The sequence below is a fragment of the Homarus americanus genome, unplaced genomic scaffold, assembly GCF_018991925.1.
Source record: "Homarus americanus isolate GMGI-L3 unplaced genomic scaffold, GMGI_Hamer_2.0 scaffold57980, whole genome shotgun sequence".
Lineage (NCBI taxonomy): Eukaryota > Metazoa > Arthropoda > Malacostraca > Decapoda > Nephropidae > Homarus > Homarus americanus.
This window is the reverse complement of record NW_024716703.1, coordinates 21,340,379-21,628,736: the sequence shown is the minus strand read 5'-3', so window position 1 is coordinate 21,628,736 and position 288,358 is coordinate 21,340,379. Positions and strand designations below refer to the sequence as shown.

At 41.4% G+C, this 288,358-nt stretch overlaps 2 protein-coding genes across 18 annotated transcripts; both read right to left on the bottom strand.

Annotated features, from left to right (window-relative positions):
- Positions 1-3,757: 3,757 nt before the first annotated feature.
- LOC121858332 (glucoside xylosyltransferase 1-like) lies at positions 3,758-42,364 on the bottom strand. The gene is made up of 8 exons (XM_042354718.1): positions 42,062-42,364; positions 34,390-34,513; positions 24,373-24,426; positions 22,741-22,852; positions 19,958-20,297; positions 15,175-15,348; positions 13,347-13,505; positions 3,758-4,191 (listed from the first exon to the last, which is right to left on the bottom strand). The coding sequence occupies exons 1-8, from the start codon at positions 42,086-42,088 to the stop codon at positions 4,012-4,014; spliced, it is 1,170 nt and encodes a 389-aa protein (XP_042210652.1). The 5' UTR covers positions 42,089-42,364; the 3' UTR covers positions 3,758-4,011.
- Positions 42,365-53,682: 11,318 nt separating this feature from the next.
- Positions 53,683-178,192, bottom strand: LOC121858331 (CUGBP Elav-like family member 2). Of its 17 annotated transcripts, none has more exons than XM_042354699.1 (15): positions 178,146-178,192; positions 130,739-130,905; positions 114,957-115,039; positions 113,544-113,592; positions 112,777-112,997; positions 110,681-110,821; positions 110,146-110,265; positions 108,663-108,737; positions 101,153-101,324; positions 96,635-96,760; positions 91,484-91,621; positions 76,338-76,367; positions 65,606-65,830; positions 62,027-62,157; positions 53,683-58,145 (listed from the first exon to the last, which is right to left on the bottom strand). In XM_042354699.1, the coding sequence occupies exons 2-14, from the start codon at positions 130,899-130,901 to the stop codon at positions 62,030-62,032; spliced, it is 1,671 nt and encodes a 556-aa protein (XP_042210633.1). In that variant the 5' UTR covers positions 130,902-130,905; positions 178,146-178,192; the 3' UTR covers positions 53,683-58,145; positions 62,027-62,029. The 17 variants fall into 17 exon arrangements, with proteins under 17 accessions (XP_042210633.1, XP_042210638.1, XP_042210636.1 ...); XM_042354704.1 differs by having other exon boundaries at positions 91,535-91,621; XM_042354702.1 differs by having other exon boundaries at positions 96,635-96,745.
- Between the last annotated feature and the right edge of the window lie 110,166 nt (positions 178,193-288,358).

The following is a 288,358-nucleotide window of genomic DNA, read 5'->3' as shown; positions in this document are numbered from 1 at the left end:
AAAATTTAATGCTTACTAACTATTTAAAATACATCGAATAATACACACAACGCCAGAAATGACCTCGAAAACCCATAAGTGGCGAGTAATTAGCATTACAAAATGATGCAAAAATATTCCCAAAATCATTGAACATTTTCTAAAAGCTTGTTTTGAACAAGATTATAATCAAGATAACTTCAATTTTTGGTTAACAGATCGTAAGCCGCTTATACATTCAAATTATACTGAAATTTTAGACAAAATCATTTTACGGCGAAATGACGAGTGGCAAGTCTATAGCCTTAAAGGATTTTTGGCCAAAATACGTTTCTCTCTGAACTAAAATTACATGTGCTAACTATTTAAGTGTCCCGAATAATACAAGCACCAAAAATGACCTCGAAAACCCCGCAAGTGGCAGTATTCAAGCTACCTAAAGTAATTAAAATATTCTAAAATCCTTGAACATTTCCTAAAAACCATTGAACCTGATTTATAATCCGGAATATCAGAATTTTGGTTAACAGATCGTAAGCAGCACATTCAGGAGTACACCTGTAACGAAATTTTGATAAAATCCATTTTTGGGCCAGAAATGAAGATAATTGTAAATCTATTAAAGGATTTTGACCAAAAAATACGTTTTCTCAAAATTTATTAACACAACTTTATTTAGTACGTAGAATAATACTAGCACCAGAAATGACCTCAACCCATAAGTGGCCGAAGTAATTAGCAATTGCAAAAGTAATTAAATATTACCAAAAATCATTGAACATTTTCTAAAAGCTATTTGAACGAAGTTATGTCAAGATGTCAAATTTTGGTTAACAGATCGTAAGCAGCACATTCAGGTGCCTGTATGAAATTTTGAACAAAATCATTTTTGGCCAAAATGGCGAAAATTGTGAAGTCTATAATGCCAAAGGTTTTTGGCCAAAAATACGTTTTCTCTTCTAAATTTAATAGCCTTTCTTTTATAGTACGTGTAATGCACAAGCACAAAAATGGCCTCGAAAACCCATAGTGGCGATGTAATTAGCATTTGCAAAAGTATTTAAAATATTCTAAAAATCATTTGGACATTTTTCTAAAGCCATTTGAATAGTTATAATCAAGATATCAAATTTTTGGTTAATAGATCATTTTTTAACTTTTTCAGGGTACCTATACTGAAATTTGAACAAATCCATTTTGGGCCGAAATAGAAAAAATTGTAAGTCTATAGCCTTAAGGATTTTTTTGGCCAAAATATATTTTTCTCTGCTGATACTGAAATTTAATGTTACTAACTATTTAAGTTATCAGAATAATGACTACACCAAAATATTATAAAAACCGCAATTGGCGGTAGTTGGCATTGCAAAAGTAATTAAAATATTCTAAAATCATTTTTGAACATTTTTCTAAAAGCCATTTGGACAAGTTATAGTAAAGATGTCAATTTTATTTAACAGATCGTTAGCACTTTTTTTTCAGGATTGTGTCTTTAAATTTTGAACAGTCATTTTTGGTAGAATGACAGGTATGAAGTCTATAGCTTTAAGATTTGGCCAAAAATACGTTTTCTCTCTGAACTAAAATTTAGTATTGCCTAACTATTTAAGTACATCAGAATAATACAAGCACCAAGCAACAAAACCCATAAGTGGCGAGTAATTGTGACTGCAAAAGTAATTAAATATTCTAAAATCATTTGAACATTTTCTAACCATTTAGACAGATTATCGAATGTCAAATTTTTGGTTATAGATCCTTTAACAACACTTTTCAGGATTACCTGAAATGTTGAACAAAATCCATTTTTGTTGAAATGACGAAATTGTAAGTCTATAACCAAAGTTTTTGACTAAAATACGTTTCTCTCTAGACTAAAATTTAATGTGCCTAACTATTTTGTACATCCAGAATAATACTAACCCCAAGAAATGACCTCAAAACCATGAGTGGCGGTAATTAGCATTGCAAAGTAATTAAAATATTCTAAAAATCATTTGAACATTTCTAAATCCATTTGAACAAGTTATAATCAAGATATCAAATTTTGGTTAACAGATCGTAAGCAGACGTATTCAGGGAAGGAATTTTGGCCAAAAATACGTTTTCTCTCTGAACTAAAATTTAATGTGCCTAACTATTTAAGTACATCCAGAATAATACACAAGCACCAAGAAATGACCTCGAAAACCCATAAGTGACGAGTAATTAGCATTGCAAAAGTAATTAAAATATTCTAAAATCATTTGAACATTTTCTAAAAGCCATTTGAACAAGTTATAATCAAGATATCAAATTTTGGTTAACAGATCCTTAAGCAGCACATTCAGGAGTACCTATACTGAAATTTTGAACAAAATTTAATGTGCCTAACTATTTAATTACATCCAGAATAATACACAATCACCAAGAAATGACCTCGAAAACCCATAAGTGGCGAGTAATTAGCATTGCAAAAGTAATTAAAATATTCTAAAAATCATTTGAACATTTTCTAAAAGCCATTTGAACAAGTTATAATCAAGATATCAAATTTTGGTTAACAGATCCTTAAGCAGCACATTCAGAAGTACCTATACTGAAATTTTGAACAAAATTTAATGTGCCTAACTATTTAATTACATCCAGAATAATACACAATCACCAAGAAATGACCTCGAAAACCCATAAGTGGCGAGTAATTAGCATTGCAAAAGTAATTAAAATATTCTAAAAATCATTTGAACATTTTCTAAATGCCATTTGAACAAGTTATAATCAAGATATCAAATTTTGGTTAAAAGATCCTTAAGCAGCACATTCAGGAGTACCTATACTGAAATTTTGAACAAAATCCATTTTTGGCCGAAAATGAAAAAAATTGTAAGTCTATTGCCTGAAAGGATTTTTGGCCAAAAATACTTTTTCTCTCTGAACTAAAATTTAATGTGCCTAACTACTTACGTACATCCAGAATAATACACAAGCACCAAGAAATGACCTCGAAAACCCATAAGTGACGAGTAATTAGCATTGCAAAAGTAATTAAAATATTCTAAAAATCATTTGAACATTTTCTAAATGCCATTTGAACAAGTTATAATCAAGATATCAAATTTTGGTTAAAAGATCCTTAAGCAGCACATTCAGGAGTACCTATACTGAAGTTTTGAACAAAATCCAGTTTTTGGCCGAAAATGACAAAAATTGTAAGTCTTATGCCTTAAAGCATTTTTTTTCGCAGAAAGTAGATATTTCCCATTTTCTATTATACAAATTTCCCGTTTTCTATAAGAAGTAGATAACCAACTTTCCCAGAAAGTTGAAATATTTCACATTTTCTGTGATACAAATTTCCCGTTTTCTATGATAATCTGCTTTTGAAAATATGTTAATATCTCCCAAAAAATCGATAATCTACTTCCACGAAAAGTCGAAAATCTACTTTCCCGAAAAGTAGATAATCTACTTTTCGGGAATGTAGGTAACCAACTTTCCCGGAAAGTAGATATTTCTCATTTTCTATGATACAAATTTCCCGTTTTCTATGCTAAGTAGATAACCAACTTTCCCAGAAAGGAGAAATATTTCACATTTTATGTGATACAAATTTCCCGTTTTCCATGATAATCTACTTTGGAAAATATGCTAATATCTCCCAAAAAGTCGATCATCTACTTCCGCCAGTTGCTGGCCAGTCAGGAGTTGTACCCTGATAATAAAGCCAATTAGAACTGCCTATTGGCTTGACCCTGACTGTTCAGCTACTTTTACTTAAAGGACAGAATTAGAAAAAGTAGAAATAAATATTTTTATTGCAGTATTTCAAAGTAACTGCCATTTGATATGCAACATACAACAAATTGTCAATAAATAGGCGATATTTTCACCAATGGAAGAACTTTGGTCTCTGCACATATCAGATCTTATTGTTTAATCATTCTTAAAAACTCATACCTGTACCTTTAGTAACAGATAAAAACAATTAGGGGAAGGCCCCCATAATTATTCATTGTCTTGTCCAGGGCTATTTGAAGCTCAGTAACCCTACAGCTATTTCCTTAACACATACTTCTGAAGCTCTTTAATAAAAAAGCTGTCTATATTACTGATACGAGCACACTTTGACGGCAGATGCTTTGTGCTGACAGACTCGAGATCTTGTTGCAAGGTGGTCAGGAGAGTGCTTACTGAGGATCCCATCACATGTCGTTCCCATGCCTCAAACACAGCCTTGAGAAAGAACAAATTATTATTTTTTGTTTTTACTGTGATTAGTTGAAACATGAAGTATTTATTGTTAATTATTTTACACCATGTTTTATCATTCAGAGAAACACTAAGGTATATAATTTATATTTGAAAGCTATTAATGCCTTTCATCTTCTCTGCAGTTGCACAATGTGGAACCTTGAGATTGTGTGGCAAACCAGAAGTACTAAATCGATAATTCAGCTATAAAGACGCCCATGGCAACAGTTACTCGATGGTAACTCTCCATGTTGCACAGTCTCTCTCTTGTCAGGGGCTGTGTAAGGCTGCTAGGGGATTGTGTGAAGATACTAAAGGGAATGTGCAAAAATACTAAGGGATTGTGTGGAGATGCTAAGGGACAGTGTGAGGATTCTGAGGACTGTAAGAGTATGCTAGGGGACTGTGTGACTGTTAAGGGGTATGCAAAGCTTTTATGGGACTATGAGGCTGCCAGTGAACAGTGTGAGGTTGCAGGGACTGTATCATTTCCACAGAATGCCCGAGACTGGTAGGGGCTATACGAGGCTTTTAGGGGACTGTGTGACGCTGTTTGTTGCTATGTTAATGTAAAATCAGACGATTCGTATTATACTCAATGGCTGTAACTTCTTGAGTCCCCCAGTAGAGACGTTCATTTTCTCACCACTTCAGTATGTCTGAGTCCTCCGTTTTCTCTCAAGTAGTACCGAGATTCTAATATTCCCTAGTACATATCATGTTATGAAATTTGAAATTGCAACTGAATGCGTATATGTTACATTAAATTAGATATGTCTGATTACAGGTGAAATATTCAAGATCCCCGTGTGAGCGATGTTGAAAGCTTCAACTGTATTTACGTTTAGTAAAATTGCCAAATTTGTTAGTGTAGAGTCTGCCAGTAGAAGTGACGAATCCCTGACATCGTACGTAAGGATGCCCTGAGTTTCCAAATTGCAACTGAAATTAGATCATTTTGATTCCCAGTCATCAGAGAATATGATGTTTGTATTGAAACTATTGTCAGTTTTTTATTCTAGAAAGTAATTAATATCCTGAAAGAATATGTCAGTCTTCTTGTCTCGAGGATCTAACGATAAACTTTAACAATATTGTAGATGCAAGAAATTGATCAGACCCATGACACTGATTTTCATAGCCAAATGTACAGCAACTGATTTAAATGAAGTGCATGTCAATGGGTGAATTTCCCGTTCGGCATGCCTGAAGTTGCCAGTTACCTCGTATATAACGGAGTGTGCTAGGGAGAGGGACACTTTTCTGATGCTCTCACATCGTATCTCGGGTATGTAACGAGTGCCTCACGGGGCTCCACTGCAGAGTTTTCGTTCGGGGTTTACTCCTGTAGCCTTACACCTACCAAGGTTAATCCACATGACAGCAGGGTCGGCGCCAGAACGTGTCCACATGCCAGTGGGGCGCGTCCCTCTTGGGGCCCACTGCTACTCAGAGATCCCCAGTTGGTCTAGCCTGGGCCAAGGAAGCACCCAGTTACCGTGTGTTACCACGAGGAAGCCCAGTAGGAGTCTTGGTGGTGAAGAGGCTGTGTACTGGCAGGGGAAGACTTATGCAAGCTGCTTCCCTGTTCGCCACGAGGGCTAGCCAGCGGTGGCAGCTGAAAGCGAGAGGGAGCAAGCAGTGTTTGCACCTTGACACTGACATAGTGCTGCCACACTAGATGCATTTCACCACCCTGTGTGTGACACACATTATTACTACTTGGAATTGACTATGACGATCATACAGCTATGATACCATGATACGAGTTATTAAGGATGTCACCTACGTTGGAGAGTTGAGGCGACTAAAGAGGCCAATACAGGACAGGCAGGGTCGATCACAAAAGTTGCACATGAGGGGAAGTTACATCTGGTGTGGGAGGGGCGGCGGCAGCGTCTTTCCGGCGTTGGTGCTTGTCTGCCTCTCTATGCAGTTGGGCTACCTCGAAAGTATTGGCACCTTCTTGTGTGGTGATCCTCCAAGCGTTAATATGTGGAGAGATCGTCTCCCAGGTGAGGGGGTTGATTTGGCACTTTTTCAGGTTTGTCTTAAGATTATCCTTGTAACTTTTCAGTTGCCCGCCAGCGTTAAATTTACTATTCGTTAGGTGACTGCAAATTAGCTGCTTTGGCAGTCTACTGTCGTCCATGCGGGTAACATGGCCAGTCGAGCGTAGCCTCGATGCTCCTACAGTTGGTGTCAGCAAGAATACTGGCATTTGTTCTCTTGTCTTCTCAGCGAACTCAGAGGATGGAACATAGACTACGTTGGTGAAAGTTTGCAAGTGCCTAAGGTGCCTCCTGTGTGTGACCTATATCTCACTGCCATATAGCAGGGTGAGGAGGACTACTGCTCGATATACATGTAACTTTGTAGATAATTTCAACTCCCTACAGCTGAAGACACGGTTTTGGAGTCTGCCAAAGGCTCGAGATGCCCATTTGATCCGATGCAGAATCTCTTCATCCATGTCCACGGTGGTGGACAGGTGGGAGCCGAGATACCGAAAGTGGGTAACATTAGAGAGGGTAGTATCGTTAAGCTGGATATCCATCCAGCTTAACGGTGTGTGACTGAACCAGGGGCAGGCTGAAAGTGAATCTGAGTCTTACGTACATGCCCCTCAAGGCCGAAGTGTGCATACGCATCTGCCTAGGTGTTCAGGATCTCCTGAAGGTCACGTTCAGTGTGAGCGACAAGGGTGAGGCCGTCTGCATACTGAAGCTCAGCAATGGAAGCTGCCGACACCTTTGTTCCTGCCTGGAATCGTCTTATGTTGAAAAGACCCTTCATCCGGTACGCAATGTCCACCCCGCCGGCTAAATTGGAGCTGGCACGAGTAAGGAAGGCAGCCAAGAAAATGGAAGAGAGAGTTGGTGCCAGTACACACCCTTGTTAAATCCCTGTTTGGATGGGGAAGAACTCAGACTGGGTACCATTGTGCAGGACACTGCTGTTCATGCCATCATGGAGTTGCCTCACAATGGCGATGAATTTTGGTTGGCAGCCAAAACGGCTGATGGTTCGCCAGAGTGCTTCCCTGATGACCGAGTCGAAGGCATTGGTTAGGTCGATGAAAACCATGTACAGGTCACGAACTTGTTCTCTGCACTTTTCCTGTATCTGACGGGCAGCAAAGATCATGTCAGTGGTGCTACGTGATGGTCTAATGCCACATTGAGATTCTGGGATGCCAAATCCATCAAACATTGCCCGTTAAAGTACTTGTAAAAAGAGAGAGAGTGAAGCAACATTGCAGTGAAGAGAGAGGGAAGGAAGATTACTGACTAAAGGAGGAGAGTTAATAAGATTAAATGCCTTTGATTCCACCCTATCAAACAATTGGACAGAAGAAGAGCCACCCCAAATATGAGATCAGTACTCCAAGTTAGGACGAATGAATCCCTTATATACTTGAAGCAACTGTTCAGGAGTAAAGTAGCTAAGGCATCTGTACAGCATTCCCAGCTTTTGGGAGGCAGTTTTAGCAATGTTGAGGATGTGTGGCTTCCATGACATATTAGACGAAATGGCAAGGCCTCGCATATCTATTTTAGAATTTGGCAGAATGATTGCGTCCTGAAATGTGATCGGTGGGAGATCATCTGATTTGGAAAGTGTAATTGGTAAATACCGAGTTTTATTACTACGTATTGAATTTAACCAAGTTTCTACCTCCCCATTCGGAGATGCTGCACAGATCCGCATTGATAGATGTAATGATATCAGCTCTAGAAACAGATCTCGTTTGAGAATTAGGGGGAAGGGAAAAAGGTGAAGAGTAGAATCATCAGCAAAATAATGAATAGAATTAGTCAGTGTGAAGTAAATCATCGATAAAAAGAAGGAAGAGAGTAAGTGAAAGAACAGAACCCTGAGGGACACCACTATTGGTAGAGAAAGAGCGAGAGATCGGTTCTCAAGGAACCCGGGTCATATTCATCAAACCAGCCCTGGTGTATTCTTTCTCTGCAGGTTTTTGTCATGACAGAGTCGAGAATATCCCATTTGGCACTTGGATTTGGGCTGTTTGTTGTCAGGTTGTTCATCAGCCCATGTTCGAGCTGCTCTCTGAAAGCATGTGTTACCACTAGATCCTCCAGACGCTTAGTGTTAAAACCTCTTCTGGAGGCTTGCTGCCTTTGCCATTTTGGGCATCGTGAAGTGAGAGCTCTGCTCTGATGAGCCACTGATCAGTGTCGCAGTGGTTCGAGCCACACTTGCTGAGGAGTAAGCCGTCTGTCCTCAAACGCAGGTAGGGTAATCGCATCCTCTCTTGTGAACACCGAGGAAAAGAAGCTGTTCAATGCCTCAGCTTTATCCTGGTCAGAATCTGTGTAACTACCATCTTCAAGCCTCAGGTCTGATACTCCTATTCGCGTTTTTAATTTCGACTTTGCATAGCGGTAAAACGCCTTTGGGTTTGACTTGACCTCGCTTGCAATCAGCCTCTGGAACTCCTTTTCAGGCCTTCTACACTCTATCTTTGCTTGGTTTCTGGCTCTTGCATACATCCTCCTGTCCTGCTCATCGTTTGACCTAACCCACGTCTTGAATTTCTGGGTTTTCTTCTTAACCTTGTCGACCGCTGCATGGTTCATGTGTAGGGATTCCCTCGTATTCCTAGAGGCACTGGGTTTAGTCTTTGGTATATATTTATCGATCAAATGGGTCACTTTATTAGTTATGATATTCAGCGTAGTGTCTGCGTTCTTGTGCCTTAATGAGTCAGGCCAGTTGATACCCCTCATCTCTTCCCTCATCCCGTTGTAATTTCCCTTGTAATATTTGCACCTTGGCCTGGCCTTATCCTGAACTAGGAATCAGGTAAATCTGAATGACAACACTATATGGTGATTGGTACCAACTGACTAATTTATATGTAGGTGTGTATGTTGATCTATTAGTTATAACTTTAATATTGTGACTCCAGTGAATCCTGAAGATCCAGACCAAAAAGGGGCATCACCTGTCAGGAAAAGCCGATTGTCGAATCTTCCGGCGAATGTACTAAATGTATAAAAACGATAAATAATGATATAAAAAACACCAAAAATACAGTACATATTATCCTGACTACTGGGGTTAGTTATACAGACTTTTTCCAGTGAAAAGGCCATAATTTTGAGCAACATATTACAATACACATTTGTACTAGGTAACTAGACTAAAGGACTCAAAATATATATATTTTTTTGCAAAATATGTAATGTCTATACTCAAATTATTCACTATATTGCAAGGATTCCATCAATGCGAATTATATTCTGCTAAGTTTAGTCTGTGGAATTGTATACAATAAAAATTTTAAGCCTAAAGCTACCTTCATCCCTGGGAAGGGGGGAGATGTGTTGACAGCCAGGCAAGGGGGGAGATGTTGACAGCCAGGCAAGGGGTGGAGGGTGAGGTTGTAGTGGATCCTCCCCTACAAACGCTGTTTGTCGCTGAGTGGCCGACCCTGCGAATTCCCCAGTGTTTGCCTCGTGGTCTGGGTCAACCAGCGCCGCCATACATCACGGAGGTCAACTACTAAGCCACGCCTACCTCCGCTATTTAAGACCTGACCTCATGGTGACCTCTCCCTTCTTCTAGCTACAGCCGTAGCAAGCAACACCACCTCCTCCGCCGCTGCCTGGCGGCCCTCGCTCCCGCCGGCAAGCATGGCGACCCACAAGCTTGTCCTCCTCTGAGCACCCTCACCAACCAGCTCTCTCTACATCACGCTTGTAACCATGCTGCCTTCCCAGCACCAAGCTGCATTGTACATCCAATACAACATGTATACAGAGAGCACATTGTGAGTTTCCTTTCTCCTTCCCATCCTGAGTGTGAACCACAAATGGTGACCCCGGAGATTCGCACTCACACAGGATGGAGGAGAAACCGATCACTCTCCCAGTCTTCAAGCAACATGGAAGACTGGCTTATCCACACAGAAGCAGCTGTCATCGGCTCTACAGCTACTGTCTGTACACTACAGGTTAGACACCCTTAGAGCAGCTCTGCTACTCAAAGCAGACAGCCGCTCCTCTTCCTGCCCCAAGCACCACGTCCTACCGACCACAATACACCCGTCCTGCCTCAGACGCAGCCCCCAGCCCAGCAGTACCCCTTGCCGCTCCTCCTGATGCAGCCCCTGCTCCTGACGCGACCCATGCGTCTGAGTGCGGATACCCCTCTTTTCTCCCTCAGGTACTCCCTGCTACTGTCCTGTACCCTGCTGCTGTCGTGGACCCAGCTGCTGTCACGAGCCCTCATCCGATTCTGCTGACGCAGCCCCTGCTCCTGACCCAGGCCCACACACCCCAGCAGGCGCATCTGAGGACTCTGTACCTGCCGTGAGGGAAGCACAACATTCATCGCCTCCACACACCCTTTTTCTCCCTCTCTACTCCAACAGATATTGTGTATCTAGACAGTTGTCTCCTAAAGCGGCCGGCTTATCCACGCCCTCGCCGTTATGGCTCACATGTGGAATGCACCGCCCGTTCTGCCTCACATGTGCCATGCAACCCTGCAGACAACAAGTATACTACACCGCCTGGAGGGAAGGAGGGAGTATTGTAGTGGATCCCTCCCCTACAAACGCTGTGTGTCGCTGAGAAGCCGACCCCGCAAATTCCCCAGTGTTTGCCTCGTGGTCTGGGTCAACCAGCGCCGCCATACATCACGGAGGTCAACTACTAAGCCACGCCTACCTCCGCTATTTAAGACCTGACCTCATGGTGACCTCTCCCTTCTTCTAGCTACAGCCGCAGCAAGCAACACCACCTCCTCCGCCGCTGCCTGGCGGCCCTCGCTCCCGCTGGCGAGCATGGCGACCCACAAACTTGTCCTCCTCTGAGCACCCTCACCAACCAGCTCTCTCTACATCACGCTTGTAACCATGCTGCCTTCCCAGCACCAAGCTGCATTGTACATCCAATACAACATGTATACAGAGAGCACATTGAGAGTTTCCTTTCTACATCCCATCCTGAGTGTGAACCAAACAACCCGTTCCCCACAAGGTAAGGTATTGACCTGCCAGCGACGAAGGATACCAAGTGGTATTTATTTATCTGTCATGTAGATGGAGTTTAAGTATTTCGCTTATAAAATGTCACTGAATTGACTTGGGAGAATATAACTTACATTGCTGGAATTCTTGTAAGATATTGATTAATTTGAATACAAACATAAGAACATAAGAAAGTGGGATACTGCAGGAGGCCGACTGGCCCATACAGGGCAGATCCCTTTCACACCCATCCCAGCACTTCCATGTGCCTATCCAACTTCGTCTTGAAGCTCCCTAGCGTACCCGATCCTACTATAGCACTCGGTAGCCTATTCCACATATCCACAACTCTATTACCAAACCAGTGCTTGCCTATATCCTTTCTTAATCGGAATTTATCTAATTTAAAGCCATTTGTTCTAGTTATTTCGTTATTACTGAGCTTCAGAACATCTTCCATTTTACCCTTGTTAATCCCACTTACCCACTTGTACACCTCTATCATATCTCCCCTAACTCTACGCCTCTCTAATGAATGTAAGCCTAAGCTTTTCAGTCTTTCTTCATATGGAAGGTTTCTAATATTATGGATCATTTTTGTCATTCTTCTTTGTACTCTCTCCAAAAAATCTATGTCCATTCTATAATAAGGACACCAGAATGCTATAGTTTGCACTAGACATGAATGTTTTAGTAACTATTTAGTACATTGGAGTACTGTACAGGTTTGCCCTTAGGACAATTATTTCTTTTACCTTTTTCACAGTATGTATTTAGGGTAGAGAGTGCATGTAAATGAGTAAAAATAAATGGAAGAAAGTTACGTATATCCACCCAAAAACACAAGTTGAAAAATTTGTACTGAAATGTACTACAGTACACTATAGGACTACAACTTTTTTATCTCTTGTGCAAAATATATGATGACTATATTCAAATTATTCACTGTCTTGCAAGGATTCCAGCAATGTAAGTTATATTCTGGTAATTTTAGTCTGACATTTTATAAGAGAAAAACTTTAAGCCTAAAACTACCTTCACCTTGTTTTGGGAATGCTTCTTAGGGAGGCTACTTAGCCCAGAATCCCCCATTTTTTTTGTCAGAATCTTCTGAAATCCGGATTTACTGGGTCCTCATCTTTAAAGGTTTCATGTATTGTCTAATCTTGAGTCTTGACTCTTTAGTCTTACAGGTTTTTTATCAGTTTTGCTTGCTATCAGTATTCAGTACTGTAAACTTAAATATTAAATAATCTTAAACTTTCAATCAAGTTTTACATTATTTGATATAATAGGTTACATTATTATTATTAGATAATCATGACATAATGCAGTGTGTGTTTTTGGTGGCTGGGGTTTGCAATGATATCAGAATCCTCCATGCTGTATTGTCCCCAAAAAACTTTGCATGAATGTGAGGAATAATATGGTTCAAAAGCGAATGCTCTATCACCCTACATGATAATGGCATCAAAGTGTCTACTGCATGTAACCTTGGCTTGATTCCTACAATGGATGACATGACTTATGAGCTACACAATGTAAAAGTCTCATGCATATGTATAGATACAGGCTTTATATCAAAGACGGAATTATGAAAAGCATTTTAGAAAAAGCCCCTGAAGGAAAGGTGGGGGAGAAGAGAGGGGATTCGATAGTGGAGGGGGGATAAGAGGGTAGGCTAGGTAAGGTGGGTAGCTAAGGGGCTAATGAACACAAGAAGACCCAAGGGAAAGTCCACTGTCTTGGACACTGCCACTTGACATGACCTGACCTTGGTGTGGTCTCCCCCCACACCCACACTGTACCTGTACTCCTCATGGCTCCACCCACACCATACCTTCCACCTACACAACTCTTTTACTATGGTCATTGGTTAATAATTAATTAATTAATTTAAAAATATATTATTAGTTTGCATGTAACGAGTAACGATTTTTGTTTTCAATTGTATTGGAGTAAAAATATTAGAAAATTTAAGTACTAAAAATTTTGAGTATTTTTTAAAAAGTAAATACGCAAAAATGTTACTCGAATATAGTACGTACTCAGGTTAAGTTATTTAGTTACTTTACAGCTCTGCAAATTCAATAAAACTATTTAACTGTTAAATTATACTATGATAACTTCTTACTTGTATCTTCATTTCTTCTCCACTAACAAATGCCAAGGCATTGCCATGCAGGAGCGAAATTCCATTTGTAGCAGCATCAGGACACTTGTTGGTGCCCTTTGAACACTGGAATATCCGGTAGTTCCATTCACATCCCAGTTCATACATAAGTTCAGGGTACTGTGTGACAAGACACAAAATTAGAAGTTAATGAAAAAAGTGTTATTTTTTTAGGTTAATCAATGCACAACAGGGAACAGAACTAGTGAGCTGACTGGATGTTTGTTGTCTTAATTCCCATGTGTGTGAGTGTGTTTTGACCTTGCCAAGCACATAGTAGGATTTGAAAATGTTGATGAAGACTTAGGAGTCAGGTGGTGAGGTGACATGCCAAGACACAGCACACACATTAACAGCACTACTAAACCATTGTCTCATAACATTTTACATTATAATTTATATTTTAAAATTAATTGATATATGATAGCTTGACAATGAATAAACCAGGGCATATGGAAACTCATTGCACATTAGTGATGTCACAAAGCTTTGAAACTGCAACCACATAAATTATCAGAACCTGTACTCAAATGTACCTAGTTAATTACTAAAATTATTAAGTGTGGAGCAAAATAAGGTATGTTTATACTCAAATTAATCGCTATCTTACAAGAATTTCAGTAATGCACATTATATTCTCCTAAGTTAAGTCAGTGGCATTTTATAAACAAAACAATAAAACTCTTCTGCTTTGATAATCCTTGAGTATACGTGCTTTAATCTCCCCACCTCCTCCCAGCTGAAGGGAGAAGGGTCTATTGGGGGTAAAAGTGACTGCACCCCCCCCCAAAACGGCCAATTTCCGTGTGTGTGTGTGTGTGTTTTGAGCTTGCCAAGCACATTGTAGGATTTGGAGAATTTGATGAGTTTGTTCTGGAGTCAGGTGGTGATGTGACATGCCAAGAAACATACACAGCACACACATTAACAGCACTACTCAACCATTGTCTTGTAATATTTTACATTATAATTTCTATTTTAAAATTAATTAATACACGATAGCTCGATAGGGCTACTTTTGCACTTAGACAACTGATCAATGAATAAACCAGGGCATATGGAGACTCATTATACATTAGTGATGTCACAAAGCTTTGAACCTTTACTCAAATGTACTAAGTTAATTTCTAAAATTATTATGTACGGTGCAAAATAAGGGACGTTTATACTCAAATGAATCGCTCTATCTTACAAGAACTTTAGCAATGCAAGTTATATTTTCGTAAGTCAGGTCAGTGGCATTTTATCAGCAAAAAATTAAAAGCTCCTCTGCCTGGAGTATGCTGTCAACAACCCACCTCCCCAGCCAGAGGGAGAAGGGTATATTGAGGGTAAAAGTGACCGCGACACGCTCCCTCCCAAACGGCTGTGTGTGTGTGTGTGTGTGTGTGTGTGTGATAATAATTTGATATATGTATAATTACTTGTCCAAATAACATCTTAAAAAAAAGTAATTACTTTTCTAACCCCATCAACCCCTTGACCTTTATGCGGCCCCTTATGATGCATCTTGTGATCCCGTTTGGGGTAGCAACTCCGTGTTTGGGAACTGCTGGTATATATCATATCAAAAGCACAGTAAATCTTCAATGACAGACATTTTATGGTTCAAACCACAACCTACTTTCACCCACTAAATTTTGCTCAGGGAGGATGTATGATAAAATACATTTTAGTCTGCAATTAATAACTCTCTTCTTAACTGCTTCATATCCCTTATCTTGCCCTGAAATTATAATTGCTATTACAGCACTGTACTTGAATATATACCATGCCATAATTTTCTTACCTTGCTGAAGAGAACGTTTATAATGTCTTGATCAGCTAGTTTCATCTTCTTTTTAATTCGATCAAAAACTTTAATCAGTGCAGGCATCCAGCCACCTTCAGGAAAGGACTTCATCCTAGTTATGTTCAAGAGCATGACTCCAGCATTGAGCCCCGTTTTGCCATAATAGGGGAGCTGAGGAAGGGGAGAAGATGATTTCAGATGGTTATGTCATATCAGCAAAACATTTTTGTGTAAAAAAAATCCTCACTCTTACAAAAACAAATAACCTTACATAATTTTTGTGTAACTTCTTTTTATCTCACAAAGCATCACTGTCATATTTTAATACAATTATGTAAACAATTAGTGCATATATATATATATATATATATATATATATATATATATATATATCTTGATAAAATCACACGGGAAAAGGGAAACAACGGAGCACCTTAGCTTTCGTCTTTATTCAAGACATCTTCAGAGGGAACTGGATTACATGGACAGAGAGAGGCTTAAATATACAGGGTGACCTTAAAAACATGAGGTTAGGTCATAATGATGTCATCCACTAATCCCCACACCAACACACACATAAGAACATAAGAACGGAGGAAACTGCAGCGGGCCTATTGGCCCATACTGGGCAGCCCCGTTTACACCTAACCCCTATTGCTCATATGAGCATCCAACTTATGTTTGAAGCAATTCAGCGTATTCGAGTTAATGATGATATTTGGTAACTTGTTCCATTCATCCACTACTCTGTTTCCAAACCAGTGTTTACCTATTTCACGCCTAAATCTAAATTTGTCTAATTTAAAACCATTGTTACGAGTTCGCTCCTGGTTGGATAGTTTGAGTACCTTTGTAATGTCCCCTTTGTTTAGCCCTGCCTTCCACTTATACACCTCTATCAGGTCGCCCCTCGCTCTACGTCTCTCAAGGGAGTGCAAATTAAGATGCTTTAACCTGTCTCTATACTCAAGGTTCCTAATGCCCGGGATTAGTCTTGTCATTCTCCTCTGAATTCTTTCCAAGGATTCTATATCCATTCTGTAATACGGTGACCAGAACTGAACTGCGTAATCCAGGTGTGGTCTCACAAGAGCAAGATACAGTTTTAGGATTACCTCGCTTGTCTTGTAACTAACACTCCTTTGTATGAATCCAAGTACTTTATTAGCCTTGTTACGAGCAAAAACACAATGTTTACTTGGCTTAAGGTTCCTACTTATCATTACTCCTAAATCTCTCTCGCAGTCGGATTTCTCTATGGCATCGTTGTTCATCTGGTATCTGGTTTCCCTGTTTACATCTCCTATACTGAGTACTTTATATTTGTCGACGTTGAATTTCATCTGCCATTTTTCAGACCATTCGAAAAATTTGTTTAGGTCAGGTCAAAAATAAAGGACCCACTAAATAACTATCATACATCTAGATCAAAGGTTTTCAAAGCATTTTTAACCTTGGGCCACTGACAAATAAATTTATGTAACATATCAGATTTATCTTATCCACGTTTTCATTGTGGATCTACATGATATATATATATATATATATATATATATATATATATATATATATATATATATATATATATATATATATATATATATATATATATATATATACAGTATAAAGGGGGGGGGGGACTTACACAGATGGTCAATAAATTACCCCATTACAATTTCTCTTGGTGACCTTTCACAAACAATTGAATTTTCATGTTAAAAGTTCTCACTCATGTGGAGATTTCACATATGAAAATTTATCGATAACTCTACTGCTTCTATTTTTACTAGATTAAACATATTTAAATAGTTCATTCTAGTACATTCTGAACACAAGAAATTGGGTTTCTAGTTATCGGCATTTTTTTTTCTAAATTCCAATAATGTTATTTTGAGAAAGGGACACACATGTCTTCCAGTTATATATTTTAAAATAAATGTGTACAGTAGTAAAAAAATAAATAAAAAAATATCCACTGGTCTGAGCATAAGCTTTTAGAGTAAATCCTGCTAACCGCCTGGGAAGATATTGGAAGCATGTGTGTCCAATGGTAGACCCTGCTGCCATAGGGGTACTTGTAAGCCCGGACCTACGGCCTAGAAAACAGTGCGTTAATGTTCGAAATAAGGCAAACAGAGTATTGGGTTTTATATCTAGAAGTGTAAGTAACAAGAGTGCAGAGGTCTTATTGCAACTATATCTTGTGCTAGTCAGGCCGCACCTCGATTATGCGGTTCAGTTCTGGTGCCCCTATTATAGAATGGATAAATTCACTAGAGTCGGTGCAGCGAAGAATGACAAAAATGATTCCGGGACTTAGAAACCTTCCATATCAGGATAGGTTAAAGAAACTTAACTTACATTCCCTAGAAAGACGAAGAGTGCGGGGAGATATGATAGAAGTATTTAAGTGGGTGAAAGGAATCAATAAAGGGGATATATATAAAGTTCTTATAATATCCGAGCAGGATAGGACTCGGAGCAACGGATTCAAGTTGGATAAGTTTAGGTTTAGGAGGGAGATAGGAAGAAACTGGTTCACAAATAGGGTGGTGGACGAGTGGGACAAGCTTAGCAACTTTGTAGTAAGTGCGGGAACTCTGGAAAGTTTCAAAAGGAGGCTAGATAGATTCATGGATGATAGAGAGTGGTAGTAACTCTCGACAGGAGCTGCCATGCACAGGCCAACCGGCCTATTGCAGACTCCTTATTTTCTTATGTTCTTATGTTCTTATCACAAAAATTGTGACCAAGTCCCAGGGATGCATGTGACCACCCAGGCAAATCTAGGATAACTGTTTTTGCCTCTCGTGAAGCTTCGAGATATCAATTCAAAATTGAAGTTACACGTCTTTGGTACGCATCCTTCAGAGAATTTGATGACTACATTGAAATGACATTTTTGTATTAAAGAAACTCATAAATCATTGGACAGTGCCTCTCAAAGCCTCCAGCCACTGAAGTCTAACGGCCATGTGTAATTCATTCCATGTGTCCTAAACGCTGACTTCACAAGAAATGGACATGCCAATTTGAATACTTGTGACTAATTTAAATGATGCATTGCTTTTTTACTTTTTTACTTTTATCCTCTTCACCACTAATCGGCTCGTTAGCCGCTTGGGCGATCGGTCACGTCTCTGTTAGGCACTGTTGGCAAGTACTGGGCAAACACTGGCTCCTGAATGTACCTGAACCTGCTCCAGTGTTGGTCAAGTCTGGTCTTAAAAGAGCTCTCACTCGGTGCCGACACAACACTTTCTGGTAGATTGTTCTAAGAGTTCACAACTCTCACTCCTAAAAAGTTTGCCCTCACAGTTTTCTGGACCTGTGGTTTCTTCAATCTTGAGCTGTGACCGTGTGGGGCGAGCGTCCGCCAGCTCCAAGTAAGGACACTCAACTGAGTAGTGCCCCTTGAGATGCTTATACACCTCAATTAGGTCGCCCCTTGCCCGTCTGTAGTATAAGCTAGGCAAGTTCAGGCGCTCCAATCTCTCAGGGTAGTTGAGGTGCCGAAGTGCAGGCACCAGTCTGGTGGCCCTCCTTTGAATATTTTCAACCAACTGACAGTCCATAGCATATCTCGGGGACCAGACAGGGGTGACAATACTCCAGATGGGGAAGCACTTCTCTTGAAGATCGTTACGAGAGACGGACCGTCTAAATATCTGGCCAGAATTGACCAACACCGGAGCAGGTTCAGATACATTCAGGAGCCAGTGAATGCCCAGTACTGTACTTGCCAACAGTACTGTTTCAGGTATGTGACAATCAGCAGTACCTATCAATTGGCAAAAAACATATAATTTAGAATAAATGATAATTATTAAAAGGTATTATAAGTTAATACGTCATATAAACATGAAAACTGGTTCGAGATAACAATTAGCATTTAGCAAGACAGTATTGTATTGCCTCTTCTCCACATAGTATACATAGCTATATTAAGGAAGTTAATATTCAATAACTTTCCCTTCAAATAGTGGCATATGCAGAGGACATTTGTTACTGGGAAGTGTCAAGAGATGACAAGGAGAGTGCAATACAAAGATGGTGCAGATGTTTTTTAAATTAAAGTTTCGTATACGCGAAAAACACTGCAACTACACCTCTGTATGGAATTGGGGAATATCAAATTTCACCTGTTGGTTGTCTTCCCCAACTGTTTTGTAAAAATCTCAAGTCAAAACGCTTGACAACTGCTAAAACTATTCTATAAGGTAGGGTGAAATAAATAATGAGTGGCATGGATCTTCTTAATTTCCTTACCACTTCATGTTCACTACTGCTGCTGTTCTATTTTTTTTTTCGCCACTTATCAGTTTACTAGCCGTTCAGGCGGTTGGTCTATCCAGTATTAGTACAGGAGGAAACCGAGGACCAGGAAACTTGTGATGTTTGGGAGGGTTACATTGTAGAACATCCTTCTCATGTGTGCCTGGGCCAAGGATCGAACCCTTGACATATGTTACCGCTGCACCACCAAAATCTTTCAGTAGCAACATCGCCTACAAACTGAAGCTGACTCCGCTAACATTTGCAGCCTATACACCTACTTACCTAACTTGCTTCTCTCTCCATTACTCTTGCTTACACCTCTCACTAACTATTCCATGACAATACTGGATAACATTGAGTACATTGATTTTACTGTACAGCATAAAATATATACATAAAATTCATCCTACCAGTACACAAGTTTTTTACTTTCATTTGAGTCTCTACAATATTTACTGTATTTTCAGATTACTATATTTCACACTGGTTTAAAAATACTGACCTTATTTCTATTGGTATCATAGTGGAACAGGCAAGGTGCCAATGCAGCTAACTGGACATCATTAAACTTCTGAAATTCTTCCCATAGTTGCTCAGGTGGCCTCAGAAAAAGCATGTCTGTATCTACGTAAATCCCAGCATCAAGGTCAGAAAACATTTCAGGAATGAAGAGCCTCTCTGTTGAACACACACGAAACATAGAGCGCATGTCTTTTCTCTCAGCTGGGTACCACACTTTATGGTAGTCCATCAAAATACGTTTCTGATAATCAGCAGGCCAGGAAGAGGTTAAGTTTGTGATCTGATGGAAAAGGTCTTCTGAATCCGTCACAACTTTAAACCTGGAAATGACAATAGTGGAAAGTTAACAAACATGGAATATCTTCCATGTCCATATACATTTTTGTACAATCACTGCCATGGGACAGAGTGCAAGAAGGGTGACCCTACCAAACCTTACAGGTTTTCTACAGTGTACTGTACTCCAGTTTCCTCCTCTACCAACACCAGATAATACAGGTCGTAATAAAATAAAGAAGAGATCAACCACCCAAACAACAAATGGCTAAGTGGTTAGATGACAAGAAGTAAAATCATAAATATACTGTACTCCTCAAAATGTACAAGAAATATAGAAATTAAATGTGTGACACTTTCTTTGTCCACTTAAATATTTATACAGTATTCTTAGGCGAGGATCAGAATTTAATCATAACCGATACAAATACAGGCATCAAAATACTTTTTTTTTTTACTTTTGTCCTCTTTGCCACTGATCGGCTCGTTAGCCGCTTGGGCAAACGGTTATGACTCTGTTAAGCATTTTTGGCAAGTACTGGGCATGCACTGGCTCCTGAATGTATCTAAACCTGCTGAAGTGTTGGTCAAGTCTGTTCTAGAAACAGCTCATACTCTGTGCCATCACAATATTCTCTGGCAGGTTGTTCCAAGAGTTCACGATTCTCACTCGGAAAGGGTTAGCCCTCAGGTTTCTTGACTTGTCCCGTGAGTTTCCAGTAATTTCCCGATGATCAGTATCAGTGTACAGACAAACAACAGGCAAGTAAATTTCCACCAGGTCACAGAAACACACTTGTGAACTGTAGTCCTCTTTAATAATCATTAAACCTTCACAAATCTGCTCACAGAGTATGTCTTCACAACTGGGCTTCTCACTTCGAATTATGTATACAGTCAGTACACTACCAGTCTTTTCACTTTATATTGCTCACGACAATTCCACAATATTTACCCAACAATAATCTTTAGTTGTCACTAGGCTTGTATTTCACACTGGGCAGAAACGATAGACTGTGTTATGATGATGAAGTAAAGTGGCAAATGACTTTTCCCTGAGAGGAGAGGAAAGAGAGAAGGAAAGAATAGAAACGGGAAGTAAAGTAATAGGGAGTAATAGCAGGAGGGCTTTCTCTGGGCTATCCATTTAGCCGAGTCGAGGTGATTGGTTAGGCCAGGGGTTAGGCAGCCCGCTGCCGCTTATATACCTCATCAGACGATCCTAGAACACCTTACTACCCTAGCACCACCCAGACATGTCTGGGAAGTTCTAGAACGTTCTACTCTGATCGAGGCTCACAATAAGAAATAAATCATAACAAAAATTATGAAATACATTCTAGAAAATTCTTACTTAGGTAATAAGAACATAAGAAAATAAGGAGTCTGCAATAGGCCGGTTGGCCTGTGCATGGCAGCTCCTGTCGAGAGTTACTACCACTCTATCATCCATGAATCTATCTAGCCTCCTTTTGAAACTTTCCAGAGTTCCCGCACTTACTACAAAGTTGCTAAGCTTGTTCCACTCGTCCACCACCCTATTTGTGAACCAGTTTCTTCCTATCTCCCTCCTAAACCTAAACTTATCCAACTTGAATCCGTTGCTCCGAGTCCTATCCTGCTCGGATATTATAAGAACTTTATCTATATCCCCTTTATTGATTCCTTTCACCCACTTAAATACTTCTATCATATCTCCCCGCACTCTTCGTCTTTCTAGGGAATGCAAGTTAAGTTTCTTTAACCTATCCTGATATGGAATGTTTCTAAGTCCCGGAATCATTTTTGTCATTCTTCGCTGCACCGACTCTAGTGAATTTATATCCATTCTATAATAAGGGCACCAGAACTGAACCGCATAATCGAGGTGCGGCCTGACTAGCGCAAGATATAGTTGCAATAAGACCTCTGCACTCTTGTTACTTACACTTCTAGATATAAAACCCAATACTCTGTTTGCCTTATTTCGAATACATCAAAATATACACAAAAATCTCCTAAACGTGCCAAAATTACTGCTGCTTGGAATAGAAAATAATCAAAACACCTAATTTACAAACATTATAATACCAAATCATGCCTCGGCATAATATTTATAGTAAAATTGTAAATACAAAAATGTAAATACTGTAAATAAATAAATAAAAAGTGATATACAGTTAGTGGCGACATTCTAATATATTTTCACTAACACCATGTTACATTTACTGAAGTAATCCAGATGATACTAAATGTTATACAGTATAATAGTTCCTTAAGGTATATACAGTATCATGTGCCACTGAGGGCTCAGGCTCTCAATTGGCTCAGCCATGTCAATATTGTTCTTATCGCCCAATCTTTATCTCTATTTTACTGTGTAAATAAACTGTTTCAATATCAATACAATAACATCATTTATTTTCTTTACTGTTCTCTCTCCTTCCAAAGTTCTCCCCACTTCTACTAAATATTAAATTCATACAAAAACTCGTACATTATATTTACCTAAGTACTGAAGATGAAAGAGCTGCTGCAGACTTGAGCAGGACGGCTGTCTGGCGTAGTTGACGGTCTATATCTGAAGCGATCTTTCCACCTTGTCTGTTATCTGCTTCTCCTGAATGGACAAGTGGAATTTATACTGTAAAATTATACAATGCAAATGTGTTGCAATATATTTCACTAAAAATTATAAAGATTTCTTGTTTCTGCATCATGATCAAATATTCAATGAAACACACAAGAATAATTATTGTTCACCAGCTACTGAACATAAAAAAAATACAAGCACACATGGGAATCGATTGGTAGGAGACAAGGGGAACATGCCCCCATACTGAGGATACAAGGTTCATCCCAACTTAACTCTAGATTGCTAGTAAGACTGGAAGGTCAGCGTCCGGAAGGATCACTAAGGCTAGCAGTCTCGCTAAAGTTCGCCTGGAAAGGCTGAAACCGCTACTGGGGACATGAATAAAATAGTTATGAAGAGAAAAACCTAACTCTGGCCTGCATGCTGAAAGTAATCAGAAATCCCAGGTACTGGGGTCCCCTCCCCCACCTAGTTAATCTCCACAACCAGGACCTTCTTCATCATCAGAATAAAGTGAGTATCCTAATTGGGATATGTAAATTAACATTTTACCTTCCGGTAAATATTCCAAATATTGGAAAATATTCCAAAAAGTTTATAATTATAATCTGGACCTAAGCTAGCGGACCCTTATACACAATATCGCATTCTGGATTGAACAAAAAAACGTTTTTTTCTAAAAACCAGTTTTTCTGATATAGTCCAGATATGCAACGTCGACATCCCACCCATCTCCACCCCTCGAGAGTTGATATTTGTTTACTGCTCGCTCTAGGGCAAGAGATGACGGTAGCAATGCATGTGATGGAGGGTGCGGGAGGTGGTTTTGAGAATTGCAATTAAATGCCAGGTAGCGATGTGTCCTAATATTACGTATTTAAGTAATTATTAGATGTTTTAATTGCCTGTATGTTGGCCTGGCAAGTTAATGCTAGGCATTTACCTACCTAGGTATAAAGTTAGACCGCATTGTGGACTATCACAAAAACTGGTTTTTAGAAGAAAAAACGGCTTTTCAGTGTTTGGAAAGTTCTCCTTAGTAGGGGGAAACAATATGCAAATGTTTAAATACACTTCAAAGAGTTTTTCATAAATATTCCCTGCTAAGTCCACACCGACATATGGGGTCAATGGTTTGGACATGCAATGTCCCCCTACCTTTCAAAAGCAATCGACGCCCTTGCTAACACACAAGGTCGTGATCAAACTCACAGAATGCCCTCACACCCATATACCAATACTGAATTGTACTTCCATTCATGCACATATTTACACTAATTCGGCTTTACATTCTTATAAACCACTATACTCACAATCACACACCGACTGTATGGGAGCCAAACACTGCTGTAAAAAGTCTTTGGCAATGATTTTAACAAATGCTTTAATTCAGCAAACACCATTAATATCACCGTACAGCAAACATATAAAACAAAAATAATGTATATTATTTTCACATATTCATACAGTATAGTATTTTACTGTGGGGGGGGGGGACAGTTATACTTGCTGATGATAAGGTATGATGATAGTGACCAACTTACCTTTACATACTGAAATGAAGAACACAATCTCTCTTGCATCTTGGCCATGACCATCTGTAATAGTAGTAACAGTTTGCTTAAGGTATTAAGAGCAAAAATCATTTGTACCTCATGTAACATTTTTAATTTATTTCCAGCTTAAATCTGTTTTAAAAGATGAGCCGAGACACCAGAACACATTTCAGTTATGTTACACAGGTAAACTTATTGAGACTTGTTTTTCTACGATGTATAAGCCAAGTTCCCAGTATTTAGAAGGCGGTAGACTTCTACAACATACAGTAGGTACCCAAAGGCCACCATTGATAACTTTGTAGTAGTAAATAGGGTATTGTATCTAGTAAAAGAACAGCTTGATAAAGCATTGCTGTATTGTTTAGTAATACCTCAACATTTACGTAAAGCAGCATTAGAGTTAGAGCATGACAATGCCAAGTCAGGTCATTTAGGACGATGGAACACCATAACCCGAGTAGAAAGTCTGTTTTATTGGCCTAACTACCGTAAAGATTGTGTTGATTATGTATCATCATGTGAGGTGTGTCAAAGATTCAAAGGGACTAAAGGACTCGCTCAACGTTGGCAAGAGTTATTGATAGTGACAAAACCACTAGAACGAGTTTCGGTAGACTGGACAGACATGCATGCTGGGATCAACGATTACCACTATGTGTTAACCGTTATCAATCATTATTCATGGTTCGTTAATTTCTATCCTCTGCGCACCAAGACAACTCGAGAAGTTACCCGTGAATTTTGAGAAATTCATTAATGTTTTCGGTCGTCCTAAAGTAGTGATTGCTGATAATGGAGGGGAATTTACTGCCACACAGTTCAGGGAACTCTGTCGAGTAACTAACATCAAGATGTATTTTATCTTGCCTTACCACCCCAGAGGTAACAGTATCACTGAGAGAATGCACCGAACCTTTAAGAACATTCTATCGATCATGTGCGAAATAATAATCCTCGATGTTGGCCGAGATTCTTGGGTGCTACCCAGTATGCTTTAAATACCGCTGTGCATACCACCACCGGGGGTACAACCTCATTTTCCGTTCCTTTCCAGACACACACAGAGACAAGTGGGCATTGAGTTACCAATAATAAAAAATGAGAGTACCGAAGGGTTGAGAGAAGCTCACAGGTTAATTACAGAGACTTCTGAATAAATGTCGAGAGAATTCCGGAACATAGCAAATCGGGATAGCCAATCCAGCAGTACAACGAGGGGAAACTGTTTGGGTAGAAAATTAAATGCTAAATGGAAGGCCCCGTATATAGTAACTGATATCATATGCAATGGTGCAGCGTATGATTTAACCAACCTTTCAGATGAGACCGAGGTAATCAACGAGCTGCCGAAAAGGTGAAAAGATGTATAAATAGGGATATGTTTGTCCATGTAAATCACCTACAAGTTCCCCCCTAATGATTCTTCCTCAGAATCAGAGCCTGATGAGAGAGATAATATAAGGGATGATGAGAATACAGTAGCTGCTCCCGCTCCCAGATTTCCCGCGAGGAGGAGAAAACCAGTTGTTAGAATGGATCTTTAAAAAGTAATGCGCTTTAAACTGAACTTTATTGGTTGTTGTTGATGTGCAATGGTGAAGTGCATGATCTTCTTGTGTATTTGGCTTTTGGTAATTTGAAGGTGTGATTTTAAGAAAAAAGTGAGAGAATGTGTTGTCTTGCATCAATAAGTTGTGGAAAGTGAGTATGCTGTTTGTCCATGTGAGTTGTTGTGTGTGTTGCAATGAGAGTGTTTGACACAAGTGAGTATGTAGGCGATTGTGAATTTTATGATACTTTTGTTTTTGGAGAATTGTGATTTTTTTTCCGAGAGTATTTTGTAGAGGGGTTGTCAAGTTGCAGTAAAGACATAAGAGATTGGACGATGGATTGGCATAAGTATGCAACCATCTGATGGGTATCTGTTACTGTAGTGAGTAAAGATACCAATTGTGTGTGCTCAAGTTTTGGTGTTGTGTTCATGGCTTTTCAGTAGGACCAGGAATGGAAACATGGCGCCGATATCGCTAAATGGTTAATGCCATAATAACAGACACTCCTTGGTTTGGTTTGGTTCCCATAAGGACCGTTTCGTTTTACATTGGATTCCTGGGAATATTCCCATTCACTCGGGCTCCTCGATGTTGCTGCGTCTCGCGAGTGTGACATGACTCTTCGTAATAAAGTCAAACAAATCATTCCTCTGGCTCCATGGGGTCCGGTCATCTATATCCTAGCTTGAGAAATCTATGTTAAATCTCAGGGTGTCCTGTAAGCATTTGACAAATCGCTTAAGAGAAACTTTCCTGGTGTCTGTGAACATTGCAATTTGTGTACTATAATTGAGTGTATTTGGTTGTGCATTTTATCTATACATATTAGGGTGTATTCTATGATATGTAACATGATTTATTGTATGGTATGTTGTATCTGTAATATCTCAGAGCGTGTGTAGTTTGTGAGGAATTATTGTGTTTAGGTATGAACTCCATTTTATTTTATGCCAAATAGTTCATTTGTCTGTAACCCCATTTGATTTTCGTCTTTTCACAATTATGTCATGATGTAGGTATCCCCATACTTGATATGAAGAGTGTGTCAGATTCTATTTGTATGATAACAGATTGCCATTTCTTTGCGACTGAATTTTAGACCGCCTGTAACAAATTATATTCTACTTTTTTTCTGTGAATTAATTATGTATGGGAACTTTTTTTTTTATTAATTGTGAAACCAAAACCAAAAAGTAGCACTTATTTAAAGAATCAGTGTAACTACTGTACATGTTTTGTGAACGCTACCGCTCAGGTTGCAACAGAGTCACAGAAGGTGACAGAGTAATGCAGGAACTGAACAGGTCCTCCGGCGGCTACGGACTTTGCGCAGGAACAACACAATAAGAGTTTGGAGTCCCTGAGAGTCAGTTGGAGGAAGCTGAAACTAGGAAAACACACGATAAGTTGAAATTTCAGAATATTTGTGATGAGACTGAAATTATCAGCACCTACTCAGGACGTGAGGAAGCTAGGACAAAGGCAGAACAAGCTCCGCCCCGGCCCCCCTCAGGATCACACTAGTGATTGAGGGTAAGAAATGGGAAGTTATTCGGCATGCAAAAAAAAAAAAAAATAGCAAAGAGCAATGCATTTCGGGGTATAATCATAAACCCTGATTGAACGGTAATGTAGAGGGAACAGCACAAAAAAACTCCTGAAGTCTTTGAAGCAGAAAAGAGAGTCGATGAGGAACAGGGATGGACATACATGGGCTATATACAAGGGGAGGATAGTGGAGGCAAGTGCACTCTTCATTCTTCAGTAACCAAGCCAGAATGGATGAGATGGCCATGTGCCCTCATGTAATACTATAGCACTACAGGAGTTGAAGCCAAAAAAGTTCTGATATAACAGAATGCTGATTGAATAAAGCACACAAATGTGAATTGACAAGAATCCCCTCAGTGCAGATGGGGGAGCGTATTGTCAAAAAATTCAATAATCGTTTTATTTTGTGTACAGTAGTTGGGGCACAGTTAATATGATGTTTGTGTTGAGATGAAAGGTACTTTTGACATTGAAATGGATTTAATACAGGAAAAATGAGACAAATATGAAATACAAGATTTGACGTGGGGATTTCATTCTTCCATGCATCAATATAAATTACACAAGAATGGCAGATGTTGGTGTTCCCTCGTGTTCGAGGATGGCCGACCCTCGGGCCACCGAGGCGTAAATTTGTTTAAGGTGTAGAAGCTGTCGCCAACACAACAACTACACCCTGAGTTAACGAACTGCATGACCCAGTGTCTGAGAAGACCGGACAACTCGCCAACTGCACTGGCAAGCCATTACCCCAGAACACGATCCACAAATCAATTAACATCCAGGTTCCCAATTACTGCTGGGTAGACAGAGACAAATGGCGTAAAGAAACTTACCCAAAGTTTCACCCTGCCCGGGGATTGAGCCCAGACCTACTCGCGAGGCCAGCATGCTGACTATTACACCACAGGTCGTCAAAGGAAAGCATCACAGAGTTACAAACTACAAGTTTCATTGGAAGGAGTGATCATGTGTGTGTATAAGTTTTGATGATGACAAAGGTACAGGAAAAATGAAAGAAAATAGTATAGCTACAGTACTGTGTAAGTACGATTTTTTTTTTAGTTTAACAAATTTATTGACAAAGCTTGTAGTACAGTTTGCCTATTCTGAGTAATTCAGTCAGGTCTTGACACTGAGGGTGATACCACTTCTCACTGCCACGCAGTACGAAAAGGCAAATTTTGTTGCACTGAGGCAAAGGTTTAAGTATTAACTACGATAAGCTATTGCAATGCTGATATTGAGGAGAAATGTAGTGGAGGTGTACAGTAACGTACTGTAAATTTAAAATAAATTTTAATGAGATTCAGTATTTGATGCATGTGTACCTAGGAGAGAATTTTAAAATGAGGGACATGTTATAGAAGAATACTGCAACCTGCCAATGATTCAAATAGAAAGCTTTGGTTAAAAATAGAGAAAACAAAGATTATGGGGAAGATTAAAAGGAATGAATCCTAGAGAATTATGGTGGCTAAGAATACCAAGAGGTAAAAAGAGAATGCAGATGGACAAGAAATCAAATCAGAAGAGACGAAGTGAAATTAAAAGAAAGTTAAAAGAAAGAAACATTGCTCAGAATGTGTGAAGGCAAACTCAATAACTTTATACAGTATTTCAACGAAGAGCGGACTAAATACAAAAAAAATGATAAGCAAAAGGTTGATGTTATAATTTAAGGTTTACTAGAGAACCTCCTGGTGAAGTGCCAAATATTAGCAAAAGATGTGCCACTACTGTATTAACATAAGAAATTTACAAAATTACAAATAACAAATCCTGTACAGTATAGTTAAAAAGAAACGTGTAACCAAGGCCAGATGAGCTATGGTGCCTCCCGGGGTAGTTAAAGAAGGAAAGCATCAGTGAAATTTTTTTAAATTCCATTCAATTTTTCCTGAAAATACAATCAAATAATCTGCCTTGTGGTACCCTACTTGTCACAGGTACACAAGACAATTTGTTCCATTAATCACCACACACTGCTTACGGTAGTGGAGAGTCTTTGATCTACGCTAGGATGCCGTCCCAAATATCATACCCTTTTAGTTAAATTTCAGTCTGTCATGTGCTATGCTGTCAAAAGCCTTGGCAAAGTCTAAATATGATCATAGTGGTGCAGATGGCTAACACCCAAAGAAGTTGTTTGATGTGTTAATTTTCCACAGATGTTCTAAGGATAATAGTAGGTAATAAAAATGATACAGCAATGATATTTTAATTACAGGTTTTTTTTAATTCTGTATCGATGATCATAAATCACCTGTAGTGGGCAGGGCATGAAGGATGAGGGGGTATTGAAGGGTAAAGCAGTGAAAATTTGATCATACTACACTAAAATGATATCTCTATGTGCTTTGTGAGCAAAAAATTAATCATTACTAAAAATATCCTGCCAAAAAACTGCCATGTCTGCACGTACATAACAGTTGTCATGTGCCGTTTCAGTGCAACAACCAAGCCGCTCAGTCCGAGCAGACTCTCACGCCCACAAAAAAAAAAAAAAATTACACCATTCTGCTTGAAGACAGTCGATTTCATTGGTCCCAGATATCAAAATAAGTTTTTTTGTTTAATATGCTGGGAGGGTGGGGGGGGGGGGAGAGGAGAGGGCAAAGCCCCTGCCTAGGAAGTTAGGTAGGTTTCTTTGGTTAGGTGAGGTTCTGTGCAGTCATATTTTAATTACGTTCTTCCATCCAAAGAACTTGTGGAAAAAATTAACAAAATCAAACCACTACTCCTGGTGTTTAGCCATCTGCTCCATCTTTACCCTATATTATCGATTTTGCCACCACGATCCAGTGCCTGTGTTCACACATCAAGCACCTTGAGTCATTACATCAAGCAGGAGTGTCCCAGCATAAAATCATCTTGGCATTCCTTTATAAGTTGTTTCATAGCAGATGTTCTGTGACCTCATTAAAGCATTTGATAGGGTACCTCCCAAAATGCTGCTTAAGAAGCTAAAAAGCTACAGCACGAGTAACAAATATGTTGAATGGATAACCTCATTTCTCAGTAACAAAACAAAAAGCTATAGTGAATGGGATGACATCAGAATGGAGCACTAATCTGAATTTTAACTGGGTGGGTGGCTCAGTAGTGCTAAGCATCCCATATACAGAATATGCAGTTAAGCCGCTGGAAACACACCGGTAGCAATATTGGATTTCCCAGAAATTTTGTTTACTATCCCTTGTAAATGCTAAAGTTCTCTCACCTTTCTTTAGAATCTATGGTCTACAGAGTACAGCCACCAGTGCACGCTATTCGACTGATTGTAGACCTGCAAAATGCTTGGATATGCTCCCTTTGGGTACACATATCAAGAACAATGTGAAATAAGAGTGAGAAGTACAGTACAGTAGTGCTGTAAATACTGCCACCTATTAGAAATTGTGAAAATATCAACCTATAACCGAAGTAGATTTTTTTTTTACCCCACCCTGGCACAGGTCAGTGACCCACATCGCGGCCTGAGGGTAATAATAATAATAATAATAATAATAATAATAATAATAATAATAATAATAATAATAATAATAATAATAATAATAATAATAATAATAATAATCCATAGTAAATAAAATTTATAATAAAAAAATAAAATACAATAATAAAATATTAAAAATAAAAATAATGATAATAAAGAACCATAAAGAAATAAAAAAAATAATAAAATAATAAGTGAGAAACGATATACCTGTACAGTATATATGTTGTGTTGTGGGGATTGTAAGAGAAACGATTGAGACTGCAATTGTGTGTACTGTATTTGGGGCGGAAAGTCAGTTCAGCAATCAGGGATTTGGTCACAATTTTCATGATGTCATATGGTAGCAGGGTCTACCATTAGACAACACATTATGCTTCCAATATCTTCCCAGGCGGTAGTACCTCCCTGTTTGGTAGCTGCCTGCTACCTGTGCAAGAGTAATTTTTTAGGCATGTAAAGATACCTAGGTGTTGTTAGAGCATTATGTCAACACATTTACAGTCATATTTTTTTTAAACAAGAAGACCGACTGTGCTTGAACAAAATAAGCTAAGACATCCATTCCCAATTTTCTCTCCGATGGCTACTTTTGTTTTCCGTTTTCCAAAATGAAAAAGCTCGACCGTGCTATAATAAGATGCCATTCTCACAAGTTTATAAACATGATTATCCTCCATTGCTGTCTCAAATTAACGAATGTGTAGCTTTGAAAAGATGTCCATGTCTGCAAAGTTGTGAAGGGCAACCATAGAGCTTGTGTCAAAAGGTTCCTAGTCCACGAGGTAGCTTTCCATTTAATGCCCTGAGCACTTGCTGGAAGCACTTGTTTCTAATAGGCCTCCAATGTCTTTCATTGTCACAATCTAATGACTCCTTCCATCTTGGGCTGCAAATGAATTTATGCACTGATGCAATAAAGTATTTTTGCCTTAATTCAAACTACATAGCCAGCTGTGTACAGTGAAAGGTAAAGATAACCGAATTACATACCACTTTAGGAGTGTAGTAATCTATTACTAATACAGTACATACAGTACTTAATAAAACTGAAGACTTTATTACATTAAAGCTTATTACGGTATTATTAGGCTGCATTTCGTGACCTAACCATTGGTTACTACCTAACCTAAAGAGATAAGCTTAGGTAACAAAAACTGACCTGACCATATCTACTCAAAAAATTATTCTGATACTGTACCTAATTACCCCATTAAGAGAAAGTTTAAAAAGGTTTATAGACATGCCCACAATATTCTGAACCCAAAGTACAGAACTTATACCAAATCAACACACACCAGTGGAAAGTTACTACAGTACAGTATTTATAATTTTGATAATGAATTAATAATACAGTACAGTACTTGATAAAACTGTTTTAATACTGCATGAATACCATAAGAGATACCCACTTAAATCCAACAAGATGCCTGTAGGTAGTACAGGTAATAATAATAATTAATACCTGTAACAGATATTTAGTTTAATTGACTAAGGATAGCCGCATTAACAAATGAATGCATCGCACTGACAGATTCATCTACAAATGACAGGTAAGCGAGAAATGAAGAAATAAGACAGGCAAAATGCATTCTGGGCCTGGCTTGAACTGAAATTTGATAAGAAATTGACTAATACTAGCAGGATATGAAAAATCTGATAACAAGCTGCTGCTGTTCTCCAAAGCTAAAACCATGTTGGTTGTTTCACCCTCAAATTCATATACAGTATAGTATCAGCAAACAACTATAGACCAGTAAGCCTGACCAGCATAATATGTAAAGTACTTGAGAGTATTATCAGAGATGCCGCGATGGAACATCTACTGCAAAACAACCTTGTAAAGGATTGCCAACGCGGTTTTATGCCGGGCCGCTCCTGCTTAACACAATTGCTCAAGGTATTGGATATTTGGACCCATATTCTGGAATGAGGTGGTAATATCGACAATATATACCCAGATTTTGCCAAGGCTTTCGACAGTGTACCCCCACGGAAGGTTGAAAATCAAACTTGAAGGGTACGGAATTCGGGGAAATGTCCTAGCGTGGATAGAACACTTTCTACATGACCGCAAGCAGTGTGTGGTGATTAATGGCACAAAATCATCATTTGTACCTGTCACAAGCGGGGTACCACAGGGCAGTGTATTGGGCCCGCTGTTGGTTGTTTGTTTGTTTCATAAATGACATGCCTGACGTTGTATACTCATCCATACAAATGTTTGCCGATGACGCCAAGTTATTCCGGGAATCAAGAACCAAGAGGACTGTGAAGAGCTGCAGAAGGATCTCTGTGAGCTCCAAGAATGGGCGAAGAAATGGCTGCTGAGATTCAATATCACGAAGTGTCAGAGGATGCACATGGGGCGCACCAATGGTAAGGAGGCATATCATATGTCCCAACGGGATGAAGAAACTGCACTATTTGAGACTGAATGTGAGAAGGACCTAGGTGTGTTTGTTGACAAAGAGTTGAAGTTCTCGGGCCATTGCGAGAAGGTAAATCAGGCAAATAAATTATTGGGTCTTTTAAGAAGGTCGTTCAGATATCTAGACGGCCCATCCCTCGTAACGATCTTCAAGAGTGAAGTGCTTCCCCATCTGGAGTACTGTCACCCCGTCTGGTTCCCGAGATATGTTAAGGACTGTCAGTTGGTTGAAAATGTTCAAAGGAGGGCCACCAGACTGGTGCCTATACTTCGGCACCTCAATTACCCTGAGAGATTGGAGCGCCTGAACTTGCCTAGCTTATACTACAGACGGGCAAGGGGCAACCTAATTGAGGTGTACAAGCATCTCAAGGGGCACTACTCAGTCGAGTGTCCTTACTTGGAGCTGGCGGATGCTCGTCCCACAAGGGGTCACAGCTCAAGACTGAAGAAGCCACAAGTCCAGAAAACTGTGATGGTAAACTTTTTCGGAGTGAGAATTGTGAACTCTTGGAACAATCCACCAGAAAGTGTTGCGACAGCACAGAGTGCGAGTTCTTTCAAGACCAGACTTGACCAACACTGGAGCGGGTTCAGGTACATTCAGGAGCCGGTGCATGCCCAGTACCTGCCAACAGTGCATAACAGAGAGCCAGTACATGCCTAGTACTTGCCAACAGTGCGTGACAGAGACGCGACCGATCGCCCAAGCGGCTAACGAGCTGATCAGTGTTGAAGAGGACAAAAGTAAAGTAAAAGAATGAAACCTTACTAAATGCACATAAAGTACATTGTTTTCATTACTTGCTCACCTTCGTGTTTCTTATGATCTATGATTCTACGATATTAATTCACAGGTTATCACATCAGTCAATTTAATACAGACATTAATTTGAAGCTACATATTGCGTATACAAAAACAACAGCCTTCAGTTCACTTTGCTGAAGACTGTTGAACATTCAATTCATACCTCTAATTGGTGATGCCACGGATGTGTTCCAAACCTCATAAAAGTTGTACTGAACAAACATTAGGATAACAGCTACATAGAACAGCATCACAAAGGGCACCATCGTCCGTCCTCTCTTCCGGACCTGGAAAAGAAAAAAATCAATGTTCATAAAAGTTTTTTATCTGTCATCAGATGAAGCATGGCAGATACTTTTATTAGCCCGGGTGCCAAGTAAGAGAGTTATTCAGGGAAATTAAGAACCAAACAGAGTGAAGAGCTTCAGAACATCTGTCAGTTTCAAGAGTGGTCGAAGATATGGTTGCTAAGATTCAATGTCTTTAAGTGTAAGAGGATGCACCTAGGTCGTACTGTACAGTAGACCCTTGCCATTCGCGGTACTCTCAAAACTTGAGTGTTTCTGTGTGAAATGGCACCTAAAAGACTGCCTAGTGTCAGTGCTAGTAATGCTAGTGGATTGAAATGTAAAAGGCAGAAGTCAGTGATGACCTTGACAAAGAAAGTTGAATTATTAGACAAGTTAAAATGGGACGAGTGCTGCCGCAGCTGGTCGGTTGTTTGGTATAGGTATACAGTAGTGCACTAAGGTAGTATACATTGCTATTCGCGGTTTTGCCTATTCACGCCATACCTTGGAACCTAACCCCCCCAAATAAGAAGAGTTTACTCTACTGACCGCAGTCGTACATGTTAGTTAACGTAAAATCAGACGATTCATATTACACCCAATAGCCCATAAAACAGTAGCTATAACTTCATTATCGAGTCATCCATCCGAGGCGTCCATTTTCTCACCGCTTTAGTACACCTGAGACCTCCGTTTTCTCTCAAGTAGTACTGAATCTTAATATCTCATATGTTATAAGATTTAAAAGCATGAATGAATGCATACGTGTTACATTAAGTTAGATATGTCTACTTACAGACAAAACATTAAGACCCATTGTGAGTGATGTTGAAAGCTTCAAACTCTTCCTCTAGTAAATCCTTCTGGTCCTTAACCAAAAACATCTACAATAACTTCTGCACTCCATCTTCCGACCTGATAACCCTATAGCCAACTATCCCCCCCCGACAACGCCAATCTCTTGGGCACCTTATTCTCCTCTAACTCCACCTTAGATGATTCCAACTCCATCCCTCCTACTGAATCTATTCACTTTCCTATAATCTCCACTGGTAGAGTTATCCAGGTTGGATGTGAGTAAGGCGCATGGACCGGACGGAATACCCCCTCGTTTTCTAAGGGAGTGTGCTAAAGTTCTGGCCCCTGTGCTTGCTCACCTCTTTCGCCTTTGCCTCAAAACCCAAACTTCTCCTTCTTCTTGGAAGCATGCCTTGGTTCAGCCCATCCCGAAAAAGGGTGACCATTCTAATCCCTCTAACTATCACCCCATTGCCCTAACTTCATCCCTCTAAGATTTTCAAAACTATCTTGAACTCCCATTTTCTCCGTCACCTAGAACGCCATTCTCTCTTGTTGGATCACCAGTATGGCTTTTGCCAGGCAAGATCTACTGGTGATCTGCTCTCCTACTACACCCATCTTTGGTCATCCTCTCTTAGGGATTATGGGGAAACTTTCGTCGTGGCCCTTGACATCTCCAAAGGTATGGCACAAGTCTTTGCTTTCTAAACTTCCCTCTTATGGTTTCGCTCCCCCACTTTGTTCTCTAATCTCTAGCTTCCTTGAGAACTGATCCATGGCAATTGTTGTCGAGGATCGATCTCTGGCTCTTTCTCTACCAATAGTGGTGTCCCACAGGGTTCTGTTCTTCCATCTACACTCTTCCTTCTTTTTATCAATGATTTACTTCAATACAACTAATTGCACCCATTCTTACGCTGATGATTCTACTCTTCACTATTCTTCACATTTTTCCCTTCCCCCTAACTCTCAAACTAGATCTGTTTCTAGAGCCGATATCATTACATCTATCAATGAGGATCTGTGCAGCATCTCCAAATGAGGACGTAGAAACTTGGTTATATTCAATAGCAATAAAACTCGGTATTTACCAATTACACTTTCCGAATTAGATGATCTCCCACCAATCACATTTCAGGACGGTATCATTCTGCCAAATTCCAAAATAGATATGCTAGGCCTTACCATTTCCTCTAATATGTCATGGAAGCCACACATCAGCATCGCTAAAGCTGCCTCCCGAAAGCTGGGAATGCTGTACAGATGCCATAGCTACTTCACTCCTGAGGGATTCATTTGTCCTAACTTGGAGTACTGCTCTCATATCTAGGGTGGTTCTTCTTCTGTCCAACTGTTAAGATTGGGTGGAATCAAAGGCATTTCGTCTTTTTAACTCCCCTCCTTTAGTTGACAACCTTTCTTCCCTTTCTCTTTGCCGCAACGTTGCTTCACTCTCTCTCTCTCTCTTTACAGGTACTTTAACAGGCAATGTTCGGTGGATTTGGCATTTTTATTACAACAGTGTATTTTCCTGTATGCCTACATATTAAAACAATGAAAGTGTTAAACTTCACTTTAGTTCATTGTCCCTTTATTTCCTAGTAGTTTTTATGTGAAATGTTTCAAAGGTAGCTTATTTACATCTTCCTCTGCAAACTAAAAGCTTCATAGTAAAAATCTGAAATAAGGCCCTTGGTATGTGTGCCACATATGAAATGAAAATACTGTATACCTTTCAGGGCACTCTAACTCAAAGTATCTTGGTATGGTTAGGACCAAGTTTAGCAAGCTATTCTGCCAAGAATCCAAGAAGTATCCATGACTCATTTCTGTGTGCCAACAGTAATCTACATAGGAGCTTTGGAAATAGATAAGTAATTTACAGCTAAAATTTTCATAGTTAAATAATACCTAACCCAGTCTAAGTTCATCAAACCTAATAAAGGGTGGGGGGGGGGTTAGGTGGTAAAAATTAAGTGGTAGAGCATTTTTTCTTAGAAAAAGAATTATTCATATGTTTCTTTATCCGATACATTCAGTAGTGATGTTTTTTCGCTCCCTAATTAATGAAATGTATCTTACCCTAACATAACATAACATAACCCTATCCTAACCTAACCCAAGAAAGTCACATCGTACACGACAAACACTTAAGTTCTCTAGAAAATTTAAATGACTTTTTTAAAAAATGCGTTTGCAGAGAAAAACTTTTTTACATTCATTTCTTCAATATATCTATAAATCTGTTGATATATAAACGTAGCTTAGGATACCACTATTATGCATTTTAACCTTTGATTATCTCTGTGAATGTATTATAAAAAAGGAAACCCCGATTTCCCAGGCTCTTCCCCATTATAGTTTGGGGGGCAAGACTAGCAATTTCCGCCAAAAATGAAGGTCAGATTCGTTTAAAACACACCAAAATACACTGAAAAACATATTGGTCAACCCCAAGGAACTCGTGTCCGAAGGTAAAAATTTACCAACGGCCTAATTTTCGCTTTACAATAGCTTACGAGGTCTCAAAAGTCACCTCAAGTTACAAAGGAAAGTCAGCCATTTTAAATGGAGTTGTGGACTTCGTAAGTCTTTAGTGAATCACCACCGCAGGAGTTTATGAAGTTTTAAGCACTTACGATGTTCGTAACCAGTTAGTGAATCTGGGCCCAGTATTCCAACTGAGGACGAATTAATCCCTTATATACTTGAAGCATCTGCTCAGGAGTGAAGTAGGTATGGCATCTGTGTTAAGTTATGAAGGAAACTCAGCCATTTTAAATGGAGTTGTGGACTTCGTAAGTCTTTAGTGAATCGCCACCGCAGGAGTTTATGAACTTTTAAGCACTACGATGTTTGTAACCCGTTAGTGAATCTGGGCGCAGTGTTGTTTGGGTAACACCCTTCTCACACGTGTCTGGGCTAAGGGCCAATTGCAAGAATATACGCGGTGAACACCATGCTGTAGTACCCCCATGGTCGGCTAAAAAAAAAAAAAAAATCTTCGATTTTTTATTGGAACGTGGGAGATTTCCATGGTACTCGCACCCCCGCCCGATGACCACTACGATGAAACTATATTTTGAAACCAAAAGAAAAGAAATAGAATTGGATGCACATAAATTGTTACGCACTGTTGGCAAGTACTGGGCATGCACCGGCTCCTGAATGTACCTAAACCCGCTCCAGTGTTGGTCAAGTCTTGTCTTGAAAGAGCTCACACTCGGTGCCGTCACTACACTTTCTGGTAGATTGTTCCAAGAGTTTACAACCCTCACTCCGAAAAAGTTCGCCCTCACAGTTTTCTGGACTTGCGGCTTCTTCAATCTTGAGCTGCGACCCCTTGTGGGGACGAGCGTCCGCCAGCTCCAAGTAAGGACACTCGACTGAGTAGTGCTCTTTGAGATGCTTATACACCTCAATTAGGTCACCCTTTGCCCGTCTGTAGTATAAGCTAGGCAAGTTCAGGCGCTCCAATCTTTCAGGGTAATTGAGGTGCCGAATTGCAGGCACCAGCCTCTACTTGCCTCATCGCCGCTTATATCCTCCAAATTCTCCTAACCATCATAAGAGGGGAGCTTTTAAGATAACTAATCCAAATAATTTATGTGTAGGAATGTATGGAAATCAAATTAAGCTTAAAAAAGTCGTAAGTGGTCTATTTGAAGAGTGGCGAGAACTGCTCCATCTGGGATGGTGAATGACGTCCCTTACCAGAAATAATATCGACCTAATTTTCATATTGAATGCAATTAATAAACGTCCAACACTACCAAAATAAATAATGCATTAGTATGAATACTTAGTAGCCAAAATTTCATATTTTAATAAGTCCAAATATGCCAGGTAAACAGTGCCAGGAAGTTTCCAAGCATGTTTCATTTGTGTATCAGTTTAACCACAATTTGTTACTTAATAAGATAAATTCAGTGACATAAATTTATGTCTTTTTTTTTTAATTCCGTTAGTGACTCAATGTATTGCAAGAAAGAACTACCACTTGTTGTGCATCATTTGGAGTGGTGGTAATAATTCACTTTGCCATTAACAGCGCTAGAATCAAGTGTAGATATATTGGCTTTGTATGTCCATGATTCCAACAAAATTGAAAAAGGTTTTCCAAAATAAATTAAATTGATGGGATTATCTTTTCAGTCATCCAGGGAATTTTTGGATTTTAAGTTGACCGATGTTTTCCAGTTAGGTAGGTTAGGTTAACATTTTGATGTAGAACATTAAAATTTTAAAGGGCCTTTATTTTTTTCGATGAATGTCTAAAAAAAAAAAAGGATCAAAGTTTTGGAATTGCCATAAAAATCTACATGAGAAAAAAATCAATTTTTTGTTAGTGTGTGTTGCATATCAAACCAACCAATGAATGTGACCGACCTTGTCCCGTATCGGTCTCTAAGAGACATCCCCAATAACTTGTATCATAGCTGGGTAATCGTCATACTCGATTCCGAGTTTTTTCTTTCTTTTTTTTTCTTTTACGGGATTAGCCCACCCGGACACAGGTCACTGACCCACATCGGGGCCCGGGGGGCGAAAATGTAATAGTAATAGTAATAGTAATAATAATAATAATAAAGAAATATAAAAATGATAAAAGATAAAAAATGAGAAACGATATACGGTATGTCAGTTGTGTTGTCAATATTAAGAGAAACAATTGAGACCCCCCAATTGTATGTAACCTGGGACTTGGTCACAATTTTCGTGATGCCATATGGAAGCAGTCTATCACTAGACAACACATTATGCTTTCAATATCTTCACAGGCGGTAGTACCTCCCTGTTTGATAGCTGCCTACTACCTACCGATGCAAAGTTGTAGTATTTGGTGTCTGTCTGTCTCTATCTCTTGGTTCTTTGTCTTCATTCTTCCCTCTTGCCTTTGATTGACTACTTATTTTTCTTCCCATTTGTGTGTGTGTGTGTGTGTGCTTTTTATGATTTCCTTAAAACTGTTATATTCTCTTTTTCCCTGTTTCCTTACATTATTTCCTTTCTCGAGTGTGTCTTCTTTATCCTCTCTTTTCCCTTGTGTCTTTAATATTAATTTCTTCCTCTCTCTGTCCTACTTGATATTTCCTCTTTTTCCTCCCTGTGCCTTCTCTCTTTATTGCTTCCTGTTTGTGTCAACTTTATTGCCCCCTTCCTGTGAATCCTCCCAATTGTTTACATATTCTCTGCGTGTTCTCCTTTATTATTTAATTTGTGTTTCCTCCACACTATTCTGCACCAGTTAACCACAAGCAACACGGGGCAGGATTATTATACAGGATCACTCTAGGAATCTTGTTGAAGGGAGGTGAAGGATACAGTGAAGGATACAGCGAATGAAGGTGAAGTATACAGTGAAGGGTGGTGAAGAATACAGTGAAGGGTGGTGAAGAATACAGTGAAGGGAGGTGAAGGATACAGTAGAGGGAGATGGAGGACACAGTGAAGTAAAGGATACACTGAAAGGAGGTGGAGGATACAGTGAAGGGAGGTGAAGGCTGTTGTTATAATTGTCCTCTGTATATATCTATATTTCTGGTCAAATAAACCAAATCAATATCAATATATAAAATACCTAATATAATCCTGTATTTAATGGTATATGGAGGATAGTTCCGTGAATCAAAATTTTCCTTACATCCAAACGTTTTTATTTGAGTTACCCGGGGACACAAGCCCTGCCGCATTAGACTGCCAGGGGTGGTTACAAAAGCACGCCATACAAATTTCGTACATTTACGATTCGCAGGCGCTGGTCACTGATACCTACCTACGCCCAGTAAACTCGTATCCAGTCAGGGTCATCCACCCCGACGGCGTGGTGCCCCATGAAGAAAAGGTCTTATTTTAACGCGCACTAACATAATTTCTGTAAATTGTTTGACTGAAAAATAGCCCGTAACGTCTCACACAGATGAAGATAAAACGGCTAACAATCACACAGCCAAATAAGTGCGGAATAACGTTAAATTAAAACGTCTACAGTTACAAGGCCACAAGCACGTAGTTAGAGGCAGTAATTGCCCCCTCCCCCTATAAGCCGGGGCCACAGCCAGATTGCCCCCCATAAGGCCGGACCACAGCCATTGAAGGCCGATAATTATCAATGCAACACCGCCAGCCACGATAGTTCCAAAACTACCTAGCAACGTTTAGACAGGGCAGGGGGTTTGGAAGGAGAGTTTGCATGGTTCTGGTGCCAGGCAAAATATCTACCGACACGAAATATTATATCTCAACTGCGCGGTGGCTACGGTCCGCAGTGGGGTAGAGTTGGAACCAAACTATATGTTGTGTGGTGCTCATTGTGTGGTGCTAATATTGTGATGCTAATATTGCGGGGTCAAGGGGGTCCGCTAGGGGGGAAGAGAGGCAGTTCCCCATCAGGCTTGTGTCAAAATATATAAGCAACAAAAGAAAGGGATGTATAATATAACAAAAACGAAGGGAGGGAAAAATAAGCCACTAAAATATGAGCCCACCGAGCCCGACTGTGCGGCCTTGCCTTTCCACTTGCCCCCTCCCCCTGGAAAAGTTCCAGCAGACCCCTTGGTGCTTCACCAATTACTGTATATCCACTACCCTACTGGTGGATGCGGCCACTGCGAAGGTGTGACTTTATTTAGTATCGGTAGATATTTTACATGACGTCGGATAATAGGGGGGGGGGGGGAGTAGTAAACTAGCAAAAACTACCTGTGACTATATTACTGTACTTAAATGTAAAAATTTACTTACACAACGGAAGTACGAGAGGATGGTCATCTTGGCTGATACACGATACAGTATTTTTGTCCTTTTTGTTTTAAAGTGTCTTTGATCTGAATTTTCTATTTTCCAAATAATTTCCTTACCAGCGTTTTGTCTGAATTCCTTGAAAAGTACTCTCGATAATTAATATGAATTTTCACTTCACTGCGCAGAATGTGGAGAAATCTAACTCTGTAGAGTTCGTCCGCTTAACCACACCCAACACCACTTGTTCCACTACTGACCCGCTTCTTGAGGGCTGGAGGGTTGAGCCGACACTCAGTACACCCTCGTCCTGGCCAGGGCAACGATTGCCATAATGTAAACTATTTTTCTCTAAAGAGGAAATGGTAACTGCTCACTATCCGTGATGTTTCATGCGTATGTGAAAGTAATGTTCATATGTTTCTTTTAAGATAAATATTTTCATAAGGTTTCAGAAGACACTTTGTGTGAGGGGTCAAGGAACTTCGTCGAAGCTAACGGTCGGACACAAGCTGCCAGTTCGGTCATTGCCTTGTGTTTACCATGCAACGCCGTTTGAAAACTAAAGCATCAGTATACGGTATACATTATGTAATTTGAATTAGTAAATAGCTTTGTATACCATTAAAATATGTTTCAGTTAAAGCTGTAGAAAACTTTTGTTTTATTTCAGCACTCACCTCTTCTTGCAAAGTCATTATTATAAACGTTTAAGCGAGTTAATATAAAACGGCATAATATCCAAGAAACTGCTAAATAATGAAAGTTTTATAAGAAGCCTCAGTATTTTACGTGTGCGTATCTTTACACATAAATATGTAATAGTTTCATAAGATACAGGCATCAACTTGGTCCCATATGTTAAGACATTGACTTCCATACAGAGGTAAACTAACGGGACATGAGCACATTTTGAAGGCGGCAACACCTGTTATACTTGCCAGAAACGAGATACTGAGGTATTGTCTAATAAATCTGCATAATACTATGACGAAAAGACTGTAAATATAATTAAGAGTAACTAAAACATTTCCTTAAAAAGAGAATCAAGGCAAAAGTTATCAGTAAAGATGAAGTGGCATCTATTCTGATGGTGTGCATTGAACTCGCCTCCCGTTGCGGGATATTATTAAAGAGTTACCAGTTAGCTTTATCACCACGTTACACAAAAGGTCGTTTTGTGTGAAAACCAAGGCACACCGAGTGATAGTCTACTAATTTCTTTGAGCAAGTGTCTCCTAGCATGAGGACAGGATCGGATCTTATGAAAATGGTCATAAAGATGAAAATGTAATGTATAACAGCCCCGAAAACAAACTAAAAAATGTGATTCTTTGACATGTGTTTCTGTGGGAGGAGTATTGAATGATTTAAGAATAACATATTTGAGGTTCCTGTTTATAAAACAGGTGTTCCCTGTTTTGTGAAGAAATTTGGCTTTTTGTTTGGGGAATTTCTTAATAATTATATATTTTATGTTGAACACGATCTTTCCTTTTCCTGATTTCACATATTGCTGGAGCAATAGATAATCAAGCAAATGTTTTTCACCATCGGCATGAATATTAGAAGTCTCGTTCTTGGTTTAATTTTACTTTGGCTAAATCCCTGAGAGTTCGTTTACAACAATACAGTAACTTCATCTACCGGTATATCTCAAGTTGGTGCCTATGGAATTAATTCTTTCTTCGTGAATTGGAACTCTGGGAACAAATTTAACCTTTCCTCTAGTTTTCTCTTACCTTACTTGTTATGATCTCAGGTATAGAGGGTATCTACCTACCTTGACCAAGGTATCTACTTACCTTGCGTGGTACAGTCTCACCCAACAGTACGTTAATTCTCCCAGCCAGCTACTGCTGCACTGCCTGCTTCAGATGTATGAACTTGAGTCTGTTACTTCGAACCTTTAGATTCATTCGTATCAGTTTCATGTTCTGGTTGGTACTGAGACAGTTTCAAACATCTGAAGCAGGTTGCCCACCCTGGCTGGTTTCAATAACAAGAGCTGACTAGTGAAAAGAATTAAGCTAGAAATGGAGGACTAATTCTAGAATACAGGGTAGCACTCTTTTGTAGCAAAATAGTTATCAGGCGGTCTGGGTAAAGGGAGGTCCAGACAAGCTAATGTTTTACAAGAAAAAAAAAATCTTTCATTTTTATGCGTGGGCAGTTCTGGAGTTGTGCCAGACTTGTGGAAACAGGCAAATGTAGTACCCATATTCAAAAAGGGAGACAGAGCATCAGCGTCAAATTACCGGCCGATCAGTTTGACGTCAGTAGTGGGGAAATTTCTTGAATCAATTATAGCAGATAGCATCCGATCGCATCTAGAGAAAAGCAAATTAATCTACGACTCTCAACATGGGTGTTTACAAAGGGAAAATCTTGTCTAACAAATCTGCTAACGTTTTTTAGGAAAGTCTTCGAGGTAGTTGATAATGACGAAAATTACGATGTTATTTACTTAGACTTTAACAAAGCATTTGACAGAGTACCGCATCAGAGGCTTCTGAGAAAAATTGAGGCTCATGGTATCGAGGGGAAAGTTTTAAATTGGATAAAATCATGGCTCACCGATAGAACGCAGAGGGTCAGCGTAGATGGTGTTAAATCTGAGTGGGGCCGTGTAACCAGTGGAGTTCCCCAGGGGTCAGTACTAGGCCCACTCTTGTTCATAATCTACATAAACGATCTAGATACTGGGATCAGCAGTGACATAAGCATGTTTGCGGATGACACCAAAATAGGGCGGCAAATTAATTCAGGGCAGGATGCAAATGCATTACAGGAGGATCTAAATAAACTGCAGGGGTGGTCTGAAAAATGGCAAATGAAATTCAACACCAGCAAGTGCAGCGTACTTAATATTGGAAGAACAAATACTTATAATGTATACAGCCTTAACAACATCAACCTAGAGAAGTCGACTTGTGAAAAAGACCTAGGGGTACTTGTAAGCCCGGACCTACGGCCTAGAAAACAGTGAGTTAATGTTCGAAATAAGGCAAACAGAGTATTGGGTTTTATATCTAGAAGTGTAAGTAACAAGAGTGCAGAGGTCTTATTGCAACTATATCTTGTGCTAGTCAGGCCGCACCTCGATTATGCGGTTCAGTTCTGGTGCCCCTATTATAGAATGGATATAAATTCACTAGAGTCGGTGCAGCGAAGAATGACAAAAATGATTCCGGGACTTAGAAACATTCCATATCAGGATAGGTTAAAGAAACTTAACTTGCATTCCCTAGAAAGACGAAGAGTGCGGGGAGATATGATAGAAGTATTTAAGTGGGTGAAAGGAATCAGTAAAGGGGATATAGATTAAGTTCTTATAATATCCGAGCAGGATAGAACTCGGAGCAACGGATTCAAGTTGGATAAGTTTAGGTTTAGGAGGGAGATAGGAAGAAACTGGTTCACAAATAGGGTGGTGGACGAGTGGAACAAGCTTAGCAACTTTGTAGTAAGTGCGGGAACTCTGGAAAGTTTCAAAAGGAGGCTAGATAGATTCATGGATGATAGAGAGTGGTAGTAACTCTCGACAGGAGCTGCCATGCACAGGCCAACCGGCCTATTGCAGACTCCTTATTTTCTTATGTTACCTGCCACCTGTTACCTGCTACCTGACACATGACTTGAAAATTTCTCACAACAGCATCTGACCCTAACCTCAGAGAAGTGGAGTGACCCAGGGTGAGTTTAGACCCTTATGTGACCAACTAGAGTCGTTTTTAAGACTTTAAACTACTCAGCACACAGGGGCGGATGCAGGAATATTAAAAGCGGGTCCAAGAAGTTTCCGGTGGGGAAACATGGTGAGCAAATCGAGCCCATCCAGCTGGCTTTTTTTGAGGGGGACACTGTAAGCCCCCCGATTTCTTTTTAAATCTGACCAATATCATGGGCATTTTGAGGCGATATTGAAACCATGTGCAAATGATATTAAGAGATATTCTGAGGTCAATAGTAATTACATTTTACTCTACAAAAGTGCCCGAGTACAATAATATTCTTGGCATAATATTCTTGGTGGGGGGGGGGCTGTCTGTACTGATCAGTTGTGCAAAATCAATAAATTCTTCAGTGCATATGTACCATATGTCCATACATACATACCATACATACTTTACTTTTTACTTTCATCCTCTTTGGAAATGATCGGCTCATTAGCCGCTTGGGCGGTCAGTCATGTCTCTTTTATGCACTGTTGGCAAGTACTGGCTCCTGAATGTATCTGAACCTGCTCCAGTGCTGGTCAAGTCTGGTATTGAAACAGCTCACACTCCATGCCGTCACAACAGGTTGTTCCAAGAGTTCACAACTCTCACTCTGAAAGAGATCGCCCTCAGTTTTCTGGACTTCCAGCTTCTTCATCCTTGAGCTGTGATCCCATGTGGGGTAGGCGTCTGCCAGCTCTAGGTATGGACACTCAACTAAGAAGTGCCCTTCGAGATGTTTATACATCTTAATTAGGTTCCCCCTTGCCCGTCTGTAGTATAAGCAAGGCAGTTGCTCACGCTCTAATCTCTCTGGGTAGGCGAGGTACCAAAGTGCAGGCACCAGTCTGGTGGCCCTCCTTTGGGCATTTTCAGTCAACTGATAGCCCCTAGCATAACTGACAGACCACACTACTCCAGGCGGGAAAGCACCTTACTCTTGAAGATCGTTACGAGGGACGGATCGTCTAGAGATCTGAATGACCTTCTTATACTTGTAAGACCTAGTAATTTAATTGCTTGATTTACCTTTTTCTCACAATGACCCCAGAACTTCAGTTCATTGTCAACATACACACCCAGGTTTTTTTTGCATTCGGTCTTTATTAATGTAATTTCTTCACTGCACTGGAGTTAGGACAAGAGTGTAATAAGTTATTTTAATAATAACTTGATTTATAATTACTGCACAGGATATTCATTTTGTTGAAGATATTCACAGAAGTGATTGTACAGGGTATACATTTTCAATAAAGTACTGTACAGTCATTTCTGCTACAACGCGTGTTTAGTCAACGCGAATTGGCATAACTCGATTGATGAATAGAAGAACGATATTTGTAAAACGCGAACGCGTGTTGGCTGTAACGCGATTCCACTCGAATGTTTTAAGTGTACTGTCGCTTGGCACGGGGTTATACAGTGTTTACAGTTCACGTTCTACATCACATGTTCAATTGATTCATGTGTTTTGTTTGTGAAGTGTTATTTCATAGGGACTCTATAAATTTCATCCTTTTTTTGCAAATTTAGCTGTTCCCATAAATACTGTATGAAAAAAATAAATAAAAATAATGTTTCACAGTGCGGACTAATAGCGTTTTACACCCGCGCTCTCTGTTTCCATCACACGATCAGTTGAAATACGTGGGTAGTTTTGAAGCATCCTCAGTGATTTTTGCTTACTATTTCTCCAATTTTGTGGTATTAACTGTGAATATGGAAAAGAAGAATATCTCCAAGAAGCATTCTGGTGATCGCATTCCCGGTAGTGATCGTAAAAGAAAGGCTATAACACTTGAAGAGAAGCTTGATGTTATCAAGCGTTTTGAACGTAAGGAAAGAACATATAATATTGTGCGTGCAATGGGAATAGCTAAATTTGCAAAAAAAAGATCCTTTGTGTTAGGCTAACTACAGTATAGTCTGCATTTACGCGGTCAATTGAACCCGTGGAGGTCCGCGTAAAACGAGAAACACATAAACGAAATACAAAACATATGGGATTAATTGAAATAGAGAGTGGGCCGACCCCCAAACTCCACTTTTTCCGACACAATACGTACGTTGTAGTAAAAATAACATCTTAATTTTATGATGGTATGCGCACACAATTAATATTCAAGAGAAATATCAATAATATTGGGTTTTTAACACTTACGTAAGTAGAAAAGATGAGTCGGCACACGTGGATGGCAGCTGGTTCCGAGGCAGAGGGCAGATTAGTTGCCCTCCGGTGAATCACTTTCACTACTCGCAGAGGTTTGCAGGGCCTCCCAGACAAACCCCTCAAAGTCCATATCCTCACTGTCACTATCACTGACTTGGGCTGGCTGTGGTTGTGGTGGGTTGCGGGCGAAGAAGTCCTTAATACTACTAGCATTGATGTTGTCGAGATAGATCTGGATATACGGCTCCATAACTTTCGTCAGATGGTTATTAGACACTTCATACCGATGCTTGTCTGGGTCGTTGTCAAGGATGAGCTTAATTTTCTCCTCCAACTCGATTTTCTTCACACAATCATGGCTTGGTCCAGGTAATTCAAGGTTTTTCTCGGGTGGTGGGGGTCCAGCGGAAGCCATTGTGAGGGGAATAGCGGGCACAAGAGAGAACTGTATACGCGGACTGAGAACAATGAGACTGGCCTGGCTAGGTCAGCGACTTCTGGTGGCAGGGCACGTCATGTTACATTAGACCAATCACAGCTAGCGGCGGAGGGAATGCGTGGGTAGTAAGGATGCGTGGCCCAATCACAGTCCGATACGTCATATGACGTCAGCGATAACGTAAGAGCGGCCTAATGCGCACCCTTAACCGCTCACGGTCAAGAATGGACCGCGTGAGTAAAAAATGATCAAATTTACCGCGTAACTAAAACATTTCATTCTGGCAAGGCACCGCGTAAATGACCAAACGCGTAAACAAAAACCGCGTAAATCCAGACTATACTGTACTAAATTTTTTCGATTTCGAGTAATCTGCACCTAACCCTACTTTCTCCATAAGCCCTGTTATTTCTACTGCACGAATTTCTACAAAGTGAGGTTTTACAAGAACACAACTATTGCGTTGTAGCAGAACTGACTGTACCAGTATATCCACTACGGGATGCCACTTCTAGTATTTTATTTGGCTAATGCCAGATAATTTTATTCAGTGCAGAGAGAGGCCTCTCATACCCAAGGGGTTAATAAACTATCTCCACTAACCCCTTCACTACAGGATGCCAATTTTTAATATTTTATTTAGCTAATACTAGAAGACTTTATCCAGTACAGACATTCATACCCAAGAGGTGTAATAGTCACATACTAACCTTGCAAGCGAGTGGACCCAGGTTCGATCCCCAAGCAGGGTGAAACTAAGGCTTTCTACAGTTACATAAAGTCTAAATTAAAGACGTGGGCATATCAGATCTAAGAGACTGTAGCTATGCAGACTCAGACCAGGACAAGGTACAGTCATTAAATAAATTATTTTCCTCGGTGTTCACAAGAGGATGCGAACAACTTCCCTGCATTTGAGAAATACACGAGTATATAGCTGTACAGTATATACATATACAGTAAGATCTTTTATTTTGCGAGTAATATACGGTAGGCAGAAAAAATTGCGCCAAATTCAAATTCACCAAATGCAAATACTGTACATAAACTAATGGAAAAAATAACAATATAGACTGGCCACTCTACATCAACCTCTGATTTTCCCATTTATGACCTCCAAATAATACAAATTCTGCCTTTATTGACCTGATTGTGCTTTCTGGAAAACCAGTAATCTTTCTCATCTCACTAGTTTTTAGGCCTTCCTCAAGTAAATTAATCACAAGCTGCTTATCCTGCATCGAGACTTGGCAAGCACAACTCCCTTACGATAGTCCCGCTTCTCCTTTTCCTTATTTGGCCGCTTAGGTGGGTCTGTCCCACCCCCACCAGCACCAGTAGGACCCCCAGTAGAGGTAGAGGCCATTATCTTAACTCGACAGGTGGTAGCACCACCAAAAAAAGCACACAGTGGCAGCCTGGGCAGTCAGTAGGATGGCGCGTGAGTAACTGGTATGAGGGCTGTGATGTCATACAAGACGGTGGCCAGCTGTTCAGTCATGTGTCCCGTAAAATGATTGCCAAATAGTAACCCAGTACTGTATTTATTTATATATTTTACTTATTATAATCATATTTATTTACTGTATTCTTCACATTCAGTGTATACTGGTACAGTATAAAGGCGACATATCTCATCCGGGCAGTCATGAAACTGACTCAAGAGAAGTGTGTGGCTGCTGTCGGTATGCCCTGACGTCACACGGGGGGTGGGAGAGTGCGGCTGGCTAGTTACCATAAAACATACTTCTGCTGCAACATAAAATATTACAGCGTTCAGCTGGCTGGAACTCACGATACTTTACACCAAATATAAAACTTGGTTACTTTAGGTAGTGCTCGCGAAATTAAAAAATGCAAAATGAAATCGCGCGAAATATGAGATCTTACTGTATTTTATTTTAATAATGGTTGCACCTCGTGTTTGAAAATGGCCGGCCCTAGGGCCACCTACGTGTGTATTTGTTTAGGGTGTAGATACTGTTGCAAACTCAACAAGCACACCCTAACTTAACGAGCTGTATGACCCAGCGTCAAGGAATAATTCAAGAATACCGGACAATTCACCAACTGCAATGGCTAACCATTACCTCAGAACACGATCTACAAAACAATTACATCCAGGTTCCCAATTATGTACTGCTGGGTATACAGAGGCAAATGGCATAAAGAAACTTGCCCCAAGGATTCAAATTGACTCTGTTTGCAGTTCACTGCTGAATTGCTAAGGGTGTCAAGCTGGAATTAGTTGATGTGAAATGAGGAAATATTACTTTCAATATACAGTGGGGCATGCTATAACGAATCTAATTGGTTCTAGAACCTTGTTCGTTATAGCATTCGTTCGTTATAGGATTAATCCGTTCCAGGCCCCCAAATACAACCACTTAACACTGAAAAATATAATAAAATTGTAAAAAAGTGCATAAATATGCATCTAAACCCCTGAAATAAAGAATATCATTAATACTTGTAATAAAAAACAATAAATTATTAAAAAAAATAAAAATTTTAAATAATGTTCGTTGTAGGAGTTTCGTTCGTTATAGCATTCTCAATTTTATAGGTAAAACCGTTCGTTATAGGAATATTCGTAGTAGGATCCGTTCGTTATAGCATACCCCACTGTATTATTACAATTGTTCAAAAAGTTTTCCTTACTACAGATACATGTACAGTGGGGTATGCTATAACGAATGGATTCTATTATGAATATTCCTATAACGAACGGTTTTACCTATAAAATTGAGAATGCTATAACGAACGAAACTCCTACAACAAAATTTTTTTTTCTTTTATTTTTTTATTACAAGTATTAATTATATTCTTTATTTCAGGGGTTTAGATGCATATTTATGCAATTTTTTACAATTTTTTTAAATTTTATATTATATTTTTCAGTGTTAAGTGGTTGCATTTGGGGGCCTGGAACGGATTAATCCTATAACGAACGAATGCTATAACAAACAAGGTTCTAGAACCAATTGGATTCGTTATAGCATACCCCACTGTACAGCCTCTTCCACTTCCAACTGTTAGATTCAGCATTGTCAATCCACATTCTCCATGTGATGTGAACCCCAGGACTATAGACTCTTGAGTCCAAAGCATTCAAGGGAGAGAGGGAGGACTGGAGTCGGTGTGTAAGTGGGTGGTGGGATAATCGGGGGTTTGAGGAAGGTCAGAGGGTAGGGAGGCTAGAGGAGTGGGAGAGAGTTACACAGTTACCTGTGCAGTTACAATGCAAGATATATAAAGCATGGATATAAATATGTAGGACAAAACACAAATTACGAGTAGAATGTATTACAGGTTGACAATCCCTTATCCGAAATTCCGAAAACCTAAAGTTTTTTAGTGTAGCAAAAATTTTTTTTTTTTACAGGTTTACAGGGATTAGCCCACCCGGGCACAGGTCAGTGACCCACATTGGGGCGAAAATGTAACGGTAATAATAATAATACACCTTTTCACATATCCATTGAGACATTGTAACATAACTATTTGACAAATTTCATAACCGAATGACAGAACACATATCAATGACAATCTAAAATAACTGTTCATTCATGCTAACGGAAATGATTGACATAAGTTATGAAGTTGACAGACGTGAACAATAAACCGACAGTCTACATATAGTTTGAGAATGTAACAATTGGAGAATGACATACCACCAACAGTTATTTTCAATTGTCATTCGATATGAGTTGTCTGTCATTCGGTTATGAAATTTGTCAAATAGTTATGTAACAATGTCTCAACGGATGTGTGAAAAGGTGTAATACATATAATAATAATAAAAATAATAATAATTAATACAGTAATAATTCATAGTAAATAAAATTTATAATAAAAAATACACAAACATGAAATTATAATGATAACAATAATAATAATTACAATAATAATATTAATTAAATAATAATTAAGACATAAAAGAATGAAAAAAAAGATCAAGTGAAAAACATGACCTTGACCAATGAATTATTATTATTATTTTACATTTTTGTCCCGCAGGCCCCAATGCGGGTCGGTGACCTGTGCCCGGGTGGGCTGATCCCCGTAATAAAAAATAAATAACTGTAAATAAAAAAAAATAACCATTCTGAAATCCGAAACACATCTGGCCCCAAGGATTTCGGATAAGGGATTGTCAACCTTACTACACATTAGAGTGGTATTCCCAGCTTGTGCTGCAGGTCTGAACCATTCTATACATACAGTATTTACTGTCCAGAATTTACAAGATAATAAGCCACTGTGATTACGGTACAAAACACTCCCCCTCCCCTCAAGTCAACACACATGCATCGATCATTCTGTATTCCTCCATGTCCTTCCCTTCTCCTGCTGAAATCTAAACAATTGTCACTTATTCAAGGGGTGATAGGGGGTTAGAGCTGGGGCCTCCACATGTGTCCATTTATAATGGGGTTGCACTTACAACTTACGTAATAATGTAATGGATCTTGTCTCCTCCATGTTTACCAGACTACTGGCAATTATTGATAGAAGCAGGACAGGACACTGAATGTGACATACCTATAGTATAAATACTACTACACACTATATTAATGAAATGAATAATAATGCATTTGTCTGCATTATATGCTTATCAAAAGCACCTGCATAAATTATACATTGCCCAATGATATTGTGTGATCACCCTGACAGAGCTGTGCGAGTTAGACAAAATGTTTGATTTTAGTAAAAAAAAAATTGTGTCCGGTAATCAACAAACAAACTTAATGGAACATTCCGTCACGCCCCAGGGTGAGACAACAGTTAACAAAAGGAGTGTGCATGTTGTACACAGTAACATTCTTATTAGTGTCAGTTGTACTTTATTTTAATTTGTGAATATATGTACAGTTGCAGACAAAATCCCTAGACACTTGGCAGTAGCTGGCACATACTCGAGGATCATTAGGTGAAAGGGGTTGGAATTCTAAGGTTATTTTACCTTTTTTTTTATTAAGGAGCATTTTTGTATTTTTCCATTTTGTGGTCCTGACAGGTGATAAAAAGCCATTTTTTTCTAAAAACCAGTTTTTGTGATATAGCCCAGAATGCGACGCCTAGCTTATACCTAGGTATGTTAATGCCTAGCAATAACTCGCCAGGCCAACATACAGACAATTAAGTGTTCAGAAATTTTGTCTGCAACTGTATACATAAAAAACAAAAGATTTTGAGTTCAAATGTCATTCTTTAAGCTATTCTACTGTCAGTTCAAGGAATGCCTTCTTGGGATGGAAAGAAAACTAATACAGGTTGTGTATTAAACAAAATATCCTTTGAAAATACTTTATTCTTCTGCTGCTATATCCTTGTACATTTCATTACAAAATTACGGGTTGGCTGCTTGGAAGTAGAAAATTACAACTACTCACATGACAGGTATTGTCCCCTTGCACAATGATACATCCAAACAGGAAGAAGTTAAACAGGAGTCTTCTTGTGTTGTCAAAACAGAAGCAATTGAAAATAGAGGTTAAATTTCTTAAATCTTTTAATCTGCAAATTACTCTGTATATGACATATTTTATAAGTGTGGGCATTATAATGATGACTTTAATAAATAGGTACTATAAATTCAGCAAGAAATTTCCACAAAAAATAAAATCTTCTATTTTCTACACACAAGAATTATATTAATATTAGGCCTTGACTTACCAGCTCCTAAATTAAATAAACACTTAAGGGATAACACATATTTTCCTCATTTTAAAGGTGTTCCTGAGAAACACCTTTTCTAAAATACACTCATAATGTGCAAGCAGACAATACACTTCTATTATCTCCCCAAACAGGCACTGAACATACATTTCAAAGCCCTACACAACCAATTCACAACATGAGGAGTAAGACAAAGTAAATAGGTAACAGATAAACCACTTGACCAATACCTTCAGTAGTATTAATGACACAGGGGTGACTGTTCTCAACATGTCACCTGTCTTATCAGCCTTTAATTAACATTACGTGTACAGTATTAAAATGCCTGACATGGTTTGGCTATCAATAAAAGCTTTTTCCAATTCTTTGTGTAAAATTTATCATTCCAAACAGATCCATACAAAGCAAAACATTTACACGTATGCACATTCAGTGGTCTTAAATCACAGTACATTTCAGAGCCTGAAATGGGGGGCCATGCTTTTGGCATCCAGCATGAAGTTGTAGGTTGTGAACTGGGTTTCCATTGACATAAATATAAATTTCCACAATCAATGGAAAATACCTTGTATGACAAACAATAATTACACATATTGGTGTGGCAATGACTCAAAAATCACATATCTCCTCTGAATGTTAGTCCTCTGGCTAATAGGGACAGGACAATGACTCTCGAATGAGAATCTTTCCTGAGTACAGGTAGCTTAACGATAACCGCTGCAAGAAGTGATGAGTGAATACTGTCACTCTAATGAGATGGGGAAGCATTACAAACACTGTGTCTACTTTGACCATGTATCACAAAACATGTTTTTATTCTCCAATATTATTAAAAAGTGTCCTTTACACATTAGTCTTATTACTGTATACTGTATTTCGAACTCTTCTCCAAAATTTTTTTATTCATACCGGTAATTAAAATACAAATTATAAATGTTTTTAAGGGATATTCCATTAATTCAGGATACAATAATTTATAAAAATGTTAAGAAACAAAATCATTCAATTTTTAATAAAATTTATGATGATAATTTAAGCAACACAAGAAAATTTGTAAATTACTTCCCCTTACTCAATTACTTTTTTTTTACCACATGGTAAGTTAACAAAAGCAGAAGAATACAACACACAAAAGAAATGGGACCATTTTCCTATAGGTGTACACAGAAAAACTAAGACACCTAACCTTACACATGGGATACAAATTCACCAAAAACTCTGATAATAAATTTAAGGTGTGCTCATGCTTGGCTATTGATAAGGTAAGATGTCTTCAGTGAACTCCAAATAAACCCATCATCCTGCAGAATCAATGGTGAATCACACACCAGTCAAAAAATAAACAAGAAGGCTGGAGCCTACAGAGGTAACAGGTTACACTGAGGAAAGGATTTCATGACATAACCTGTGAAATCAAAGAAAAACCAAACAACTAAAGACTACATGCATACATAATGATTCTTTGAAACAAACCCAACAGAACACATTAGATACATTGAATATATATTTACCATATTTACTGCTGAATACAACACTAATCAAAAAACACAGAATCAAATAAATCAATAACTTCCCTCTATACCTACCTCTATATATATATCTTTTAACACAACTACATTAAATAGCACATCCACCTACACATGAAAGCTCTCCTATATTGTAACAGGGTATCTTCTAATGTCTCTTTCGGACCGTTTAATGGAACTTAGGACTGGCTTCCTCATAGCTGCAATATAAGCACAAATGTAAGCAATGTAAAATAAAGGCACAGAGATGGCATTGACCTTTTGGTGAGTGAATTGTCTGCCTTACATTCAAAATGGAACACCCCACTTCAGTCAATAAAACTGGAAAAAGAAACAGAGGAGACACTGAATAACATCAACATACCAGTTTTAATAAATAACATGTATAACTCCATTTCCGGCAAACAGACGTAGCAGTAACGAGGTTTAATGGGTTGTACACCCTTCAATACCGTGGCTTGGGTACAACAAACATAGACAAACACATTTTCATAGTCTTTGGTTAGCCTAGGGCTATGAGCCAGACAGACACAGTTGCCTGTCTGAAATCACAATGACCTGCTACCTTGTTTCTTTCATAGTAACAAGTCTCAGCTTCTAATCTGCCTGACCAAGAAAATAATAATAACTATAAATAAGTAAAATAAAATAAAATAAAGAAATTAAGACGGTCAAATACAAGAAATAAATTAACAGCAATGAGCAATTAAAGAAGTCATGGCCAATACTCCAGTGGAGTAAGGCAATATTTATCATGGGTGGAAGAGGATAATGATTATTTAACCTTCTTCATGTTAAGCTCCAACAATTACTCTTATAAATGAACAAGAGATGATTAAACATTATTCTTCAATCACCCAATATGCGAGAGTTGTGAACAGAGAACTAATCCCACTTAAACTTTAGTGGTAAGTTTCCACTATATTCCTCTTCTTAAAGAATAATAAAAATAAAAAATAAAAATTATTATTAACCATGTATGAAGCATCAAAGTTGAAGGGGGGGATGCCCTCTTTATGGAAACTCCCAGTAATAGACTAGTTATCGTCTTTGCCCAACACGGCCTCTTCTTTACTACTCTCCGTCCTGGCCCCTGACACATGGAGGTATCCTTAAAAACTCTCAAACCGAATTCTGTGAGTAAGAACACTAAAAGAATCCATTATCAATGCTTCAGTATGTGCCTCCCTTCAAACTGAAGAGGCATAAAGAACTACTACATCCATTCTATTGCCACTCTATGGCACTTACAAAATTGAACTAAACCTGTATGCAAGCAAAGTTGCTTAATATTCCAGCTATGCTTGAGATGTACCTATTACTAGATCTATGAGGTCTTACTCTAAGCATAGTTGCTGAATTGAATAAAATACTAAACCAGGGTTGTGGGTTAATAGATGGCCAGTGGGAGCAATGGAGACCTTTTCTTTTATCCCAGTGATCACTCTGGGTAACTATTAACTATCCTAAGTAAAACTTGAAGCATCTCCTCTTAGTGTTCTTAGAGCTACACACTTGGTGTTTACGAGAGCTGAAATGACTGGAAGATTTGTCATCCTATAATCTAAAAATTCTTGAAGACAAACACTGATCAATGTCCTAAATTAGCAATGCAAAGACTGCTATAAAAATATGACCTTGGAGTACAATCAATATACAAAAGTTGTCACTTTTGTACTGATAAAATTAATAATCACTTTGTGCAGTACATTGAAGTACAAGACAATATTTGAATATTATAAGCATGCATCCAGATTTATTAGCACAATTACAAAACATGTATTCCATGAAATATATATCTAAAACACAATATTTAGTGTTTACATGTTTCAAGAAGCCATGGCACATAGTAAGTACATAAGGATATCATCTATGTTCAAGTTTATGTATGAAATTGTGAAGCTGCCATGTACAATTCCTACTAAAATATATGGATCCAATGTCCATTCCATAGAAAATCTTGATTCTGCCTTAAGTGGAACTGAATATGAATGAAAGAACAAACCAATTTATTTTTAAAGTGAAAAATTTGTGCAAGTAGCTACCGTCAAATCTAATGAGTTCACTCACCAATACATACTGGATAGTTAGTCTTTTAAAAGAAGCGACTTTAAACCATCTCTTTATGTAATCAATGGTCTAGAAAAATTGATAAAAAGACAGTATACAGTATTTATTCCTAAAGTAAACAACTATTAAAAATGTATGTATTATAATATTAAACATTTTTGGTTTGTACAGAGAATAGCAACGATAGCCTTTTGGTGAGGTTACTTGTCAAGATACCAAAACTGTGTTGATGACAAGCACTGCTGAGGGTTTAATTGAAGCCTAATATGTTTATGTATGCTGACAGGTTTGATGACTGGTTAGTAATCTGTTAGCATGAGTGACTTTACAGCAGCTGCACAGTGTATACAACCACATGGCATACACATACGTATACATACGTACGTATGAGACGTGCTACGAAGATGGGAGAAGGACGTAGACACTGTTATACGGACGGCAGGCAATACGGGGCACGGGGCAGAACAGCACAACATGGCAGCTAGGTCGCCAACGGAAAAAAAGAAAAACACGTATAAGTCATTGCACAAAACCAAACTTTTGAGGATCCATGCAACATGAAACTGATTCTTATCCTAATGACTTCTGAAAAGAGTTCATCCGGAATGTTTCTTATGACTAGAGGAAAATGTATCACATACACAAATTTTGATGATTGTATGCATGCACAGCAAACGAGGCACAATAAAACTGCGCATAGTGTAATACAGGATCACCAGAGAAGACAAAGTGTTGTGGTGACAGCCATGAAAACAATACTGATTCCCATATAACATTCAAATTTAAGGTGTCCAAGAATTAAGTCATGTACTGTAATATGAACGAGACTTGAGACAAACATTATGTAAGAGTACATGTAGTGATGACCATAAACACTAAGCATCAAAAACTAATAGAGCCTAACTGTAAATTAATGCAGTTAGACTAACCTAAAACATCCAGTACCATGTGCTTCATTTTCTAGTGAATGGAATGGCAACCTTTGAGGCACAAAAAGTCTATCTGCTAATTAAGATCTCAAATGAGAATACTACAATGAGAAAATTTTAACAAAGCAATTACTGATTCATGACAACTGGTAAGCAGTTTCAGCATACTTTAATTGACTAACTTTCATCTTTTTAAGATGATTACACTCAGCAAACAAATACATTTGAAGCACACACAGTATCACAAAGACTTATTCAGAATACAGTATAACATCTTATAATTTTTTCTAGATATGACAGAAATATCTTCTTTAATATCACTCCACAGGGACAGAAAACCAAATACTGTACACCACCACCTCCAAAATAAGAGTAAACAATAAGGGACATATGAAAAAAACATGTTTTACCAATTTCCACTCATATTTAAATCAGTATATGTACAGTAACAGAACCACTGACCCTCATTTTAGCTGTTATGGAATGATTGCAGATTTACTTCATCATCTGAAAGCTTCAGTTCACAGTTTACATTTAATTCATGTTTTTTATAAACATCTACAAGAATGTTTGGACACTATATTACAAATAAGGATGAAATTAACCAAAAGTTACACGGCTACACATTGAAGATACTGGCCCCTCTTATATGTCTTTCAGTTACTCCAAACTGTATACCTATCAACATGGGTTGGGTCAGTTGCATCAAACCTCACAAAAATATTTTACATATCTTCAACTAAAGTTCAGCATAATAAGACACACTGCAATTGTTATTCACATTAACAGTACATTTACCTATCAATTCTCTTCACAAAATTAACTGAACTGATAACTAAAACCCCCATTCACCCAATTTCAAACAAATTTCTCCCACCATACAGAATCTACAATTACATTACCTGCATTAAAGAAAATATGTCTTGCCATTTGACAATACAGTCTCTCCCCGACTTACGACGGGCTTAGGGACCCAAATCCAGGTTGTAAGTCTAATTGTTAATGTGGAAAATGCGAAAATAATATGTACAGTACATAGAAAATCTAAAATGGGTGTCTCTTTTTCTTCTCAGCACCACAAAACTCTCACTTTTAAGCTTGCCAGCCATTTTAAAGGGAATTACAAACAAAAATTTTGTCAGTACACAGCGCAATCACTAACGTCGGGACTCGAAAATACGTAATAAGAACAAATTTTGGTACGACTGAGGCGGTCGTATGTCCGGGTGGTCATAAGTCAAGTAGGTCGTAAGTCGAGGAGTGGCTGTAGTCACTTTCAAACAAAATTTTTGCACTCGCCCTTTTTTCAAATCATTTAAAACTCTCTAAATTAAAACTGCACTCCCCATGATCAGCAATCACCGCTCAACATCATCTCTTGAAACATCCGTAACCCTCAATAAATACCTTAAGCTCTTAGTATGTATAGTATTCACCATCTCTCGCATTCATATTAATCTAACTTTTCCTCTTGTAGATTCAGTTGTAATCCCACTGTGAAGTCTAACTCTTCCCTAAAATGCACCTGCATTTACACCATCATCAATCTTTTCCTCTGATTTTTCATCTATTCTATCTACAACAACACGGTCAAACAATTTTTGGAGGCTTTTATACAAGTACCTTCAAATGTTTCCATAACTCCACACATTTTTATATGTTCATCCTTTACCACAGTTCTCTTCATAATTTCTTACATATTCTCAAGTCAAGTATTTCAATTACAGTATTTTTTTTTTATGATGAATTTGCAAAAAAAATGGGTCTCACTTCCCTGAGGAACATTTTAAAACATATATTCCTTTCATGCAGGCTTCAAGCATCTCCTACACCTGGCTTTTCATAAATTAATGCTTTCAGAGCACCTCATATTCTTTTTCCCTGCATTATTTGCTTTAAACTTTCAGTCCATCCTATGTAACCTATATTAAACACAAAGCTCATTCACAATTTCTTACTTCTTTTCAATTCACAACACATAATACACTGGGATTGTCTGTCCCCTAAAAAAATAAGAAGCTTGAACTTACATAAAAAAGAATGGCATGTTTAATTAACCCAAAATGTAATTTGTGATTTATACTATAGTACTGTATTCTAAATACTGTACCGTACTTTGCAATAAAAGCTAACAGTTCATAATGAGACTAAATATTGAATAAAACAAATGAACAAGGACTTGCAATTGAGATCATAATTGTAAATCATGAAGAAAAACACACAATTCATAACCTACTTCCTTAGCTGCTCAATGATCTCATTCTATTTTTTTTAATAAAACTTTGTAAAAAAATTAAAATAAAATAATAAAATAAATAAATAAATCTGAAGCTTGACCGACTGCAACATCACAAAAACATTTACAGTATATCCTTAAGCAAACACTTTAAAACTGTTCATCTATTTCATTATTTACAAATCAAATATCACCTTGTCTTTGTGGAAGTGCGGAACAGGAAACTTATAATAAAATGACAGAAAGGAACAATACTTTATAAACACTGCAGATCACAAAAGCAGAAGTATCACAGAGCTTTTGAGCAGTCTGAACAACAAATACAAAATTATACCCTGTCATATTGTAGGCTACATAATCAATTATGAGTCTCCAATGCTATTATCATACATGACTACATAAAATAAATTCAATACTGTATTTACAATAGTTTTGCCATAAAATATACATGAGGTAACATGTATCCAGTCATACACACACACACTGCCTGTCCCAATTTTAATGCCACTTGCCAAAAAATGTATCTGAATGTGCTTGTAGCACATTACCAAAAAAAGTCAAACATGCATTTTAGCAGGACTCATAAGTAATTATTAGCCATAAGCAGTCTTATTATTCACAAATAACATACTGCAACCTCTTAATAAACATCAACAGTCATATAAATACACTGGCAATCCCACAAGAGATACTATACAATATATACATTACTGTACTACAATTTGAGCACTAGGCTTCACATAAACTTGACTCCTGACTCACTGTTTTCTGAAAGACTTTTTTAGGGACGAACATTTGTACACAGTGATATACTTTACAATTGCACAAACATTTCATACATGTAATATTTCCATACTGGAATCAAACACCATCCCTGAACATGAGTATTGTGATTGCTATTTCCATGGTACAGGAAAAAGGTTATTGTTGATAACATTGTCGATGTGTTCTCCAAGGAGTTGAAACTGCATTTTGCAGGAACTTATCACACAGGCACAAGTTTCTTCTGATTGTCTGGTCTTTAAACTGAGTGATTCTGCTACATCTTGACTATACTCTGGGATTAAATTATTAAAGGAAAAAATATTGACATACCTATCAGCACATGAAACTGAGAATGTATGTGAAGGGGGTACATAATGGGACTATCTATATAAAACAATATATGACTGTGCAATTAAAAAAAAAAAAAAATACCTGTTAGTATGGCTTGCAGTCAGTTTTGGAACGCTTCAGCTGCACCTTCAAGCGCTTGTTGCCAATCTGTTGACCGTTCATGTGCTGAATTGCCCGCTGTGCATCTAGAGCATTGTCATACGAGACAAACCCTGCAGACAAATAAGGTTATTAAGACAGGGAACAGAGTATACCTGGTACATACTGTGTATGTGATAAAGTGATGATCAAATTTCTTCAACAGTACAGTACTCTACTATAGTCTACTGAAAAACTTGTTCTCACTCCCAGCAATATGTGAATCCTATGTAGAGACACTAGTTTTGTGGCATCTATGGGGTGTCATGTCCAGAAGTAAAACTTAAAATGTTATCACAATATCCTTTACACCATAAAAGTTTCCATAACAAAAAAATTAAACGAACTTGACACTATCCAACAACAAATACAAAGAAGGGTTCCATCAAACTAAACCCTGAATCACTATTTGCCTAATACTTCTTTCATATGCAAATTTCTCTCATATTCCTCTTCATATTCTCTGCATCGTATTTACCCTACATTTTGCTTTGTCAATTCCTATCTCTTCTAATTTGTTCCTTCCTCTTGCAATCATGTCCCAAACTTTACTTCTTTATAATAATATTGGTCAAACAATTCTCCTTTACATCCATAGTTTTACCTCTTTCAATACAGTTCTCTCTCTCCATACATGTATATATATCTCAATACACCAGGTATTTTCTTTCCCCTCAGCTACTCTGTGGTTCAATTCATCACTCAATTTTCTACAGCTGAAAACCACTTCCAGATATCTGAAATGCTTCACTTCCTCTACCTCCATTCAAACTGACAATTATTTTGCTTTCCCCGTTTCCTTATGAGTTGGAGTTTGTCTGGTGTAAGTACAGGAGAAAACCAAAGTATCTAAAGAAAAACTGTAATCCTTAGTACAGTCACATTGGATAATACTCTTCTTAAATCTGACCTGGCAATTTCTCCCAAGATGCTGTAGTGAGATACAAGTGTGCTACTATTGTATTGCCAAGACTTGACTGTAGCCAAGAGGATGTAGTATTCACCTCCTGTCCAAGGGGTTGCTGGTTCATGACTATAGCAATCCTACTCCACCCAGTCCACTGCCTTCTTGTGCACCAAAGGTTTAGCACTCAATGAGTTATATCTACAATGCATATAACAGGGCAAAAGGACTATGGATCCATTTTCACTTTTCCATAAACATTCTCTAAGTACACACCATCAAACTCATTTTCTGTTGCAATACTTGTACCCTTTTTTCTTAGTAGCCTTCTAGAGCAGGGTCATCTGTAAACAGTAGCTAAAGCTCCTCCATTTACATACCAAATAACTGTCTGCAAGAAATTTTTCCTCTCTGAAAGGAGGACACTTACTCAAATTGAAACACTACAACTTTCTCCCAACCAACTTATTCATGTTCCATTGTAAACCTAACCATGTAAAATCCTGGTCAGGTGCTAGCCTAGGCACCTCCAGGTTCACTGAACTCCATCTGAGGAGGAAAGTGAATCATTCTGAGTGCAGAGCTGTATTATTATTGGATTACCTACAAAGAAAAATTAAAAACCAACCATTAATCAGTTAGACCATACAAAAAATTACCATTAAGACCTTTGCAAAGATTCTATGACTCTCCTTCAAAAGAAATGGGAAAACCAAAAACTTCTAAAATTTCTGCCCAAGCGAAATACTGTAGATTCCAATTTCTTGAAGCCACTTTTATGAGCAGAATAGAGCCAATGGGCATACTTTAAATCAATAGACGATGACCCATAGTTCTTCCTGTGGTTCCACCTCCCTTACTGTCTAATACATTAGTAGTCATCCTGAACTTCGCTTCAGGGATGGACTTAAATCGGACATTTCAGGTCAACAATAACCCAGAAAAAGAACTTTCCTTAAATTTAAAGTCATAAAATACTGTACAGTGATATCCCTGTTGGTTATAATAATTGGTGCAGAACGGTTCTAGGATTGAGAGATTGCTCGAAATGGAGATGAATTTTCTAATCCCCCAGAAACAATCACACATTCCCAGATTTTTTCCGGGTACTGGGTAAGTTTTCCGACAATCAAAATTACACATTTCGCAGGGACAAACACTCTCCCATTACATTTAGGCCGTTGTCATGAGCGAAAAAGTCAGCTGTATGGTTCCAGAAACTCTCCAATAGCCAGAATGGATATCGGGCCAGAAAATTCCAGGAAAACTCTCTCCTTTCCAGGGATGAAAATCAGGTGCATAATCCAGAAAAAATCTCCCCAAACCTCTCCATTATAGGCCTGGGAAAAAATTTTCTGCGAGTTCCAAGATATTGCAACGTGCTCCAACGCTTCCCCACGTGCTGAGTGACCTAACTGCTTGGATCACTTAGTATATATTCTGCTGCCATTGTAGAAGGTTGTTCCACTGCTAGCTGCTGTTTTTACGTATAATTTGTGTTGCACAGTACTATACTGTACTGCATGTATTTCACTTATCTTTATTTTTAGCTTATAATAATTGTGTACACCATAAATTGTGCTTAAAAACATGTTTTGTAGGATTGTGTGGTATTTTAAGACTTTTTGGGAAGTTTCTATGTTTTGTAGAAATATATCTCGGCTCTTATAATGAAAGCCCATGACAAAATGTTCTTTGATTTACAAAATATAGACCTACAAAAGTTTTTTGGGAATGAAACCTTTACAATAGTTGGGGAAATATCTGTCAGTAAAAAGTTTGGTGTATGAAAATAGCAACAGCTGCATTTATTTCATAACCATATAGAAATGAAGAAGTCTTTAATAAATACTCCGAGCAATAGTAACTCGGTTCTTTCCGAAACACAGCCAGGTTTAAAGTTATCAGTAACGATTCATATTTACTGCTGATCATTTATAAACTACCCTGTACTCTGTCACGATCAACTTACACTTAAAAGTATAAACTACCCAGTACTGCTCCTCCCCGACTTACGACCACCCGCACTTACGACCTGCCTCAGTCGTACCAAAATTTTGTCAAATTACGTATTTTCGAGTCCCAATGTCAGTACACAGACAAAATTTTTGTTTGTAATTCACTTTAAAATGGCTGGCAAACTTAAAAGTGAAAGTTTTGTGGTGCTGAGAAGAAAAAGACACCCATTTTATATTTTATATGTATTATTTAAGCATTTTCGACTTACGACCATTTCGACTTACGACCTGGATTTGGGTCCCTAACCCCGTCGTAAGTCAGGGAGGAGCTGTACTCTGTCACGATTGACTTACACTTAAAAGTTAGTCTATCATGCACAACGAATGTGGAAGAAATGGCAGGGGAGAAAGGAAGAAAGGGTATGGAACAGGTAAGTATAAGTAGTACTAGATGAAGCAGAAGGAAGTAGAAGAGAAGGGGATGAAAGAACGTAAGAGATTAAATTAGCAACTTTGTGTAAAACCAAACTGTTCAAAATGTGTGGTAATGTAGCATATGAATGAACAGCACATAATTATACTGGTAGACACTACTGAGCTCAAGATACAGAAGTTTTAATTTCTATTCTTATATATGTCTGGTATAACTATGAAACCTACCAAAGCATTTGGAAAGATTGGTCTGTTTGTCAATGAAAACCTTCGCAGAAATGACTTTGCCAAATGGCCAGAATGCTTGGGCAAGCTCTTGATCTGAAAATTCTTGTGGGAGGTGGTAGATGAAGAGATTTGCACCATCAGGCCCTTCAACCTGTTTACCAGCAGGATTAGATGATGATGATGCAGCTCCTAAACCTGCAGCAGCAGTCACATTGTTGGGGAAGCCTGTAACATAAGTATGATTCCATTATCAAGATAACTTATCATTAATTAGATGCTATGACATAATTCAAGTGTAATTATAAATGGAAATGAGATACAAATACAGCAAATGTAAATCAAGAATAATAAAAATCACTTCAAAAGATTGCTGTCTAATTTTGTGTTATCAGATACACTATTCAAAATAAACAAATCCCATTCTACCATATATTTTCATATTCAAACCATGTTTTCAGACCAAGTGTAAAAAATCCAGCAAAAAATGCTATAAACTTTTGTTGAAAATTTCTGCGAGTTATTTTCATCACTTCAGAAATAAATAATTGTGTTGTAGTAAGAGTAAATTGAAAGATATTAGCAGAGATATCCAGGGTAGATGAGGAATTAGTTCTAAAATCCCAGTTAATAACTTTTCATTTATTAACAGTCTAAGCTTGTGGATGACAAATCAAGGTCCCTCAACAATGGTGCCAGGAACTAACTAGCGATTGCAGTAATGTACAGAAAGTGATATCCCTGTTAGCCGGAATAATTATTGCAGAGCTCTTCTAGGTATCGAGACAATTTTCTTATCCCCGGAAAAAATCCCACATCCCTGGAATTTTTCCGAGTAATGTACAGTACGGTACTGGGATAAGTTTCCTGAGTCTAAATTACACATCTTCCACAGACAGACACTATCGCACATCCACAAAATGTTTCTGGGTGCTGGAGAAAGTTTTCCAAAAGTCTAAACTATGCACCTTGCAAGAATACACATAATTGTATTTATTTGTGCAAACACCACTGTATACATACAATATATTGTAAAAAAAAAAAAAAAAAATTTGTACTACTACTGTACTGATCAGCAGATGCTGTCATCTTGAGCTTGTAATATGTTGCAGGCAGGCCAAATGGTGATATGATGATACAGGATGGCCTGCCTTTGTCCTGTACCATCTACTGTAGTAGGTGTTACTAACTGCCACTCTCCTCTCCCTTCATGAAGGAGGAATTGAATATGCACGGTATACACTAGCCTACAGTACTCATACACTGTCCACTCTGTTGAATGTACAGGATAGAATACAGGAATACCTCACTATTCACAGCCGCACTTATCTACAATTTACATTTTAACACTCCTATTCGATATTCACAAAGTATACCCACATATTTGCAAATGAAAAATTATGATACTCTACAATAATACTTCAAACCAGGCGGACTACCCACAGCTCTCATCTTCTGATGCAAGTCCCGCTTCACATAAGCGTTTTTTTTCTGTGCGACTTAGAAATTAATGAAGCTCAATGGGACCATTCACATTGAGCACACGCATGAAAATTCAAGGGTGGGAAACGCTCATCCCATGCCTGTACCTGTAATTCCAAACCACAGCATGAAAAAAGATGCTGAGCATTCTAGAATTCTTCATATGGCAATGGTAAATGCTAATTTAGATGTTAACACACACACACACTCAAAAAAAAACCCATGCCTATCGCACGGAGGCTGCCGGGCTTGTGAGTGGTGACGCCAGCATCACTAGTATAAACAGTCGCAGCGGGCGGGCCCTTTGTTTTCACGCATCTGAACAGGAAAAGGAAAAAACTTTCTCAGGTTTCTTACGGCATTTTTTGCGTCCCTATTCAACATGAGCAAGAGAGCAAGTGATGGTTCAAAGGCTAAAAGAAAGTGTATAAGCTTTGCCGAGAAACTAGATGTGTTAAAACGATATGAAAAAGGTGAGAGAGGTCTGTGGATATTATATGGAGCAAGCAATGAACATACTTTCTAAAGTGGATTCATTAACAGAATGAAGCATTAAAATTAGCATGGACATGAAAAATGCAAATGACCTCTACATAAAGATGCATAATAAGAAAAGAAAGCCACTGTGCAAGGTTCTTTCAACAGCTTTATTATTCAAAGGCCTAAACCATCAACTTCAGCTGCACCATCAAATTCAGCATCATAAGCAGCTTCATCAACAACTTCAGGCTCTGTAACAGTTTCAGCAACAGCTTTATGGAAAGCTATAGCTTCAGCCAGAGTTGAACCTGTTGACTTCATCATCTGAGTAAAAATTCACACATTATCATTGGCTGTCCTTATGTTTCAGACTTTACCACTACAGTATTGGCGAGTAGAATTTTTGTTTTACATTCGTAAGTAGTATTTTAAACATACTGTATATATGAACAGTAAATAGGTGTTGCTTTCATATTCTTATGTAGAGAAATGACGATATGTTTTTACATATACACAATTACGTACATTGGCATTCCCAATCCGTCTCGCTTTATTTCTTTACCATTATTGGTTAGCTACAGCTACTGTTCCATTTATTAACATTAAATAACATTACTTAAAACATACATACAGGTATTCATTTTTTTTTACATTATGTTCACTACAGCTACAACCAGGGTCTTATTTTCTTGTTTCTTATATAAAACCATCGTCTCTCATGACAATAATGCCGTCTTGTCTCCTGTTCTGTGTTTTAATATTCTATGTATGATTATATAAAAATAAATGTGAACGCGGCAACAAATAGTCTCACCCCCACTGACAGGAAAGAAATTATCTTCTGATTCAGATTGTCATTTTATGTGAAGTAAAATTATATACAGTCAACCCTCGCTTTACGCGGTCCCACATTTCGCGTTTCCACGTTTACGCGGTACCCTGCCGAAACCGGAATGCTCACATTCCGCGGTGCGTGTACCCCTTTACGCGGAGAGCGGCTGGCGAGCCGCGCCATTTTTGGATCCAAACCTCCCGCCATCCGCCATGTTGTGTAAGCGGCGCGAGCAGGGTGCGCACAAGGTCGCCCAGTCATCAAAACATTACCGAGTTCTTCACCCGCCACCCACCACAGCCGGCCCAAGTCAGTGATAATTATAGTGAGGATATGGACTTATATGGACTTTGAGGGGTTTGACAAAGAGGCCCAGCAAGCCTCTGTGGTGGATAGTGATACAATTGATACAAGTGATACAGGTGAGGGCCAATAATATAATAATCTGCCCTCTGCCTCGGGACCAACCCCCTATCCCCGTGTGCCCAGCCATCTTTTCTACTAATGTAAGTGTTAAAAAACCTAATATTATTGATATTTCTCTTAATTATTAATTGTGTGTGCATACCATCATAAAATTAAGAAGTTATTTTTACTACAACGGAGGTATTGTGTCTGAAAAAGTGGAGTTTGGGGGTCGTCCTGGTCTCTATTTCAATTAATACCATATGTTATGTTGTTCACTTTACGCGGTACCCTGTGGGTTGAATTAACCGCGTAAAGTGAGGGTTCACTGTATTGTATTTTTTTCTAGTTTTTAATACTATTATGTTATTTATGATGAAACATACACTAAAATAGGCTGATCATACAAGAACACTGTATAATAATGAATAAATACAAATAAACTTGTGATTGTGGCAACGGCCAGCGTGTTCACACATCCAGTGTCATCTAGTACCTGTTAACTCTCATTAGGCCAATATCAAATCTGATGACCTCTGTACATTATCTCCATTAATGACAATACAATACATATTTTAATAATAAATAAGGTTATATATTTTATAAAATATATATATTTTTTAATGAACTGTCAATATACCGTTGTCATTGCATATACAGTGAACCCTCGAAGATCTGAACTAAAAGAGGGGACCACCTGTCTGAAAAAGCTGACTGTCAGTATCTTCTGGCGAATGTACTAAATGTATAAAAACGATAAATAATGATATAAAAAATAACCAAAAAATACAGTACTGTATTGGACAGGCATGTAAGACCCAACCCCCTCCCCCCCTCATTTTAACAGGGAGTACTGTACCCAGGAAAAAAAACTTGGGTGTATTTTCCTCCTGTAACCATAGTTTTCTTAAACTAATATATACAGTACAGTACCAGTCAATGTGGGGAATAAATAAAAATAATACCAGTAAGTCCCCATTGAACGAAAGGGTTAGGTTCCACTAAATCGCTTTCGTTAGGTGGATTATGCTCATCGAAACCATTCTCCCCATATAAATTACTGTAATACGGGGGGATGAGATCCTGTACTAAGTTCTGTGATAGATAAATGTACTGTACATTACTAAGCTCTGACAAAATAATTGCAACACATACAGAGTTGTCAATTGTTGCTTGTGGGAATGACAGTCATAGTAGAGTGAGAGAGAGGCAGAGTATCAGTGAGATACAGTGGGAGGGAGGGAGGGAGGGAGGGAGGGAGGGAGATGGTAAGTGGTGAGATGATGCCTCAGTCAGTTTGTTTGGTAACACTGGCTGCAGGACTACCAGACAATTTAACAGCTGATGTCTACCCACAAAATTGAGCATAAGTATAAATTAACAACGTTGTATTCCTTCTACATTGTTACATAAATTTTAAATTATGGAGTGAGAATAACAAATAAACAATGTACAGTATTGTTTTGTTTTTATGTTTTATCCTCTTCACCACTGATCGGCTCGCTAGCCGCTTGGGCGATCGGTCACGTCTCTGTTACTTTTCCTTTTCTTTTATCCTCTTCACCAAATAATCGACTTGTTAGCCTCTTGGGCAATCGGTCACGTTTCTGTTACGCACTGTTGGCAAGTACTGGGCATGCACCGGCTCCTGAATGTACCTGAACCTGCTCCAGTGTTGTCTTGAAAGAGCTCACACTCGGTGCCATCACAACACTATCTGGTAGATTGTTCCAAGAGTTCACAACTCTCACTCCGAAAAAGTTTGCTCTCACAGTTTTCTGGACTTGCGGCTTCTTTAATCTTGAACTGTGACCCTTTGTGGGGCAAGACTCCGCCAGATTCAAGTAAGGACACTTGACAGAGTAGTGCCCCTTGAGATGCTTATACACCTCAGTTAGGTCACCACTTGCCGGTCTGTAGTATAAGCTAGGCAAGTTCAGGTGCTCCAATCTCTCAGGGTAGCTGAGGTGCCGAAGTGCAGGCACCAGTCTGGCGGCCCTCCTTTGAACATTTCAACCAACTGACAGTCCCTAGCATGTCGCGGGTAACCAGACGGGGTGACAGTACTCCAGATGGGGAAGCACTACACTCTTGAAGATCGTTATGAGGGACGGACCGTCTAGATATCTGAACAACCTTCTTATAAAACCCAAAAATTTATTTGTCTGATTTACCTTCTTCTCGCAATGGCCCGAGAACTTCAGCTCATTGTCAACATACACACCAAGGTCCTTTTCACATTGTCTCAAATAGTGCAGTTTCTTCATCCCGTTGGGACATATACGCCTCCTTACTGTTGGTACGCCCCAGGTGCATCCTCTTACACTTCGTGACATTGAATCTCAGCAGCCATTTCTTCGACCATTATTGGAGCCCACAGAGGTCCTTCGGCAGCTCTTCACAGTAAGCTTGGTTCTTGATTTCCCGAAATAACTTGGCGTGATCGGCAAACATTTGTATGGAGGAGTGTACAATGTCAGGCATGTCATTTATGAAATGAACAAACAACAGCTGTGCAGGTGGGGGTCAATATGCTCCGAAATTTTACGCGTGACTAGTGACAGCCCTCGTATACCAAAATTTATCGTCCAAGGTCTCATATTGTTTCCCACAAAGTATGGACAGATAGTTGTTTTAGCAACTGTACAATATTGTACTATCATGAGTGAGAGGCAGTGTCGGTGAGATGCAGTGGGTGGGGGGAGGGAGGAAGGTGATTAGGTGGTGATAATAAAGGTAGTTGTGGTGATGGTGGTAAGAAAGCAGAAAGGTGGGGGTGACTCACCTATCGTAATAGTAGAACATTCTTTCCTTAATCAGTAAATGGGTCGTTAGGATTCGTTCAAAGGATTAACCTTCAATGGGGACTTAATGTACCATCACCATTGTTTGAATTATTTTACCTAAAATCTTAAAATTTTTCTGTGGCTGAATGTGTGTTGAACTTATAGCTAACCAATCACAGAGCAGCAATACGGGCAAGTCCATTCTAAGAGTGGAGGAATACCGTAGGCTACTCACTCACGGGTCAAAGAGGAGGAAAGACGCTAAGAAAATACTGGCTGGTGGCAATTTCAAATGACTGCACTCAGCAGGAATTTTAAACGACAAATATTTAAGGGTTTGGACAAATGTTTCTTGCCCAAAAAGAGTCTGGACTATCTGAAATGTGGACTTACAATGTCCAGACTTTCAAGGCTTTCCTGTATTCCCAACTGACAATATTGTATTTTTTTTTTTTATTAATTAGTATAATGTTTATTTACTCCTCACATTTACTGGTACTACAGTATACACGTGACCCTGTACCCCAATAGCCTCGATAATGAGAAGTATACAGTATATAAAAAAATATGTGGGGAAAGTTGCCAGATGGGAAAGCATCTTCCTATTTACAATAATTCTTATGGGGAAAATTTGCCCCGATATTCACAAATTTGTTATTCATAATTACTTTTAGGAATACATCTCTTGTGATAACCTGGGTATTCCTGTATACATAACAATAATAAATTTTTACTGCTTTAACACTGTATTCTTGGCTGATTGTGTTCTGGTACAGTAATGTATAGTAATGCACAACACAAATTAAACACAAAAACAGCAGCAAGCGAGGGATCAACCTTATACAATGGCAGCAGAATAAGAACTAAGCATGTGAGCCTACAGCGTAAGTTACCCAAGCAACTAGCCCACCAATGCATCTGGCACCTGGGTATGCATTGGAGCATGATGCAATCTCTTGGAACTCCTGTAAATTTTTTCCCTTGCCCGAAATGGAGATATATGAAAAGATTTTCTTGGACTTTTTCTGGAAAATGCGCATTATTTCATCCTTGGAAACTTGTTCTCGTACACGGAATGGAGAGTTTCCCTGGAAGGCTCAAAATCCATTCCTGCTATTGGAGAGTTCTGGGGACTGGGGATTCCAGCTAACAGGGAGATTACTGTAGTTCCCACCACAACCCTTAAAAGGGGTCTTGGAGACATCAACTTTCACTTACAACTTAAGGTCAAAATTCTTTCCTCAATATTACCTATTTTATTCAATTACAAACTATTGTTTCATCACGTGAACCTTCAGTTCCCACCCACCTCAGTGTTGCCTGATGGGAAGATGTAGATACTGGGATGAAGGAAGAAAAAATTTTTTCCAAAGGTTAGTGCAACTATGCACCCCAAAGAGGGTAGTTCTTTTAAAACAAAGGAAAGAATAGAGTGGGGATATAAGTGAAAAGCAGTTTCGGTTCATGCCAGGTAGGGGGACGACAAAAGCAATACTTATGACTACAGTAAACCATCAACAATCACGGGTTTAACTTTCACAGATTTGACTATTCACGGGAACAACCATTGTATACCTGCTCATCATTCACAGGCAGGAGGTTTGGTTATTCACAGTTTGTGGTCGTATTTTCCCATGGTTCTGTTGACTGCGGGAAGCTAGTGTTTACTGTACACAACAATACCACGTGGGACGCCTCACATCACAGTAGGCTCTCTGTCTCAAGCCTCTTGTCAAGGTAACACCTGTAGCTCAGCTATTATTGCTCTTTTTGGTGACTTTTTGTCCCTAGTGATGCCTCCTAAGTATACAATGAGTGGGGTGAGTGGATCAAGTGCAAAGAGAGGCAGAATAAAGGGAAGACTAGGTTAAAATGTGGAGTTTTTTGATCGCCTTGCTCGGAGTGACAGTGTGGTGGCTGTGGGATGCCATTATGGTGTTAATGAGTAAACTGTGTGATCAATCAGGGAAAATGAGGCAAATATTCATGCAAGTGTCTCTGCAAGAGCTCACCCTAAAAGTGCTAAAGTAGCTTTTCAAACTCATGACACTAACATGGAAAAAATGGAGCACACCCTTAATTTGTGGATAGAAGACCAATCATAGAAAAAAGTTCCTCTCATCACCATCATTTTCATCAGTAAGTGCAGTACATTACAGTACTATGTTTTCACAAATATTCTATTTACTGTATTTAACATGTATTATATTACTCATAAAAGGTATCTCTTCGAGGGTGTAGATCCCATAACCCCATTTTTCCCATAAGGTCTTAAGTTCAACATCTGCAGATTTGACATTCACAGTATTTTTGAGGAACCTAACCCCTGTGAATGTTGAAGGTTTACTGTACTGCATACAACAAGAGAAATTATAGAGGATAAAATGTAGTTATTTTGTAACTGTAGACTTAGAAAAGCCATTTGATAAGATTACCATGTGAGGTAGTGCAGTGGGCAATGAGATAGTTAGCAGTCTTTGAGTGTCTTGTTTGAGTGGCTATGGCTTTGTATATAGACCTAAGAACCTCTGTGAGTGCAAATGATGGGGAAAGATTTTAGGACTGGTCTATGCTGGGAGGTGTTTTATGTTGATGACTTACTTTTAGTAGTAGATAACATTATAGAGATGGAAGAGTCAAAGGATATTAGAATGCACATGGCTAAAACAAAGGTTATGATTAGTGATGTGGGTAAAGGATCTGAGGTGAAAAGTGGAAAATGGCCATGTGCTCTGTAAAAAGGGTGTTGGTAGTAATTCAATAATGCACAGTGAGTGTGGAAGGTAGGTACATAGTAGACAGGGGGTTATTGCAGACTTTAAGTTTATTGTATGTGCAGATAATCAAGTGGCCTTAGCAAGGTTGGAAAAGCTTGACATTAGGGATATATCCCTAGATTGTGTTGAAAGTTTCTGCTACCTGGGTGACAATCAGTGCAGATGGTGCCATAGATAGCTCAGATGTGTCAAAAGTGGCCAGTAATAGTTCAGGGAGTTGTTATCTTCTTGATGGTGAGAAATCCTTCTATTTACTTGAAGGGAGTGTTGTACTGTATGCAACTCGCATGAGAAATTTGCTGTTGTACGGCAATAAAACATGGGCAGTTAAAGAGGATGACATAATGACATACATAGACTTAACGAGTCACAATGATAATGGTGAGAAGGATGTGTAATGTGATGTTAAGAGACATTAAGCCCTATTCAGGGCAAAGAGGGTAGCCGGGTATTGATAGCACTAGCAAGATTTTGTGCAGAAGTAGGCTTAGATGATTCAGGCATATAGAAATGGACACCAATTTGGTCATGAGGTGCTTGAGTCTGGATGGGAAGGGGAGGAGAGCCAGGGGTAGGCCAAGAATAAAATGAGAGATATAAAAAATTACTTCAGAGATAAGAACCTGATGAGAGATACGGAAAGACCATGCAGCTAGAAAGAGTTGCCATCAAGTAATCATGGCTAACCCATGCAGACTTGAAAAATGGTCATAAAACAATGTTGATAATGATCTTTCAATAATAACTCTGCCATACATTTTTTCTGGTATACCCAGTACTGTATATAACATATTTATTAATCCACAATTTTTACATTTATTTGTTTCTCAATTTAGTGGGAGCCAAACATGTTTGGCTCCCACTAAACATATCCTGTGGACTCTTTGTCCTGGTGCCTTATAACTCTCATTCTTACAGCCTGTCTCACATCTTCCTGAGAGACTATCCAATCCACCACATTCTAAACAGGATAATTCTGCCTTTCATCCGTCTACTTTATCAGCTGTTATAAATAATCTACCCATTCCCTTTGTTTTTAATTTCTTTTATTTACCTCAAATTACCCTCTCTCATTCTTAACTGCTGTTTCCCTTAGGTCTCCTGGTATTCCCATTTACAGTATTTATTTCCTTCCACAGTATCTTCTTGTTCTCTTTAAAACCTTGTAACAACCTTTATCTCCACTCACATTTGCTCTTTGTTTGCTTTATTTCACTATTAAGTATTAGTCAGGTTGACAATCCCTTATCCGAAATCCTTGGGGCCAGATGAGTTTCGGATTATGGAATTTTTCGGATTTCAGAATTTATTTATTTATTTATTTATATTTTTTTTTTTAACAGGTATCAGCCCACCCGGGCAGAGGTCACCGACCCACATTTGGGCCTGGAAAGCAAAAATGTAGTAATAATGATAATGATAATTCATAGGTCTAGGTCGTGTTCCTCACTTTTGATCTTTTTTCATTCTTGTATTTCGTTATTATTATTATTATTATTATTATTATTTTATTAATATTATTATTGTTATTATTACTATTGTTATCATTATTATTTTATTTTTGTGTATTTTTTATTATAAATTTTATTTAATATGAATTATTACTATTTCTACATTTTTGCCTCCGAAAGTCTTTTAGTGGAGCAAAAAAGTTTTGCTCCACTAAAATTTTTTCGGTTTTCAGAGGTTTTCAGTTTTCGGAAAAGGGGTTGTCAACCTGGTACTGTACTGTAGTACATAAATTATACAATTCTTCATTAATGCCAATGGGTAATCAAATACAGTATCAAGTGCTTTACATACAAGATTCAATACAACAAACTTAAAATATTAAGCACTAATCACTCGCCAACTCATTAAGCAACAATATATGAAATGGATATATACACTTAAAGCTCTAAGGTAATAACTAATAATTCAAAAGTAACAGTACGCCATTCTAAGAGTGCTGACAATCCATGACATGCACTTACCACTTACAGATGATGTGAGCCCAGTCAGCACTGCAACAAAATCCCAAGCATAACCACATTAGTCTGCGCTCCCAACACAAGATACTCAACTACTGTATCATATCAAAATTTGCATAAAATTTAGGAGTAAGCTGATTTGTGCATATCATACCAGGGTTAATGAACATGACAGCTTAAGTTTTATCTCACACATCATCTACACTCAAGTAATCTTTGACCTTGTTAACCAGTTTCTTTAACAATTAAGCATTCTAATAGTTCACGTGGTAATATTTTCATAATTTTTTTTAGATCAATAAAAAAAATTGATGGCAATGATGATGAAGCAAAATATTAACTAATAAGGTCTAAGATTACTGAAGTGCTCACTGCATAAAAGGACACAAAAATATACTTAACAAAGGCCATTCTGCATAACCCCAGAATAATAGTAATTTGCACTTGGCAACTGCCATATTCTTTCCAAATCAATAATGTGCAATTATTCTGACTGAGTAAAAGGTAGAAGGCATTCTTAGTTCACCTAAATTTTAATTACAAAAAGCCAAAATGATTCATACACTGACACTGGTTTTACATGATATTTCTCATGCAACTATTAATGATTGGAAAGCCAAAATAGCAATTACTGTACCTTGTTGCAAAGAAAAATCCCATAACCACTTCCGAGTAAGTACCTTACCACATTTGAATGAACTAACTGTTCAAAAGATGAAAATGCAGTGCCTATTGCATGAAAAAATCCATTTACGGGCACAGTGCTTATATTACAGATGCACTTATTACTTATGTCACTGGCACTACTTATCACAGGAAGCTCTGATAACTTATCGTTTGGGGGTCACTATGTATGATAGTTATGGTCCAAATCATACCCTAGTGAAATAGGACAGCGAGTAATTATACATAAGGAGTCTTAGTACAGGGGAAAACTGCTCTCACAACCTACTAAGACCCCAGGTTTGAGACCATAGTCATACAGGGTAACTAACAAGATATCTGCAATGCTGGGGCTCGATAAGTCAGAATTTGGGATCATTCGGTAAGGTCAGAACCCCATATGTGCCAAGTTATCAAGGGTTTACTATATTCAAATCACTTTTCACATTCTATATTTGACAAAGAACAGTTAAATAATATAGGCCATTTCTTTTGAATAAGGGGAGAGAGCCACCCATGACAAATCCTCAGGTATTACGCTACCTCCTTGCTTTCCAAAGTGGGTGGCACTCTAACTCACCTTTAGCATCTACTCAGTTCTTTTGAGGTAACCATGACAAAGAGTTCGGTGTCTGGGGAGCCAGATCCCAACAGTAAGGCAAACTAGATACAAATTCTTCAGAGACTAGAAATTATTCAATTGGGAGTGTGTGCTTTTTTTTTTTCTTTTTTTTTTCCATGGGATCCTCGGGATTTTCTGGTACAAAACAAGATTTGAAGTGGCAAATGACAGGTGCTCCACTTCATACAATCTGAACTCAACTGGTTTCTGGTTTTCTATGGCAATAGCAGTCTGTAAATTTATATAAAAAAAAAATAATACAGAGGGAAGGTCCAAGCTGTCCTTATGTTGAGGCTTTCACACAAAGAAAGCCTCACGAGATCAGAAATTTCTGAACCTAAGATGCTGTTTCCCTTAAGGCAAAATCCAGTCATTTGATATGGGATTTAAGGACTTCTTGTCATACTGACTAAGTATTTCACATACAGTGCCAGAAGGTAGGAGAGCCAGAGTTACCAGCTCATATTGTCAAATAAGGAGGATTGTTATTAAGGCTGGGTGTCATAAGTTCGTATTATACTAAGTAACCTTGAGATGCAATTCAAGCACTAAGCAGCTCCTTTAACTTAGTGTTGATGTGATCTCTCCCTTGAATGTAAACCCATTTCCATTTGAATAGACCTCTAATTTCCCTTTTTGTCATGAAAAATATGACAACTTCTGGGAAAAATAATGTTCTTTAAATACAATATGGCCACAATGACATGTTACAATCCATTAGGATTCATTCCCTTCTGGGAGGTATTCACAATAATTTTTTAGTTCGCAATGGAACATTCCTGTTCAATCACAGCCATGCTTATTGCATGGAAATTAGATGTACAAGCAGAAGCTATGTTGAGGAGCTGTGTGATGCCATCAGCTTTGTCTAAATTCTTTTCACATTCTCTCTCAACTGTTGAAAAACTGAATAAGAAAGGAAGTACTTTCCTGCCCATTTTCTCAATTTTAACAAACTCCACATTTGGGTTTTTTAAGATTTGTTTTTTCCACCAATATCGAATTTAACTTTGTTGTCTAGGAAAGCAAGTCACTGACTTACTCCAAAATCATGTTCCAACACAGCTGACACAAGGATTGGATTGTTACTGTTGTCCCAAGTAATGGCAGGATAAATGCATGGAGTGATGAGCACTGCTGATGTGGCAATGATGTGATTAACCTTATGGTTTAAATGGCAACTACTATACTTGAGAAAACCCTTTTCATAGGTCTGATTATTGGGGGATGGAGGTAAAATTAACCATATGATAAGTCCAAACTATATTTTTTTATTATTATTTTTTTTTTAATACAGATCTCATATTTCGCGCCATTTCATTTCGCGTTTTTGAATTTCGCAAGCACTACCTAATGTAACCAAGTCTTATATTTGGAGTAAAATATCGTGAATTTTGCGAGATCCAGCCAGCTGAATGCTAGATCCAGCGAGCTGTATGCTGGCCACCGTCTTGAATGACGTCACAGCCCTCATACCAGTTACAGTCTTTTCTGCTACAACGTGTGTTTTGTCAACACGAATTGGTTGTAACGCGATTGATGAATAGGGGAACGCTGTTTGAAAAACGTGAACTTTTGCATACGAATGTTGGCTATAACCTGATTCCATCTTCAATGTTTTGATTCCATCCTCAAAGTTTTAAGCGTGGCACGTGCCTTGTGTTTGTGAAGTGTTTTTTGAGAGGTACTCTGCAAAAAAAATTTTTTTTTTTTTTTTTCAAATTTATCTGTTATGCATAAATACTGTATGAAAGAAGGATAAGTTAAAAGAATATTTCACAGTGAGGACTAATAACGGTTTCCACCAGCACTCTCTGTTTACATCACCACATCATGTGATAAGTTGAATCGAGAGGTTTTTGTCGATTGCTCCGTGATTTTCACTGTTTTCTCCAATTTTGTTGTATTACCGATGAATATGGAAAGACAAGGTAAGAAGAATGTTTCCAAGAAGCATTCTGGTGATCGAATTGCCGGTGGTGAACGTAAAAAAGGTTTACAAGAACGCAACTATCGCGTTGTAGCCTGCAACAGCCCGGGCTGCTATTGTGTGCTTTTTTGGGTGGTGCTACCACCTGTCGAGTCAAGATAATTGCCCCTACCTCTACTGGGGGTCCTGCTGATGCTGGTGGGGGTGGGACAGACACACCTAAGCGGTCAAATAAGGAAAAGGAGAAGCGGGACTATCATAAGGGAGTTAAGTTTGTCAAGTACTCGATGCAGGATAAGCAGCATGTGATAAGTTACTTGAGAAAGGCCTAAAAACTAGTTTCCAGAAAGCACAATCAGGTTAATAAAGGCAGAATTTGTATCATTTGGAGGTTATAAATGGGAAAAATCAGAGGTTGATGTAGAGTGGCCAGTCTATATTGTTATTTTTCCCATTAGTTTATGTTTTTGCATTTGGCGCAATTTTTCCAGGCTATATTACTCGCGAAATGCAAGATCTTACTGAATATATATAATTTTTGTCACTTATTAGCATATTACCAATTTGGGCAATCTATTCAGTGATAGTACAGGAGGGGACCAGGAAACCTGAGAATTTTGCAAAGGTCACACTGGATAACACTCTTCTCACATGTCTGCGCCGAGGATCGAACACTTGACATATTGGTGAGAGTTACGTGCGTTACCGCTGTACCACCAACACCCCAAAGACTTATTGACTGCAAGACAAGATTTACTCACGTCTGGTGAGTAAATGAGATTTCAGATTAATCTGTCACAATATTTTTTGCCCAGATAAAATAAAAACAAACAATACAGTTCAATAAAATCTCCATAACATCCACACCCCAGAAGTAACTTAGGTCTATTAACCAAACAAAATTTTCAGCACTGAACAATGAATTTACCTTACAATGTGCCATGCTGCAATACGCAGGTGCTTACTTGTACACTCTAGGACTAAAGTCGTGGACAACTGCATGAAACCTACACTAGTGACTTCTGGCAACGAGGAAAAATTTAAACTGCAAGAGGGGTAGTTAACTGCATGTGATTTTTAAAGTAATATTTTATTTTAATTTAATTTTCAAACTTATTGAACTTATTTTATATATATCATAACAAAATTTTAACTTAGGATTTTCCTCACTGTCAGAGATCACGAGAGTAAGTTTCCTGTGGCTGTCCATGACTTTAGTCCTAGAGTGTACATGTACATAACAAAAATAAAAGATGATCAGTGAAGTATATGTAAAAAGTATATTCTGTATGCTAGGTCCAGGAACCAAGCCTAGTCGGATTGTAGAAGGGCTGAAAAAGATTTCCAGAGGAAGACTGCAAACAAGGCCAAGTCAAACCCTGAGGCTTTCTACTGCTACACAAAATCAAAATTGAAGATACATGTGGGCATATCACATCTGAGACTAGAAGATGGTAGTTATGCAGACTCAGGTTAGGAAAAGTAGGGTGTTTAATAACTTCTTTTCCTCAGTGTTCACAAGAAAGGATACAAACAAAATCCCTATGTTTGAGGAAAAACGATTTAACAGCACTTACATACACCGAGTTCTCAGAAAAGTGTACAGTATTTGAAAAAAATTTCAAAGCTAAAATTCATAAGAACCCTAACCCTGATAGTTTGCATCCCAGAGTGTTAAAAGAGTTATGCAATGAGCTTGCCAAGCCCCTTAAAATCATGTTCTTCCAATGCATGAATGAACAATTGGTTCCAGCAACTGGAAAGGAGCATATGTAAGTCCTACATTCAAACAGGGTGATTACACCACAGTGCATCTTAACAAATTTGTTTACAACTAACTGCATCTTTCAAATCCAGCTCTACACTTCAAGAGAACGCTCATTCAATTTCTTGCATACTCCAATTGATTTACACTATTTGGAGATGTCATGAAAGCAATTAGCAGGTGAAATGAGTTGGCAGCAATACCTGTAGTGCAAGTGACCCCTCACAGCCACCACTTAAGTTGTGTTGCAAATTGTAATTTTATTACATGCAGATTCTTTTTTTTTAGGAACTTAACTCTTAATTTATAATGGTAATCAGTGGATAAGTATAATTTAACTGGTAGTTATTCTCATTACAACAGACTTTTCAAGAGAAACCCTATTGTAAATCAAGGTATACCTGTTGACATGTAATTACTATATACAGGAGTTTGACTCAGAATAAGGTGTATCAATTACTGTACTATACTGGTACAGACAATGAGAGGATACAATATAGCAGTATCATGCCTGTAGCTCAAAATCATTGGCAAGATTTCAGGAAATTATTATTGATTTTTAAATTGGCAGAATCTCACACAAGACTAAGCCGATTCATATACAGGTATGGGACCTTTTATCCGGCATGCTTGAGATCGGGGGATTGCCGGATGGGTTTTTTCTGGAATTTAGAGTGCCAGGCCTATAATGTACAAAACTGGCTGTGAAGACTGTTCAGATCACCAGATTCACCCATCAAGTAGCTTTAACTGTACTCTGTAACAATTTAACTTAGAATTGTAGGAATATAAATAACAATAAGAAAAGCAGATAAATGGTACAGTAATAATGAAAGCATAAAAAAAGGAGCAAAAATAATAAAAGCCAGTGTACACACTGCGTCACAGTCACCCGATACTTGTCTTAGCAATGCAACAGCGTCTTTAGCAACAGTACTGTACTGTATTACATCGCAGCCCCTCTGACCTCTCCATGGTGGAAACCAGTAGATGTGCAAAACTTTATACCTTATGATAATTATTTCTTATACAGGTATATCTTTTTGTACTTTCTGTATGTAGGATTGAGTGAAAACAAAAAGAAAGTGTATCGACACAAAATTACAAGTCGAAAAATACTTTAAATTTGATGATGATGATTATATTTTTTCAATTTCCATATGTAAGATTGAGCATGTATGTGAGTGAGTAAAGAAAATGAAGGAAATTACAAACCAGGTATATCTACCTGAATTTGCGTGTAGAAAAAAACAAAAAACAAACATAACATACAGCACACAGGTGGGGAATGGTTGGAAATATCTCTGCTTGGCCCGGGAATTACTTGGTGCTCATTTTAAATAATTTGTTCAGAACATATCTGATTTTTGGAGTGTTCCAGATATTTGGACACCGGATAAATGGTCCCATACCTGTAATCTCCTAACTTCTGTACAAATAAACCAGACCAAGAGAGTGATGCACAAATCTATAAGCCACTGTGGGCATCTTAAAAATAAAAATCAGACACTAATGTAAGTAAATCTGAAGATTAATTTAAGACTTCTATTTTTGTTAAGTCATGTAAAATGGTTCCAGGGAGCAATATTTTTTCTGAACACTGTTGGATAAAGACTGCTTCAATACTTATAAGCTGTACTACCTGTACTATATTCTCCATGGTCAAATTCATCTCTCTCGCAGATATCCCTGTATTATATTTTCCTGCCAGAGCTGGTCATCTTGGAACTTGATTTGCACGCTCTTTGATCCAATACATCAAAACGCGTTTACAGGAAGGTGAGTAATCTTTAACTGCCTCAGCCAAGGGCACTTGGAAATCCTAAATATATAGCTCAGTTTCCCCTCTATAAAATTGGGTTGGTGATATGAATTGATCCAATAGTAAAACTTGCTTCAAATTTGCCTAATGGTAACTGGGTTATCATGGTTATTCAACACAAACATGGGAAATTGCCCTAAAATGGTGATGATGGTGATAACGATGAAAGTCCTGACCTTAAGTGTTCTGTCCATTGCTAAAACTTCCTATAGAAATGTTAAACAACTCTTCTTTAATACAAATGTCAATACAGTACACAAACCTTCATACAAATGTTTAAAACTTTCTTTGCTTTTCAACTCTAAATTCATGCACGATATTTTCAAATCTTGTTCGCTCAATTTACTCAACGTCTCCACATACAAATAACATTGAAAATAAATGCTTTCTATCTTCTCCACATCCAAACTAGTACTATCCCCTAGTCAGAGTAAAAATTTTAATTCTTTTTCCTGAATAAGGCTAACAAAATATTTCCATTACAACAATAATTATTACTACTGTATTTTGAAACTAAATAGTCAAAGCACAATCTATTGTGAGGTCTTGCTGGGGTTCTGAAAATAGTTACATCTGTTAATGTTACATGCCACTGGTTCGTTTCCTTGGGAAAATATTTACGAATTATTGGTCAATTCAAGGGTGCAGCAGAGGTAAATGGCAAAAAACAAACCCAAACAAACAAGCACGCACACACACAAACAAACACACAGACACACAGCGAGAGAGAAAGAGGGGGGTATAAGCTAGACTATTGCAGGTTAAGAGATTTACTACTAAATAACTGAGTGCTGGAGTGCTAAGAGTCAATAAATGAACTATGAATTTCCATTCTATAACCCAGGAGAGAGAGATGAGTGACCTGAAAGAAAGGTTTTCTGCATTAGAACACCCCATGATAGAGCCAGCCTTGTCCAGGAAGGCTACATTTTCCTATTGGATGAGTGTGAATTGCTGCTTAACAGCTACTAACCTTACATACCAACATTAGCAAGGAAAAGCTCATCCCCAAGTGACTTTGATAGCCAACAAGTCAACATGTACAATGGGTATAAGCCCTAAAGTCAGTTCACTCGTCTCGAAGATACACACCAACAATAAATATTCTGTACTTCAATCTCACATTTTCTTGTAATTAACTCTTTCGTGGTCTTTTGACACAAACTCCATTGCTAAGCACTCCTCTGCTGGTGCAACCCCTCCCGCTCAGCCGTATCTCACAATGAGAGCACCCCTCCCATCCTCCCATAAGCAGAAATGTGGGAACACCTAAGTTCCTCCCCATTAGTTTCATGGGCTGGTAAATGCATCTGTAGAAACATGTTTTGAGACCAACATGTTCATTAATAATGGGAGAAAAAAACGCAAGAGCTCGAATACCAAATACAAGGAAAACATCTTTCATAAGAACAAAAAGCTGTCAAAGGACTCAAATAATGAGAAAGAATCAGGCATGCAGAGCCAGAAAAAAAAAAATTTACTTGAAAAGACAACAAACGCTAAAAGACTCAAACAAGACAAAAGCTAGTTAACCATAATATAAAAAGTTATGAGTCAAGAAGAGATCATTAATATGCCATTCACTATACAAGCAAAGATCATGTCATGAGCACAAGGAGTTAATACTAAATGTAATCAGTCAGGTTATAAGTTAGATTAATTAATTTTCTTGGGATGCAGTAGGCAATGCAAAAACTGATGCAAGAACTCAGTCAGGCAAGACCAAATTACCATTCCATAACTATATAATTATTTTAATGTTTTGTTCACCCAAACAAAGGCTCGTGATATTTTCCAAGGAAGGGTAAAAATCCCTAACGAAAATAATGTGCATTAATTTTCACCTGCAGAATTATGTTTACATACACTCAAGACAGTCTTTGGGCCTGGATGAACAATCTGCTTCACGATAGGGGTACTAAACAAGCCCCCAGGTTTCATTCCCATCAGAGCAGTATATTAAGGGAATGTGATGGAGCCCATCATCAAACAAAATTACCAATAAAATATTAAGCCAAGATATGTGCATATAAATGGTCTTTGTGACATATGCTAAACCCATAAGATAAAAAAATAACTATGGAATGAACACTTATTCCTGAAACTGAAAAACATGAAGAACCGCTGAGCCCTGGCATTATGTGCTGACAATAGGCGGACAGCAGTTGAAATTAAAAGGCATAGGAATGGAGCTTCTATCAATATCCATTAAGTATTCTGAGACAAGAGTGAAATATCGTCAGGGTTCACACCCAGTGTACCTGTTGACTTATTGACTTTTTAAGGAACTACAGGTTGCCCTCACTGATACCAATGGATGACTTCTTAGTAAATGGTGATGGTTTATGCAAAATCAATATAAATGAAGATACATTTCCATCACAAAAATGGAGATTATTGTCTCAGCCAAAGTCCCCCCCCCCCCTCTTTAACAATGACTATACGCAGTACTGTATCAAGTTTTCATGCATATGCTGATAGCAATTCAATAACTATATATTGCAAATCTTATTGAATGAACATTGTACAGTAAATGAGTATACCCTACTCACCCATACATTCTGATGTTTTCTGTATGAGGAGAGGTTGGCATTAGGCAAGTGTAGAGAAATACAAGGCCCCTCAAGAGCTTCAAGCAAATGAGCTTATGTCTGCCTCAAATAATACATTCTCAATACTGTATTGTTATCACTCACTGATCTATTGGTTCAACGAAGAAAGTGTCATTGAGTAAGTATCATATAGAAGCATAGGCAACCAGAAGTATTATCAAGAAGAAATAAAGGCTTGAATCTGAGGATTAAAGTCACACGAGCAATGCTCGACATTCACACACAAGACAATTATACAGTCCCTGTATAACCAGTCTTCCAAATGAGTGCCCTGTTATCCAGGTATTTATTTTCTTGCCAGTGAACAAGTAACATTTGGTGGTTAAAACCCTTTAAAGCCCATCAGTCCTGAAAATGGTACAATCTGGTACCATCCTTGATGTGTATGGAACACAACATATTTTCCCTTGATGCATTATGAGTGAAAAAGATTAAACATAAAATGTACAAATACACAAGCACAAACCTTGCCCTGTGTAAACACATCATGGATGATAAAAATTAACTACTCTACTGTACTTACACACAAACCTGGTTTTTGTGAAGCCAATGAAAATGGTGACAACCTTTACTGGACTAGGATTGAAGCTCTACTTTGCTAACCATGGTACACTTGGCAAATAGATGTTAAGCAGCAATGGACACTCATCCAATAGGAGAGTAAAACCTGCCATTTGAATACCAAACCCTCTGAACAAGGCAAGCCTTACAGAAGGGAAATTTTTCGAGTCACTCATGGAATGACCCAAGAGCTAAAAAAAAAAAGGGGGGGGGGAGGAGGAGGAGGAGGAAGACTTCATTGCAGTGCCAAGGAAGAATGAGAAAAACTGAAGCTACTGGTCTGTTGGTTTGGGAAATGTGTAAGCAGTGCTAAGCTGTTAAGAAGTGCTAAGCTGTGGCAGATGAGAGAGAGTATTGATTAGGTTAAATGATGAAGGACTGGTCAGGATTGTGTTGCAGCACTGAAGGTGTGCTATATTAATTTATGAATATGAACTATCCTCTGCCTTGCATGCTTTTTGTCTTTTTCAAATACAGTCTCCTAGGAGTCCACTATAAGCAGGGATTTTCTTTAATATGGTACAGGACTATAATGAAATGGCAGAGCATCTTTTCAGGGGTAGGTGCTTCTTTTCTCAAAATCATTGTGGTTATCTAAAGTTGGCTGACAATATTAATACAATAAAGGCTTCATGAGAATATATTTTTAATATCTTTTCAGTCTAACTCCTTAATAAGTAAAGTTAAAACTAATGAATTTTTATCAGCTCTGGGATAATTCTATTCATAAAAATGTAAAGAAGCTTTCGAATGGTTGAGTTTATTATTTGCATTAAGATAATAGGACCTTATCCCACACTGTTGAGTCTTGCCAACCCATAGGCATTAGTTAAAACAACCAAGGAAAATGCTTATGGGGAGAAAAAATTGTGATATGGGAGATTTTTAGTTTTTGAATGTGTGATTTACTTCTTGATTAAAACTGAGGTTTCTGCTTACAGTCTCCAACAAAATAGATGGCAGTGACATTTGTATCTGTTTTTATTTTCTGGAAACTTTTAATGTACTTGTATAAGGATAACTATTACCCACTTGGTCTCTGTGCATACAAAACATAGGCCACCACTACAACAAAGCTTTAATTTATATATGTGAACTCAAATTAACCGTGAATAAAATCAAGTACAGTTCATCAATAGCCCAAATTAAAAGAGGTTGTATAATGTACCGGTATCGCGTAAATTCTTCACATAATATAGTGCAAGAATTAATCACTAGCCCCCCTCCCCTCACCAAAAAAAAGGGGGGGTTTTCTTTGAGGGAGGACAGGGAGGGGATAGGAAAGGAACTTGATACCCCACTCCCCATATTTTGGGAAGAGGAAGCCCAGGGAATATAAGTTTTAACAGTCCACCTGCTGTCAATAACTACCACTACCTTTGAAGTATCAATATGCACTGTCATGATGCTAGGTTCAACAGTGAAGACTAATCTTAATTACAGGGTACACTAATTGTTTTAACCATGCTGCTTTATAATGTCTTCCTGGCTATACCTTTCCATAAAATGTCACCCCACCACCCCCATTATACAGTCGGCCCTTAACATACGCGGGTTTATAATACACGGATTTGCAAATACGCGGATTGCCCCGCCGGAGGAATATTCTGTACATTGAAGTAATTGAAGTACATTCAAATCGGGCGCCATTCAACTCGCGCGCGGCACCGAACACAGGACACCGCCCGCTCCCGCAACCTCTCACACACACACACGCATAGCTCTCCCTCACTCAGTCAGTCTCGCTGTAACCATGCTTGTGTTGACATCAGCATTGTAGTTGCAAAAATATTACATTTCCGTGAATGTATTATATCAAGCACAGTATGAATAGAATATCACTAATAAAAGAGTATTTTAACCGAAAACTACTAAAAAAACGAGTAACATATCTTGAACATCGGAAGGCTAGGTAAAGTCTTTTGTTTTCATGTAGTTTATCCTAATTTACATTGAAATGCATTACGTTTCAGCAAAACTACTACAGTATTTATTTCTGAGAATATGGAAATGTAATATTTTGCTGAAATGACGTACGTATTACAGTGGAAAGTGACGAAAGCAATGACTCGCTTTCTTTCGTTCAAAAGATGTTACTGTAATCGCTTTTCGAAGGGTTTTCAGTTAAAAAACTGTTGTATTACAATAATATTCTATCCTAATTCACTTGTGATGCAACAGTTTTTTTAACTGAAAACCATTCGAAAAGTGATTACGGTAACATCTTTTGAATGAAAGAAATCGAAAGTCATTGTTTTCGTCACTTTCCACTGTAATACGTACGTCATTTCAGCAAAAATATTACATTTCCGTGAATGTAGTATATCAAGCACAGTATGAATATAATATCATTGTAATATAACAGTATTTTAACCGAAAACTATTAAAAAAACGAGTAACATCTCTTGAACATTGGAAGGTTAGGTAAAGTCTTTTGTTTTCGTCATGTATGTTACCCTATTTTACATTGAAATACATCACGTTTCAGCAAAACTACTATTTATTTCTGAGAATATATTCATTCAGACACAGTTTAGGTAAAATATACATGTGCTGTAACATTTTTTTAATTGAAAACGATTCGAAAAACAAGTACCCTCTAGCCCTGTTCAAGGAGAAGACTGGGAGGAGCTGTTTGGTGCTTAAGACGATGACAAGGAAAATGATTTTGATGGATTTTAATGAAAATATTCAGAAAGACCCTGGCACTGTCAAGGAAAGTGGCTGCTGAAAGCTTCTGGGACATGGCAGAGGACGAGATTAGGGAGCTAATTGAAGAGCACGACACTGAGCTGACCGAGGAGGATCTACAGGAGTTAGTAGACTCAGGCAAGGAAGAGGAAGCGAAAGGGAAAGAGGATGAGGAAGAGCACCAAGAAATAACGTTGGAGAAGTTGGGGGAGATGACCAGGAATATTGAGGCACTGAAAAACCTGGCCTATAGTATGGACCCCTCCATGGTGCGTGCCCTGAAATTCATGCGAGGGATGGATGACGTTTTCGCTCCATACAAAAACATCATGGAAGAAATGAAAGAAAGAGACGACAACTCCCCATCACCATGTTCTTTGATCACCGAAGGAGAGATTTAACACCATCAATCACTGGCGGCAGTGATGAAGCAGCTGAATCCACCGTCGCCCCCACTTCACCACCCGTTATGGAATTGCGTGACGATGAGCCCGATGACCCCCGTTCTGTCGCCGAGGATAGGTACTGTACAGTAAAGTGAAATTTTTATCTCTTTTTTTTTTAATAGCTTTTCTTGCCATGTTTATTGTTTGTAAAAATGCACAGCACAGCACAGTACAGTTCAGTACTGCACATAGGAAGTGGAGGTGCAGTTATTCACAAAACATTTGTGTTCGTTGTCGGCAGTAGTGACGGGGAGGAGGCAGAGGGGGTGGAGGAGGCAGAGGAGGTGGAGGAGGTAGAGGAGGGAGTGAGTTGGGAGGAGTGGTGACCTTGGACGAGTGGAGATGCCAGCCAGTACATTACGGGTGTATTAATTGTTTTTATAGCTATTTTTGCATTTTAATATTAAATATTGTACATTACGTTTCAACAAAACTACCATTTATTTCTGAGAACATGGAAATGTAATATTTTTGCTGAAATGATGTACGTATTACAGTGGAAAGTGGGATAAAATTGTGCCGAAAGCAATGACTTTCTCTTTCTTTCGTTCAAAAAATGTTACCGTAATCGCTTTTCAAATGGTTTTCAGTTGTGGGATTATAAGGCTAATGATAGGATAGAATATTATTGTAATACAGTACGAGTACAACAGTTTTTTAACTGAAAACCATTCGAAAAGCGATTACGGTAAAATCTTTTGAATAACGAAAGAAAGCGAAAGTCATTGTTTTCGTCTTTCCACTGTAATATGTACATCATTCCAGCAAAAATATTATATTTCCATATTTATTTCTGAGAATACCTATATTCATTCAGTCACAGTTAAGGTAAAATATACTTGTGATGTAATATTTTAATGAAAATACCAGGTATTTAGAAATACGGTATCGTAGTTTTCTTTTGTTTCAAATTTAATTAACAGATTGATGTTTCAAATGTAATGAACAAAAATTTATGTACAGAATCTATAAATAAACTTTAAAAAATGAATACTTTATGTTTTACATCGTCCTGTGCATACCATACCATGCATTTGGCTACTTTGGGCTTGCTATGATGACGCAAGAGATCTGCCCTAGCAACTGTACCGACACTCACAGCTGGTGGTGTGTTGGTGTGTCATTTCCATTGTTTACTGGTAGTTACTGGTAAATATTTTTCAACCTAACGAAATATTACCCGTTTAGAGGTCGACCCCCAATTTTTTGCCAAATAATTTGGTCTTAAAAACTTGAACTACACACAGGTATATATGGTAAATAAGGACATGGAGGGACCAGGTTTTTTTTTTGGGGGACATATACGCGGATTTTTAACATCCACGGGTATCTCTGTTACGTAACCCCCGCGTATGTTAAGGGCCGACTGTACCAGTTATTTCCATTCACTCCAATTTTGCACACAAATTTTATTTTAGCTTGTGGGGTCTTAATAAAATATCAAGCTTAATTTCTTTTCTGAACATTTTCAGTCTAAAACGTACTGAAAATACATGATATATTCTTATACTTAAATGATTTGTTTGCTCCTAAATCATGCAAAAACTGTCAAAATAATCCTTGTAGTGGTGTGCAACTACTAAAAAAATTATTAAAAACTATAATCTAGAGGGGAGAGGTGGGGAATGAACAACATTGAGAGAGGGGTATTGTTTCACTAGAGTGGACACAAATTAAAGAGGGGCTCAAGGGCAAACATTAACTTTCACACAAAATACATGGGACCTTACTAGTGAAAAATATTATCAGACAATTATAAAAGTATTGGGCACATTACAGACAGCGATGATGATTGTGATAAACAAAAATATTGATAAAAAATAAGGTAATAATACTTCAAATGGATTATCAATACCTATAAATAAAAATAAACCATGGTTAAAGCTATAAACAAAACATAAGTCCACAAAAAAGCACTAATGGACAAATAATAATGCCTCAGAAAATACTTAAAAAATAATAATTGCTCACTGATATACTGAATGTGAAATCTAGTGAGCAAGAAAGGAAAGAGGCAAGAAAGGTTGTGAGGGATACCTGGGTCGGTGAGGGTGAAGGGAGAGCTGGAAGAAGTAGGGAATGTGATACCTGGCTGGGTGAGAGCTTGGAGTCCCGTGGTGCTGCCACCTGTCATGGCCGCCAGTGATGCTAGGTTCTGCATGTTCATACCCAACCCTGTGCATAGACACACAACACCACCAAAGTTAGTCATGCACACAGACACAAATATTAACTTTGTAGGAAGGTTTGTCAAGTTAAAATTGTGACCACATGAAAGGATATGCTTCATATCTATGGTGAAGGATATCAATGATATACTGTACAATTTCAAGCTTTAGGAAGAACATCAGGTTGCTGATGTTTCCTCTAAATACTGATGAACTGTGTCCCTACATATATACTAGTGAATCCCCACAAAAATAATACACACACAACTTCATTCAATCATTTGTGTGTGTGCACGTGTGTGTGTGTCACTAAATTAACTACAACAATTGTAAGGCTTCCTGATTATGTAAAATATGTAATGGGAATTGATCGAAACAATCTTCTGAATACTAATACTGTACTGTGAAAACTACTCAAGATGTATAAAGATCAGATGCAGGTATTCTTTCCACATATATTTTTTTTACTTTGAACAAGGTCAAAATCCATTATGTTAATATCAAAATATCAACATAGTGACCCCTCACATAAACCTGGCAAAATGTTTATACAGTACACTTCATGAGTACAACCATTACATATGTGAGAAATAAACATTATATGTACCCAATGCATATTTACTTCATACATATACATACTGTACTGATGTAAAAACCACAATGGCGATTTTCACACAAATTAATTCACTTCTCATGGAATAATCTTAGATATTAAATATATTAAAAATTGTAATTCAGAGCATTAACAGAAAGAATTATTCCATGTTTTTAATATTATTACCACTTCCCTCCCATTTAACATACATGTAATGCACCAAAACCCCAAAGCCACGAACTGAAAACTTGAGCAACTATTATACTGTATATTCTAAAGTTTTGTGAATTCAAGGAACAATTTCACTGTTAAACACTTATACAGTACATTTAGTAAAGTTGAAACACATGATGAAAAATTACAAGATAAAGCTACAGACCTACTGTAGATGAATGGAAATAACAATATTGAAAACACAAGCAACTTCATGTGTGTTCTAGTAGCATCCCTGTGGCATGAGAGATGTTTTCCCAGGATGTACAGTTGGGGACAAAAGTTCGCTTCCCGTGGTGAAACCGTGTCACGGGAGTGAGTCTCAAAACTTACTTACCCTGACTGTTTCAACTCATTTGGGATAGATACCAATTCATTTTGAGCGGGAGCAAACTTATGACCTCGACTGTACATAAGGGAATATGAAAACTGCTATGTGCAACCACATAAATGCAATTGAACTTCTGCATATCCTTGATGTGTTACCACCCTTATTTCATTTATGCTGATCTATTTCTTGTGAAATCAGTATAAATGAGTGACATTATGAGGAGGAGGGTTTCAAGGATCTACAGTTTAATGTGGAAAGAGTGTTTTGTCAATTTTAACTGCGTCTTGGCTTGGAGATGCAGAGAACATGTCCCCTGGTGCGTGCTTGCTTTTGTATTAAATTTTTTTGACTGTTTAGGCTCTAGGTATTTTTAGAATCTTAAAGATTTCTGTTATATTTTTAAAAAAGCCTGTCTTTCAATTTAGGGTTCATTAGGGATCAATTTTTTTTGTATAAGGTAGTCGCATTGGAATGGAAACCAGCTTAAGGATAAATCTCTGGATATTTTCAAGGACCTTCTTGTGATTTTTATAAGTGTGATGACCACACTTAAACATAATACTCTAGGTATGGAAACCTAAACATTTTGTTAGGAAGGTAAAGCCTTGTTAATCTCTGGTAGAAGTTTCGCTTTAGGAATACAAATGTTTCATTTACTTCTGCAGTAATTATACCCGAGTGATGTAAAAGCTTAAGGTTTGTAGTCATGAAAATGTTTAAGATCTTCTCTTATACTGTATCTCCACTAAAATGGGTTGTGGTTTCCAAAGTACAAGGACTTGTACCAGCCACATAAGAGAAAAACTAATGTGCAGACTAAATCTTCATTCTTTTCATAGCATGACCAGGCTGACCAGTAGCTTTTCATATTCCTTATATGTAATATATCATAGAAAAACATCTCTCATGCCACAAGGACACTACTAGAACACACCTGAAGTTGCTTGTGTGAAAATGAATGTTCTACAGAGCTTGTGTACAATTCACAAAATCCTCAGGCTTTCTAAATTGGGTTTAATGATTTGGAAAAAGCTGATGTGGTAGAGCTGCTGGAGTCTCGTGTGGATAAGATATCTTAAATGAATTTGGTAGAGCTGACAGCTAAAGGAAGATGTCACTGCAAAGCAAAAAGAAGTTACCCTACAACAGAATCAGCTGGCGGCGAAGAAGTTGGGTTGTTAACTCTCGCTAATTGACCAAAAGATCTTGGAAGAGATTGATATAAATCCCAAAAGGAAGCAAGATCTGCATATTGTAATCATGATAGCATCAATTGTTTCCACCTTCAGGGAGCTGTAGAGAAGCAATGTGTGCGTGAGAAAACGGTCAACTTTAACTGTTTTTAAAGACCTCTTTCCTAACTTGGATTGGTGATAGCACCTCCAATAACTCTGACAGCACATAAGCTCCCTCTATGACTTCAGATTGCAGCAGCAGTAACCATTATTACACCTGAACAGTTCTCTTCACTTAACGTGACCCTATTGCTACATAATGATGACCTTACAACACCACCACCTCATGAAATCACTTGATTCTCAACACTCATCTAATGGCTGCCTCTCCTCAAACAGGAAACCCCCAGAATGTATTGGTGAATATAGTACACTGTCTTATAATGTTCATTCAATGAAATTTACACAATATATTTATTAATAGGCTATTGGCATATGCATGAAAAAAATATATATTTTATGAATGCAAACTTGTTCTCTGATACCAACTAAAATGGTAAGTCCTCAGGACATAACTCTTGCCAGGGCCTCATAAATATTTTGCAAGGCTTTATGACTGTTCTCTTGTGTAATTATTATTGTAATCTACACCACTTCTGTGTACCTTTGTGCTGACACTTTTATCAAGATTCTAGAAAGAAACAGCTTCTACTTTCCCTCCTTTTCATCTGTTCACTCGATGCTATGCTCTTTTATCATTCACATGTTCTACACATTCATTTATGTCCATCCTGCTCATATCCAATTACAGTACTACTTTTCTTCCTTGGTCTTTGCTCTCTTCCTCCTCCCATCCACTTATAAATTACACACTTCTTTTACTTTCCATTCTCTTAATATGTCCATACAACTTCAGCAAACCCTGGTCACCACTCTACGTAGCACTTCTTTCAATTTTACATTATTATATTTCTGCATTTCTTATTCACAGCACCTTACTCAACCCACCTATTGCTTTCAAGCATATAAAATCTGATTCTTTAATTTGCATTTTTTCCATCATCCATTGCTTTACTCTTATAATATCATGTCAGCTCAACAACTTCTCTATACATCCCCAAATTTGGATCCCTGGACAAAGCCCTCTCTCTCCATTTGTATGTTATGAACCAAATATTGTCTTTCCTCCTCCTACTCTATGATTGAATTCAACCCCAATTGTGCCATAGCTGTGACTTCCACTCTGAAATATGAAAAATACCTAACTCCCTCCATTTTATCTCCATTCAAGCTGGCATTCATATCTCCATATATCCCTTCTCTACTCAATTTCATTACTATTTATTCACATTAACTATTAACACTCATCTAGTAAACACTCATTCAAACTTATTCACTTTTCTTTTGAATTGCTTAGGCATCAGATCAGTGTCATCTGAAAACAGCAGTGAGCCTACTTCCCATTTGGAACTTGCTCCCTTCTCTAGTACTCTTGCTCTCTTATATCTTACTAAACTATCCATACATTACTCCTGTACTTGTTAAGCTCCATTTATCAGTAACCAATTTCCCTCTTCTCTGACACATTCTTCACTCTCCAAATAAAACCTCTCAACAGCTTCAACAAAATCCCAATCATCCCACACAATTTTAATATTACCCACATTGTTTTCTATCTACTCAATCATAAGCTTTATTTACAGCCAAGAATGTCACTAAATAAGTATATAAAAAATATGTACAGCCACACCCAGAGCTTATGTAAAGTAAGCACACCAATGTACCCTCCAGCACACATTCATTATAAAAATATTACTAAATTGTATAAATCACCACTGTCAATACAAACCAAACAGTATTTAAACATTTCAATAGATATTTAAATAATGTAATGTGTAAATATACAGAGTATTTAGTACAGTACAGTATCCCTAAAACTCTGTTCATCCTAGACACACACGTGCCAATGTAGCTCCCATAGTCAACTTGGGGGTGTGATAGTGGAATTATGCTCAGCAAATTTGTTTTTATATAAAAAAAGAATACTGTAGTGTACATTGTAGCACTTAATCTACTACTGACTGTACTTTATATTAATCTTTCCATGGTGCAATGTCTTTTACTTTTTGTACTGTATATACATGTGTGGCCAACAGGGGTTTTGGTGGAGGGGCTTAGAATGTATCCCCTTATTTTCCATTGAAACAATGGTTTGCAAATGCCAATTTCACTAATGATGTGATTCTTCAGGAATGCATTATGTGTCAGCATTTACTTAGGACAACTGTATATACCAAAAAATTTCAAACTAATTTCATAGGTACAGTATAAATCTTAAATACTATGAGAAAATTACAACATATAATAAAGTATGAGTTGATCTTCTAAGTTCTTCACATTAAATTGAAATTCACTATGATACAGATATTAGTAATCCTTGCAGCCTTTAATTTGCAGCATGTAAATTATCAGTGTTTAACTTATGGTCTAAGTGTACAAGGATGCACTGAAAAATGAGACCTGGAGGTTTCTTTTGTCGGTAAAAATTCTATCTACTGTCATGAAAATAGTCTACATATAACATTTCAACTCAAAATGATAGTGAAAGCTTTAAGTTGTGCAGCACTACCAAGACATATAAATATAAATATGGAAAAAGTCATGCAGAAATATAAAATGAGATTTCTGTAATGATTTGTTGATTACCTGTGTTTTGTGAACTCATAGAAGCTAGTAGACCCTGAAGGTTGGTCTCTTGTGAGCCATTAGTAGAAGTGGGTAAGTTGAGACTGCCGAGAGACCCGAGACCACTCAGACCTAAGGAATGAGAGCCTGTTGATGAATGAAGACAACCAATTAGATTTTTTTTACCTTATGCAAATAAATATTACAATTGGACAATTATCGATGCTCTTCACTTTTCATTAAGGGTAATACTTTGTGTTATGACATACAGTAAACCCCCGATATAACAGACTAATTAGGGGAAAGGCTGGTCCGTTAAAGCCCAAAGTCCATTGTATCCAAAATAATAGCAGACTCTGTCCGTTATGTACTGTACCAACATAGTCCGAAGTTACCACGTGGGTCACTTTTCACCACCAACACTCACCATCACAACCGACATTCACCACCACCAACACTCACCATCACCACCGGTGTTCACCAACATTCTCCATCACCACCAATACCAACACTCACCATCACCACCGGTGTTCACCAACATTCTCCTTCACCACCAACACCAACACTCACCATCACCAGCAGTGTTCACCATCACCACCAACACTCACCTTCACCACCAATATTCACCTTCACCACCAACACTCACCTTCACCACTAACAATTGACACCATCACTAACATTCACCAACACTCATCACTACCAACACTCATCATCACTACCAACATTCACCAACACTCACCATCACCACTAACACTCCCCACCAACTCTCACCATCACCACCACTCTCATTTCACCACCAACATTCGCTACTACTACTAATTTGCTGTCACTCGGAATCGAATATGACAATCATCCAGCACTCGCCATCATCACTAACATTCACCACCACCACGACTCACCATCATCACCAACACTCACAATCACCACTACTAACTGGTGTTTACAGGATGACAACGTGTTCAAACTGGGGCAACGGAGTGGCAGCCTGCTGGTTAGCAGAATAAACAAAGTCACTCTACACAGTACTGGTTGGTTGTAAGTGGTGGGGGCAGAAAATGATGCATAATAATGACCGCTGCACTGCCAGAATGGCCTTCCCTAAAAAAAAAAACACTTGACATTATGTTCTCTATTCATTGACCCATATTGCTGCTCCCTTAATGTTCCACCTTCTCCTCCTCCTCCTCACTTCTAGAGCAGCCTTTACCCCATCTCCTTGTTCTTTCCCTTCCACTATACAGTACTATCCACTTTCAAATTACTGTACATACTGTCAACATTCTATCACTTCCAATTCTCACAATGTGTTCTACGCAAGACCTTGATATACTCTTTCCCAACACTTCTTTCACTTAGGCATCTCTTCCTTATTTCTCTACTTCTTATTCCGTGCATCCTATTACCCCACATACTGCTCTTGAAGAAATTTGTTTTTCACCTCTGATCTGCTCTTTCAGCTCTATACATGAGAGCATATTCTTAAATGCTAATGATATATGAAAGGTAAAAAAAAAAGAAGGGGGAAATTTACCAATTTCGGGTTATGTGGGTATGTGTGAGGAAGGAGGGGGTGTATCAATAAAGGATTTGGCAAAAATGACGGACGCATAGTGTGTGGGGTAACAATCCTGTAAAAAAAACTATGCTGTTACTAGGAATGGCCAAACAAGATTCCGTACAGTGGTCCCTCGATTAACCAACGGTTCAATTAACGAAATTTCGGTTAATGAATTAGCTCCCAGAAGGATTTTCAATTCCATTTACGAACAAAACTTCGATTAACGAAAGCCTTAGGAGAAACACACTTTGTTGTGAGCATCAGCCGATCAGCTAGTCCGCCAATACAGTAATCGGATCTATGTTTACATTCATTTCCAGTGGAGTAAATACAGTATCAAGAAAGTTGGTCTCTTGAATATGTTTGCATTTTTTATATCAAAATTATTGGTCATTCTGAAATTTAGTTAACATATTGATAATATACAGTGCAGAAATTATTATGAAACATGAAGGCATTAGAACCAATGCACTCTGTAAAGATGGCATGTCATCAATGATTGCCTCTACAATCAGCTGTTTGATATGTAAACAAAGCTGCCGGGAATACGACATACACACCTTAAAGTAAGTTAAAATACAGTAGATAAAGCTTCCGATAACAACGGTTCGACCAACAACTTTTCATATTTAAGACCCTAGTTAATTTAGGACCATCAACTTCAGCTACACTATCAAATTCAGCATCATAAGCAGCTTCAACATCAACTTCAGGTTCAGTAACGGTTTCAGCAACAGCTTTATGGAAAGCTACAGCTTCAGCCCGAGTTGAACCTACAGCTTCAGCGAGAGTTGAACCTGATAACTTCGTCATCTGAGTAAAAACTCGCACAATATTCATTGGCTGTCCTTATGTTTTTGACTTTACCACTATTGGTGAGTAGAATTTTTGTTTTACATTCGTAAATATTATTTAAAACATATATGAACAGTAAATAAGTGTTGCTTTCATATTCATATGGAGAGAAATGATGATATGTTTTCACATATACTCACTTAGTTCATACGTTGGGGTTCCCAATCGTCTCACTTTATTTCTTTACCATTAATGGTTAACTACTTCTAGTGTTCCATTTATTAACATTAAATAACATTGCTTAAAACATACATACAGGTATTCAATTTTTTTAAATTAAGTTCACTACAGCTACAACCAGGGTTTTATTTTCTTCGGTTTCTTATGTAGAACCATCGTCACTCACGAAAACAATGCCGTCTTGTCTTCTCGTTTGTGTTTTAATATTCTATGTATTAATAATGAATTGCATTGTTCATTTCACATATACAGTATAAACATTATATGAACATTAATTCAATCAAATACATATTCAGTAATAAACAATAATGAATCTTTTGTACATATTCTTAAGATAAATGACGCTATGTATCCTTGAGTGCGCATGTATACATTGGCATTCCACTATCAGTCACACATTTTCTTTAATATCAGTGATTACTTCTACTGTATATTAAATAACATTAATTAAAACACATATTTTTTACATTAATTTTACTACAACAACAACCAGGGTCTTATTTTTTTTCAGTTTCAGGTGGATAACTGACATTATGGGTGTAAACACTGACAACAATGCCGTCTCTTATCCTCCTGTGTGTTTTAATAAAAATATGAATTATTAATGAATTGTATTGTTCATTTCACATATATAAAGATTAATTCAATCAAATACATATTCAGTAATAAACAATAATGAATCTTTTGTACATATTCTTACAAAGATAAATGACGCGGTATCCTTAAATGCGCACATATATATGTCGGCGTTCCCAATCCATCTCTTTTTTTCTTTGCCATTAGTGGTTAGCTACTTCTATTGTTCCATTTATTAACATTAAATAATGTTACTTAAAACATATACTCTACTGTATATTCATTTTTTTACATTAATTTTACTACAGTTACAACCAGGGTCTTATTTTCTTAATTTTCTCGTGTAGAACTATCGCCCGGACTCCCGGCTGTAAACACAAACGAAAACAATGGCGTCCCATCTCCTCTTGTGTGACCATATTATTATTCATTTATATTGTATAAGGTGCATTCAGAAACATTATTTGAAGAATATTGTTTGAAATTTTGATTAATTGTATTGTTTTTGGGTGGGGGGGGAAGAGGGTAAAAAGCCACACAAAAGATATGAAAAGGTCACACTTGGGAACGCATCTCATTATTATTGCTTTATTTTAATGGTAATTAATGATTCGCGATACGATGATTCACCTTACACTGCAATATTGGAGGACACATTACCGTCGTTATTTGAGGCTTTACAGTATTCTATTGTTTTTAATTTATTAATGTACAGTGCTGTATTCAGTTTATATTTAATGTTTTGTTAATTCTATTAGCAGTATACAGTACTTTATATGTATACTTTTTCTGTGAGTTGGAACCAATTGCCCAATATCCCATTGAAATAATAGATTCAGTCAACGAAATTTTCGGTTAACAACCAACTCTGTGGAACCAATTGTGTTCGTTAATCAAGGGACCACTGTACTTTAACTTTTGATATCTTATCTTTAGACAATAGTAGATAACTTCTGATTGTTTATCTTTAGACAACAGTAGATAACTTGATGGTTTATCTTTAGACACTAGTTGACAACTTCTGATTGTTTATATTTAGACAATAGTAGATAACTTCTGATTGTTTATCTTTAGACAACAGTAGATAACTTGATGGTTTATCTTTAGACACTAGTTGACAACTTCTGATTGTTTATATTTAGACAACTTCTGATTGTAGACTTGATGGTTTATCTTTAGACACTAGTAGAAGACCAACATACTGTATAATATGTGCCTTTCTAAATGACAGAAATATGTTAGAAAAAAACAAAGTGCAACATCATTCATCAACAATCAGTGACCAATAACAAGATTGTCAGCATTACAGCAAGAGGTTACCTGAAATACTCCACCAGTTTATCAAGAAACCACTCTAGACTAAGAAGTACCTGTTGAGTCGAACATCTGTTGAGTGGCCAAGTTTCCTTGTGAGGCCGCCAAGAGCTGCTGTACACTAACATTGTTTAGGGAAGGCAGTTGCTGAAGACTGCCGAGTTGATTTGCGAGACTGCCAGCTGTTGCACCTGAACCAGCTGTGCTGCCCATCTGCTGCTGGAGCAACTGTAAGTACGCCTGAACATTAAACAACGTTAATTTATAATTTTAAGCTCCCATATCATTAGAGTGAAAATAAGGGAGTATTTGTAAAATAAATAAAAGAATAAACAAATACATAAATAAATAACAATTCATAAAATAAAAGGAACATAAACGTAATCAATAATAAGTAGGTCCAACAGTTAAAGTAAGAAAATCAAGAGACAATAAAAATCAGTTAACACATTATCTGAGTACATTGGTTACTTAGCTATTTCATTGAATATCCTGAATATGAACTCTTGAATATTCAAAATGCAATATTTTCTCACGAGAATGTAAGGTGGCTGGAAGTAAGAGCATGTGCACACACACAGGTATATATTCTCCCTTTATTCACGGTCATACATTCACTCTTTATGTCACAACAAATGTGTTCTGCTGTGGACCTCCCCATTCATAACAATGCTCTAAATGCCCATCATGTTAACTTGCCTCTTCACATAAACTAGCATCACCCATCAGAAGCACGTCCATCCCTAATAATAATTCAACACCATGCTCTCCATTCATTCTTACCAACTGCTGCTTCCCGGATGGCTATACCCCTGACTTCTAATGTGTCTATACCACTCCTCCACTTCCTTCTGGATCTTCCCCTTTCCTTCCAACCATGTGTATTACACAACTTTCTTTTAAATTTTCCCTTCGCCCTCCTACCATTGTCCTGAAAATTGTACAAACTTATGACCAATACTTAATATAATTTCCTATTCCCCCTACATGTCTATTCCACCTGAGCAGACCTTTTCCATACAGAGGTACTTCCTATTTTCTGTAATTCTTACTCTGTATCCTATTCACCCTGCAAGTTGTCCTAATGCAAGAAATTTTTGTTGCATCCAATTTGCTCCTTCTTCCTGGGTCATGAGTCCATGCTTCACACCCGATTCAAAATGTTAACTCAACAATTTCCCAGTACACCTCCATCTTTGCCTCTTTATATATGGTAACTCCCATTTCTCATACTTTTCTAAATCCATGTATTTTATTTCCTTATTACTATTTAGTTAAATTTATTGCTTAATGTTCCCATTGTTGACACATCCACTTTCGTATATACATGTACAGTGGTCCCTCGGTTAACGAGCGGTTCGATTAACGAAATTTCGGCTAATAAATTAGCTCACATAAGGATTTTCAGTTCGATTAACAAACAAAACTTCGATTCACGAAATCCTTACGACAAACACATCTTGTTCTGGGCATCAGCTGATCGGCTAGTCTGCCAATACAGTAATTGGTTCTATGTTTACAATCATTTCCAGTGAAGTTAAATATCAAGAAAGTTGGTCTCTTGAATATTTCTTCATTTATATATATAAAATTATTATTGGTCATTCTGAAATTTAGTTAACATATTGATTATATACAGTGCAGAAATTATGAAACATGAAGAAGGCATTAGAACCAATTTTAAACAAACATTTTGCATACAGTACAGTACTGTATTAAGATTTATACACCTGATCCATTCAGTAATTACCGTACTTATAAAAGATTACACAAACAGAAAATGATACACAAGAGTTTAGATACATGATGATGTAGTAGTACCTGATAACCCATATTACATGAGAAACAAAAATATACAAGTTTTCTAGGCAAATTTTTTTTTTTATTATTTATTCCCCTGGTGTTTCTTGTTTGTGTTAACAAAATAATTTGTGAAGGAATTGTCTTACACACTGTTGGTAAGTACTGGCTCCAGATTGTATCTGTACCTGTGCTAGCATTGGTCAGGACTGGTCTTGAATGAGCTCACACTCTGTCATTACAACACTATCTGGCAGATTGTTCCAAGAGCTTACAATTATCACCCTGGAAAAAGTTTGCCGTGACAATTTTCCGAACTTGTGGTTTCTTCAACCTTAAGTTGTGACCACTTGTGGGGCGGGTATCCGTCAGCTCCAGGTATGAACACTTGATGGAGTAATGCCCTCAGAGATATCTATAAACTTCAATTAAGTCACCCCATGCCCAACTATAGTACAGTTTAAGCTAGGACACTGCAGGCATTCTAATCTCTCTGGGTAACCGAGGTGCCGTAGGACAGGCACCAGTCTGGTGGCCCTCTTTTGAACTTTTTCAATCAACTGACAGTCTTTGGCATATCTCTGGGACCAGCCGGGGTGAAAGTACTCCAAATGAGGAAGCACCTCACTCTTGACGAGCATTTCGATTTTGTGTGCCTTTGGGTTCGACTTGACCTCGCTTGCAATCCGCCTCCGAAACTCTTTTCAGCTGTTCTGCTCTCCGACTTTGCTTTGTTCCAGGTCCTGGCATACATTCTCCTGTCCTGCTCATCATTTGTCGTAACCCACCTCTTGAATTTACGAGATTTTTTTCATAATTTGGTCAAATGCCGCATAGTTCATCTGTAACGATCTCCTTGTATTCCTAGAGCCAGTGGGTTTGGTCTTGGGTATATATTCATCAATCAAATACAGGAACAGTAGTTCACTTTACTGGCTATGATATTCAGCGTAGTATTTGCGTTCTTGTACCCGAACCAATCTAGAATACATTCACCTATTATTTTAATTACAGTATTCCCTGCTGGCAAACATTGTATGTGCATATCAGTGTTCATGAGTGTTAATGTGTTTATGTTGAGATGTTAATGTGTGTATGTCTGTGTTGCGATGTTAATGTGTTTATGTCTGTGTTGAGATGTTAATGTGTGTATGTCTGTGTTGAGATGTTAATGAGTGTATGTCTGTGTTGAGATGTTAATGTGTGTATGTCTGTGTTGAGATGTTAATGTTTGTATGTCTGTGTTGAGATGTTAATGTGTGTATGTCTGTGTTGAGATGTTAATGTGTGTATGTCTGTGTTGAGATGTTAATGTGTGTATGTCTGTGTTGAGATGTTAATGAGTGTATGTCTGTGTTGAGATGTTAATGTTTGTATGTCTGTGTTGAGATGTTAATGTTTGAATGTCTGTGTTGAGATGTTAATGTGTTTATGTCTGTGTTGAGATGTTAATGTGTTTATGTCTGTGTTGAGATGTTAATGTGTTTATGTCTGTGTTGAGATGTTAATGTTTGTATGTCTGTGTTGAGATGTTAATGTTTGTATGTCTATTAACTCAAACAAATAGGAATGGTTTTGAGAATAATGTGATAAGAAAATACCTACTGTATATGTGATAACAAGATCTAAGTTAGGCCAATAAGCAGTACATTCTGTAACTACTTGGAAGATTTATCATCCATTAAACTTTGTTCCGGTGCAAAAAGGGTGTTTAGCCAACTTTAATTTTCAAACAAGAGTTTGATCAGCAAGATGACTGAAGATTTTGGCACCTCTAGAAGCCAACTTTGTTTCCAATTTTTTCTTAAAATAAATGTTTATGAGTCATTACTTACTGTACCATTAGCATCAAGATGAACATCCTCAACAACATTTACTGACTCCAATAATCTTTGCTGTCCATTCCATTAATGAGAAATATCTCCAAGACTCTTTAACAAAATAATTACTGCATATCCTCAGCCTCAAGCAAACCATAATTGATTCCAAATATAAAAATTATAATACACCATGGATTATTGTAGTGCTGTACCAATATTACTAACATTGAGTAAAACTAAAATTTATCCAAACCAAATCTGACCGTTCTGCAAAATGTGCACAAATTATGTTAATTTGTTTTTAAAGTTAAGCTAATTCTATTTTGGAAATTAATGTTCTTTAGTGAACTGTTTTCTATTACAATATCAACACAGTAAACAAGAATTATGTAGTTTTGGTTAGCTTTATATTCAAAAAGACAAATAGAGCTTTTTATGTTTTCAATAAAATACTGTACATTAAACGTAGAAACTTGAGTACAGTACTGTAATTAAAAGCATCATGATATATCTTACATTAAAACAGTACTACATAAAAAAAAATGTGGGAGGTTCTTCTTGTACCACCGTATTAAGTACAGGAAAGGGTAACATGATATGAGAGAGAGAAAGTCATGTTGCTTTGTGGTTCTCTTACATAATGCATAAAAACATGTAAACATATAAACTTGCTAATTTTCTAACTCCTTGTACAATGATGTATTGATATTTTTTTTAGTTTTAGTAACTTTTCCTTGAGAGACTAGATTATTTAAATTTTAAATACCCTGTATCTAGAAACATTATTTACTAACTATTTTTGGTCTTTCCAGCGCTCTTCATAATTCTGTTAACTTCTGACAGCCTAAAACTGAGTATCTCTAAGTAACACACTTTCTTCTGTTAGTTATCTTTTCAGGCATTGTGAAATATTAAGTTTAACATGTAAATGTCACATCATGGGTTCCAAGAGTTCTTTGTCAAAATCATTTTGTAGATAAGGGTAAGATAAAACCACTTAACAAAAGGTATACAGTTTGAAACACCTTCAACCAAGAGTGTTCCTAGGGCTGCCTCAAAATTTGGCATAAGAGAAAAGAGAGTTTATAATATTCGTAACTAAAAAAATTAACTTCTTAAATTTCATGCTTGTCCAAAAAACAACTTGGCTAAGGAAAAGCAGAAACACATTGCATGGCATAAGGATGCTCCTTTTCAACGATAGTACAGTTGTACATGCAAGTGATTCAAGCATACACGCATTCATAGGTTATTTTGAATGAGCTATTGCTGACAGTAAAAGAGAAGGAACACCATACAAGTTCAACATTATGGAAAGCTTCCCAGTTTTCATCAGGTAGGTTAACATGTTTGAAGTGTTGCTGTGAAACATATGTATACTTTCTGGTGAGGAGGCTTCAGCATTGGGATTAAATCAAAAGAAAAGACAGGTTTACCATGTCAAAGTGAAAGCATCAGCTTTGGCTGCTTATTATCAGCTGGACTACTAGATCCCAGACATTAAAAACATAACAATGCTTCCCACACATATCAGAACAATGAAGACAACTTTGATAATGCAACAAATATCCCAAGAGTAGTTTGGTAATCACTTTTGCACGGAGACAAAGGCAAATTTTATGGTACAGTGATGTGTTTGTGTGTTCACTTAATGTATTAACTGTCGTGTTTCTGGCCAACCACTACATGGTGCCAATTAGAAAAAACTGATTGTCCCAAACTCTGCAAAAAAAAATTAATCGTATACAAGTTCTATAAGAGCCTTTAAGCTCAAAGGACCAGGTTCTGTTATAATTCCTATATACTGTAGTAAGAACTTACTATATTCAATAATTTTAATGATATATATATATATATATATATATATATATATATATATATATATATATATATATATATATATATATATATATATATATATATATATATATATATATATATATATATATATATATATATATATATATATATATATATATATATATATATATATATAACACACACGCCACACACACACATATATTACATTGAACCCTCACTTTACGCGGTCAATTGAACCCACGGCAGCCTGCGTAAAGTGAACAACATAACATATGGGATTAATTGAAATAGAGACCGGGCTGACCCCCAAACTCCACTTTTTCAGACACAATACCTACGTTGTAGTAAAAATAATTTCTTAATTTTATGATGGTATGCACACACAATTAATAATTAAGAGAAATATCAATAATATTAGGTTTTTTAACACTTACATTAGTAGAAAAGATGGCTGGGCACACGGGGATGGGGGTTGGTTCCGAGGCAGAGGGCAGATTATTGGCCCTCACCTGTATCACTTGTATCAATTGTATCACTATCCACCACAGAGGCTTGCAGGGCCTCTTTGTCAAACCCCTCAAAGTCCATATAAGTCCATATCCTCACTATCATTATCACTATCACTGACTTGGGCCGGCTGTGGTGGGTGGCGGGTGAAGAACTCGGTAATGTTTTGATGACTGGGCGACCTTGTGCGCACCCTGCTCGCGCCGCTCTCCGCGTAAAAGGGTACACACACCGCGGAAAGTGAGCATTCGGTTTCGCAGGGTACAGCGTGAAATGAAAGCGTAAAGTGGGACAGCGTAAATGAGGTTGATATGTATATATATATATATGTATATATATATATATATATATATATATATATATATATATATATATATATATATATATAAAGCCATGATCGATATTTTATATTGTACTGTACCATTCTAGTAGACGTCATGGACTTTCATACCAAAGACTATGAAAATGAGACTATTTACAGTTTCAATGACCAAAAATATTTAAATGTAATGAGAAACATATTATTCCAAAGGACACCATTCAATCACACACACTTCACTGTTGTCTCAATGAGCCCAAAATGTGAAAAGAAATCATGTATCACCAAGAAATGTGGAAGTGCATAAATGGTGGCTATAATTTTATATTTGGTGACAACAGAAGTTTTTTGATTTAGTACTGTACAACCTATGAACCAAAATACTATTAAAGCTATAAACAAATCATAAAAACTTAAGGAACAAAAAGTGTAAAAGGGAAAACCATAATTTTCCCTAAATTATAATTATATCCCATCTCTGTATAAAACCTTCATTAAAGATTAATATCCAAATAATCTATTGAGGTTTCTATATCTTCATAACCATACATGAATTTTTTATTTATATATTTAAATAAGCAAATGCACAACATACTGTACACAACAGTAATATTTATTTCTAACTTCAATTAATTTCAACACTGAAATTTTCTGTTAAAGGGGAAATTATGAAAAACTATTAATTCTTGCAAATTATTACTCTACTGTATATGGATAATTATTGGTGTCCATTAAACAGCAGCTAGCAAGTATAATAGCTACAGTACTGTATTAAGTTACTTCATTAATAAAATTCAGCATAAAACATCAAGGATGATAATTAGGAGTCTGGAAACTGCATTTCTTTACAAACACAACTACATTGACATGTACTGTACACAGTAAATATTCAAAGATGATTTATACTGAAAAGTCACTGAATAATATCAAAACTATATGCATTGATCTGGAATTCATGCGTTTGCTTTACAAAATGCCAAAAAATTTACAAAAAGTAAGAAGCAAAAGGTTTAGCAGGTTTCCACACTCTTGAGTAACACTGAAATACAACATAAAAAAAAGGCAAATTCTATTAGCACCCAATTTTAAAGTTAATATCATGCATTACACCATGGATGATCATGAACTAGCAGATTTTTAACTTTTTTTATTTGCATTATCTATTTAAAAATTGTATAACCACTTAAAAATCCAAAATCTATGTACACCACAAAAAAAATGCGGAACAGCTCTATATTGCTTTTACATATTTTTTTTTTGAACACAGAAAACAAAATGCAAAAAGAGCATCACACTCACAGCCAGATATTGAGGCCCAAGTGCGACCAGGTTGTTAGCAGAGGAAACGCTCTCTCTTCCGCGCTCTCTCTCTCTCTTCAAGCAGACAGAGAAATACTTAGCAATAATCATCCCTATTTCAATAACTCTACTAGAAATTTCAAAAGATATGACATCACTGTGTATGGGTTAGAGTACACGTATTTAAAACCATTTTACACTGATAAATTTTATAAATTATTGTAATGATGGAAGTAGAGCATCCTCAGTTACCCCAAAGCAATCATTATAATAATAAAAAAGAAAAATTAATTAAAGAAAAATGCATTTGGATAAAAAACCTACAAAAAATTAGTACAGAATTTCAATTCAAGTTAAGGGTATCAAACATACCTTGATGTAGGGAAAGTCAATATGACTTGCATATTTCCATATTATTCCATTATAAAATAAAATCCAAAGATACATAGAAATACAGTAACTCTTTCAAAATATATGTTCTTGATAATGTATGTTGTGTTGTATAGCACGAAATCCAGAGAGCAACAATGTTTATACAGTACAGAACTTGTATATCCATCCCAATGATATTATGATCATCATTACTTGAAACTACAATAGCTTTTCATATAATGAAATTTTTTTTATCCTTCTTGACTGTAATACTGTTCTATAAACACTGTACTTTATATAAGCAGTTGCAGCCGGTTTAATAAACCGTTTATTATTATTATTACTTTTAGTACAATGTTTATACAGTATTTACTCTTATTACAAAATACTGTAGCTGGTGCTAATACTACAGTACTGTAATTAAAATTCATACTGTAATATACTGTTAAGACATATGAAGAATGAGAGGCTTGTATACTGTATAAGCTCTCAATATCCTTTTTATCTGCATAACTTTGCAGTTAAAAACAGAGAGAAAATCTGTAAAATCTCCTCAATTTTATTAATTATCAGCTTCTTATCCAATTAGAGCACATGTGAAACTAATTACTCCATTGTACTCCAAAAAAGAGGTATGAAACTATGGAGATTCCTTATGACATGCTAACAGGCTTTAAATAATTCCTAAGCTCAGGCAGGTTTAGCTGAAATTCACCTTGATTTTAAGCCCAAGATCATGTTGTATCTATTTAGGGATCTTCCCTAGTTCACCTTAAGCTGCTGTCTACCTGTCTCCAGTATTTAAGTTATTACCTATCATCACAGTCGTTTTATGTCCTTTCTATTACAGTATGCATTACGAAGTCTTAAATTCCTATGTAGTTTTCTATTCAGCAGAAAAACTTTTTGTATCAGGTTTTCTATGGATATCCTATGTGTTCTACCTCATTCATTCTCTCACTCACATGCTCTGAGCTATAGAATGAAGGAAACATAAAAGGTAATATTTCTATAAGAGTTCAGCAGTAAGAAGATGGAAAAACATTAGCAATGAAATGTCTCCTCTTTCATTCCATCTGCTGTTTTTATATGCAATCAATACCACACTCACAGCGAGGTACTGTGGGCCAAGTGCTGCAAGGTTGTTAGCCGAGGCAACGTTCCATAGGTTGTGAGTCACTTCATGGAGATGTTTTGCATCCTTCTCTTTTTGGGTATCAGGCAGGTTTAGCTGAAATTCACCTTGATTTTAAGCCCAAGATCATGTTGTATCTATTTAGGTATCCTCCCTCGTTCACCTTAACCTGCTGTCTACCTGTCTCCAGTCTTTCAGTTATTACCTATCATCACAGTCTTTTTATGTCCTTTCTATTACAGTATGCAGTACGCATTATGAAGTCTTAAATTCCTATGTGTATTTCCATTCAGCAGAAAAACTTTTTGTATCAGGTTTTCAATGGATATCCTATGTGTTCTACCTCATTCATTCTCTCACTAACATGCTCTGAGCTATAGAATGAAGGAAACATAAAAGGTAATATTTCTATAAGAGTTCAGCAGTAAGAAGATGGAAAAAACATTAGCAATGAAATGTCTCCTCTTTCATTCCATCTGCTGTTTTTAAATGCAATCAATACCACACTCACAGCGAGGTACTGTGGGCCAAGTGCTGCAAGGTTGTTAGCCGAGGCAACGTTCCATAGGTTCTGAGTCACTTGATGGAGACGTTTTGCATCCTTCTCTTTTTGGGTATCGGCAAATTTCACCACAAGTGGAGAAGAACAACCCTGAGAAAGTAAAAATTGCCTGAATGTAAGAAATTACATGAAAATCATACACATGAACATGTAAATTAAATTGGATAATGTCTTAAGTGAAAATAGATCTCATTATAAACATATACAAGACAACTAATATTTAATTTTTAATTACATGTACAGTAGTTCTTAGAGGGAATCCCTTAACTTTGAAAATAACTGTCTATTCTCTAATAGAAATCCTTTGTACAGTACATCAATGTGTGGAAGTGATTTTTCCTTCATATAACAATACAGAAATATAAAAAATACCAATGCTTATCAAGAGGAGTTAAAAAGAGCTACCTGTAATAGGAATAAAAACCAATACAGTATAGGTATGCTTCTTTCACAGAATATGTTTTCTTGAACTCAATGAGTTGAACTTAAGAGTGCAAAAAATATATTGCACTGTAAATACAGTACCTGACTACGAGTGCAATATGAACAATGGTTATCATGATAGGAGTCATAATATGATCATTTATTGGGGGCACATACAAAAATATTTAATGAAAATTGGAAATATTAATTATTGGTTTTCAGGTATTGCAGTCTATGGAACAAAACCTTGAATTGTGTACTACAATAAACATGAAAATTAAAAAATAAAAGTGTTCAGCTCTGAACAGACATCTTCCTTGAATGCAAAGCTATGGTCCTTTTGTTTATGTACAAAAAAAAAGGTCACATAACACTTATAGTGTCTTAACCAGATTCTTCGTCACGGGTTTCAGAAAACAATGTTAGTGGAGTGTAACCCAACTTTTTTTTTTATTGTACCGATATTTAATCTAATCCAAAACTTTCCTCAGAATTAAAATCTCAGAGCTAGAACATACAATAAATTGTAAATATTGCAAAAACTTTGAATTTGTATCATATACAGTACTACATAAATCAACCAATTTAATGAATACAACAAAGACTGTACAGATTAGCAGTGTCTGGCAGCCTGGCACGCCTAGACTAGTAACTTATGTCAGATGCAGGTAATTTAACTCACCATTAAGCCACTTGTCATGTAACATCATAACTCCTGTTACCTCATGTCTACAGGAATAGGCAGTAGGCAGCTATCAAACAGGGAGGTACTACTGCCTGGGAAGATATTGGAAGCATAATGTGTTATCTAATGGTAGACCCTGATGCCATATGGCATCACAAAAATTTTAACCAAATCCCAGGTTGCTGATGTGCCTTTCTGCCTCATTTACACATAATTGCTGGGTCTCAAATGTTTCTCTTTCTTTAACAACACAACATACATGTATCGTTTCTCACTTCATATTTATTTTTTATTTTTTTCCATTTCTTTACTGTATATTTATGGTTCAATCCCCCCCAATCCCCAAGGTAGGTCAGTGACCTGTGCCTGGGTGGGCTAATCCCCATTGACTGACTAACTAGAGTTGGGTTGCATCTAGTCAATCTGTAAACTTGTCAACATTTCAAAGGAAACACCAAGCTGAGAGGCTTACGACCTCACATGACAAGTGTTACTGCCAATGACACCAGATTATGGGTGGGAGATTGGGGGGGGGGGGTAGGGTAGGTGTTCACAAGCGTCACCTCTACCTCCCTCCAAACCGTGCAGGTGTGAGGGGAGTTGACAGGAATTATGAAACCACATGACACGAGTTACCACCACTGATGGATGGACACAAGTGATCTGCGAGTTGTTACACACAATAAATATGAATGATTTTAATATGTTTATTTAACTTTTATCATAAAAATACACAGGCAAGCAAAGTACCTCCAAAAAATTTTCAGGGCAAGTACCAGTAAATTTCAAGTCACTTGCTCAGAACAAATAAATGTTCCACATAATCTGCACAGCCTGATACAATGAAATGTTTAAAATAATGATTAGAAAGTATGGAATATGTTTTATATTTAGTGAAAATAACTACAGCTTAATTCCCAGTGGTTATTGTACAAACCTCCATCGTCTGTGAGTGATGCATTTTTTTGATGGCATTGATGGCACACTGACGAGAAGAAAATGTCACAAAGGCACATCCTTTGCTCTGACCACTAGCATCTCGTAAAACTGTACATTCCTCAATGGTTCCGTGAGATGAGAACATAACACGTACATCTTGTTCGCTGTATCGCTTACTTAGCATACCAATAAAGAGCTTACGTTCTGAAATGGAAGATTCTACGGTCATTTAAAAAATTAAAGACTGCATTATACTGTAAGTGTAATTGGTAATAAATATAAACTATCACTGTAAACAGGTATGCTGGAATATGAACATGAGGGCACTGCAACACTAGATACCGTACAGTACCTTGGAAGAGTGAAGATACATTAACACTGGTTAAAAGATACACACGAGAAAAATTTCAAGATATATTATGCTGAATGAAATCTTCAAAGGAAAGTATTTGATGTTTGTAATTATGTTACAGACTGTAGTGATGGGGGATGTGATGCATATCTGAATCATGTGCAGTACCAATACAGTAAGACATGCATAAAGAGCACATCTATTGTTAGGTGAGAGCATGGCAAGTGAAATGGGAGATACCGAGTTGGATTTGAAAAAAAAAAGAGGGGGAGATGTTACATCTTAAAGAATGAATAATGAAATTAGGAATTGCCTTTCTAGTAATCAGAGGATTGAGACATAGATTACTGAGATATGATAAGCAACTGTGGATCTTAAGCAGCAATATTAAGCCAAAAGCTAAATAAACTTACCATTCCTGTTCTCCGTGTCAGCTGGTTTCATTTGAATTGGATGGTGCATCTGGAATATGATAGTGCTTTAGTGAATGTAAATATAAAATTCTAAAATCTACCAGTATACAGTATAAAACTTAAAAGTAACTTGTCCAGTATCCCTCAACAAAAAACCTCATACAGTACTGTATATAAACAGTATATGAATTTTTAGCTTAAAAAAAGGTGTATGTACAGGGCCATGGAAGTAAAAGTGGATCCTGTAGGCCTGAAAACCCTTTACGGGAAGTGTGAATACACTAAGACTAGTACATCTGAGGTAGTGTTGTAGCACTGCAGTCAACCACCTTTACTCCTGCAACTATACAGTTGGTTCCCATTCACAGCTGGGTGAGCTGGGGTGCCTCAGACACAAACCAATAACTCGTAGGACTGAGACAAGCATTGTATTCACTGCTGTCACACAAGGCGATAACCCTTTGTCAAAATTTAAACAGTATCAAGATTATACAATAAGTGCATCTTTAGTTAGTACCCACTTTTTTTGCATATTTTCAATAAATTCAGTAAAAACTATAAGATAAGTACACAAAGTTTACTTATTATATTAAATGAGCTTAAGTATAAAAAGGCTCTTAATCCTGTTAAAAACTGAGGCAGTGTCAAGATAATTATACTGTATTCACTTTGTGACTATTAAGAGAGCATAATTTTGTTAAATGATGCCAAAAAAATTGGTAAATGAGCCAAGTCTGTATGGGTTACAACTAGTATGGTCAAATTGATGTAGGATACATGTTACACAAAATTGAATGTGCATTTTCAGTTTAAGACCATCAAATGCATAACGTTTACCCAAATTCTCCTGAAAACAGTATATCTACCGGTAGTTAGATTTTTTTTTTACAGAGGGTCAGATGGATAAACAAGGTGTATTTCCATATCCCATGCCGAGTAGTGAAAATGATAAATATTCATATTAAGTACTGTACCAAAGGTTACAAATACAGGGTATTCCAAAATATCAAATTATAAATCAATCAATACTGTATGCCATCCTCAGGTCTGAGAGTTGGCAACCATGGCCCATAACACCAAATGTTTTTGAGCTGTCTTTAGCATTCCTCCCTGATCAAAACACAACTAGTACAGTGAATAACTGTGACCATATCCTGCACACAGTATATTTAAAAATGAATTTGTATCTTACTACCTGTACGGAACCTGGCAAAGACTTCTGGTAAAGCATTGTACAGTATGTGTGTTGTTAACTACCTTCTCTCTTTAGGACTACACTTCTGTTGAGAATAGCACCTAAACATGTCCTCAATATAAGATCAAATTATTGTCCATAAATAGTTTTATAACTGCAGTAAAGAAGTATATTTAACAATAGGATAATTGTTGTTAATTTAAAAAAAAATTACTTACTCCCGGTAATGTCTTGATGTTGTGCATTGCATTCTGTGCTTCCAGGGCTGATTTGCGGGCATAAAATGTCACGAAGCAGCATCCTGAAGAAAGATATAAACCGTAACTATTATCACTACTGTATATTACAGTACTATATTACTGTACTATCAAACATGTGGTGTGGGGTTGGTATGGCCACTTTATTATATTCTGTTACAATAAAGAAACAAAAACAAATAAAAGAAGGCCGTTTTTATGCACATAAATGTAATCAATGACAAGAGTAACTGAATCTGTGATGAACAACAATAATGGGGATGTTCTGAATTTGTATGATGCAAGATGAAGGAAAGAGATATAAACTGGGTAAAAGTAAGTGAAGCTTGTCAGAGGTGTCTGAAAGAGTAAGAGCAAAAGGAGTGGTAGTGTTGTCAAGTGATGAAATGTACAGCTGTGATAGAATACTGTACAGCTACTCCTCGACTTACAACCTACTCGACATACGACCACCCGGACATACGACCCACCGCAGCCGTACCAAAATTTTTTCAAATTACGTATTTTCGAGTCCCGACGTTAGTGATTACGCTGTGTACTGACAAAATTTTCGTTTGTAATTCCCTTTAAAACGGCTGGCAAGCTTAAAAGTGAGAGTTTTGTGGTGCTGAGAAGAAAAAGAGACACCCACTTTAGATTTTCTATGTATTATTTTCCTATTTTCGACTTACGACCTGGATTTGGGTCCCTAACCCCGTCGTAAGTCGAGGAGTGTGTGTGTGTGTGTATATATATATATATATATATATATATATATATATATATATATATATATATATATATATATATATATATATATATATATATATATATATATATATATATATATATATATATATCGTGTTTTAGAGTAGATATACAAAACTTTTTTTCATTTATTTTCATTCTCTTACATGCACACACCATCCTAAATACATAGTGAAAAAAATTCAAAAGAAATAATTGTCCTACGTGCAAGCAAACATGTAATAGGAGGAGAGTGCAGTGTAGCTGGTGGGGAGCGCTGCGAGGGAATCGGTGTCCTAGTTGATCTTCGTTACTATGGTGGAGCAGGGAGTGTATGCAATTGGCAACTGAGTTAAAACTTTCATTTGACTTTTATTTACTGGTTTGGTAACAGTATTTTTTTTTTGTAACTTATTTAATGGTATTATTTTTATTAATTCCTCACATTTCCTGGTACTGTATACAGTACTATATATTATTTTAAGAAAACTATGGCTGTGAAGTGTTATGGTTGTTATTCAACTCCTATTTCGGGTAGCTATACGTAATTTTCTTCATTTATTTATATACTCAGTTACATGCACAAACCATCCTACATATATATTGTGAAAAAAGTACAGTAGTACACAGTAATTAGACATCCTTCATGTTGGGTTAGATGGCTATGAAAGAAATTCTGTAAGTTTGATCTAAGTATTAACCTAGCTGGCGCTCAGATGCCATTCATTCCAGAGACGGTATTTTCTACAAGGAAAATATTGCAATCTGGCAACCTAACCAACCCAACTTTAATAACAAAGCATAGAGTTGACTTGAGGGTAGACTCGCATTTTTTCTACATTTCGATATATTTTGTTGTCTTGTTTATGATTATTTGCGAGAGGATTTTCCCATTATTATTTATTTGTATGTGTTGTGTGTGTATGTATGTGTGTGGCCACACACACACACGCACTGTGGGGGCTTACAGTGGATAACACCGCACCAGGCTACTCATCGCTACAAGGCACCCTGGACAGGCTACAGGCATGGACTACGGAGAACAAGGTCACCATCAACCACACCAAAACCGTAGTCATGCACATCAATACCGCCACCACTCCAGTGCAAGCTCCAGCAGTCACAGTGGGTGCCCATCCTCTCCAGTTGATGCGATCTGCCAAACTCCTGGGTGTTACCATAGACCACAAACTGGACTGGAAGGCCCATGTAAATGACACAATCAAGGCAGCCTCGTACCGACTCTACATACTACGACGACTTAGGTCACTTGGGACACCCACGCCAGAGCTGAGGACTATCTACAACGCCTTTATTCTACCCCAAACTAACGTATGCGTCACCAGCCTGGTCGTCTTCTCTCAACTCCACCCAACAACGTCGGCTAGAGAAGGTACAGAAAAGGGCTTGCAGAATCATGCTCGGCGCAGACTACTCCGGCTACATCAACGCTCTCTCCACCCTGGAAATGCCATCCCTCAGTGACCTCCACCACCAAGCACTAGCAAGGTTTGGCATTGGACTACTGCACCACCCTCGTCATCGCCACCTCCTGCCACCAGCAGTTCCCCACCCACCTCGCGCAGCCAGCCAATTCAACAAAATTCAGCCCATAAGAGCCTGCATCGATAGATATTATTATTATTATTATTATTATTATTATTATTATTATTATTATTATTATTATTATTATTATTATTATTATTATTATTATCATTATTACACACACACACACACACACATATTACTACTACTATTACTTTGCTGTCACTTGGAATCGAGTATGACGATCATCCAGGTATGATACGAGTTATTAGGGATGCCACCTTCATTGGTGAGTTTTGAGGTGACGAAAGAGGCCGATACAGGACCGGCAGGGTCGTTCACAGATGTTGCACATGTGGAGGGCTACATCGAGTGCAGGAGGGGCGATGGCAGCGTCTAGTGACAATTGATTTTATGTCCCTACTTTAATGAAATATATTTTATGTACCAACTTACTCTTTCATTGTCTTTTTAATTCTTTATGTTCATTTACTTATTTATTTATTTACTTATTCTTCTTTCTCTTTTGTTACACTCATGAGAGGTGGAGAGGGTGAGGGAGGTAATTGTTTACGTTTGAGGAGGGTGTGAGGGGAGGAGGAGTACAAGACTAACGGTTTGTGGTTAGGCTAGAAAGGCCTACACCAAGGGAAGACTCAGGGAAGCTGGTTATGGGGACTAAGATATCAATACTTCAGAGGGGATATAGGATATTTATTATACAGTATATATAGGACTCGCTGTATTACTGCATAATACCAAGACATTTATAACACATCATTCTTTCTTATTAAGGGAAGGATGAATTAGGACTCTTATTACTATATTCATTGAATTAGGGTTTAACAGCTACACTTCAAAATAATAACCTATGTTCATAGGTAGTTAAACGGGGACCACGTATGTCACAACAAATGGGAACTCAAGGATTTACCAAATAAAATACACCAAAATACTTGCCATGTCGCCACCACAGACGTCCCACACCTCCCTACACAGAATTCCAACACAGACCCTCTCTTCAAACTGAGTGAGCCTACAAGGGACGCTAAAACTTTCATGCCGTCACGCCTCATAGAATTTCTCATTGATCAAAGACAGGCCTAAGGCCTTCATACTATTGGCTTAAAATTGGCGGGAACTCTCAAGTGGCGGGAAACTCATGACATTGTTACAGTCTTTCCGGCATTGATGCTTGTCTGCCTCGATTCGTTATTATGGTGGAGCAGGGAGTGTATGCAAATGGTGACTCTGTTAAACTTTCATTTGGCTTTTATTTGCTAGTTTGGCAATAGTACTTTTTGAGGGTAACTTATTTAGTGGTATTGTTTATATTAATTCCTCACATTTCCTGGTGCACACACACACACACACAGACAGTACCGGTAAAAGAAATAACTGTCATAAGGGCAAACAGATAAAGGTAACATACATTTCTTTGCACACAGGTAAAAATGTAACCCCCCCCCTACCCCGGGTCAGCAACTGATATTCGTTGAATTGGCAATTCGCAGCCATTTTTGAGACCCAAACCCTGCAAATTTTAAGGGAATGCTGTACACAGAAAATCAAAGTCGGAAGTATTCAACATACTATATTAGGTAAATGAGAAATTGATAAATACTGTCCAGAATTTTTTCTGAGTGAGTGCAGCCTGATTAAAATTTATTAAGAAATTGGGACCCGCTTCCCAGTAAAAGCAGGATTACATCAAGAATGTCTTAAAGTCATCTTGGTTGTTTAATGTTCTTATGTGCAGGGAACATGAGAAGTGGAAGCAAGAGTGATAGAGAGATGTGGAAGTTTGGGTGAGTAATGATTTGGGATGTAAATAGTGGCGAGTCAACTGAGATATGAAGTTGATATGTCAAGCAAACAATACAAAAGAACAATTACAAATGTTCATGAATGAGTTCAGAGAAGTAAAGAAATGGAAATGGGGAGAAAAGGGAGACAAAGAAAAATGTAAACAGTATTAACTTGAATGGAAAATCAAGGAAGTGAGCCATTTCAGATATCCGGAAATGGTTGTATCAGCAAATGGGACTATGAATGATGAAGCATTGTGTAGCATAGAAAAGAAAGAATTCAGTAAGTAAAGTATGAAACATAAGTGGAGAGAACCATATCAAAGAAGGAAAAGATGGAGACATACAGGGAAATGTTTTAGCTGACATTATTATGTTGGCATGGAGTATGAACTCTGTATGCAAGAGGAAGGGGCAAATCATAAAAGACAGAAATAATGCACTTGAGCACAGTAAACACAGTACAGTACTGTACATAGAATACTGCACAATAATAAAAGAAATGCAAAAAATATGGGAGATATCAAAATGGAGCATACAGTACTGTATGTTGAACAGATAGCAGTCTCGGTCTGCCTTGGTGGTATGAGCATGGTGAGAATTGAGTGATTAATAAAAAAAAAAGGGTATAATTTAGAAGAGGGAAGAAGTAATTGGTGCAGGATATAATAGGAGTGGGAGAATGAACACCCAAAAATCTGGAGTGCACTGGTGAGGAAAGATATTACAATAGATATAGAGGAACACATCTTTTAAAGCAGTAAGAATAGAGAATGACAATGAATGAAGGGAGATAGTGTTTCACTTTGGTATTCTAATCTTGTTAATGCCAGATGATTCTATCCAGCTAAAAGAAACCCCTACCACTAATTGGTTTAAGCAGTAAAAGACTGAATAATAATATTAACCACAAATTTATACATAATTTTCTCAATAGTACCAGGTACAATATCACATGTGAAAATACAAGAATGTGTCTTGGCTAATTTATTTTTTTTAATTTGCCAAGTCATCTAGTTTACTCTTATAATATATTCCCTTGGAAGATAATAAAAATGGAACGAAAGGGTAAAAAGAAAAATAAACAGGCAAATAAAGGCTCAAGGGAAAAGGGTTTACAATACTGTAGTGTACAGTACAGTGCAGTAAACAGAAAAAACAGCAAAATAAAACATAGGCTACATAAAACATAAAAAGGGTATGAAAATGGATTAATTAATTATCGAAGTCCCCATTATATCATTTTTTTTCTTAATGTCATTCAATATGTTTATTACTCAAAAGTATGATTTACCTTAGTAAGCTGGTCAGTGTCATTGGTATCTATTGTACAGTACAATACTTATGTATCCATGTGTTAATGGTACAACTCGAGAAAAGATACAGCTAAATTGTTGCTACTAGGGAACAAGGTCATCATTGCAACCTCTACAACTCCTGTGTTTTGGGTGTCAAAAGCTCAACAGTTAAGGTACCACTTGGTTTGAACTGGCACCTTGCTAGAATACAATCTAGCAGACATCATGTTCTTGTAATGAACTTTATACAGTACTTATTTTACAATCTGGGTTCAAAATAATTTCAAAGAAAAGTCCCATACAGTACTGTAATGCACTGCCTTATTTTCTCTTCAAACTGAGATAAATTCACTGTCAAATAATGCATAGTACAGGTACTTCAACCTATATTGTTTTGCAGTGGACACTTGTAGTTTGGGCAAGTGTTAAAATGGGGTTATTTCTAAATTAAACATAACCTAACCTTAGTCGATAAGAAACACAAGCGGCCGAAGTATTGATAGCAGACCACACCAACTTAACCAAAGAAACCTACCTAACCTTACCTAACTTCCTAGCTGGCATATTAAACAGAAAGAACATATAATATTTCCAACTTCTACAGCAACTTATATCGAGTCGTATACCCGTATCGGCAGAAAGAGAAAAAAGAAGAAAAATACTTCATTCTACAGGTATTACGTTTCCGTCGGAAATTAATTTATATTTTTGGAGTAAAGTATTTTAACCGACAAAATACCAACAATATCAGTTGTTCAAGGTGGGCAGGGCTTTGAAGTAGAGGGAAAATGTCCTAACTTGGAGTAATGCTCTCATATCTGGGGTGGCTCTTCTTCTGTCCAACTGTTAAATAGGGTGGAATCAAAGGCATTTCATCTTATTGACTCTCCTCCTTTAGTTGATAATCTTTCTTTCCTTTCTCTTCACCGCAATGTTGCTTCACTCTCTCTCTTTTACAGGTACTTTAACGGGCAATGTTTGGTGGATTTGGCATCCCGTGTACCGCCGGCAAGGCCGTGGACTCGTAACACTTGTCTTACCCGCCGTGCCCACCGTTTCTCTGTGGCTGTTGGTCACACTAGAATACCCCGTTATGGTGCATCCTTCTTTCCTCACACAGCCAAACTGTGGAATGCTCTGCCTTCTGTGCTTCCATACTCATACAGTCTGTCTCACATTAAAAAGCTGGTTTTCTTGCATCTTTGTGGTGTAGATTAATATAATCTTTTTTTTTTCTATTTCTTTTTACTCTTATTTTTTTGCCCCCTACCTGTAGGTCCCGTTGTGGGTCAATGACCTGTGCCCGGGTGGGCTAACACCCCCCCCCCTCCCCCTCCTAATAAAAAAAAAAAATACTTTTGGTTAATATTGACGACTAACTTGTGGACGAGTTATTTGTTTTACTGTTTATTTTCTCAATTTATTTTCATCAAAGAGTTCTGATATGATAATCATTACCTGTGCAAATGCTTCGTTTTCTAGATACTATTGTAATTAGGCGCCGAGGTGCATCCTACTTTGTCTTCCCGGCGGTAATGTGGCCGCACTCTTTGCCGCGCCACTTTCATTTTCAGCATGGCATGTGAAGGTTGTTGCTGGTCTTGTGCTACAATTCTAGTATTTATAAACAAACTTGGTTTCAAATTGCCAAGATTAAACCCAGAATTGTACTTTTATTTATAAACATCTTTTTATGAAAGTACTTTTCACAGCAATATTGTGAAATTGAACTGGGTTTGTGTGCAAAGTCTGTTGTATATGACACATTTTAAAACACTCCGCCACCCAGGCTGGATCAAAGCCGATGCTCTCATGTCCACAAAATACGTAAAATTACACCATATCATAAGTAAGTTCTTTCTGTTTAACATACCAGGGGTCCGGTAAGGAAGTTAGGTAGGTCTGTTTTTCATACCCACTAAGTTTAGTTTAGGTTTAAATTAAAAATAACCAATTTTTAACACATTTACACAAATTACAATTACCACTATATAAAACAGTGAAATTGCGTATTTTTTAAATCGTTTTCTGTGAAAAGTCGGCGGCGGGTCAGTCATCAATACAGCTCCTCCCCGACTTACAACGGGGTTAGAGACCCAAATCCAGGTCGTAAGTCGAAAATGCTTAAATAATACTGTACATAGAAAATCTGAAATTGGTGTCTCTTTTTCTTCTCAGCACCACAAAACTCTCACTTTTAAGCTTGCCAGCCATTTTAAATTGAATTACAAACGAAAATTTTGTCTGTGTACTGACGCTGGGACTCGAAAATACGTAATTTCACAAAATTTTGGTACGACTGAGGCAGGTCGTAAGTGCGGGTGGTCGTAAGTCGAGTAGGTCTTAAGTCGGGGAGTAGCTGTAATGCGAACCTAGGGGCCTAACTATCTACCAAATAAAGCATTTGCCCAAGAAATGAATATAATATCCAAATTCAGCAATGAAAATATAATAACAAAACATCCATCAAAAGATTACCTGGTAACGGGTATGTGCAGTGCCAGATTAACCATGAGGCACTTGAGGCACTGGCCTCAGGCCCCCCGACTCTAAGGGGCCCCCAAATCCAAACATTCTCGAAGTTGAAGCGTATAAAACATGAACTTTGTTCAACGATGTCCTAACAACGTCTCGATTTTCTGTCTCTTATGAACATTAAATGTGTTATTTTGCAGAAGCTTAATATTGATGAAATCATTGATAAATTTGGGTATATTTTGCTCTTGGCCAAGACAAATTAACAATGAGTGGTGCGTCCGGAGCGGAGATTTAAATTTTCGGCACCAGATATGGCTGAATAGGTGAGAGATGTGCCGACATTTTGATAGCGATTATTTTAGGTAAATTTGCATAAGTGCACACAACTCTGTTAGAAAGTCAAAAATATGTTTTTCTAGTGCATTTATGTGTGTTTAGATCGGTTATGACCTTCATTTCCGTCGGTAATTGACTTTTGGGGGTTCGAAAAAAATTATGGCTAAGCAAATACAAAATACACAAAAAAAACTAGAAAAACATAAACCTGACCTAACCTAGCTCATTCTCACCATATGATGGAATCACTTATTTCTTACCTTATTGGCCTGGATCTCATTCATCGTTGGAGTTACCACAATGCCACATAAGTTAGTCTTGACAATATTTACATTCGTTCTTGCACTTAGGACACTTTACTGAGGTTGGGAGAACACCATGAGATCAAAAAAGTGCTATAGTTTCTTCGTTTTTTTCCCAAAAACTCGCAAACTGCTCCATATAATTGAAGTGACACCCATTGCAGACTTCCATGGTCGGAAATGAATTATAATTTTAAAATATGACCCCCCAAAAAAAAGCGAATTTGATTGGGCCAAATATACCACAAATTAAGCCACAAATCATTTTAATTGGCTGCCCCCCAAAAAATGCTTTTGATTGGCCGCGTGACGTGTACGGGAACACATGCGCGTGATGATTTATGAAGGAGACACACTGTGTGGGAGGTGAGGTAGGCGATAATGGCGAAAGATTAATGGGAGAAAATAGAGAAAATTTTGGATACGCTATCTCCGATATTATACATTTGCGACGGTAATGTAATAGAAGAAAATTATCTTATAATTAGACGTATTATTCGAATATGATAATAGATTAGGGGTAGGAATGTTGCGTGCGGAAATGCAATAATACCTTATTTTACATCAATTGCCGATTTACATCAGAAAAATAGTGAGGCATTTTTTTTTTGGAGGAGGGGGGGAAGAACACGGCATATTTGTTCAAAGTGTAATACAGTAATCAGTGTACACTGCGTGAAGAACAACACATTTGGCGGCGTCACCAGTTTTCTTCAGCCGAACAGTAAGAAACGGAAAAGGTGCAACCCTGGTTAGGTTAGGTCAGGTTTTGTTGGATGGTTGGTATTTTATTTATGCGATTTATTCGAGAAAAAATCCAACTTTTTCTGTTACAATTGTTGGGTGGTTGGGGGTGGGGTTCAAAAACCGGTCCGACTAATTACCCAAATGTAGCCGCAATGAAGTCAAATAATGGTCCTACATGAATAAATCGGACTGCCAATCACTTCTCGACTAGTATTTGGTGTCACAAAGTCACAAAAAATTGGAAAACTTACTTTAATCTGAGTTAATAGATCGCGTGCATGTACCGAGGGAGCGAGTAATTACCCAAATGTAGTCGCAATGAAGTCAAATGATGGTCCTACAAGCGTAAATCGGACTGTGAATAACTTCTCGATTATTATTTGGTGTCATAAAGTCACAGAAAATTGGTAAACTTAATTTAATCTGAGGTGTGTTAGGTTAGGTTAGGTTAGGTTAGGTACATGCACTCGATCTATTAACTCAGATTAAATTCAGTTTACCAATATTTTGTGACTTCGTGACACCAAATACTAGTCGGGGTTAGGTTAGATTAGGTTAGGTTAAGTACAAGCACTCGATCTATTAACTCAGATTAAATTCAGTTTACCAATTTTTTGTGACTTCGTGCCACCAAATACCAGTCGAGAAGTGATTAGTAGTCCGATATATTCATGTAGGACCATTATTTGACTTCATTGCGGCTACATTTGGGTAATGAGTCGGACCCTTCAAAAACTAGTGATTTCCTGGATATCAAATTTGTTCTAAACACATCAAATATCACCAGAAAAACATATTTTTTACTTCCAAACAAAGATCGGTACATAAGTAAAAAATTGACCTTTTATACTTTATATTATCAACATAACCTAAACTACTCCTTAACTACACAATCTAACCCTATATTTAGCTGGTTTAGTGGTTGACTTACCGTTTTTTTTCAATTTGCACGAGATATACAGGAGCTATGGTGACACCTGCAGCACCTAAGGTCTTTGTTATGGAAGCTGGAGAAACTAACTGTATATCTTCCAGCTGTAGTGAACAAACATAAACACGATGTTCCTGGAGGTATGCTTATATGAAACAATAAAAAGCACTTAAAATATTCAACAGATTTGGTAATTTATTGCAACAACCATTGATACACACCCTTTAACACGAGTCGCGTTCATCAATTCCATAACAACGATGTTTAGCTATCCACATATTCCTAGCCTCTTCATATATATTTTTTTAATATGTTGACAGATGTCCAGGTGCACAAAACACGGTGTTGTCCGGCACCCACCTGGCGGCCAGTAACACACTGTTTATCGCTGGGTCTGGTGGGGATAATTGACACACTATTGCCGAAGCTCCAATTTACCTTTTTTGTGTTAAGATTCTTCTTTTGTATATTTTCAGTGTTTATCTCTATTTGTACACATTATATATATAGGGTATAGGGTATAATGTATGTGGTGTGTGTGTGGATGAAACACACACTATGCCAGGACGTGGTGCTGACTCTCCCTCTCCAGGATAATTTATGCACATGGCCAACACTCCTGTGTAATTTAAATGATGAAACAGGAAACGACTTCTCAATATTACCAAATGCACAATTTTTTCTTTCATTCTTTGTTAACAAACTTTATGATAGACTAGGAATATAATATTAAACTACTGTACTGGTGTTACTGCAAATATGAAGAAGAATTTCTTTTTTTTTAATAAAAATAAACTTCGTGTGCGTGAATGTAGCAACGCTGGCCACTGACTAAATGCCCTGCCTCCAGAGTCCCAGCTCCCAGCTGCAACAGGAAGTAGTGGCCCGTGGGCTGAGGCTCTTGAGACCTCTGGGTTTCGAAGACAACCCATTAAAATTTGTGCAGAACACCTGTTATTTGATTAAAAACTAGCAGTCAACAGTTGTTGAGTAACATTTGTTTACACACACTCGATGCCACCACTGTTGGTATCCCTTGTTTAATAAAAACTAATGGTTACCCTTGGATTATTTGTGTATGCGAGCCAGCACTTAATATACGTCCGATTTTAATCTGTGTTTGAAGTACAGTACAGTATATGGTGAAGGGAGATGTGGGGTGGGCCAGGTGTTATGGTGTACGTGGATCAGCTGTGTAATAGCTAACCGAATTCATATATTTGTTTCTTCTTAAACCATTATAGCATTACATAAAATTATAAATCGTGATCTGAAATCTCTCATTTCCTTCCGCCCTCTTCATTTTCTTCTTTGCTCCTCTCGTCCTCACCATCCATCCTCGTCCGTCAGGAAGAGAGGACTGTCATCGCCTTCCTTCTCCCCACCACTCGTCTCGTCTCGTCTCTAAATTACTTTTGCTGGGCTGTGATGGATTCTCGCTATTTCTCCTCATCAAGGCCGCGGTGTCAGTTACCAACCAACTCGTTGCTTCCTTCTTACAATCTACACACAAAAATCTCACATTCCTTAAGTTTTCTTATGTTAACTAACAAAAATACAGTTATAATAACATGTGAAGTGAGTGTGAGAAACGTGCAATGGCGGACAGAGTAAGTTGAAGCAGCAAATTTGGTCACACAGGAATGTTAGGCATCTTGGTTTGAACCAACCTGAAGGGGGGGGGGGTATATTTAACGCCCTGCGCAATTCCCTTAATGATTTTGTTCAGCACTGACTAACTTACGCACCGAAAGCTTACACCATTTGGCTAGCCATAAAATCTGGAAACATATAAGATCGAATAACGGTTTATTAAGATAATATTGTACAACTTCAGATACTACACGTCGACCAGGGCGTGGTTGTCAGTGACAATTCCAGAAGCTTTGAATTTGTGTAACAGCTTTGCCCCGGTGCTGTGAGATACGTTATCTTTACCAGGACCACTTTCAAAAAGTGACCTGCAGCACCAACCCTCGCCACTACATATCAATATTAATTCTAAATTATCTTCTTTGGTCAATTTTATTTCTTGTGAATCACTTGTGAACTACTATTTTGGACGGCGGCGAAAGAACAAGTGTAGTTAGAAAATTTTCACTATTAATGTTCACTAACGACAACACGGACGAGGCAGACGATAGTTACGTGGCAGCGATCACAATCCAAGCCAACAGCCACTTAATTCATGCGGAATAATGAAAGTCCGAAGGCTGGCGTTGGACTAGTGACTGAAGTACCTTGTGTACTAGCGATCAAAGGAACACAACCATCTTCTAAATACAACTGTCATTAACCTGTTTTGTTAAAGTGTGACACAGAACCAGAGTCTTGGCATGTTATAGCCATTCCCTCCAATTCAACTGCCTCCAAATTGAGAAAACCATCAACTGTTTCTTTTCGCCTTAGATCAGAATTGGACTGGCCATTGACAAGCCTTTTGTGCTATGGCACATGGACTCCCTCAGAGGCAATCAATATGGGACCCCTAAAAAAATATTTAACAGAAATTCAGATACTACCCTGATTTTTAAATTCTAACTATGAACCAATGACACGTACACAAGAGGATAGGGCGGGGATGTTATTACAAGTCACTTTTTCTTTAGTAACTAATGGTAACACAATGGATGGCACAGTTGACAATCAGGAAATGATCAGCTGAATACTTCTTCTTAAAAATGATATACCTGGTGACAAATGCATGGGTCATAGATGACTACCAGTGCTAGTAGGGTGGAATGGGCCCCAACCATCAGTACTAATGGGGTGGAATGGGTCCCAAGTATCAGTAACAGTGGGGCGAAAGGAGCCGAAACTATCAGAACTAGTGAGGTGGAATGGGCCCAACTCAGAATGAAATAGCACGGCCACCAAACAGAGCCCAGTCCGCCTATGCCTTAGAGGCTTAGAGGGTCCAAAAGTGTAAAGATTTCGAAAATTTGCTCATTTTTGGCTACATTTACTCATTCCAATATCCGTATTTTCTAATTGACTATCTAACCATTTTTAGCAAACACAAAAAACAAATAATTGTTCTTGTCCTGGTTTTATCATCATCTGCGTTCAATTTTTATAAAAGCCCATCCACCACCTGCTTAAAATACAAACATCCATCTTAATTACACTTGGTTCGGACGCCCCAAGTCAGCTAGATGATCAACACCAATTTTTAAGTTTAGCCTCAGGTGAAGGACCAACTGTATTTTATCATCATTTTTGGGGGATAACGAATGAGGCGACGCACGCACGCACGCGCACACGCACACACGCACACACACACACACACACACACACACTCGTCCATCCTTCATCCTCTTAACAGGCAGGACGAACTCGTTAATCTACGGACTTCCTTTGCCACGTTTACCTTATTATTGGATTCAAACTACAGGGCGAGTCAAGTCTCCATACATAGGCCAAATGATCACTTTATTATGCAATCACTTGTAAGTCACAAAATATGCTTTATTTGGGCACCATTACACTGAATGCACATACGGATGCGTTCCTCCCACTCATGGCGAACGCACGTTAACAAGTCTGGTGTTATGCGCGCACACGCATCACGAATGCGTTCCTTTAGGTGGTCCGTGTTTTGTATCATCACCTGGTACCACATGGCCTTCAAGTGCTCCACAAGTACAAATCAAGGGGGGTGAGGTCTGGGGGCCTCGGAGGCCACTCCACGGGACCATGGCAGCCAATCCAGTGACCCGGAAACCGCTGATCCAGCCATTGGCGCACGTGGATACCGTAATGGGGTGGCGCCCCATCTTGCTGAATTGTAATGGTGCCCACATAGAGCATATTTTATGACTTACAAGTGATTGCATAATAAAGTGATCATTTGGCCTATGTATGGAGACTTTTGACTCACCCTGTATAAAGAAAACGAAGGCAGTAAAAAAAATTTATTTTCTCTCTCTCTAAACTCTTTTATCACAGTCGCTTCTACAGCCATCAATAAAATATTATTTTTCCTTTTCTATTTTGGTTTTGTCTATTTCCGGGGACGTGGAGACGCTGGTTCAGATACGCCAGCCATAATCACTTCCGCCGTCGAGGAGCAAAATTGTCATCTAGAAATTGTAAGGTCCGAGACTGGCAGATAAAACCGATGATTCCAGCGTACGGGATAGGGCGAGGGAAGGAGGAGGGCTCGGTGCGTTCCCTCCAACATGCTTCTTCCCTATGGTCCAACAACCTAGGTAATCTTAAAATGGGGTCCGATTTTTTTTTTAAGCTGGTAGGTAGTAGGCAGCTATAAAACAGGGAGATACTACCGCCTGGGAAGATACTGGAAACATGATGTCTTGTTTAATGGTAGATCCTGCTGCCATATGGCATCAAAAAATTTGTGACAAAAGTCCCAGGTTACTGATCTTACTGACTTTCTGCCTCATTTACACACAATTTCAGTCTCAATATTATTGTTTCTCTTACTTTGACAACACATATATCGTTTCTCACTCTTAGATACAAAGCGGCTCTTCGGGAGTGAAACTCGTGTGTACAGTACACTGAGCAGGATTTAGAGGATTTTTTTTCTAAAAATCGTTCATAAAGCAAAGCGAAATAGTGAATTCTCACTGCTCAACACGTGAGTGTCATTTTCTATAATTTCCAAGCACATTTTATGACTGGAAAGATGTGCAACTCACTAATATTTAATTCGTGATATTAAAAGTGAGACTCAAGTTCCAGGCAGCTCCGGTACTTAAGGTGACGTCAGGTCCAAGAAAACCATGTAAATCAGCTTTTATAAACTAAGCCACGGGCATCAGCAGGGATAACCAATATCACCTTCAGAAGCTAGAATAAACAAAGCCACATGTATTAGCTGAGAGGAGGAGGAGGAGGAGGAGGAGGGAGGGAGGGAGGGAGGGAGGGAGGTAGCGCCCCACCGCAGCCTTGACCTTCCTTCTCTTCAAGGACGTACCTCTAGAACCAGGTCGTTCACATAAACTATTGTCTATCTCAGCTTCATGAAGGCACTCAGGATGGCGCTGGAGTAACATATGCCAACTATGTGAGATGGCCGTAGCCTGACTCCCTGACTGACACAATAGGCGTTCCCTGTATGAAAGCCACAGGTAGTGTGGCTGGACCCTATCAGGACACACACACACACAGTCATTATGTTCATGGTGTGGTTTTCAGCGTCCGTAGTTTAATGACTGAGAGAAAGTAGTACCTGGGAAAGGTCTGTACACACACACACGTAACACAAATAAAAGAGCAAGTATTTTGGGTAAAATGCATAAGTGTTGCAGAAACTGAGGCGGTATATCAGGGTCGATGATGAGATTAACTAATTTACGCCCCAGCAGTAAGCCCCTTGTGGCACCAGGGAGTAGACACACGCGCATGGGGTAAAATATGCCACTTACATGAAAACAGACCATAACTTATTTCCTCAAACACTGGTTAACTTGAACATCCCCCAAGAAAATACTTTACGAGTATACACTGACGAAGTTCGAAACCAATACATCCTGCAAAGTAACAGAAAGTTTATATGGGATGTGTAGGGATGTGCAGAGCCAAGGTAATGGAAGTGTGTACAGACCTTTGCTCTGGCCGGTGACCTTGTCTCTGAGCACGTTGATCTGGTAAACCTCGCCGTACTCCTGGAACATCTTGCGCAGGTCGTTCTCATCCATGGAGCGAGGGATCTGACCCACGAACATCTTGATAGCGTCGGGGTCAGGCTCACGGTGCACGCTGTCCATCACCCTGCAATTGTAGACACTGTCACACTTCTCAGCGGCAACGTTTCACATAATAATACATGATAAGGTTTATGTAAAAGTGTTAAAGAGATTAATATACATAAACAAAATCGTACTTTTCCTCATCGCTATACATTATGGCTCTCAAATAAAACAGTATAGCACACGACATACGGATTGTATATTCATAGCAACACATAACACTAATAACCCAGTCGATGATGGTGTTATATAACAATAAATACACCAAGTGATACAATATAAAAACAAAAACATCAATAAGGATCAATTATACAAGTCATTCTGCACTCTGCCTAACCCTTGAGGTAACGGGAGAGTACTGCTACATATTACCTAATACCTGGTAGTACGAGTCAAAAGTGCACGTATAGAACCCAAGAGTGTATGCATCGTTTTGAACAATGGTAATCTGTTCACCTTAACTACTACCGTACAATGAGGTGCCGTGCGTTAGAGCGAAGTGTTGTTGCACGTCAAGAGGGAGGTGTTGCACGTAGAGAGGGAGGTGTTGCACGTCGAGAGGGAGGTGCTGCACGTCAAGAGGGAGGTGTTGCACGTAGAGAGGGAGGTGTTGCACGTAGAGAGGGAGGTGTTGCACGTAGAGAGGGAGGTGTTGCACGTAGAGAGGGAGGTGTTGCACGTAGAGAGGGAGGTGTTGCACGTAGAGAGGGAGGTGTTGCACGTAGAGAGGGAGGTGTTGCGTAGAGAGGAGTGTTGCAGAGGGAGGTAGAGAGGTGTTGCACGGAGGTGTTGCACGTAGAGAGGGAGTGCTGCACGTAGAGAGGTGCTGCATGAGAGGTCAGTGTAGTCCAGGAGGTAGATGCCCAGAAGTGATAGCAACTGACACCATATCCCCTCACCATCATCCATCACGCTAACGACGACACACACACACACACACACACACACACACACACACACACACACACACACACACACACACACACACACACACACACACACACACACACACACACACACACACACACACACACACACACACACACACACACACACACACACACACACACACACACACACACACACACACACACACACACAGCACGCACGCACGCGCGCGTGGAAGGAGTGATGGCGGAGGCGTGGAAGGAGTGATGGTGGAGGGTGGAGGAGTGATGGTGGAGGCGTGGAGGGGGTGGTGGTGGAGGCGTGGAAGGAGTGATGGTGGAGGCGTGGAAGGAGTGATGGTGGAGGCGTGGAGGGGGTGGTGGTGGAGGCGTGGAAGGGGTGGTGGTGGAGGTGTGGAGGAAGCGGTGGAGTTTCTGTACACAGGTCCCCTCGTGTCCCTCCACACACTACCATCAATCCAAAGACCAACAACAACAACAACTTCACGACACCGCTCACTGCGTTCTTAAGACGTCACCGGCTATTTTCTAAAACGATTCTTGAGTACATTCTTACGACGTCGCAGAAGACCCCAACGATATCAGAGACGGTACTCTGATCTGTCATGGATGACATTAATGATGTCGCCCAACCCCTAACGACGTCACATAGACAAATACACCATTTCGGGATTTTCGTGGCGTCGCAAAGCAGAAGGTCTACATCGCCAAGACGTCTTAACCCCCACATAAACAACTCCTCAACTACCAAATGTTCCACGCCAGAGACACTCCTACTCGCATTTTAATCCATCCATAAACAGGATTACCCGCCAATGTCTTTCGGCCAGCACGCGATCTAACAATCAATCTTGGTCGAGACAATCAGCTGCCGGCGTCCTCTGTCATGGTGCAGTCCGCTGAGAAGACCCGCCATGTGGGGCTTATGAGGCGTCGTGCTTTACCTCTTCCTGCCCCTTGTAATTCCCACCCACCATTTCCTCCTCTTCATTTACCTTACTTTTCTCCTCCACACCCTCCTGCTCTTTCCTCACCTCCTCCTTTTCCCGATTTTTCTCCTCCTGCCACTTCTTTTACCCTTTATGTCCCTCTTCCTCGCCATTATCTTCTTCCTCCTACTTTTCTCTTATTCTTCCTGTGTCCCTTAACGACGATGAGCTCCTCTGCGTATTCCTTAAACTCTTCTTCTTCCGGTTTCAATCCCGTATTCTTCTCTTATCCCCCTCCTTCTCCTCCTCGTCGTCGTCTTCCCACCCTCCCTGCCTCCTAGGACCCTCAGAATCGGAATCCAATACGAGGGCAGCGGGAGGGCGCCACTAACGGCCTGTACCGCGCATCTCTTCCTACTACTCCAACACCCAACAATTTCCGTCTGGTTCAACCATCGCCCAGTGCCGCAATCAGCGATAGGGCCGCCCCTCAACCGACCCTCTAGTACCTTCCCTTCACCCCTCATCACTACCATCTACCTTCCCTTACCCCTCACTCGCCATTTTTTCCCCTCACCCCTTACTATCGTCTTACCTTCCCCCATCCCTTACTGTCATGCATCCTCCCTTACCTCTTGCTACCGTCTTATCCCTCATATCTCACTACAGTCTTACCTTCCCTCACCCCTTACTATCATTCATCCTTCTTTATCCTTCGCTACCGTCAAACTTCTCTCACCCCTCACTACCGTCCTTTCCCTCACTCCTCACTATAGTCTTACTTTCCCTCACCCCTCATTTCTCACTACCGTCTAACCTTCCCTCACCCCTCACTAGCGTTCATCCTTCCTCACCTCTCAGTATCATTAATTCTCCCTCGCCTAATCAGTATTGTTTATCCTCTCTCCCTACCGCCCATCCTCCATCACCTTGATCCACCTTCCTTAACCCCCACCCACTTCTCCCTTGGTCAACATCCACCTTCCTTACCTATATAACTCTCTATCCACCTCCATCACCACTACTATCCACGTTCCCTTCCAATCATCGCCCCTCACCACCACCATCCATCCATCCACCTTGTAACTATCCACTCTATCACATATAATTTCCACACACACACACACACACACACACACACACACACACACACACACACACACACACACACACACACACACACACACACACACACACACACACACACACACACACACACACACACACACACACACACACACACACACACACACACACACACACACACACACACACACACACACACACACACACACACACACACACACACACACACACACACACACACACACACACACACACACACACACACACACACACACACACACACACACACACACACACACACACACACACACACACACACACACACACACACACACACACACACACACACACACACACACACACACACACACACACACACACACACACACACACACACACACACACACACACTTTTCATTCAACTTCCCGAGTTTCTAGTCCCCAATCCTCCTCCCTCTCCCTCCTGTGATCACACCATCCCGCTTAGTAACCCCAACTCCACCGAATCTTCTCGCTTATATTAATCGTCAAACATCCAAAAGCCGGGTCCTCACGCCTTGAGCATAACATTGAATGGTTCTTCTACTGTGGGACAACTCCTTCCTTCGCGCGAATTCATCTTGCTGGACTATGGAAAAACTATCAATACAACTCCTGACAAAAGTTTTAAAGTGGGGTAATTTAAGGTTTAGTCGTGAGTCACAACCTGTCAGCAGGCTGGAGGGAACAACCACCTGCCACACTGCCTCATTTCTTACACAAGATTTACAAGAGTTATTTTTTTCAGTAACTCAGAAACTAGTGATTTTTTTTGGTGTGTGTGTGTGTGTGTGTGTGTGTATTTTCAGGAGTTTCCAGCACCGGGGAGACCCTGCAGAAAGGTTCCACATCCGTTATCATGTAGTATTCTCAAGACTTACTGTTCTAGCTAATTGTCCTGCTATCGACGCGGTACACGCACCTTCCAGGTGCATTTCCCCTCCCCCACCTGACCCAGGCCTCTACCAACTCCCTCTTCATCAGTCAGCTAGAGGTTGAGGGAGGGAAGGAGGGTGGGAGGGGGGGAGGCAGTGAGAATGTTTGATTGTTCCCCGGATGCCAATAAAAGTTGGTTCGTTTGATTCTTTTGAGAGGAGCATATTGCCATAAAGGAAAATGTTGTGTTATGAGTCTCTGTGACACCGCCCGCCCTCTACGGAATATTGACTTTTGTGTCGCCATGGATCGTGTACCATGATATAGTACAGTTCAAGTGTGGGCGTCACACCCAAAGATTTTTCACGCATGTAACAATCACTCTGTAAATCTCCCTTTGAGCTGACCATTTAATACTGTGTTGGTGTTTTGTTTATGAAGCTCTACAGCTGAGCCCCAATTCGAATGCATTCCACTGAACGAATACCCCTTCTGACATGACTTGTCCAACACTATTTCGAAAGCGTTGTTAACTTCACGTGCCTCGCACTCGCGCTGTTATTAACTGAGGCTATGTCTCGAATTTTGACGGCAGGAGCACCGTCAGCAGGGGCAGTGCAGTCCAGGGCAGCACGGCAGTGTGCAATATTCCCGGGTCATTACACTCGTCACTGAGCATCACCGGATGAACTTTCTACCTTGTCCACGTGCTCTGACATAACACTGTTATTCAATAGCGAGTCATACTGTTTCTTTTTGTGACTTACTGACGTTGGTGGTTGCTGGTGAACGAGTGATCCTTGAAGAGTGTCAACAGCATGTCCCTATCGTGTGTAGCAGCCGGCATGGATTCTCAAAGGACCATATGGTAAATTTTCCTATAATAGTTGACATGAAAACATATTTTAATGGCATGCATCAAACCCACACGGTAAGACTCCCCTCCCCCCTCCTCCCCACACACACACACACACAAACAAAGCTATGCACCATAATACACACTACTGACTATTCACATATCAATTAGCGTCAATTTTATGTGCGTGTAGTCGAGTACTTGGCTGTCTTATAACAGAGCCATTTCATCATACTTGGTCGTAACTCACCTCCATCCTCCACCCAGCACTGTCTTCCTCCCTCATCCTCTGCTCCCCGCCCTCCTCCCTCTTGGCACCTCTCGTTCCTCAATCGTCATCTTGCCCCGTGCCAAATTTCTTCCCTCTTGACAAATCTTTCCTCCACTTTTTCCTTCTCCTCATCCTTTAGCCTCATGACCTCTCTCTCCTCCTCCCTTCCTACCCTCCAGCTTCTTAAACTCCACTTCAATTACTCCAATTCCGACCCCCCCTCCTTCAATTCCTGCAATATCCCTTCCTCCAACCTGGTTCTGTGACCCACCTCCTACTAGTCAACCATCCACTTTCTGCCCCCCCTTCCACCAACCCCATCACCTCCCTCCCCTCTTTACTCTCTAACTTCCAGCTCAAGTCATCCTCCATTCCCTTCCTTAATCTAACCCTCTTCCTCCCATCCCTTCCCGACTTTTTACCCCCCCCTCTTATTTCCTTTCCCACCCTCCATCCCCATCCCTTCAGTCCAATAACCCTCCACTCTCCCCTTCTACTTCTCCACTCTCCTCTCTTCCTCCCTCTTCCTCCCTCTTCCCTCCCTCTCCTCCCTCTTCCCCTCCACTCTCCTCCCTCTTCCCTCCCTCTTCCCACCCTTATCTTCTATTCTCCTCCATCCCTCCAGCCTCACCCACCCCCCCTTCCTAGTAAAGCCCAGAGGCACAATATTGGCCCTTCAATCACACCGGCGCCGCTACAAAAGACCAATAACTAGTCCAGTTCACAGCCCGTTATGAGGGGGTGCATGGGGATGAGGCTGCTTATATGGTCTGCTTTATGGGGGTCGTCATCCATACATACACACACACATCATCCATCACAAAACACATACACTCACAATCTCACACAATCATACACCAGACACATACACTAACTCTCTCTCTCTCTCTCTATCTCTCTCTCACACACACACACACACACACACACACACACACACACACACACACACACACACACATTTCTACCAGTTACAAGAAGAGCTGAGCACGCAAGACCAATAACTATATGTTGGTGAGTAACTGAGGCAACCCCCCCCCCTTCCCAACACAATACACAGTGGAATATGGAGGGAGGAAGTGGAGTTGGAAGAGGAGGAAATGGGAGGGACAGGGCACACAAGAAAGGGGTGGACGACAGAAGGTGACAGATGATCCGAGGGTAAGTGAGGGAGGAGAGGGTAGAGGGTGAGGGAGGAGGGAGGGTAGGGGGGGGTGGGGGGTGAGGGGGGGGGGAGGGGGGGTGAGGTGGGGGGGGAGAGGGGTGAGAGGGGGAGAAGTGAGGGGAGGGTGAGGGATAGCGGCACATCATCGATCCAGGCGACAGAAAAGTAGGAATGTAAACAATGTAGTAATACCTAAGGCAGCCCCACCAACCATACAACCCCCACCCACCAAACTACTCACTGGCCATCACATCACTCACCGACTCCCCATCTCCACCCAATATACCACACACCGCCTCCTCCACCAACCCTGCCCTCCTCCACCAAACCACCCCTGCCCTCCTCCACCAAACCACCCCCTGCCCTCCTCCACCAAACCACCCCTGCCCTCCTCCACCCACCCCCGCCCTCCTCCACCAAACCACCTTATCAATTATCATCCACAGGAGCGTGGTGCACAGGTTGACGCGGTCGTGTAGGCTCATATCGCTTTCTAACTAGTAATTATTTATGACCTGGCAAGGTGATGCATCAGTTATGACCCAGCGGCCACAGGGGGCGTGAAGCACCCACCACCTTCTTTACAGCATAATGTACCAGCGGCATATGAAAGCAGGTGGCGTGGACTAACTGTGGTTTGCTACTTACTGACACACACACACAAGGGTCTCTCTCTCTCTCTCTCTCTCTCTCTCTCTCTCTCTCTCTCTCTCTCTCTCTCTCGTCACAGCTATGATCAATTATCAACACAACGATGGTAACATGACACTGTGGATCCTTCCTTGTGTGTGACAGATGAAGTAAGAACACAGTAAGACTCTCGACAAACGGCTCATAATAGTGATGTAAATAATGCTATACTCGTTTCATTCTACATAAACGCCATCTTATCAACTTGTGTAGGAGATAACTGTTTATGGTAAAGCTGTCAGAAGGTGGAGTCTGGTTTCGAGGCTCACTATCACGTTTCCGACACTATGTAAATAATAATAAGTCACAGCTTTATCAAAACCTCCAGCACATTTTACGGTGATGCCAACAACGTAATAGATCGAAAATACATGTAGTAATCACCACCACACACAACACCCACACACACACAACACCACACCACACACACACACACACACACACACACACCCACCACCACACACACACACCCACCACCACCACCACACCACACCACACAACACCACACACAACACACACACCACCACACGCACAACACCCACCACCACACACACCACACCACCACGCACCACACCACCACCCACCACACACACACACCACCACACACAACACCACCACCACACACAACACCCACCACCACAACACCACCACCACCACCACGCACAACACCCACCACCACCACACACAACACCCACACCACCACCACACACACACACCACCACACACACCACCACGCACAACACCCACCACCACACACCACCACCCACCCACACACACACACACACCACCACCACCACACACACCACCACACCCACCACCACACACAACACCCACCACCACACACAACACCACCACCACACACAACACCCACCACCACACAACACCCACCACCACGCACAACACCACCACCACACCACCACCACACACACCACACCACCACACCACCACACACACACCCCACCACACACGCACACACACACACCACAACACCCACCACCACACACACACCACACACACACACACACCACCACCACACACACACACACCACCACCACACACCACCACCACACAACACACCACCACAACACCCACCACCACACACAACACCCACCACCACCACCCACCACCACGCACACACACCCACCACCACACACACACACACCACCACCACCACAGCACACCCACCACACACCACACACACACCACCACCACACACACAACACACCACACACACACACACACACACCACCACCACACACACACACCACCACCACCCACCACACACAACACCCACCACCACCACAACACCCACCACCACACACACACACACCACACACCCACACACACCCACCACCACACACACCACACCCACCACCACACCACCACACAACACACCACACCACCACACACACACACCACACACACCACCACCACACACACACAACACCCACCACCACACACAACACCCACCACCACACACAACACCCACCACCACACACAACACCCACCACCACGATACACAACCCTCCCTGCCCTTCACCTCCCACATCATCCCCATAATAACAGGTAAATATAAATAAAACAATTAACAATCACATTAGCATACTCCTACAGTACGGTCATCCACAGGTGTCGAATCACAGCTGTACAACCTCCTCCTACCTGTTTTATGATCATTCAGGTCACGGAAGGTGTTAGCATTTGTCAAGTCAGCTAGTGCCATTATGGAACACTGTAACGTTAATTTACACTACACTGCCGGGATAAAATTTCACACACACACACACACACACACACACACGTCATCAAATTTTCTGAAATTCCCAAATATGTCAATAAAAATGAAAAGTCAATCATCAAAATACATAAAATAAATAACGATACAAATAAAAACAAATTTCGTGTCATCGTACTTCAAATACACAATATTCTACCTGAAAAATAAATCATATAAATTAATCTCAGCATTACAATGACCAAACAGGGAGACACCACCGAAGCGACACGAAATACTATACACGGAGTTAAATTCTAGAATATGTGAAATTTGAGGTCCACCACCACCAGAGAGCTAAAGGGTAAATAAATTAGCAGCAGTGTTGACAGTGACAAGGGCGGTGAGGGTCGGGTGGTGCGTCCTGGAGGAGAGGGTTAGGTTAGTTATCAGGACCTGGCGCTTATCTGGTGCACGGTATACAGAAGAACAGTTATGTTACACCAGGAGAGATAATACTACCCTACGATAAATTATACAACACTTACAGACATCCTACACTATACTAAGACACATAACTAAACTTTACAGACACACTACACTCGCTAGGACACGCCACTGCACTTAAAAAGAGACACCATGCTAGGACAAACTACACTCAAGACACACTAAATTACACTTAGGACACATTACACCACTAAAACTTGATGTTGGAACGTGCACTTTCCCCTGTTAATGCACGTTGTTCCCCGGGCAGATGGTGTGCACGGCGACAACGCCCACGCCTCACATAACAAAACACATGGGAAATAATTCCCTCAAGTTAGTGAACAAGTCAGCTAGTGACCAGCACATCATGGGTTATTGGCCAGACACAAACCTCACCTCTTCCAGGCCCTAAACTCACACAACACAGTTTATTTGAAAATACATGTAATACCATATTAAGTCACTCAATACTATCGAATGGCTTTTAAATTAAAGAAAATACAAGAGTCAACATGAACAGTTAACAGCGCCTGGCGATCCCTCGCGCCTTAGCTAAAGGAAGTTATACCAGACGAACCTTCACCTGTCTTCTGCCTGCGTGTTGACTTCCTTTAATGTGTAATATAAGATACGCTCATACACCATAGCCGCCCACCACAGCCGTACGGGGGAACTTGGAAATTTGATCCTGGGTTGTATAAAACTGTCAACTGGGAAATAGGGCCGTTTCATCTCAATTCCTTACACCCTCAGCCGTCATCCTCACTGATGCCCTACTATGGTGGCACCAAGAGGGCCATAACTCCGCCCACAGTGACTCCGCCTTTTCAGTAACCGACCACTTAGAGAAAAAGAATGACCAAGACATTTTGAAAAAAAAAAAAAAAATCTGAGTGGACATCCAAAACACGCTCCTTGCGGCTAAAAAGCAAAGGTTAGCGATGGACAGTGAGTTTGGTTTGGTGTGTGGCGAGTAGCTGCTTCTGTATGAAGTGAAGCTCTCACGGTATTTAGTTAGCAATAGTAGTAAGACATGTGTAACGCTATATATCACGTCCATTGTCTGAGTAAATTAAGAAACTTAGATAATGTATTTCTTTAAATATTCTCTAACTAATATAACAATAATGAGTTCCTACAGCAACTAGTGGACGACTCCAATATACTGTAGGTAGAAGAGAGGTAAGCACGTGTTATATAACTGAGTAAAGGAACCAGTATAAGAAGGTACACGTAAGTTATGAAAAGAAGAATTAATTAGAGATTTAAAAGGAAGGAAATAAGCAAACTCCCTTAAATATAATTAATTTAATTTAATTTAAATTCATACACAAAAAGGGAATCTACTACATTAAGAGGAACCTTTACCCCCCCACACACACACACACACGCTAGCTGAAGTCACTTAGGCTGCATTTACACCAAACGAGTCGAGTCAAGTCAAGAAGAGTCATGACTCGTCTTGACTCGCCAATGCAGTTCACATTAATTTCTATGTATTTTTCCAGAAACCATTCACACCGGGAGAGTCGAGTCGATTCATGAATACGGCCAGACCCATTTTTCGTCAGTCATCACGAGTCCGTTGTGGTGGAATCCTCGTCATGCGGCTGGAGGAATTAATATATCTTGTTCGGGAGCGTCCTGCTCTCTATGTTCTCTGTTATTCTAAAGAAATTGTAGAATTTGTCTAGATGGTTCACCAAGTCTGGGAATAAATGACTAAAGGCACCAAAATCTGGTCCTTTGGTGTTGATTTGACGTATCCACAATCGGGTTCTCCTCCTACGGCGCCGAACCCGCAATAGAGCATATAGTTCAGCGGGAGAATAAATGTCCATACTACTCGAAATCAGGCTGGGTACAGACAATTTAGTGACAAACCTGACTCGTTTTGACTCTTTCGGTGTGAATGGGAATGAGTCAATTTGACTCGAGTCAAATGACTTTAATGAATCGACTCGACTCGACTCGTTTGGTGTAAATGCAGTTACACTCGCCCAAACTTAAGCAACAAAGTGACCATTACTGCTGCGACCGATGGATCCCACAGGTCATCACTTAACTACAGTACGAAGGGACCGCACGAGGCTTTTCCACCATGACCAATGTGTCCTACAACAGTAGTGACCCAACCAGGTACTTTAGTAGATGAGGCGCGGCCTTACCCAGGTACACAAGAACAGATAGTTCCCTCACCCTCAAGGGGTAGTGCATTTTATTTATTTATTTTTCCTCAAGAAGTCACACTGGCAGCCACAGTTTTGTACATCGGGACGATTTGCCACAGACAGATCCATTACAATAATAAAGGAACATCCCATCACGTGTGACTGCTTCCTTAAGGCAATAAAGAGGCTGGTGTGATGAAAAAAAAGTATCATTGAAACGTAAGACTAATAACATCTAAAGGCCATATCTAAAGTAATCATAACTACTTGGGCACGTACTTCCTTCGTCCACACTCTTCTAAACCAGTACAGTACAGTACTCCCTACTGCGGACTTGGCAGCACACTGAGTTTCACGCCTCATCACACTTGATAGAAGTACACATGACCTTGAACTTAAAATGTTAACGCATCAAAAAGAAGAAAAGTCTTACAAATCTTTATGTTCGAAAACGCTCTTCTGACAAGTGAACCATTAAATTAACAAGACAACTGCACATATTAGTCACAACATCTAACTGGACTTTACAGTATCAAAACTTTTCCTCTGCCACAACACAATTCGACTTAATGCATAATAGAGCACAAATAACAAGCAAAAACCCTAACCCTTCCGTGTTTGTTTGACTCATCAAATCAGCTGGCAAGCTCGACCAGCCCCCAGTGCCGCCACAACTCCGTCTTGACGTCTATTTATTCAGTTTCATTCCGTGAGTGTGTGTGTGTGTGTGTGTGTGTATGTGAGGTGAACACGTGGCACGACTACTGGTTGGCACCCTCCCCCGCCGTGATTCCGTGCCAAATGAGTGTGTATGTGTTTGTGAAGTGCCAGCTCTGGTCCCTCACTGTCGCCAGTTCTCTCCACACCCACACACACACACACACAGGTAACACCCATTCTGCAAGGTGAAATCTCATCAACATTAAAAGTTAAACTCGTACTTTCATCAATACATCCAATTCTCTCCTTTACACCCTCAACACCCCCTCCTTCCTCCTCAACCTCATAATCCCAACCTCATTGATGCCATACCCCCATCCTTACCACCACACCCCATTCTTCATCAATTAGCCCCATCCTCCCCGCCACACACCCTCCCCACCCCACTACACCCCCAGCCCTCATTTTTCCACCTAGGCGTCACCATCACTCTCCTGTAATTAAAGCTAAGTTACTCGAGCATCGCCTCTTTAACAGTGATGATCTACTAAGACGACCATGAAGCAAAATACTCGTGATAAAAACAGCCGAGTGATGACTAATATAGTGAGAAGTTATGACAGGTAGACGTGAAGGGGTGATTACCACGCCCGAGTGTAGAAAGGTGGGAGCATAGGCGAGGGCAGGTGACACGCGGGGCTGGGCTGGTCTGGGGTGAGAATTGGGATGACGAGGAGGGCTGTGGGATGGGGAGGAGAGCGTGGGATAGGGAGGAGAGCGTGGGATAGGGAGGAGAGCGTGAGATGGGGAGGGCGGCTCTGGGATGGGGAGGACGGCCATGAAATGCGGAGGAAAAAGCGTAGATGAGAGAATGTTTGTTTGCTTTTGATGGAGGGGGGGGGGATGAGTGAGCTGAGCTACTTTAAGAGCTCTGGAATGAGGTGAGTTAAGAGCCGGGCTGAGACAAGGTAAGAGATGAGCTGAACCCCCCCCCCTCCTCCTCCTCTCCACCAGCAAGTGGTCAACCCTCCCCCCATCCCCCGTTAACTGCCTCATTAGTCTCATTAAAAATCTCATTAAGAGCCAAGTTTCCCTGATGGTTCCTCATAAGTGATCGAAATTTCTTCCTGTCGAGGCCGAACCTACGACAAAAATTACACTTTTTTGTTGAAGATGGTGATGGCAAATGAACAGGAAGAACCTTTTTTTCAGAGTATTATTATTATTACTATTATACCCTAACTCTTTCATATACAGCGACATAACACACCCAGAAAACTATGTTAACATTATACACTTTCGTCTCATAGAGGAACGGACAAAGAAAAAGGTGAACGGTGTCTTTAACAAGGATTACCATATCCAGGCGAACTCTGGCGTATTAGATGAATATTTCAAGTGGATAACATTCTATTGTATGATCAGTCTGCAGGCAAATAGTGAAGCGTTACCAGATGACTTGAGACCGTAGTTTTTACCCCGAAGTGAAATATGTTACAGATGTCCCAAGAAGTGAGCTTTTTCCTTCCCTAGAAAAAGTCTGGAACTGGGAGCAGATCTCTAAAACGACCTTCCCATTTCCTTTTCTACTTGGGTATTAACCTTCATTAGTGGTTTTAGCGTGTGGATAGCGGCGTCCTCTATCCGGGAGGTTACTATCCTCCTCTTCCTCGGATATCCCAATCAACTATCCACCGGGTCGCCCTTGTTCCAGCCTGCCAGTGTCATCAACGACTAATTGTTTTCCACGTCCCAGGTGACCCGGACTCATTAACCATTTGCTGCCCGGGGGTGCACACCTCCCCTCCCCTACCCTCCTCATACTTACCCATCCTCCTCTCCCTCACACTTCGTCTTCCTCTCACCTATCCACCTATCCTCACTCACCCTTCATCCGTTCATCCATCCTCCTCACCTAGCCCAAGCTCCTCCTCCACCATTCACCATCTATAACTATCTGTCTCCCCAAAGCCTCTCCCTGGCTCAGGACTCCGCCGTGGTCCCTCAGTGACGCGTAACCCAACTCTGGTGCCAATAACGACATGCCCGGTGCCAACACCCTGAGACACTACAGTCAGCGCCATCAGGTCTTGGTGTCACGTGTCACTCGGCCGCTTAAGTCAAAGTCTCTGTTCACTCCCTCCCTGCCAGAACTCGATATGATTTCTAAATTGGTGTTTGGCTGACAAAAAGTACCGACATCTGCCGCAGACTTAAGGCTTTACATATTAAATTCCACGAGTCAGCTGATGAAGGTACAAGTGTGCGTACCAAGTGCTGTCACGAGTGGGAAGGTGCAAGGTGTATGCTTAGGTGCCAAGAGAGAGGGAGACACAAACTGTAAGAGTGCAGAGAGAGAGAGGAGAGAGAGAGAGAGAGAGAGATAAGTGCTGGGTGCCAAGAGAGAGGGAGACAACTGTAAGAGTGCAGAGAGAGAGAGAGAGAGAGAGAGAGAGAGAGAGATAAGTGCTGGGTGCCAAGAGAGAGGGAGATAACTGTAAGGAGGAGAGAGAGAGAGAGAGAGAGAGAGGCTGGGTGCTAGTCAAGACGCACCACACCAAACGCCATTAGTGCGTGTTTACCCTCACAACATGTCTCAGTTAAAAATTGCACTGAAGCGTGAGCCAAAACAACTGCTCCAGCCCATTTGCTTGTAAATTTATAGTACCTCAAGATTTGTAACACTTCCTCATGTCTTGGCAGCTCATTGTTTTGCCTCTCCCCTCTCTCCTCATCCTCTCCCACTCTCCTCATCCTCTCCCACTCTCCTCATCCTCTCCCACTCTCCTCATCCTCTCCCACCCCCTTATCACCAGCACAAGGTCAAGACTATACATCAATCAACCTTAATTAGTAGGTGTGCCCAGGTATTTCAACGTACTAACAGGTAAAAAATCACACTGGCATCTGTTTTCAGGTATACACACGCGTAGAAATCAAAACAAAATACAAACACTGCATAGTAATAAACATCTGGCCGTGGTTCTACGTACAGATCAGTGACTGGCCGTGGTTCTACGTACAGATCATTCTTAAACAGTGACTGGCCGTGGTTCTACGTACAGATCAGTCTTAAACAGTGACTGGCCGTGGTTCTACGTACAGATCGGTGACTGGCCGTGGTTCTGCGTACAGGTTTAAATCCCTCCAATTGACTGGTTATATCTGTTCTTACAAACTAAAGCTCCTGACATTTAATTGCTCGCTTAAATTTCACACATGTACGAAAAAAAAATATTGTGGAATTCATTAGCCTGAATCTCATTAATGCCGGGTAAGGGATACCCCAAAAATTTATGACCACAGAAATGTTCTTTAAATTCTCGATTCAACAAATTGGGAATTTACAACCCGGGGCATTTATATATATATCCTCTACATTAATATCAATCTTGACCTTAATGTATACAGAATTAACGTCTTATCCGGAAATTTCTTTTAAAATGATTATACCAAAAAATTACGTTTTTATCCTGATTTACGGCAAAACACTGGAGCTGCCGCCGTCTGTGTTACTGTCCTGCTGGGGAGAGGGAAAGATGGCGAATGAAGTTACAGTATGGAACTCTAGCGGGATGGTCGAAGAAGACTCCTCAACCCCCCACCCCCTTGAAGACATCCACTTCTCCCCATCCCCCCTGTCGAACTCCAACCCCCATCCTCCCCTTAGAGACCCCCCCACCTACATATCACCCTTAGCTTCGTAACCTAATAGCGTCCGTCCGTCCATCAATCTCAAGCCTTTAGTCACCTCCCCGGGGCCGGTTCTGAACCCTACACTACATTAAACCTCGTGATTCGATAACACGCATACAAAGAGAGACCATCTGGTATAAAGACCCAGAGGAAGGGGAGAGGCTGAAGGGGAAATGGAGGGGAGGGGAGGATAGGACGGGTGGGGAGTTGCACGGGCAATGTTGCAAGCGTTGAACTAATTGAATGCAAACACACTGGCAGGGCACAAATTGACGCTGGTGGGAGGCTATACGGGCATGACGCACGTGGTGTGTGTGTGTGTGTGTGTGTGTGTGTGACTCAACATAATTTGATCAAGGTCCTTAGCCGCCATATACGTCACCATGTGTATCAACCCGACGATCAGTGACCCCACACACGAGAGACCACCATGACTCGAACAAACTACACATTACTACCACGATTGCAACTAACTGGCCAGAGCTGGGACTCTCGGAGGCTCGTGAGACTCCTCATAAATGGTGCCCTAAAGAAGCATCTGACCGGCTGTCTTAACTACAATATATAAATAACACTGAGAATGACATCGAAGTTCCAATGTGATTCTTCCTTAACTAATTACGTTCACTTGATCTTTAACTGGTTACGATTACTGTGAACTAGATAGACGACCCAATCCTATCATATCCTACCTTAACCTAACCTAATCTAATCTAACCCCGACCATGGAGATTCATCAAGATACCGTAAGTTAATTTCTCCCTTTCTAACTACGCATAATTAAACACGTACGGTGACGTAGATAGTTCTCTCAGACCAATGTCAACGGTTTCTTGGAGGACATCTTTGTGACGTAGTTTAGGGGATTGTCACCTTACGAAAAGCAAAAAAATACAAAAATAAAAATAAAATAAAATAAAATATGAAATAAATTAAATTATGGTGAAGGAGTCCAAAGAATTAGCCATTGGATACATAAAGCAGCAATAAGGAGGAGATACATCCCACACGAAACAAAACAGATCAGTCAAGTCAGTAAAATAAGGATCATGGGTAATCAAAACGAACACCAACACTTTAGAAAATTACAAAATCTACGAAAGTGACGCCAAACCTTAAGAACCCTCATTAGTCCCCGGGGAAACAGATATGGTCGCGGACTGTGGGATGGCGAGTTCCTTATAAGACGCCAGCCACCGCATCAGTCCTCCCCAACCAAAGGCTCTCTTGGCTGTGTTAGTTCAAACGTATTCTTGGGTCGTCAATGGCGCCTCAACCTAACACCTGCTACACCTGTATGTTGTCATTCTAGACCCTCACTAAAACACCTGTTATATCTCATTTAAAACGCTCGTTATAACTCCTCCATACACCTGTTCCGACTCACAACACTATCCCGGTCACTCATCCACACAGATGTTTCGTTTTACTCACACGGTAACATCTAACCCTTTCCCGACAGGGTGTGGGTGTGTGTTCATCTGAGAGGCAGGAAACCTGACAGTAAACAAATGGTGACAGAGGAAGACTATACCTGGGAGGAGAAAACCCAAGAATGTGGGTGAAAGGGCGGAGGACAGGGTGCAGGAAAGGGGTTGAACAAGTCTTATGAGTGTGTGTGTGTGTGTGTGTGTGTGTGTGTGTGTGTGTGTGTGTGTGTGTGTGTGTGTAATAATAATAATAATTAACGGTTTATTAAGAGCTTGGCAGCCAGAAGGCTGAAAATATACAGTTACATATTTGGGAATGGGTTTCGAATTACAAATAATATAAGTAACATAAGTGACACAAATAAGATATATAATAACTAGATGGGGAAAAGCTCAAACTACAGTTCATTTCAACATAGTGACAGTGCAAGAAGTAGTGTTTACTGGGAGTGAATACACTGGTTTATTAAGCTATTGATAATTTTACAATGGTTGGGACTGGGCTGTTCTTATAGCGATCAGTTCGTATGATATGGGCTGGATGCGGTTGTGGTGTCGAACAGCAATTCTCGGACTAGGGATCTCAGGTGGTAGTAGGAGCCAGGTTGTGTGTGTGTGTGTGTGTGTGTGTGTGTGTGTGTGTGTGTGTGTGTGTGTGTGTGTGTGTGTGTGTGTAACATTTGAGAGGCAGGAGACCCATCCTAACCTAACATCACCCAAACCAAACTATTTTAAACCTAACCCAGCTAACGCTAACCTAACCTAACCTAACCTAACCTAACCTAACCTAACTAAAACCAAACCAAACCAAACCAAACCAAACCAAACCAAACCAAAACTAACCTAACCAAAACTGATATAGTAACAAATCCCAGGTGAAGTATTTTTCTCTCTCGACAGTGGTTTAATAATACGAATCAATATATAATGATAATGAAAGAAAATACGAAATAATACAATATATATATATATATGCATGTATGTGTGTGTGTGTGTGTGTGTGTATGTGTGTAATGTGTGTGTGTGTGTGTGTGTGTGTGTGTGTGTGTGTGTGTGTGTGTGTGTGTGTGTGTGTGTGTGTGTGTGTGTTGTAGTTCAAAGAGTTCAATGAGAGGGATGGGAGGCCATGACAAACTTCCCCTTCCACCCACAGGGCTCAGGAGGGGGGCACTCCATTAGTGAAATATTCTTGGTGGAGGGCTACTCTCCCCCAGCACATTCTGCCCTAGATACCAGCTAATGGATCCCGCCAGATACCCATACCTGCCCTCGAGAAGCTGAGAAGGAGGACGGAACGGTGTATGAAAGATCTGTGGGAGTGAGGAAAGGGGGTGGAAGGGGAGAATAAGGAAGGAAAGAAGGAAGGACAGTGAAGAGATAAAAAAAAAAAGAATAAAAGGAATACCAAGTAGGAGACAAAAGGAAGAAACAGCACACTGAGTACCAAAGAGAGAGAACATGTACCTGGGCTTGCGTGAAAGAGTACTGAATATTACACAGAGGAGCCCGTAGGGAATAATGCTCCACAGCCACCACAAATTTAGAGCACGGACGGGGTGAGGCCCACACTACCCAGGCGAGTGTACACAACAACACACCCTCAAGCCTTGTAGCTCTCTCTCTCTCTCTTCTCTCTCTCTCTCTCTCTCTCCTCACACTGTCTGTCTGTCTGTCTGTCTTTGCGTGATAAATATTACATACGGACCTCCTAAGCACGGGGTCGATACAGGCAATGGACGAGAGCAAACAAGAATGCCAAGACCTCGTAAAAATCGATCTAAAAAAAAAACCAACAACACTGAATCAATACATCATACTTATTCCCGAGCACCAAGTCCACCCCGGAAATGGATAAGAAGGTGTGTTACTGTCACTTCGCCGGTTACTGAGGGCTGGGTGGGTGGGTGGGTGGGTGGGCGGTTCTATGGTATGAGTATCCTTTTGTAAGTGAGGGAGAGACAAAGAAGACTCCCTTAATTCATATGGTGGGTGGGTGGGTGGGTGGGTGGTGGTGGAGGGTGGATGGGTGAACTATACACATCAGGGAGAAGGGAAGGCAAGGGACAGTAACCTCTGACAGGGTGATTGGACGGTGATATCTCCATCTGCCACAGACAAGAGACCTATAGCCCACGTGGATATGGTAGGTGCAGCCACTCTCTTCCTCATAAGACCGGATGTGGGCGCCCTCCACAAACACCTCTCCATTATACAGTATAAAATGCTCGCGTCAAGTAAACACCGCCCATAAAATTCTAAACTGACGCCATTTTGTCCTGACGATATCTAACACTAGTATAATGCAGCTCTATAACGACACAATTATATATGTATATAAGCCCTACAACAATAATTATCCATTGGTATGACCCCCCCACCCAACACAATAGCAGTCACCTATGTGGTCAAACTTACACCAAAATCTATAGAGCAATTAGGGACCTTCCACAACCCCTGATCATATTACCAATTAACGCCGGTGAAAAAAAGAAGCTTCATTAATAGCCAATTTGCCAGCGTGACAAACAAATCTATTTGTTTAACAATGAACTTTATTCAATTTGTTAATTAATTAGATCACTTATTAGAATACATCCACACACAAAAAAATGGAGAAATTTCAATATCAAAGTCATCCCGTGAATTAACCACTTAATTTCTTTTTCCATCGGGGAACTTTTTTTTTTTTAAACTTGGGTCATTAAAAGTTAATACTAATGCCAAGTCTTCATAACACATTAAACGCTACACCTAGGAATATTCCACCTTCTTTTCCCTAACTTAATAATGAGCAGAATTTAGCAGGTATTGTATCAAATATGCATTAGCGACCCTAAATTACAAAACTCACCCGAACACTCTCTCTTTGGGTGGGGTGAGGCAAAATAAGGTGGGTGTGGTTGGGTGAAAGTAAAGGTCCCGGAACGAAGAGCAAGCTTAATAAACTTCGTCAGGTCAAGACGCACGCTAGAAGAGAGAGAGAGAGACCAATATAGAAAAGGGAATTCAATCAGTAACCCTTATCCGCAAAAGACGAATACAGGAGTATTCAGAGTAAAGTTGGTTCAAAACATTAAAATTAGCGGGGTAGGAACGTGGGGCAGATAAGACTGTGGGTCCTCAAGGAAGGGGAGGTAGAGTGTGGGTTCTCAAGGAAGGGGAGGTAGAGTGTGGGTTCTCAAGGAAGGGGAGGTAGTGTGGGTTCTCAAGGAAGGGGAGGTAGAGTGTGGGTCCTCGGGGAAACAAGGACTTAGTAGATAGTAAGGGTGACATGAAAGGGTAGTGTATACCCTTAAGGGCTACAACAAGGCCCTTTAACTATGGGGTAAGAGGAGGAGAGGGACAGTGAATTCTCAAGGGGAAAAGGGAAGCGTGAGCCTCAAGCAGAGGGTGAGAAGGGAGCCTGAGCCTTCAAGCAGGGATGGTGAGGTAAGGGGGGGGGGGAAGCGAGTCCCTTACAGGGGAGAGGAGGGACAATTAGACCCGACAGGCCCTAATTGGGTTATCAAACACCCAGCAGGCGTGTCAAGGGGCCCAAATTAGGCAAGTGGAAACCCTGACACTCCGAATTATTGGCCGATGCTCAGCGCCGTCTGCCCACTGACGTCCTGGTTATTGGGATACTAAATGACTACTCAAGTGGTAGTTAAGTGACTGATCAAGTGGTTGTTATTTGTATGTTCAAGTGGTAGTTATGTGGATGTTTAAGTGGTAATTACTGATGTTCAAGTGGTAATTATGTGGATGCTCAAGTGGTAGTTATGTGATTGCTTAAGTGGTATTTCAGTGGCTGCTCAATGTGGTGGTTATGTGGCTGCTTCGGTAAGTGGTATGACTGCTCAAGTGGTAGTTAAGTGGCTATTCAAGTCACAGCTAAGTGACGTGTATAAAGTTACTTGAGAAATAAGTTTTAGTTACAGAGGTCAAGTTGATACATTGCTCGCCTCCTATCCTGAGGGTAGCTGGTTCGCACCCTGGGCATCCTGTCACCCTGGCTGCGTGTGTATGAAGTCTCGTGCTGTGCTCTCGCTGCAGTTAACGGACACCCGGGCATATGGGATCAACTTTCATTTCACAAGTAATAATTATGTGGTTCCTTAAGTGCCAGTTGGGTAGTTGTATAAGTGACAGCTATCTGAGGACTAAAGTGGTAGCTGTGTGAGGACTCAAAAGGCAGCTGTATGTTTTTCCAGGTGGAAGCTATGAATATGTACCGTGGTTTCTGGGAAAAAAGTGTAAAGAGCAGTTCAGAACACAGTGACGATAAGACGCCAACAAATCTAAGTAATTACTGTTACTGATGACGTTTAATTGAGGTACAAGAGGTTAGACAACGGACGGTGAGGAGGGATGGTGAGGAGAGGAGGGGTGGTGAGAGGAGAAAGGGATGGTGGGGGGAGAGGAATATTGATCAGGATGGGAAGGAAACAGAGAGCTCAAGAACAGGAGGGTTATTAATAGATGAAAGCGAGGTTTAAAAAGCACCCAAAAATAGATGAATTTCATCACTGGCAGACGTGGACACCATACACACAGCCACTGTTGTCATAGTCAAGGAGAACCATCCAAAGCAAACGGGCCCCCGGGTATATACGAGACTCCCCACAAGACGCAACATGAAGACGTGTGCCGGGGTGGCTGTATCAGTTTCCACTGTGGTATTCTGGACGAGCACCAGTAATTTGTGGTGTCCGGGCCCTGACACCCACATCGACAGCCTCTGCTGGGGAAGCAGCCGCCCCGGGCACCAGCCTCCCGTGTTTCTTAATGCATATACCAGCTGTCACGTATATTTCGCCTCGGGAGATCGAAACCTAAGTCTTTAAATGCGACTTTATATATTTCTAACCATGAAGCCACGACGTTAGACGGAATTTAAGATATTATAAACGTGAGGTAAATAAAAAGTAGTTTGTCAGGATCACTGGCGAGTAATAGTTTAAATATTCAAACACTGTGACTTTTCAACTGATCCGCAAAAAACAAAGCACTTCAGAGACCAAGGGAGGGGGGGGGGGGCATTCACAGGCAGCAAGCATGAGGTTGGAGTGGGAGAGGGGGGGCGGGGGGTTAGTAGCGGGGCATAGCAGAGATGATACTCGGACGTGCTAGGAGGGGACAGAGACATGTCGAGGGACCACGCCTTACAAGGTAAGTGTTCGCCTCGAGTACCATCCTCAACACTCTTGACGTACAACCCGTTTTTGCCGAAGTCAAGATCAGAGAACTGCGTGTGAACGGCAGCTGCGGACGGCGTCAGTCTCCTCACCCGCTGCCAACACTAACGCTCTTATTGTTGAGACTGTGCAAACAGTCAACACGCCAGCATAAACTTCCAACTACTGATTGAATCAACTTGTGCAACCTAATGCTTATACCTCATTAATTATATAATTGTATCGTCTGTTCCGTCGGCCCCATCCATAATCTTCTAAATACGTTTAACAAGATAATCCAATAAAAAGACGAGATTTTTCCTCCCCACTAACGATGTTAACTCACGCGATAAACTAGGAGGGGCCTCACTACCAGTCACTGTACGGACAGTTGTTCACATCCTGCAGGTGCTGTAAAAGTAACTGGTTATCAGGGTCACAGTCTCTTACCTCCCGCTCACTGTAGCTATTGTTTCACAACAAAACTGTGTGTCTACTGTAGCTCTTACCTCCAGATATCTAGTATAAGGTACAAATACCGTGAGAGGATTAGGGGTCAACAATAACATCAGAACACCAAAGAATAAGTTAAAACATCCCAGAGGTAACCAAAAAGACTTCACAAATCCAGTAACTGACAATATATCCTAACCTGGATATCGTATCGTATCGTATTCTACCAACCCCCTTTTTAAATATTTTTACACATTTAGAAATATATATATATATATATATATATATATATATATATATATATATATATATATATATATATATATATATATATATATATATATATATATATATATATATATATATATATATATATATATATATATATATATATGTATGTGTGTGTGTGTGTGTGTGTGTGTGTGTGTGTGTGTGTGTGTGTAAAAATATTTAAAACGGGTTGGTAGAATACGGTATCTACCCAGAGTTCAAGGAACACCATGCCAATTTTCAATGAAGATCCTTATTCTCTTCATTGCGGGGAAAGACCTCCTAAACACATCCACTGTGAACACACTACTTGATGAGACGGTGATAAATACGGAGCAGCCAGTTTGTGCTTATGACAGCAGACACCGCCGACAGGAGGTAACCTTGACTATTAACCTTTCTCTGTATTAAAGTCAACTCTTCCGTGAACTCAACCACTCAGCATAGTTTGATTAACACCGGCAGACAGTTTCTGCAATATTTAGTTGAGGAACACACGCACCAACCAAGCCATTAACACCCTCACCCTACGTGCGGGAGTTAGGGAGGAAACATGTAACAAGACACACCAGCAGCTACCTGAGATCTCTCACTCCTCCCACATATTATTTTGTCACGTCCACATTCCGACCTCACTGCCAATGTCAGTGCCCCAACCATAAACCTCCAGCAATTTACTCCCACCGCCAGGCGACTCATCATCCCCCGGCATATAACGTTCACATACATTTACTCTCGCAATATTATCTGCCATAAAGTGGAAGGCTACAGTATGAAAATGTAAAGCACCTCAAGACGTCTGCCACCTTTATCAATCCACAGTGACTAATTTGCTATACACCGGTAAGACAAGAGAAATTAGAACGAAGGATATTTATACTTACACATATGTCTTTGTTGAAACAGCCCAGAACAGGTGCAGTAGGAGAACGGACAACTTACTTCTACCTTTCTACAGAAGCGGGACAGGTATGGTGTTGGTAGGTCTTCACCAGCAAGATTAAAACACACATAAAAGCCCAAATACAGGTGAGGGAGAGGCTTACTGAGTACACTATAGAGGCGAGTATTCCTGGACACACTACAATAAAGCTCATTAAAATTCGTTGGCTATTCATCTAAATCTCCTTGAATTTATGTCGACGTTCTCCCCAGTTCCCGCACTAATTGCATTTCGTTATACACACACACACCCAGACCTCAATTATCATTTTTCTCCCTGTGTTCTATACGTTATATTTAACAACATAAGAGCTCCGAGTTTTGTCTCCTTAAGATTTACATTAAAAGTTGGCGATAAATTTAAATCAAGATATTATATGACTTTACTTACACCATGACACTCCTAACCTAACACCAAAACACTCCTACCCTAACCTAACCTAACACCATGACACTCCTAACCTAACATCATGACACTCCTAACCTAACACCATGACACTCCTAACCTAACACCATGACACTCCTACCCTAACCTAACACCAACACTCCTAACCTAACATCATGACACTCCTAACCTAACACCAAAACACTCCTACCCTAACCTAACCTAACATCATGACACTCCCACTCTAACCTAAAACACCAAGACACTCTCACCCTAACCTAACCCAACAACATAACACACTCATAACATAATCAACGAGCTTGACTAAAGTATATCACTAGCGGCGATAAACTGAAATTGAAAAATAAAGTAAAATAAATCAAATCACGCAACACACATTATCAACCAGGTAAGGTCAGGTGAGCACTGAATATGTTAAGCACAACCAAAATGGATTCTCAGATTGTCTAACACAGTAGAAGCTATGCCTTTAATAACGGAAACTATAAACACTACAATATGGGCACTAAAGATCTATTTATTAACGTTGTAATAGTGCAATGTCTACAGTTATTTAAGACAAGCGACGAAGAGCTGGTCATAAGCTGCGTCAGCGGGAGTTGGTCATTAGGTTGTTCATAGTTAGTGCATCAGCCAGTAAGATTGTCATTCATGGAGCTGAATGACAACAGTTATAATGAGAGTACTGATTATCGTTATGGCTTGTGTTATATTCTCAAGACCGATTGATTGCTTAATGTGAGTCGCCGAGGCATTTTGTGAAGGTATTTAGCGAGGCAGTAAGGTGTGTGGCCACTCGATAAAACCAACAGTGGTGGCGACGCTGGGTACACACACACACACGCTCATCGATCCTATTACACCGCAGCAGGTGATCACTAATTCATGGGCGGCGCGGGCGGTCACATCACCAGGCGATCAATCTAAGCTGCAGCTGCTGATAATGCTTTAATATTGGCACCTTAATATCTAAGAGGCCGGACGCCACCACTACTTAGTGTGTTAGTGCGAGGGTGTAAGTAGGCACCCACTACCACCAGTACACACTGTGTGTTAGTGTAAGGGTGTAAGTAGGCACCCACTACCACCAGTACACCCTGTGTGTCAGTGCGAGGGTGTAAGCAAGCACCCACTACCACCAGTACACACTGTGTGTTAGTGTAAGGGTGTAAGTAGGCACCCACTACCACCAGTACACCCTGTGTGTCAGTGCGAGGGTGTAAGTAGGCACCCACTACCACCAGTACACACTGTGTGTTAGTGTAAGGGTGTAAGTAGGCCCCCTCTACCACCAGTACACCCTGTGTGTTAGTGCGAGGGTGTAAGCAAGCACCCACTACCACCAGTACACAATGTGTGTTAGTGTAAGGGTGTAAGTAGGCACCTACTACCACCAGTACACCCTGTGTGTCAGTGTGAGGGTGTGTGTACACACTGTGTGTTAGTGTGAGGTGTGTCAGTGTGAGCAGGCACCCACTTCCGAGAACGGCTGCCAGAGAGCGCCTGCCAAAAAGTGGGTCTGGTGTGTGGGTATTTTTAGTAGGTGGTAGTCCGAGGGGTAGGGGGGGCGCAGATTTATTATTGACGGAGGCTTTTGTGGTGAGTGAGAGGGGGGGTGATCTTGGGGAGGCAGCGGGGGTGTTCATGGTGTACATGTGCACCAGCGAGGTGTGAGAAGTTACTACATTATTATGCAGTTGGTGAGTGCCGATGCAGGAGCCAGGTGGTTGACCGGTGCCATGATGCCACCAAGGCAGCCAGTGGTGCCGGCCGACCCCGGGGCTCTGGGTGACCGCTCTTGTGTTGCTCCTGGTAATGGCCGGCCAGGGCATCCGGCCAGTATGTATTACGTATCAGCCTCCCGCCCCAAGCCTCCTCCATACTCCCCCACCCTCCTCCATGCTCACTCACCCTCCTCCATGCTCCCTCACCGTCCTCCATGCTCCCTCACCCTCCTCCATGCTCCCTCACCCTCCTCCATGCTCCCCCACCGTCCTCCATGCTCTCTCACCCTCCTCCATGCTCCATCACCTACCTCCATGCTCCCTCGCCCGCCTCCATACCATCGTGTCCTCAGACCCTACACGCTCCTCTGCTCCTCCTGTCTCTCCAGCCACTTCGCCAAACTCAAGAAGCGGCATAATTTAAGAGGAGCCACAAAACCCTCTCCTTTGCCTCAAAACTTCTCGTGTCCCTCGCTAATAAATCTCCCTCAATGACCTTCCTAAGTTTATCATGTAGGCGAAAACGACAAGTAAAGGTGACGGCCTCTTAAAAGTCACCAAGTGAGCGGGTCGCCAAGGATCACTCCCCGTCACCAGGTTCGTCAGGACAAGTGTAAAGAAATTATTGCGTTCTGTTGTCCGAAAAAATAAATCCGGGCAAAATACTAAAGTGTAAAGGGTCGCTCGTGCCACTCTTCTAATTTATACAAACAGGGATCCTGTCGCGTGTCGCGGCTCCCACGTCACCGTGTTAATCAGAGGCATACTAGCAGAAAATTAATGGGCCATCATAAATAAATTGAGGTGGCGCGGTGAAGAGTCAAGGTGTGGGCGTGTGTTGACCAGGGTGGTTGGTGGCCGGGCGGTGTTGGCCGGGCGGTGTTGGCCGGGCGGTGTTGGCCGGGCGGTGGTGGCCGGGCGGTGTTGGCCGGGCGGTGGTGGCCTCTCTGAATATCTCTATATTTAGCGACAAACCACAACACTTAACTACACCGAAGCGACCCACACTACCACAAGACTCCCTCACTCATGTAAACTCACCGCCTGCACCACAGAAATAACTACACCGCCCCCGCCACTCCTACTACAATCATGACAGTCGTTCATTGTACAGCGACCACCGACCGTGTTGCAGAGGTCGACTGGTGTACACTGTACCTCACATCCTGTACTGTACACTCTCACACATCTGTATTTCTCGTTCACCAACTTCCCTATTACAGGATAAAACTCTGTAAGGGTCGAAGCCTCAAAAAGAAGGGTCACAAACGAGAAGGATTACTGATTATTTATTTATTTCATTATAATAATTAATTTTATTATTATTTTACACAGTTTTTAACCCTCCCCGCCCTCACCCTTCTCCATACCCAAGACTCTATGATGCAGTATAGGCTACATCCTATTCTCACAACGACCAGCGACCTGCAGGATATGGCATCAATAGTCACTTACACACCGAAACACACACACTGATATTTAATGTTTCACCTACTGTCCACTATGCACCTCCAAGGACAATTATAGTACACAAGTCTAAGCAACGCCGCCCTCACTAACAGCTGAGACCTTGAACTTGATCACTGATACCTTGTCCTCCTCCAACTATAACATGTGTTCCGGGTGCTCCTCGACAAGTTTCCTAAGTTATATTAAATTTTACTTCGTGTTAATCAAATTTTAGGCATCTTAAATACTGGTATACGTACAAATATTTCGACATGAAAATACGTGCAAATAGTATAGATGGGGGGGGGGAGGGGGGGTGTCGTGCGTCAGACCTACCTCACTACATACACTAATGCTTAATAAGTTGGAGCCACCGTCAACCCCCTTCTTTGATTAACCAAATATTCTTGACCTTTTCCCTTGCCGACTGGTCCAGGTGACACCTCGCCCACCACCACACACTGCCTACATCCGACACACACCCCTACGCTTGCCCACACCTTACATTGCATACGCTAATACGCACCTATCCATGCCACACAAAACCCACTCTTACTTACAACACACATTGCTCATACCATATACACATATAGCTTACGCCAAGCCACCCACACCATACATGTCGCCCACACACTAGCCCAGCTACACTACACGCCGCCCACACCACACTCGACATTTCCACGACTGTCAACTTCCACACAAGATGGATTTTTTTTTCACTTTTTTATTCACTTGGCGACCTCCGACGTCCTCCCGTTGTGGCTTACAGCTGTCGTTGTTAGTGTTGTTATTTCACCGAGGGCGACTCACTGGCAGCCAACTCCCTCGCCCAGCTCACAACTATTTATTCTCAATTCTTGTCGTTTTTGACTCGATGAAAATATTTTGAAACGCATTCTTTAAGAAGTCAGCGTCATTTAATTCTTCGTAAACTGTTGCTTTTATAGCCGCTAATCGATTAATTTGACGTACACCCCCAGTGCTAAATATTCTGCCGTGCCAATAACACTGCAGGAGTGTCAACAGATTCAGAGTTAAAGGATCCTAGTGCCAGACCCTGTAGAGTTAAAGGATCCTAGTGCCAGACCCTGTAGAGTTAAAGGATCCTAGTGCCAGACCCTGTAGAGTTAAAGGATCCTAGTGCCAGACCCTGTAGAGTTAAAGGATCCTAGTGCCAGACCCTGTAGAGTTAAAGGATCCTAGTGCCAGTAGTCGGGGAGTGCAAGACTCCCTGGAGTGTATGTACCCCCTAAGTGCCACAAGGCCCAGTGCCAGTCAAAGGAGTGCCAACAATCATAAAGAGTCAAAAGAGAAGGCAGAGTGAAGTGGCGTCAAACAGCAATGGACAGATATACAGCTTCCGCCATTGTCTATATTATGAGGAGAGGAACACCGGCACCCCACCCCACCCCCTACGTGTGTGTGTGTGTGTGTGGGGTGGGGTGGGGGGTGGGGGGGTGGGAATGGGGGGGATATGGTCTGACTCAGCTGTCATACAGAGGCTCGTCTACCCTTACTTGATGACGACTGCACGGGCAACACACACACACACAGTAAATACTACTTCTTGCACAGTCACTATGTTGAAATGCACTGTAGTTTGAGCTTTTCCCCATCTAGTATTATATATCTTATTTGTATCACTTATGTTACTTGTATATTATTTGTAATTCGTAACCCATTCCCCAAATTTGTAACTGTATATTTTCAACCTTCTGGCTGCCAAGCTCTTTCAATAAACCGTTAATTATTTTTATTATTATCACACACACACACACACACACACACACACACACACACACACACACACACACACACACACACACACACACACACACACACACACACACACACACACACACACACACACACACACACACACACACACACACACACACACACACACACACACACACACACACACACACACACACACACACACACACACACACACACACACACACACACACACACACACACACACACACACACACACACACACACACACACACACACACACACACACACACACACACACACACACACACACACACACACACACACACACACACACACACACACACACACACACACACACACACACACACACACACACACACACACACACACACACACACACACACACACACACACACACACACACACACACACACACACACACACACACACACACACTCTCTCTCTCTCTCTCTCTTCATGCACGCCACACACACAAAATATTATAGTACACACACTACATTCTTAATTAATCAGCCCCCCCCCCAAACTGCTTGTGTTGTTATATTAAAGGAGTATATCAGCAGCGTACAGAGCAGCAGGTCAACAGCTGACACACCTCCTTCACCCTAATTAATGGTGCATCACTGTACCCTAAAGCTGATTAACCACTGCTGCCACTCATGATCCTACACCTTACCCCACTACCCTCCCCTAACTCCCTACGCTGCCACCCTGCCCAGCCATCGCAGCCAAGTCTTACACCCACAACTCCGTGTTAACATGTCAAAACAGTAACCTGAGACTCTAGTTTAGGTGTAAGCAGGAGCGTCGGGACGGTGTGTGAAGCAGCCTGTCGCCACTCACTACTCCCCACTTGATGTAAAAAAAAAATACGCACCTTATCTTCGAAACATTTTATCATTTCTCAAAACAATCTATGACAGGTAACAGTCAAGACATAAATGGTTCAGATAAAAACAATAACTGTATATACGTAACAGAACTAATGTGTCCCCCCCCCCCTACTACCCTCACCCTCCTACCCAAAACATCCAACACTGATAAATATAGTTCAACACTCCTCAGAATAATTTAACACTTAATTAGTCATATTCATTACATTATTCAGTGTGTTGTAAGTACTCGTGTTACTGTGGAGTTTGACAAGTGATCTTTACTTAGGTAGTACAACATGAGGCCAATGAACCACTTTCACCAGCTGTTTAACGAAGGTGCGCCGTAGAATCCGGTTTAAAAAACTGTCCGACCTACACATTAAAATGCCAACACCCAACCTTCTGTTAAAGGCGGGAGGAGTGGTAGTGGACAAGGTGGCTCCTCCTCCTCCTCCCGCTGTTCAACACACAACTGGCATGGGACATTACGCCCGCATACACCTCCAGTTTCAACTATACACCCATACCCACAAACACCTCTACACCCACACGTGCCTCTACGCCTATAAATACAAACTTCTTCATAACCCCCCCAGCATGTCTCCAGGGTCACCAGTCATAAGGTCACCACAACACACCTTTATCAGTAACCCTCCCTCTCACCAGTCATCATGGCCCTTCAGTCATTACACAGGCAGGAACAGCAAGATAAGGCGGGGTACCAATGACAGTGAGTTGACGGGGACGACTGTCGAAAGGAGGATGTGGCCTTTGGACTGTGGGCTAGAGTATGTGGCGAGTGAACTGTAGACTGTGATAAAGAATTACTGGTGTTCAAAGACAGCGGTAAGAGAGTGGTGTGCTGGGATATATGAGAGAGAGAGAGAGAGAGAGAGAGAGAGAGAGAGAGAGAGGGAAGAAGGAAATGTTGTTGAAAGGTGACAAGGGGAACAATTAGGGGAAGGAGTAGGGAGGAGTGCCAATGCTCTTCGTAACTAGAATCCGTGTGTGTGGCTGTATGCGTTCTTCTGAAGCAATAAAACTCCGAGCTCACACAATCCCCGACCTCAATACAATGGAATCAAATCTATTATCAAATACGTGAGCTCATAGAAGGAGGAGGGAAGGGAGAGGAGTTACGAAGCACATCGCAAAGTCTCAAGAAAATCAGTGAACACGTCCAGCAGTTACGGAGGCCACATGGAGGAGAGGCCAAGGAACATGAGAGAGACGGGGCGGGGAAGGGGGGTTTCAGCGACCCTAACATCCCGTCAACTCGTTGTGTGGGGGGAATAACTTACCAGGAAGGACGAGTAGTGACGTACCTCACCAAGATGACGGGTCAGGGTGGTGGACCGGTGAGAGACAGGGGTTACTAAGGGGTTGGTGACCCTCACACTCGCGCTGCCAGACGAGACTATACATGCGTGACACAGAAGTGGGGTGGGGAGGGTGGTGGTGGATAGAGGGGAAAAACTACTTCCTGCTTCCACAAGAGGCCAGACACGCGTGACAGAGAGACTCGGGATATAACATAAAAGAATAATCTGTCACAATGAGTCATATAAAGAATGAGAGGGGTGGTGGGGGAGTATAGGAACAATGTTACTGCCACAGAAACATAGATGGCGTGGCATAAGATAAGCGATAAACAGACGTTGTTGATACTTAAGTTTTGTTCCGGTATAGGACACATAGTTATGTTACATATATTCAGACATGAGAGGGGGTGGACATTACTTTGTGTGTGAGAGAGAGAGAGAGAGAGAGAGAGAGAGAGAGAGAGACCTGGTGGACTAGAGAAGTGGCCGGGCATAGAGCGACATGGTTCGGTCATGAGGGGGGCGTGTCTGCCTCTGGAGACACAGGGGGTGCAGTGGCGTATTGATGGGTCAAGGCACAACGGGTAGCGGGGTGTAGCTGGTTCAGGAAGTTAAGGGTGCAGTTGGTTATCATAGGTGGTAGAGGGGTGTAACTGTGTTCAAAAGTTTAGAAATTATAGGCTACAGCTGGTTCATGGCACAGGTGGTGGTGGTAAGAAATAGGCGCCAAGTCTCAGGGTTGTGTCAGGTCTGGAAACCATCACCTGCTTCCGGATTGCCACAAAGCAACCAACTGAGAGTTTCCTTGCCTAACCTAAACCAAAAAAACCTTACCACAGTCAGTGTTACCAGAGCTGTTCTATATATAGTAAGTGCAATATTATTCAGTAAAATATTTTTTTTGGACTCGGCAAGCAAAACAAACTAGTAAATACATAGAAAATTATATCAATCAAGACAGAAATATGAAATTATGTTCGTGTGCTCACATAACACAGCCTGCCCTCTTCTGCTCACTTATGTGTTTAATACTATTCAAGTAAGATTTTAAACAGGTTGCGAGAATATTTTTGAAGTCTTATATTTACTACATCAAGAGGACCAACGACATGAAGTTCGCTTGTTTGAAGTTTGGTACAACAGTGTTACCGGCGGCTGACACTACACACCCACACCTGCTGCCACTCACTGCAGAGTCTAATCGCGGATGCAGCTGACGACACTAATTGTTACCCCCACCCAGATGAAGGACAGAACATCACATCTCCACTTAACAATGAACAGTAATGACCGAGCTCCTTGTCGTAATATCACACTACGACCATGTATTGATTACACAGGTTTAACGATGTCATTCTTACTGTCAAGGTTCAGTCTCAAACGTGTTTCATCATATCATCCTGTAAATATACTGTATGTTAGTTATATCATGGTGCCAGGCATTTAACAAACAATAAGAAGTTTCACCTGCTTACTGTCAAAATCCGTCTACACCATTTTGACTCCTGTAATTGTTGGTGCTGTACGGGACTGTGATGAAAACTTATACGTACAGTATAAGTCTTCATTACACAAGTCCAGTTCTTGGTAATAACTTTTATAATTATTATTTCTGTTACATAAGCGCTGTAGGCAGGGCCAGGGGGTAGTCTCAGATCAGTCGTAACAGCAAAGTGGTGAACGCCCGACACTTCTCACATACAATGAACCTAAGAAAAGGCGACCGCATCCCCTCCCCCTCCATCCCAGCCTCCTGCTGAAGCAAGACGTTGACTGAGTAGATAACTGACGCTACCAGGGCAAGGTAATGTATTCGCGATGACCACGGGCACCTCCTTACAGGGAGCAAATGTCATATGGACTAAGCCGGGGTCACGCTTCACTTTGAGGTGTCGCCTGGCAGTCTTGACGCATCATCATGTTCCAGTGAAACACGAATGGTGTAACACCTGAGTGCACACCACTAAGAGCATCACAACACCCAGGCCAGGTGTGTTACCCAAAGTGCAACTAATTTTCCAGTGAAAGGATCAGTTCTAAGGTGGCTTCTCTTTGGCAGTGACTCACGCCCCGCTGCCCTCGTCTGCCTTTAACTAAGGGTAGCCCCTGTTATCCTATTACCCTAACCCCTGAGGGAAAAACACTCTAAGGGAAGCCCTGCCTGCACGCCTGCTACTTCCTCACACTGATTAACCTCACTAAAGGTCGGGTTGTTTTGAGGTTTAAAATGCTCTGGTGGCCTGCCTGCCTGACACCACCTCTCCTCCTACCTGTCATCCTGAACCGAACTCGACTCTCCCTTTGTTTTCACTACATTCCACTTCTCTCGTTCCTCTCACAATACCCTTATCTCCCTTTTCTACCTGCCTCCTCACTACTGTACGCCCAAGCTCCCACACTACACCTCCCCAACACCACCTGAAGTTCACAGCTGGTGATGACTAGGTGGTGTCCTGCCTACAGCGCTGGTCAACACTGGCACCTCAAGCGTCGCTTTGTCTTGCTCCCAGGATAATGATTAAGGATTAGATAAACCTTTGCCATGGCATTAAACTTCCATGGAGTTCCGGTTGACACAAAAACACAACAATTTTCATGCATATAGTCTGCGCCCTTCGTCACAACCATCCCAACTTGACCTGAAGTTTCCTTGGGCCTCCACACTGAATGGTCACAGCTGTCAGGGCATATGAGCGCCTGTCCCCAGAGAGCCAGGGGTCGAAGCATGACAGTGTCTGCCACAGAAAATGTTAAGACAGACGGAGCGGGGAAAAGCAGCCAAGGACAGCCTGTACACTGATATCTATCCCTTTCACAGACTCAAGAATCAACCATCTATAAATAACTCGACAATTATACTGTTAAAACGCACAAGAATAACAACAAAGAAATAAGGCCTGCATCGTTCAGGACTTTTCAAATAAATTTATCTATAAAGTTATCATGGTTCGCCAAAGTTGCTATGTGTCGTTGTAATTCAAGCGGTTTTTACCGGTGGGGAAATAAGCTCCTTTATGTACTGGTGTTAATATAATATAAGCACATCTTCTCTTTTGACAGTTTTAATGATCTCTCTCTCTCCCTCTCTCTGACGATGCCACAGCCAGTATAACCAGAGGCACCTTTTAAAACAGTAACATAACACCGGCATTTACCGTCTCGCAGAAGCAGCAGGTGATCCTAATTGGCTTCTACAGTTTAAAGTGGAACATATGACAGACTTAAAGCTTGGCCACAACGATGCGTGCTGACATAAGAGCGCTTGAGTACGCCCAGCAATTTACCTGCCGTCAATACCTGGGGCTCCTCGTACTCCCAGCAGCTAGGTGGATGACTTAAACACCTGCCTCAGTTTAACGCACATGAATGATAGCGTGGACGTGGCCAGCTACACCGCCCGGGCTCCGTCTAGCATGAACCTTACCTGGCGTTGTCCTCCAGCCGACCGTGTGTCCGTGTACCCTTCCATTATCCACGAGTGTCCCGTGTCCACCTGAGGGAGCCCAACCACCACCCCTTACTCAGTCCTTACCTTGCCCACCCACCACCCCTCACTCGCCCTAACGTTGCCCACCCACCACCCCTCACTCACCCTAACCCTGCCCACCCATCACCCCCACTCACCTAACCCTGCCCACCCCACCACCCTTCACTCACCCTAACCTGCCCACCACACCTTCACTCACCCTAACCTGCCCACCCTCACTCACCCTAACCTGCCCACCCATCACCCCCCACACTCAACCTAACCCTGCCCACCCACCACCCCTCACTCACCCTAACTTGGTGCTCTTGAACACATACATAACCTACAGACTGGAAACATCATCACATAGACAATCTACACTGATGGCTCTCTCAACACTGAATGTGGGAGAGCTGGAAGTGCTGCAGAACCATTATGACACCTTAATGGTAAGGGAGTCAGAACTGATAACTGGAAAGCTACTCTACAAACTAAACTATTTACCATATTCACTACCTAAGACACACTCAATATCACTGACTCCCTATCCTCAGTACATGCTCTCACCATCCTGAAGAAGGAGCTCACACTAGTAGACACAAACCTACCGTCGTTCTCTATAATCCATACCTTACCCCCACTCAGTTCCTCTCACTCTCTCTCTCCTCCACCCAGTCCCTCTCCTCTCCTAATTCCCTCTCCTCCACCCACATCCTCGCCGAATACCCACTCACTCTACCTTCTTCCTAAGTCGAGCTGAGGCCCCAAGGGAACAGGCTGGTTCAGTAATGAACTGACGGAGCAATTTCATTAAGTTATTATATTATCAAGTTCCAATGTCCTCTGACCTCTCTTTCCCATCTCCCGCCACACACACACACACACACACGAAATGTACCTAAATATATGAAGATACACACAATGAAAGTGGAACCCCGAGGCCTGATGGTCCATTTGGGGTAGTGTGGATAAAGGATACTATGGACTTGGCCTTTTTTTTCAGCACAAAAGGAGGTACTGTACTCGACCGCCTTCATTTCACCAACTGTACGGTTAAGTGGCCACTAACCGTTGGATGGACTTAGGGAGAGAACAGATATCAATAGAACAATGAAGAGCGCTGTATCCACTTAACTGCTGCACCCAATATACGCACTACCATTCCCGAATTCAACATACATACATACATACATTCTATACGAATCAGAGTGCATTTGCTGTTAGGAACCTATTAGGAATGAGGAAGATTTCAACAAAAAACGGTCAGCCAAGATTGAAACGAAGAGGAAATGCAGTGAAAAGTGAGGAAGAGAGTGCAGTGAAGGGGCGGTAGAGGAAGACGAAGGTAAACTGTGGTAGTTATGGATATGAAGAGAACTGCGAGTAATACAAGAGGAAGTGGAGGATCGTAAAGAGGAGGAGGTAAAGCATGGACGAGCCCGAAAGTGGAAGCATAATTTGAGGGGATGAATTCTCTGGCAGCTTACAGGAAACACACACACACACACACACACACACACACACACACACACACACACACACACACACACACACACACACACACACACACACACACACACACACACACACACACACACACACACACACACACACACACACACACACACACACACACACACACACACACACACACACACACACACACACACACACACACAGAGCCCCTAAACAACCTTTTAACAATGTGGGTCTCCATGGTGCCTGGTCAATGCACCTCCCACACACTTGGAAAAGTTTCCCTGGGAAACCCTGGTGGAGCAAAGCCGATTATGCCGACAAACTACTTCATCCAGACCAATTAAAATAGATTGTTACCAAATTGGCAAAGCGACCCAATTTCTGAGACTCCCCCCACCTTCCCCATACCCCTACCCCCACTGTCCTCACTATGACACCGACCTCCTGATCGGCCGGCCAATCGCTATTCAGATGAAGGGATCTGAGCAGGACCGGGTGACTGGCCACTCAATGTGATAACTACCAATCTGAGTGACAACAACTGGCTGACCATTGTACGTATTAAGGGATTACGTAATCCAGGAGAGTAGGTAATGTTTAAGTGTATGGTCTGTTGGGATGTGGTGTGTCAAGGTACCCCTACCCCCACTGTCCTCACTATGACACCGACCTCCTGATCGGCCGGCCAATCGCTATTCAGATGAAGGGATCTGAGCAGGACCGGGTGACTGGCCACTCAATGTGATAACTACCAATCTGAGTGACAACAACTGGCTGACCATTGTACGTATTAAGGGATTACGTAATCCAGGAGAGTAGGTAATGTTTAAGTGTATGGTCTGTTGGGATGTGGTGTGTCAAGGGTGTGGTCTGTCGGGATGTGGTGTGTCAAGGGTGTGGTCTGTTGGGATGTGGTGTGTCAAGGGTATGGTATGTTGGGATGTGGTGTGTCAAGGGTGTGGTCTGTCGGGATGTGGTGTGTCAAGGGTGTGGTCTGTCGGGATGTGGTGTGTCAAGGGTGTGGTCTGTAGGGATGGTGTGTCAAGGGTGGGTCTGTAGGGATGTGGTGTGCTGGCGGTGTGGGTCTATCGGGATGTGGTGTGTCAAGGTGTGTTCTGTCGGGATGTGTGTGTGCTGCGGTGGCCTGTTGTTGGGATGTGGTGTGTCAAGGGTGTGGTCTGTAGGGATGTGGTGTGTCAGGGGTGTGGTCTGTCGGGATGTGGTGTGTCAAGGGTGTGTTCTGTCGGGATGTGGTGTGTCAAGGGTGTGGTCTGTCGGGATGTCACGTGTCATGGGTGTGGTCTGTCGGGATGTGTTTACCATTAAGAATGAAGATGATATACAATGTTGTTATTAAACACGATGATGATGATGATGATGATGATGATAATAATAATAATAATAATAATAATAATAATAATAATAATAATAATAATAATAATAATAATAATAATAATAATATAATCACAAAAATTACCAATAGAAACAGGTCGAAGGAAATAGACAAAATATTTACGAAAATAAAGATAGAATAGACAAGAATCTATTAAAAATAATAAAAACATAAATACTGACAAGGGAAAAACTATAAAGAAACGGATGAAACAGAGGAAACACTAGCAAGGAAAACAGAAGACAGGAACTAGTGAAAGAGGACAATCAGGTGGAGGCCGCTGGCAGACGGAGGTCCTCCCAGCAACACCAACAATGTTTACAATGCCGAGACCTTCCTAAGTTGACAGGGGAGCGTTGAGCCCGCCCGTTATTTTGACGGTACCGTCTGTCTCTGTTCCTATGACGTACACCCTCTCCTACACCTCGTGATAACTCTATAATAGCACCACTAAACAGGTCTGAGGCCCAGACCTGACTTGGTCGATAACCAAAGTTGCACCAGTCAATACCAACTTTTAAACTCGTAAAAATTCGTAAAGGTTTTAAAGAGGTACAGTATACACATCTTCGGGGGTGCGCATAGTTTAAACAGTTGTAAATTAATAATGTTTCGAACCCACGTACTCTAAATCCACATACAACACATACTAAATGTTTAAAATTGATAAATGTTTCGCCCGTTAATGTTTTTCAACCTGTAGGTCCTTCTGCAGACGTCGCCACAATGGTGTCGAGCTGGAGTGTTGTGGAAACTTTACTCTGGCTCTAACCTAAGTGACTCAAGTGCTCCCCTGAGTGGGAGAGTGCCAAGTACACACGGCACTGTTAGCCAACTTGTTATAGGTTGTGTGTAATCAGGGTCAGTGTGTGTGTGTGTGTGTGTGTGTGTGTGTAATTATTATGCAGGACTCTTTTCTTCATTTACAATACGCCACCCCAAAAACAAGGGATGACACGTCAAGTCTAACACGATAGTATGTTTTAAAAGTTGAGATATCTTTTCCCCGAAAATATAATATATATAAATGGCGTCCTTTCTCCCTCACGCCCGCAGAACCAAAGTACAGTTTAGAGAGAAACCTGCCCAGGCACATTATTAACTGTAGTTGTGTGTTGGTGAACTTGCGGGGTCTCCTCCGTCAGGTTCCGTGCCCATAACCTTGTGAACCAGCTGCTGGGAGGCCACGGTGAGGGGTTACCTTGTAGTAAAAGCTAGGGTTTAACACCTCTCTCCACTGCACCTCCAGGGCAGACCAGCGACCGCGGTCCATACAGATACACCAGATAAAAACCACAAGATCAACACCTACAGCACACTTAGGTACATCATCGTCCACTGTTAAAAGACTTCATATCATCTTCATTATTAAGCAACTCACTTAACAATTTGCATCCATCTGCTTGTGAGTAGCCGCTGTCAGTTCCGGGACCGTCAAAAATAGCGAGTAAGTATGGGGAGGGGTAGTGTGGTGTGGTGGTGAAGGGTGGTAGTGTGGTGGCGATGGGTGGTGTGGAGAAGAGTGGTAATGTGGTGGGGAAGGGTGGTAATGTGGTGGGGAAGGGTGGTAATGTGGTGGGGAGGGGTGGTAGTAATATAGGGGGCGGAGGAGGTGAGGGGGTATACTGTACCTGGGTGGCGTAGTCTGGCGGCAGAGGAGACGCAAGCCTCCTGGCTAATGCCTCTGACACATGCCTGAGTAAACACTGTCAACTTCCTGCTCCTCACAAACCCTGTCTATTTTCTCACTATGACCTACGATGGCTGCTGTGAGTCCGCCGTTCGGGACCTCTTTTTCTCGTCTGTCCTCAAGCAGCGTCGGTGGTCCAACCTACAGATGTTAAGCTGAATACCCCCACAATCCCCGCAAGAGTGAGAAAGGGGAGGAGATTTAACATAACGCTCTCTTTCAATGTAACCTTAGTGTGTGTGTGTGTGTGTGTGTGTGTGTGTGTGTGTGTGTGTGTGTGTGTGTGTGTGTCCCTTTTTCGTCTACAGGCACATCAAAAACAAATCCCAGAGCGTGTACACTTATAAACACTCTGTGACTTTTACCGATTTGATTCCTGGAACCACTTTAATATGATCGATTGGCTGCCACATTGTAACCTTGACCTGAGGGGTTGATAGGGGATGTATTCCGTAAAAAAATTCTTTATCACCTAAACATTTTCAGCTCAATACATCCCTATATGACTAATTAAAATCAGCTATCGTGTGACGTTCATTCACGTGTCAATAAAAAAAAAATTTCTCCACCATTGAAACATCAAATACTCGAGTATACCCAGAAGTTTAGCTCACCTTATATAATTTAAGTGTGTTCCCAGCCGTCTTTTAGTAATTAAAATGAACCTTGTTGTGTGAGTGAAAAATCATGAATGTAAAGAGTTGATGAATGACTACCAGAGGCCCGGTGAGGATAACTCGTCGAATGGTAATGAAATCCTTTATTACCCACCAAATTACTCACGTCCTTATTTAATGGTGTCCTACTCAATGGTGTCCTATTTAATGGTGTCCTACTCAATGGCGTCCTATTTAATGGCATCCTACTAAATGGCGTCCTACTCAATGGCGTCCTACTCAATGGCGTCCTATTTAATGGCGTCCTACTCAATGGTGTCCTACTCAATGGTATCCTACTTAATGGCGTCCTACTCAATGGTGTCCTATTTAATGTTGGCTTATTTAATGGTGTCTTATTTACTGAAGTCCTTTTTTAGGGGAATCCTCTTTCTTTCTTTGTGTGTGTGTGAGTGTGTGTGTGTGTGTGTGTGTGTGTGTGTGTGTGTGTGTGGACTGAATTGGCCACGCGTGCACCAACAACTCCTGACATATGTAGATATAATAGAAGACACCTGACACACTCCACGCGTTTCTCACACCACAACAGCCTCGTTCACCACAGCTAACTACCCACAACTACCATAGTTAACTACCCACAACTATCACAGGAAGGCGTGACGAGGGAGAAGTATGACGAGGCATATGGGGAGGAGCCGTATGAGATGAAAGTCTTGTCCTATATTTCATCCATCTCCCTCCCTACACCCTTCACCCCCTCTCCCTACACCCTTCATCCATCTCCCTCCCCTACACCCTTCATCCCATCTCCCCTCTCCCTACACCCTTCTCTCATCCCATCTCCCTCCCCTACACCCTCATCCATCTCCCTCCCCTACACCCCTTCATCCATCTCCTCTCCCCTACACCCTTCATCCATCTCCCCTCCCCTACACCCTTCATCCATCTCCCTCCCCTCACCCTTCATCATCCCCTCCCCCTACACCCTTCATCCATCTCCCTCTCCCCTACACCCATCTCCCTCCCCTACACCCTTCATCCATCTCCCCACATTCCTCATATATTTTCCCTTTCCCTCCCATCACCCGCTCCTTTCCCTTCATTTCTATCACCCGTTCATCTCCCTTTTGTAAAACGCCACCTGGGAAAACCAATCTCTCTCTCTCTCTCTCTCTCTCTCTCTCTCTCTCTCTCTCTCTCTCTCTCTCTCTCTCTCCACCAAGGAACTTCTCGACACACAGGAGATCTAATTGTAATATCCAGTCGCCGCCGTGATCCAGAATTTCATATTGAACGTGTAAAAAATAAATCCTGTAATTTGTATGCTAGTATATTCATTGTCTCTCTCTCTCTCTCTCTCTCTCTCTCCGTCCGATTTTTATTGTAGTTGTCACCCATACAGTACGTATTATCACTACACCTATGCACAGATTTCCAGATTACGCTCACCACATCAACCCAGATTTATTCGTTTCTACACAAACGGAAAAAAAAAATTATTATACATATTAACAAGTTTATGTCCCAAACGAAAACAGATTTACAAGTACCCCCTCCCCCCCACATACACGTCCAAATAACAAGGACATCTCCGCCCCCCCCCACTCTATTTTTTTTTTAATAAATAGGGTGGGAGAAGATCAAACACATATCAATGATGAATCTATTCACCCTTGCGTCCCCCTTACCAAAGACTAAAGTTATTTGCCACCAGGTTGTTTTGAACTGTTGGGAATGTAATGTCATACTAGGAAAACATACTGTGGCAGGGAGGTCCACAGAGAGCTGGTCGGGGAGTATGTATTAGGAGACTATTAGAGGTTATATAGGGGGAAACTCTTTACCACAGGGAATTATTGACTACTAACCCGTGTTAAAGTATGGATAGAGAAGACCCGCAGAAGAGTGTCCTGATTCAACGATGGAAACTGTCTGATAAAAAGTCATTACTGTTGATGGTTTTTAATAGATTATATATTAAACTGAGACCCCTCCCTGCAGCCCGGCCCTCCTTACACTATGGCGACCTGGAGACTGTGAGGCCCTCCCCTCCGTCCACCTAACGTCAATATAAACGACCTAAAATAACCAGTCTACCACCACCCCCCTCTTCCTTTCTTCGTTCCGCCCATCTCTCCCCCTTCCTTCCTTTTCCGTTCCCTCCCTCCCCTTCCTTTCGCTCCCTCTCCTCCCTCCTTCCTCCCTCCCCTCCTTCCTTCACTCTCTCCTTCTTCATTATGTGGTTGAGATCTCTTCGAATCTCTCGTTATATATTGCTTCAGTTTTACCTTATCATTATCAGTGTTGGGGAGGGCGCACGTTTCCACTTATTTCTATCTTGCTCTTTATATCCTTCTCCATCCCCCACCCTCTCCCACCTCTCCCTCTCCCTCACTCTGCCCACCGCCCGCCCGCCCGCCCGCCCGCCCGCCCGCCCACCCACCCGCCCGCCCGCTGACAACTGCACTCCACCTTTATAATAAACTACCTAACAAAACTTCCAACAGGATTACGCGACAATACGGAGAGGATTTTACAAGGCTAAAAATTAATCTTTCCATTAAAAAGGTCTAATTGCCAGCGACCGTCGGAGCTAAAAGGAAAAAAAAGTGGCATAATACCTGGAGTAGTAAAAACGATGTGGGGAAGAAGAGGGAGGGGGGGGAGGAGGAGACGGGAGGAGGAGGGAGGAAGGAACGGGAGGAGGGAGAAAGAGGTAAGGAGGGAGGAGGATGGAGGAAGAGGTAAGGGGGGACGGGATGAAGTAGAGGTAAAGAGGGACGGAAGGAATAGGTAAGGGGGGTGGGAGGAAAGAAAGATAAGGGGAGGAAAGGAAGAAAATGAAAGGGGGGGAAGAAAAGAAGATGATGGAGGGTGAAAAAGAAGATGGAAGGGGGACGTGAAGAATAAATGGAAGGAGGGAGGAAAGGAAGAAGATGGAGGGGGATGAGAGGAGGAAGAGGGACTTGAATACAGGTACGAATTGGAAGAAGGGAGTAAGGAAAGGAAAAAGGAAAAGAGGTGAAGTACAAGAGTAAAAACGGACGGTAATGGTGATGGAAACCGTAAGGACAAAAAAGAGTAAAAATAACAAGATAAAATAATCATAATAAAAGACTACAACAGCCAACACAACACAGTTACACTACACTATAACTCACGTCAAGATTTCTAAATTAATTTGCCCTTCTCGTCAATATTTAGTGAGTACACCCAGCAATTTAATTATTTAAAAGATACGCCAAGAAAAATGAAAGCGCGTGAGGAGAGTGAAGCAAGAATAATGACCAGGTTTAAGGCGTGAAGCTGCCACATGCATCAACCCCCGCCATCAAACATCCCAGCTACTGAGATTAAATCCACACAGAGCTAAACTAACCCTCATACCGCAATTGCTAATTAAGGGATTAAATCAATTACTGATCCATGAGGTGATCAGGGCACAAATCATCCCCCGACAAAGCAAGCAACTGAGTTAAAACCACCGGAAGGAGCATAATAAATAAACATTTTCGTTGACGAAGCCAAGGCAGACTTGACGCTTCCGCCGCCATCTATCGGCAAAGACACTAACTGTTCCCAGACGTAAACAAACCTTCACAGCACCCGTGTGAGGGTGGGTGTGGCAGGTTGCGTCTTCTCCACATTCATCCCCCCTCACCTACTGTATAAAGGACACTTTATTGTTGCAACTTGAGCTCTCTATAAATATACGTATAACTACATGTCTTTCAGTGGTCTCTCTCTCTCTTTTCTATCTTATATCTACAATTTTATATCCTCTCAAATGTAGCAAGAATAATTCGACGGCTTTCAATCCGAAGTCGATATATATACTGTATATATATATATATATATATATATATATATATATATATATATATATATATATATATATATATATATATATTATACAATATTTTCGAAAACGAACAGATGTTTACAACATCGTGGCAGGTGTTGTGAGGGGCAATGGTCTAGCACAGCTGTTGTTGAGGAGCAGGAGGGAGGGAGGAAAGAGGGGGAAGTCTGATTACAAGTGTTGCTGAGGGTGGATGGGGGGTGGACGTGGCGAGAGGGAGGGGCGAATTAGGAAGGGAAGAGGAGGAGGAGGAATGGGTCGAGGAAGGTGATAAGATTAGGTTAGTGTAGGGGAGGCGAGACACTCAAGTTGGGATAGACGGCTAGGAAAAGTGGGGAAGCAGGAAGGGGAGTAGAAAGGGAGGGGAAGGGGAAGGGGAAACGGGAAGTGGGAGAGTGTGGGTCACTCGCTGGTTTGGGGCTTAGTGGAGAGATCACAGGAAGGTAGACACACATACAGCTGTGTACTCCCCCTCCCCCTCCCCCACCACGCGTGTTACCTCTTCCTCCCCATCACCACAGTACAGTCTGGTATCGGTAACAGTACAATCCAAGAGGCACTTGAACCACAGCTTATCTGGAGGATGCCCAGTGCTCCCCCTCCCCCCCAGGACGACTCTTGAGCCACCTGTGTGCGGCCCCTCAGCCACTCCACGAGGGTCATCACTCACACAGCGGCACATTCCAATGTCTAGGTTAAGTTTTCCAAGCAATGATTCACATCAAGCATATCTGTTCAAGCGAAAACTTGTTTTTTTCCTTCTAATTTATGAAAAGTTCCTCATTAAAATTCGTACCACATTATCGAATTAACTTTATATATATATATATATATATATATATATATATATATATATATATATATATATATATATATATATATATATATATATATATATATATATATATATATATATATATATGGAAGAATCAGAACCTAACACTACCTACCTACAGTTAACCTAACGTATCCTAACTAAGGCGTAACCTAACACACCTGGCCTAACTCTTATCCCAAATCTCTCCTGACTAAAACTTAAGGTAACACCAACCCTAACTTACCTGGCCAACACAGTGTTTAACTCACCCCTCCCCCCACCGAAGGAAGGAAGGAAGGAAGGAAGGAAGGAAGGAAGGAAGGAAGGAAGTAGTAATAATAATAATAATCCATGCATGTGTCGGCCGGTAACACGTCAAGGAGCTGGGCAGACCTGTTATAAGTCCACTCTAGGAATAATGAAGATGAAACTAGACCTTCAATGAAACAAAATGAAATCCAGGCGAAACAGTCCTTGACCTTCGCTTCTCAGGTTGTAAACTCCTCCCGCGTCGTGAGATTTTCCCAGCGCCCCCCTTTTTTTTTTAAGTTTCCTTCAATAACGATGATTCCAACACCAACTATTACCATAAAACTAAGCGCCATCACGGGCGATAAACACAGCCTGATGTTTCCTTATATCCTATACCGATAAAATCATGGTAAATCCCCCACTCCCTGTGCTAGCGGTGGTGGTGTTTTACGAGGCGGGTAAAAAACAGGATGAAGGTACAGCTCCCCTGGGTCACGACGCCGCACCGTCTACTGGTATAGCGAGTTTTTTTTATGAGACGGCAACGCTTCCTCCTCCTCCTCTTTTTCTCCGTTTACTGTTATACGGAGAGGTCAGTCACACCACACGTCAGACTAGGTCATCAGTGTCACGTCGAATACCCACACCTAGTCCCTGAACCCCTGATTACTGACCAGTATTTTTAAGTAATGTAATTTCTTTTTTTTCACAATTTATTTTACTTATTAATATTCAAACGAACATTTATCTTTAAAAAAAAAGTAAACTGGGTTTAATGGATAATCTACTTTTTTTAACTCCTCCGGAAGTTAAAAGACATTTACAAAAAACTTTACATGTGAATAAAAATATTAACAACTAAAATATCAATAAGAATGTTTCATTAATCATAAACACAACTCCGTTAGCTAGAGGTTCAGGGGCTACGTCGTTTATCTTACATCACACCAGTCATCATTACCTCCCCCAACACTACACGGCACCTACATATAACTACCGTTAATACTGCTTCCTGGAATGTGTCCTCTCGTGTTACAAGTGCTTCAGGACGCACGCGCGCGCGCACACACGCACACGCACACACAAAGTATACGACTGTTGATCATTCGACATATACAAGCGATTATAAAATCAACTGTGAGTCATCCAATGATGTAAAAAAAATCAACACGAACGTACAGAAATAAACCAGACACGTAAACCATTTTTGTTACCGACGTGATAAAAAGTTCCCCCCCCCCCAGTCAAAATGCATAATGTATGTCCACTAACAAGCAGTAATCCATATAAAACTACTTCCCGGCATTAATAAGTACACTTAGAAAACACTACAGTCTGCTACTATAGGCAGGAGAGGACCTAGGTACCTGTACGGCCTGGCTACCTGTACGGCCTGGCTACCAGTACGGCCTGGCTACCTGTACGACCTGGCTACCTGTACGGCTACTAACACCTATGCTCACTACTACACCACCACCTCCCACTTCTGGCGCTCACCTGTCTTCCTTCATTCTCACCTGTCTTCCTTCATTCTCACCTGTATCTTCCTCCCTTCTCACCTGCATCTTTCTCCCTCCTCATCTGTCCTCCACCTTCCTCACCTGTCATCCTCCCTCTTCCTCTCTTCTCATCTGTGTCTTCCTCCCTTCTCACCTATGTCTTTCTCACCTATCATCCTCACTCCTCACATTGGGTATTTAGCGGATATAATCTTATGTTAACACGACTCACGCGTCACCTCTAACTTATCGTTCAATTAATCTTAGGATCTAAACTTAGTCCTTCCCAACACAACTCTTGTCTATGGGTGTTACGTTAATTCACCTGTTACACAATTATGGGCGTTATTTCACCTGTTACACACCAATTATGGATGTTACTTCATCTGTTACACACTAATTATGGGTGTTACCTCACTTGTTACACACTAATTATGGATGTTACTTCATCTGTTACACTAATTATGGACGTTACTTCACCTGTTACACAATTATGGGTGTTGGCTCTCTCGCCACAAATCACTTACCTGTGTATTATTGTTACTATCATACTGCTACACCTGAGCCTTAATACACCTGTCATACAACTAACTAACATTACCTCACCTGTCATATAACTAACTGTAACATTACCTCACCTGTCATGTAACTAACTAATATTACCTCACCTGTCATATAACTAACTGTAACATTACCTCACCTGTCATACAACTAACTAATATTACCTCACCTGTCATATAACTAACTGTAACATTACCTCACCTGTCATACAACTAACTAACATTACCTCACCTGTCATATAACTAATTGTAACATTACCTTAGCTGTAAAACAACTGTATTATACCCTCACCTGCCATTCTGGTCCAGCTCTATAAGGTCGGGCGAACCTCCATCGACGTACCTGTCAAGAAACGAACTAATTAGTACACCACCTTCATGAAATACAGGTTTACTCTTTTAACTATAATCAAATTAATGTTATCGACTCTAACCAACAACTGTGTAGGTACAGGTACAGTATAACCTCAGTATGTAAACATTGTCCATGGCCGATGTACAGAACCGTCACATAATTTTTTACACATTTAAGTAAATGGCGTATATTTGTTTACCTCATTAAACTGTAAACAACCATCAAGTTCCTCCACCACCACCCAAGACTACGTGACCAAGATATCTCTCTCTCTCTCTCTCTCTCTCTCTCTCTCTCTCTCTCTCTCTCTCTCCCAAAGCAACACAAATCACACTGCTCTACTGCCACAGTGAACCACTTCCCCTGAGGGAGGAACTGACAGCAAGATAGCATCACGCTTGACCTACTAACACTGTTCGTTTAATACTGTTGTGTCAAACAGGTGTAGTATCCTGTAAAACACGACCAGCAGATGTCAATAATTCAGAAACTGGGAGGAAAGGTTTATGTTTTTTTTTTTTGGGGGTGGCAGGGAGGAGGCCCGGGTGGGGTGTGTGTGTTAAGAGTATTGGTTGAAGCCCCCACAGATCTAATGTAAAACTATCTCCTTATTGATCTCCAACAAACACGTCAGGTGATCTTTTTCTTCATATCTTTGACTCTGTAATGCAGGGCTGTGGAGTCGGAGTCGGAGTCGAGGAGTCGGAGGAAATTTCGGCTTGTGGAGTACGAGTCGGAGTCGGTAAAATTGTCCAGACTCCGACTCCGACTCCGACTGAAGCTATTCTGTTCCTAAGAACAAATATATGAACTCAGGCATATTCATTGCAGTGATTCCACTGATCCCACTAATTTTCTTAAATTATTAAAAGAATTTATTTCCATTTTATAAGCATTATTATGAATTTATTGTAGCAGGCAGAGTATAGCACTATAATTTTGGACGATAGTCTCTTCTTTACCATTTGAAATTTTGAATTATATCAAATTTTGTTTCGTTGAAAACTGCACAGAGGCTCTCAGCTACAAAACAATTAGCTACAACCTGTTTTTGGTGAGATTAAGGCAAATTTAATTTAATAACTTAATCATGTAAGGTTTATCCATTTTCCTTAATACGGTATTCATTTCTTTAATGTACATAAATATATAACTTTACTTTAAAAGGAATTGTAGGATCATCATTTAGATCCACATCAGATTATGAGCTTAAACAAAATTCATATGCTGAGATCGAACTTTTAGATATACATGTAAATGGTGTTTTCTAGTTAATATCTTGAATTCTTAATAAATTTATTTTTCTTTTGATTGAAACTTTGAAAGTCAAGCCTATCATCTTTTTGTAGTTCTTAAATATCGTCCAGATCATTAATAAAGCTGTAGCAGTATAGCCACGGTGTTTTACTTTTTACCTACGCAGGTTACAACATACAAATTACAATTAGGATGGTAGAAATAGTTGTTACAAATAGGCCAAGGAGTCGGAGTCGGAAGCATAAAAATTTGAGGAGTCGGAGTCGAAGGTTTTGTCTTCGACTCCACAGTAAGTCCCATTACAGTGTAATGGGACTTACTGTGTTGCATAGAGGTCAACTGTCGTGAGGGTATGGTGGGTATTCACAGTCAGAAAGTAATGTAAACAACAGTCAGTGTGAGGTCTTCATACCGTGTGTCACCATGCAGTCCCCTTCACTAGTACGTTTACAGGGGCTCGTCAGGTTTTATGCAGTGTGGCAGCGCTGTGTTTATTTACATTCGACATAGGGAAACTCGCAATAGTAACCATACTATGGAATCAAATTAAAACAATATTAAAACAAATATCTCAATGTTTATCTGACGAGCCCCTGTAAACGCTTCTACACTACGCCTAATTTGATAAGGAATAATTTCAACATCAAATTCTTTGAAATAAACAGAGTAAACAATTTCTCTCACGTATCCTTCTATCTCTTCATCTTTACTGTTCTCTGTAAGTTATGTTAACGTATCATTGACCAAAAGTAATTTCCGGGAAAATTCTCTCAGGCCAGAGATAATACAGTCGCGATAGCATTTAAATGGGAGGGATTAGCAGCAGCATTACGTTAAATATACATTCATGAAATTTGTGCCCGGATGCAAAATACAGGAACACTGCGGCATTATCACCAGCATTACGACATAAACTAAAGCGTATGTAAAAAAAAAAAAAAATATTAAGAGCTTTATCACCACGTAAAAAAAATGGAGGGGGCTGATCATGTCACTCTGTCAATAGCATCAACCACATTATTGACATGCCATCTTCAACCCGGAGATGAAAACTTAAACTATAACCCTCCGTCAAGTCTTGTGTACACCCTCCCCACCACACAGCCTCCATGTTATAATTGTTCCTAAGAATTAACTTCCTCTTATTCATCATATTCAAAATACATTCAACTGCATAAACATGAATATTTTGGTCGCCTCTAAACAAGATATTGTATGAATAACGTCAATGAAATCCAGTGAGAACGTTTCCCAGCACCAACAACATGCGGCCTTACATAATGTTTCCCAGACTACATGCAAACATTTCCTTGAGGTTTACAACGTGTGTTTCCCAATGGTGTGACGAAACTCCGTGAAATAGACAGCATCACCTTGAAAAACACTCTTACAACAGGAACTTGGAAATATTTTTAATTTTGAACTTAATTCCAAACAATTAACAGATTACCACCAAATAACTAATTATTAATTCTGTAACCAATTTATAACAATTTTTGTCAACCAACCTCAACAACTATCTGTCCCATGCCACCCGTCAACAACTATCTATCCCATGCTACCCGTCAACAACTATCTGTCCCATGCCACCCGTCAACAACTATCTGTCCCATGCCACCCGTCAACAAAATCATCTGGATCAGACCCGCCATACAGGCGGTCTACCCTACCTGACTGTCTCGTGTTATAAGCCACTGAAGACAGGCAGGTAAGCTCTTACACTATCCATCAACACTGTGTAATCTCTCTCTCTCTCTCTCTCTCTCTCTCTCTCTCTCTCTCTCTCTCTCTCTCTGGTTACAAAATGATATTACTTAAGAATTTCCAATTGGTATTAACATCACCTGTGTTCGAAACATATTTGTACATTAACACACACACACACACTAATCGATACATAATTTTGCACTTTCGATACACCTGTTAATTGTCTTGTCACCCGAGATCCAATGGTTTATGGGCTCGATTCTTCACCATAAAAAATATTAACCATAAGTTACATCAATCACTGTCATCACTCGCCCTCCATTCCCTACACGAGGCGATTTTCAGAGCCAGGCACACAGATACACTCAGGCTCTCAGCTTTAGTAATGATGGTAATGCACACGGGGAGGACACCGTCACCACCGCACCATACGAGGAACCACATACATACACACAGTGCAGATAGGTATACATATTGATATACACGAAAGAAATTATTTATATACAGCGCGCGCGCACACGCACGCACACACACACACACACACACACACACACACACACACACACACGAGGACTATCTACAACGCATTTATTCTCCCCAGATTAACGTAAGCGTCACCAGCCTGGTCGTCTTCTCTCAACTCTACCCAACAACGTCAGCTAGAGAAGGTACAGAAGAGGGCCTGCAGGACCATGCTCGGTGCAGACTACTCTGGCTACAACAACGCTCTCTCCACCCTGGAAATGCCATCCCTCAGTAAACTCCACCACCACGCACTAGCAGGGTTTGGCAGTGGCCTACTGCACCACCCTCGTCATCGCCACCTTCAGTCCCCCCCCGCCCACCTCGCGCAGTCCGCCACTACAACAAAATTCAGCCCAAAAGAGCCCGCACTGGTAGATATAAGAATATCACCATCCCATCTATTGTTTAAATAATAAACAGCTCCTGATTCATGTACTGTACAGCCCGGTAAATGTATTGAACGTATATCATTATGTCTAAATCACATGTAAGTTTGTATATTTTCAGCCACCGGCTGCAACTCTATTAATAAACCGTTTATTATTATTATTATTATTATTACACACACATCCTTGACCACCGTAGGGTCGAGACCTATTCAGGCCCTGCTCCTGCTGAGCAGCTGCCCCCCTTGGCCAATGTTCGGCCCATTCCCCAAGTCCCTCTCCCTGACCCATCCTCACCACCGGGATATTAACATAATCAAGTGACAATTTCGTTTCGGAAAGAAGTTGGATCAGTGTTGAACAGTGATGAACAGTGTTTAAGCCAGTGAATTCAACACTAGACAGTACCAGTGAGAGCCGTGACCCACCAGTGAGATAAGCACCCCTGGGAACCGACCGCCACCTTCTGACTAGGAGGTGCTAATCAGCCAACCATGGGAACAACAGTGGGTCGGCTTCACACCTGACAACCAGATAATACAACACCCCATGTCCTTGTATGTAATAAATCAGTTTTGTCCAATGTATATTTTCAGCCTCCGGGCTGCAGAACTTTTTCAATAAACCGTTAATTATTATTATTATTACACACACACCTGGTAGACCAACACATGGGGGAAATGGCATAAGGTGACTCCCAGCGCTACAGATTAAAAAAAAAATCCCAAGTAAAAAAGGAACAAAAATATATATAGACAAAAAGCTTCCATCACGGTATAACGGGTACAGTTAAGGAAATAATTCAACGACGATAACACTGACCATCAACCACCATCAGTCGCCCACCATCCACAACGTCCTGCCTCACTGATGATATCTTACTGATTAATTACTCGTATGTTTTGTAGAGAATATTACCCTAAATTGATAAATGTATAATAAGCAACTCACAGGGGATTACGATGCCAGCGGCCGCCATAAACTCCTATTCCTTCATATTAAACGTCATCAGAGCTTCAACTTTTTATTCTTATTATTATTACTTTTATATTACTACTGCTACTAACGCTACTGTCGGTACTTCGATAATTTATCACAACTAAATATTACTACTACAGTACGAACTTCTGCTGCTACTACAAACCCAATTAGGGAGAGATATAGGTTAATATTCGTTTAATCTGGTTAAGTTAGGTTAGGTTTCAACAGTGATTTAGAAGATAAAATTGTTATAAAGAGAGTCACAGCCATTAAACGAATATTCACCGCGATATAACCTTACTTATTGAAACCTCTCCCCCCCCCAAAAAAAAAACACACAAACGTCAAGAAAACAAGGCAACAACTATGAGTAATTCAACCAGTAGTAAATTCCAGTCGCGTGAAACAGGTAAAAATATATGCAACTGAAATTTAATTCGTCCAACCGAAAAATAAATTGCAAAAGAGGAAGAAAATCGAGGTAACAGTATTGCCACTTGTAGATGTTCATTACAACGCTTTGCTATAAGGACGTCACGTCATGAACACACAGGATGACTTACGGACCAAAACAAACATACAAACAATAGATAAAAATTACAACTATATTAACCAGTTAGAGATAAATAAATAAATAAATAAATAATAATGTGTCCAGTAATTTTGTAGTCAAACTGTATTTTTTTCTTAACCTTATATTATGATGTCATTTTTGCGTTTATCTTCAGTCAAACAGTTAGGAAAATTCTGACACATTCAATTACGAGTAACATTCACCATAAGACCCAGCAATAGTTTGGGCCAAGCCTTATAAACCATTTTCCCCTCGACCATTCCAGCCATGACTACCATAAAACTGTCTCCGGCGATTAAATTTATTGGGTTTCAAGTGACTGACATCTATATAACCAGAGACCCGAGACATAGGACACAAATGAGAGTTATGAGTTAGACGGATATATGAACCCCAAGAGGATGCACTGTATATAGGTAAAATAAAATAGCAATCTAACTTAAATCAATAAAATAGTACATTAATGCCAATACTGACGTTCTGATTAATTTTTGAAACGTGCGAGGAAGATGTGTACATATCCTCTGTCTAAACTCTAAAGCCAATGAAGATTTTTTTTATTTATCTATTTTAGACAGTAACTCAAGTCTGTTTATCACCGAACTCCTGTGACACTTTTCTTAGCTTGGGTAATGTCTCGTAATACTTACACTTGTCAATATATAGTCAAGATTTGCAAGACATGAATCATATTTTTCAATGTGTTTTCAATTCACAAAAATACATTATAACAAAATATGCAAAACATCATAAAGGAAAAAACAATTCTTGAAGATGCGGAGAGTATATGGAGAGGAGTTAAATCATAAAACAAAAGAACAACTTGTGTGCGTGTACGCCAGAGAGAGAAAGAACAATAGTCACAAGAAAATAGCCACCACAAGAATGCCTCCCTTAAAAAAAAAAAAAAAACAGGAACGGGAAACCACGCGTATGTAAATGACTCGTAAATTACACAGCTGGGAGACGGAGGAGAGAAGAGAAAAGAGGGGGGGAGGGGAGAGGAGGGGGAGATACTACAGCCACACCCTCAAGAGAAGACTGCCTGCCTTAAAAAAAAAAAAAAAAAAAAAAAATTATTTAAATTTCGGTATGCGTGAATACTCTCTATTATACCAAGCACAAACTTCATTATTCCACAACCAAAACAACATATCTGAATTAGTTCTACTTTGACGTTGGGGTGATGATAAGGATGATAACATTAATAATACGATGATGATAAACACATGATATTGATAATAGTACGAGGTATTAAATGATGTAGACAATAATAATGAGAGGAAGGTGAGAAGGAAAGGGGTGAAGAGGATGGAGAGGAAGAGCAAGAGGCTTGGAGATGTCCCCCTGAAGAACCACATCAGTAGCAGGCCTCAACAACCTGTCCCCTGAAGAATCTGCAGTAGCAGGCCTCCTCAACAACTCTGTCCCCCTGAAGAACCAGACCAGTAGTGGCCTCTCAACAACTCGTCCCCCTGAAGAACTGAATTGTGCAGCAGGCCTCCTCAACAACTCGTCCCCTGAAGAACCATTCAGTAGCTCTCAACAACCTCGTCCCCTGAAGAACCACTCAGTAGCAGGCCTCCCCAACAACCTTCGTCCCCCCTGAAAGAACCACTTTTTGCAGCAGGCCTCAACAACTCGTCCCCCTGAAGAACCACCAGTAGCAGGCCTCCTCAACAACTCGTCCCCCTGAAGAACCACCAGTAGCAGGCCTCCTCAACAACTCGTCCCCCTGAAGAACCACCAGTAGCAGGCCTCCTCAACAACTCGTCCCCCTGAAGAGCCACCAGTAGCAGGCCTCCTCAACAACTCGTCCCCCTGAAGAGCCACCAGTAGCAGGCCTCCTCAACAACTCGTCCCCCTGAAGAACCACCAGTAGCAGGCCTCCTCAACAACTCGTCCCCCTGAAGAGCCACCAGTAGCAGGCCTCCCCGACAGTCAACAACACATCCCCGGGGTATCAAGTTCCTCCCTAAACTCTAGCGTGCATTAGTGATGTCGCTCCTCTCTGCCACTCAAGCGTCACTCATCCTCACCACCCACACGTCACTCAGCCCTCATTGCCCCTCCTTCACCATCAGCTAAAATTAAAGCCTTGTTAACGGAGTAAATGTTAAATACTTAATGAAGAGAAATGAGGACAATAATGTATTCAATTAACAGTGATCGAGAAAGTTATTTCTATAATATTCCCATAAGACTCTGTCCACTAATCTTCCCAATTAAGGAAAGTTGAATAGCAAACTTTAGAAATATTTAATGAGTACAGTTGTCAAAAAATGAAAAAATATTAGCGGTTTACACACACACACACACACACACACACACACACACACACACACACACACACACACACACACACACACACACACACACACACACACACACACACACACACACACACACACACACACACACACACACACACACACACACACACACACACACACACACACACACACACACACACACACACACACACACACACACACACACACACACACACACACACACACACACACACACACACACACACACACACACACACACACACACACACGCGCGAAAAAAAGTTGATTAGTATCATGACTGTGGTGGGGGGACTATAAATACATGACACGCGCCTCCGCCAAGCTCAAGGTGAGGAACTGTCTGCCATCTGCCACCCCAGACAAGTGTACCGTGTTTTGTTTTTCTACGCTTCGTCTTACCCTCATCCACCCCTCCCTTTCATCTCCCCTACTGTCTTGTGTATCATCGTTATCTTGTGTTTCTCTCCCTATTTGCTTCCCTTCCTTGCTTACCCACCCATTCCCTTAATACTCCCTCATCCCTCAGAGCCACCAATCACCCTAAAGAGTCAAGTACCCTCCCTCAACACCATCCCAGTACCGACTTCCCTCCCCAACATCACCCCAGTATCGACCTTCCTCCCCAACAGCACCCTAGCGTGGCACCTCACGGCAGACAGATAGCAGCTGTTGAGCCTCTTGACGACCATAAAAAATTTCCAAGTTTGAGAATAATTAATCTTGGGAGATAAGACGACGAATTAATGGAGGCAGTTTTCCCGCCCATTGAGCGTCTGGAGATAAGTGTATCACGGGGGTCTATTGACCAGAGGCAGTCCTGTCACGCTACATGAACTTCCCCGCCTCACCACTTGTCCAGGAACAAGATGGACCACATATTACCTCACGAGATCTGTCTGTTGTGGACACCCCTCCCTTCCCCCTCTCGATATCTGCCATGGGCACCCCCTTACCCCCTCTGAGAAACATGCCGTCGAGAATCGTGGAACACACACACAATACCCCACTTGCCGGGAATCGAACCCTGGACCTTTGAGTGTGAAACAGGGATCGCTACTACCGATCCCTGTTCACACGCAGGGGTCCAGGGTTCGATTCCCGACTAGTGAGGTGATTTTTTTTATTCGAGAACCCCAAATAATTCTCATACACTAAAAGCTATATCAGTTAGGAGACTAATGTTACAGAAAGACGTGACGTGATCCTGGGAGTTATCAGGACCTGCAGGAAGAATACGAGATAGTCCAACCGACTCTCCCTTCTCACACACACTCCCTCTGCCCTGGGAGGTCCGGAGCTAATGTGGATTGTTGCTTTGCTACGTTAAGATTTAATCATACAAATCCCTGTGCCCCCCCCCCCCATGCTACCCTCTCCCGTCATCCACTTCCTCAGTCTCTCCACCTGCAAATCCGGCTAAGTCAGCTGATTGCATCTGATATTAAGATGAATGACCTGAGCTTCGTCGTGCAACACCAGCTGGTGACACACACACACACACACGCACGCGCGCGTTTAATTTGTGAAGTCAGCTCCGTGAACCTGTTTCTCGACTGGCTGATTGACTCCTCAGTAATAGTTAATGAGCTGTTCATTCTTTTAATAACTGTTAGGCAAAGAAAGTAAAGGGTGCGGTGGCCTCGTGGAGTCGCTGGATCGCCCCTCAGTCCACCTAGTTATGAATGAGTACCTAATTTTATAATTGGCGATGTGAAGGTGGTCGAGTGCAGTGCCGGCCACACTGCCTCTTTGTGTACCAAATGAGGCTTCGTCTATAGTATAGTATGTCCGTACTGCCCCTATAGCCGTCAGGCCTGCAGAACCCACTTTCAGAGATAATAATTCTAACATTTGTTTCATACCACTAAACTGGGGTGAAAAAGAAGCCTCGTTTCTTTGTCCTGTACAGAGTAAAGTTATCTCTCAGTTGCGTACAGTCCGGAGAACAGGTTATGGGTGTTATAATATTAGTCGGAGATACAGACGTGGCGCTGAGTGTGCACACTGGTGGGCGTTGTAGTAAGAGTGGGTGTATAGCGTGGCACAGTCGGTATTGGTGGGCGTGGCAGAGACAATAGAGGTGGACGTGACACAGTCGGCAGCAGTGGGCGTGGCACGAGTTGGTGAAAAAGCCATGACAAGTTAGTGACTGGCTTGGTAGAGAGAAGGTTTACTGTATGTAGGGCGTGGCATAACATGGGCAGGTATGGTGGGGGTGGTAGTGAGCATGTGTGTGTGACGGTGGGCGTGTGCTGGGCCTGGTACTGAGCATAGTAACTACACCTCTAAGCGAGAACACACACACACAGATAACAGACATAAACACACAACAACGGGCGGTATCAGTCATGAGCACCTCCTGCCTCCCCCACTACCTCCGCCGCACAGTGCCACCTCTCTCACTATCAACCTCATGGAAATCAACAAAAACGCCGCCATTGGGACTTTATATCACCTGAAACCATCAACATTTCATTATTTTAACAGGAATTCAAATAATCTTAAGGGAAAACTAAAGTAAATAGCTCGAACTCTATGTAAATGGAGGTGGTGTAATGAGGCAATTCGTGCAACACCAGCCCGATAAAGCGGCGCTGGTTCCCTCTTGAACTCCCCCTCCCCCTCACTTCCCCCTGACCTCGTCGCCCTTAACGCCTTTTCCCTAAATGCTACCCTCCCTTCACCACCCTTAGCGACTCCACCATGAATATTCCTCTCCTCTCTTCACAGCCCTTAGCGCCTCCTCCCTGAAAGTTTCTCTTTACCCTCACCATTCCTCCCCCTTTACCCCTCAGTGACCCATCCTTCAGGATACTCCCTGTCACTCCCTTAAGCGTCCTCCCCTCACCACTGCCCATCCTTTTCCCTTCATCGTCCATACACAAAGAACTCTCCCCCTTCGGTTTCCTCATCCTTCCTAAAATGCTTATTTTACCCTATATGACCTCTTCATGACCCCAAGTGCCCTTTCTCCCTTAACGTCCTTTCTCCGTTAAGCGTCCCCTCCCGCAAAGACATTCCACACCCTAATCGTGCCTCTCTCCTCCCTGAGAGGCGCCCTTATCTATCTCCTCCCTCCAGCTCTGAGCCCTTTATCTTCCCTAAGCGCCCCCTCCCTTGAGCACCCCCTTACTTGACCACCATCCTCCCCTTGGATTACACCCTCCTCTTTACAGACCTCCGCCCCCCATAAACCCCCCTCGCGGCCATCCCTTCTTGAAGTGCGTCTGAAAATGTTCCTAAAGTTGTTGTTGCTGGGTGTCTACTATGTAACGTAAATCTTTAACTCAATCAGCAGGACAATGCAGATTCAGCTCAGTTTCCCCACATTCAAATAACGTTTCACGGACACTCTTGGTTAAGTACTGCGCGAGTCAGGTACTGTACGTTACTGCATCTCTCCCTCTCTCTCTGGATTATACTGCCTCTGCTACTAACTTTACCTAACAACTATGTACTCCACCTCACAAGCCATAAATGGCCAACTCCTGGAAGTTATTACACATTACAGAAATTGGGTACTGTACATAAAATATAAATAACGCCAAGTTGTGGTTTAGTTCCGGGTAACTGGAAACGACAGCAACATGTAACAGTTAGGAAAATGCTGTGTTATGTTCTTGTTGTTTATTTTAAAAGGATTCACAGTATTACGAACTACACAGGATAGATACTGTACATTATATCTTCTCTGTTAAATATAAATAAACTATGTTCGCTCTACCTTCACAATATCCCACAGTTTTCTCATGGAAATTATTCCAATAGAAGAGTGTTCGTAGTATGTGTAGTGTGTTCACTTAATGGTATGTCCTGTGTTCGCTTCTTCACTACAGTGGGACGTAATGAACTATAAACGTTCAAGGTTCACTCTACACCAGACGCGTCCACTGTTCAGCAGACCAAAAAAAAAAAAATGCAGTTACCCCTCACCACACCTCATAATAGTTGCCCTCACCATGCCTCATAGTGCAGTTATCCCTCACCATGCCTCATAAGTTACCACTCACCAAGCTTCACACTGCAGTTACCACCCACCACACCTCATAATAGTCACCCCTCACCACACCTCATAATAGTCACCCCTCACCACGACTCATACTGCAGTTACCCCTCACACAACTCATCCCAATGCAGGTATCCCCCTTAACACAACTCACCCATATGCAGATGTACCTTTCGCTGCCCATCAAATCAACACACTGGTAAACGCATGAAACTCACAGGGTAAATAACAGTGTGTTGGCCACTGTGAACAAGGTGAGTGACGACGAGTGGGATAAGAGTGGTGAGCACAGCTGATTGGCCACTCCTCCTCTAGTCCTCCTCGAGTCCAAATCAATATATCCTAATGAGCGTCTAGGTTTTTATCTGACTACGAGAGGAGAGCCAGAGACCTAATTCTATGGCACCCCTCCCCTCCCAATCTCACCCTATTCTTCTCTCCCCTTCCCCCACATCTCTTGATATACTTTCTCCTTTCCCTCCTCCTGCTGCTGCTGCTGCTGCTCACTCCATCACTGACACCGGTGCCGCTCTACACTTTTTCATGCTGTCAACTACCTTAAATTAAGCGACCCTGTATATATATTGTGTACATCAACGCCTGTGAAATGTAAAATAACCAGATTTATCGCTGTTGACCTACACCAATATCATTCACGGTCCTATTCCAGTTCCTGAACTCAAGTCAAGATTAGCTTCCCCAGAGGGCGGGTCCTGGGGAATGGCGGAGTGCTGGCGGAAGGTCCTCGAGGCGCCGCCAATATAGGCGAGAAGAATACCTCCATCATGGCCCACTCAGTCTCTGCCACCGGCCCACACGCCGCCACACTCAAGGTTCTGATTCTGTCAAAATGTTCTTGAAAAATGTGTTTTGCTTTCTTTCATCCATTATGCGGTTGTCATTGCTTCCGTGAACACTGTGCACTGTGTCTGATGTGACAAGTTTTATCATGATGCTTCAGGCGGCGGCAGGGACAGGAAACAAGGAGGAGGTGGGTGGGGCCATGGTGGCAGGATGTTGAAGGACGGCCTGCACCACATGTTAATGTCCTCCAGTTCTCACGTCCTGCACTGCTCGGTCATTCATCAAGTCCCCTCCTGACAGCCAAGAGCCTCACTAAACCTTCACAAATGAATATTTTAATGGCCTATGTGGTCGTCACAACCGCCTGCCACCTCTTGCCGTATCCTTCCTTTATCATCCTTTTCCCCTTACCGACACCTCCCTCTGCTCTTCCTTGTATTCTCTCTTGCTATACTTTCCAATCCTTCAACTGGTCTTTCTTCTTTGCCTTTCCTTTTTTCTTTGAGTATTGTGATATCAATATTAAATGACCGTCCCAGTAGAATTATAATGAGAGGGTAAAAAGACAATTTAGATCCGGCAGTTTTCCTCGTGTCATCAGGTATAAATTCATAATTCTGTGGACTTTGTGCCGACTCATAGTGCTCATGTATTAATCTTCACTAACTATTTTTTCCACAATTACAAGAAAACCTGATAATCATTACACCTGATGATCAGAGGCGACAGTAAAGATAATGTGGTGAGAATATCCGCGACTCATTGCAGGTTGTTGTTGCTGTTTTAATTAAGGTGTGGCGACTACTAAGGATCCTGCACCGTCGGGTACTCGTTGACCCCATAGCCAGCACCCCATAGCCAGCGCCGCCTGCCTCAGATCTGCTGTAGATATTTGACAAAGGTTCTGAGAGACATAACACGCCCCCATAAAAATTTATTTCCAATCATCATCAATAAACAAGAGAAAAGCATATCAAGAGTAAACCCCTTCCCCTCACCCTCCCCAACCTGACCTGACCTGACATCTTAGCAACACACCTCATTCATGCTTCTCTTAGTTCGCGTGGCACCACCTGAGTTCATTAACCTGCAAGTGTAAGAATTAAATCAACCGGTATCAACATATTTACGATACATCAGTATTCTCCTGTAGTCAGATCGCCATTGTTTTCGATCATTATTATTATTTATTGATTATTTTTTTACCAAGAACACTCAGTGAAGGTCATGACCCAATTACACCTCCATTTTCCATTGTCTGGTCGAGCCGTTTATCTTATTGTTTACTGCTCATTTATGTCCATGTTTTTGACACACACACACACACACACACACACACACACACACACACACACACACACACACACACACACACACACACACACACACACACACACACACACACACACACACACACACACACACACACACACACACACACACACACACACACACACACACACACACACACACACACACACACACACACACACACACACACACACACACACACACACACACACACACACACACACACACACACACACACACACACACACACACACACACACACACACACACACACACACACACACACACACACACACACACACACACACACACACACACACACACACACACACACACACACACACACACACACACACACACACACACACACACACACACACACACACACACACACACACACACACACACACACACACACACACACACACGTTCTTAGTACTATGAGACCAGGCTTTTGAGAAGAAAAATAATTAGTAGAGTTTCCCTTGCTATGTTTGCCATGCAACTCATTACGTCTTCACAATTTCTCCAATTATTAATATTAGAAAATCCTTAATTAACGTTATAAGATCCCTCGAAGAGACTCCCATTATCTTCAAACCATCTCACACTTGAAGAAAATTATCCGCAATTAAGTCTTCAAAAAATTATATATACACTTCTTGGTACACCTTCACACAGCACCAGACACTTGGGTAGTCGTCATCCTCACCTTGGTCTGGCCTCACAGCAGAGCCGCGGCCCAACAACGTTCTCCACTCATCATATTCTACCCACAAATCCTTCGAATAAGCAAGTTTCAATTCTTGCCGACCCCACCTCGTACCTCCACCAAAATAGGAAGTATCCACACAATCTCCCTAACCCTATTTTTCCTGCCGTGAAGGTCTGGGAAAATTCCCCCCAAATCTGCGTGTGGTTCCTGCCGCCTGAGTGACTCTGGGTTTATCTCCCGCCAGAGCCGCGTTGGTCTCCCCGCACTGAAATATTCCCCGAATGAGATTGGTCGCGGCCACAAAAGGTTATCACAACAAAGCCACCCTCAACCTGCAGTATTGTGCAAGATAACCGGCCGGGTGTTTTGACGCATCTCAGCACATCATCCTGACCTCTTAAAATTCCCTGACATAATCATCTCCCTCGCCGAGGCAAATCCATAGGCAAAGGCTGAAGAAATCCTCCTTAATACCAGTCAAAATTTAATTCAGTGAGGGATTTCTCTCCAAAATGAATCAAGTGAGCACGCAGGGGTGGGGGGGTGATGTGTCCTTCCTCACGCGCCAACAACTTGCACCAGTTTGTCCGCCTGTGGCCGCAATTTTGACAAGACGCAGTGTGTACTTAGCTCAAACTTTGGCCGCCGCCGCCCTCCTACCCAAAGTTCGGTCTTGCCCCTCCCCTCCCTTCCCCTACTGCCATCCCCAAGTCGAATTCTGTCCCTTCCGCCCTCCCTTCCCTTCCAATTCGTTCCTCAGTGCACTGCAAGTTGATTTCTCGCCCTCCCCTCCCTTTCATTTCCACTACCCTCCCCAAACCGAATCCAGGCCCTCCGCTCTCCCCTCCACTCCTCTCCAGCAGAGCCCATCTCCGCTACCCCCACCCTCCCCACCTCACTAACCTCTCATCCATCATTTTTAACACACATAAGCACTCTCATAAAGATTGCCACTGCTTGTCTGGCAGGGAGGCTGAGCATTTTCTGCATTGCTTCGCGACAAAAGCAAATTATAGCTCACGCGCTGAGAGTCTGCCAGTCTTAATAATTTTATAATTTTACGAAATTGAGTGAGCTAGAGACACTTTTTCGCGACGTAACAATACGCGCATTGTGTCCAGAAATCATACACTACAAAGTTTGGCGATCCAGAGTCGTACTGAATTAATAGTTTTATACAACACAATGTATTTAGAGTCGGATTTAAATAATGCCATTATTTTTATATCCAACAACAAGGGATAATTGCGTGTTGCTACGAGAGATTATAACCTTTTACCTGATATTCAATAATCCTCCACTCTGTTACATAACTGGGAGCTAAATATTTTATAGTAATTTTATATCGACATACATGAAGGGGGAAAGGGGGGGCGGGAGGGGGCGGGGAGGGGAGGAGGGCAACATAACGCTCAACCACTCGACCAGCTGATGAGGAGTGGTAAGGTACAGTATGTTGTTCTTGGTAGGAGAGCGATCGACTGTGACCCTCCCAGTTGTGGTAATGGTTGTTGTTGTTGTTGTTTTTATTGTTTGAAACTTTCATTATTGTTGTTGTTGATTTGAATGTTGTTGTTGCTTAGTTTATTTTATTATTACGAGTTGTTAGTCCCTTTTTTTTTGTTGATTTGACGTTTTGTTTTCTTGTTGATGTGATTGGTTAAAATTTTTCTTTGTTGTTTTTACTGCTAAGGGTTTATTGTTGTTGTTGTTTTGTTGTTGATTTAACGCGATACATTTCTTTGTTGCTTATGTTGTTGATTTGACATTATTATTGTTGTTTGGTTGCTGATTTTATTACTACAGTACAGTTGTCTCTTGTTATTTTATTAGATTTTAATATTAGGAATTCTCTTTGTTGCTATTGTTTTATGTCTTACTGAAGCATATTGGTACAACTGGCTTTACTATTATTATTATTATTATTATTATTATTATTATTATTATTATTATTTTTATTATTTTTTTTTTTTTATTATTATTTTTATTATTATTATTTTTTTTATTATTATTATTATTTTTATTATTATTATTACTGTTATTGTTGTTGTTAATATCACTGTTAGAGTTGATTTTGTTATTGTTAAATTGATTTTAAAGTTACGAGTTGTTTTTGTCTTACTAATAATTAAATTTGTCTTTGTTGTTGTGTTAATTTTGTTGTTTAAATTGTTTTCTTGTTTTTATTATGTTTATATTTTCTGTTTTTGTGGTTCGGTTAGATTAGAGAGATTCCAGCAGTTGTTATTGTTCATTGATTGTGTTAGTGGTAGTTGTGGTAATGATGATGATAGTGTAATGTATCAATGAGGGTGGGTGTTGGTGAAGCGTGACCTGTGGTGCGGTGGTGGAGTGTGACCTGTGGGGTGTTGGTGAAGCTTGACCTGTGGTGTGGTGGTGGAGTGTGACCTGTGGGGTGTTGGTGAAGCTTGACCTGTGGTGTGGTGGTGGAGAGTGTGGTGTGGTGGTGGAGAGTGACCTGTGGTGTGGAGGGAGGCGGTGGGTGTCAGGGTTTGGCCAACTACTGAATTTAACACCACACTCGACCCTCACTTGTCCTGACACTCACCTCTCACACCATACCTGTCGCTCACCTGTCACACCATACCTGTCGCTCACCTGTCACACCATACCCGTCGCTCACCTGTCACACCATACCTGACGCTCACCTCTCACATGCCCCGAGTACAATAAATTAGCCCACCGAGTAAGAGATCTTAACCCCTTGATTACGATGACTTGACCCATTGAGGACAATAACTTAAACCCTTGAGTACGATGTGTTAACTCTAATAATACAATGACCAGTTTCCTTAATCACCATGAAAATGTAATCAGGGTTAAGTTATCATCGTACTTATGGAGAGTTAATTCAGAGATAAATACCAGTACGGTCACAGAGAAAAAGTAGTATTCTCACAGGAAGATGATGTATGATCCCAGGAGTAGGTGACTCAATCAACAATCCAGCCAATTTACTCCTTAAAGTCTCCAATGGTCACCTCTCCCCCTTCCTACACACAGACAGATTACCCACGATCATCCCCTCTCCCTACACACCCAGTCAGAGAGGCAGACAGACATTATATACATACACACATGGCGGAGTTTGACGTCCGTTCCAAGAGGAGGCGGCCAAACACCACCCTGACATTCCTCAGTACAGTACATACTTCAATTCTCCTCGTGCATCTCTTCAGCTTACCGCACTGTGCAAATATCCATCACCGAGATGTGGTGCGTTGTTTGTATTACCTCCTGTGTGTCTGGAGGCACCACCAGAGATCAAATGCGGGGGGCGCGCGCACACGCACACGCACACACACACACACACACACACACACACACACACACACACACACACACACTGGGAGGGAGGACAAGTAAGCAGTGCCACGTCTTGGAGAAGGTCTCGCAAGTACAACAGAGATCAAATACACGGCAGTTTAAAGCAAATCATAACTCCCGTCTTGGTGATGGCAACAGTGCCACGTCTTGGTAAAGGAGGCAGTGTCACATCTTAGGAAAGCATTAGTGCCGTCCTAGTGAAAGCAGCAGTGCCACATCTTGGTGATGGCAGCAGTGCCACGTCTTGGCAAAAGAAGCAGTGCCACGACTTACAGGAACTCTCTTCTCCATTACCCCTAAAACCGAGTTGTGCCAGCTACGTACACACACACACACACACACACACACACACACACACACACACACACACACACACACACACACACACACACACACACACACACACACACACACACACACACACACACACACACACACACACACACACACACACACACACGTGAGAACAAAGTCACTATGAGCGGTTCCCATCACCATCACAACTCTCATTAACACATCGTACCATTACTTTCACCACAACACCGCCAAGATACCATCACTTGACACCATACCATCAACCTCACTTTGCAGGGTCCGGCACACTTTGCCACCAAGAGTCCGACGTTCTCACCCATATTAGCCTGGCATCCACACCATTAAGGGTCTGGTGCCAGAAACTACGATGAGCCAGACATCTTCATCACCATTAGCCTGGCATTCTCATCCCATTAGCCTGGCATTCTCATCCCATTAGCCTGGCATCTTCATCACCATTAGCCTGGCATCCTCACCACCAAGGGCCTGGCGCCCAAACCACGAAGGATCTGGGTGGCATCCTCGCCCCTGGCACCAACACTGCCATTACCACACTCGGAGACTCCCGTTATTAAGCGATGCCATGTGCTATGAATAAATTTACATGAATAATATATTTTAGGGGGCAAGGGTTCACACGTCTTATAGGCCGAGGCGATCAAATATGCAACAGCCCCTAAGTGCTTCTCGGCCAAAGTAAATCCAGCCTACCACCCGGGTGAAGTACGGGCGACTTTACCTCCCAGGAAGTGGTGGCTGCGTCAGATTAAGCCTTCAAGACTGGAGAGTGGATTTAGTGTGAGTGTGTGGTGATGAAACGGGCGACACAGGAGACGCGCGGGGGGGGAGGGGGGTTACCGCTAATAGCCTGCCTTGTCTTAACCTCAGTTGATAACCCGCCAGTTGGTGGTATACACGACACCAGGTGGACAAGGGGTGGTGGTGGTGGTGCATACAAGCCTCTGACTCACCACCACCACTACTACCCAACATGTCCGTCACCCTCATCACAACAGCACTGGCATTACCAATTATGTCCCGATAATAAAACACGTTGAGATAAGGTGCAGTAGATGAATCATGATCCCACACTGGTTCACTCTCGTCACCTTGGCAGTGGGATCAAGACCGTCGATGAGATGGTCCGGTTCACAACCATTAAAGGTGATATTTGATATAGATCATTAATGTGGCACCGTGTCATAACCATTAAGGTGGCACTAGGTCAAGAGCAACAAAGTGACACTGAGTCATACCGGGGGGGGGGGGGGTAGAGCACACGCACTGTAGGAGACCTAATTCTTTAAACATTCACTCACACAAGTAGAAAAATCAAGCCAAGGATTCTGTAGTTCTTGGAGACCCTCTCATAAAAAAACTAATCCTCTCACGTGCACACATCAGTAATCAAACACCTTTCATACCACAAGCTACCAGGGAATATTTTTTTTATTATGACCCATTATTTTAAGTATGGCTCATCACCCCCTCCTCTTCGTCTTCCTTGTTACCACTACTGTTACTATACACAAAACTGATCCCCCCCCCCCAAAAAAAAAATTCATCTCAAAGAACTAAACTCAGTCATTTTTAAAACTTATCTCACTCCCAAACAATAAATTAAATGTCACCTCTAAGACCTGGACTCCATTACGTTAATCTAAAAAGAAAAACGAAGCCTAAATCATACTCCATTTAAATTTGATAATATTTTAGCGACATGTCTAGTACCAAATGAGATAAGATAATTTGATAACACTGTAAGCAAGAAGCTGTTTTAACTCTCTCTCTCTCTCTCTCTGTGGATGTCCTTATTAAGACAGCCGAGTATAACCTGGAAGCGTGTAACCCGTAAGGCAGGTACCAACTCTACCCAACAATCTTTGACCTACTTTAACAACACATGTGTATATCAGTTTTTTTTTTTCCTTTTCTAGCCAAAACTACCAATCCGAGGCAACACAGTTCATGGAGAAAATTAATTAAGACTGAATAACTGTATATTTGATAGGTACACAAAGAGAATTACTGTACTAAAGAAACCTAAACAGTTTCTTCCTATGTGGTATACGAATGGCAATTATAATTAGATAAAATATGAGGTACAATTGGTATAAACACTCAGTACTGCTCCTTATGGAAAACAAAAAAGTTCACCCGAAGCAGTCGATGACCCTTGCCTCTCAGGGTAAACAAGGTGACAAAAGATAAGATACCATGAATTAGTCACTGGCTGCGTCAATTTGGTATTAGGAAAAATAAAGTCATTATTCGAGAGTGAAAGCCATCCATCAGGTCAGGAAAGATGCTCACTAGGCTACCCAAGAGTGTGGAGTAACAGTGTGTGTGTGTGTGTGTGTGTGTAGAGGCCTGGGAGAGACGTTCACCCTGAGCACGTCACCACCCACCCACCATCCACACAAGACCACATCTACGTGCGCCACCCAATTTGCATATATATTATTATGCAAATCATATTAAGAAAATTAAACTTCCTTTCCCGCAGACACCCAAATAGTGGGATGCCAGTCATTTAGGCCCAACAGTGCGCACACCTCCCAAAGTATTACAGTTAATCCCCACGGCTTACACATATTTACATACACACTAATGCATCGTTTCCTGTTGCTCTCGTTTTCCTCATACGAAGGGGTTTGTGGTCACAACCTGACCCCCACACCTGTCAGGCATCTGTATGGAAAGTCCACAGGAATCGTCTCTCTCTCACACACACACACACACACACACACACACACCTAGAGTTGCCCCGACATTTCTCTCCAAGGCCACGCCAGAATTATGAATCACGGATCCTCCCCTTACACCAATGCTCCATTATGAACCTGCACGTCTACACAACCCACACACCTACTGTCACCTTCCACACACTAATATATAAAGTACACAAATATAACCCAGCCCACACACCAACCTCTACCTCCTGTATGATACTATTTCCAAAAAACCTGAGATCATTTTATTGCCACTATTCGACATAACAAAACCATTAGTGTACACCTCCCATAAAATGTACTGATATGATAAACCAGTGTATACCTATACAGTTACACCCCACCTACACTCCCCTATACACTCACACGTGTCCACCATATACCTCCACACTCCAGTACACTCATTCCTGACATATTTCACCGCTACATCCTCATACATCAATTCATAGGTCCCCCGCTATACATTAATTCCTACCTACCCCCTAAAACCTCTCCCCCCCCCCCAACCATAACCACTTACACAACCTACCTACCTACCCCCTCCCTCAGTCATTCTACAACCATCATCACCAACCCCCCCCCCCGTCCACTACCATCACCCACCCCTTACCTAACACCGTGGGCCACGTTCCCCTTCGGCGTCAACCAGCTTTTATGGAAATGCTGGGTAATCCTGTAAAGTTTAAAGTGCTCGGGAAAAGTCTGGAGCATCTTTGTTAGAGAGTTTCAACTGTTTTAAATAAGGATGACATTAATGAGATGAACGTTTAGACGAGAAACTTGAGCATCCTCCCCCTCCCTCCCTACCACCCTCCCCACCACCAACTACTGCCGCCGGAGTTGACAAGAGCCTCTTCATCCCCAGCAGAAGCGAGTGGCTGCCGTCTCCACCACCACGTTTTCCTCTGATGGAAAATTAATTACCTGGGAGTTCATTCGAGGGACCACGTGAACTGGAGCTTACCTGAAATGGGCTTCAGGGTCTTTAATTATCCACAGTCTAACAGGTGTGTGTGTGTGTGTGTGTGTGTGTGTGTGTGTGTGTGTGGGCGCGTACTATCTCAGGCCTAATTGTCTGCAGCTTAACTGGAAGAGGTTTTAGAGGGTCTTAATTATGCAGTCCAAATGGTGTGTGTGTTCCCGTGTCTTGTTCCAGATTCCACGTGAACTGGAATTTACCTGTTGAGGACTTACTTGTACCTGTAAATCACATGTTTGTGTGTAACTTGTACCTGTAAATCACCTAGTATATGTAATTTGCACCAGTAAATCACCTAGTATGTGGTTTAAAGAAAGAAATGTGTCACACTTCACTAAGGCAAACGAAGATCCTCAATTGAATATTTTTGCTTCCAAGAACGTGAGAAAACTTTCCTCCTATGCGATATTCTTCTCCCAGGATGCTCTAGGATGAGGGTGTTACCTGTACCTAGGAAAACAATGACCAACATACACATTCACATACCCTAACATTCATACCCGAAATTCACGAACCCCCAACATACTGACACATTCACGTACCCCAACATATACATTCATGTCGACATAGCAATCATACTCGTACACGAAACTAAACAAACAAACTTCACCAATGTCAAGTACACACGACACAACCAAGGACGACAAAACTCCCCACAAACATCCACGGCAAGATGACAAATGGATAAGACGCCAGGAGGGAAGGAGGGAGGGAGGGAGTTTTAAGAAGGCAAAGAAGAGAATTCACCACCGCCTCCTTCCCCCGTCGAGCTCCTCACTAATAAATAGACACAACGAAGTATGCAAACACCGCAACATCACGATATCAAATTCCCACTTGTTGTAAGTTACCAAAAGAATTCCCCTTCTTCACTACCGACAGTCTATGCACTGGGTCTGAAGAAACAACTAAAGGAACAAGGAACGGAACACCCGAATACAACACCGGGCTTCAAGTTTGGGTTATAGGGGTTGGAGGGAAGGGGGAAGGGGGGGAAGGGGAGGGAGGGGGAGCGGCCGATGAAGTAGAGATGACTGGACAAGCACTGGGTAAATCAGACATAAGCCCTATAGAGAAATAGTTCTTGTGTATCGAGGGAAATATTATCCAGGCAGGGTATATGATCAGGAACTAAAAATGGTCAATAGCTGGTAGAACTAATATGGTCTTTTTTACACACACACACACACACACACTAAATTACTCATATGAAACACCTGGGAAGCTGAATTAACAATACCTCAGAGTAAGTTTACCTCTCGTAACACTGAATCAATGAAGTCCCATAACAACTCCTTCACCAATAAGAAACCTACAGTGAGGTGACCATAAATAAACAATGATTAAGACTTACGACCAGAATAATAAAGTTGTGTAAATGACTGCTGCGTTAACCTGCCATACCTCACCAACAGTATGCATTAAAAGAGTTACAAAAGAATGCCTTCCTTCACTTACAGTACCTACAGGAAACAAGCGACTAAGGTGACACATGAAATATACAAACTAAAAATATAACATAACACGAACACGTTATTATAGGAATTCCACTTTGTAAATAAATAAATAACTATATTTATATATATACTACAATGAGTCATATAAAAGAACCCTAAATGACCTGAAGTTAAGTGAGAGAATTACCGTACTTATTCTACTGAGGCAGGCAATTAGGGGGGGAGGAGAGGGAGGGAGGTGGGGGAAGGCTTGAATGAAAACGTTATGAGGAGAAAACATTCAACTTGAGAAAATAACAATCCTAACTTTGTCAACTGTCACAATACCTCACCTCAGGTAAACATTACTCACACTGGTGCAAAAATATTCCTTCAACTACCTGACATTTACCCAACACAGGTGAAGTAAATGTGAAACAAAAAGAGAAAAACCTACAAAAAAAAACAAACATGGAAAACTGAGACCGTAAGTACGTAATACCTGTGTTCTGTCACTCATAGCAACCAGGAATTATTATACATCAACACCTACAACACCTTAATGAGTGTTTACGGGCGGGGAGTTCTCATTAAGAAAAACAACTTTAATTACAGCTAATTTTTAATATGCAATTACTGACAACTGTTAATCATTACACATCGATAGCTGTAAAAATAACTTTATAATATCGTTACAGGTAACCATAAACAGCTGTAACATCTTCAAACACCTGCATAACATCGCTACAGGTAACCATGAATCATTATACATCAAGCAGGTAAACAGAGTAACTTTCTTCCGGCAAGAGGATTAAGGTAAGTGCCTCTCACGTATGAAAATGCCTCATAAATATATAATGTATCTTCCGCTATTGTGCCTCAGTTCGTCTGCTACCTGTGACGTATTACCATTCAGACTGTCAACACTACTGAGAGAGAGAGATTGTTTTCTTCATGCTACCAGTAACAAGACAAACGTTGAAGGTCACCATCTGCCAGTACAACTTAAACTATTTGCGTAAATAATGCTGATAAAACTTTCAAGCCATGTCATGATATACTTATGTCTGCCGTAGGGAATCTACTATCGCACTTTAAGGAAAACCTTCGAGGAGAAAGACAGGAACGGATACACGAGCCAATTAAGGAAATTATACACGACCAGACGAAGGAATGAAGAAAAGCAAAAAAAAAAAAGACCCCCCCTCCCCCACACACATCTATTATGTATAAGAACCCACCACAATGAAACACCGACTCATATCACCACAACAATAACAATAATATTCAAGATTTACAGCCTGATGATCGACCTTGGAGTGGGAGGAGTACCCAACATAGTAAGGTTTAACACCCCTGGAGTACCCGAGGGCCATTGTTTACCACCATATACAATAACTGATGGGGCGCGGCGGTCCAGTGGATACAACGCTCGTCTCCTGTTCGGGGGGGTCGGTGGTTTACAACTTGGGGAAGTGAATGCAGTTGAGTGCAGTACCGGACACGCTGCCTCCTTGTGTACAGGAGGCTTAGTATACAGTGTGCTATATCCACACTGTCCCTAACGGGCAGACATGGCTATGAGACCCACTTTCACAATAATTAACAAGCTCTATTACTCCCTCATAGCACACGGGAGCCAGGGAGGTCCCGGCCAATATCCCTTACTTTATTGTCAATTTATCGACTTTTACTTTTTATCACAAGTAATTGTCACGAGTCCTGTATTACCTGCACATAATGAGAACCTAAACGTTACCAAGTTTTATGTATCCTCAATATACGCAATGTTGAGCTAGTAAAAATTTGTGTCGTCTCATAACATACTACTCAGTTACCCCCACTTACCTAGTTTCTCATCTCTCTCTCTCTACCCCTGATGAGCACCAACACGCACCTCTCTCCCCCACACCTCACATTATTTCAGTAACTCAAGTATCAATGTTCGAAAGGTGGGGAGAGGGAGAATGGGGTAGAAAATAAAGGCAAAAATGAGGGAAGAAAGGGAGAAAAATAAGAGAGACAGAGGGACACTAAGATGGAAACAGGTATAAATACTCAGGTGTGAGAGATGGGTGGAGACAGGTGTGTGAAACGGCGGCGAGTGAAGTGCTGCAATAATCAATTAGCGAGTCCACTCCTTGCTAACAATCTCCCCTTCCACTCACTGGCTGGCTTCTTTTATTCGCCACGTCTGTTCAATACCTGCCTTTCGCTGCTCTGGTAGGGAGGGGAGGGGGGGGGGTGAAGTGTAATAGACTGTGTGTGTGTGTGTGTCTACCCTCCGGCGGTGTTCTCATGTAGTTTTTATCGTTACCCCGAAACAGACATAATGACAATACCCATTACCCCCAAAGATAAATTTTACCGGTTTACTTGTTAATTGTATTTTTTCCCTATAACCCTGGCTGACTCGTGAGTGGCCGATGGTGGCGCCTGTAAACATGAAGTGGGAAAAATAGGAACCCTATGTGCACCGTCTTGGCGAAGAAGTTTGGATTGGATTGAATTTTTTATGATGTATTCGACAGCATTACCCCCTACAATTTTCATATTACCTCCGGAGATAATTATTACCTGTTCGATAACCCGTGCTCTAAAACCTGTGACCGAAAACGAGTAGTAATAATAATAATAATAATAATAATAATAATAATAATAATAATAATAATAATAATAATAATAATAATGCCACATAAACAAGAGTACCCTCCCCTACCCTCAGCGTACAGCAGACTCACCTTACACCCACCAGCACATGGCCAGCTGGGGCACCCACCCACCCGCGGCCACCTGAGACACCTGCAGGAGGGCCAGCTGACGGTGCCAATAATCAATACACACCATCCTTGGAAGGCTGGAGCAAGAGTGTACAAAGAGTGCATATTTCATAGTGCTGAGAGCGGAGACGACCGTGGAGCTCTCCCTCTCTCTACCCGCCGCTCATCCCACTACCATGTATTGTAAAGCGATTTATTGACTCTCTCTCTCTCTCTCTCTCTCTCTCTCTCTCTCTCTCTCTCTCTCTCTCTGTGGCGCCAGCAGGGTGTGGCATCAAACTATAACTGTGTCCAAGAACTACCTCTGTTAAGTCGTCGATACTCGCCTAATAATAATAATTAATAATACCAATACTATAACACCGGTAGTAACGAGAACAACAGCCTGAAGCACTATACAGAAGCAGATAAAGAGAATACAGTATAGTTCTGACGCCCTGACAGCAACAACACCCTAAGCAGCTCTAACAGGTCATGAAGAACATAAGAGAGAGTATGTAACATGCAGCCGTAAATTACACCGTAGCTGCTGAGGAGAAGGAGGACCTGCCTACATGCCACACGATCCTGGAGGAGGAGGAGGATAGGCAGTCGACTGAAAGAGGTGCTCACCCCTCCCCCTACTGTGTTATTAGCCCCACCACCATCAAAGGAACACTACATAGACAAATAAGAACAGGTGAAACATGGGTAAATAACAATGAACAGACGAAATTTAGACAAAGGTAATAGTGGAAAAGATGTTTATCACCAGGAGGAGTTTATAGAGTGGATTAATTTTAATCTAGATATGTTATTTGGATCATAGTAGATAATAAAAGCGATACGATAACTTTTTTCTCGTTTTCCTGTAACCTTCGATCATAAATCACCTGTGGTGGGGAGGCCATGAAAGAAGAGAGAAGGAATTACAAGGGTAATAACACGGCGAACATTGATTATATGGCAGTAATTTCACGTCTCTACATGTTTTGTACGTGAAGAAATAAATTATTGACTGTAAATATTCCACCGTTCATTCTCCAGTGGCGTCCATTGTACTGGTCCCCTCTTAAACTATAAGGTAAGTGTTTCTGGTATTGTCAACATGTAAAACAAACGGTGGAGGATCTCACCGGGTGTATGTAGTACCGTAAATATTGACTCGGCTGTCTTTTGTTTTCTAATTTATAGGGTTCAGTTTCCTGTGTTTAACGTCTATGTCTGCGCAAATCCTTCATATTTACGTTTTCTGCGCATATAATTCCAACACCTCTTTTATGTATACAGGATGAGAATCATATGGTTGGGACTGAACGCCAGGGATTTGGATACCTTACGATTTTATTTGAAGTATCATTGGATTCTAAGTCAACTATATGTTCCAATTCCTATTGTTCTCTCACAAGGGAACACTTTTAGCCTCTTACGCAATCATGGCGTCATTCTCCATTAGTGATCATGGACCAATTGGAAGGAAATACAAGTGTCCAAAATGCGGTAGAGAAGTGTCATTAAAGGTAAATAATTTGTTTAATTGTAACAATAGGGTGCCATTGCTGCCCTCTACCCACCTTAATATTAAGTATCTTCTGCTGTTAGGGGTCGCGGGGGGGGGGGGGTGTAGAGCCTCCCGGTTAGTAACTAAATATGGTTAAATAACATTATATGGCGGGGTTCCGGGGGCGGAGCTAGAAAGTTAGCTAAGGTTAGGTTAGGTTAGGTTAGGTTATGTTTGTTTGTTTAGGTTACTGTAGGTTGGGTTCTATTTGTTTCTGTGCATTGCCGTATCAAATTTCTTATTTAGTAAGGTACCGTGCAAATAACATCTCTATAAATTTTGATGCAATTTCATAGTTTTTTTTGTCATATTAAACCTCTCCACCTTTACCTAGATATATAACAACAAACAGATGAAGCTTTGATAACAATAAACATAAAAAACTTTGATAAATAACGTAAATCAATAAATGTTTCAGTGATACACATTTTGTCTCACGTTTTCTTTAGTGGAGGCGTCTGTGTCTGTTTCCTGACAACATTAAAACCTCCTCGCTCTGAAGACTCGTCCCGTCGATCTTCAAAATTATCCATCTAAAATAAGGACACACACACACACACACACACACACACACACACACACACACACACACACACACACACTTATACAGTAACAACAACAACAACTAGAAATATTAATAAAATGTAAAATAATGAGATATAAACTACAAGATCGTTATAACGGCAAGAAAAAATATAAAAAATAGTACTAATAATAACAACAATAACAGGAAGAAAGTACTACCGAAATAAAAAGATTAAAACGAATAATTTAAACTAGTGGTGATAATAGGGAAGAGAACAAAGGAAACGTCACAGCCTTTTTCCTTCATTCTTATACTATAACCTGTAACACGACGCCACTGAAGGGACACACAGTACACAGATCAATTACTACTTTCTACTGCAGGGGGAAAGAGGCTAGTGACCGCTCCCCCCCCCCACCTTCTCCCCAAGACGTATTACCACTGTCTCTACTGCAGGAGGAAAGAGGCTACTGCCCCCCTTCAAGACGTATTACCACTGTCTCTACTGCAGGAGGAAAGAGGCTACTGCACCCCCCAAGACGTATTACCACTGTCTCTACTGCAGGAGGAAAGAGGCTACTGCACCCCCTCAATACGTATTACCACTGTCTCTACTGCAGGAGGAAAGAGGCTACTGCCCCCTCAAGACGTATTACCACTGTCTCTACTGCAGGTGGTACGAGGCTCCTGACACTCCTCTTCTCTACACACAAATGTCCTAAAAAACAAAAACCTGTATTCCGGGTGTTGATCAGTTTACTCCACTTCCCGGCATCCTGTGTAAGAGCATGCGCGCACACCCACATACACCTGCGCCCTGGCGTAATCCAAACTGTTGTGTTTGTACACCACATCCCTCTCGTCTACATCCGTGAGAGTACATGTACACCTCTACCCAAATTTGTATTAGAGCACTGGATTTAGTAAACACGAGTACACATACAGTACTCTTTTTCTCCACTTCACTCCTCCATTAGTTCACGACCACTCCTCAATCATTACCTGAGTACATACACTGATACACACTCTTCCATCACAACCACGTATACCCGAGTAGATACAGTATACAATTCTCCCCATCCTCCACGAGTACCAAGAGTACAACACACAGCCTCACAGATGGTGGCAGTGGGTTCCCCCAACTGGGACGGCACCACAAACACGGCCCTGAATATTCATAGCTGGTGGTGGTGGTGGTGTACCGTGTACCGCTAATATGCTCAATAGTTATTGCCAATATACAGCTGTGATTGAGAGGCCACACACTGCTACTGCTGCTGCCTGAGAGAGAGAGAGAGAGAGAGAGAGAGAGAGAGAGAGAGAGAGAGAGAACGAACGAACGAACGCGAAAATGTAATCTAGAAAATGACAACATAGAAGCAAGAATAAAAACAAGAGAATGACAGACAGAGACACAAGAGATGAAGACAGAGCCAAAAAGACTCTACAGGGAGGCCGACCATAACCCCAGCACCACAACCCTTTACGTGGAGGCCGCCTCATAAACCCACCGCGTTATTGGTACCTTTATGAATTGTAAGCAGTGTAAATATTGTGTTTATGTATCGCTAAGTGTTTCACCAACTTCCTTATACTCTCTCTCTCTCTCTCTCTCTCTCTCTCTCTCTCTCTCTCTCTCTCTCTCTCTCTCTCTCTCTCTCTCTCTGGGTATATTCATTTATATTTTTTCTTTACTTATCCTCACTTTTTTTTTTCCTCCGGACTCTGTACATTATTTTCACAACCTCATTCACTTTCATAGAACTCTGCTCGTACACTATTTCATTAACCTTGTATAATGTTTCTTACAACCAATACTTTTTTTTTCTTTTTCGAATTATTACACTTTTACACTAGCTTGATTTAATTTGATTATTAGTTATTAAATTTTCATATAAACGGGCTCTTTTTTTAATAATAATAATAATAATAATAATAATAATAATAATAATATATATATTTTTTTATTTGAACACACTTGTAAAGGTAATCAAAATAACTTATTTTCACGAACAATAAAACAATCAAATTACATTCTACAACCAAACTATGGACATCAAGTACACCTTTCTTCACGGCTACACCCATAAAAACACCCGTATACCCTCTCTCCTTTTTTTCGAACACGTTGGTGTATATTTTCCAAAGGTGTAAGAACGATAACCAACTACAACACATCGAGTCTTTCTTCTTTTAAAACATTCTAGACGTGTGACAAACTCCTACGTACGTCCTCATCTTATTACAAGCATAAAGGCGTGTAATATCTACAGGTTCACCTCATAACAAACTCCTATACACTCTACACCACCTCTTTCCTTATTTAATTAAACTCTGCTGAAGGTTTCTCCTCCTCACCACCACCACCACCATCATCCTCCTCCTCCTCCGCCCCCTACGAGAGTGTGTGGAGAAGGACCTTGGCGGGTATAAGTGATCCTTGGAGGCTCAGTGGTCCTTGGCGGGTAGCTGCTCTTCGAAAGCTACTTAAAATATATACAAAAATATAATCATTACCCTCCTACCCTACACCTTCCCCAACACAAGCCACTACCCCCTCTACCCTACACCTTCCCGTACACCAACCACTACCACCTACACCTTCCCCAACACAAGCCACTACCCCCCCTCTACCCAACACCTCCAACACAAAATATTTACCCCGCCCAAGTCTCCTCACCACTCCCTCAACAAATGCCACTTACGGTCTCCTATATCGCCAGTACACGCAACATGTTCCATCTCTGTGCACCCTCTCCCCCCTTACCTCCCCTCACTGCATGTTGCCTCTACAGTCTCCCCTCATTGCATAAACCCCTCTATGTACACCCTCTCCCCTCACTACATGTCCCCCTCTATCCACACCCTCAATAGACATTATTTTCCCCTCTCATCAAGACACGTCCCCTCAATTTAAACCCTCAATACATATAATTTTCCCTACCCCTCACCTCCCCTCAAAACGTGTCCCCTCTATCTACACCTTCAATACATACGGTATTATCCCCCCCCCCTTCAACCCCTCACGTCCCCTATATATATATCTACACCTTCAATTATACACTCTACTTACCCTACCTTACGTCCCCTCACAATGTGGTATTTACCCCTCGTTTACAGTATAATGTAGGTTATGCAGTCTACCGCACACTGACAGTACTGAATGTGTTATGCTACAGACACTGACAACATGTAACTTTTTTTAAGTTGAAGGGAATTATACTTATTTGCACTAACTGTCTTGAGAAGAACAAAACGTTATTAATTCAAAGAGAAACCATTGAAGCGACTTGTACTGACCATTTACGATATATTAATATCGGGAAAAAAAAGTAATTTAGCTACAGAGGTTAATATAAAAATATGTTATTACAGAATAGCTATAAAAGCAAGAATTGTTTGCACAAGCCTTAAAAAAACACGTTTCTATTCACACACACACACACACACACACACACACACGTAAATACATAAAAAAAAAATATATATATATATATATAATATATATATATAATATATATATATATATATATATATATATATATATATATATATATATATATATATATATATATATATATATATATATATATATATATATATATATATATATATATATATACACACATATATATATTTCTCAAAGGGTAATTAAAAAAATAAGAAAGTTGTATTATTTGGCCAGCCTTGTTATAAAAACACCTGTTGTCTGCACAGAGTAATTTCAAGGATAACTGGGCTATCCGTCCAGACTAATTTTAAGAATATATATAAAAGCTTAGCCTCTGTAATACTTGCTACAAATTTCCATATAAATTGTTATTGGCTAAAATAGACTCGCTGAAATTCTTCTTTGAAAACCTCTCAAGGTTTGGGGGTCCTGGAGAACTTTCTCGCCATGCCATGGATGTTCGCCAGGCTAATACACTTCGCTAGGCTTACAATCTTCCTCAGATTTATAATATTTACCAACCTTGTGATCTTAACAAGACTCGGAACCTCCACCGGGCTACACCCCTAGACAAAAGACCTCTTGACAAGCCAGGAGACTTCCCCAAATAATTAAGAAATGCATTTCAGGTTGTCGAGGAGAGACGCGACGCGACGCGACGCAACTCTCTCTCTATCTCTCTCTCTCTCTAGAAATTACATAGTGCTAGAAGTTCGTTTTCAGAAAATTGACGAGATGCCGAAAATGGCAAACATCCAAGTAGAGTAGAGTAGAGTAGAGCCATCCTGAACACAGCTTTACTGGATGGCTGGCCGAAGGTTTGTGTTACAGTTATTACACATTTAGCGTATCTTATGCTCTTATTCCACTCGTATGCCATTTCATGTACCCATTTTCTAATGTACGTTTAAGCGTGTTGCATATTCGAATGTAACTCACCAAATATACCATTATATCTTCGCCATTGACAGTCGTAAGGTTAGGTAAGGTAAGGTAAGGTAAGGTAAGGTAAGGTAAGGTAAGGTAAGGTAAGGTAAGGTAAGTTAGGTAAGGTAAGGTAAGTTAGGTAAGGGTAAGTTAGGTAAGGTAAGTTAGGTAAGGTAAGGTAAGGTAAGGTAAGGTAAGGTAAGGTAAGGTAAGGTAAGGTAAGGTAAGTTAGGTAAGGTAAGGTAAGTTAGGTAAGGTAAGTTAGGTAAGGTAAGGTAAGGTAAGGTAAGGTAAGGTAAGGTAAGGTAAGGTTACAGTACTAATGCGTCCGTCTGTCCTACACTCCATCACACATCGCAGTTTCCTTGTTTCCAGATAATCTTCCTGAAACTTGGCGGAGCTGTTGTTTTTATTTTACAATGACACGAATTAAAAATAAAACGAATGTTATGTATTTTGTCACAGGTATTGTTCTAGTTATTACTCTTGAGCTACAACGTCCTACAACTAGTGTGATACAACTTTTAAACACGTTCACATAATTACGTTCACATAATTACACGAGAACAATGTGATAATAATAATGAATCAATTAAAACTGACAAATTACCAGTCGTTTTTCTATTTTGTAAATTTTCTATAAACAGCATCAGTGTTAAATATGTATAGATTTCATTTATATTTTTCACACGAGGGTAAAGAATTGTTATTCTCTGATGCAGCGGTAAATAAGTTTTTGATCGGATTAAAAATGGCAATTTGGTGTGATGCGATTATTTTCACCCGAGGGTCGGGAGCCTTTGGCGATATATCGTGTGCTAGACTTTATGCCGAGTCTCGTTCCTGTTATGATGATCATTATTATAAACAGAAGATGTAATTTACATTGTAGAATGAGAAGTAAGATAGTAAACTCCGGATAAGAATTAACTGAAGAAAAATTCAATATAAAACCAAATATGAATTGCCAAGCATTGCGAATCCATTCGTAATTTAGGCCTCAATGCACCAAGTCCACAACTCTGTCAGATGTGAAAGGTCAATATTGAATACCGAACTCAGCCTAGAGCTTAGTAAATTAAAGCTGAATGGGAAATTTCTCTAAAATACATAAGAACATAAGAATGGAGGAAACTGCAGCGGGCCTATTGGCCCATACTGGGCAGTCCCTATCGCTCATCCATCCAACCTACGTTTGAAGTACCTTTGTTATATCACCTTTGTTTAACCCTGATTTCCATTTATGCACCTCGATCATAATCATCGCCCCTCTCTCTACGTCTCTCGAGGAGTGCAAATTAAGATGCTTTAACCTGTCTCTGTACTCAAGGTTCCTAATGCCCGGGATTGGTCTTGTCATTTTACTCTAAATTCTTTCTAGGGATTCTATATCCATTCTGTAGTACGGTGGCCAGAACTGAACTGCGTAATCCACATGAGGTATCACAAGCGCAAGATATAGTTTTAGGATAACCTCGCTAGACTTGTAACACTCCTCTGCATGAACCCAAGTACTTTGTTAGCCTTGTTCCGACCAAATACACATTGTTGACTTGGTTTAAGATTCGAGTCTTTAACAAGGTTATTAAATGGAAACCTTGCAGGCGCAGGTACAGTCCATGTCATCGAGCAAAATGCATCAACATTCCTCCAACTTCGTCAAGAGGGATGAAAATGGACCCTGAGCCAGCTGACGGCTGGTGCGAGCGACAAGGCTCCACAAGCTGGACAATAAACAAATCATGGTAAAGGGTCTCGTGGGGGAGGAGGGAGTGGGGGAACATGCCCGCAGGTCCAACTGACCACACCCCGGGCTTTGCCTCCACTCTCACCACCCAATTATAACCCCCCCCCAACACACTTTCACAGGCACGTTTCTGACTGACCAATCTTGACCTATACACTTCAACAGGTATTACCGTCCAGCCAAACACAAGACTTTCATAACTCACACATACATCTCTGTTACTACCAGCTGGTCACTAACTTACACTATCTGGACCTATAATGACTGGCCAAACACAATGGTGGCCGGTAATAAAGTCACAGGAAAAAAAGTCACAGAAAAAAGTCACAATTTTGGCTAGGAAAAAAAGTCACAGGAAAAAAAGTCAATTAATTTATGGTGGCCGGTAATAAAGGTTAGGTTAGGTTAGGTTAGGTTAGGTTAGGTTAGGTTAGGTTTGGTTTGGTTAGGTTAGGTTAGGTTAGGTTACTGAAACTGATTGACATATTAACCTAAAAAAATGTGAGAATTCGATAGTTAACTTTTCTTTTTTCCTGTGACTTTTTTCCTGTGACTTTTTTTCCTGTGACTTTTTTTCTGTGACTTTTTTACCTGGATTCAACACAATACACTGGACCCACACGTCTCAAGTCACAACTAACTTGGTCGTCGGTAGCACTTCCTGGGTTCACCTACACCTACAGTATAAGTACTACAACTACTCCCTACACTAACACACACTAAGAGAGGCACTGATAACAGGTTAATAGACAAACACTGCAGTACTCCTCAAAATTTGGTCAGCTATAAACACGTATCAACAGGTATGAAGGAGGCTCTCTACTTACGGGGCCCACAGGTTCGTCAGCAGCTAGTGGTACAAAGTGTCTAACAGAACAGCGGCAATCTTATAAGAAATCAAAACCCTCAAATCATACAACAAATTTATCAGAAGATTGCCAATCATACAACAGATCTATCACAATCATACAAGTAGCATAGAATAATAACCACATCTCTTAATAACAATGATCTAACTGTATAATGTATCCCCGGTAGAGAGGACAGCCACACGCAACATGCTCAGCCCACCACAAGGCCCTAACTCTGATTATCACAACACAAGCAACTCGTCCACTCAAGCTGTGACGAAATGCTAGTCAACAGCAGCAAGTCTACCCTGAGTACAGCTTTCGCCAACGCGAGAATGACCGACAGCCCAACAGAGCTTATATTCAACAGAACTCATCAACAGTATAATACTGGTTTATGAAAATTTGGTCTAGATACACCAAGAGAACAGACAGACAACACCATGTATATATACCCCCTCACTCCCCTCAGGACATCTCGGTCGTGGTGAAGGGAACAACAACAGCGAACCCTTATCCTAAGACTCAAACGCAATAAGCCTCCATATAATAATACCCAACCCCCAATAAGCCCTTTATAACACAGCAGTAATACCATATTCACCCTTCTCGGCCCCGACGCCTAAAATATTGACGGCAGGGAATAATTTGCTAAAGCATCAGCTGGGAGGTAATCGCCTTTCCTTCCCTCCCCCCACACCCCCGGAGTAAATCCCTGAAATTCTACCAATCCCCAGAATACCCACAAGCGGCGGCTCATACCCACCATCAGAGTGAGAGGCATTACATGAACCGGGGATATATAGGTACCGGGATACACACGAGAATAGAGGAGACCAGGGATGTACACAGAGGGCATATAGTAGAGAGGAGACCAGGTAACAAACCAGTCAGCAAAAGGATAAACAATTCCTGGAAACCTGGAGGTGTTTATGGGGCAGGTGAGGGCAGAGAGGGGTCAAGGTGAGGGCGGGGAGGCGTCAAGGTGAAGGCGGGGAGGGGTCAAGGTGAGAGCAGACAGGGACTTTAGGCGGTGACAGTATATATTGTGGTCTCCTTCCATCACAGGACTAACTAATAAAGAGTTTACGACAATGATGCACACACAGACAGGTAACCCACTCGTGAACACTTGAGCACCATTACGGTATTCTCCCCCTACAGAGGCCAACACACCTCCCTACAGCAGTTGTTTTCATATAATGTCTCCCTGGCTGTACAGATTTCTCTTTCTGTCTCCTTTTCTCTCTCCACCTGACTACAAATCTCTCTCTCTCTCTCTCTAATCCCTGGGCGACCCTTGGACCCTACAAGACACCTCCACCGCCCCTTTACCTTATGTAAGATTCATCACAAGCTCCAGGTCGACCCAGCCCCCGCCTTCTGTCTTCCCAGATCCTGTTAAAAGTTAACTGATACATCACCTGGGATCTGACACTCCCAGAGTCTCGGGTTGAGAGTGAGGACCCAAGCGATGAGTGAAGACTGCTATAGGAGTATCACAGCGGGATGGGCAGCAAAACCAGACACCGTTTCATTGGTGGAGCTGGAGCTGTTTTTACGGTTAAGTGTGTGTGCGTGAGTGCGCGTGTGTCTGTAAGTGCGTGTGGGCTGTGCGCGTGTGTGTAGGTGCGTGTGGGTTGTGTGTGAGTGCGTGTGGGCTGTGTGTGAGTGTGTGTGGGCTGTTTGAGAGTGCGTGTGGGCTGTGTGTGAGAGTGCGTGTGGGCTGTGTGTGAGAGTGCGTGTGTGGGCTGTGTGTGAGAGTGCGTGTGGGCTGTGTGTGGTGCGTGTGGGCTGAGATGTGTGAGAGTGCGTGTGGGCTGTGTGTGAGAGTGCGTGTGGGCTGTGTGTGAGAGTGCGTGTGGGCTGTGTGTGAGAGTGCGTGTGTGGGCTGTGTGTGAGAGTGCGTGTGGGCTGTGTGTGAGAGTGCGTGTGGGCTGTGTGTGAGAGTGCGTGTGGGCTGTGTGTGTGTGTGTGTGTGTGGGGGGGTTGTGAAGCTGCTGATGCTCCTACACCAGATTAACGTATGTCAAGGACAAAGAGGACGGAGGGAAGAGAAGATTTACCAGTATACAACGTGCTGGTCTACCACCCCACGAGAACCAGAGACGAACGTAAAACTTGGATCACTTACACACACACACACCCACATCTAGCCCATACGAGCATGTACTGATCGTTAAAGAAATAACCCAGTCCCAACCATTGTAAAAATTATCAACAACTCGTAATCAACCAGTGTATTCAATCCAAGCCAATCTTACCTTTTTGCAATGTCACTAAATTAAATGCCCTGTAGTATAACCTTCTCTCCACCTTGTTATTATATATCATATTTGTATCACTTATGTTACTTGTATATTTGTCAAGCAGTGATCCATTCCCAATTACGTAACTGTATATTTTCAGCCAACCAGATGCCATGCTCTTTCAATAAACCATTAATTATTATCATTATCCTGTCACTATTGTCTCCCACACCTTAATCAGGTCAACAACTCTTCTCTGCTACAGTTGTTGTTTCTTATTCTTCCCCTCTGCCTTATCACCCCCCTCCACCCCCCGATAACAAATGGCCGATAAAGAGTAAAGGCACATGGTTGTCTAGGGTCCCGATGGCCAAGGCTTATAAAGTTTTCATCAGGCGGGGATACAGGGATCACGGTGATATATACCCACCTACCTACACCTTTTTTTTTTTTTTTTTGACCGAGTGAATGAACAAGTCTCACCTGACTCTACTTCTCCCACAACATAAATAGCCGACAGTGGTTCTTCCTCAAAATACAACACGATGATATTTAGAATGAACCAAAAAAATAATACAGGTACCAAAAACTATGAAATACAACTTCAATTAAAACATCTCACAAAACTCTCCAGTTAGAAAAATGAAACCATTATAAAAGTAGAGGAAGTTTGGTCGCCGGTCGTTAGCTTGATAAAGGGTCGGGGAAAATTCCAGGATCTTTTGAGGAATATACGGGGAGCCGCGCCACCGAAACTGCTACATTTTTCAATAGAAACAATGCAAGGTGTCGGGCCAACGAGGACGGGGCCACTGATAACACCTTCTTTACCCTCCTAAATATTAAAGAACTTACACTTAATTATATAAGTCTTGATGTATCCAAAACACCAGAAAAAAAAATCCAAACTATATAATAAATCACTGTATTGTTTACCCCAAATGGAAGACAAGAACAACACCGATACTGTAATTCATAAACAGACTGATGATGCTTTAAAAACAAGACCGGCTGTTTAAAACTTTCTTCCTCTGCTTAAATATTTACCATGAGTTACACTGTGATTTCATCTATGCATTATATAACAAGATTTACGCTATTTCTAGACGGGATTACCGCCAGGACAACCAACACTGTGCATACAAATTGTCCTGGTTTGTGTGAGGTCGAGCGACGCCCTGTAGTGGATGGCAGAGGAGGTGTGGTAGGGGAGGTGCCACCATTGTGTGGGATGTAGGGGAGGCAGAGGTGCCAGCGATGCTACCTCTGCCATCACTGTGGGTGAGGGGAGGGGTACCAGCTCTGGCACCATTGTGTACCTAAGTTCTGGCATCATTATGTTCTGGGCTCAACATGTTTTATTACGCTAGATTAGCCGCCTGACATTCACCAGTCCTACCGAGGCATGTATGGGGGCTATCTCGCAGCAGTAAACACACTACATTACGACAGTCCCATCCTGGCGGTAGTGGTGGGAGAGGGTTCCGGGGTCCTGTTAATTAGGACGAGGGTCCGTGGGTCCAAAACGGTGGTAGATTAGGGTTCCAAAGTTCACGTCAGGAATGATGGAGTGGTAGAGAGAGTTTCACATTCAAGAATGGTGGTAGAGAGAGAGAGAGAGAATTTCGAGGCCCACAAAGACGTTAGGAGATTGGATACGTCTAGGAGGATGGTGAGCAAGAGTTCTGGCTTATGGAGATGGTGAAGAAAGGGTCCCAACTCACTTGTGGTAGAGGAGGGGTCCCAACTCTCATTTGTGGTAGAGGAGGGGTCCCAACTCTCACTTGTGATAGAGGAAGGATCCCAACTCACTTGTGGTAGAGGAGGGGCCCCAACTCTCACTTGTGGTAGAGGAGGGGTCCCAACTCTCACTTGTGGTAAAGGGGGGGGACGGTCCCGACTCTCACTTGTGGTGGAGAAGGGACTAAAGAAAAAGAAGTAGGTCAAGACAGGAAAAAAAAAAGACAGGTTGGTGAACACGACAGAATGCCCGAAAAAAGAAAGAAAGAAGATACCTGGAGAAAGAACGGGTAAAATGGAATAGAAATTTAACGAATAATATAAAGAAAGAAAGGAAAAAAAATCTATAATTGGATTGAGATAAGATAGATGAAAAGAACAAATAGAGGGGAGGGAGAGTAGACGTAGATGAAAGACACCCCCTCCTCCTACCCTGACCTTAGTCCTCATTACCAACGCAAGTCCTCCCCCTCCTCCCACACGTCTCGTATTCCAGCTATGTCAACACCTCACCCCTCTCCCCAACCCCCCTCCCCCCGGCCACCCCCTCCCGAAGTGGGTTCTTGAGGGCATCAACCACCCCAAAGTCTTAAGGCTCGAGGTTCAGGGATTCAATTTGGGCAAGGCCGAAGAGCACGACATCAAAGACTCCTAGTCGACCCTTACTTATTTACTCCAAGAGAGGAGAGGAGGAGGAGAAGAGGAGAAGGAGGAGGAGAGAGAGAGAGGAGGAGAGAGAGAGAGAGAGAGAGAGAGAGAGAGAGAGAGAGAGAGAGAGAGAGAGAGATGAGCGGCCCCTCGCTGCTACCACCACCAACACGACGCAGTGCAGGGAGGAGGGAATGAAGGAAGAAGAGGGAGATGCGTAAGTAAAGGACGTAGGTGAAGCTGTTATGAAACGGAGGAGATGGTAAAGAGGAAGGGAGATAAATAAAGAAAGACTGGAACGGGAAAGAAATGAGATGAAGTGAAGAAGATGTACGAGAGGAGATAAAAAGAAAAAATAAACAGATGGGAAATGATGAGTAAGTATGAATAAAGCCAACAACTCTCCTGGTTTCATCATCATCATCATCATCATCATCATCATCCACTAAACACACCCCGGCAATCAGTCATCACAGTAAGAGACCAATGATCCTGTTCTTACCACCTGTCTTGATGATCACCTCGCGATACTCACCTGGAAAGAGAGAGAAAAAAAAAACATTGGTTAGAACGGCTTAATATTTTTAATTATCATTCTTCATCACTGTCATCTATCATACACACTCAATCATGCTTGAATTATATATCACCTTCAAAGTCGTAAGATACAAGGCAAGACTTTATCATGTCACGATGTCTAACTTGCGTATGATATTGGATACAAGAAAATGCAATATCCTGTTCAGATACCTAAGTTCCATATGATACAAGGCTATAACCTGTTAAGATATCTAACTTGTAAACGATACAAAGTGAAGATATATCCTGTTATGATACTCGACTTAAGCACGACACAAGTTAAAGCTGTATCCTGTTAAGACGTTAACTTACGTGTGATACATAACGTGGATCTATCCTGACATATGTATCTATATTAATTATGATACATTAAACAGCTATATCCTGTAACGATATCCATCTCACACACAAATATGATACAAAGCACAGACATTATCCACGTATATTTATCTGCCGTGGAATATGAAAGCATTTATATATCCTGGTATATTTATTTTGCGTGATAGGAAGCGTTCATATATCCTGGTATATCTATTTGGCGTGCAATATGAAGAGTGGGTATATATATCCTGACATGAGATCTATTTGGCAATTTATTATATTGAAAGATCATCATAACTATTATTGGATAAAGCGGCGTTGTTCCGGCCACATTAGTTGACAAGACTTTACCTAAAAATCCTTCGAATATAGGAAATGTGAAGGAGACCAAGGGAGAGAAGGATGGTGGAGGAAAACAAAGAGGGAGAAAAGTGATGGAGAAACTAAAGGGAGAAAATGGCGGTGAAGAAAAATCAAGGGGGGTGAAAAGGAGGTGAAGATAAACAAAGTGAGAAAGGGGTGGTGAGGAAAGAGAAAGAAAAGTGCGGTGGAGAAAGAGGAAGAAAAGGGTGATAGAGAAAACCAAAGTGGGGGAAAAGCAAGTGGTCATAAACAAAGAAAATGGGGGTGAAGAAGAAGCGAGAATTAGGAGATCAAATGGAGTAGGAAGAGGATAGGGGGGAGAGTACCAGGAGGCCGGAGAATGAGGATGAAATGGAGAAGGAAGTATAAAGATGCCGTAGTGAGGAAGAAGAGGACATGGAAGAGGCAGCAAAGTGAGGCAAATGATGACATGGAGGAGAGAATCAGGAAGAAGCAGATTGAAGAAGAGGAAAAGGAGAACCAAGTAGAGTGAGAATAAAGGTCACAAGAGTAAGGAGGAGGAGGAGACCCGGAGAACGGAAGACACAGCAGCGAGGAAGATCTTAAGAGGAGTCGGAGGAGTATTCGCCCAATATAATCTACACACACACACACAACTGGTCCTTAATTACAGGTGCGGTGAAAAAGCGGAGTGACCAGGCCAGAAATACTATAGTAAACGCCAGAGGTGTACTAGTAGCTTTTTGCCCAATGCCAAGTGAGACAATACTACTACGCTGCGCCACAGGCTAATACCCGGTACCTGAAAAACGCGAGTTGAGTTTATCCATCAACACGCGATTCTCAGCCATTCATACTGTAAGGTCTGTGAGGTTTATTTTAGCTACAGGTATGGTAGACTACGATGATATACAGGTATGGTAGACTACGATGATATACAGGTATGGCAGACTACAACGACCATCAGGTATGGCAGACTACAACGCGCCAAGATACACTCAGTAAAAATTTATACGGTATACTTATTGTCACCGTATTAGGCAACGCATCCTACATCTATCAAACATGGAGGTACTACCGCCTGGGAAGATATTGGAAGCATAATGTGTTGTCTAATGGTAGACCTTGCTGCCATATGGCATCACGAAAATTGTGACCAAGTCCCAGCTTGCTGATCTGACTTTCTGCCTCATTTAAACACAACTGCAGGGTCTCAATTATTTCTCTTACTTTGACAACAAAACATACATATATCGTTTCAAACTATTGATCTTTTTTCATTTTTGTATTTCTTTATTATTATCATTATTATTATTATTATTATTATTATTATTATTATTATTATTATTATTATTACAGTGTTATTATTTTTATTATTATTTTAATTTTGTATTCTTTATTATAAATTTTATTTACTATGAACTAATTATTATTATTACATTTTCGCCCCCGAGGCCCTAATGTGGGTCAGTGACCTGTGCCTGGGTGGGCTAACACCTGTATAAAAAAAAAAAAACTATTGCCACACCGAATTCCTTTTGGCCGCCATCTTTCTGTTGTATTTTAAGTTGGGCAGTTATTTGTGATTCTGGTGAATACTCAAGTTCGGTAAAAAGGATAAAACAGACTAAGAACCCCCTTCCTCGCTGAGATTCCGGGCGGGGTGTGGACTACCAGTCATCCTCCCTTGCTCCACCGTACTGGACATCACCACTAACCCCCCCCCACACACAACCTTCCACACTACAGCGAGTGAAGCAGGAGTGGCACTGTGTATGTGGTCTATGTGTATATAATGTACATAATCGATAATTTACGTATGCAAACCATTTTTTAAGTTAATTATGCATGCAAACGCCATATACTGTATATATTTATGGATGCAAATTATACAAATATTTGTCTGTAAACCGTGTATGTTCACTTTAATTTATACATTATTATGTATGAAAACTTAAATTATGGGTATTCATGTGAGTAAACTTTTATTCAATGTACGGTTCGTGTCAAAAATACCACCTCCACCCGGATATATATTTGGCAACAACGTGTGGGGGTCATGTAAGTGATTGGTTTATTGCCTTTCATTACAATTTACATCAGAATAACATGATAAAAACAGTATAATACAGAAGTATAAATACGAGGAAATAGATGTTTAAAACTCTACTCCCTCTTAACCTACAATGACTCTCAACAGATGCTAGATATTGCAAAAAAAAAAAATCGGGGAATTTTATCCGTAAATGTACACCAGACTCGCATCATGTACAGTCCCCTTCACTAGTGCGTTTACAGGGGCTCGTCATGTAAACAGTCCACAAATCATTACATTGAGATATTTGTTTTTATATTGTTTTATTTGATTCCATAGAATGTTTATTATAGCGATATTCCTCCTATCGAATGTAAACAAACACAGCGCTGCCACACTGCACAAAACCTGACGAGCCCCTGTAAACGCACTAGTGAAGGGGACTGTACCTTTCTCACTACCTCCACCCCTTAGCCCTCTACTTACCCCTCAGCCCTTTCTTTCACCCCCAACCCTCTCTCTATCGTTATCCCACTCAACCCACAACCCTCGCCATCGTTAGCCCACTCAGCCCTCTATCCACCAGCGCCCTCGTTAACCTCCAGCCCTTTATTCAACCACCATCCTTCTCTACTTAACCCAGCCTCTCTCTCACTCCACCCACTTTACCCGCAAGCCCTCTATTCAGCCCTCAGCCTCCTCTCTATTCTCCAGCCCTGTCCTTATGGCTGACAGCGAGGTGGTGGTCTGACGAAAAACATGGCCCTTCTGTACAATACATTAGAGGTTAGTAGCCAGGACGGACACTAGGGGCCCCTCACTCGTCTTGGGAAGAGAATGGATGGGAAGAGAAAGGAAGACGGAAGAAAAGAAAAAGGGCAAGGTAGGAGGGGGAGAGGTAAGAGAGAAAAGGGTGGGAGGAAGATGGGGGAAGAGGGGGAGAAAAAGATGAAGGCGGAAAAAGAGAAAAGATGAGAAAAACAGAAGAAGGGAAAAGAAAGAAGATATGGGACGAAGAAGGAAGAGGGGGGAAAGGGGAGAGAAGATGCAAGAGGAATATAGAAGTGAAAGGAAGGGAAAGAGAGAGAAGGAAAATAAGAAGCGGAAGGAATGGGAGAAAATACACAAAAAAGATGGAAGAGGAAAGGCGGAAGAGAAGGAAAAGGAGGAAGATAAGGTGGGATAAGCAAGGACGTGAGAAGAACGGGAGAGAAGAAGTGAGAGGAAGACTAAGGAATAAGACGAAGTGGCAGGAAATTGTAGGTAAGAGGGAAAGAGAGAAGACAACACGAAGGAGAGATAATATAAGTGGGAAAGACGTTAGGTAAAGAGAAGCAAGAAGGAAGACGAGATAAAAGGTAAGAGAAACATGGAGAAGTTTAGAGAAAGAAGAGAATAGAGGAACTAACGTATAACTAACGCAAACTAACATGTGATAATTAACGTAAACAAACATATGATAGCTAACGTAAACAAACATATGACAGCTAACGTGAACTAACATATGACAGCTAACGTAAACTAACATATGACAGCTAACGTGAACTAACATATGACAGCTAACGTAAACTAACATATGACAGCTAACGTAAACTAACCTATGACAGCTAACGTAAACTAACCTATGACAGCTAACGTAAACTACCATATGACAGCTAACGTGAACTAACATACGATAATTAACGTAAACTAACATATGACAGCTAAAGTAAACTAACATGATAGCTAAAGTAAACTAACATGATAGCTAACGTAAACTAACATGATAATTAACGTAAACTAACACATGACAGCTAACGTAAACTACCATTAACGTGACAGCTAACGTAAACTAACATGACAGCTAACGTAAACTACCATGACACGCTAACGAAAACAAACATATGACAGCTAACGTAAACTAACCTATGACAGCTAACGTAAACTAACCTATGACAGCTAACGTAAACTACCATATGACAGCTAACGTAAACTAACATATGACAGCTAACGTAAACTAACCTAACTCAACGTTGCTAAATTAAATTAACGTAATTTGAACCATTAGGACAATAACCTTCCGATATCGTACCGTTGACCAGTTCGTTAATTATAACCTTCGCTGAACGAGCCGGACACGCCTCTCCCTAATGATCGTGTGAGAGAGAGAGAGAGAGAGAGAGAGAGAGAGAGAGAGAGAGAGAGAGAGAGAGAGAGAGAGAGTATGCAAGAATGAATGAGGGGAAATTGGAGAGAAGTGAGGAAGAGGAGGTCAGAAGGGGGAAATAACGAGAAAGATGATGATTAAATGATACGAGGAAGTGAAAGATTGAAAGAGGGAAGGAGCGAAATAAGGATAAAGGAGGAGATTAAACAGAAAGATGGAACTGATGAGGAAGAAGAAAGGAAGGGGAAGGGGGAGGAAAGGGGGGAGGGAGGAAAGAAGGGAGGGATCAATGATTCTGGAAAGGAACTACAGGGAAACAAGAATGAAAAGTAAAATAAAATATAAAATAAAACAACGAAGAGGAGGAGTAAGGAGGAAACGAACAAAGGAAACGAGAAAAGGACTGACGAGACACCAACGGGAAAGAGGAATGGAACAGACGGAGGGCTGCTGGAAGGGAAGGTAAAGACGAGGTCAGGAAAGGGGGGCGAGGTAGGTGGAAGATGAGGAAGGGAAAAGGAGGTGAGAGAAGAGGAAGCTGCAAAAGGTCAGGAAGAAGAGAAGGACGTAGAGAGGGGCAGGGCAGCAAGGAGGAGGGTGTGATGCAAGACACAGCAGGGAGATACAATTTGACTCTCCCGGGGGAAATTACATAGAAATGGAGGTGCCACATGCATCCCATGCACGTGTTATGTATGTATGTATGTATGTATGTATGTATGTATGTATGTATGTATGTATGTACGTGTGTGTGTGTGTACGCGCGCGTCGAATAAATACTGTACACTGTATCTGGCTCCGTCATACACCCCCTTTACCCTCCGCACATACAATAACCAAATCCCCCCCCCCACACACACACACACACAAACGTGAGAAACAAAATTCTTGGCCGGTGAAGAGAACCAGATTTGCATCTTATTGGCTTTCTTCACACCACCTGACGGTATATTAATGACAATACCTCCCGTCAGGCCACCACGAGAATATACACACACTCTGCAACACGTCTATTATCTCTCTCTCTCTCTCTCTCTCTCTCTCTCTCTCTCTCTCTCTCCTTTAAGCACTAAAGCCTACCTGTCTCACTTAAAAGAAAGAGCCACAAAAGACAGCGCTTCAAATCCCACTCAACAATGTTTTGTTCAGATTCAGAGTTTGTTCAGAAATATCCGTACAAATTTTAGGTTAGAAACACAGGTGCGGGGATATTTTTCCCCATGTATTGACATGAGAAGGTGGTGTCTGTCTGTCTGTCTGTCTGTCTGTCTGTGTGTGTGTGTGTGTGTGTGTGTGTGTTCATACCAGTAGGTTGCACAGTTAGGAAAGGTCAGGAGGACCGCCTTTCACCTAACACGGGCGTGAGAACGTCATTAGCTCATCCACTACATCCACTAGGAAGGAAGAAACTAGCCTGGAAAAGCTCAACCGTCACATATACTCAAGCAACGGCGCTAAATACTCCAGCAGGTGGCGCGTGAAATTCAGTAGCTGGTACTGGGTATTACACCACGTACCACAGAGTACTACAGCAGGTGGCACTGAGTATTACACCACGTACCACAGTACTACAGCAGGTGGCACTGTGTATTACACTACGTACCACAGAGTACTACAGCAGGTGGCACTGTGTATTACACCACGTACCACAGTACTACAGCAGGTGGCACTGTGTATTACACTACGTACCACAGAGTACTACAGCAGATGGCACTGTGTATTACACCACGTACCACAGTACTACAGCAGGTGGCACTGTGTATTACACGTACCACATAGTACTACAGCAGGTGGCACTGTTTACACCAGCAGACAGCAGGCGGAGGAGCACCTACTGTAGGATCAAGTGACATTTGGGCCAGTCGCTGCAGGCGGTACTTTTACCTCACTAGAAAGTGGAGAGCGGGTAGCGTGGCCCACAACAAGTCGTTTACAAGGGAGCACGGTGCGTGTGTGAGAGGCCCCGTGACGCCACGCTGGCACTATGTATATCACGCCACCAAATTCCTCACCAGATCTCAGCCTTCACGTGACTGTTTGATTGTGTTTTAATGTTTGTGTACACATTTATATGTATGTATTTATCTACACACGTGTGTGTAGTACCATCGTTCTCATCTCCACAGTCCCCCATCATTTAATAGGTTACTGGAAACTTGAGGTACACTAAGTGGTGCTATTACACTACCGCCACCTTGATGAACCTTAAGTCAATAAGATGTTCTTAATATGACCTCAACCAGACGAAAAGTTCTCTTCCCTCTCTAATACAGTAATTATTAATATACAAGACTCCACCTCTCCCACCACGTCAAGAGTTCACCATCTCCGTGTCTTGCTGTAAAGTCCATTTATTATATACAAAACGCTGAAGTTCTTGTTGGCTTGACCAAGAGAGTCACGCCTAACTGTAGTAGCCGGATATTCAGAGGATCATAATCTCACATCAACATAATCTACTCCTGCCCTTCTAGGTCGAGTTCCCCTAAATTCTAGTCTTTGCTTCAACCAAGTTATGTTTGAACGTGGTAAATATTTCCAAATTATAATAATAATAATAATAATAATAATAATTAATGGTTTATTGAAAGAGCTTGGCAGCCAGAAGGCTGAAAATATACAGTTACATATTTGGGGAATGGGTTTCGAATTACAAATAATATACAAGTAACATAAGTGATACAAATAAGATATATAATAACTAGATGGGGAAAAGCTCAAACTACAGTGCATTTCAACATAGTGACAGTGCAAGAAGTAGTATTTACTGGGAGTGAATACACTGGTTTATTGCAAGTTATTGATAATTATACATCTACTTATTGTGTAAAATAAAAGTGCCGTAAATATTATCCTCTCTCTCTAATAAATGCTGGAAATATAGTTGTCTATTTATAGTAAATGTGTGCACACGTCATCCTCACCTATCGGTATAACTAAACAGTTCATCAATTATAACTACGCACCGCATCCGTCTCTCTCCCCAAACCTGCTCTAAAGCCACAGGCGATCGATTCCTAATCCAATTCATCATAGACACACGTGGTCCAATAATAGTAAAATGCGAGTAACGCATTATCACTACCAGTCAACACAGCCTAATATATTCTCCTCTCAATTTTAATCACTCTCTATCTCCGTTAAGCACCCCTTCCCTCCCCCCTTAAAACTCTCTCCATTACAAAACCGTAGTGCCCCAGTTTTCCTCAACCACAAGAATCTTGTCTAAACGTTGAAGCAAAAATTTCGGTCGAGTTACGCCACACCCGGTGGCTGGCTGCCCAGAATACTGAGACAACATTTACCAACTGAACAACTGTGTGCCCCGGCGCCCCTCCCTCATCAGTCCCAGGAGACACCATGATGACCCCTGGCAAGAGACACACATCGGCCCATATTTCCTTGCTCGTCCTCTGCCATCGTCAGCGCCCACCCAGAAAGTTTAGGATAGGATTTTTTTTTCTTTTTAAAGTCGAGCTGATTGTCTTTGTTTCATTAGAGGTGACGATGTTGTGCTGTCGCGGAGAATGGCGTGTCGTCTTTGCAGGTTCTGTTCTCTCTTGGAGGCCGTGTGTTTTGCCTCACAGGTGGCAATGGGTGCGTCGTGGAGTATGGTATCGCCTTTGGAGGTTGTGTGTTTCACCTGTGAGGTGGCGATGGTTCCTTGCCCCAGAGGTCTGTGTTCTGGCTTCTAAGCGTCGCTCTGTCCCAGCAGGTCGCAAGCCCCAGGCGCTGCAGGTGGTGGTTGAGGCTTTTGATCAACGAGATCCAACACAGCGGAAGCCTCCTTAATGTGGGCCACTTGAGAGGCCATCTTGCTATGACACATCCATGGGGTTACCTTATCACAGAACACCTACCGCGCCACCGTGAGGGCACATTCAAAGGCAACATTTTACAATTACAAGCTAGGGTGGTCACCTTACTAGGGCACACTCATACTGTATGGGGGAGCCCACCTTCAAGTATGAAATGTGAACGATACCGAACGTTGAACAAAATGTGTTCAAAATCTCTCTTTCTATACTAGTACTATACGAGATGGAGGCGGGGAAATAACTGCAGCAGGAGCAGGACCAGCCCTCCTCCCCTGTGGCAGGGGTGTTGACAGGCCCTCCGCATGGCTCCTGGGGGACACACTCTCATTTAAATATTGAAAGCTTCGCAACAGCGACTTTTCACTTGACGGTGCAAGGGAAGCCTGGGCGGCCCCACCCTCATAGTAGCAGAGCTTACACGTGTTACTAGTGCTGCTTTTCTGAGAGAGAGAGAGAGAGAGAGAGAGAGAGAGAGAGCTACTCCACGTACACACAGCAGATGTCGTCTTCAAGGACATAACGTAAGGCTCTCCAACTAAGTCACTGGAGTCGGTTTTTTCCTCCAGTTCGGGAAATTCTTACCACACGGACGGCCAACTCTTTAACAAAACACCTAAAAGCCTTCTCTGGTTCCACAGTTTTAAGTTCAGTAATGGATCATACGGAGATATCCTCACAACTTTATCTTCACGTTTAGGACACCCTCAAAAATATATTTTTCTTTCTTTCTCCCCCCCCCCCTCCCCCCAAGGAGCGGGTCGATTTTTTCCCTTGAGAGAGAGAGAGAGAGAGAGAGAGAGGTCCAACTTTTTTTGGTGGGGCCGTAATCAAACATTTTATTTGCTCTATTTTATATATTGTTTTAGGGGTGACAATTTTTGGGGAGGGAGTAAATTTTTTTAAGGCGTTTTTTTTCGGGATATATTAAAAAATGTGGAGAGAGGATGACGAACATTAGTAATATATTTTTTTGTACGGGGGAAGAAAGGGAGGGGAGGGGAGGGGAGGGGAGGGGACACAAAAAATACGTCACAATCCACCTCTGACACGGGCTGGTTGGGATTCCCTCCCTACCGTAACTCTCCTATATATAAATTTTACTCGTCATTGAAATATTTACCGATTGCTAAAAGCGTTCTGACATCCACATGATTATACTGTTAAAAAAGAGATATCGAGGCTATGAATTATTTCGTTCACGGAGTTACCAACACCAGCCGCCGCATTTCACAGGAAGAAAATAAATAAATTAAATAATAAAAACAATTATATTTTCCGTAGTACAGTAGTGGTTATATAATACCAATGTTAAAAGATTATACACTAAATATGCGGAGATACATAGATACGGTAGAGATAGATTAGATATAGATAAAGTGAGAGAAATGTCCTTCACACATACTCCCATGTCACCCTACCCCCCACACACACACCCTCACATTCCCTCACCTCCCCTCCATCATCATCTCACTCGACACCTCATTAACAATTACCCTTTACACCCTCCTACCCATTCTCACCCCACTTTATCACACACACGACACTTCGCTAACAGTCACCCTACACCTAATCAGCCCCTTCCCACCTCCCTCCACCCTTGTAAACACGATAACCTAAGCTGTGACGCAGAATAAATTCCAAATTGGTTCTCTTTAAAATACACCTCTACAGCCCCTACACACACCTACCTTCACGCTACACACACACACACACACACACACACACACACACACCTGTCGACAAACACCACCACTTAATATTCATAAAACTTCCTGTTGCAGGGGCCAATATTATAAACGTTGCACAATCACAGGACAGACCCTCCCATCATCCCAGCGACAGACCCTCCCATCATCCCAGCAGCGACAGACCCCACGTCATCCCAGCAACAGACCCCTCATCATCCCAGCAACAGACCCCCATCATCCCAGCAACAGACCCCCATCATCCCAAAGCAACAGACCCTCCATCATCCCAGCAACAGACCCCTCATCATCCCAGCAACAGACCCCCCCATCATCCCAGCGACAGACCCCATCAACCCAGCGACAGACCCTCCCATCATCCCAGCAACAGACCCCCCCATCATCCCAGCAGCAACAGACCCCCACGTCATCCCACTTGTAACCCCTCTGTACACTGTTTGTTATATCGTCAAGCCTTAACCTCTACATCAACCTGCCTTTACCTCCAACATCAACCTGCCTTAACCTCCAACATCAACCTGCCTTAACCTCCACATTAACCTGCATTATCCCATCCCAGAGCCAGTGGTTAGAGCCCCCCCACACAGCCGATCTCACCCCACTCCCCTGCCCCCAACATGCAATGGACCAACTTTATAAAGCAGTAACGAGCTTAACAAGTGTGTTGTGTGTCGTGTGTGTGTGTGTTCGTGAGTGTTCGGTCTAGTGAATATTGGCGTGGCATCCCCAGTGGACAAACATCTCTCCTAAAAATCTTACAAAATCAAATACGGGACTTCCATGACACTTATATTTACACCGAAAACAACTGTAAAATATCAAGAGTTTGGGGTGAGAGTCGGTGAGGGTGGTGGGTAATGGTGGTGGTGAGGGTGAGGTGTTTGGTTCAATTTCATGTTAATCTCGGCCATACGATTAACAAAAAGGGGGGAGGGTGGGTACTGTCATAATTAGAATAAAAGACGAAAATAACAGTAAATTGCCCAAAAGTGTGTGTTGGTGCGTGCAGAAATATAGGTTTTAGTTGAGTGTATGTGAAACTTGTAAATGGGTGTGTGAGTGTGCGTCACCTCATTACATACGTCACGTCAACACACAAACACGAGCTCAACACACGCAAAAAGAGGAAGGTAAATGACACAAAAAAAAATGCTAAATTCTGGATAATCACCGACCCGTTTTTGCCCAGTTGTTGACAGCGTTCATGCAGATGTCTCTTCCCACCCCCACCCCACCACCCCTTCTCACAACAAGTACAAGAACAGAGGTGTAGGGTGGGTGGGTGGTGGAGAGTGGGTGGGTGGGTGGGGGATGGACGCCTCTTGGCACCACTTGCAGATGACAAATTCTCCTCCACAAGTAAAAGGAAGAGGGAAGGAAATAGATGTCGATGAAGGAAGGTGGAGAGGAAAATGTTTTGGTGGGAAGGATTGAGGGAATAGAGGAGAAGCAACAAGATGAAATGGGTAGAGGGAGGGAGGAAGGTTACGAGAAGGGAAGGAAACGAAGAAAGGGGATGGAAGCGAAAAGGAAAGAGAGAAAAGGAAAGAGAGAAAAGGAAGAAAAAAGGGATAGAAAAAAAGAAAACAAGAAGGAAGGAGATGGAAAAGAAAAAAGAAAGAGGAAGGAAAACAACAAGCAGAGGGAAGGGAAAATGAGGAGGAAGAAGGTGAACTGTTAGAGGAGGAGGAGGAAGAATGACCAACTTCCTCGCCGCGCCTCGCCTGGGTGGCAGTCCTCGCCCTTTAAGAATATTGCGTCGCCACACACAAACAACCACGCAACTTTAACCACGGCTGTTTTGACCCTTCCTGCAGTTTACGGGAGGGCGGGGGGGGGGTGTTACACTAGAGAGGAGACCTGCTAAGGAGGGGGCGGCGGAAGAGGAGGAGAGGAAAAGGGGGATGTAGAGGAGAGAGGAAGAGAACACTAAACAGAGGGAGGAGAAAGAAGGAAGAATAGTGGGGTAATAAGGGGAGGAAAAAGGGTAGGTAGAAGAAAGAGGAAGTAGATAGAAGGAGGAGGAGGTAAAAGAGTGGGGAGGAGAACACAGGAAGAGGGAGGACGGAAGAACAATAAGGGAGAAGATGAGTGAAGAGAACACAAGGAAGGAGGAGGAGGGGAGGACAAAACTAAGGGAAGATAGAAAAATGGATGGGAGAACACTAGGAACGAGGGGAAGGAGAAGGAGGAGAACACACGAGAAAGGAGTAGTAAGGAGGACACTAAGGGGAAGTAGAGGGAGGAAGAACACACCAAGGGGGGGGAGGAGGAGACGGAAGGGGCTTAGGAGAGGAGGGGCTGAGGACGGAGGCTCAGAGACAGGAAAGTTAAAAAAGTAACTATAACATTGAGCTAATTCGAAAAAAAAAGAGAGAGAGAGAGAGAGAGAGAGAGAGAGAGAGGAGAGAGAGAGAGAGAGAGAGAGAGAGAGAGAGAGAGCCTCTTGTCTGGCTGCCACTAAGACCAAGTGTGAAGAATGAGGCTTTTAGTTCTCACCTTTGTTCTCATAGCAGTTCTGTCTCAGGGCACCAAAGCATTGTGACCCCTGACCCTCACCCGCGACCTTGACCTCTGCCCCTGACCCGTGACCTGACCCTCACCCGTAACCTTGACACCTGACCTTGACCCTCACCCGTAACCTTGACACCTGACCTCGACCCTCACCCGTAACCTTGACACCTGACCTTGACCCGTAACCTAGACCCTCACTCGTGACCTTGACCTTCACCCGTAGCCTTGACCCCTGCCAGAGAGACCTGGAGGTGTACACTTGGCCTCGTCACGATAACGAGAGAGGTGGAAGAGACTACCTGTAACAATGTGAGAGTTACGCACGGAAAAACGAAAAGTTTAGCCACTCAGTCAGACATCCAGACAGACAGTGACACTCACACAGACAAACAAAGACAGACAGACAGATAGCTGAAAACTTCATATTGTTGTTGTTTACTTTTTTCAACGAGTGTAAAATCACATATCTGGGGAGAGAGAGAGAGAGAGAGAGAGAGAGAGAGAGAGAGAGAGAGAGAGAGAGAGAGAGAGAGAGAGAGAGAGAGAGAGAGAGAGAAATATGAATCATGCAAAGTAAACAGAAAAAATTTACTAAACACATGTAATTTTCAAAATCTCAAAAGCTAAATCACAGATTAACTTAAGCCTTGATCAGCTCTTTCCTGGACACGCCGATCCCCCTCCCCTCCCGTGAGCCTAATGATATGTGTAGCCAGACGTGAATCCCTACCGGCGACGCCCAGCTGATTGCCTATTCATGGAGGGAGCCGAGCAACAGTATGTCCATGCGGGGAAACATGTACGGTGTGTTAATATGTGAGAAGAAATAGAAAATAAAAAATTTATCACTTATTAAAATGTCCTCTCATCCCTAAAAAAAGAAGTATGTGAGTTTTAATATACGAAAGAAAAAAACGAAGGAAAGACAAAAATATATTATGTTTTAATGTTAAGTATAAAATAGAGTGTTTTTATGTGCAGAGAGAGAGAGAGAGAGAGAGAGAGAGAGAGAGAGAGAGAGAGAGACTAAAGTAAAATAAAAAAAAAGATATATTTTAATATGCAAAAACACAAGCTAATGTTTAATAACGTGTACAATGAAAACACACAGCGTGTTTTAATAACGAGACTAAGACGACATAGCTTTAAAATTTGTGTGTTAAACAAAGAACTATGTTTTAATAAGGAATGTGTGACGAAACTTGGCTACAACTAACTTATTATAATAACAAAACACAACAACAGGATTTTGTCAAGTATAAAAACCATGATCTTTTTTATGTGTGAAAAAAAAACTCCATTATTTTTTTAAGATGGAGTCAAGGGGAAGAAGCAAGAGAGACAAGAAGAGAGAATGACAGAAAATAGGAAAATTCAAACAAGGAGAATGACAGAAAATTAAGAAAAAAAGATGGAGTTAACAAAGAGAGGAGGGGAGTAACGAAGAAAGAAAGATGAAGGAAAAGAAGAAACCAGAGAAATACAGAATGGAAGGAGGATAATGAAGAAAGGAGAAGGCGTTAAGACCAGAGAAGGCGGAAAAGGAAGAGGGGAAGGGAGGATATAAAAAAGAACGAGATGAAACAATGAAAAATGGAGGAGACAAACTGGGAAAAATTATAAGAAAAATAAATAAAGAAGGAAAAGGAAGAGGGTATAGAGGAGACATGAAGGCAGGAGGAGGAGGAGGAGAAAGAGGAGGAAAACAGGTACAGGAAAGTATGAAGGAAAGAAATTAAGTGAATGAGAAAGAGAGAAAAGTCGTGAACAGATAATAAAAGGAGGAGAAAGAAAGGATGTGGAAGAGAGAGAGAGAGAGACGTATAGGTGAGAATAATTAAGGTGTGGCTGTGGTGTACCCGCGACGTCCTGAATTATTCCATTTATACTGAGGGCGATGTTGGAGGGCATGAAGGGCGCAGGGGAGGGGATGGGGGGCGCGGGGAGGGAATGGAGGACTTGAGGAAGACATGGAGCAGAGCCGAGGAAGGCATGGAGGACTGTGTGAACTGGATGGAGGGGCCCTGGGGAGGGGCTGAGGAGAGGCGCCGGGAAGACGAAGGAATTCCAGGGAGGGAGGAGGAGGAAACACTCAGAAGGACGGAAGGAGTAGTGACAAGGGCGTAGGGGCCAGTAATGACCACGACAGTGACTTGGGATATATGAGAGAGAGAGAGAGAGAGAGAGAGAGAGAGAGAGAGAGAGAGAGAGGTTAAGCCTTTAGGGGATAAAGGGAGACTAGCGTAAAAACCATAAGGAGTTTTTAGTGACCAAATGAAACTCCTGGTAGAGCCGTAAGAGGCTTTGAGAGGAGGTAAGCGAGGCCAGAGGAAGCCTTTAGGATACTGAAAAGGGACAGACAAAGCTTTTAAGAGGCTGAAAAGGGACAAATAAAGAGAAACTTAAAAGGAACAGACGAAGCCCTTCAAGGTGTTGGAAAGATCAGGATAAAGCCTACGGGACTATGAGGTCTTAAAGGCTCGGTAGGATGCCATGGAAAGATTGAAGGGAATGGAGATAGGAGAAAAGAAGTAGGAGGGAAGGGGAACGAGAATGAGGGAAGGGGAGAGGGGAGAAGAGAACACGACCCAACACGCCCCACCTCCTCACTATTTACACAGATCGTGCCATCAAAGGTAAAGGCCCAGGAATCCGACTCGAGCTTGCGAAAATCCAGAGAGTTATTTGTGAAAATGATCCAGATATGAGGGGACCTGTGTGAACCTGAACACACACACACACACACACACACACACACACACACACACACACACACACACACATGGAAGAAGACCAGGAATGACAAAAACAGACAATGATGAGTTAAAGCATAAAACAGACCAAGAAGGGAGAAATGTAGAAGCCACGGAAATAATGATGACCCAGGGAAGTAAATAGACACTCAAACACCTGAGAGATTGATTAGATTATTTTTTTTTAAAGATAATTATGGAAGAAGAGCGAGAGCCATATGGTCATTCTTCATCAGGATTATAATTTAGTATTAAAGCGAAATAACAAAAACAGAGCGAGGAGGAGGGCAAGGGGGGGGAGGAGGAGGAGGATAAGAGCAGAGAGGGAGAGAGAAAGTGAAAGGCAAAGAAGAATTTATGATGCAAGGGGAACGGGAGTGTAGATAACGAATACATCGGAGAGAGAGAGAGAGAGAGAGAGAGAGAGAGAGAGAGAGAGAGAGAGAGAGAGAGAGAGAGAGAGAGAGAAGCCGCGTTTATACCAGCATGTGTTGACGACTTCTGATAGGAACACAACACATCACATGAAGGCAACCTGAGGCGAAGAAATATACGAGAGTCGAGCTATGACACACACGCTGGTTAATGACAACTCGACGGACGGACGGACGGACGGACGGACATACATACATACATACATACATACAGGAAACAATAAACTGTATGAGAGGGAGTTATATTTTGTACAGTATATGAAAAGAATCGTCTCAAATTGTCTCTTTAGTGTGGCATTTTTTTTTTCTCCTTATCCATATCTTCAGTGAGAAAACTACTGAGACCTAACCTAACCCCACCTCCTAGATAATTAAATTTTACCGTAGTGATTTGGGGAGGGAAGGGATGGGTGAGGGGGTGGGGGGTGAGAGAAGGAAAGAGGCGAGGGAGGGGGAGAAAAGGAGGAGGTTACGGCAGAATTTCAGGTTAAAGGAAAAATTTTAACACTTGGGCGAGCCAGGAGCCACACCCAGCTAGCTCCCTCACCACCATAATATTTCTTGAGTCTCACCTCCATTACTCAAGTGTTCCTTGTTGTTTGCCAGCTGGAGAAAGGCCCCGTGATAGTTGATTGCTCTTGTGGTAGCGATCCCTGTTCACACGCAGAAGTCCAAGGTTCGATTCCCGACTAGTGAGGTATCGTTTGTATATGGAAGTCCGCGTGTTATATGGACTAATGAGATAATTTACCTATGTTATATTATTGAAATTTATTGATTTCTAATATTCAAGGGGCAAGGATTTTTTTAGTGCAAGAATACCAATATATAAAATGGTCATAACAATATATACATATTTGACCATCCTTTAAAAAAATATCGGGACTCACCATATTATCCACACCACCAAGACCCCATCCACCACACTACCAAGACCCCATCCACCACAGTACCAAGACCCCATCCACCACGCCACCAAGACCCCATTCACCACGCCACCTAGACCCACCACCCAAAACTAACACTAATAAAGTAACAACCAGAACTAAAGGAAGGCAAATCCACCACACTAGGAACTGTTGATACACTGGCAGCGAGAAAGAAAAAAATATTGGAAATGTGACCAGAGAATGTGATTACCTGGGGTTGAGACGCTTGACTTGCCTACCCGCCTCCTCTGGGAGTGATAGAGGAACCAAGCGGCAATATTCCTAAGTGCCACATATTGATAATTTATCAACCCAATTTATCCCTCACCCACTACCACCACACCTTCCTTGTGTTACCGTTACCACTCCACGCCCACACACCTTACACAATCACCACGGCAGAGAGAGAGAGAGAGAGAGAGAGAACTGTCTAGTGAAGGTAAGATTTTTTATTTAAAATGTTTAGTGTGTGTGTGTGTGTGTGTGTGTGTGTGTGTGTGTGTGTGTGTGTGTGTGTGTGTGTGTGTGTCAGGATTATAATACGGGGATACCTCTTTCGTTTCTATTGCTTTAACCTAATGGAATTTAGATCGTTTATGGTAAAATCAGCTTCGTTTCATTTCAGGCGTCGCTTACTAGCATAACATAATCAAAGTGTACAGTGCCCTCATTTGTTAATTTTGTTTAGGTAGTGTTAGCAATGATAATATTCATCTATAGTTCGTGTTTAAATTATCTATACGGTCAATCCTATAAACACACACACGAGAGAGAGAGAGAGAGAGAGAGAGAGAGAGAGAGAGAGAGAGAGAGAGAGAGAGAGAGAGAGAGACGCGCTACCCTCAACGAATTCGCCATGATAAAAAAGTAAAGCGAGGGAGGAGTGGAATGACAGAAGGTCGTCATTAGTGTCATGTTCCATCTATCCGGAAGACTCCCTCCCCCCAAGACGTCACCGCCAGTAGGGTAGATGGACTGACAGGCCTTCTTGAGGTTTCACCAGCAAGGTAGATGGTAGAAAGATTGACAGGCGTTCTTAAGACTCCACCAGCAGGGTAGATGGATGTTCTTGAGACTACGCCGGCTGATTGACGGATGCGAGACAGGGACGGCGCCATCCAGCATAAACAACGTCAGGACCGGCCATTACCAGTCCAAACATCTCTCTCTCTCTCTCCCACCTCCTCCTCCCTGCTTTCCCACACTTAATAATGACCCACAGTATGATGCCTCCTCTGATGTGTCCCTGGTATGATCTCACAGGAGTGCCGCCACTAAGCTCAAACCTGCACCAATACCACTAACCAACGCACCCCACACCCACGCCTGCCACATGGCCGGGGAGCTGTTAAACACGAACTGCAACAGTAAGCCAAGGGGGCGGGTCGAGGGGAGCAGAGGGTAGGCACAAAGGGGAGGGAGTTAAACACAAAATAAACACGTGTGAAAAGACAACTCCGCTGACACGAAAGAAAACAATACAGGAGGGGAGAATTAACAAGGGGAGAAACGAAGAGTGACAAACAGTAGGGGAATACGGATGCGGGAGGAGGAGAGAGGAGAAAGGAAATGTAGAGAACTTAAGAGGACGTTGTAAGAGAAGGGAGGAAGAGGAAGGGGAGATAGAAATGTGGAGGCACGCGCCAGACACACCGATGGCGGAAGGAGGAACAGAATAGGGAGTTCTTTATCAACGCGACACTGTCAACAAGTCTACGCGAGGAGGGGGAGGGAGGGGGAGGAGGGGGAGAGGGAGGGGGAGGAGGAGTCTTGCAGGAAAGTGAGACACCGAGAATATAAATTTAAGCAACTATCAGATACCAACAAGAGTAGAAACTGACACACAATGGAGAGAAGAGAGAGTAGGTAGAGTTAAGGGATGTACTGTACACATATGAAGCGACGCCCAGAACATGATAAAAGATTAAAACATGAAGGGAAAAGTGTCCCCCGCGGCAGTAAACACGAGTTACTACACTGTATACTGAGGGTGAAACGTAAAAGATGAAAAACAAACAAACAAACAAACACACACACATGAAAATAAGAACTCCAACTTATTTCACCTGATTATTAAATACACTAACCAAACCAAACCAAACCTAACCTAACCTAACCTAACCTACCACACCTATATTTAACGTCAGGGTGTTTAATCATCAGGTGAAATGACAAGAATAAAACGGGTAATGGTGAGATAATTCCCTTTATTTATACAGTGAAGATGTAGACGTGACCAACAGTAACCTAACTTTGTCGTCTTTTCCCAACCACTAAAATCCTACTACATATATTAAAGAATTCAGTAGTAATAATAATAATAATAATAATAATAATAATAATAATAATAATAATAATAATAATAATAATAGGAAAAAACCCAATAAGGTGTTAATAATAAAATTCATAACATTTTTATCATCAACAACACCAAGTTACAAAATCGGTGAGACAGCCTTCAGTCGCCGATGATGCTTCTACGTTACGGCACATCAACAGAAGCAATACAAAGGTCGCCTGCTTCACCTTCGCCCACACAGGTGACAAAAGGCCGACTACATCTGGGCTTCTTATATTTTTGCATCCATGGGCGACATTGAAGCCTTGAAAATAATATACACGATGCAAAACCTGGAATAACCGATAACCAAAATTTTTTCAATTCCTAACAGGTGGTGGCAGGTTCCCTCTCCACACACTTTTATTATTACTCCTTTGATACATCTGTAAGGCGCACGTGTGAAGTTTAAAGTTCGTCAATTTGGGGCAGACTCCGTAATTTGGGTGTGCCAAAAACTTCCTAATGTAAACTTTAGGCGAACAAAAATACAAAACTTGGGTGGGGAAATATCCCAAACAAGAAAAACATTACATACATATTTTCTGTACCATCCATTCCGACCACTGATGGATGGAAACCCGAGTTTGTAGGTTGACCTTCGGCTTCGTTTTGAAGAAATATATGACGACCAACACTCACGGCGGCCCCAAACAACAACTGTTATTTTGATCTTTCGGATGAGGATGAATACTTTACGAAGAAGAATAGGAAAATACAGAAAGAAACAACGAGGTACAACAGTCCACGTGGAAGACACTAACAGCCCTTTTGACCAACTGCCACCTCTGTGATGGTATACTGACCCTTGGTGCCAACTGGACTGGACTTCAAAACACTGTTGGTACGTTACGGGGAGGCACCGGTACTTGGTCAACAGAGCTTCGTGACACAGCCATACGGTCATGCGCACTGAGGGTAAACATATTCAAATATTACATATCACTTGCACTCACTGGCATTAATCAACTCCTATACTCAACCCTCACCTGTACGGAGTGTCAAATTCAGTTTCTACACTTAACTCATCCACTTGTGACTTAAATTCAACTCGTAAACTTATTTCTGACACAGTGCAACACCCAAACACCACACAACACACTGCATACACACACCACCCTACATACAACACACACAACATACACACACCACAAACACACAAAACACTACATGCAACACACATACAGCAAACAACACACCACATAGACAACACTCAACACAACCAATCCATGCACTCGTACTATAAGTGAAAACAGAGCCGGAAATGTATCAATTGAAACGAACGCCTCTCTGAACAGTTAATTTGTCAAGAGTCAACACTGTCAAGGCACAGGAATTTAGTGTTCTGTACTTTGTCTCGTCATAGTTAACATTTACCTGAAATTCATCAAAACATGTACACGGACGCGAAAGTTACAGTGTGTTCTGGGCAGGGGCGTTGACCTCTGACCTGTGTCACAAAACCGGAAACTGATGTTCTTCACTTAGACCAGTAATGACGCACACACATAAAGCTGCATCAAAATATGTGTTGGTGTAAGAGTTATTACCTGGACATTGTTTTCACAGTTAAAGATAATTGCAGAGGGGACTAAAGCGACATGTAAATAACACTTTCTTATTCAAACAAGAAAATTAAAACAAACATGTAAAAAAAATATCGCTATCTAATCTTTGTGAATTAAATTTTACAAAAAGGGGTTGTCATTTGCTTAAGGTTAACACAGGAAGACAAACGCCATACTTCATTTATCCTAAGAAATATATATTAAATTTCGTAGTTTCAAACTTTCGCTGAAAAAAATATATACAGTTAACCGAATAAAAACGGCTATTTGAATAGTGTAAAGAAATCATAGCAACGTGGATAATTTTTTCATATAAACGTAAATAGAGAAGAGAGGAAGTGGTGGCAACTCCCAGGCTGGGTGAGGCAGGCCTGGGGACTGTCACTGAGTCGCAGGAACCAGAGTTCCCCGAAAGCCGTCATGAGGACAGTAGGCTTAAACTTAACGCCAAAAGTATATTTTCAGCACACTATTTCAAAGTTAATTAATTATATTGTTTAATTCCCCCATAAATAAACTAATGAAACAGATTTTGACTTGTCTCTAAACTGAAGCAAATTTTCCAGGTTTTAGTCGTCGGGGTGAGTGATTATCTCTGCTGACGTCACGCCTAGCATGAGAGGTCCTGAATGTTACCATAAAAATATCTTTTAAATGCTTTTTATGCCACAATATAGCTCAGTCTTTTGGGTTTTCAGTTTTTATTCATTTTGTGAAACAATAAAAATTAAAATTGCAGGACTGACGTTGAACTTTACCATCACCAGTGACTTTCACCTTTAATATAGACACTTGTGTGTTCTGCACTTTTCCTGGTGACTGTGTTAACATGACTTTATTCAATTATCTGCACTGATAGTGTCACACTTCAAACTTTTGACTTTGACCTCGAACTTTTCCAAGTGATGACACACAGTTTTATAGTTTTGCTAAAATCCCTGCACCGATACAGACCCTCAGCGGTAACCTTAACGTTTATGGAGCCGTAACGCCCAGTTGATATGTGCATCTGTATATGGCGTTAGATTGTCTCCAAAGTTTGAGGTCACTCTCGATTATATATGTGGAACTAATCACGTTAACAAACTTCTCGGGACGGACGGACAAACAGAGGTAACAGTACAGACCTCCTCTAGGGGAGAGAAAGGCGGCCAGTGCTCATTAGTTTACAAAAGTTTGGTTCTATTTCCGGAGGAAGTGTGAGAAAGTAATTTTAGCCAGCAAGGCAATACAGGGCACTCTGAGACCTCCATAATTATTCTGTAGTAGCCTGAGACCACAAACTTTCGATTAGTCTGGGCTACAGGTGCTGTATTCTGTAGCCTTTTTTTACTATATGACAACTGACAAAAAGCCAACAACATGTTGAGCTGGCTGCAATTAACATTTAAGGCTTTGAATAAATTCAGTCAGTTTTCTTATATAATTAAATACATAAAACTTTGTACGGCGTTCGTTTTATAAACACATTAATGAAAGTTGTTATTGTGTTGTCATAACAGAAGCTGGACAACAGGTGTGTCAGTTACTGAGTATTGTATAAAGATCAATGAACCTTTGCCAAAGGACGCGTGTGACTAAAGCTAAAGCCTCCCCCAGGCGAGAACGGTACTCCCCCACTCTTCAGCTAATGGCCTCTCCTGCTTCCATTTCCAGCGCTCCTCCGGCCAAACAGAACACTTCCACCCCGGCTTCCTTAGTGGCATGGAAAAATTGCCGAGGGTGACTCTTGCCACACGGGGAATTACTTAGAGGCTCTCCTCCCCTCCCCCCTCCCACTCTGTAGTTATAGTAACACGGCTCACAGATGGCTGCACATTGTTGAAAAGTTTACACGGAAGGAAAGAAGATATTCTTCGTCAAATACCTGCACCATCATGTACCAACTTAGTGTATACTGTATAGTAATATAAGGAATGTGACGTCCATCATCAACCTTCAATAAGTAAAGAATCCTGCTTCGTTCTCTTACGATAAATTATCCAAGTTATTTTAGCCTGACATGGGAGACCCACCCTGTACCACTCACACGTAGGTAGCAAGACAGCAAGTGCTCGATGGAACTGACGTGCACTACCAACAAGCCAGCCACTGTTCACGCGTCGCTGTACACCTGATGAACTAAATTTTGCGCCCCGTTTGTTTGGCCAACAACACTTCAATCATCTTCATCCAGGTAGCTAAACGAGGCTCCTGTGTTCCAAGGTGAACTGGAGCAGCAGCAACGCGCACTGTCAACACTCCCTGGCGTGTAGCTCGTAATGAACCGCTGCTGTTGCCGCAGCCTCTCCTCAAGTCCACACTTTGACTACTTCCTCTTTACAAAAACCCTGAAACGGAATACTGCTCTTACTGTTATAGAGGAAAATCCCGATCCTCCTCAGTTGCCCGCGAAAAAATTTAGTGTAAGTCGACGAGTCTTGTAAAACATAAGACTATCAACCTCATTCCCCTACATGTCCGTCCTCCAGTATTAATATTTTTTGTTAACTCATCTTAAATTACTTAAGAGTGTGAGCTGTGACAACAAAGCAACCACCAACCCACGCCTCAAACCTTCCACTTCTGGTCATCAATACACCATCAACACACCACAAGTATGACCATCCCCCTCCCTCTCATCATTTATATCTCGCACCTCTTGACAGCGACAACCTTCCCTCAGTACACCTTTCCTTCCTCATATAATCTATACCGCACCCAGATTATTAATGTCCTTCTATCCCAAAAGGTCTACCGGAAACTTGAGAAGATACAAGAGTCGGCATCACTGTCCATGAAATTACCACCATGTCCATCTTCCTTCGCTAATTACCAATAAAAACGTCAGTACAACCTTCAGACGACACCTTCTGAAATTAAATGTAGGAAAAAAATATATTTCCCTTTAATTGAAGCCTGGAAAAAACAGTTGTGATAACGGGTGAATAAACTGTCATTACCAGCAGCGTTACCAGACACACCCCTGCCGTGAACCTCTCATACGGTGTACCTCATTTTCCTCTCCATCATCATCACTCTCATTCCTTCTCCTCTCCATCATCATTACTCCTATTCCTCCTCCTCACTCCCATGGTCGTCCTCCTTTTATCCTTTGCCAGAGAGAGAAGCGACAAAAGGCGAGAGGGAGTGTGTGGGGGGGCGTGGTGTCCTGGGTGGCCATATTAACCACCTTAAATACACCATTATTCCGCGCGCGCGCTCTCGGGCGGAGGGAAATGGTTTGGCATATATGCCCGGTAAATAGTGCACTGCAACCCGACCCAGCCTTCACCAGGAGAGTGGGAATGGAGAGGGAGGGGCGCCCACGTGCAGGGAGTGAAGATATGAGAAAAGAAAAGAAGGTGAGAAGGGAGGAAGGAAATCAGATATTACTACAAAACAAATTCCTCTTCAAACCCCTTCAGGAAATACCCGGGGAATCTCCACACCCTCTAAACCACTGTCTAGGTAACACACACCATACACCGCCAGGAACCAGTGGTACCTCACTATACACACACTGTCACGACTCACTACACAATACCAGGACCATCTGTATACTATCAGGATTTACTATAAGACTTTCAGGATACAATGTACACTTTCAGACCACCCAACGCCGAGACGACTCGCTTTACAAGGTCATAAAACACACACACACACACACACACACACACACACACACACACACACACACACATATATAATGGTTGCCCCTCGTGTAAAGAGGATGGCCGGCCCAAGGGCCACCGAGGCGTGAATTTGTTTAAGGTGTAGAAGCTGTCGCCAACACAACAACCACACCTTAAGTTAACGAGTTGCATGATCCAGTGTCAAGGAATAGTCCGAGAAGACCGGACAACTCGCCAACTGCACTGGCTAACCATTACCCCGAAATACGATTCGCAAATTCCCAATTACTGCTGGGTAGACCGAGGCAAATGGCGTAAAGAAACATGCCCATAGTTTCATCCTGCCCGTGGATCGAACCCGGGTCCGTTCGCTTGTGAGGCGAGAATGGTGACCATTACACCACAGGTTGCCTGACACACACACACACACACACACACACATCACCAACTGCTGAAGGAACCTCCCACCGAAACAACAAAATCTGAGACACTCATGGTCATTCTTCCTACGTTTCCCTCGTCCTCCACACAGCCTACGTACTCGCCACTCCATATACGTATGTCTCCCCTTCTCTCCACCCCAACCTTCACATACCTCTTCAATCCACCATGTCCTCCCCTCCACACATATCCCTTCATCCCACTATCTACATGTCCCCGTATCATCCGTTTTCTTTTCCCCACATGTCCTCTCGCCTCCCCGTTCTAGTCCCCCCATATACCCCTTTATCCACCTTCTTCCCTCCCTCACAAGTTCTTCCACCTCATCGTCTACACGCCACCCTTCCACCCCTTACCTCACACATCCCTTAAATCATATCATCCCAGCGAGACTAAAAATCCGTCATCCCGAGGGAAAAATTCGGTGGAGAGTCTCTGCCCCTAGTCTAAATCTTGAAGGAGCCGAGTGTGTTTACAGCAGTGCTCCCACAGTTATGGTTGTCACTGATACTACCAGCTTCAAAGAAATGGACGCCGGGGGCTGCAGAAATGCTCTATCAATAATTTGAATTTCAATATACTTCAATTCGTAAAAGGGAAGTGCGGTAACTTTATATATATGACAAAACGAGAATAAAAAATAGACAATAAACTTAAAAAAATCATGTAAACAAAAATGGGAGGAAAGAGCGGGGGGAGGAGGGTGGGGGAGGGGGGGTGGGGGAGTGGGGAAGGGGGGGTGTAGTTGTGGAACATACATGGTACCCGGAGTCGCCAGACAGGTTGGGTGTGGGGTCCTCAGTCACATGAAATACTCCAGAGTGGCCACTACAAATATGCCTCCCAATTACCAACCAGGCACTGCTACTTCCGGAACTCTCTCATGCGTGAAATGGCCTCCCACCCAATATGATTTTGACGTCTTAGGTGGCTAGAGCTTAGAGTTATCATGACCAAATGTAGGAGGTCACCCTATCCAAAATATTCCAATATACCTTTTGAGAGTTATTAATTTAATTATTATATGCTTCTAGAAAAAATAAATGTACTCTATGTTCATTACAATAAATATCACTATAAATAAGCGCTATTTATTTTTTATTTTTTCACAATTCAGAAACAACGTTACGAAGATTTCAAATAACACACCATAGATATCGGTCACGTTCAGTGTCTGTTGTTATGTTACTTTAAATGTTATACAAAGAGGAAGTAGCGGTACACACCATTAGTTTCAATTGCACCGAGACCGCACAGAAAATGGTCATCTTTCAGTCATTCATAACGAGCGGGTTAATGTTTAATTTGTATCAGTGATCGTTTTAAACCAGACATAACCAATCACAGTGCCAGGTTCAAGTGACGTCACGGTCGGTGGTTTAAACTGTTCCTGAAACAATATCTTAATTCCTCTCCTAAAAAACTATTAACCTCACTTTATCAGTAAACATCTTCATATCTATCATTCAAAGGTCGCCGTGATGTGCCCTGTTTGTTAATGGCTTACAATACACAGAGCCACTGTACAGTGTACACGTGATCCCAGCCTTATCACACCCTCGCTAGTTCTACCTAAACACGTAGTCATAAACGAACGCTGTTGTACGCACAATCTCGTAGGTCAACCATGCTTCTGTTAGTGTCTATAATGATCATGAAACTGTAAAGGGAGTTTTGTGAAAGATGGCACAAAATGTGATCTACCTATGAGACTGCTAGATAAACACTGGGTATATCAAGACGTCGTGTATAAATGAACAAGGTGACCTGAGTATACGTAGTAGCGTCACTACCTCGACGCCCCATACAGTTCCGATAATAATCTCCCACTACTGTATGAAGATAAGGATACACAAGCCTGATGCCTTCGTCCAGAATTGCCCATCTAACACCAGGTGTCGTAACAGGTTACCTGCACTACCACCGTCACCAGCCAGCCTGTGTAATACTGTTCAGGTGCTAGTTCAGCATGCAGTCATTACCTGCAATCCAAAAAGTACACAATATTTACCGACAGATTATTATACCATAAAGAATACAGTACGCCAGTGCAGGCAGGCGGCAGAGGGGAGTTAGCCTGACATACAGTCACTCAAAAGACTCTCTACTTGGGGGGGTCGATGAATTTCAGAATGAACACTGGGACTCCCATTGTCTCAGTAGGGTTGCCAAAATCCTTCGTCCGTTGTTTTATATTTTTCAACACAATTTTGTAGATAGTTTTTTGAGTGACTGTACATCTCATAAGCGCGATAGAGTGGGATGGAAGGAAACGCTAGACCCTGTATATTGCCGGAGCCGTTGTTGTTTTTATGGTAGGAGGGCCACAGTGTGCAGCCAGTGCCAGCGATTGAAAGAAGGAACGACACCAGTAATAGTCCAGTGACTCGAGAGTGAGGAGGAGGACCTGTACACAAACACCGCCCCTGTACCACGTCCACCTCCACTAAGGGAGGGGAGGGGTGGTCCTGTGAGGGGGCGAGGTGAACGGCTTATATACTTTCTTTCATCTGTAATCGTTAACAGGATACAGGGGTGGCAGGGAGGCTGGGGTCACACACACACACACACACACACACACACACACACACACACTGAGTAGAACAAGGACACCTCCCCTTTCCTGGCCACCGTGTTCCCCTCACCACCACCACCACCAGCTCACGCCTTTTGCACGAGGGAAATTTAATTTTCCCGTCATATATCCGGAAACTTTAATTAAAACGCGTCTCTAAAAGCCTTCATGCGAAAACATTTTGAAAATAATGGTTCTGCCTCAAGCCCAAAAGCCCCTCGATTTCTTTATTCAAACAATTCGAATTTCGTTAAATATATGATGATGCTGCCAGTCAGGTATTAACAACAGGTGGCAGGTACTAATGGCTGGCCACGCTGGAAAGACCAACCACGTGACAATTTGATATCTCGATTTAAAAACTCGTAAAAATCAAGACAATAATATGTGAATTAGAAGTTTATCCCTCAATAACGTTTCCCAAAGTTAACATTAGCAGCAGTCACCATTACACAAACTGTCACCCATTGAAAACGTAAAACTGGAGGCAGAGTTTCTCATTAACTTTTAAGCACTTCAAAAAAGAGTGAGTGTAATGAGCGCTGTACTGAGTGTTGCCAAGAGCTCCAGACGTGTATACACCGGCAGGCCTCTTAATTCCTACCGAACATCAAATTATTCTGATCCTATTTTACAAGTTCGTTCATAAAAAAGGTGATAACTAATTATTGATCATTGGCTATGTTCAGCAGCACTTGAAAAAAAAAAACTCCTCGTGCCCAAAATATTATCCATCATTCAGGTCAAGGGAGAGGCTCACTGGACTCACTATAAATGCAAACATGAAAAAATCCTTTCTCGGATTTCTCAAGTGTGTGAAGCCCACACAAGAACACTAACATAGTTCACAGGTTCGTCCTGGTTAACAATAGATAAGATGACACATTCTGCCTGTGTCCTGGAGGAAGTATTTCACCACATTATCACAGGCTCTCCAGAGAATTTAATCTCCACATAATGACAACACTCCTTGTTTTCCCTCGCCATCGTCATAAAAGTTGTTACGAAAGTTAGTTGTCCGCATCAAACTTTTATCCTGACCTTATTCTTGTGTTGGGTGATCCGTACTAACTTTTTTCTTCTCTGACCTAACAAGTTTTGACATGAATATTTTATAGATCAGTTTACCTGCCCAGAGAGACATCCCACCTTGTGTGACTCTCTCTCTCTCTCTCTCTCTCTCTCTCTCTCTCTCTCTCTCTCTCTCTCTCTCAACGAGCAGATGGCCATGTGGCATTTTGTTGAGTGTAAATGTTAAGCAGTCCAACACACTCCTCCAACCAGTAATACCAGTAATATAAAAGAGAAAACACATGAACGCGACTGACATTAATGTTATGCACTTAACGTAGCCGGAGGGGGAAATTCCTACTGCCCTGACTTGTCCAATACACACACTTGTTCCTATCCAGCTTCCTGTGTCACATAATATACGGACACTCATTCCCAAGGCAAAGAAAAATATACTCGCACAACTATTCTTTTATTTTTATAGACAAATCCCGTCAACACTAGTAGAAAAAAAGTGTTATTTACGCCATATAATTAAGAATGTGTAGGACTGCTGTGATCCACGACCAGGACAACAAAAATAACGCCACGGTATGACAGTAGCCGGGTCGTCTAGTTTTTACTGACAACAGCAGTTAGGTTAGGAGAATCGCCATACTTCTCCCGGACCATTTATTCTTGCCCGGTGAAGGGTCGGACACGGGTGAAATGTGTGTACAGTGCAAGTGGTGTAAATACTGCCTCGTCGCTCCCACTCTAACATATGGGGCCGTCACCCTCCACCAATATTATAACCCTGAAAAAATTACCTTATACACAGTAGGCAGATAGAATTCCTCCCCCTTGAACTTTTCCTGAATTTATGTCGAATTCTGTCCTTTTTGCTGCTGTTGCACCATGTGCTGCATTCTGCCCTTGTTGCTGCACCACATGTCACATTTGTCTTTGTTGCTGCACCGAACGGTCGCTGATTCGAGTTCCACAGCTGGCGGCTGTGTGGGGCGCCCCTAGTCGACCCAGCTACAGAATGATTACCTGTTTACATATATGGATGATGTAAAAATGCGGTAGAGAGAAGTGGTGGTCACTCTGCCTCCTTGTGTACCATAGGTGAAGTTTTCAGTGTGCAGTATTCACACCACCCCAAAAGAGCCGTCACATCCCAGGGACCCACTTCCTCTTTGTTCTCAGCCAGGTAAAATATGGCCAGTCACCCACAACCAATACCAAAACACGAAAAACATCAATTATCCAATACACAGAAGGTAAATAAATACTCCCTCGGTGGAGATTATTCTCAAGTGCGTTATCGTTTTTCCTTGTTTCTATTTCCTGCAGTTTCTTAATTCTCTTTCGTGGCATCCTCCCCCTTCTCTCTCTCTCTCTCATCCTTCTTACAGACTTCCTATCAGTACAACGGAACTCACTCTCTCTCTTCTCTCCCTCTCTCTCCTTTCCTTCTCCACAGGGCCATTCCTCCCCCCCTCGTTATTAATAGCAAATCCCTTGAATTTATTTCCCTTCCCGGGCGAGCAACACAACAACTGGATTTTGGGACCCACCAAATAGAATGTTATGGTGCTTCCTGCGTTGCTCTTTAACCCTTGCCTGCCTGTCTGTCTGTCTGTCTGTCTGCCATCCTCACTAGTCCTGTCTATCTACCATCCTTACTAGTCCTGTCTATCTACCATCCTTACTAGTCCTGTCTATCTACCGTCCTTACTAGTCCTGTCTATCTACCATCCTCACTAGTCCTGTCTATCTACCATCCTACTAGTCCTGTCTATCTACCGTCCTTACTAGTCCTGTCTATCTACCATCCTTACTAGTCCTGTCTATCTGCCATCCTTACTACTCCTGTCTATCTACCATCCTTAGTCTATCTACCATCCTTACTAGTCCTGTCTATCTACCATCCTTACTAGTCCTGTCTATCTACCATCCTTACTAGTCCTGTCTATCTACCATCCTTACTAGTCCTGTCTATCTACCATCCTTACTACTCCTGTCTATCTACCGTCCTTACTACTCCTGTCTATCTACCATCCTTACTAGTCCTGTCTATCTACCATCCTTACTAGTCCTGTCTATCTACCATCCTTACTACTCCTGTCTATCTACCATCCTTACTAGTCCTGTCTATCTACCATCCTTACTAGTCCTGTCTATCTACCATCCTTACTACTCCTGTCTATCTACCATCCTTACTAGTCCTGTCTATCTACCATCCTTACTAGTCCTGTCTATCTGCCATCCTTACTAGTCCTGTCTATCTGTCATCTTACTAGTCCTGTCTATCTACCATCCTTACTAGTCCTGTCTATCTACCGTCCTTACTAGTCCTGTCTATCTACCATCCCTAGTCCTGTCTATCTACCGTCCCTACTACTCCTGTCTATCTACCATCCTTACTAGTCCTGTCTATCTACCATCCTTACTAGTCCTGTCTATCTACCATCCTTACTAGTCCTGTCTATCTACCATCCTTACTAGTCCTGTCTATCTACCGTCCTTACTACTCCTGTCTATCTACCATCCTTACTAGTCCTGTCTATCTACCATCCTTACTAGTCCTGTCTATCTACCGTCTTACTAGTCCTGTCTATCTACCATCCTTACTAGTCTGTCTATCTACCATCCTTACTAGTCCTGTCTATCTACCATCCTTACTACTCCTGTCTATCTACCGTCCTTACTACTCCTGTCTATCTACCATCCTTACTAGTCCTGTCTATCTACCATCCTTACTAGTCTCTGTCTGCCATCCTCACTAGTCCTGTCTATCTGCCATCCTACTAGTCTGTCTATCTACCATCCTACTAGTCCTGTCTCCACTCACTATCCTCATCTACCATCCTTACTCCTTCTATCTCCCTAGTCTGTCTATCTACCATCCTTACTAGTCCTGTCTATCTACCATCCTTACTACTCCTGTCTATCTACCATCCTTACTAGTCCTGTCTATCTACCATCCTTACTAGTCCTGTCTATCTGCCATCCACACCACTCTTACAAGTCATCCACACCAGCGAACATCAACAAGCAACACATCAAAGCGTTTCTTCCATGCCAATTAGGAGGACACTCAAGCGGGCCTTTCACACGTAGCCAAGAAAAAATACTGTACACGGAAACACAGCACCAAGATATATGTTTAGCTTATTTTTTATATAAATATCACAAATTTAGACGTTAGATAAACACTAGAATCTAGACTTTTGACAAACTGTACCACCAGACTTAAGATAAATAACTCAAAACTCTAGATTTTTTATATATATATATTTTTTTAGACTTTAGATAATTATTTTTTTAGACTTTTGATAACACAAATTGAGACTTGATAAATACTATAAAATTAAACTTTTAACGAGTTCAAAAATTCCTCCGATACGTTCCAGGACAGAACCTCGACACAGGTTTAAACTTTCACAGGTTCTTCAAGCAATAACGAACAGAACTCCCCCTCCCTCCCTTATCTTAGACACCTCCCATCTCTTCACTCCACGTCTCAGTCACCCCTCCTCTCCCCTGGAACCTCTCCTCCCCTACCCCTCCACCCAGTCACCCCTCCTCCCCACCCCTCTTGTTATGAGCTAAAACACTCCACTCCTTCATGTCCGCTCTTCTGTGTAGTAAACTCTCTACACGACACGGAGGTGATAGTGAGAGATGGTGGGGAGTGAGAGATAGTGAGAGTGATGATGGGAGGTGAGGAGATGTGAGGTGATGATGGGAGTGAGAGATAGTGAGGTGATGATGGGAGTGAGAGAGTGGTGGTGATGAGGGGTGAGAGATAGTGAGGTGATGATGGGGGTGAGAGATGGTGAATGATGATGGGGGGAGAGATGGTGGGGAGTGATGGGGGTGAGATAGTGAGGTGATGATGGGGAGTGAGAGATGGTGAGGAGATGGTGGGGAGTGAGAGATAGTGAAGTGAGAGATGGTGAGTGATGGGGGTGAGAGATAGTGGTGATGGGGGAGTGAGATAGTGAGAATGATGATGGGGTGAGATGGTGGGGAGTGATGATGGGGAGTGAGAGATAGTGAGATGGTGGGAGTGAGAGATAGTGAGGTGAGAGATGGTGAGGTGATGGTCGGTGTGTGGTGGAGATGGTGGAGTAGAGATGGTGGGGTGAGAGATAGTGGTGATGATGGGGAGTGAGAGATAGTGGTGATGGTCGGAGTGTGTGAGATAGTGAGAGATGGTGGAGTGAGAGATAGTGAGAGATGGGGAGTGAAGATAGTGGTGATGATGGGGAGTGAGAGATGAGTAGAGGTGATGATGGGGGTGAGATAGTGGTGATGATGGGGGTGAGAGATAGTGAGTGATGATGGGGTGAGGATAGTGAGTGATGATGGGGGGTGAGAGATGGTGAGGTGATGATGGGGGGGGATGGTGGTGATAGGGGGTGAGATGGTGAGATGATGATGGAGAGATGGTGAGGTGAGTGGGGTGAGATGGTGAGGTGATGATGGGGTGAGATGTGGAGTGATGATGGGGTGAGAGATGGTGATGGGGTGAGAGATAGTGGGAATGATGATGGGGTGAGAGATAGTGAGGTGATGATGGGGTGAGAGATGGTGAGGTGGTGATGGGGGTGAGAGATGGTGAGTGATATGGGAGGAAGTGAGAATGATGATGGGGGGGAGATGGTGGTGATGATGGGGTGAGAGATGGTGAGGTGATGATGGGGAGTGAGAGATAGTGGTGATGATGGGAGGTAGAGATAGTGAGGTGATGGGGTGAGATGGTGAGTGATGATGGGGGGTGAGATGGTGAGAGTGAAGATGGGGAGGAGATAGTGAGAGAATGATGGTGGGGTGGATGGTGAATGATGATGGGGATTGAGATAGAGAGTGGAGATAGTGAGGTGATGATGGGGAGTGAGAGATGGTGAGGTGATGATGGGGAGTGAGAGATTGGTGATGATGGGGGAGAGAGATAGTGAGGTGATGATGGGGAGTGGAGAGATAGTGAGGTGTGATGATGGGGAGTGAGAGATGGTGAGAGTGATGATGGGAGTGAATAGTGGTGATGATGGGGGTGAGAGATGTGGTGATGATGGGGAGGAGATGGTGAGAATGATGGGGGTGAGAGATAGTGAGGTGATGATGGGGAGTGAGAGATGGTCGGGAGTGAGAGATAGTGAGAGATGGTGGGAAGTGAGAGATAGTGAGAGTGATGATGGGGAGTGAGAGAAGTGAGAGTAATGATGGGGAGTGAGAGATAGTGAGAGTGATGGCTGGACATGGTGTGGTGAGGGAATTAATCAGTGTGTACGAGCCACATCTTGTTAGGTTGTCCAGTGTTATGGCCGCTGTTATGTTATACCGCCCATCACCCCATCAATACCCCTCTCTCTCTCATATATATATATATATATATATATATATATATATATATATATATATATATATATATATATATATATATATATATGTGTGTGTGTGTGTGTGTGTGTTACGTTAAATAAGGCTAAACACAAAACAGCAATGCTTTCGACATACAGTATTTCGTTTTGCAATTATTCAGACTCGGCAGTAAACAGGGATGATCATGTACTGTAGATAACAAACAAAATTTAACTGCACAGAGTCATTACTAACGTAACTATAGTTTTGGTATAGTTTGCTTGTTACGATGGTAAACGAAGTGTTAAATGAAAGAGCAAATTTTTACATACATAACAATTTTAATTTAAATAAAACAATAAAAACAAAAAAGTTATTCCTATTTGGTAAAAACGTTAGTCGCTTTTAAAGGTTTAATCGGGTGAATATTATTGTTAAGAGTAACATACTTTATATATAATTTTTATTACATAGCGTGTTGTATGATATATCCCACACACACACACACTACAACCCACCCACACACATCCACACACACCATAAACCAACACAACCACCCACACATACACTCTTCCATCCACTTACCACCCACACCATCCTTTACTGCCCTGCCAGCCCAAGCCTTCACCCAGACAACAGCGTCTCCAACTTCCCTCATATATCATGACCTCCAACGCCTATCAGGAGAAAGTGATTTAACCTCACACACTCAAATACACATCCTGGGTCATAGTACTCGACCTCCCCCCCCCATGTTTTGTGCTCTGATTTATTATTTAGTTTTAAAATATTTCAAGGGAGAGTTACATAGAGTGTGTTAATTTTAAAAGTTACAGAGGTGTGTGTTAATTTAAAGAGCTACATAGAGTGTGTTAATTTTAAAAGTTACAGAGAGGTGTGTTAATTTAAAGAGCTACATAGAGGCGTGTTAATTTAAAGAGTTACATAGAGGCGTATTAATTTAATGAGCGACAGAAAAGCGTGTTAATTTAAAGAGTTCCAGAGAAAGGTCTTAATTTAAAGAGCTACAAAGAGGCGTGTTAATTTAAAGAGCTACATAGAGGCGTATTAATTTAAAAAGCTACATTGAGGCGTGTTAATTTAAAGAGCTACTCAGAGGCGTCTTAATTTAGAGATACATAGAGGCGTGTAGATTTAAGAGCTACATAGAAGCGTGTTAATTTAAAGAAGCTACACAGAGGCGTCTTAATTTTAAGAGAGCTACAAATAGGCGTGTTAATTTAAAGAAACTACATTAAGGCGTGTTAATTTAAAGAGCTACATAGAGGCGTGTAGTTGAGCTACATAGAGGCGTGTTAATTTAAAGAGCTACATAGAGGCGTGTTAATTTAAAGAGCTACATAACGTATTAATTTAAAGAGCTACATAGAGGCGTGTTAATTTAAAGAGCTACATAGGGCGTGTTAATTTAAAGAGCTACATATAGGCGTATTAATTTAAAGAGCTACATAGAAGCGTGCAGATTTAAGAGCTACATAGAGGCGTGTTAAGAGCTACATAGAGGCGTATTAATTTAAAAGAGCTACAAGAGGGCCTGTTAAAACTACATAAGAGGCGTGTTAATTTAAAGAGCTACATAAAGGCGTGTTAATTTAAAGAGCTACATAGAGGCGGAATTTAAAGAGGTACATAGAGGCGTGTTAATTTAAAGAGCTACATAGGGCGTGTTAATTTAAAGAGCTACATAGAGGCGTGTTAATTTAAAGAGCTACATAGAGGCGTGTTAATTTAAAGAGCTACATAGAGGCGTGTTAATTTAAAGAGCTACATAGAGGCGTGTTAATTTAAAAGAGCTACATAGAGGCGTGTTAATTTAAAGAGCTACATAGAGGCGTGTTAATTTAAAGAGCTACATAGAGGCGTGTTAATTTAAAGAGCTACATAGAGGCGTATCCTAAAATCTTCTACAGATAGATTTTTGTGGTATATGAAGCCATTACAGGTGGACTTGGTGTGTAAATATTAATGGTGCGGTGTTTAACTCGCTCCATTACAAGACACAGTGAAGACTTTATAACTCACCACACGACTTTGAACCTGTGATGTTATATCGTTATACTCTCTCACGTCTCGGTTATACTCTCTCACGTCTCGGTTATACTCTCTCACGTCTCGGTTATACTCTCTCACGTCTCGGTTATACTCTCTCACGTCTCGGTTATACTCTCTCACGTCTCGGTTATACTCTCTCACGTCTCGGTTATACCTCACGTCTCGGTTATACTCTCACGTCTCGGTTATACTCTTCACGTCTCGGTTATACTCTCTCACGTCTCGGTTATACTCTCTCACGTCTCGTTATATCTCACCGGTTATACTCTCTCACGTCTCGGTTATACTCTCTCACGTCTCGGTTATACTTCTCACGTCTCGGTTATACTCTCTCACGTCTCGGTTATACTTTCACGTCTCGGTTATACTTCTCCGTCTCGTTATACTCTCACGTCTCGGTTATAATCTTCACGTCTGGTTATTATACTCTCTCGTCTCGGTTATACTCTCTCACGTCTCGCCTCTCTCTCTCTCTCTCTGATTCAAGCCAAGAAATGCACATCTTCATAGCCGTATCTGCCCCACCCTCCATCCCACATACACATCACCACAACTGTAATCGACACACCTACAATCTGCCTCCACACCTGCACTCAACACATCCGAAAAATTCCACACCTACAGATAAAAAAATTTTTCCATCTCTACATCAACAACCAATACACCTGTCCCCACCCCCAACTCTGCAATCACTACCAATGTCCGCCTCCACACCTACAAGTTACAACCACCAAATATGCAAACTTCCACACCTGTCCCACTTCTACACTTATACAAGTCATCATCACGTCCCGTCCAGAACCGTCGTAGCCTCCTGTCAAGTCCATCTGTCAACCTCCTCATCCTCCTCCCTCTCCACCTTTACAACAAGTTTGGTTCGCTACAAGTGACGTCGACAAGTTTGCCGCACTAACAGGCACGCTGAGTGGACCAGAGGAGGGGAGAGGAATGAGGGAAGGGGAGGGGAGAGGAATGAGGGAAAGGGAGGGGAGAGTCGTGTGCGATGGGAGAAGAGAGAGGAGGAAGAGGTGTGTGGGAGATGAGAGAGGAAGGGTAAGTGTGTTGAAGAGGAGAGTCACATGGTGCGTGGGAGAGAAAAGACGGAAGAGCGATGCGTGGGAGGAGAGGTGTGTGAGAGGGAAGGGGAGGGAGGAGTAGTGTGTGTGAGAGGAAAGGGAGGGATGTGCTTGTGACGAGAGAGGTGGGTGCGTGGTAGAAGTACATGAGTGAGGTGGGTCCGAATAAGGGGGAGGTGGGTCCGAATGAGGGGGGGTGATCCCGAATGAGGGAAGCTGTTTAATGAGGAACGGGGGGGTGGGTCCGAATGAGGGGGAGGTGGTGGGTGCGTTAAAGGGGAAGGCAGTGGGTACAGATGAAGGGGTATATCTGTGGGGGATGAATCAGTATGAGCGTTGATAGATGAACATGAATCAGTATGAGTGATGATAGTGGTGAAGATGATTCAGTGAGTCAGTGTAGAGGCAGTGAGTGTGAAGGTGACTCAAATAAATTGGAAGATAAATTAAAGTATAATTTACCACAGCGGAAGTGACTCCTGTGATAACCGCTTCATACACAGTGCAGAAGATAAATGAATCCGTAACGTACACACACACACTTAACCCAACCAATCTTATTTTTTTGCTGTGTTCCTATGTTGAAATGCCTAGTAATATGACCTTCTCTCCACCTTGTTATCATATACATACTTGTATCACTTTTGTTATTTGTATATTATTTCTCAATCAATAGATTCCCCAATTATGTAATTGTATATTTTTAGCCCTTTGGCTGTCATGTCCTTTCAATAAACCGTTAAGTATTATTATTATTATTATTATTATTATTATTATTATTATTATTAACACCACCAAACTAATACTCCCCCACAACACAAGCCTCCGTCTACTTCAGTATTAGGCACAGTGTTTGTCCAGTCACTCTGCTGTGTGTAATAATAAGTATTATAATAATAATAATAATAATAATAATAATAATAATAATAATAATAATAATAACACTTTATTGAGAGAACATGGCAGCCAAAAGCCTGAATATATACAATAAACAGAAGTTATAAACGTTACATACATGTACAATAGACTGAAACTGTGGATGGGCTATTTGAGAGAGAGTGTGTGTGTGTGTGTGTGTGTGTGTGTGTGTGAAAGAGAGAGAAAGAGGGGTGAGAGGGTCGCTGTCGTGTACCGGTACTACTTTCTAGTCCAGGAGTGGAAAAAAAAAGCGACGGTCCAGCTGAAGGTAACTGAAGGTAACTGAAGGAAGGGAACGAAAGTAGGAGGTGGAAGAGGAGTACGGAGTGTGGGAGGGGAGTGGAGGGGAGGTTGGTGGTGGTGGTGGCTGTGGTGGTCGGCCGCGTACCTAAAAACCAGGATTACAGTTAGTGCGGCGAGGTGGGCGGCGAGAAAGCGTCTTTACCAAGTCCACGGCCACAAAAACCGGACGGTGCGCGCATAAACCCGCCGCGGGGCCACTCACCTCGGCAACACAACCGTTTAATACACTACCAAGACGACACATCCTTCAACCCCCGCTATAAACCTACACCACAAAGACATTTAATTGCCACTAAGGCACTACAGCCCTCGACAATGACTTCTGGAATCTATTACGTGACGAATAAAAGATTTAACAGTGTCATCCGCAGCTCCCACGTCTAATTCTGTTGTCAAAAACTGTTGGACTCTTCCGGTCTAGTCAGTTGGTGGGTGGTAATCAGTTTGTGTCCGCAGTAGTCGATACACTCACGTCCATCAGCCAGTCATTCAACCTCCACCCAGTAAGTAATCCGACAGCTTGCACATTAAATGTCACTTTTTAGCCTCGACAGATTATTAAAAAAGATATTAAACGAGTTAATTAAGAGCCAGATGACACGGGCAAGTGCATTTAAAATACATTATGTGACACCTGCCAGAAAGGCGGCGGGAGGAGTGACCGGGTGGACCCCACGCAACTTACTCCCGCATCAGACTCTCCCTTAACTTTTATTTAATTGTTATATAATACACGTACAAGCTCACTCACCCTCTGTTACTCATTTACCCGGAGGCAAGAGACAAATTTGCCTGTTTAGGAGGTTTAAATTTCCCCCGTTTCTCAGTACCTCAGACAGTAATTTATGTCATAGGGAGTTACCTGGTAATGAGGTGAGATGACATTAATTGATTCTATGATTAACTTGTTAAGATAACATGAAGACTACCCGGCTCTCAACACAGCGCCTCACCTGCTATTTATTACGAAAATATTAGAATTAGATATTGAATACAATGCTAACCAGGACTAAATTATCTTTATCGAAAGAAAAGATATACTTTTTTTTTGTATCAACCAAACATAAACCGGGACATTCTATTAGTCAGATGGGCCACCACTTTTAATCCCTCGGGGGGCAACTACTGGCAGGAACACAACATTAATTGAACCACTACTATTACTACCTATAGCACACAACCCCAATAATCATACGTGAACATTTCACAACACACACACACACACACACACACGCTCACCACACACACACACACACACACACACACACACACACACACACACACACACACACACACACACACACACACACACACACACACACACACACACACACACACACACACACACACACACACACACACACACACACACACACACACACACACACACACACACACACACACACACACACACACACACACACACACACACACACACACACACACACACACACACACACACACACACACACACACACACACACACACACACACACACACACACACACACACACACACACACACACACACATCATCATCATCCAGCCACCCACCCAGGTGATGGAACTCCCCCGCCACGAAACACGTTAAGTGAGGGACTTACCCGAGTACTGTGGCCAAGTGGACCCTGCCAAGTACTCACCCCACCACTATCATCTTCTCCAGGTGAGGCGAGTCGTGTCAATTTGGCCGGAAAAGCGGTGGGTGGGTTAATGTGGGGGAGGGGTAGGGCGATGGGTGGGTTGAGGGTGGGAGAAAAGCATGGTGGTGAGTGAGTTGAGATGGGTGGCAGCAGGGTAGTGGGAGGGTGGCGGCAGGGTGGGAGGCTGCAGGGTAGTGGGCGGGCCATCGTGAAAGCGTCTGGCGTCCCCGGCACAAAAAGTGGACGGCACACGCCTCCGTGACCTCATAAATGGACTGACCCCCTCCACGCCTCCACCACGCCCCAAACCCCAGGAGTTTCCCCAAACGCTTACCCTGCACCACACCGACCATTCCACACCCCACCAGCCCACCCCACACCCCACACCTGCCTACCCCACACTCCACCTGCCTACCCCCACACCACACCTCACCTGTCTACGCCACACCTCACCACACCTGTCTACGCCACACCTCACCACACCTGCCTACCCCACCAAACCTGGCTACCCCACATCTCTCCACACCTGGCTATCCCACACCCCACCAGCCTACCCCTACCACACCTGGCTACCCCACACCTCCTTGCCCCACATTCCACAACCCTATAACTTCTTGACGTTAGCATCCAGGGAGCCAACACTTTATACCTTCAGGTACCGATACTGACCACCTCCCCATCGACCTACGAGTTACATCCTCCCTCGTTCTTGGACCAGGCACATCCAGTTCAGGTACTCTTGTCAACACCCCCCCCCTGGCAGGACAAATAATATCAAATCCGTTGTTACTGACTGCAGATCGCCACACACACTGGTTGATCTGATGCCTTCCCTCAACAAACTCGTCTTGGCCTCTACTGGCCGTGTGTCCTGGGGTGATGTAACCTAGATTATCTCCCACACCAGTTAACGGACCCACATGTATGTTAACTGCACGCGCCAAGCAGTAGTCCAGTAGAGTTATCATATTAAAAAGGGATACGACATATGTTCTCATCAGGCCGTTATTATAGAACGCTTTGTTGTAAAAAAAAATATTTCGTATATGATAAACGGAACACTTGTAGGTAACAACACACGTAAATTATTACGCTAATCTTGAGTTTTCCCACAGTGTTGTGTGGAGTGACGTGTTTCATTGTGGCTGTTTAGCAATTGTTGCCATACTTTCGAGAGAGTGTGTGTGTGTGTGTGTGTGTGTGTGTGTGTGTGAAGCAAGTATAAACTTATTTGTTCCGGTACACATGTAGCTACAACAAACACACAAAACATATCTAAGTACACCTGTGCGAGAACCAACAGTCGTACAAACAGTCTAGCACACCTGTAAGTACACCAAACACACTCCCCTACTATATAATCACCCATGTATGTCGCATGTTTGTGTGTACAGTACACACACACATGAATAAATCATACTGTCATTATCTGTAATTTGGAGTACTTAATTAACACAACCTTGTAAACCCGTCATGATTTAAATCCAAACGTGAAAATAAATAATGTTTACTCGGAGCAAATGTGTTTTTCCCCTGGTTTGTTGACTGTATAGCACACACACACACACACACACGAGACTACCTTTATGGATGTGGGACTATAAACAGCAGTTATTACTCTCCGTTTATAGTCTTCAATATGGCGTCAGGTAAAGATGAACGTATAAAAGCAAGTTTTTTTTTCATCTTTTTTGTTTTGCTAAAATTTCTCCCGCTATGGGTAAATATCACTAGAGAAATAGAAGCATCACAAACAAAACGGTCGTTCCAGGACTTTATCTAACTAAGCGTCTCTATAAAGCGGCAATATCGTCCCATTAGTGCCACGCATCAGAGGCAGTTTAGTCGATAACGAAGAAGAAATGTCATCAAAGCACTTTATACTCTGACCTACACGCGTTTAAATTACAGGAGAATTTTACGTACCTAAACAGGGAGTCACAGCTGCACACGTTCACATTATGATGTACACAATAAAACTGCCCCCTAAAGAAACATTTTATTGGGGATATTTTACGCATCCCGTGAAACATTAAAAGATATTGATAAACATTAAGGAAATATTACGAATTACACTACACCCAGGTAACTTATAAGCTACACCCACACTACACCCAGGTTACTTATAAGCTACACCCACACTACACCCAGGTAACTTATAAGCTACACCCACACTACACTCGGGTAACTTATAAGCTACACCCACACTACACTCAGGTAACACTACACCCAGGTAACTTAAAAGCTACACCCACACTACACTCAGGTAACTTATAAGCCACACTCCACACTCACACCCAGGCAATCTCAGGTTACACTCCACACCACAACCTGTGTTACTTATAAGCCACACCACACCACACCTCGGGTAACACTCACACCCACACTACACCCAGGTAACTTATATAAGCCACACCACACCACACCCAGGTAACTTATAAGCCACACCCACACTCACACACCCAGGTTACTTATAGCCACCCACACTCATGGCCCTGCAAAGTAACTTATAAGCTACACCACACTGGCTAATTAGTAAATATCACACCCAGGTAACTTGTACATGATGTGCTCCTTTTTTTTCCCCCCAACAAACAAGCATTTGACATTACTCAATGCGATTATTTTCCCACTACATCATGTCATCGCGGGTGATGAGTCGTTGCAGCGCGAATGATCAGTCTGTAATGATTTTTCACGATATTTCCACTAATTAACGCTAACTTTTATCTGTTCACAGTGCTAGGGGGTGATGTGAGTACTGCGGTTAATGGAGTATCTGACTGCGGTTAGGTGGAGGTATTATGACTGCGGTTAGAGGAGTATTATGACTGGTTAGTGGAGTAATATGACCTCCATCTGACGATGCATCATCATCATCATCATCATCATCTTCTTTATTAATATTATCATCACATTTCATTGTTATTACCTGTAGTATCATTAATAAACACACACACACACACACACACACACACACACACACACACACACACACACACAAAATGGTCGTCCATCCCCTTCCCACCTTTCGGATTGAAAAAAAAATCGACACGTTCGAAGGAATTTATTACAAATCAATCACTTTAGATTACATACTAGCCAATCAATCACCCCTCAAGATTATAAACGGTGGGGCGGCACTAATGACCAACACACACGGTGTACAGTATATCAGGTGCAGGAGATGAGGAGAGGGTAGTGTGGTATGCTTAGCCTTTACCTTGTTCTAGTGGGGGATAACGCATTCGGAGGTACATATCTGTTCTTTTGTTCCTCTGTGTGTGTGTGTGTGTGTGTGTGTGTGTGTGTGTCATTGTTTCTGCATGTTCGTGTGGGATTTTTCCCACTCAAGAATTATTTTCTTTTCCCACGTTCACTGGAGGACAAAATGTTAGCCACTGTGACACGTACCAAGTGGAGGCGGGGAGGTGGGCGCCGCAAAGGAGAAAATCGTGGGTAGGTGTGGCGGGGGGAGGGTACGGCGAGGGTGAGACGTGGGAGTGCACAGAAAGAGGGGAGGCGTAAGGGTACTGGAAGAGGGGGTAAGGGTGTTGGAAGGGGGAGGGTGCTGAGGAGGGGAGGAGTAAGGGTGCTGGAAAGGGGTTGAGGGTGCTGGAAGGAGAGGGATGAGGGTGCTGTAAGGGGAGGGATGAGGGTGCAGGAAGGGTGGAGGGGTAAGGGTGCTGAAGAGGGAGGGGGAGAATGAAGGCAACTAATTGAGGGTGAGGAAGATTACGTAAGGGAAAGAAAAAGAAGTCAGGAAGGAGGTTGAAAGAGGAGTCAGGAAGAGGGGTGGAATAGACGAAGGGGAAAGGGAAGAGGAAGAGAAGAAGATTAAAAGGAGAAGCAGAAATAGGGGTAGAGAGCAAGACGGAAGGGGGCGATGGGATGAAGGAGGATAAGGGAAAGAAGGGGGAGAAGCAGAGTAAAGGGGAGGGGACTGGGCAAGTAGGAGAGGAAAGGGATGAAAGGAGGAGCAGGATACGAGTTTATGAGGTTCGTGGAGAGAATGAAGTGGAGGAGGGAGACGGTAATTGAAAAATGTTTCTATTATCGACTTCTTTCACGTGACGACTGGTGTGATATTACTCGTGTGTGTGTGTGTGTGTGTGTGTGTGTGTGTGTGCTCTCCCTGAGGTACATGCTTACTGTCTTACCAATGTTCATGCCAGCAACCCGTGTCGACGATTGCCTGTGATGGCTCATCCAATACAGCGGGTTGAGTGGGTGGACACAGTGGTCAGTCAACAGGTGCGGGGACAGACAATGGGATGGGAACACTAATGGAGACCAGGCGTCATCTCCTCACCGCAGTCATGTGTTTTGGACGATCTCGACAGCCCCGACACCTTGACTATTAAAAAGCCATATTTTGTGGTTTCAGTGTATAGAGACCGACAGGCATTTAATATATAACCAAGCGTTATTCACTGCCAGGGGATAACGTGCTGCTCCCCACAATACCTGGATCACATGTGGTTCTGCTTATTCAGGTGTAACGTGGAATGAATCTCGTATAATCTGCTTCCAGATAGGAAGGTAACATGAACAAGTTTTTCTATTGATACAAAATTATTAACAATTTGACCATTATCATATTTCCTAGAATTGTGATTTATTTATTCTTTCTTAATGCAAGGAACACAAACAATCACTTTCATTATACTAGAAAATAATATACTGTAAATCACCGAATGTCGTATTTCTTCAATCCGATATACAGTACAGGTATATACGTTGACTGCCCGTGAGAGGCTAAACACCACATCACTTCATCGCCGGAACACGTCCAGTACTGTACAGTACCTGCCTGGTGAGTGGTGACGACACTCCACCATCGTACATTTACCACTATGATATAGCTTATTGAATTTAAATTGGTACGTCAGATGAACATAAATATATATCCCATTAACTTTATGATTTCTTAGAATCTTATCCTGTTCTGACTCAGTGAGCAACTGCCCAGCCTTGTGTCCAGCTGGAGAGACTGTTCAGTGTGTGTGTGTGTGTGTGTGTACGCCCAAAACCCAGCGTTTTCCGGGTTTGGGAAGAGGGAGGGAGGGAGGGAGGGAGGGATAGGAGGGAAGGAAAGAGGGAGGGAGAAAGAGGGCGAGAAGGGGAGGGGGAAAGAGAGCGAGAGAGAGGGAAGAGGGATGGTTAGAGCACGGGAGGGAGGGAAGCTAGACCAGGTCCTGTCCACTGCCCCAGCCAACCATGCATTTTCAAACTTAATCAACTGTGAAACAAATGTGGGGGAGCCACTGTAAACAAGAACGATTTTGGGGGGAACAAATTCCAGTAATATTTGAGTTAACTTAAAATACAATCCTTGTCTGACGATAACAAAGTGATAGACAACATGAGGTGGTTCAACATAACGAAAAGCAGTGGTGACCGTGCAACAGGAAAGTCATAGCTGGCTACAAAACCTTACTACTTGTTGAAGATGACAGTGCCTATCTAGACACCTTGACTCACTACTATTTTATAGGTGTAAGTGGCAACTAAAGTTATCTCACAGCTGGTAATGACAGGGAGTCGAGTGTACTCGAGAAAGTTGATAGTTGTGTAACTTCCAGCCGTCCATTTGGCGTGTGACCCTTTGACTCGGGCCAGTCTAGACAACACAGTAAGCTTCTCGTGTATCCCATGATACGCAAATGTCAAAGTTTGAACACAACAACTCAAAGCGTTATAGTTAACGAGTTTGACCTTCATGGACATAAAAAACCCACTATTATTCATGAGTAGATAAAATAAAAAAGGTAAGACTCTTCATAGGAGGAAATGTTTAATGAAAAATTTGACACTAAGAGCAAGCTTGTGCGACATTCACTTCACAAGGCCGAGCCTAAAAATGTGAATTTCGACATTCACTTCACAAGGCCGAGCCTAAAAATGTGAATTTCAAGTTCTGAGTGACCTTGACCTTTGACCGATATAGACCAAACAGGTTTGACTCTTTTAAGACTGAGTAGAAAGTCTGAAGGAGTCTAGAAACTGGGGCGATAACAAACAAACGAGCACGTAGGAGCGTATTCGAGGTATCAACATTCTTGAGAGACTTTTCCTCTCAACATGTACCAAGGAATTACTACAGGTGAACACACCAGCGGTGTCTTACGATCCTACTGCACACTAAACAATATTTTAGATCGTAAGCAAGGCACAGGACCATAAGCAAGGCACCATAAGCAAGGCACGGGACCATAAGCAAGGCACGGGACCATAAGCAAGGCACGGGACCTTAAGTAAAGAATGGAGCCATAAGCAAAGTCTGAGACCATAAGCATGGAATCTCACCCCCACATCCTCTGCCCCCCACACCTCTAAACCTTGACACATCCTCCACTTTCTTTTCCCATTCTTTTATTATTCTCTTCCCTCCCCAGTCAACTTCCTTCCTTTCCTCCATCCCTCAGATTTCCAATCATTTCCCTTCCTTACAATTTCACTTTCTCTCTTACCATTTGTCTTGTCCTCCCCTTCAACGCTTCTCCTTTATCCTCTCCTTTCTCCTTCACTCTCCCTTCCCTCCCCCCTCCTCAAAACCTGTTGAAGTGGAAGGGGTGGAGTGCTCCCTGCTGCTGCTACTGCTACTACCGGGTACATCCTCGCAACACACACCACTACCGGGTACACCCTCGCAACACACACCACAACCGGGTTCACCCTCGCAACACACACCACTGTACCCTCGCAACACACACCACTACCGGGTACATCCTCGCAACACACACCACTACCGGGTACACCCTCGCAACACACACCACAACCGGGTTCACCCTCGCAACACACACCACTACCGGGTACACTCCTGAAACATTCGGGGCGCATTATTGCAGCACTCGGGGTACGGTACTACTGCAACACTCGGGGTACAATATTACAACACTCGAGGTACGGTACTATTGCAACAATCGGGGGTACAATATTGCAACACTTGGGATACAATATTGCAAAAACTTGGGCTTACACTCTTGCAACATTCAGGGTACAGTTTTGAAAGACTCACAGTGCACTATTGCAACACTCACATACACCATTGCAACACTAGGAGTACACTCATTCAACACCCACGGTACACTTTTGCAACACTCGGGGGTAGTCTTTTACAGGACTCACTACCGGGTACACCCTTGCAACAATCAGATACACCCACCTGTAGTTTGTGGTTGTATAATCTGGATCACGATGACTGCAACATATAACTTTTTGCAACTCTTGGTACACATGGCCCAAAACACATGCATGATGCAATATTTGACTCAACACTCATCATTCAACAGAATATTATCCCTGGCTCGCTTGCTAACTGCGTGGAGATCTCTTAGAAGTTCCGGCATGACAGAGAGGCACCAGTAAACTCCGCCCACCGTCTCTCTCGTCTCGACATAACCAATCACATTTTTAGAATAGAAATGTGACGTCATCACCGAGGTTATTTAATGAGCTGTCACGCCCTTCTCGATATACGTCATTCCACACCTCGCTGTCCACACTTTCAGCTCATTCCATCTACTTTCCTCGACATGTCAACCCGTAGTGGTCAACCACTCCAGCGCATCATGGCTCCGCTAACTTATCGTAAGTCACTTGCATATATTTCTCATAGGTCTAGGAACGTGCCAGCCTTAAATACGACTTAGTGTATCAATTGTGTGTCCTACCTATGTACTTTCCCAGTGATGATTTTATATACAAGGACACGACACTTTCCTAGTCAGTGATCTTACTGTTACCTGCGTTACTGTTATTGAAGGCCATCACAGTATTCTTACTCATTTGTACAGTGATTTCTTTAACCTTTGTATAACTTTTCTTATTGGTGTGTATCTTTGTAAATATTACGTATAAGTTATAAGAAAATGACTACACCAGTTTAACTAACCCTCATAGCTGCTTTCTGAACCTAGTGTCATTATTACATTTGTTTTTAATTATTTTTCTCGGGAACATAACTTATTTATTCACAGGTGGAACTTACGGTTAACTTTATTGTCTAATCTTTAAGTCTTCGAGTATCTTAAGAGTTCTGTATTCATTCATTCATTCATTTGCTAACCGTAAATTCTATCCGGTGACAATACACAACAACTACATACTGTACAACACAACATGAAATTAACACACACACACACACACACACACACACACACACACACACACACACACACGCACACACACACACACACACACACACGCACACACGCACACACACACACACGCGCACACACACACGCACGCACGCACGCACGCACACACACACACACACACACCCCCCCCCCCGATGGCTGTAGCCCAGTAAAACTTACGCAACCATAAACAAATGGCTAAGACTCCAAACAAAACACTTAGTATCACAATAAAACGAAGATGATCAAGAACTAGTCATTGGCTCCAGTGACCCATGTGTGAAGAACATACACCAGTTAGGTCCGGAAAAGGTGTTGCCCAAGACTTATTAAACATGACGAAAATGGTCGCTATGAAAAGGTCGGGGCGATACATTTTAAAATAGACACGAAGGTTAACGAGACAATACGCTCAACAAAATACATTAGGATGAACACAACTCAACGCGGAATGTGACGCAACTTTTTTCATCGTCGTTGCGTAAGAAATGGATAAGTGATGTCTCTTGATGTAGTGGTATTTAATATGTACTTGGATTAGGTCTCGCCACAGTAATTTCCACTTATTTGTATTATTTAGTAAGTTTTCAATAATCTACAGTCCAATTGAGACATTCGAGTCTTGCACCACTTGGCAATCTCCAGGATCCTTTCTGAGGCAATCCAGATATTTCTTTATATAACCTTGCGTAAAAACTTTAAAGTGATCTTCAAACTACTTCCCATCAATTGGTTAACTACACTGTGGTGGAGGGCCTATCCAACACGGCACAACAACAACAAGCAGCCACGGCCGCTGCCTCCACCAAGGTGCCCTTAAAAAGAAGTAGCGAAGAAAAAGTAAAGTGAGCACGGCCACCTTAGGCGGCGATGTAGCAAAAACCCGCTCCTGCTCTGTTGTAGGTACACCTCGCGCCCCTGCCACAGCCCGCCCCGCCCCGGCCCTCTACCCTCTCTCACCCCCCTCCACGCCCGCGCCTTGCCCAAGCCCCACCCCGCTCTACTACCCACATCAGGAACCCCGCCTACTGAGCAACGCACAGGACCCATAAAGGCCCACTACGCACACCCATCTCATACCTACTCGCATTCCACCGCCCTATATCACACACCTGACCTGCCCAGACCCAATACCCACAGCGCTCCATCCCATACTTGTCCCAACCTACTACCCACACCTGCCCCAAATCCACACCTTATCGCCTCGTCTAACTTCACTCATTCAAAGTCCTACCTGGAAAAAATCAAACTTCACCTGGTCAAACCACTCGGTTCTAACTTGCCCTGCAGTATCTCTCCACACACTTAGCACCCGTCAAATGTTGAAATTATAGGTGGTCCAGAACCAGGCCCGGATACTAGTAGCAGGTGAAAGCTACCTAACTACAGATCCAACACCGAACTCCACTAAGACCCGAGAATAAGACCATCACTCACCAGCTTCACAACCTTAACACAAAACGTGACACTTCAGTAGCTTCTTTTTTTTTCAAGAACTACTAATAAACCTCACCAGAGAACACCAATCATAAATAATAGCCTAACAGCTAGTACTGAGCGATGACACTCACATCGGCCCTGTGTGATACGAGTCCCGACAATACGATAGAAAGGAGAACTAAGTCCCCAGCAGGGACAGCCAACCAAAACACGTAAACAAACCCAAAAATATTAGCAGAGCACAAAACAACACCCGTCTGGTTCAGTTGTACACCTGAACAATAACCTACACCCACACATTTAGCTCAGTGAGTAGCAATTGGTTCGCCCTAACACTGGTACCTCCTCTTTGAATTCTTCTGCTTCTATTCAGATTTTCTCTTTGCTCCTCATTTATTCGTGCACTCCGTCTTTTTTTTTTTTATACAAACAAAAAACTGCCCTGCCCCGACCCACTGACCCCACACTTCGCAAATCTTCCTTCTCTCAACTCCACTCGCTTTTCACCCAGAGCCCTACACCTCCCATGCCATTCACTGTGCCGTGTCCAGACCCACGACCCCCTTAGGCCCAGCCCACTGTCTACATCAACTCAAATCATATCTGGAATCCCTATTACCCACGCCAGTCCCACCCCAACCACCTTCCCAGCTATAAGTGCCACTTATTCTCCTGCCACCCCCCAAACTGTAACAAAAATTCGAGAAAGAATAAATACAGCAACACCATCATCTCTCTCCCCTCCACAACTACTTACACGTCTATAGGTGGACTGGTCAAACGGGCCAGTCACAACAGGACTTAGTCTCCTACTCTGTTATTAAAGTGCGAGTATGTATCCCCGTTATCCCAGAAGAGCCTGCTACATCCTGGACCACAGAAATCTAAGAACTGTTTATACCTGGTGGGGTTCAAACTGGAGCCTCTACCAGGTCTTCCAGATCATGAGGTGGAAACAGGCCACTTGTGTCTAGTTCTATGTTAACCCAGTCTATTGGTTAGGGCAGGTTGATGCCCAGATGACCTACAATCCACAGCCACGGTTAAAGCGACCACCACCAAGTATGCGGCTACCATCACCTGGAGCATCAATGAGCGCGACAGGGATGAGGAGCCGGACAGGGGTGTAAGGCGGCCATCACCCACACACAACACACTTGCTGCCCAACTTGATTTGCTCAATACATGTGCCAGTGACCCCGATTGACGGACACACACCAGGTTCCAGAATAAAAAATGGTACAATATTTTTTTTTTACGCAATTAAAAAATTATATACTCCGTTACAAAACAAATTAAACTATCAACAAGTGATTTAACTAAATAAGTCATGTTATAAATTACATTAAACAATTAACATGCGATATAAATAAATAAATAAATAAATAGCTTTCTCTGTTGCAAAATACACAAGAGCAATTAACACATGATTTCAATACAATAATTCTCAACAACAATAAATGATGAACGTCATATATCAACGTTTTAGACTATAAAGGAAAAAATAATAATAATATTTTGTTTCTTGGAGCAGCAGTCTAGCCTAGAGGGAGCCACCAAGGACACCAGCGGCAGCCCGACAGTACTGAATTGAATTGAATTGAAACAGTTTATTTAGCCAGAAAAACACAGATACAGAGTGGGTACTTGATGTGTTGAGTCAAAAAATGCTGGAGACGCGCGCTACGACACACTGATACACGGAGAACTCCTAACAATCTTATCTCACCTTCTTTAACCTTACCTCCGCTAACCTAACCTACAATTACCTATTCTCCCATAGTCTAACCTAACCTGACGCAGCATGTGGAAGACACACACTAGGCTTGTATTGGGACAGCCAAGTCAATCAGTACAGTATTAATAAGGAACAAACAACTTTCCCCAGACTTGTGCAGAATGACAGGTAGGCGTTCAAGTTCAGCATCTATATATATATATATATATATATATATATATATATATATATATATATATATATATATATATATATATATATATATATATATATATATATATACATATATATATATATATATATATATATATATATATATATATATATATATATATATATATATATATATATATATATATATATATATATATATATATGTATATATATATATATATATATATATATGAGTGTGTGTGTGTGTGTGTGTGTTACTTCACTGTCCTGAGAATGGTTCATCAAATACCCACATCATCTTTCCGAAGGTTCACCGGACATCATATCAATTATCAGCCCAGTAGGACGTGTCCTCTGCGTATTTGGTATGTTTGGGCAGCATTAGCATCAACAGTCAGTGTAGCGCCACCATCATCCAGACAGTCGTGGAGAGACAGAAAGGTGGACAACTCGGTGTCCGGCAGGAGCTTGACTTCAACGCCACCGCCAAAGTGTTCCTCACCGATCACGTCCCAAGTTTGTGGAGTTGGCGAGCATGAGTCAATAAACTTTTATTGTGAGCGCCCGAGGCCCAGCAGCAACTCTCACTCGACCACACGATATTCTCCTCCTCACTTTTTTTTTTTTGAGTATTCAATAACACTTGGATCACGCAAGCGTTTCCAGCCTGTATAATGACAGCCCAAAGTCATTCTTTTATGTTAACGTACACAATCCGAGGCCCCGTGTATCACTGACTATTTTTTTGTACAAAAGAACAACAAAAATCAAAATTAACTTGATAATAAGGATTTCTGCAAAATGTTAGTATTAGTTGATAATATTTTCTACAAAATGAAACGTTAATTGCCAATACTGCAAGAGACAACACACGCTGGCAGTCGGTTGTTCAACATTTTAAAATATTGATAGGCAGTTGTTTCAGCATGGTGGCGTGGCCAGAGGGCCCCTCAACACGGCACACTAATGGTGCCAGGATCCCACGCTAGGCCAGCACGATCCACACATTTTAGGGAGTAAATAATGCTGAATGTTGGAGGATAATAGCTCACCTGTGCTGGTCAAATGTTCCGGACGCACCATTCAACACCAGGTGCCAGATGACAGCCATTACGCCAGGATCAACGTGGAGTACTGACAAGTCTGGGCCTGACAACTGGGTTTCAGGTAGAGCGGCCAGAATGAGTACAGCCAACAGAAGGCCAGTAGCCAGGCACATACTGATGACACAAGGCCGCTATTACCTACACAACGCCGCTATACCTACACAACGCCGCTATACCTACACAACGCCGCTATACCTACACAACTACACTTTGACGGCAGTCATCTAAAACGTGTAAAAACACAAACAACAAATGCATAATTTCATATTCACAAAACGTATTAAAGAAACAACAATGCAAGTACAAATGTAAGGCATTAAGTACAGGTACAGTAATACTGGTGGTGACCAACGTAGGATATGGAGGAGGCCCTTATGCAACAACCGGGGATCAATACATATATATGACGCCATTATTTTCTTAAATTAGTGTAGTGGCACCTTATTACAGCCAAAGGACACAGGTGACGACGGTAAGAGCGCCACTAACATGTTGGTGTCACGAGATAAAGATATACAAGGGCAGGAGGGGCGACCACCACTAACTAAATATTCATACTGTACACCACTACCGTGCCTTGCCTAACCTCACACTCCCACACCCCTACCCCCTCCTCTCCCTTACCACAGCCTACACCTTCTCTACCTCACCTCACAAATTTCACCTCACCCTACACTTCGCCTCGCCTTGCCTCACCCGACACCTCCACACCCCACACCATATCTAACCCCGCCCCACCACGCCCCGCTCTCCACGAATATAACCATATCAGTTTACTGGGAATAATAATACACAACTCCACTCTAATGCCCGTGACGCCAAGTGGAGGCGCCGTTATAATGGAGCACCTCTCACTTAATGTACTGGTGTTAATGAGAGTAGAGATATTGGTGTCGACTCTCACTCTCCTCCCATCCCCTCCCCTCCCCATCACCACAATAATCCATTATCATCAAGCAGCAGCAACACCACCACAATAATTCAGTCTCACCGACTACGTATTTCAAACTACATATTTTCTTGGCATACAACAGTCATGTCCTTCTTATTCATCGACGATAAAACAAAACAAAAATGGAGATCTTCTCATACTCACAAAGGTAATTCGCCATCGACACTTACCTGGAAAATAAGAAAAGTAACATTAGTAAAACACACATCAGTATATTACACTTGGTGATATAATTATTATTATTACGGTCACACATTACTGGCGAGGTATAGCGCTTTAAAGCAGATAGCGTGTTGTGAGTAAAATGACTAGGCAGTGCATCACCACCACCACCACACAGGAGGGAGTTGTGGTGGACAGTGAACACAACCAAACAACAACACAAGACGAACCATCAGCTGCATCACCAAAAGTTTAGGCTGTATTTTTTCTCCTACTTAAGGTATAACAACAACTGTGTCCAAAATAATACCCAACTTAAAAACAAACAAAAAAACATCATTATATTGTTATCTTTAAGTTTATTAATATATGAATACACGCCATAAAAAAAGTATATATATAACCATAACTATATACTGTTATACTCTAAATATATAAGATTATACGATGAAAATATACTAAAATAGTGTGACGGTATACGAAGCCCTAGTGTCGGCTCCATACATGCAATAACTGAGACCAGCCATAAATTATGTACTGCCCAACGTCAATTTCCTAGAAGGACCTGATGATACAACCACCTCACGCACACTCCTATCATCATTCAACCCTTCACTTCTTTCCTAATTCACTCATTCCTCCTCTCTCGCTTCTTCTTCCTCCTTTCTATTTAGCCTCTCCCTCCTTCCTTCTCTCTCGCTCCTCTCTCATCCAGTCTTACTTCCATAAACCCAATTATAAAGAGAAACAAACGATCATATGACGACATGTACACCAGCTGGAGACACACACACACACACACACACACACACACACGGAGTCTGAAAGATGGGTGTGTAGACAGTCGTGAAGAGAACAAGTGACAGACAAAACAGACAGAAGCGGAGAACGAGACATGATTGGTACAAGTGTAGACTCTAGCTATTAATAACCATAAGTGTAGTTCCACTCACTAAAGTGTGTGTGTGTGTGTGTGTGTGTGTGTGTCAAACGTCAGCAGTAGCACCACCACGCTCCTAAATGCCACATACACTAATATTCCTTCACTCGGGCGTATTAAATCTTCAAAGCCACGCATATTTCACAAAAGCCTCACCCACCCCTTGAATATTCCTAGTAATACAAAGCGAGTCACATAAATTTGTGGGTTCGGCGGGTGTGGACTGTCATATTGGGTGAATTCTCGCGCTCAGCCTCTCTGTTCGGGGTTCGTGGCAGGAGGCCGACCACCTACCTCCCTACCAAAAATTCGGACGCGGGCGGTGGCATTTTGCGAGGGACTTTCGGGCGTTCGGGCAGATACTGGCACAAAATTCCAGCACAACAAAGAAACCAATTTAACTCCTTTAGAGATTAGGAACTAAGAGTCTCCTCCCCCACTCGGTGTTTATGTGGATCTAGGATGATAACACCAGCTGATACCCTGTTATCTCCTGCTTCCCCCTCTCACACTGCTGCCGCTACTGCTTCCTTCGTATTGTTTACTGTTGCTGCTACTCTGTTACTGTTACTTTTTTTTTTTACTTCACCCCTACTGCTTGTTAATATATACTGTTTCTTTCCTCCGCTGTTCATTTCTGCTTCCTGGTAATATTGTTCTCTGCTTCCCCCACACTGCTCCCTGCCTCCCTCCCTGCCCCTTTCTCTCCCATTCGTCAACCTCGCTCCCTCGCTGAGGTAATCTTCCTTCAACAAGTTTTACATGGCCACATCCCCCCCCCTCTCTCTCTCTCTCTCTCTCTATCTACCTCGTCATTCTCTCACTTCCCCCACTCTCTGTATTCCTCTTTTCCACACATTTCATATAGTTCAATTTATTTTCTGCCTTCCATTATACTCTCTCACACACACTTTTTTCGTAACCTATTTCATCCCCTCAAAAGTGTTGTGTTCTTACCACCATTAGCTGATGAACTGAATATGACGTCACCGTGGACATGGGACAATGCCAGTGCTACTCGCCTCGCCTAGTGCCACCTGTCCTCACTTTTCCTCCGCCTACAGGCACCTAATCCTGCCGCTATTTCCTCTGTCCATCTTTCTCTGTTACCCTGAGAATGGTCTACAGTTTTTACAAATAGTCTCTCTCCCCATGTCATATCATGTGCACATACGCACATTCCCATGCACACATATAAACATACACTTACACAATATATGCTCACTGATCCCACGTATACACACACACACACACACACACACACACACACACACACACAATCTACTTGTTCATAACTTCTCTTCCTAGTGTATCTAGTGAGCTTGACCTTGGCTTCAGTATCCCAGCCCAAATATTTTCGCTGATGGAGTAATTCTCTTCTTCACTCCATGTTATATTTCCGGGATACCACCAAGATGATGTGTGTACTGGGTGTGGATGATGGCCCAGGCCCTCACGTCATAAATATACTATTGAAGTTCATTTGTTCATTATATAGGACGATGGAGGTAGTGGTAATGAGGCTTTATAATGGCAAGGGTTCGTTTCATTGTTTTAGGAATAATTGGTATGGTTACAGGGATACAAGTACAGGTACAGGGATACATATACAGGCACGGACACAAGTACAGGTACAGATGTGATTGGCGGGGAAAATGTTTAGCAATTTAGGGTTAAGTAATACGGCAGGATTCTAATTGTTTGTTAACAAAATTGGATGTCTGGGTATTTGTTTAAGTTATTTTGACTTATTATGTGATAGAATTTAATGTTTCAGTGTAATGCAATTCAATATTTCACAGTGAGAAATTCGATATATTCAAGTCAGAGAAAACTGCATTGAAAAATAAATCACGAATTGTAGTTTTGCCTTTTTATGATATATATAATTTGTACAGAACTTGTTGACAATCCCTCCTGCAGGTACAGGGAGAGACATGACACGAACACTCCCTATACGCAACACTCTGGTACTGTACAGCATTTTGTTACATCATCTTATATCCCAAGAAAATAAAAGTACATAATGACTGTATTCGTTTCATGCGCCCTCTATTCATCAGACTCAAAACCCTATTTTCTTGCTGAAATGACAGTCTGCAAAGTCTGCAATCGCTTCATTAAGATTTTTACCTCGGGGCCTTTGTGTTGGAAAACTGGGGCATCATCGAGCAGGGAAAGAAAGAAGTTAAGACTGGATGGCTATCAGATACTGGAGCCTAACCTGCCTTTAGGTCTTGGAAACTATGTGCTAGAACCAAGCACCCGCCTAATACCTAACCCACGGATAACATACTCTGGAGGTGGGTGCAGCCGGCTATCCTACACCTTGCTCCCACATCTCGGTCTTGGAAGTGTAGGGAGTATATCTACACCTAAGGCAGATGTAATTTGCACCTAAACACTAAGGCAAAGTCGAATTATATATTTACGGTCTTTAAGATCGAATCTCTCACCGTTACTCTTGGTGAAAACTTCCACTACCTCCCTCACCGTCACTCTCCTGCAATACCTGTCTCACCCTTACACCCAACATACCAACTCTTCAGTTATCTGTCTAGTTTAGCCTTACAAGCTACTAGTCTCAGTCGACTCTCACCTAACACTTCCACTGTCAACCCCAACGAAAGCTACCACCGTCCTAGTCTTCACTCTCCCTACACTGTACAATGTCTGGATGACCCAAATATTCAACAGACTCTTTGATTTACTCAACTATCACGTTCACGCTCCTCTTGCCTCCACCATCTGCATTAATTAGAAGCGCAAGGAGACATCAAACAAGTGTCGCTATAAAATCTATTCAACGAGGCGTCCCCACGCCATAGGATGAAGATATGTGAAGCAGGATGATTTTAACTGATTGATGCTTATGACAGGAAAACACTGAGGCAGGGAGTCCCTCAAAGTGCTAATTACAACTATATAATATATAACAAAGTCAGGAACAAGCGCCTGCAGTAATCACAACAGCAGGAGATCGACTCAATGTGGGGCGTTAGGTTAAGACCAATGGGGGGAATTACAGGGCTCGCTACTCAACACACACGGAGAATTACCACAGAATATATCAGCTGGTGAAGTGTTTCGTGGTGTGCCAGAGACAGTGTGGTGGGAGGGGGATACTAATGACAAACGTCAAAGGAATATAGGTTCATGCATTTGTACTCTGTAGCGACTACAACATACTAATTCTACTGCACATAATTTGTACCGGTATATCTACTATTTTTAGTGTGTACCAATAGAATGAATTTCTTTCACTGCAGTCTCCTGTATCTGAAGACGCACTACACTGGTACACAGTAACAGTGTTCTTGCATAACAAAATACATGTATAGCTGTATTCACGGTGTCGTCGCGCTGCGTGAACATACGGGTTTGTTACCACACGGGGCAAAATTGCTACACGTCAAATTGTTGTCAGCTGTATCCCCCCCCCCCCCAGGATTATTCAGACTTTAATTGTACTACATGTAGTTGAAGAGGAAAAAGATTCAGAGTGAGAAAACAGGTATGGCTTCGGCATTTCTTGTGCAAAAAACACTTGTACTTTACAACCCATCTTGTCGGCAGGTATAATTGTGATTTGTTTCATGTAAACAAATCTCAGGTGATCATTAACAAATATTAAAAATACATTAAGAGGGCAGGCGCTTTGCTGGTACCAATTTTATTTATACAAGATTGTTTTATGTAAAGATTTAGAATTTTACCTTTACTCTTCAACGTTACCTATTATAATACCCGAAAGGAACTAGAAATCCAGCTGATTTCCACCAACAACTCCCGTTAGTTTCGGAGTCCTATGATTACAGATGTCTGGTTGAAAATCTGACCGAGTACAACGGTATCGCTATCTTCTCCCGAGGAATGAGATAATTTTGCCCCTCTATTTGTGGTTCAGATTTGTGTCCACTTTAAGCGCTGTGTAAAAAAGTAGAGAAGTCTGGTGATAGTGAAGGCTGTGGTGGTGGAAGAAATTAGCTCAAGTGATGGAGAAAGGAGAAGGAGGGGGTGATGGGGTGGGAGGACTGGTGATGGGCTGGTGGGGAGGGAAAGTGGAGAAGGTTCTGGTGGCGGTGACAAAACTTGGTCCAGGGAAACTAATTATAAGATGATAATGACGGTCCGCGGCCATCACGAGGCGCTATCATTATCAGCAGCTCATCCTGACTCTCAACTGCCATGAATCTTCTCCAAATCAGAGGACCTAAGTGAAGTGAGTGAGTGAGTAAATAAGTAGGTAGGTAAGTAGGTAGGTGAGTGAGTGAGTGAGTCAGTGAATCAGTCAGTGGGTGGTCAGTCAGTCAGTCAGTCAGTCAGTGTGTGTATTATTATTGTGTGTGTGTGTGTGTGTGTGTGTGTGTGTGTGTGTGTGTGTGTACCTGTGTGTGTGTGTGTGTGTACCAACCAATACGTGTGTGCCTGTGTGTGTGTGTGTGTGTGCCTGTGTGTGTGTGTGTGCCTGTGTGTGTGTGTGTGTGCCTGTATTGCACCTGTGTGTGTGTGTGTGTGTGTGTGTGTGGTGTTGCCTGTGTGTGTGTGTGCCTGTGTGTGTGTGTGTGCCTGTGTGTGTGTGTGTACCCGTGTGTGTGCCTGTGTGTGCCTGTGTGTGTGTGTGTTGTTACCCGCATGTGTGTGTGTGTGTGTGTGTGTGTGTGTGTATGTACCTGTGTTGTGTGTGTGTGTGTGTGTGTGTGTGTGTGCCTCTCTGGCTGTGTGTGTGTGTGTGTACCTGTGTGTGTGTGTGCCTCTGTGCAACTATCAGCCTTCAACAGAATAAATACCAGATTTAAGCAATGATAAACGTATTACCCTAACATAAGGCCTTAATGTGAAACCACGTCCAAGAATAATTAAGTACAGTCACTCAAAATCTATACAAAATTGTATTTAAAAAAAAATAAAATAAAATTATGACAACGGACGAGTTTGACAACCTCTCGAAGTTAACAGGAGTCACAGTGTTCATTCGGTCATCGATTCCCCCCCCCTCAGTACAGATAGTTTTTGAGTGACTTTACATTCAAGGATATTACAAATTTCCCGTTCAGTAACAGTGTACAAAAAGTGACTGACTGACTGACTGACACACAGACACACACACACACACATACACACACACACACACACAAGGTACGCTAATTGGGAGGTAGTAATTAAACGTAGAAGCCAAGTCAAACATACACACCAGGTCGACGCAAGGAAACAACTCAACGCATAGAAGATTCAATTGTTGGCAACAGTTCAACGCATGGTACCAGATCAACTCGCATGGGACTAGTTCAACGCATGGGACTATTTCAACTCGCATGGGACTAGTTCAACGCATGGGACTATTTCAACGCGCATGGGACTAGTTCAACGCATGGGACTATTTCAACGCGCATGGGACTAGTTCAACGCGGATGGAAAGATCAACACACCTCGAAGCACCTGACCAACACAACAAGGACCTCTGACATCTCCACGTCATGAACCTCGACGAACAAGACGCATGGATCCACTCTCCTCCATCCACCCAATCTTAACGTTATACACTTTTTTCATTGATTTTTTACGGGATTATATATTTTTAGCCTTTTTATTATTCATTTGCAAGGGGCATCACGTTTTAATCGGGTCACCTAAAAAAAAACACCATCCCAGCTTATTTCACATAAAGATTAACCACCCCAGCTTACTTCACCTAAAGAGTAACCAACCTAACCTAACCTAACCTAACCTAACCTAACCCCCCCCCCCAACAGTATTAAGGTGGTTACATCTTTAGGTGAAATAAGTAAGGGAGGAGATTCTTTAGATTTATTTACTTAAAGACTAACACTTATATTCTTTACTTATCAATAAAGTCTTCCACGTTCTCTCCACTTAATCACATAACCTATATTTGGTTTTCTTCATGTATAAAACCTGTTACTTTTCGATTTACTTTCAATTCATCATTTTCTCGTAGTTTACTTATTAAAAAAACTAAATTTTTTTTCCCTACTTCGGCAATCTACTAACGGTTGTAGTCATCAAACTCAAAGATCGAAACAAAGGTGAGGGGGAGGAGAGGATAGTGAGGGGGAGGAGAGGATAGTGAGGGGGAGGAGAGGATAGTGAGGGGGAGGAGAGGATGAGGGGAAGGAGAGGGATGAGTGAGGGGAGGAGAGGATGGTGAGGGGAGGAGAGAGGATAGTGAGGGAGGAGAGGGATGAGTAGGGGAGAGAGGGATGAGTGCTGAGGGGGGAGAGAGGATGGTGAGGGAGGAGGAGAGGAGGATGAGTGAGGGAGGGATGAGTGAGGGGGAAGGAGGAGGATGGTGAGGGAGGAGGGATGAGTGGGGGAGGAGAAGGGGATGGTGGGGGGAGGAGAGGGGATGGTGAGGGGGAGGAGGATGGTGAGGGGAGGAGGAGGAGGGATGGTGAGGGGGAGGAGGAGGGATAGTGAGGGGAGGAGAGGATGGTGAGGGAGGGAGGAGGATAGTGGGGGGAGGATGAGTGAGGAGAGGGTAGTGAGGGGGAGGAGAGGGTAGTGAGGGGGAGGAGAGGGTAGTGAGGGGGAGGAGAGGGTAGTGAGGGGGAGGAGAGGGTAGTGAGGGGGAGGAGAGGGTAATGAGGGGGAGGAGAGGGTAATGAGGGGGAGGACAGTAAGCGTAAACACTATACCTATTCCTCCCCTTTAACTGGGTCACAACACTGGCACCCATCTAGACCAACACTCACCTTCTTCAATACAGGGAAAAATACTGCTGGGTTTTTGGGTCTGGCTTCACCCACCAGATGTACTGTGTTAATTAATAATCAATGCAGGTGAGTGCTGGCGGGATCAGGTTATCAGAGTGTACACAGTCATCCACGTAATGTGCCAGACTTATGCAACCTGAACCTTACCCAACCTAACAATATCATGACAAACACGTATTCCCTAAAAGTGAGTTTTAGTCATTATGAGAAACTCGTTGGTTACACAGATAGACTATGACATACGCACACTTTCGTCACGTACTTAACACCGTCACACTCTCGTGTGAAGTACGTGCTAATAGTGTTTGCACAGCTGGCCAGCCTCCAGCACACATTAATTAATAATCATCGGTCACCTCAAAGCCTTGCCTTTCACTTCACCTGCCGCTGACACCCTGCTGCCCGGGTCACGTCTTACCTCCTGTATCAGTCCCCGTTATCTTATCGTAGCAGCAAATCTCCCCAGCCTGTGTGTACCAGACACTCCACCTCCTCCTGCCAACTAGACTGGTCCAACAACACTAATGCCATGTTAGGCGCAGCTGCCTCACGCAGGAGAAAGTTACAACACCAACATTCTTCGTAGATTAAGTTAAAAGATAACCTTGAGCCCTGCAGTTATAGCGATGAAATGACGACCATATACCGGGAAACAGGATGGTGTAGGTACCTGCGAGTGTACGAGAAGTGTGTTAGTCTGTGGTGAGAGACGTGATGAGCTGGTGGTGTACCCAGGCGGAGGGACGGGTCCTCAGACAACACTACTAAAGGCCACTTGTTGTACTTAATATTCCTTCAGTGGAAAAGGTTGGAGGGCGCTGCTGATCTCCATTAAATGAGAATAAACCATTTATATGTAAAACACGAACACATACATACACGAAAAGAGACAGACAAATACACACATACCAGTATACACACAAAAAAAAACCAATACACATAAAAACATAGACATACAGACATGAAAACCAGGCAGATCGATATACACACACACACACACACACACACACACACACTCTCTCTTCTGTCGTGTAACAGTTTACCAACAAAAAATACATTCCAGTGTCAAGCTACGACGTAGATCCTCAAGTGATACCCCAAATAAAAACAACAACCCTGATATTTTAATTTTCACAGGAATTACCCGAGTCACTTACACGTCTCCTCTGTTAACATGTGTCACCCTACCATTACTAACAACAACAGTAATAATAATAATAATAATAATAATAATAATAATAATAATAATAATAAACAAGAGTACTATTAAATAACAAAAACACTATAACAAATAATTAATAACCCTTCTACTAAGACCAACAGTGTTCACAATCTCCTAAGTAAATTATTATGTGTTTATGTCCCGGGACCTTCATCTAACGCGCTAATAACGTTATTCATTAATATAATCTCGCTATATATCACCAAACCCGTATTGTCTGTGGTCTAGTGGTAACGACGGGAGATACAGAGGGAAGGAGGAGAGGAAGGAGGAGAGGAAGGAGGGTGGGAGGAGGAGGAGGGAGTAGGAAGAATAACAGTAGTAATAGTAATAGCAGGAGTGGTAGGGGAGTGAAATAACAGTAAGAGTGGTGGTAAGAACCAACAGACTAATAACAGTAAGAGGTGGTAGAGTAAAAGTGGTAGGTAAAAATTGGTAGGGGTAATAACAGTAAGAGTTGGTGGGGTAATGGCAGTGAGAGTTGGTGGGGTATTGGTGGGATGATGACAGTGAGAGTTGGTGGGGTGTGTGAAGTGGGGTTGGTGGGGAATTGTGTAGCAGTGAAGTGGTAAGGTAATAACAGTAAAATGGTAGGGGTAATAACAGTAAGGGGGGTAATAGGTAGGGGTGGTGAAATAACAGTATTGAAAATTGGTAGGGGTAATAACAGTAAGGGGGTGGTAGGGAGTAATAACAGTAAGGGGTGGTAGGGAATAATAACAGTAAGGGGTGGTAGGGAGTAATAACAGTAAGGGTGGTAGGGAAATTAATAACAGTAAGGGGTGGTGGGGTAATAACAGTAAAAGGGTGGTAATAACAGTGGGGTGGTAGGAGATAATAACAGTCAAGTGGTAGGAATTAACAGTAAAGGAATAACAGTGGGGTGGTGGGGTAATAACAGTAAAGTTGGTAGGGGTAATAACAGTAAGTGGTAGAGTGGTAGGAGTAATAACAGTAAAGATTGGTAGGGAGTAATAACAGTAAGGAATTGGTAGGGAGTGAAAATAACAGTAAAGGGGTGGTAGGGAGTAATAACAGTAAGAAATTGGTAGGGGTAATAACAGTAAAAGAATTAGTAGGGAGTAATAACAGTAAGGGGTGGTAGGGGTAATAACAGTAATAACAGTAAAAGGGTGGTGGGTAAAGGGATAACAGTGAGATGGTAGGGTGTAACAGTAAAAGGGTGGTGAGGAGTGGCAACAATGTAAGAATTGGTAGGGTAATAACAGTAAGAGTGGGGAATGACAGTAAAAGGGGTGGTAGGGAATTAATAACAGTAAGGGTGGTAGGAATTAATAACAGTAAAGAATTGGTAGGGTAATAACAGTAAGGGGTGGTAGGGGTAATAACAGTAAAAGGGTGAGGTAATAACAGTAAGAAAGGGTGGTAGGGGAGTAATAACAATCCAAGAATTGAGTAGGAGTAATAACAGTAAGAGTAATAACAGTATTAAGGGGGTAGAGGGGTAATAACAGTAAGAATGGTAGGGAGTAATAACAGTAAAAAATTAACAGTGGGGGTAGTATAACAGTAAAAATTGGTAGGGGTAATAACAGTAAAAAAGGGGAATTAGTGGGGTAATAACAGTAGAAATGGTAGGGGTAACAGTAAAGAATTAATTAGGGAATGGTAGGGGAGTAATAACAGTAGGGTGGGGAATTGTGGTAGGGAGAGTAATAACAGTAAGTTGGGGGGAATTGATAACAGTGAGGGTGGTAATAACAGTAAGAATAACAGTGGGGTGGTAGGGGTAGTAGGGGTAATAACAGTAAGGGGTGGTAGGAATGTATAGCAATGCTGGAATTGGTAGGGGTAATAACAGTAAAAGATTGGTAGGGGTAATAACAGTAAAAGGGTGGTGAGAATTAATAATAACAGTAAAAATTGGTAGGGAGTAGGTAAGAATTAGTAGGGAGTAAATAGCAGTAAGGGGTGGTAGGGGAGTAATTAGTAAAAGAATTGGTAGGGAGTAATAACAGTAAAGGGGTGGTGGGAGTAATAACAGTAGAAATTGGGGGAGTAATAATAGTAAAAAGATTGGTAGGGGTAATAACAGTCAAAGGGAAATAACCAGTAAAGGGTAGGAATTAGGAATTGGTAGGGAGGTAATAACAGTAAGGAATTAGTGGGAGTAATAACAGTAAGGGGTGGTGGGATAATAACAGTGAGGGGTGGTAGGGGTGTGCTGTTGGGGTGGTAGGGAGTAATAACAGTAGGGGTGGTAGGGGTAATAACAGTGGGGGTGGTGAGAATTAATAACAGTGAGGGTGGTAGGGAGTAATAACAGTGGGAATTGGTAGGGTAATAACAGTGGGGGGTGGTGAGAATTGAAATAACAGTATGAGAATTGATAGGGTAATAACAGTAAGGGTGGTAGGGGTAATAACAGTAGGAGGGGGTAGGGAGACAATAACAGTAGAGATTGAGAAATTAATAACAGTGGGGGGTGGTAGGGTAATAACAGTAGGGGAAATGGTAGGGAGGTAATAACAGTAGAAATTGGTAGGAAATAACAGTAAAAAAATTGGTAGGGGTAATAACAGTAGGGAATTAAGTAGGGAATTAATAACAGTAGAGGTGGTAGGGGTAATAACAGTAAAGGGTAGGGAGGTAATAACAGTAGGGGTGGTGGGGGTAATAACAGTAGGGGTGGTAGGGGTAATAACAGTAAGGGGTGGTAGGGGTAATAACAGTAGGGGTGGTAGGGGTAATATTAGTGTTGACAGGAGTGGTGGTGGTGGTTCTACAAGGAGACGTCGCCGGGAGGGTGAATGACGGCAGTATATATGATGACGGGAGAACAATTCCAACAGCAAACGTATATTTATGGTAATAACACTGTTGCCACCCCTCTCTCTCACCAACATCTGTACGTACTCTCAAGCACATACACCTGTCACTCAACACCTGTACTTGCTACTCGACAAACAAACAAACACACACACACACACCTGTGCCGCTCCACCCCTCGAGGGCGGCAACTCCATTCTGCTGATTCACTCGACATTTTTTCTTCCACTTTCCTACATAGTTGAACCCGTATACATTGCCCTACCTTTACCTAACCCTACCCTATACTTTCCCTTGCCTGCACAGCCCTGCCATTACCCTGCCCTGACTGCACAGATCACAAAACAGGTAAGTTAGCAATACCGCCACAAGTCCACGTTAAGACATTGTAAATATTCACCTTCATTAGTCACCGCCTGTGAACACATGTTGCAATGTCGCTCTATCATGGGGCGTCAGTGTCGATTTAATATTTGAGCAATAACTGCGTTGTTATTTTATCAACATCTAAGGTGCTCTCTGTCGCCTTTATGATGCGCAGTTACTCATACAGGTAAAGCCTGTCTGATATACAATAAATCCTGTTTGTGTTTTGTTATATAGGCAGTAAAAAAGTATCGCGATATCTTGAGACTGAGATATACGAAATATGAAGCAATCTGAAACACCAAACACGGTTCGTGGTTGTTTTAAGCCTTGTGGTTGTCTGATCAATCATTAAAACTGCGCCTTTATAGTTCCCAAGTTTCAGGACGGTTGTAAATATAACATTCTGGATTCCAAAACTAAATATTTTATGTCGGTAGCATTTCATGTCGATGTGTAGCGATTGTTTACACCGTAATTTACTCAACAAGGATAAGATTGACGACCTTATGAAGCTACCCAAAACAGGATCTGCGTAGTTTAGTGGTTCCTTGTTGTTTTGTCTACTATGGTTCCCTTTCTAACTACGGCTCAACATTCTATTTTCTTATATAAAGGCATAAATATCCAAGCTCTTACCCGCGGCACGGAGCTGGTAACGATGTACGGGTGTAAAGAATGGTGTAATGAGTACGTAAGTTATCATTTCACATCCAGCATTCTAAAGAGTACTGTTTCACGACAAGATGAACTAAAGTGTTGCTGGGTTTTGTTTTCGCTTATATCCGGGAAGACCGTTAACTCCCAAAGCCAGGCACGTTTCTATTCGCTTGCACCACATGTTACTAGTTTTTGCTTTATAATAAGAAAACGTATAATATTCTTCTTAAACAACAAAATCTTACATTATCAAGTAAACATTTAAGGGTATCCAATATCTTCCATTCTCTGACGCCTTTTATTAGAATCTATTTATCGTATCTTTCTGTAACATTTTAGTGTTAACATCACACATCAAAGTCAGGGCTACCAACTGTTTTAAGCTGTACAAAGTTTACAGAAATAAGACCCGTCACTCTGGGAATGTAGCGATATTTTCCCCCAGACTGTACACGACCTAAGCTGGAGAGTGAACAGCGGTCATGGGTGAAGTAAGAGCCAGCCAGGGTAGGTAGTTGGGGAAAGGTGATAGGGCAGGAGAGAGCCAACAGCTTTATACTTCTGCACTCCGGACATTTGTTAAGAGAGAGAGAGAGAGAGAGAGAGAGAGAGAGAAGGTGAGGACTGGGTGCTGACAGAACAAGGAGGCGCCAATACCTGCACACACTCCCGCACTAGCGACTGTAAGGGTCATGTGAGAGCTCGTGCGTGAGAGGCAGATAGTGTGAGGAGAACTGACACGACAAGAGGGAGGCCAGCACCTGTCCATCACCCGTGCAACAAGTGCTGTGTAGGAACAACCAACAGTGTTTCCACATGACACCTTAATCCTGTTACCGTTATCTACCTTATTAAAAAACCTCGTCCCATCCTCGCAGCAAAATGTACAATCAATCGCAAAAAAGTAAACACACACACACACACACACACACATATATATATATATATATATATATATATATATATATATATATATATATATATATATATATATATATATATATATATATATATATATATATATATATAATAGGATTATTACTTACCACCTCTAAAATATATAGAAAAATCACATCAATGATTGTTACGTAAAGGAATGAAGCAACGTTGAGGGTGAGTGTGTGGTGAGTCACTACACCGGGAGGGCCAGAGGTGGTGAGGGAACCTTGGCCATCACCACCACCCTAGCGACCTCCCTCCACACACACACACACACACACCTGACCATCCACACGTGTACATGACATAAAATATAGGACTGTTAATCCCAAAAGCAAACACCTAGACCTAAAAGACATTAATTTTTTTACACGTGGTTAACTGAAGGTACAGTACCTCCTAATTAAATCATCTTACCCGCTGAATATATCATAGCTGGGTAAACAAGTTCACACTCAGCAGCACACAGTGTACCCACCACCCGCCCCAGGAGGTAATACTGAAGTAGCAAACACTGGATCTCATTGACAAGGTGCGCAGTAAAGCAAGATGACTACCATGAATAGTACACCTATACATTAATGTACTGTATTTATGATCTGCACTAACATGGGGGGGACGATAGAGGGGGAGAAAGAGGAAGAAAACGATAGGGGGGGGATAGAGGGAAGTTACATGGGAAAAAACTGAGAACCGCAGCAGAAAAGCGGAAAAGGAGGAAGCGCTAACATGCACAAAACATCGAGACAACTGAAGGCACCAGGGACAGAATGAAGGCACCAGGAGAAGAAGGAAAACACGAGCATCATCTGGTGGGAGGGAGGACACGACACCAACTCTCACTCGTGACGTGGTGGAGGCGACCCAATACAGTGTGTGGAGGAGCGTCTTGAGGAGCCAAGTGGGCCAGTAGGGAGTAAGTACACTCCACTTACAATACGGGAATGGCAGGTTTTGCCCGAGGAAGGTAACCTGTCGATCCAGTTTCTAACCATCTGATGAGACTCAGTTAGTAGCTGAAGTCCAATCTAGAATCAGTTTACGTTATAGAGAAGAGAGGAGAGGAAGCAGTATTATATCATCATAAAAAATAGTAAAGTAAAATAAAAGAGCCCCCAATTCATGAGTGAAAGTGAACATGTATTAACAGATGCCGGAACAGTCACATGGGGGAAAAAAGAACAAGTTGTAAACAAAATAACAAATGGTATAAAAATCAGTGTGAAAAAATCCGGCGAATAACATGAAATTCTAATAAGGTGTGAAGTACATGGGGAAAAAAGTGTGTCGTGTCGAATAATAATAATGAAAAAATGAAGCTTCCTGCCTGTCAAGATATGAGTATCCTGCAATGTGTGACAAGAGGTGACATTCTAGCAGTTGTGTGTGTGTGTGTGTGTGTGTGTAATAATAATAATAATAATAATAATTAACGGTTTATTGAAAGAGCTTGGCAGTCAGAAGGCTGAAAATATACAGTTACATATTTGGGGAATGGGTTTCGAATTACAAATAATATATAAGTAACATAAGTGATACAAATAAGATGTATAATAACTAGATGGGGAAAAGCTCAAACTACAGTGCATTTCAACATAGTGACAGTGCAAGAAGTCTATGTATGTATGAATGTATATATGTATGTATATATGTATGTGTGAGTGCGCGCGCGTGTGTGGAGAGTTTACTATTCACAGTGTCAAAATATGACCTTGCTGCCAGTGTGCCAAGGCTTTCTTTTAGTGTCAAGACCTTACTGCAGTGTGTCAGTGAGTAGACTTGCCTGCAGTGTGTGTGTGTGCCAAGAAACGAGCTTCCTCCAAGGAGTCTCCAATAACGGCGGAAGCTGGAAAAATCCGACATGTTAGGAACTCCTGTGTCGGGACGCCAAGTGTACTGATTTTCCTACACTCTGAGGCTTCAGGCTTCTCGGGTATAGTCGGGTGGGGGGGACGACGAGATGCGGTTTCAGCCGCTCTGCCCGCGCGCTCTCGTGTGTGTGTGTGTGTGTGTGTGTGTTAGTGTGTGTGTGTGTACAGCATCCTGAGCAGAGCGACTGACTATAGTATTTCAAACCAAGGTGCCAATCGGGCAACTTCTCACTGAAACAAGTACAACTAGTACACCCCAAGACCGACACGCTGATAATACCCATGGCCAAATACCAGTAGAAAATAAAAATAAAGGGAAAACGAGAGAAGACCAGACGCCTTACCTTCCGTCCATGTCCGCCATATCATAGCCTTCCAGGAGCATGTTACTGACCACTTTAATAATATATCACACACAAGCAGAAGGCGCCGCCGTGGTACTCTATCTCTGATCGTCACAAGCTCAGAAAACACTGCTTGTACATGACACTTACATACACGGAGTCATCAATCACTGGCAACACGGGGTCAACAATCACTGGCAACACGGGGTCAGCAATCACTTGATCAAACAGCGTCAACAATCATTAAC

What these genes read in the sequence shown, in the direction of transcription:
- LOC121858332 (XM_042354718.1), bottom strand. Translation starts at nt 42,088, where the DNA reads ATGACCATCCTCTCGTACTTCCGTTGT. An exon ending in TAAACGTTCTCTTCAGCAAG is followed by an intron (nt 13,506 to 15,174) that starts GTAAGAAAATTA and finishes CTTGTCACACAG; the next exon opens with TACCCTGAACTTATGTATGA. An exon ending in GAGAAGAAATGAAGATACAA is followed by an intron (nt 4,192 to 13,346) that starts GTAAGAAGTTAT and finishes TTCTTTCTCAAG; the next exon opens with GCTGTGTTTGAGGCATGGGA.
- LOC121858331 (XM_042354699.1), bottom strand. Translation starts at nt 130,901, where the DNA reads ATGGACAGCGTGCACCGTGAGCCTGACCCCGACGCTATCAAGATGTTC. An exon ending in TGACACGGAGAACAGGAATG is followed by an intron (nt 112,998 to 113,543) that starts GTAAGTTTATTT and finishes AAATGACCGTAG; the next exon opens with AATCTTCCATTTCAGAACGT. An exon ending in CTTCACCCTCACCGACCCAG is followed by an intron (nt 76,368 to 91,483) that starts GTATCCCTCACA and finishes ATTTTGTTGCAG; the next exon opens with TGCTGACTGGGCTCACATCA.